We start from the raw sequence: 239,919 nt of genomic DNA on the forward strand, positions 1-239,919 counted from the left end.
CTGAGCCACCCGCTTGGCGAATCCCCATGCACTGCGCTAAACCAGTGCAGCGCGGTGCAGGGACTCGCTTCCGCAGTGCTGGAAATCGCGTCCACGCATGCACAGATGCTGGAAAGCGTATCTGTGCAGACGCAGACGCCAGAAATTACGGGCGCGTGCAATAAGGCTGGCGGAGGGATCTCCACTGGAGATAACCGGCCCAGGTGAGGTAAACCTTGCTGACTCCTGCTCTAAACAATGCCCACACTGGCTTGGATTGGGGAAAGGGTACTCACATCCCCTGGGCAGAAGATCCTGGCTCAAGGCCATTATTTGACAGGCTACTATTGGCAAGGTCTGAGCACTGGTTCACAATGGGGTGTGGGTGTGTATATACACACACAATTGTATGTGTGTCTCAGTTTAACAATATGTGTGTCTATGAACATCAAGTATAGAATACTTACATTTGTTTGTAAGAATACAAAGGGTTGAAGAACCCTAAGCAGAAACCAGAAGCCTCCCTTGAGAGGTTGTGGACTCTCCTTCCTTGGAGGTTAATAAGCAGAGGTTTCTGGATGGCCACCTGCCATGGATGCTTTAGGTGACTATTGGGGTCCCTTCCAACTCTATGATTCTATGAAGTTATTCATATTAACTGAAAGCTAGGGTTGATTTCGAATTATCAGGATTATGTGCCCGCTCATTTATCTACCCAATCGACTGTTTTATGTTAAAATCTTTAAGCAGTTTACAAAATAAAAGCATACATTCAAGTCTAGAATACAAACACAACTTAAAAAGTCAGTATCAAAATGCTAAACTAAAAATTTAGCAGTGCAATCTAAAAAAAATAGCAGCCAGCAATACTTCCTGCTTAGTGTTAATGAGGAAGGGTGCCCTCTGGTGGGAAAGCTCCCCACTGCACGTGTGAGAGTGAATGTTTTCCTTTTCAGCAGTGGCGTAGCGTGGGTTGTCAGCACCCGGGGCAAGGCAAGTAATTTGTGCCCCCTAACCCCCAGATGTTGCGCCCGGTGCAGCCGGACCCCCCTGCACTCCCCACGCTATGCCACTGGCGAGCGCCTCCTAAGCATGTGCAGAGCGCCTCCCTCCGCCCCCCGCCACGCGGAGCTCAGCCTGCGCGTAGGCAGGCCCTTTGCGTCATGCGCACTTGGCAATCCCCGGCACCTCTCCTCTCCTCTCTCTCTCCCTGGAGAAATGAAGCAGTGACCCGACAAGGAGTAGCAAAGGATGGGCGTGTTTCGTCCCTGATCCGGATGAGATCAAGGCGCCGGCAACGGGAAGGAGGCGGGGGAGAAGCAGGAGCAGGCTAGCCGAGGCTGCTCCAGACCCCCCCCATCTCTCCCATCGCCGCTGGAGGGGTCATGGAGGCACTGAGCCTGGGAGACGGGTAGCCAGCCAGGGCGCACCTGCCCAACCTCGCCGCGCCCAGGCGCGCTGCTCTCTCCAGCTTCCTCCCGGCTGGGCCAGCGGCTCCACCTCTTCTTTTGCCTCTTTGAGCCGCTTAATTCCCAGCAAGCGATTAGCAGGCTCAGATCGGATCCTGCGGCAGACGGCGCCTCCACCTCCTCCTCCTCCTGGCTTTGCTGCTGCTGCTGCGGGGCTCTTTTCCCTCCACCGACGGCGTGCTGCGCCTTGGAGAGGTTCCCGCTTCCTCGAGGGGGGCCGGCCAAACGGAGACGACGACCCCCCACCCCAAACAAGCCTTGATTGCTTGTCCCTTCCCTCTGGACTCGCGCCCCCCCCAGATGTTGCGCCCAGTGCGGCCGGCACCCCTGGCACCCCCCATGCTACGCCACTGCTTTTCAGCTATGATAGCAGCGTGTCTTGATGAGGGTAGCTTAATGAATGTTTAAAGGTAAAGGTAAAGGTAAAGGACCCCTGACCGTTAGGTCCAGTCACAGATGACTCTGGGGTTGCGGCGCTCATCTCGCTTTATTGGCCAAGGGAGCCGGCGTACAGCTTCCGGGTCATGTGGCCAGCATGACTAAGCCGTTTCTGGCGAAACCAGAGCAGCGCACCAAAATGCCATTTACCTTCCTGCCGGAGCGGTACCTATTTATCTACTTGCACTTTGACGTGCTTTTGAACTGCTAGGTTGGCAGGAGCTGGGACCGAGCAACGGGAGCTCACTCCATCACGGGGATCCGAACCGCCGACCTCCTGATCAGCAAGCCCAAGAGGCTCAGTGGTTTAGACCACAGCACCACCCGCATCCCTAATGGGTGTTGTGCTTCATCTGGAACACAGGGGGACCACCAAGAGTAGCCTGCTAGTGGCAGTGTCACCTTTTTGTACCTGACAGATGAGCAGCTCAGCTTGAGCTGGCAACTGAAGTCTCGCCCTCCGGTCTTCCACAGTGGTAGATCTGAAGGACAGCAGAAGGAAGGCAGAAGTTGTCTCTTTTGGCAAGCTACCATGTTAACATTCTCTGCATCTTGCTATAAAAGACCCAAGTTCTGAAAATGGCACTGTGAACAGCTCCCCTCTTCTCTCTCTGCAAAAATCAGCTCGTAAGTAGCCAAATTATCAGTCTGCTCGGAATTCAACAGGGATTTAAGAAATTTCTTACCTTAGATTTCTATTCCCTTAACAAGATGTCCTCTAAAAGACCACCTGCTGCTTCTGCCTGCGTCTCACCCTCCTCAATTTGCAATCAATCAGTCTCGGCTGAGCAAGGGAACATGGCCCTGGAGACAACTTCTTCAGATGAACTTGGGTCAGCTTCAACTTTTGAAGAGAACTTAAGAACCATTAGGGATAACATTTCCATGGTTCAGATTTTGTCAAGAATGTATAATTTGTTGCTGAAGTGGAATACACAGGATGAGACGGTTAAATCAGCTATGATTAAATGGGCACAAGACTTCGGTTATAACATTATGTTTGCTGACTGGGAACAGTTATGGACCACCGGTATAAAGTTTACGGCATGTAATGCCTTAAGAGAATATTATGAAAATGATTTACAGGTGGTACATGACACCAGTCAAGCTCGCAAAGATCTATCATTTGCCTGATAATAAATGTTGGAAATGTAAGGAAACTGAAGGTACATTCTTTCACCTTTGGTGGACTTGCCCAAGGATTAAGGCCTTCTGGGAGATGATTTATAATGAAATCAAAAAGGTATTTAAGTATACCTTCCTTAAGAAACCAGAGGCTTTTCTCCTGGGCGTGGTTGGTCAATTGGTGTCAAAGAAAGACAGAACATTTTTCATGTACGCCACAACAGCAGTAAGAGTCCTTATAGCAAAGTATTGGAAGACACAAGAACTACCCACACTGGAAGAATGGCAGACGAAGGTGATTGACTACATGGGACTGGCTGAGATGACTGGCAGAATCCAAGACCAAGGAAAAGAGACGGTGGAGGAAGATTGGAAGAAATTTAAAGTCTATCTTAAGAACTATTATAAAATAAATGAATGCTAAAACGCCAAGGTTAGGGAAATTAAGAGGTTACAGCTGCACTGATTTGGTAAAAGACAGGAGGAGTAAAAGGTTAATTAGTTAAATTCTGAAGTGAGGATTTGCTGGAAGAAATTTGAAAATAGGGATGCAAAAAGGGAAGGTATGGGGAAGTTGGAGAAACAGGGTTCAAGAAAAGAAGGTTTTGAAATTTTACATGTTTATGTGTTTGTTTGTTATTGTATTGTGTATTGTTTGTGTTAAATATGTGTTTAAAAAAACCAATAAAAATCATTATAAAAAATAATAATAATAAAAAAACATTTCCATGGTTCATGGTGCTGCCCATTTCAGAGCAGACATTTCTGGGATAAAAGAAGATTCAAAACAAACAAATGAAGAAGTCGGTTCTTCTGTAAAACACCTGACTTTCCAAGAGACGACTTCTCAGGCAAGTTACAACATTCTAGACAAGAGGACAACATTCCTTATAAACCAGATGCATAGATGCGATCTTCATATAATTGACATTAGAAAAATTCCGTATCAAGAAAACTGCTCTGTGTTTATGGTGAATTTCCTTAAAAAAACTTTTATCTTTGGGGGAAGTTTTCCCACTTGAAATAGACCAAGTCACTGTAATTCCAATACTGAAAAGGAGTTCTTCATCTCCCTCCAGCATTGTGATACTTCTTCACACTGAAAAGAGAGACGTGATTCTAATTTTTTTGTTTTCTTCTTCTTCTTCTTCTTCTTCTTCTTCTTCTTCTTCTTCTTCTTCTTCTTCTTCTTCACTTTTTAACTTTCTTTTCCTTGTTCTGGGCATATTGCCAAGAAGCAGATAACACTCAGCTAAATCGTCCATATAACAATACGCAGAACTCAGCCAAACTACTGCAGTATTAGGTTATAATGAAGGATTTTCCCCACCCCTCTCTTTCTTGTCATGAATGTAAATTGTTAGGCTCACTTCTTCATCATTTTATTTGGACACCTTTTTAAATGGCTTTTCTTTTCCCCTTTTTCCTATTTCTCTTTTCTCCATCCCCTTTTTCTCTTTTTACCATGAATATTTTTTGCTTTTTAAATTTTTTAAATGATTGAGTTCTAATTCCATTGTCAAGAATAGAGGGATTTCATAAGCCTGATTCAAGTAGAAAGTTTTTTAAAAAGTTCTCCTTTTGTCTTTCTTTTTCTCGTTCTGCTTTATTTACTTTTAATTTTTTTTAAGTATGCTGTGAGTTTTACTTTTTAAAACATTATTACCTTTTTTCTTTTTTTAATTCACACAAGCATTTTTTTAAAAAAACATTTTATTGTTTAAGATTTACTCTCAATTTGGGAAACAGAGCACACATATATTTAATAGAATCAAATTCATATGACAAGTTTAGTGACTGCGTGATTCTTGAACTTAGACTTTTTAGGGATTATAATAAAGGTTTGAATGTAGAAAATATTAAAACTGAATCTTAGTCTATAAGGTTAAATTGTTAAATGAAGAAATAATGGAAGAACATTGATAAAGGAGTTAAAACTATTTTGAAGACAGTCAATGTTAAAAGGCTGTGAGCATCCAAGAAACAAAGGATAATTTTAACATATTTGAAAATGATGGGAGCTGACATACGGTAGCTTATTTACAAGAGACACATTCAGTTGAACTGGATACATCCTCATTATTGAAAAACTGGGTGAGGCACGTATACCTTGCAGGTACTTTAATGAAACACTGGCTCTTCAGCATTTGTCATCATTACCAGCAATGTTGTGCGAACATTGAATTTATTAATTTTCAAAATGTTCTTTATTATGTCTTTTCTTCAAATGTTTATATCCTGTCTTACTGCCTGACAGTAGGACTCCGAGGCAACTGACAATCAGTGAAAATGAATATAACATAAGGATTTGGGTTTTTTTAAGGCAGTGATGACTTAGGTGGGCTCTGAGAAGATTAGGACAGGAAACATTTTTATTTCATTTGTGATGAAAATCGAATTTGGATTTTGTCTCTGTGAAGTCAAGAGCTAAACTTCTCTAGTTTAGAAAACTGCCTCAAGTTCAGGCATCTGTCTCCGTTGCTGCAGCTAATGCCCCACTCCTCAATCCATTGTGTCCCCACCCCCACCCCCCAATTCACAAGTTAAGATTCAGGAAAGGGACTAATGGGAGGACTGGGCAGTCTTTACCTGGGGGTGCAAGCAGTGTGGGGCACCCGGGCGCCGAATTCTGAGGGGCGCCAGGCGCCCACCCCTGAAGCTGCCTAAGCTATCTACCTGTTATGAAATAATAAATAATTTTGATCAAGCTAGAAAAACAAAATACATATATACCTAGGTATTTCACTAAAGGGCATTTGACCAAATTTAGCTGTGATCTCTCAAGAGCTAGCTTAACCTATAGACGTTGAGTCTTGCAGGTGGCTAGAAGGTACCTTGGAAGATCTCCACCTTATTGAAATAAAATGGCAGTTGGTCTCCAAACATTTGATGAAGAGCATCGCCCTCCACTTGGAAAGCCTAGTGCCAAAACAATACCTCAAGAGGCAGCTGAACCTAAGCGAAAAAAATGGGCAAAGTCACCCAAAGTGACATTTCGGTTGACCATCTTGATTCAAAATGGCAGCCAGTGTCCCAACAAACACCGCTACCGCCACTTCCAGAACACCCTTGCCAAATTTAGCTGTGATCTCTCAAGAGTTGGCCTAACCTATGGAGAACAAAGAGATGGACAGACAGACAAATCATTTTCCAAAATATATAGTATATGTAAAAACCAGTTCCCAATGTCTCATCTCTTTCCAGTGTCACCCAAAGCAGAACCCGGGACTGAGCTATGCTTACAAGAGCAGTCTTGATTCTCAGCGGCTGAAACCAGGGCCATCTTTTCCTAGGGGTGCAAGGGGTGTGGGGCACCCGGGTGCCGAATTCTGGGGGGCGCTAGGCGGCGTTTGACTCAGCGACGGCGCTTGTCATTCTGAATGGTGCCGTGCACACAAAATTAACTCTTACATCAAAATATTATGTTATGTATTGTATTGAGCTGCACTGCTACGCAGCAGCAGGGTCAGGGCAGAATAAAAAAGTTTTTCTTTTTCCTCCCTTCTTTTGTAAACAAGAAAGAAGGCGTAAGCGTGGTGTCTGAAATAAGCATAATAAAAGTTAATTTGGGGGCTAAACTAAATTTGGGGGTGCTGGGTGGATCTTTGCACCCTGGCGGCGAATATGCCAAAGACAGCGCTGGGAGGACTGACGGAAAGAGTTTCTGGGCTTATATGACCTGGAAGAAAACTCTTGCAGAGACAGAGTTGGGTTCTTACATGAGTGTTCTTAGAGAGCAAACAATTCTCAGTTGAAAGTTTGGGATGGCAGTTCACCCATCAGCAAAACCCAGTGGCCTGGAAGTCAATGGTTCCTGACTTCAGTGCTCTTCATTCAGTGGGAACAGCCGAAACTTAGATCAGAGACCTTAATTTTTAACCCAGAGTAGCTATTTGAATTGTCTAGATTCTAGAACTGACCGTTGTCCATACCACCACCCCGTATAAGGAACACTGCAAGATTCAGAAAGCAAAATATCCCAAATATGTGGCTAAATGAGTTCAGAGTTTATTGCTTGGTATGTTACAATGAATGCCTTGGCTAGCAGAACAGTATCAAAATACAAAATACACAAAGAAAATTAGAATTGGATTGTAAATTCCTTGGCAGCTGGGTACAAAAAAAAAATCAAAAAAAAAATCACATTAGCTCCCAGAGATATTTATGGCTTGCATTTCCGAGAGAGACATTCACACTGTCTGGCGCTAAAGACTTCATGCTGTACGATGGAGCCATTGGCACAGCGGAGGGGCACTTGCATGGACTCTGTCGCTGTAGCCGAACAACAGGTGCACTGATCTTCTATGCTGTTCAGTGTAATGTTATAAATGGCTCTGCTTGTGCATTTGCCCTGAAAGTGAAATTAGAAATATTTTATTCCTGCCACACTATTTCCAGAATAAAATGTTCTGCCATGACAATTGCTCCTACAGTCTCTGGGAAATTAGTTTTGTAAAAGGTCAGGTGCAAGACAGAAGGCCAGCTCTCTATAAACTAGGGTTTGCAAATTGGACTCTGACTTCAGTATCTACACTCCTCCTAAACAAAAATTCTACCTTATTTGCCTTAACCATGACTTAACATGACATAGCGTGTTCTCCCTAGCAGAGAGCACGTGTTGCGGTTGGGAACAGGCCACCCTCCAGTGACTAGGCAAATTTAGTTGAATCCCGGCCATTTAAATGGTTAAACTGGGTTGCTGGGGTGTTTTGATTGTTGCCAATTCGGAGGAGGGGTCAGAGTCTATATATACAGGGGCCAGACGTTGGCACGGCCTCTTGGCCGTTTTGCATCGGATCACATGGAGCACTGGGACAATCTTCTCATTGTCTGGTTACATTTCTTTATTTCTTTATTTCCCCTTTCTTTTAATCCTCTCTAGTCCCTTAAATAATTTAATTCCCCCCTTTTCCTGTTCAATTTCCCACCCCACCCCTTACCCTGCCCTGTAGGAAGATTCTCCCTGTATCTGTGGCTTGCCTTTCCCAATAGTGAGAGAGCCCCTGTTAGGGGCTTTCTTTCGCAAAAAGGTTTCCCCCATTTCTCTTGTTGAAATTGTGGGGCTAGTCAGGGCTGTTCCCAGCTTAGCTGGTATCACTTTCGTTTATAGTATCCCCGAAGGTTGGCTTTATGGCTCCCTGTGCCTCCAAGGACTATGAGCACTCTGTATATGCTCTTGAACTATGCTGTTTCTGAACAAGTTTATTTTCTTTAAGTTTGTTTTGCCCTGATAGAGGCGACTGCCATTTTGAGATGAGCCATTGTGGCTTAGTGGCTAAAGTGCAGGACTAGGACCTGGGAGTTCATATCCCCCTCTTAGCCATTGTTATAACAAAACAAAACAAACTGCTCCTTATGGGCTATTCTGTTGCTGGGCAGTTCGGCCCATTTGTGATAAAAGAACTTTGGGTTTCTTGAAGGGGTGCTTCCCTCTAAAAGGGCAAGCAGGGGTACCTGGACAAGCTGTGGGCTACCTCAACTCTGCTATTTCACTGGAAACATTTATGCCTGGCCTAGCAGGTGATCCTAGGGCTTTGCCCTAGAATTCGATGGCCTGGAAGCGTTTCCGGCCTGAATAGTGTCCCCATGTGGTCCATGAAGCATTGGTTTCATTGGGTCAGAGCATAGTGCCGGTAATGCTTAGGTTGCAGGATTGGTCCCTGTATGGGACAGCTGCATGCTCCCCCATGCTCTACCTGGACACTTAAGTCCTTTTGGTGGTTACCTCACTGCGAGGGATGTAATGGGCGCCATGTTTGCAATATGCAACTGGGAGAAAGCACCTTTGCGTGCCCGCATTGCAGTTTGCTCTGTGTGTTGCAGAGCACGGCGCTGCACGGGCTGCTATTGCATTGCATTGCTAGGAGATTTGCAGTTGCATTGCACGGAGGGTGTGTAGTTGCATTGCACGGAGTGTGTTGTTGCATTGCACGGAGTGTGTAGTTGCATTGCACGGAGGGTGTAGTTGCATTGCACGGAGTTTGTTGTTGCATTGAACAGAGGGTGTGCAGTGCACGGAGTGTGTAGTTGCATTGCATGGAGTGTAGTTGCATTGCATGAAGGGTGTGTGCATTGCAGGGAGTGTGTAGTTGCATTGCATGGAGTGCGTGTGCATTGCAGGGAGTGTGTAGTTGCATTGCATGGAGTGCGTGTGCATTGCATGGAGGGTGTAGTTGTATTGCACAGAGTGTTTTTTGTTTTGCTTTGGTTTTTGCATTGCACGGAGTGTGTGTGCATTGCACGGAGTATGTAGTTGCATTGAACAGAGGGTGCAGTGCACAGAGTGTGTAGTTGCATTGCATGGAGTGTAGTTGCATTGCATGAAAGGTGTGTGCATTGCAGAGAGTGTGTTTTGCATTGCACGGAGTGTGTAGTTGCATTGCACAGAGGTTTTGTGTGTGCATTGTACGGAGTGTGTAGTTGCATTGCACAGAGCGTGCTTTTTGCGTTGCACGGAGTGTGTAGTTGCATTGCATGGAGAGTGTGTGCACTGCACGGAGTGTGTGTTGTTTTTTTTGTTTTTGTTTTTTTTTTGCATTGCACAGAGTGTGTGTCTGAAAAGGAAGCTGGCTTGGCGGCAGCTTGGTTGGGACTTATTTAGGGGTTCTGGCCAGCGTCGGCCCTGTAAATTTACATATCATGATGGCTGCACAAGATGCCCCCTGCCCAAGCGGGGGCTGGAAGCTGGCAAGCAATAGCTCAATACCTTTTGCCCATATTCCCATTTTATTTAGGGATCCAGTTGGATATCGTTGCTAAAACATACCACTTGGCTATGGAGAAGCTGTCTGCCTTGAAGGAAGTTATTTTGTAATACTTCCTCTGTAGCAAGTGATGCTTCACCAGATCCGATCTTGCTGGGTCACTTAACTAATCTTCCCACTAGGCCAGGCTGCCTAGATTTCACCCCTCCCATATCCAAGAATCTCCTGAGGAGTCTGCTGATTCTCCAGAGAGGAGGAGGCGTGTTCTGGTCTCTACTTATTCTGCTCCAGCACCAAGTCAGTCAGTCAGTCAGTGTCGGAGAGGGAGAGAGACTGAGTGTTAGAGATCATGTGTAGAGATAAGGTTGCTGCTAAGGGCAGCTGCAGATACTCAGTGCAGTGCAGCATTTATTTATGCTTAGACCTATTAAGCTCTGTATATAGTTTGTATAGTTGTAGATAGAATAAAGAAGATATTCTACAGAGCTGCTCTCTGAGTTGTTTATATACTCAGACTCTGCTGTACTCTGCTGTGCGACGACTGTCTTTTTGTTGGAGTGAATCCGGTGCTCACAACTCTAAGCTGTGAGTCCACAGCACTTTGACCTGTTCATGTGCAGAAGGTGGTCTCTGGAAGTGCTACCCAGCTCGCCTAGCCCAGTTGGGGCTGAAGTGGATGAGTCCAGTTGGTGGCACTGGCTCAAGGGCGATGCTGACAGAGGTCCCCTTACCTTTGTGTATGCCTACCAAATGTGGTGAAGGCAGATATCAGGCGATGGTAGCAATTCCTGAATGTATGCAATAGTAGTTCGCCATGGCAGGATACCTTGAACCCGCTCAGGGATTTTCAGGTTCATGCTGGTGCTGCTGGATCTTTGCCCTTTGGTTTTTATTTCAAGGGCTGCTGGTGTGCAAAGCTATGGCCTCAAGCCTGGTGTGGTGAGGCAATCATGTGACATAACTTTTCTTGAGTTTTCCCCATTGTAGTAGCAGTTCACATGTGGCCCGAGGAGTTCAGTGACCATCGGATCTGCTTTTGGTCTGATAACCAGGTGGTGTTGAGCGTCTTGGCAAAACAGTCCTCATGCTGTAGCACAGTCTCTGCCCCTCCGCGCATGCTTTCGAGCTGCGCCACTTAAGGTTTAATATTGTGCTTTCTACTCTCCAAATTACGCTGACACTATCCGATTTTCAGATGAAGCGCTTCAGATCCTGGGCTCCAGACTCAGCTATTGCCAGACTTTTCCAGTCTTGTGGCATTTTGACAACAATTAGTAATTTCAGAGAGCGGCAGCTTCCATTTCCCCTTCTGCTTTTACCTCTTATGGGAAGGCCTGGATGGATTTCTTAGCCTTAAGCTGGCAGTTCTTGGCCATTCGGAAGAATTTGCCCCCATCCTCTGAGCAGATCCTGCAGTATTTGGTCCACCTGCTGCAGATTGGGCATGCGGTTATAACTATCCGAATTCAGTCCGCTGCAATGTCTGTTTCATTGAAGCTTTATTTTTTCAGAGACCCTTGTATAAAGTTTGCAGTGCGCAGGGCCTTGGAAGGTTGGAATAGGCTCCAACCTCATAGGACAGTGGGCAGGAAGTCGGTCAATTTTTACCTATGCAGTATCTGCAACAAGTTAAAACTTGTCTGCGGGTTAAAGATCAAGGTGAGACTCCTTTCAGTAGTCCATTGCATTTTCGCACTGAGGGTTGGGGAAATGGTTGTTGGAGCCAGCACGGGGCCGAGATTCTGGAGGCTTATTGCTTCAGGACTTTTCCTTATCCTTTGGAGCTTGTCATTAGAGCTGGTAACTCTAAAACAGACTTAGTGGGCAGGAGTGCCACAATCAGGCTTCCCGCCACAGGTGAGGAGGGCCCTTGCCCGGTTATGGATAACAGAATATTTGGCTTTTTATTCCCTGGGGGCTGGCCCGCTCCTAGTGCATGAAAATGGGTTCCCGTTAGCCCGGCATCAATGTGCTTACGTCGTGCACCAGTTATTAGAGCCTGCGGCTTGCTTACCGCTGAACACTCCTCATTCCTTACGATTAGGTGCTGCTGCAAAGGCTGCACACTGGGGGCCTGTCAGTAGACAGGATTGTGAATACGGGTCATTGGAAGTCTGACGCTGACAAGGATTATATCAGGAAGTGTCACAGTGATGTCTGTGCTGATGCTTGTCTGTTGTTTCCTTTTTTCATAGGAGCAGCTGTGCACATTTGGGCCACAGCATTGTACACTAGGCTGGCAAGCATGTTGACGGGTTTGGACTGGGGCGTCATCTCAGTCTTCCTGCCCATGTGAACATATACTGGATGTCCAGATGGGGAATGCTTTGGGAGGAGATCCTTCCTTTGGTGCGGTCGAGTGTGACCTGTGCAGGTCCTCCCGCAGTGCTGGTGGTACAGCTGGGCGAGAATGTTTGCTGTCTTCCTCCAGCATAAGTTTGCATTCCTGCATGCAAGAGGGCTTGGATTGAGTTGATGGCAGCTCTCCCTGGACTCAAAATAATTTAAGGCATTGGTTCAAGGTGGTCTGGAGGGGGGGTGGGAGCACCTGTCCCCTCCAATGCGCAAAGATGTTCCATTAAGGGAATCCAAGGATTTGCCATGCTTTTGTCGACCCCTTTTGAGGGGTAGGGCCATGCAAGAGTCCCTGGGAGCATTTGGGGTGAGCTTGAGTCTGATCCTGGTTCATTCCTCCCCCATGCTGTTTATTGGAACTGACGATATGGTGGGGCCCAGTCGTCAGTGCTGCCCTGCTGAGGTCAGGTGCAGCTAGTCGGGAACCAATGCCTAGACAAACTACCACCGAGCAGGCCAGAAAGCATGTTAATAAGGCGGTGGATAATAGAATAAAATAAATAAAGTGAATAAAATAACAAATAAAATAAAATAGGTCCTTGCTTTAGGTGGTTCTGTAATATTGCACCCTCCTAATTTTCTTCAAGGCTATTGCCCTCTTTAGGGCAGATGGGGTGCATCTTTCCCCTATGGGGAACGACACCTGGCGGGATGCGATTGCCTTGGGATTCATTGCTCCCCCACAATGTTTGCTGGTACTGACGATATGGTGGGGCCCAGTCGTCAGTGCTGCCCTGCTGAGGTCAGGTGCAGCTAGTCGGGAACCAATGCCTAGACAAACGTACCACCAAGAAGGCAGGAAAGCATGTTAATAAGGCAGTGGAAATAAAATACAGGTCGTTGGAAATCGAATGCATTCAAAGATTATGTTCGTTAACATTATTGGTGTCTTACAATTTTTGCTTGTTTCATCTTATTTATCAGGTTTAGCGGTGACCCGTGTTTGGATTGTGGGGCACAGTATCGTCCATTGGGCTGGCGTCGCAGCACGGCAATCTGGATTGGGTCCAGATTTCGGCTTTCCTCCACATATTCGCTTGTCTTGGCTGTCCAGACGTGGGATGTGCTGGTCGGAGTTCCTGCCAAGTATCCGGAGGCAGTTGCTCTTGGAGGGGCCGCCAGCTGCTATTGTGGTGCAGCTTGGTGAGAACGACCTGGTGCCCATGGACTGTTTGTCACTACGTGCTGCAATTTTGGGTGACCTGGAGACGCTGCGTGCAATGGTGCCGACAGCGAAAAATTTTTGGTCAAAGCTTTTGCAACGCTGCGTTTGGAAGGGCAGTCGTTGCCCGGCTGCCACTGAAAGGGCCCGAAAACGCATCAATTCTGCTGTGGTCAAAAAAGTTTTGGAGCTGGTGGCGATGCAATTTCCCACCCCGAGATTCTTTTTGAGAGGCCATCCTTTTTCCAAGCTGATGGCATGCACCTTTCCGCTTCAGGGAATGAGGCTTGGATTGGTGCGGTGGTGACCAAGCTGAGGTCTTGGTTGGGGCTGTGAGTGGTTTGGCGGTGAGCTGAGGGCTCCATGGCGGTTAGGCACTGGTTAAATTGGTGCTTGGAGGGGTAAGTGCCTACCCCTCCAAATGATGCGAATGGGAATTCCGTTAAAGGAAATCCAGGGGCTTGCCATTCTTTCGTCCTTGTCCCCGGAGTCGGACTTGGGCCGTGCAAGCCCCACAGGAACATGAGGGTGAGAAGTAATGGTCTGGTGCCCAGCTTTATTTCTCACCCAATACTTGTTTCCCACGCTGGCTTCCGCTGGTATCCGGAAGGCCAGCTCTGTCCCTGAGGGCAAGGACAGATAGTCGGAACCAGTGCCTAAGCAACCACTCACATTTTTGTATTTGAATAAAGTTGTGGCCAAAATTATGCCAAAAACCTTAAACAAAAATTGATGTGTGAAGTGTGAATTATTGGGGGGCTACTGTGACTCAACACGCAAAGCGTGTTCTCCCTAGCAGAGAGCACGTGTTGCGGTTGGGAACAGGCCACCCTCCAGTGACTAGGCAAATTTAGTTGAATCCCGGCCATTTAAATGGTTAAACTGGGTTGCTGGGGTGTTTTGATTGTTGCCAATTCGGAGGAGGGGTCAGAGTCTATATATACAGGGGCCAGACGTTGGCACGGCCTCTTGGCCGTTTTGCATCGGATCACCCGCCCTCCCTCCCTTTAATAGGGGGGTTTTTTATTTAAGCTGATCGCTTGACCTTGCTATGCCTGTCATGGTGTCGTTCGCCTTGGTGCGGGGGCACGGTAGGAATTTTGCCATCTGGCTGATTGGCTGGTGCCATTTGGTTTTTGCCTACTGCGTAGCAAATCGTCACAACTTGTAAGGTTGGCGGTTAGGCACTGGTTAAATTGGTGCTTGGAGGGGTAAGTGCCTACCCCTCCAAATGATGCGAATGGGAATTCCGTTAAAGGAAATCCAGGGGCTTGCCATTCTTTCGTCCTTGTCCCCGGAGTCGGACTTGGGCCGTGCAAGCCCCACAGGAACATGAGGGTGAGAAGTAATGGTCTGGTGCCCAGCTTTATTTCTCACCCAATACTTGTTTCCCACGCTGGCTTCCGCTGGTATCCGGAAGGCCAGCTCTGTCCCTGAGGGCAAGGACAGATAGTCGGAACCAGTGCCTAAGCAACCACTCACATTTTTGTATTTGAATAAAGTTGTGGCCAAAATTATGCCAAAAACCTTAAACAAAAATTGATGTGTGAAGTGTGAATTATTGGGGGGCTACTGTGACTCAACACGCAACATGCTCACTAACACAGAAAGGAGCAGAAGTTCAGCTGTAATAGCCTTGCCAACAACTTCTTGGAAAAGCTTCAGTCATTAATATGGAGACTGACAGGCCTCTAATTGGACTCAAGAGTTTCTGATCATATGCCTGGATGCTTCCCATTCTATTCCTTTATTGATTGGATATTTATTGCTATAAACCCTCATGATACACAGAACATTTTTATGTATAAACAATGTTCACAAAGTATTATAGACCATCGGGGAAGTAAATGTTTTGCATTCAGGCGGTCCCTCCCCAGGTGAAATCCTTTGAATCTCTGGTTAAAAAGGCTCTTGGCTGGCAGAACAGAGTCACAATGACTGCTACCTCACCTCCATCCCAGAACTATGAAGGAAAGAGTAAAGATCAGGCATAGGCAAATTCGGCCCTCCAGATGTTTTGGGACTACAACTCCCATCATCCCTAGCTAACAGGACCATTGGTCAGGGATGATGGGAATTGTAGTCTCAAAACATCTGGAGGGCCGAGTTTGCCAATGCCTAGTAAAGATAGTTGGATTGGCTCCAATCTAGAGACACAGAAGGGAGGCCTAATATAAATGTAAACCCCAATGGCCATTCAAAAATGGAAACGAGCTTTGGAATTGGGTAAGTGGCAGGAGAAGAGATGATTAATACTTTCCCTGTTGGCCATCTTTCCACTACAGTGATTGCTCCCTTCCCCACTCATGGTGTTTCTACTGAGAAATAAACCCCCAGAGTTGCTTTTCTTTATGCAAAGTGACCATCAGGGCTTTGTTGTGCATTTTGTCCCTGACTATATGCCCACACTTAGCAAGCCTTCTTTCCTTGGAAGGTTTTAAGTTGCTGCTTATGATGCAACTCAGGCTGGGCAGAAGACAGGGAGACTGACTGGCGCTGTGTACACATTCCTGTTTACTCTGTACCCAATGTGCTCCTACTGGTGGTTTGGGAACAGAACACATTTTTAGCCACAACCCATATCTATCCTGGATCTATTCTGTTATTGTCTATTTTGATGCTTCTCCACCCCCACCAAACCAAATTTGATCCAAATTGAGAAACAGAATGATCTGGGTGTGTTTCAAGCTGGCAATGTCTACAGAGCCAGAAAATACTCTTTGTGAGTGGATGCTATGACATGTCATAGATTGTCTACAGAAATATCTCCTCCAACTTTGCTCACCCAGAGTTCACGAAATGGGTAAGGATAGGTTACCTCACAGTAGTGGATATTCAGCTGGCTTTCATTCACACAGTCGCCCACTTTCACATATTCCAGTCTGCCTGTGATTTGCTTGCATTCTGGCTCTACACCTAAAGAAGGAAAGAAAAATGCAGTGGTAGCATCTGTAAGAAAGAGGTATGCATTCCTACCATTCTATAAAAAGGACCCCTGACAGTTAAGTCCAGTCACGGACGACTCTGGTGTTGCGGTGCTCATCTCGCTTTACAGGCCGAGGGAGCCGGCGTTTGTCCGCTTCTGCAGACAGTTTTTCTGCGTCATGTGGCCAGCATGACTAAGCTGCTTCTGGCGAACCAGAGCAGCACACGGAAACACCATTTACCTTCCTGCCGGAGCCGTACCTATTTATCTACTTGCACTTTTTGGGCGTGCTTTCGAACTGCTAGGTTGGCAGGAGCTGGGACCAAACAACGGGAGCTCACCCCATCGCGGGGGATTCGAACCGCCGACCTTCTGATTGGCAAGCCCAAGAGGCTCAGTGGTTCCACCCGATACTGCATACCAAAACAGTAAGCCATCTTCTGTGACACAAGCGAGCAGAGCTTGACAGGGTAAATATTGTTGGGTTCTATGGGTGGATTGACATGACCAAACCATGTGCTGCATATCACATGAGCATCTTTCCTCCATGAGGTGGCAATAAGGCTGTCAATGCTTTAATAACTACCACCAGTAATAAAGCTGTGTGCCACAAGGCGATCAGCTAATCTACAGGAGCATCACACATGCCATTGACATGTGTAGGCTTTAACATTCATATTGTCCATCCTCACTAACACATGTGCTCTCTGGGACCCATTCAGACATGCTGCTGTGGGCCTCACTGGTCTGATGGCTTCCTTCCTTCTGTGTCCTGAGCTCTGACAAATCTTGATAGTGTCCTGGAGACTCAAATCTATGGCTATCTGAATCAGAAGCTCAATCGGGACAGCTTTGTTATGTTTTGTGAATGTTTAAATAATTCCAAATGCCTTCTTTTGGTCCATCATAATAGCTAATTATACTGATGCATTCTATGGCTGCATTATACAGTGGTACCTCTGGTTACGTACTTAATTTGTCCTGGAGGTCTGTTCTTAACCTGAAACTGTTCTTAACCTGAAGCACCACTTTAGCTAATGGGGCCTGCTGCTGCTGCCGCACCGCCGGAGCACGATTTCTGTTCTCAACCTGAAGCCAAGTTCTTAACCTGAAGCACTATTTCTGGGTTAGCGGAGTCTGTAACCTGAAGCATATGTAACCTGAGGTACCACTGTAATCAGAAATGTAAAAAAAATTGCAGATTCCTTTAATGGAGGAACTTGCACCAATCCAGGATAGAAACTGCACTATTTAGACCAAGGTTTACATTCAACACATGCACAAAAACTCCACTATTCAGGCATCGTGAATTGGTACAGAACACTGAAAAAACTGGTGTGTGTGCATAGCACAAATTAACGGTAGAGCATTGTCTAATCCTAAATATTATGTGATATTTCAATCAGCTGACAAAGGTTGGGCTTTACTGACTTTGAATAGAACCTGATAATCCACAAAAAACCCAAAAAGAATTGTGATCCCTTTCATATATGAATGATATACTAGGAAAATCAGAGACGTGATTGACAAATAAAGCAATCAACCTATATAGTTACAGATAGGTAGCCGTGTTGGTCTGCCATAGTCAAAATAAAAAATTCCTTCCAGTAGCACCTTAAAGACCAACTAAGTTAGTTCTTGGTATGAGCTTTCGTGTGCACGCACACTTCTTCAGATACACTTCTGTTTCAGTGTATCTGAAGAAGTGTGCATGCACACGAAAGCTCATACCAAGAACTAACTTAGTTGGTCTTTAAGGTGCTACTGGAAGGAACCTATATAGTGTTAGGCTGGTCCCATGTTCTCATAAAGATGTGAACAGAACCTTAAAGACATTGTTAGCAGAAGAAATTGGAGGCTGATGATCTGTATGCAATTAATTGCCTCATGGGGAAAAGGTTTTTGAACCCTACTGACAATAAACAGTATACATACAAACGGTTTTATTACTGTAATACAAAAGGAGTGGTGTGTGCTATTCTGTGTCTCTGTAATGAGATCTATGTGGGAACAACAGTGAGATCCATCAAGGTTCGCATCTGTGAGCATTAAAGCTGCATTAGGAACCACAGAATACAAGCTCCCATTATCCAGCCTTTTCCAGAATATGGATGTATTCAGACCTAAATTTTTCTGCCTGGAAAAGGTCCGTGCCAAAGGATTACAATTCCATCAGAAATTCCTGCAGAAAGAACTATATTGGATGTAGACTCTGAATACAAAATCCTTCAGGGGTTTAAATCAAAATATGAACTGGATGGGTAACGTTATGAATTGTCTATAAAAGGAGATTCTGGCTGCATAAAGGCCATATACGTCTGAGTATACATATAAGTATTTCTTCATGCTCTTTCAATAATGTGCTCTGTGTGTAACTATGTTTTGAAATGGAGGGTTAGTTGCTGCCGCATCAGTACAGTTTGTTGTAAATAGAATTGCCATATCTCAAAAAGGAAAATTCCTGACAGCCGCAAAGTTGTTGACCGTTTTTTTAAGAAGACATAACCCAAAAAGCTTTTTGAGCTGTTTCCGCTGCTATTTCCATTGCGTTGCCATACATCTGGGTTTTCCCTGACATTTTGCCAATTCGGCAAAATTCCCCTAGTGCCATTTTTACACTGAAAACCAGGACATGTCAGGAATTTTCCTGACGTGTGGCAAGCCTAGTTGTAAAAAACTTTATGACAGAGATTTAAAAATGGAGATTTAGAGCTCAATATACTAAGCTATGTGGCCATAGTAGCTGGTGCTTGTAAAATGAATTTTAAAAGATGACCTAGAATGCATGTGGCAGATGAATTGAAAATTTGATTTTGTTTGCATTTTAATAAGAAACTACTTAACTTATACTTCTCAAACCAATATGTAAACCAAAATACACCTATCCTTCAAAATTTGCACTTATCTGAATTTTGCAATGCAACTCTCCAACTAAGCAATGCGTACAAATATACATGTATTATTACAGTAATATATACAGTAAATAACACATGAAATGTATTTTATTTGGGGAAATTGCTTACAAAAAGGTGCATATTAATTAAACCAGCATACAAAAATATATTTGCTAGAAGAAAATTGCATTAAATGCAATTTAATGGGGATTTTTTTTTATTTTTGAAAAACCACATATTGCTGCAGAAATGTGAAGAACTGAATTTAAGATGGGAAAATACTTAGAGAACTAAAATACAAACTCATCTATTCGTAGTGATGAGTACCCAAATAAACTGAGAATTTTTTCAGTTATTTTTAGTCTTGCATTTAAAATAACCCCGACAATAACGGATTGGCAGTACAAGCTACAAAAATTTGCTGAAATGGTGCAGTTAACAAATACCCTGAGAGGCAATTCAAAACAAAAATTTATGGAAAAGTGGGATAGATATAAAACATATGTTCAAAAATGCAGTAAAGGTTCGCTATCTATGCTAGCATTTGACTGACGTTGGAGTGAGACTTGAGTTGAGAAATAAGACTAAGAGCACATATTGATATAGGAATGTATTAGATAATATATAAAGAAATATACAATAATAAGAGTACATTCATTTGTAAAAAAGGAATATACAACGGGATAGACAGGAAGTCTAGTGTGTTGGTATGTACAGTGGTGCCTCGCAAGACGAAATTAATTCGTTCTGCGAGTTTTTTCGCCTTGCGAATTTTTCGTCTTGCGAAGCACGGTTTCCCATAGGGTATTAACGGTTTTAAGAAAAAGGAAACAAACTTGCAAGACGTTTTCGTTTTTCGTCTTGCGAAGCAAGCCCATAGGGAAATTCGTCTTGCAAAGCAACTCAAAAAACGAAAAACTCTTTCGTCTTGCGCGTTTTTCGTCTTGTGAGGCATTCGTCTTGCAAGGTACCACTGTATATGATTTTTGGAAAAATTTGTTGTTGTTTTTCTTTGTTCTTTTTTGTTTGTTTCATTTCCTTTTTAGGTATATAAAATTTGTATATAATTTTTGTATACATGTCGGAAATTATATTATAGTAAGTCCTGTAATGTAATATGACAATGTTTGCCGATGCAACATAAGAATGTTAATAAATAAAATGCTAAAAAATTAAAATAAAAAATAGTTTGCTACTCTGTTTGTTGACTGGGCACGACCAGTACAAGAAATCTTATCTGTAATGGCAACATTACCCTTTTACATTACTATGACTGTCACCAGGTGAGGGGTTTTTAAAACGGGCTCTGCAAAGTCACTGGCAAATGCATGAAGCAGCATTATCGCACTGAATTCTGACATTGCATTCCAAATCTGCTCATTTATACAAGCCACAATAGAAAACACATCCTGCGCTTTAATAGATAACAGCTATGTATATAAGGTGCTGGAGGAGACTCTTGGGAGTCCCATGGACTGCAAGAAGATCAAACCTATCCATTCTTAAGGAAATCAGCCCTGAGTGCTCACTGGAAGGACAGATCCTGAAGCTGAGACTCCAATACTTTGGCCACCTCATGAGAAGAGAAGACTCCCTGGAAAAGACCCTGATGTTGGGAAAGATGGAGGGCACAAGGAGAAGGGGACAACAGAGGACGAGATGGTTGGACAGTGTTCTCGAAGCTATCAGCATGAGTTTGACCAAACTGCGGGAGGCAGTGCAAGACAGGAGTGCCTGGCGTGCTCTGGTCCAGGGGGTCATGAAGAGTCGGACACGACTAAATGACTAAACAACAACAACAGGATCTTCATGCCAAAACTGGTACATGATAAGGTGTGGCAAAGTAGGGGCACTTGACTCATGGCACCTTGAACTTGGACTGTGATTTGGTGCCCCGTTTTCTCTTGGCTACTTCTTGTTGCCATTTTCCTTCATTTTGTCTGCTCTCGTTGCCATTATAAGACTCATTTGCCCAAGCTGTCATTTAATCCTGTCGTTTGGCAGTGGCTTCCTATGTGGTTTTAAGTGTCAGTGTTAGGAAATACAAGGATATCATTGAGACCAGGCAGATGTGTTCACAAGTGCCAAAAATGGCTATAAAGAGGAGGTCCTTTTCAACATTTGCAGAAACCAACATGAAAAGAGGCAGGTGGTTTTGACTTAGCCCTAGAACTGACATGTTAGTCCTAAAAGCAACTTCTGGGCCTCTATAATGTTCATTGGAATTTTCCCTCAGTTTTCACTGGGTTTCCTCAACCTTGAATTAGTAGAAAATCCAATCAGAAAACGATATTGGTCAAATTTTGGACTTTCCAACATATTTAGCATCATCCTATAAAAAGCTTTCCATTAGCAGATGAAAGCCACAACTGGGAGATTACACTGTTAGGAGATTTTATTTTATTTTATTTGCTTTGCTGTTCATTTTCTGCAGTGTTTCTTTAAAGTTGTCTTTGAGCCTTTTCAGTATTACATTCACATCTGTTTTATGTAATGGTTAATTGACTACTTTCAGTAATAGTCACTGTGCAGATAAAAAATAAACCCTCTTAATTAAATTAACCTGTGAGCACTTTACAGTGAGAGTCTATTATCTCAAGAGCTCCAGTGACTTTTATTTCTTAAAACTGGAACTTGCTGATATATGGACAGGCAACGGCAAGAAATGATCTTGGAATAAATTCCTCAAACTGGGGTTTTGTTACAGCAGTTACTGTGGCTGCATAGGGATGGCCATATTTTATTTATTGGCACATGAACAGAACAAAAAGTAAGAGGAGAGAGAATGAAGGGTGAAGAGGTGCTGACATTTTGACCTTCAAAGGAGGGATAGTTTTCAGTGATAAACAAATTCTATAATTATCCACCATATAACTTGACAACTGACGCCTTTATTTGAGGTCATGTTGAAGAATTAGTTTTGGAGACTGATCCAGGCAAAAGAAGAAAATCAGGGTAAAGTCTCCACTTTAAGAAATATAGTGTTTCCTGAACTTCTGGCAGTGGGAATCATACTTTTACAGCTCAAAAGGTTTATGCTTTAGAGAAAGCAATTAAAACCAAAAGCAAAAACAAAACCCCTGAGGAAGGAACTTTCTTGCATGCATTTTTTTCTGCAGGAGTCATTGACCATTGTGCATCTCTTTTTTATGCTTTGTTGTAAACACCAGCAAAAATCAAAAAGAAAAACCATACATCTATGTCACTTGTTACACCAAATACAAAATAAACAAAAGGATAAAATCATCTGTTTTGACGGTAAATCTTCTTAAGGTACGTCTAACTTCCCGTCTTCTCTATGCTTCTTTTAATATTTACAAACTTAATGCATAAATCTATCTGTTCGTTTTATGTTAAAGTATTAGTCTCCTATATCCTTCTTTCTTACTTAGTTATTCAAAGGTTGCGACCGAGTTCATACTACAACAATTGATCTTAAGTTATGATTTGAAAACCTCCCATTTTGCAATAAATACTTGTTTTGACTTAGCTTTCATTTTTTCAGATAGCTGGGCTAGCTCTGCATATTTGGCTAGTATTTGTAACCATTCTGACCTGGAAGGGATTTTATCACTTCTCCATTTAGTTGCTATTAAGATTCTCGCTGTGACTGTGGCGTATGAAAAAAACAACACTTCTTTTATATTCTTAGGAATGTCTGATCCTGTAATTCTGAGAAGAAATGCTTCTGGTCTTTTTAAAAATGAAACCCTAAACTTTTTTAAAAGTTCTATATAGATGTCGTCCCAGAAGATCTTAATTTTTTTACATTGCCACCACATGTGGAACATAGTACCAGTTTCTGCTCCACATCTCCAACAAGTACTAGATACATTTTTGAAAGCTTCCAAAAATGGGGGATACCTGCGTCTCAGGGTGCTATATCTCTGTGTCAGAAAGAATCCTGCAGTCCAGTCACATCCAATACAGACAACATGGAATCGAGCCAAGTGATTCAGTGTGTTGGACTAAGACCTGGGAGATCAGGGTTCAAACCCGAAGCAAGCTGTGAAACTCGCCAGATGTCCTACCTCACAGAGTTGCTGTGAGGATCAAGTCAGCAAATGGGAAAACACAAATGTAAAAATAAATAAAAGATATGCAGCTACCCAAACAGCTACTTACATGTTTTGCAGCATGTGTTGTCAATGTTTGCGACTTTACCCTAAAAAGAGAACACAACTCATTTAAAATATTTTAAAATACAGTGGATGCTCGGGTTGCAAACGTGATCCACACGGGAGACAAGTTTGCAACCCGCAGTTCTCACAACCCACGACCCATGCATCTGCACCCTCGTGGGTCATGATTCGGCGTGCTTCTGCGCATGCGCAAGCACTGAAACCCAGAAGTAACACGTTCCGGTACTTCCGGGTTCAGCACGGTGCACAACCCGAAATCACGCAACCTGAAGCATCTGTAACCCGAGGTATGACTGTATATGGAAGCCACCCAGAGTGGCTGGGGCAACCCAATCGTATGGGTGGGGTACGAATAATAATAATAATAATAATAATAATAATAATAATAATAATAATAATAATAATAATAATTCTCTTTCAGGGGTACCAACTTCAATACAGTGGTGCCCTGCAAGACGAAAGCCTCGCGAGATGAAAAACTCGCAAGACGAAAGGTTTTTTCGTTTTTGAGTTGCTTCGCAAGACGAATTTCCCTATGGGCTTGCTTTGCAAAACGAAGCTTGCCCCCGCACCCCGGACCTCTTTTGAAGCAAGGGGCGGCGGGGAGAAGATCGCTTCTCCCCGTTGCCAGCCCCGCAATCTCCGGGGACAGAGGGGAAGGCAGGTGCGCGCCTTCCCCTCTGTCCCCGGACTCCTTTTGAACCAAGGGGCAGCAACGGGGAGAAGGCCCACGGCGCTTCCCCTTTGTCCCCGGACGGTCTCCATAGGAACGCATTGATTGATTTTCAATGCATTCCTATGGGAAACCGTGCTTCGCAAGACGAAAAACTCGCAAGAAGAAAAAACTTGCGGAACGAATTAATTTCGTCTTGCGAGGCACCACTGTAAATAATTGGAGGGGGGCAAGTAAGCCCTACCCCACATATACGATCACAAGATGCACACACACACACACACACAAACACACACACAAACACTTTTTAAGGCAATGCCCATCAACTGGGGGAGGGGGAGTCCGTCGTCCTCAAATATATTATTTAAAACATTCAGAACATAATTAAAATTAACAATAAGCTAAAGAGAAATTAAAACCCTTACAAACATTCTGTATATCTAAGTTGGCTTATCTAAAAACAAAAAATGTTTTAGCAGATGAAGGTGCCTGCCTGATGTCCATAGGCAGGAAGCCCCAAGTGTGGGTGCTGTCACACTAAAATACGGATTTCATACAAATGCACAATGTGGCACCCATAGCAGGGCCAGTTCTGCAAATCAAAGCAGCAGAGTGCTTGTGTTGCTCAGCAAAGGGCCAGGCACACAAACGGTGCTATAATAATTGGCACCAGCATCATCGCCACACTGCGATCTACTCAACAAGGCACTTGGCTCATTACTTACTCCTTCAGACAGACACTTGTTGGTGTCAAATGGCGGGCAAGCAGTGATTCTCTTCTCCCAGGTGAAATCTCCCTTCATGTTGACTTTGCAATAATGGGTGTCGCACCCGTCTTGGATCATTTCAGTGGGCTGTGGGAAAAACCGGAATTTCCAATTATACAAATTATTGTCATCATTACCACCATCAAGTTGTATTTTTCTCCCTTCCTCCCTACAGCAAGCAGATGAAAGTCTCAAGGTCAGCTCGCACTTCTACCAACCAGGGATTATTCACCTGAGTGTGGAACAGTCCCATGTGCTCCTGGTCATCTACTTATGGCAAAAGGTGGGGACCGCCCTGTGATCTTTGGATTTAGGATGGTATACAAATTTAATAAAGAAATAAATATGAATATTTTTTGGAGCTTGAAGTGTTGTGGTAACTGGCCATGTGTACTCATGGTATGCGTAACATGTTCAGCAGAATTCATGTTGTGGGGGTACAGATAGCTCCACTGTTCCCTCCAGATACACAGTGTATTTGTCTGGAAAACATGTATAAACCAGCCCCTTATTGTTCATGTTCAAAAAGGAAGAAGCCAAGCAAGACAATACCTTTTGCCTATCTTCCCTCAAGTTTCCCCCTCTGACTGTAAGCTCCACCTGAAGGAGCGTCTCCACCCCCATCATTCTGCCCGGACACTGAGGTCCAGCTCCGAGGGCCTTCTGGTGGTTCCCTCACTGTGAGAAGTGAGGTTACAGGGAACCAGGCAGAGGGCCTTCTCGGTAGTGGCGCCCTCCCTGTGGAACGCCCTCCCATCAGATGTCAAAGAGAAAAACAACTATCTGATTTTTAGAAGATATCTGAAGGCAACCCTGTTTAGGGAAGTTTTTAATGTTTGATGTTTTATTGTGTTTTTAAATATTCTGCTGGGAGCCGCCCAGAGTGGCTGGGGAAACCCAGCCAGATGGGCAGGGTATAATTAAATTATTATTATTATTATTATTATTATTATTATTATTATTATTATTATTATTATTATTATTATTATTATTATTATTATTTCATGATGCTGAAAGCCAGACAGTCACTCAGGCCTAAGACAACCTTATGGGGAGCCATCTGTGGGAGTTGTGGGGGCATCCACAGATATATATGCAGTATACCTGAAGGAGCGTCTCCACCCTCATTGTTCAGCCCGGACACTGAGGTCAAGCTCTGAGGGCCTTCTGGTGGTTCCCTCCCTGTGAGAAGTGAGGTTACAGGGAACCAGACGGAGGGCCTTCTCCGTAGTGGCACCCGCCCTGTGGAACGCCCTCCCATCAGATGTGAAGGAAATAAACATCTATCTGACTTTTAGAAGGCAGCTGAAGGCATCCCTGTGCAGGGAAGTTTTTAATGTTTGAGATTTTTTTGCATTTTAATGTTTTGTTGGGAGCAGCCCAGAGTGGCTAGGGCCACAGAGTCAGATGGGTGGCATATAAATAAAATAATCATCATCATTTTTTTGTGCATCTCCTGTTGCAAGTTCCTTACAGTACAGTGGTACCTCTGGATGTGAACGGGATCTGTTCCGGAGCCCCGTTTGCATCCTGAAGCGAACGTAACACACGACTGCGCATCTACAGGTTGCGTTTCACCGCTTCCGCACATGCGCGTGGCATCATTTTGAGCGTCTGAGCATGCGGCGAAACCCAGAAGTAACGCACTCCGGGTCACCACAGAGCACAACCCGAAAATGCTTAACTTGAAGCGTATTCATCCCGTGGCATGACTGTAGTTGTCTAAGCACCTCTTAAGCAAAAGGGACTCTGTCCTGTATGTAGCTGACACGAAAGCTTATACCAAGAACTAACTTAGTTGGTCTTTAAGGTGCTACAGGAAGGAATTTTTTTATTTTGACTATGGCAGACCAACACGGCTACCTATCTGTAACTCTATAAATAAAATACAACAGTACTGCTACTGCTGCCACCAGGACACAAGGAACCAAACCGCTTGTTGCCTTCTCATCTGGAGCTTGAAATGGCAGGAAATGTTCTTGCAGAAGCCCCTTTCTTGTCAATGGAATATATGCTATATATATAATATATGTGGAATCTTCCAGACAAACTGCTTTCACTCAGCGTTATAGTGGACCCAGTTTTGGGTGAAACCAACTCACCTTCAGGGAAATAATAGTTCTGTTCCTCAGCTGTATGGAACATGCAGATGGCAAGCATTTGCCGCAGCAGGAGCCAGAGACTTGTTCCATCCTGTAATTCTGCAAAGAAATAAAATTGATGATTTCACTGAACCTCAGTCTTCATTGACATCAAATCAATCTGCTAAAGTGGAGATTCATGGCCATACTTGACTATGGCAGTCCACTAGACTGTAACCCAGTGGGCATGCCATTCAGGAGACAGTCAAATCCATTGCGTGTCGAGGTCCCCAAGCCACCCCCTACATAAATCACAATTCACACAGAATTTTTTGCTTAAGGTTTTTGGCATAATTTTGGCCACAACTTTATTAAAATACATAATGTGAGTGGTTGCTTAGGCATTGGTTATGACTATCTGTCCCCGCCCAGGGGCAGAACTGACTTCCGGATTCCAGCGAAAGCCAGTAAGGGAAAACAATATTGGGGAGAAAATGGGGCTGGGCAGCATACCGTCACCCCTCCCCACATGCTCCTAGCCCCTTAGCAGGGATACGGACAAAAGCATGGCAAGCCCCTGGATTCCTTTAACAGAATTCCCTTTCCGCAGCAGCATTGGAGGGGCAGGCACAGCCAACCCTTACCCCTCCACCAACCAATTTTTTAACCAATGCCTAACCGCAACCTTACAAGTTGTGACAATTTGCTACGCAGTGGGCAAAAACCAAATGGCACCAGGCAATCTGCCAAATGGACAAAATTCCTACCAGGCCCCTGCCCCAAAAGCAGACGACTCCATGACAGGCATAGCAAGGTCAAGCGCAACAGCCCTAAATTAGGGAGGGCGGGCGATCCGATGCATGCAGCAAAAAAAGACTGAAAAAACTGTGTGCCAAGAATATATAACCTTCGGGCCATCCGTCTAAATGGTAACATCAGAATCTCCCCAACAACCCAAATTGGCCCAATCACAGTCATGGCCATCCAAACGGTCCCGCCCAGTAACCAAGAGAGGGTGTCCTGTTAGACCCCACCACAACACATGCTCTCCATGATGGAGAACACGCTTTCTCACACCAGTGGCTCATGTCCCTTGTGGGGAGACACCCCATATCATTATGTAATTATTGGGTTACAGATGACGATCGGTGGGAGGCAACTCTGTGCTGAAACACTTTTGCGTGGCAAATCAGACCCTCTTCAAGGAGGGTACGCATTGCGCTCGGGCCCCCAGGCATCTCCCACCTCCTGGTATGGGCAGGGCTATGCCCTGCTCAACTCCGGTTGGTCGTTTTGCGGTCACTTGGTCCCTAAAGCCAATTGCTTGGCTTGGGGGGTGGCCGCAAAACATTATTTAAGCCCTGCGTGATGTTTGCTGGACCTCTTTGCCTTCGCACAGTGGATTCCCCCGCCTGCCCACCCCTTTATCTGGTGCGTTGGCCTTGCTATGGACGTTGTTGGTCGCCTGTTTTGCAATGGAGGCCTGGTAGGAACTTTTCCATCTGGCAGATTGGCAGAGCCATTTGGTTTTTGCCTACTGCGTAGCAATCGTCACAACTTTGTAAGGTTTGGCGGTTAGGCATTGGATCAGCAATGTGTGGGGTGGGGAGGGGCGGCCATCACCTTCCCCTCTAAGCTCAAGTGTATTCCATTAAAGAAATCAGGGGTTGGCCTGGGTCTTGTCCTGGGGCTAGGGCCATACCAGGACCCCACGGGGGCGAGCTCAAGTTGATTCACATTGGTGGGGCTCCCTCTGGTAGTGTTTCACCCTTTTATCAGATTCCCCGTGATGTGGGTGGGAGTCTGATATAGTTTGGATGATTCCAATGCCTAAGCCAATACCACTCACATTCTGTATTCAATAAAGCTGTGGCCAAAATTTTGCCCAATAACTTAAACTAAAATCCCGTGTCCATTTCATTTTTGGGGGTCGTTGGGGGATCTCAAAGCGCAACTGTTCTGCAACAATAACCTGAGAGTCTGTCCTTAGAAGTCACACATTTGTCGTCATTTATAACAACACATACATAAATACTGTGTTCAATGTTGCTTTGGGGGAGATTGGCAAAGGTCTATTTTTATTCCTTCCCCCCTCTTCCTGTCCCCCCTCAATGATTTCATCATTTGATGAGGAGGGATTGGGCTCAGAGGAAGCTTCCCTGGAGTCTAATCCCTCTTTTCAACAGCTGCTTTCAGGGATGAAGTGAATGTTAAGACCTTCCTTCATCTCCGAAGCAAGTCTTGTGGGAACAGAACTGGGCACAGAATAGGAAATCTATACTGAATGACGTTGAAGGGGTTCTGCCTTCACACAAAAACTAAATGAGCAAATCTGAATGGCAAAGGGCCTACATAAGAAAAATTACATTTTTTGAAATAATGGCTATATTTCTAGCATATAAAGACTTAAAGTGTCCAGTCCATCCAGGAACTCTTGAGAAATGCAGGGGTCCCTTGAAACCTTGGCTGCTGCGGCTGCTGCACACACACATGAAGTTTCTACCAGTATAAGCTGTGTTCTATGAACTGGTAAGTTAGGGGGAGCATTTCAGCAAGGTTCTGAGCCATTCATGCTCCAACCTAAAATCCCTGCCAGTTTGGGATGCATCCACTATGAAAACAGTAATTTCAGGTATTTAGAAATGTTTTCTTAAGCGATTTTAAACAGATCCTTTACCTAATTGCATGTGGAAATATGCAAAATGCAACTCTAACCAAGTTCAATAAAAAATAAGGCTCACACTAAACATGTAACAATATTCCAACCGGAGTGAGGGAACATGGAAAATTTAGGTAAGAATTGTGGCTGTGAAGAATGAAAAAGAGTCTTGAAAATTATCTGGCAGCAGCTGTCAAGTGTACAGAAAGACCCTGATATTATTATTATTATTATTATTATTATTATTATTATTATTATTATTATTTAGGTAGCATTAGAAACATTTAAAACTTTTTGCAGACCATATGCTTTAACTCCTACTTTTCTTTATGGCAAGGCTAAAAGGGCCTTCAGGTTCAAGTGTTTATTTACTTATTTTGTAAAAGTTGTATACCACTGATTGCTATTGCATGCTGCACATTTCCATGAATTTTGGTAGAGTTTGTGACTGTGAATGTGCGTCTTTTAACAGAGGTGTGAGAATAAAGTAGCTTGGAATATATCCTAGACCTTCAATATCAGCAGGGCCATAATACACTCTCTTACCTTGGGGCAAGGTTCACAGGTGATTTTTCCACATGTCAATTTATATTTCAGAAACAGTCCCCTCTGTAGGCTGCACTGACAGCTGGTGCATTGATCCAACAGCACACGTTTCCCAGGCTGAAAGATGAGAACAAAACTGCAGTTTCAACTGATCATGCTTTCTCATCAGAAACATGAAGAATGGACCATTCTTAACCAGATGAAAAATAATAATAATAAAACCGTTCAGCCTCTAAACATTTAATTTCCAAAAAAAAGATATGAAAACTTCTACTTTGCTGATAGTTCAGGCAAAAATGATAATAATATTAAGGTGTCCAGGGAATCTACTGGAAATGAACTATCAAGCAAATGTCCTTCTGCATTCCCATTCAGTCCCCATTGTGGCATGAACTCCTTCCCCTTTCTCCAGCTGTGGTTACAATCCATTAGGTAAAGGGTAAAGGGACCCCTGACCATTAGGTCCAGTCGTGACCGACTCTGGGGTTGCGCGCTCATCTTGCTCTATAGGCCGAGGGAGCCGGCGTACAGCTTCTGGGTCATGTGGCCAGCATGACTGAGCCACTTCTGGCGAACCAGAGCAGCACATGGAAATGCCGTTTACCTTCCCGCCGGAGCGGTACTTATTTATCTACTTGCACTTTGACGTGCTTTCAAACTGCTAGGTTGGCAGGAGCAGGGACCGAGCAACGGGAGCTCACCCCGTCGCGGGGATTCGAACCGCCGACCTTCTGATCGGGAAGTCCTAGGCTCTGTAGTTTAACCCACAGCGCCACCTGCGTCCCACATTAAAATCCATTAGTTGACAATAAATGCAACAAAGGACACACACTCAAGGAAATGATAAGCCAATTATTACCAGACAAACCTATACAAAGTCCTGATTATCCTGATCCCCTTCATCTCAATTCACAGCCCTATGTTTAAGACAGGGTCACATACACAGGATTGATTTATTAGATTCCTACATGAGTAGGAGAATTTAATTTTTGCATTGGCTAAAGTTTCCACAGAAAATCTAAAATTACTATATCCTAGGGTTGCTGGGAATTATATTCACAGAATTGAATCCAATGGTTCTCCATTCTTTTACTTTGAATCATTTATTTTGGGGGAAAAAGAAGTTTCTACGTTGTAACCTAGCAGCAAGTCAAAATTAAAAACCCACTAATATCCCATGTTTGGGGGAAAGCTGCCACCCAGATAAAATTGTTATATAATTTCTTCAGGGATTATTCCTGGACAGTAAAAGGTAAAGGTACTCCTGACCGTTAAGTCCAGTCGTGGACGACTCTGGGGTTGGTGCACTCATCTCGCTTTACTGGCCAAGGGAGCCAGCGTTTGTCCGCAGACAGCTTCCGGGTCATGTGGCCAGCATGACTAAACCGCTTCTGGTGAAACCAGAGCAGCGCACGGAAACACCGTTTACCTTCCCGCCGGAGCGGTACCGATTTATCTACTTGCATTTTGACGTGCTTTCAAACTGCTAGGTTGGCAGGATGCTGGACAGTACAGCCCCATTAACAAGGAGATTACTCGGAGCTGGCAAATGCATATTATTATTATTTTTTAAGTTTGTGAAATACACCTATGAAATGCTGCATGAGAATCCTACAACATCTGCTAACACACTCCTGGCCAATGCAAGCCGTAAAAGTCAGTATCAAGGCAAAGAGCACCCGCGTCTTCCTTAATCACTCTGCTCAATAAAAGCCTGGGAAACCAGATGACTGTTGCAAGGCGATTCCATTTGGTAAGTCAAGCCACCTGGTTGGAAGTTTAAAGCAATTCAGAATGAACGCAGTTAAACCAAACTATGGGAGAATAAAGCTGGTAACTAGATACGAGGTGGAAATGTAAAGGGATTAAGGCAAAAACAAATGGCTCCAGTGATATAATGGCAACAGAAGACTCTGAACGTTGTTAATGGGGGCCAGTAGGGAGAGGTGAGGAAAGAAGAGAGGGGATTTTCCTTTAATGGAAAGTGAAATATGTACTTCAAGGGTGGTTAAAAATACATTTTTCAAGTCTGGGAAATGTAAGTGTGTGAGATACCAAGTCCTGCTTCCATGTTACTTCCAGCAGTACTTTATTGGATGAAGGCCAAACTCTCAGGAGAATGTCTAAATATTACAAATCACAGATTCTTGGAGATTCTTGGTTTTTTTCATGGGAAAACAGAAACCCTGGAGGAAAGCTGGGTGGGTGTACTAAAGATACACTGATGGGTTGAACTGAACTAGGAAGGGTGTTCTACAAAGGAAAAAAAAAATAATTAACACACACACATACTTTAAACTGCTGAGAGTTTTTGCAGAAAACAGGCTTTATCCTGTACAGTGCTATTGTTTTTTTCTAGTTTTGCAAAGTTTTAGTTTTTTGCACTTTTGTCCTGGACATTCCAACTGGCGAATGAAGACAGGACACAACTTTTAGAACGAACAAACAAAGCTGCAATCCTATACTGCCTTATCTAGGAATACATTGCCATGAATTCAGTAGGATTTTCTTCTGAGTAGACATGCATGGAATTGCACTATAAACAGATAAATGCCCCTGAAGCAGTCATAATAATGAAGGACTAATACTGGGCCTTAGATAGAGCTAATAAGAATGATTAAAAAAATGTTTTCCTAGCATTCGCTCTCTCTCTACCACCCCCCTGCCCCCGCTTCCTTTTCCTGTCTTTCTCTGTCCTATCCTAATTTGCCTTTCTCTGATTCCCTCTGGCTCTCTGGGCAAAGCTTTTTTATTATTATTATTATTTTAAAATAATTTTTTATTAACCGGCCAATCAAATCAAATTAAATCACATCACATAAATTCCGAATTACAAAGCCGAATTTTAAATTTTGTTGGGGGGACCCATATTTCAAGATCCGAAGGGGGATTCTGATCATCTTCTTACTACTGCATTAATGTCCAAATCAAACCAAATCAGTCCAAACAGAGTTCATAATTCTATCCAGTCTTATCTTGCTGTTTCCACATCACATCTTGTTCATATATTTTCTCTTTTTTCTTTATGATCTCTTCTGATAGTCTCCTTAAGCCGATAAACACCAATATTAATCCTGTGTGAATTTTTCCGTTCTTCCAATCATGGTTTCCATATATCATTGCCTTCATAGGTAACATCGCTCTTTCCATCATTAATCTCGCAAAACTTAAGTCCCTCTGAGGAGTTTCACCCACAATATAAAAGCAGCTCTATTTCTCTATTTCTCCTCCCAGACTCAAGACCTCCGACAGAACTTCCCAATATGGCGACGGCATTTTTAACTGCATCATTCCAAAGCTCTTATACATTCCACGCTCTTCTTAAAACATGCTTTGGTTCAAAAGTTTATCTCCACACAGCCTTAAATCCACAGCTTAAGTCCTTAAAATGACATTTCTGACTCGTGAGGGGAGAGGATTCTTGTTTAATCACATAAGGAAAGAAAGGAAAGTTTTTCCCCCTCCCCCCATCAGTCATTTGTCATACCGTATATTGGCGTATCTTCTCATGATTTATTCTTGTCTTGTTTTATCAGAGATCTCTTCTGTTAGCAGTCTTTACTCCCCCTCCTTCCTTGAAATATGTGCATTCCTTCATCCAAATTGTTTCTTTTGAAGTTCTTGAGCTAGATCAGGCGTTCAGGAGTGCTGGAATCCCACAGGAGGGCTTTGTGCCTAGTGCCCCCATCCCAACAAATTCGGGGGTGGTATAGGACACAGCAGGCAAGGGCAGTCCCCCCCACCATCCTGGGGGGGGGGGCTAGGGAGGCTAATTACTCCCATCATAGCCTCCAAATTACCTCGTGTGGGTCGGAGAGATGTTATTGTCAGCCATCTTCCGATGCGCCCCCTAGTGGCCCCCCTAGCTTTTGATGCCTTAATTAGATTTGCCTTAATTAGATTTCTTACTTAAAAACTTCTGCTGGGGCTCCAGATTGGATTGAAACATAATGAAGCACTTTTTGAACAACCAAACTGCTTCTCCGGCATCTTCTCTGTAATCCTTTTGGATTTTTTTTTGCTTTCAGAGCGAGCTTCCCTTTTCCACAGTCATTCCCCCCATGGAGGAAAATGCTAATGTTGCAAGGAAAGTCCCTTGGTTTCAGTTCCTTTTCATGGTAATAAAAAGGTAAAGGGACCCCTGACCATTAGGTCCAGTGGTGACCGACTCTGGGGTTGCGGCGCTCATCTCGCTTTATCGGCCAAGGGAGCCGGCGTACAGTTTCCGGGTCATGTGGCCAGCATGACTAAGCCGCTTCTGGTGAACCAGAGCAGTGCATGGAAACGCTGTTTACCTTCCCACCACCTATTTATCTACTTGCACTTTGACGTGCTTTCAAACTGCTAGGTTGGCAGGAGCTGGGACCGAGCCACGGGAGCTCACCCCGTCGTGGGGATTCGAACCGCTGACCTTCTGATCGGCAAGCCCTAGGCTCTGTGGTTTAACCCACAGCGCCACCCGCGTCCCTTTTCATGGTAATAGGGGTAGCGAAATCAAACGGGGACATGTCACTCAAGTGCTTAGAAAGCCAGAGAAGAAGGAGAAAACCCAGAAGAGGAGATGAGAGTTTATTCCCTGGTCAATCAAAGGGAATAATTGTATGGAAAAACTCTTCAATTTATGGTTCCACTTCTGGTGCAAGTAAAATGATCAAGAGTCTGGAAACAGAGGAACAGTGGAAAGGGTTGGGTATGTTTAGCCTGGATAAGATGAAATATGATAGCCATCTTTAGTTATGTAAAGGACTGTCCCATGGAAGATGGGAGAAGTTTATTTTCTCCTGCTCTGGAGGGTAGAACCCAAACCAATGGCTTCAAGTTACAAGAAAGGAGATTCTGGATCAACATCAGGAAGAACTTTCTGACAAGAAGAGCTGCCTGACAGTGGAAAAGACTCCCTCGGAAAGTGGCGGGCTCTCTTTCCTTGGAGGTTTCCGAAGCAGAGGTTATCTCGATGATCTGTCATGTAAACTTTAATTGAGATTCCTGCACTGTAAGGGGTTGAACTGAAGATCATTTCAAAAGTTGATCAGCTATTATCTTACCGCAAGAACGGTGCCATTCAAAACACAGCCGCTTACAGGTTCTACAAGAGAAAATGGGTGTCCATTAGCATGAGTACCTTCAACGCAACCATAAGGATGATAAGAATCTATATTCTGCATTTCCATGGTGTCATCTGGAGTGCATTGTCACCCATATGCAGATGGCATGCAGCCCTATTTCTCCTGTTCGTCTCAAACACATCTGGCTATGGCCATTCTTGACTGCAGCGATGGACTAGATGGGGCCACACTGTCCCTGAAGGATCAGGTTCATAGCTGGGGGTACTCCCGGATCCATTGCTGTCATTAGTGGCACAGATAGCTCCCATGACATAGGGCGCCTCCCGCCAGCTTTGGCGGATGCCCCAGCTCCACCCCATCAGGCTATCTGGGGCCTGGTAACCTCATTGCTGCATTGTGCTATACATGGGGCAAATAACACATTTGTTCTGTATGATTCCCTCTGGGAGCAATGGAACATCAAGTCCTATTGCTCCCAGAGACTTGCTCTATCTGTGTTGAAAGTGCTGGTGGCAAGGAGTCCTGGGCGCTAGCTGCTCAGGCTGTGGGTAGCTGGATACCCTGTTTTTATTTAGCTGGTTATTACCATTTCTCAACAGTTCTTTAAAAAAATAAACAAATCCCTAAGTGGTATACCATTTTAAAGGGGAGTGAAGAAGCAGAGGCAGCACAAAGCCCTCCGACCACCTCATAATGGAACAGGCCACATTGAGGATTCTGAAATGGACCACTGATTTCCCAAGGAAGCAGAAACTGCTATATTATTTTGCACAGCCTGTTTTTGCTTCCAGAACTGTTAGGCAACAAAATGGTGCTGTAAAGTGCTTAGTCAGTCGTCTTCTCCGCCATGAAAAAACATCCTGGGGCAATGAATTCTACAAGGCAATTGTGTGTCCGAAAAGAACTGTGCAAAAATAAAAAATAAAAAAAGCAAAAGTGAGTTTGGGCTGAGGAGGAAAGTGGGAAAGGGAGTGATGCTAGAGAGGGAAAAAATCATAAACAGTGGCATCAGTATGTTCTCGATGTCACACAAAAACAAAACAGAAAGCGAACTGTTGAGTTTGTAGCCCAAATCATACAGCCCAAGCCAACTGCTTAACTTTGACTGTTGGACCACTTTTCCTCATAGGAAATAAACAAGAAACTGGTGATCCCTTTTTTTGTGTGACAGACCATTACGTACCACAGTGGCATGTAGGACAGCAGCCAGTTGTTTGGCCACAGTGCAATTCAGTTCCAAATGGACAACTGGGTTGCTGTGCCTGAGCGCACGAGACGTTCTTTGTCTGAATAAACACCTCCTCATTCACCCGGACGCATTCTCTGATGATGCATGGATCGGACGGCGACTGCCACTCAGAGCCAACCTGTAAAGGAATCACAGGAAAAGGACTTCTGTGGAATGAAGACTGCCTTCCTCTTTTAAAGTGGAGGGAGAAATATGTCAAGGCAGTTGTCTTCTCCCATCCAAGCAAACTGTGGCGACCGTGTTAGCCAGCCCTTAGGCCAGGCATAGGCAAACTCGGCCCTCCAGATGTTTTGGGACTACAACTCCCAACATCCCTAGCTAACAGGAACAGTCGTCAGGGGTGATAGGAGCTGTAGTCCCAAAACATCTGGAGGTCCAAGTTTGCCTATGCCTGCCTTAGGCCTTGCTGTTGCTAAATGTCAAGCAGTCATTAGAAAACAGCTGCCAAGGATGCTATCAGGATGACGACACTTGATAGCGTTAATCTGCCTTGTATCACCAAAACCTGGCCGGGCAAAGGCAGAAAGAGGGTTAGTTTCTCAATTATGCCCCATGTGGCTTCTCCATGGGGTGCCACCACCATGTTCTTCACTTTTTAGGAGTCCCAATTGTGTTTATATCTGGTGTTGAATATATAACCCCTATGGGACTCGCCAGCTGAGACCTAGTGCTGAGGTGCCCAAGGCTTTCAGGCCTTGTCAGGATCAGTGCAGGACTTTGTGGGGCTATCCCAACATTTTAGACACCCAACAGTCACTACCCTGTAGTTGGTGTACTCTTGGACGAGGTCTAATTATGGTGATATATAAGTGGGGGAAGATGTCAGCTGTGCCCTTTCCACGGTCCAACCGACAGACTGACCTCATGCCAATGGACATCTTCATCTCCCGGAGACCAGTGTGATACCTCGTCGCACATCGTCTTGAGACATTTCCCACAACATGCTCCTTCCTTGTTCTCATACTTATATCCCTGGGGGGTGGGAATGGAATAAAAGACATTCTGATTGTACAATAGAAACAAAGATGAGTTAGAAATTAGTTTATTTCCTTTCTGGGGCGGGGGGGGGGAGAGGAATTGTCAATTACAGTTGCCCTCAAACATTAATTACAGAGTTAACACATGCAACTAGAGAGATAACTAATCCTAGTTAACCATTGGCAAGCATTTTTTTTTAAAAAAAGCTGTGTTTTTTATTTAAGGTGCACCTTCTGGTAAGCCCTGAGAGCAGATCCTTGCTCCCACTCTGCCCTGACAGCTGTACCTGACGGGGTGGTTTTGTGTGCACCTAGGCAAGAGTAGGATCTGGCATGTCCATACTGATGTGCCTCCCCATTCTCCCCCTCCTTCCATATCTGTCTCCCCCCCCCCCGGTTGCAGGTCCCCTCCAGCAGATCCCATTCCCCAGAAGTGACGTCGTAGAGCATTGGCATACAAACTAAGGCCCGGGGGCTGGATACGGCCCAATCGCCTTCTACATCTGGCCTGTGGACAGTCCATGAATCAGCATGTTTTTACATGAAAAGAATGTGTCCTTTTATTTAAAATGCATCTCTGGGTTATTTGTGGGGCCTGCCTGGTGTTTTTACATGAGTAGAATGTGTGCTCTTATTTAAAATGCATCTCTGGGTTATTAGTGGGGCATAGGAATTCGTTCATTTTCCCCCCTTCAAAATATAGTCTGGCCCCCCACAAAGTCTGAGGAACAGTGGACTGGCCTCCTGTTGAAAAAGTTTGCTGACCCCTGATGAAGAACCTAATATCTCTTGCAAAGGAAGCAACCAGAGCAGTGAGCTCACTCTCCAATCACCCCTGCTAAGGCCCTTCTGAAACTCAGTAAAGCGTGTTCTCCCTAGCAGAGAGCACGTGTTGCGGTTGGGAACAGGCCACCCTCCAGTGACTAGGCAAATTTAGTTGAATCCCGGCCATTTAAATGGTTAAACTGGGTTGCTGGGGTGTTTTGATTGTTGCCAATTTGGAGGAGGGGTCAGAGTCTATATATACAGGGGCCAGACGTTGGCACGGCCTCTTGGCCGTTTTGCATCGGATCACATGGAGCACTGGGACAATCTTCTCATTGTTTGGTTACATTTCTTTATTTCTTTATTTCCCCTTTCTTTTAATCCTCTCTAGTCCCTTAAATAATTTAATTCCCCCCTTTTCCTGTTCAATTTCCCACCCCACCCCTTACCCTGCCCTGTAGGAAGATTCTCCCTGTATCTGTGGCTTGCCTTTCCCAATAGTGAGAGAGCCCCCGTTAGGGGCTTTCTTTCGCAAAAAGGTTTCCCCCATTTCTCTTGTTGAAATTGTGGGGCTAGTCAGGGCTGTTCCCAGCTTAGCTAGTATCACTTTCGTTTATAGTATCCCCGAAGGTTGGCTTTATGGCTCCCTGTGCCTCCAAGGACTATGAGCACTCTGTATATGCTCTTGAACTATGCTGTTTCTGAACAAGTTTATTTTCTTTAAGTTTGTTTTGCCCTGATAGAGGCGACTGCCATTTTGAGATGAGCCATTGTGGCTTAGTGGCTAAAGTGCAGGACTAGGACCTGGGAGTTCATATCCCCCTCTTAGCCATTGTTAAAACAAAACAAAACAAACTGCTCCTTATGGGCTATTCTGTTGCTGGGCAGTTCGGCCCATTTGTGATAAAAGAACTTTGGGTTTCTTGAAGGGGTGCTTCCCTCTAAAAGGGCAAGCAGGGGTACCTGGACAAGCTGTGGGCTACCTCAACTCTGCTATTTCACTGGAAACATTTATGCCTGGCCTAGCAGGTGATCCTAGGGCTTTGCCCTAGAATTCGATGGCCTGGAAGCGTTTCCGGCCTGAATAGTGTCCCCATGTGGTCCATGAAGCATTGGTTTCACTGGGTCAGCGCATAGTGCCGGTAATGCCTAGGTTGCAGGATTGGTCCCTGTATGGGACAGCTGCATGCTCCCCCATGCTCTACCTGGACACTTAAGTCCTTTTGGTGGTTACCTCACTGCGAGGGATGTAATGGGCGCCATGTTTGCAATATGCAACTGGGAGAAAGCACCTTTGCGTGCCCGCATTGCAGTTTGCTCTGTGCGTTGCAGACCACGGCGCTGCACGGGCTGCAATTGCATTGCATTGCTAGGAGATTTGCAGTTGCATTGCACGGAGGGTGTGTAGTTGCATTGCACGGAGTGTGTTGTTGCATTGCACGGAGTGTGTAGTTGCATTGCACGGAGGGTGTAGTTGCATTGCACGGAGTTTGTTGTTGCATTGAACAGAGGGTGTGCAGTGCACGGAGTGTGTAGTTGCATTGCATGGAGTGTAGTTGCATTGCATGAAGGGTGTGTGCATTGCAGGGAGTGTGTAGTTGCATTGCATGGAGTGCGTGTGCATTGCAGGGAGTGTGTAGTTGCATTGCATGGAGTGCGTGTGCATTGCATGGAGGGTGTAGTTGTATTGCACAGAGTGTTTTTTGTTTTGCTTTGGTTTTTGCATTGCACGGAGTGTGTGTGCATTGCACGGAGTATGTAGTTGCATTGAACAGAGGGTGCAGTGCACAGAGTGTGTAGTTGCATTGCATGGAGTGTAGTTGCATTGCATGAAAAGGTGTGTGCATTGCAGAGAGTGTGTTTTGCATTGCACGGAGTGTGTAGTTGCATTGCACAGAGGTTTTGTGTGTGCATTGTACGGAGTGTGTAGTTGCATTGCACAGAGCGTGCTTTTTGCATTGCACGGAGTGTGTAGTTGCATTGCATGGAGAGTGTGTGCACTGCACGGAGTGTGTGTTGTTGTTTTTTTGTTTTTGTTTTTTTTTGCATTGCACAGAGTGTGTGTCTGAAAAGGAAGCTGGCTTGGCGGCAGCTTGGTTGGGACTTCTTTAGGGGTTCTGGCCAGCGTCGGCCCTGTAAATTTACATATCATGATGGCTGCACAAGATGCCCCCTGCCCAAGCGGGGGCTGGAAGCTGGCAAGCAATAGCTCAATACCTTTTGCCCATATTCCCATTTTATTTAGGGATCCAGTTGGATATCGTTGCTAAAACATACCACTTGGCTATGGAGAAGCTGTCTGCCTTGAAGGAAGTTATTTTGTAATACTTCCTCTGTAGCAAGTGATGCTTCACCAGATCCGATCTTGCTGGGTCACTTAACTAATCTTCCCACTAGGCCAGGCTGCCTAGATTTCACCCCTCCCATATCCAAGAATCTCCTGAGGAGTCTGCTGATTCTCCAGAGAGGAGGAGGCGTGTTCTGGTCTCTACTTATTCTGCTCCAGCACCAAGTCAGTCAGTCAGTGAGTGTCGGAGAGGGAGAGAGACTGAGTGTTAGAGATCATGTGTAGAGATAAGGTTGCTGCTAAGGGCAGCTGCAGATACTCAGTGCAGTGCAGCATTTATTTATGCTTAGACCTATTAAGCTCTGTATATAGTTTGTATAGTTGTAGATACAATAAAGAAGATATTCTACAGAGCTGCTCTCTGAGTTGTTTATATACTCAGACTCTGCTGTACTCTGCTGTGCGACGACTGTCTTTTTGTTGGAGTGAATCCGGTGCTCACAACTCTAAGCTGTGAGTCCACAGCACTTTGACCTGTTCATGTGCAGAAGGTGGTCTCTGGAAGTGCTACCCAGCTCGCCTAGCCCAGTTGGGGCTGAAGTGGATTAGTCCAGTTGGTGGCACTGGCTCAAGGGCGATGCTGACAGAGGTCCCCTTACCTTTGTGTATGCCTACCAAATGTGGTGAAGGCAGATATCAGGCGATGGTAGCAATTCCTGAATGTATGCAATAGTAGTTCGCCATGGCAGGATACCTTGAACCCGCTCAGGGATTTTCAGGTTCATGCTGGTGCTGCTGGATCTTTGCCCTTTGGTTTTTATTTCAAGGGCTGCTGGTGTGCAAAGCTATGGCCTCAAGCCTGGTGTGGTGAGGCAATCATGTGACATAACTTTTCTTGAGTTTTCCCCATTGTAGTAGCAGTTCACATGTGGCCCGAGGAGTTCAGTGACCATCGGATCTGCTTTTGGTCTGATAACCAGGTGGTGTTGAGCGTCTTGGCAAAACAGTCCTCATGCTGTAGCACAGTCTCTGCCCCTCCGCGCATGCTTTCGAGCTGCGCCACTTAAGGTTTAATATTGTGCTTTCTACTCTCCAAATTACGCTGACACTATCCGATTTTCAGATGAAGCGCTTCAGATCCTGGGCTCCAGACTCAGCTATTGCCAGACTTTTCCAGTCTTGTGGCATTTTGACAACAATTAGTAATTTCAGAGAGCGGCAGCTTCCATTTCCCCTTCTGCTTTTACCTCTTATGGGAAGGCCTGGATGGATTTCTTAGCCTTAAGCTGGCAGTTCTTGGCCATTCGGAAGAATTTGCCCCCATCCTCTGAGCAGATCCTGCAGTATTTGGTCCACCTGCTGCAGATTGGGCATGCGGTTATAACTATCCGAATTCAGTCCGCTGCAATGTCTGTTTCATTGAAGCTTTATTTTTTCAGAGACCCTTGTATAAAGTTTGCAGTGCGCAGGGCCTTGGAAGGTTGGAATAGGCTCCAACCTCATAGGACAGTGGGCAGGAAGTCGGTCAATTTTTACCTATGCAGTATCTGCAACAAGTTAAAACTTGTCTGCGGGTTAAAGATCAAGGTGAGACTCCTTTCAGTAGTCCATTGCATTTTCGCACTGAGGGTTGGGGAAATGGTTGTTGGAGCCAGCACGGGGCCGAGATTCTGGAGGCTTATTGCTTCAGGACTTTTCCTTATCCTTTGGAGCTTGTCATTAGAGCTGGTAACTCTAAAACAGACTTAGTGGGCAGGAGTGCCACAATCAGGCTTCCCGCCACAGGTGAGGAGGGCCCTTGCCCGGTTATGGATAACAGAATATTTGGCTTTTTATTCCCTGGGGGCTGGCCCGCTCCTAGTGCATGAAAATGGGTTCCCGTTAGCCCGGCATCAATGTGCTTACGTCGTGCACCAGTTATTAGAGCCTGCGGCTTGCTTACCGCTGAACACTCCTCATTCCTTACGATTAGGTGCTGCTGCAAAGGCTGCACACTGGGGGCCTGTCAGTAGACAGGATTGTGAATACGGGTCATTGGAAGTCTGACGCTGACAAGGATTATATCAGGAAGTGTCACAGTGATGTCTGTGCTGATGCTTGTCTGTTGTTTCCTTTTTTCATAGGAGCAGCTGTGCACATTTGGGCCACAGCATTGTACACTAGGCTGGCAAGCATGTTGACGGGTTTGGACTGGGGCGTCATCTCAGTCTTCCTGCCCATGTGAACATATACTGGATGTCCAGATGGGGAATGCTTTGGGAGGAGATCCTTCCTTTGGTGCGGTCGAGTGTGACCTGTGCAGGTCCTCCCGCAGTGCTGGTGGTACAGCTGGGCGAGAATGTTTGCTGTCTTCCTCCAGCATAAGTTTGCATTCCTGCATGCAAGAGGGCTTGGATTGAGTTGATGGCAGCTCTCCCTGGACTCAAAATAATTTAAGGCATTGGTTCAAGGTGGTCTGGAGGGGGGGTGGGAGCACCTGTCCCCACCAATGCGCAAAGATGTTCCATTAAGGGAATCCAAGGATTTGCCATGCTTTTGTCGACCCCTTTTGAGGGGTAGGGCCATGCAAGAGTCCCTGGGAGCATTTGGGGTGAGCTTGAGTCTGATCCTGGTTCATTCCTCCCCCATGCTGTTTATTGGAACTGACGATATGGTGGGGCCCAGTCGTCAGTGCTGCCCTGCTGAGGTCAGGTGCAGCTAGTCGGGAACCAATGCCTAGACAAACTACCACCGAGCAGGCCAGAAAGCATGTTAATAAGGCGGTGGATAATAGAATAAAATAAATAAAGTGAATAAAATAACAAATAAAATAAAATAGGTCCTTGCTTTAGGTGGTTCTGTAATATTGCACCCTCCTAATTTTCTTCAAGGCTGTTCCCCTCTTTAGGGCAGATGGGGTGCATCTTTCCCCTATGGGGAACGACACCTGGCGGGATGCGATTGCCTTGGGATTCATTGCTCCCCCACAATGTTTGCTGGTACTGACGATATGGTGGGGCCCAGTCGTCAGTGCTGCCCTGCTGAGGTCAGGTGCAGCTAGTCAGGAACCAATGCCTAGACAAACGTACCACCAAGAAGGCCGGAAAGCATGTTAATAAGGCAGTGGAAATAAAATACAGGTCGTTGGAAATCGAATGCATTCAAAGATTATGTTCGTTAACATTATTGGTGTCTTACAATTTTTGCTTGTTTCATCTTATTTATCAGGTTTAGCGGTGACCCGTGTTTGGATTGTGGGGCACAGTATCGTCCATTGGGCTGGCGTCGCAGCACGGCAATCTGGATTGGGTCCAGATTTCGGCTTTCCTCCACATATTCGCTTGTCTTGGCTGTCCAGACGTGGGATGTGCTGGTCGGAGTTCCTGCCAAGTATCCGGAGGCAGTTGCTCTTGGAGGGGCCGCCAGCTGCTATTGTGGTGCAGCTTGGTGAGAACGACCTGGTGCCCATGGACTGTTTGTCACTACGTGCTGCAATTTTGGGTGACCTGGAGACGCTGCGTGCAATGGTGCCGACAGCGAAAAATTTTTGGTCAAAGCTTTTGCAACGCTGCGTTTGGAAGGGCAGTCGTTGCCCGGCTGCCACTGAAAGGGCCCGAAAACGCATCAATTCTGCTGTGGTCAAAAAAGTTTTGGAGCTGGTGGCGATGCAATTTCCCACCCCGAGATTCTTTTTGAGAGGCCATCCTTTTTCCAAGCTGATGGCATGCACCTTTCCGCTTCAGGGAATGAGGCTTGGATTGGTGCGGTGGTGACCAAGCTGAGGTCTTGGTTGGGGCTGTGAGTGGTTTGGCGGTGAGCTGAGGGCTCCATGGCGGTTAGGCACTGGTTAAATTGGTGCTTGGAGGGGTAAGTGCCTACCCCTCCAAATGATGCGAATGGGAATTCCGTTAAAGGAAATCCAGGGGCTTGCCATTCTTTCGTCCTTGTCCCCGGAGTCGGACTTGGGCCGTGCAAGCCCCACAGGAACATGAGGGTGAGAAGTAATGGTCTGGTGCCCAGCTTTATTTCTCACCCAATACTTGTTTCCCACGCTGGCTTCCGCTGGTATCCGGAAGGCCAGCTCTGTCCCTGAGGGCAAGGACAGATAGTCGGAACCAGTGCCTAAGCAACCACTCACATTTTTGTATTTGAATAAAGTTGTGGCCAAAATTATGCCAAAAACCTTAAACAAAAATTGATGTGTGAAGTGTGAATTATTGGGGGGCTACTGTGACTCAACACGCAAAGCGTGTTCTCCCTAGCAGAGAGCACGTGTTGCGGTTGGGAACAGGCCACCCTCCAGTGACTAGGCAAATTTAGTTGAATCCCGGCCATTTAAATGGTTAAACTGGGTTGCTGGGGTGTTTTGATTGTTGCCAATTTGGAGGAGGGGTCAGAGTCTATATATACAGGGGCCAGACGTTGGCACGGCCTCTTGGCCGTTTTGCATCGGATCACCCGCCCTCCCTCCCTTTAATAGGGGGGTTTTTTATTTAAGCTGATCGCTTGACCTTGCTATGCCTGTCATGGTGTCGTTCGCCTTGGTGCGGGGGCACGGTAGGAATTTTGCCATCTGGATGATTGGCTGGTGCCATTTGGTTTTTGCCTACTGCGTAGCAAATCGTCACAACTTGTAAGGTTGGCGGTTAGGCACTGGTTAAATTGGTGCTTGGAGGGGTAAGTGCCTACCCCTCCAAATGATGCGAATGGGAATTCCGTTAAAGGAAATCCAGGGGCTTGCCATTCTTTCGTCCTTGTCCCCGGAGTCGGACTTGGGCCGTGCAAGCCCCACAGGAACATGAGGGTGAGAAGTAATGGTCTGGTGCCCAGCTTTATTTCTCACCCAATACTTGTTTCCCACGCTGGCTTCCGCTGGTATCCGGAAGGCCAGCTCTGTCCCTGAGGGCAAGGACAGATAGTCGGAACCAGTGCCTAAGCAACCACTCACATTTTTGTATTTGAATAAAGTTGTGGCCAAAATTATGCCAAAAACCTTAAACAAAAATTGATGTGTGAAGTGTGAATTATTGGGGGGCTACTGTGACTCAACACGCAAATACATCTACATTGAAATAACTTGCTATACAGTCATACCTCGGGTTGAATGTGCTTTGGGATGAGCGCGTCTGAGTTGCGCTCCGCAGCAACCCGGAAGCAACGGAGCGCGTTACTTCCGGGTTTTGCCGCTTGCGCAGACGCAGACGCTCAAAATGATGTCACACCATGCGCAGAAGCGCCGAAACGTGACCTGCACACGCGCAGACACGGGTTACGTTTGCTTCTAGGTGTGAACAGGGCTCCGGAACGGATCCCGTTCGCATCTAGAGGTACCACTGTATACATATTCAGCCATTTCCCCAGCGTCTTTTGCCATCCAGATTTTTAACCCAGGTACTTCTAGGTACCTATTCTATATCTTGGTTTCACTGTGTTTGCCATATCCTGCTACATGCCACATTCTTATTAACCATTCATTCTTTATATTATCTTCGTATGATCTACCTCAAGGATCACCTCTCCCCTTATGAACCAACCCAGACCCTGCAATCACCATCTGATCCATAGAGTGACAACACGAGAACAAGGCCTTTTCGGCAGTGGCTCCCCATCTGTGGAATGCTCTCCCCAGACAGCATCATTACCTATCTTTAAGTGGCAGGCAAAAACTTTCCTCTATAACCAGGCCTTTGGCCTTTTAATCTGTGGCCTTTTAACTGTGTTTGTGGGAGGGGGTTATTATATAATAATAATAATAATAATTTATTATTTATACCCCGCCCATCTGGCTGGGCCTCCCCAGCCACTCTGGGCGGCTTCCATAAAAACCAAAAATACAGTAAAATGTCACACGTTAAAAACTTCCCTGAACAGGGCTGCCTTAAGATGTCTCCTGAATGTCAGATAGTTGTTTATCGCTTTGACATCTGCTGGAAGGGTGTTCCACAGGGCGGGCGCCACTACCGAGAAGGCCCTCTGCCTGGTTCCCTGTAGCTTTGCTTCTCGCAGTGAGGGAACCGCCAGAAGGCCCTCGGCGCTGGACCTCAGCGTCCGGGCAGACTGATGGGGGTGGAGACGCTCCTTCAGGTATACTGGACCGAGGCCGTTTAGGGCTTTAAAGGTCAGCACCAACACTTTGAATTGTGCTCGGAAACGTACTGGGAGCCAATGCAGGTCTTTCAAGACCGGTGTTATATGGTCTCGGCGGCCGCTCCCAGTCACCAGTCTAGCTGCCGCATTCTGGATTAGTTGTAGTTTCCGAGTCACCTTCAAAGGTAGCCCCACGTAGAGCGCATTGCAGTAGTCCAAGCGGGAGATAACCAGAGCATGCACCACTCTGGCGAGACAGTCCGCAGGCAGATAGGGTCTCAGCCTACGTACCAGATGGAGCTGGTAAACAGCTGCCCTGGACACAGATTTGACCTGTGCCTCCATGGACAGCCGTGAGTCCAAAAAGACTCCCAGGCTGCGCACCTGGTCCTTCAGGGGCACAGTTACCCCATTCAGGACCAGGGAATCCTCCACACCTGCCCGCCTCCTGTCCCCCAAAAACAGTACTTCTGTCTTGTCAGGATTCAACCTCAATCTGTTAGCCGCCATCCATCCTCCAACCGCCTCCAGACACTCACACAGGACCTTCACCGCCTTCACTGGTTCTGATTTAAAAGAGAGGTAGAGCTGGGTGTCATCCGCATACTGATGAACACCCAGCCCAAACCTCCTGATGATCTCTCCCAGCGGCTTCATATAGATGTTAAAAAGCATGGGGGAGAGGACAGAACCCTGAGGCACCCCACAAGTGAGGGCCCAAGGGTCTGAACACTCATCCCCCACCACCACTTTCTGAACACGGCCCAGGAGGAAGGAGCGGAACCACTGTATAACAGTGCCCCCAGCTCCCAGCCCCTCAAGACGGTCCAGAAGGATGCTATGGTCGATGGTATCAAACGCCGCTGAGAGATCCAGCAGAACTAGGAAACAGCTCTCACCTTTGTCCCTAGCCCGCCGGAGATCATCAACCAGTGCGACCAAGGCAGTTTCAGTCCCATGATGAGGCCTGAATCCCGACTGGAAGGGATTTATTATGTATTTTGTGTTCTCATTTTGTATGTTTATGTTGGAAACTGCCCTGTATTATTTGGATGGAGGGTGGTATACAAATTTAATAAGTAAATCATTATCATCATCATCTAATAGACAGAACAGTGCCAAATCCACAGGTTATGATAAACCAAAGCAGTATGAACAGATTATTGTAAACTAAAGCATTTATATAGTTCTGATACTAGGGAACATAAATTAATTAAATCTAAGAGAGTTTCCTGTCCCTTTTCAAAACGATTACATGAGAACAATGTACAGAAAGTGGTAGAAAGCTTTGCATCTGCTACAGTCAAATTTGTGGTGATTCTGTCACCTCAGCTTTTCTGCTAACCTGGATGTTTTCACCGTCAGAAGGTCTGCTTTCCTTGTATTGTTTATCCAATTGTATTATGCTGTTGGGATTTAGAAATTCAACGAAGATTTAAAACACAAGATGTTCCTGTGATAAATATTCCTAAAGTTGGTCATATGGACAGCATGAAGATCACTATCTACGAGACTTGTGGGGGGAAATAATAATAATACTTGTCCCAGGAGGCAACGTTTTATGTAATTTTCTAGGTTTGAGCAGGTGATTTGGGAGTAATAATAAGCAGCAGCTGTGGGGAGACTTGCACATATTCTGTTACAATAACTCTTTTGACTTGCTTTGCCAAAACAAGTACAATCCAACAGTGAGACCGAGGACGACACTTGCACTTTTCACCATGTTCTTTCTACTTGTAAAGCCAGAATTGAGGGTTTTTTGGGAGACAATACTCATATTATGGAACAATGTGCTCAAAGAAGCCTACCAAAGTCTCACTACTTGCTTACTGCCAACTGCTGAAACTATTTTACTTTTTCCTGGTGGTTTTTGGACATATCTGTGTTTCGAGTGTTATTATAGCTTTGTTTGAATTGCTTTTTTTAATGTCATTGCCTGCTTCTTGGGAGAAAAGCAATGACAAACCTAGACAGCATCTTAAAAAGTAGAGACATCACCTTGCCAACAAAGGCCCATATAGTTAAAGCTAAGGGTATGCCCAGTAGTGATGTATGGAAGTGAGAGCTGGACCATAAAGAAGGCTGATCGCCAAAGAATTGATGCTTTTGAATTATGGTGCTGGAGGAGACTCTTGAGAGTCCCATGGACTGCGAGAAGATCAAACCTATTGATTCTGAAGGAAATCAGCCCTGAGTGCTCACTGGAAGGACAGGTTGTGAAGCTGAGGCTCCAATACTTTGGCTACCTCATGAGAAGAGAAGACGCCCTGGAAAAGACCCTGATGTTGGGAAAGATGGAGGGCACAAGGAGAAGGGGACAACAGAGGATGAGATCACTGGATAGTGTTCTCGATAGTGCTCTGGTCCATGGGGTCACGAAGAGTTGGACACGACTAAACGACTAAGCAACAACAACAACATGTTCTGGTCTTTATATGGAAACACCTGGGGTCAGACTAAGACTGAAGGAAGGCTGTGGAATCTGGTGCAAGGCATCTGTGCAAGGACAACCCCACAGTTTAGGAAGGTCTCTCTGGGTCAGACAAAAGAGATGGAGCAAATAGGAGCCACGACAAGGTAACCCTGCTCCTCTGCCCATTCTAGATCTCCTGTTGCTCTTGCCTTTATCTTATCTCCTGGGTAAAAGGTAAAGGACCCCTGAACGGTTAAGTCCAGACAAAGGTGACCACGAGGTTGCGGCGCTCATCTCGCCTTCAGGCCGAGGGAGCCAGCTGGAAGCATCAGCCAGTTTCCAGTCTGGGCCAATGTTGAATGTACAGTGGTACCTCGGGTTAAGTACTTAATTTGTTCCGGAGGTCCGTTCTTAACCTGAAACTGTTCTTAACCTGAAGACCACTTTAGCTAATGGTGCCTCCCGCTGCTGCCGCGCCGCCGGAACACGATTTCTGTTCTCATCCTGAAGCAAAGTTCTTAACCTGAGGTACTATTTCTGGGTTAGCGGAGTCTGTAACCTGAAGCGTATGTAACCCGAGGTACCACTGTATTCAACTGCAAATTTGTTCTGTCTCATTTTCTGAGCATTAAACACACACACAATTGCTTTTAAATTGCACACATTTTTATGCACATCCCCTGAAATTTTGTGTTTTGGATGCGTTTTAAGACTTAAATATTCATCTTCACATGCTTTTCTGTGTCCTCCCCCCAAAAATATGAAATTTTCTTCACATTTTGTAAAAATCACACCAGAGAAGTATGTAGTCCAGTTATTGCCTGTCTTTTGAGCTCTGTCGTGGAACTGATTTGCTTCAAAATGAAGCTGTAACAAATGCTTAATCTCTAGTTTCATCCGTTTAGGCAGTAAAAAGGTAAAGGTAAAAGACCTCTGGATGGTTAAATCCAGTCAAAGGTGACTATGGGGTTGCGGCGCTCATTTCGCTTTCGGGCCAAGGGAGCTAGCCTTTGTCTGCAGACAGCTTTCCAGGCCATGTGGCCAGCAGGACTAAACTGCTTCTGGCGCAACGGGACACTGTCATGGAAAACCAGAGTGTATGGAAATGCCGTTTACCTTCCCGCCGGAGTGGTACCTAGTTATCTACTTGCACTTTAATGTGCTTTCGAACTGCTAGGTTGGCAGGAGCTGGGACCAAGCAATGGGAGCTCACTCCGTCGCGGGGATTCAAACTGCTGACCTTCTGATCGGCAAGTCCTAGGCTCTGTGGTTTAACCCACAGCGCCACCTGCGTCCATTGGCTAAGCACACACTAATTTACCCCAAGACTTATAACAGATTAGCAGGAAAGGGGGAAATCTGGGAGGAAGAATACTAGTATATCTGTTTGAAAGGAAGGTGATATAAAATAAAGCTCTACATCTACTAAGCTTCGTCTGACTCTACATTCTTTCTCATAAGGCAACTGAATGCAACCATTCAGTCTCCATTTCCCCTCTATAAATATGGGATAATAAAACTGGCCTACTTACACAGTTGTAATGATTACAAAGCAAATGTATGCAAACTGCTTTGAGTACTTCTAATGTGATAAATGAATAATACTAAGTCTTCAAAATATAAGGTGACTTGGTATTTCATGTATTAATGCCTTCAGTCCTGGCAATTCCTGTCTTTTTAACTTGTTAAATATTTTATTTAAAAATTAAATGTGCTATTTTCTTTTAAATGCTAGCATTCCTTTAAATAAAGGCCCTTTTGATCTCTAGTGCATCTAATGGTAAGTCCTTTTATACTCATGTTGAACATCTGGGGGAACTTTGTGACTTCAAATAAAACTATCAAACTGAAATATTAGTGATTAAACTCATAGATTTCATGGTCAACCTCTATTACACTAATAATGCATCACGTGAAGCAAATATTCTAGTTTTCCTATGTCACACATTGGTCCAAAGGGTTGGGAAGTATTTCACGGTCAATTTACATATGATTCAACAAGTGTGTATGATTAAAGTGTATATTTCTGAAAATCAGGAATAGGGCAATTATTCTGCTTTAAAAGTGGTTATATATAATTAATGCATTTTCCAGGAAGAAAGAATCAAGAAAGCATATAAAGAAATAAATGCTTTGTTATTTTGTTTCTGCACGGAGGGTTTCAAAGTTGTCACCCACTTTATATGATTGCTGTGTTTTAAGATGTGCACACAAATCATGCTTACGAATCTCCAGAAGGCATTCTCCACCTTGTGGCTAACTTAGCAATAGCAGCAGGCTAGATAGAGAAGATTTATGTGGCGTCTTTGTTGGTTTATGGACCACCCAGCCCACAACACTTTGCAAAGGAAAGGGAGAATGAAGCTATCATTGCTTCCTTGCTCAAAGTCCATTTCACAAGGCTGCATTGGCAATCTGATATGTGTTACAGAAGGCTGATTTGCCTCTAAAGCTAAATGTTGGTTTAAACATGGGGTCACCAACCTGATGGCTACAGGTGCAAAGCACCCCTGGCAGAGGCACCAGACTCTGAGCTTCCTTTAAAAAGGGGGCAGGGGATAAGTCTCTAATTATGAAAGGAAAATGTGCAGGTATGCTTCTAAGCCAGGCATAGGCAAAGTCAGCCCTCCAGATGTTTTGGGACTACAACTCCCATCATCCCTAGCTAACAGGACCAGTGGTCAGGGATGATGGGAGTGGTAGTCCCAAAACATCTGGCGGGCCAAGTTTGCCTATGCCTGCCCTAGAAGTTCTTTTCTGAAAATTCTGCTACACAGTAAGTGTTTCTTGCAAGCGAGCCCAGAATGTATGGAGGTACATGCTAACCTCATCATCCACACAGATTAGGAGTTGTTCCTTTGTATTTTGTGAAGGAATCAGAAGACCGCTTGACCCTGAATTCATTGCTCATCGTACCCAACAATCAGCACTTCAGCATAATTAGTGTATAATTAGTGCAGAGCCAGCTTGTGAGAAAGATTGGGGGGGGGGGTTCCCTGCATCAGGATGTTGGGGTGTCCAGGAACATGGCAGCAGCGTGGCTTCCATCACTGGTGCCTCTTCCTCCATCTCCTGCCGCCGCCACCAGCCAGAGATTGCTTCCTCCTCCTTCCAGGGCGTAGGAAGGGGGGCGGTGGGAGCAGGTTACCCAGGGGCCCTCACTGAGGGGGGTGGCATTCGGCGCGCCGCCCCCCGCCCACAACGCCCAAGCCTACCCCGAGCCGTCGGGGTAAGGGAAGGAGCTGTGCCACTTTCCTGGTGGCATTCCGCCCTTCCCTCTTCATTTTGGCAGCTTGGGGGAGGCTTGGGAACCGTGGCTCGCTCCGCCCCCATGGCTGGCTCGCTCCGCCCCCGGCTGCAGTGCACGTGCACCGCTCCGGGTGCCAGAGCGGCTAGCCCAGGCCTGGGAGGGCACCCACCACACCACGCCACCCTCGGGAGCGCGCCCGCCCTGGGCAGCATGGGCATATACTCCACCGCTGCCTCCTTCCCCTCCATGGCTGGAGCAGGAGGAGATGGAGACAGGCACTGAGGTCCAGCTCTGCTCGGCTTCATGCTTGGCAGCAGTTTTTTAAAAAAAAATATTGGGGGGTTGCTGAAACAGACAAGAGGGAGATAGGATTCTATGCTGCCACTCATTTTGAGAGCAGCTTCTGAACCAGTCTTTTGCCGAGGCTTTCATTCTATCAAGTGTTGGCCCTGACTCGAACCTATGGCTTAGGGAAGGGGAAGTCAACATGGTGTCCTCCATAGTGTGTGGGGTTATAACTCTCATAAGCCCCAAGCAGTGTGTCCAAAGATCTAGGATGCCAAGCTGCAGGCCCAACAATATCCAGAGGAGGCCACCTTGGCTTCCCCGGCTGAGTGTATATACAGAAAATAATATTTCATCTCTCATTTGAAAAAGACAACCCTGTATTTCAAGGAAGGTAAAGCTAAAGGCACCCCTGACAAATAAGTCCAGTCGTGAACAATTCTGGGGTTGCGGCTCTCATCTAGCTATACTGGCCGAGGGAGCCGACGTTTGTTCGCAGACAGTTTTTCCGGGTCATGTGGCCAGCATGACTAAGCTGCCTCTGGTGAACCAGAGCAGCACACGGAAATGCCGTTTACCTTCCCGCCGGAGCGGTACCTATTTATCTACTTGCACTTTTGGGCGTGCTTTTGAACTGCTAGGTTGGCAGGAGCTGGGACCGAATAACAGGAGCTCACTCCATTGCAGAGATTCGAACCGGCAACCTTTTGATCGGCAAGCCCAAGCGGCACAGTGCTTTAACCCTCAGCGCCACCCGCAAGGAAAGCAAGGGAAGGCTTTAGCAAAAACTGAAAAGCTTATCTAGGTTTAAATCCTCAGATAAAACATTTTAGTACTCCTCAGCAAAGAAACATTCTGAATTTAATGTTTTAGAAGTAGAAGGTGGATTTGGTTTAGAGCAGAAAAAACATCCCTCCTGCAACAAATAATTTTTACACTGTCCCTTGGACTTCCCAGCTAAAAGTTATAATGTCCATGATCCAAAAGAGCACACAGGAACCATCTGTGAACACACCTGGACTTTTCGGACTTTTTTCTCCTCTGAGTTTCCGCCACAGAACTTCTCCTGCTGCATTTTAAGCACCCTGGAGTTTAAAAATCTGTTTTGGGGATTGGAATGAAAATGGTTTTAAAACTGACAATAGGGGGTGTGGATAGCTCATAATCATTTGTGGAATTTTTTTTTTTTAAATGGCTCCCTAGCAAAAGTGCCCCCAGCAAACCCGCTCTTTAAAGTAAAGGGAGTTTTAAATGAGATTTGGCAGCACCTCAAGTTTTTGAAAATCCAGCAAACATCTTACCAGCTCTGCTCATGTGCACAAGAAGTGTGCAGTGCTAGCCTGTTATTAAATTCTGTTGGCTGCATACTAGATCGTCTGCAAAGGAGTTTTCTTGGTGTCAGTTCTTAACTTTTTTACTACCTGCCACAACCCACACAGCGCCAGGGAATCTGGAGCGTGAAACCAACTGTAACTGGCGACTGGCCTCGCAGAAAACAACAGAAGCCAGAGTTTAAATTGCTTTATTAATATTAGTCAAGCAATAGGTGTCAGATTTTATAACCTGGCTAGGAACATTTAATACAACACTGGTTTGCGATGTATTAATGAATTTGTTTTATTGCACAACTGAGAAAATGTGCAGGTCTAGGTCTTCTTCTACATTATGGTCTGGAGGGGAATGAAACCATGGAAAAAGTTTTAGGTTAAGAGGAGACTGTGAAGGAACAGTTCCCACGCCCAGTTGCGCCAGAGCTAGCACAGGTCCCCACGCGATATATGTTCAGTGTCCTACATTGTGTGCCATGAACAATGAGGCCTCATTCCAGGGAGCAGAAGGAAGGCAAACCATACCAAATATGGCTTTAAAAGCCTCAGATCCACTTTTAGAAGTTACCTTTTGATGACCTTTTGTGCTTTTTGCTATTACACGAGAAAAATTATGTCCCGTTGCATGTTTCCTTGTTTGTGTCGACAGCCAGGAAATTAAGAGCCAAGTGTGTGGTTCAACTCTGAATGCCTTTTTATGTTTGCTATGCTTACAGCTACACAAGTGAAATTATTACTGTACTGCACAAGTCTTCACACTGAATATTTTAGCAGTTTTTAAAAACTATTTTATATATTTGGTATTTTATATTTTGTTAGATTATTTTGAACTTGAGGTTTTGTGGCACCAAACAGCTAACTGCAAATTTTGAAGATGGGTGGATGACTTAATTCTGAGAAACCCATGCTGTATCTTAGTAATGACAGCATCCTTTTTTAAGTGCTCACAGACCGACTGTTGAATTATCTGTTCTAGGACCTTGCCTCGTATTGATGTCAAGCTCACCGGTTGGTAGTTATGAAATGAAACTAAACTACTTTGTTACCAAAGACCAAGAAATATAAAGTGTTAGGTATGCAAATCGGCCAACCATTCCGTTTAGAGTAGAAGCTGCAGTGGGAAAGGGAAAGAAGTTCAGTGATGGGTGAATCTGCCCGTTTTCTGTTTCTCTCAGTTTCTCATTTTTCCAATCTTAAATTCACTTCTTCACATTTCCATATCAGTTTGAGAATCATGAAAACCACCAGCATTTTAATGCTAATTTCTCCTAACATGCTTGTTTACAAGGTTCTGTAAGGCATTTTCTATAATATAGTGCATTTTTAATTTTGCTTTCACTAATATCTGCGTTTTATGGTATTTTATCATAGTAGATTGGAGAAATGTGAACTTCAAAGAAGTTCTCATATTGTTTCCAAATGTGCAAATTGGGTCTGAATCGAATTTCTTTCCCATCCCTACAGAAGACTAACAGGGCCATAAGAAGAAGGGTGCTTCATAAGAACAGCCTTGCCGCCTTTAGGCCATCTGCTTCGCAGCACTTATGCAAGGCTGCAATTTCCCCATTAGACAGAACTGCTATTTGAATGAAGATTTTGGAGTTTTACATACCGGTGGACAAATCTTATTGCACTCCTTCTCAAGGCATTCTGTAATTCGAAGCCCGGTAACAGCATCTTCCATATCTGTGCAAGAACATTCTGTGCAGCCTTCCTCCCAAATCTTCCCAATAGGATAGACAACATTTTGATGGACGCAAACCTGCCAATAATTAAAACATGACACTTACTTCACAGAAAACTGCACACCAAGTGTTCTCATAGGATTTTGCTGGGTTGCAAGGAAAGCGAGAATTCCTTTGCGTGTTCAGACCTTTTAACCTCCCCCTTAAATAAATTCAGACAAGACTCAAATTTTGGTTTGGTTTTTGGCAGAATTTAGGCCACAACTTTATTGATTACAGCAAGTGACTGGTTGCATAGGCTCTGGTTAGACTAGCTCCCTGCACCGTTGCAGGTAGCGCTGACCCAGGGCACCAGCATAGGTCAGCCAAGGGTGAACACGTGGATAAGCAGAAAGCCGGGAACAGGCTATCTCTGCCACCCAAATGTCCCCCTGGACTCAGGCATGGGCTCAACCCCCTCTCAGGGGTTGACCAAACCATTGAGTCCCTGGATTCCTTTAACAGAATACCCTTTACATAGGGATGGCAAGACCATTCTCCCATCCCTATAACCTCAACCAGTGCCTATCCGCAACCTAACAAGTTGTGATGACTTGCTACGCGGCAGGTGAAACCCAAATGGCAACAGCCAATCAGCCAAGTGGGGAAAATTCCTGCCGTGCCCCTGTCCCAATGACAGACGACACACAACGGCATGGCAAGGTCAAGCGCACAGCCGTAAATATAGGGAGAGGTGGGTGGGTGTTCCGATGCACGAGCCGAAAGAGAAAGCTCTGGGTCATGTGCATAGGTATATATAGGTCCCTTGATCCGTTTGGGCTGCATCCCATTGGCCTGATTAAACCCAGCATCAAGGGACCTACCAACTGGGTGTTGTGGCTATCCAACCCACAACACAGGGTTTGGTTGCCAGGTCTCACCGCAACACGTGCCCTCTTTAAGGGAAGACCTGATTTATCAGGTGGACAAGCTTTCTTGTATGACAACAGGCATATCAGTTTGTTCACCGTTGCTAACATCCCTCACAATGTGTAGCTGTGGAAGCTTTGACTTTGTTTTCAGGGCACACTCTCAGTTAATCCTCCTTATGCTGATGCAGATACAGTGGGTCCAAGCAACTGTTTTATATATTTGCAAAACATTTTAGCAAACTTAAACCACTTCAGCAAGAAGCTTGCACAACAGGTTGACTTGCAACAAAATCTTACTACAGGTGGTGGCACATGTTCCCCGATAAACCAGGGCATTACATCTATGTCCCAGATACCTCGATATCTGTCTACCTTATCGGTTGCATCGCATAGATTCGCTTTTGTTAGAGCCAGATTTAATGTGTTCCCCTCAAATGTGCTGAACAATAGATTTTCTAACGGTAAAACCTCTGTTTTATGCGCATGTGACAACAAATCAATAGAATCCCTTCATCATATCTTGTTTAATTGTGCTTTATATATTGTTCCCCGATCAAGGATTCTGAGTTCAATCATTTTGGAAACTGTTGCTAAACCACCTGAATTACATCTAGCCTATCTACTCCAGGACATTGACTCTTATAGAACATTACAGGTTACAAGATTCCTGAATTCTGTTCTTTCATATAAAAGACTTCATGGAATGCTGCATGACTATTAAAATCTAGTAAACTCTATCCACCATCGTTATATTCAAGCCACAATATGGTACATCTAGAGACTGTATGTAATGTGAAGGAGATTATGCGTTGAAATATTTTAGTTGATATTTTAGAATGTAAAATGCTATTTTATTTACTGATTGGTTTTACCTGGTGGGCTTATAGCCGAATAAAGTATTATCTATCTATCTATCTATCTATCTTGCACAACAAATCTGGTCCCCCAAAACACCATATTTTTTCTGATATGGGGCGTGAGATAGAGAAATGCACTGGAAAGTGTGGAATGACACTTGCTTTCATGAAATGTCATCTAATCTCCCTGCAAAAAAATCAGAATGAATGCTCAATAAACGGATTGTCTGGAAGCGCCTACAATCTGCTATCAGTTTGATTAAATAATTCTGATTTCAGTACATCTTGCTTTGTATTTTTTTGTTTCGTGTTTTGCATTTATTGTGTGTTATGTATTTTAGCAACCTCCAGAGCTGTTCTGAATTCTTTTACAAAGAAACTTAGGATAGGATTCAAAAACAAACATTGACATTTAGCATGCCAGAGTTTGCCTTCCATAACAACCAGTGCCGGATTTACGTATAAGCTAAACAAGCTATAGTTTAGGGCTCCAATCACTTTTGGGGCCACCAAAAAATGTAAGGGAAAAAAACCCCTGGATGTACATTTCCAAAATATAAGATAAAATAAAACCTACATACAATAACAGTGTTTTGTGTTGTGTAGGCTCCTATGGTGTGAGTAATGGGCCCCGCCTGCTAGCCTGCTCCCTAAAATACCACTTTGATAAAATACATATTTTGTTATGTGCAAGTGGCTTTAGATACGTATTAGGTCCATAAATTACCATATAGTATATATTCAACACACAAAAAACAGCGACAATTTGTTGTTGACAAAGGACAGCTGGACATATAGGGCCCCATTACCTTCAGTAGTTTAGGGCCTCATCAAACCTAAATCTAGCCCTGATAACAACCATCTCCTTTTGATGTTATCCTCCCATTCTGATGGAGCCCCCATTGCAAAATGATACAATGTTCAGATAACAGCTGGATTTGGGTTGGATATACCAGAGCTGGAGGAAGATGGGAGAAGGAGGCACAATTCCAGCCCCTGACTTGCACCAACTGCAAAGGTAGCATCTTGGTGGGAATAAAGGAGATGGTTTGGGTGAGATGGGCAGGAATAGCCCATGCATGGTGCGAGCCTTGTCAACAAAGTCATTCTTCATGGGCAGGTAGGACAATTCATTATTTTGAATTGAGTGGTGCATGCTCTGGTTATCTCCCGCTTGGACTACTGCAATGTACTCTATGTGGGGCTACCTTTGAAGGTGACCCAGAAACTACAACTAATACAGAATGCGGCAGCCAGACTGGTGACTGGGAGCGGCCGCCCAGACCATATAGCACTGGTCTTGAAAGACCTACATTGGCTTCCAGTACGTTTCCGAGCACAATTCAAAGTGTTGGTGCTGACCTTTAAAGCCCTAAATGGCCTTGGTCCAGTATATCTGAAGGACCGTCCCCACCCCCATCGTTCTACCCGGACACTGAGGTCCAACACCGAGGGCCTTCTGGCGGCTCCCTCACTGCTAGAAGCCAAGTTACAGGGAACCAGGCAGAGGGCCTTCTCGGTAGTGGCACCCTCCCTGTGGAACGCCCTCCCACCAGATGTCAAAGAGAACAACAACTACAAGACTTTTAGAAGACATCTGAAGGCAGCCCTGTTTAGGGAAGCTTTTAATATTTGATGTATTACAGTATTTTAATGTTTTTTTTGGAAGCCGCCCAGAGTGGCTGGGGAGGCCCAGCCAGATGGGTGGGGTATAAATAATAAATTATTATTATTATTATTATTATTATTATTATTATTATTATTATTACCTTGTCGGGGTTGCAGGTGGTAGATGTGCAGCCACAGTCATTAGTGAGAGTTGTTGATAAGTATCCAGTAGGGCAGGCCACTGTTGAATTGACACAGTCACAAGTACACTGAAATTCATCACAGCACTGAGTCTTCTTAATAGTCAGCTTCCGGTGAGGTGGGCAGGGAGCAATTGGCTGTGGGTTGCAATCCTCTTTTTTGCACACTAGGAAACAAAAAATCCAGAAACAAACAAGGCTATGCGACAAGCAAGCTGCAAAAGGAGCATTTGCAGTTTTTCTTTAAGAACAGTATTTCTATGCTGCCCAAAAGCTAACGTTCTCAGGGCAGTGAATACAATGTGAAAACAGTAATTAGTTTATTAAGAAACAAGCAAAAACAAATAATCATATTTTTTAAAAAAAACAGAACCACCACCAGCAATCAAGATAAACACCACAAAAAGAAATCAAGTACATGGAGCTCCCAGAGCACATCTCATATGCTCATACATACACATAAACACACAAACATGCGCCAGAAAGAATTGCATAAGTAAGTAAAACCAGTATTTGATGTTTTAAAGGAATTTTACCACATGCATAATCGGGCCTGCATTTTCCAGGATTTGTCTGCAAAAGCTGGAGACCATCTTCACAATGAGGTAAAGCAGGCATTTTGCAACTGACCAGGTCGCAGACTAAAAACAGAAAACAGAAAATGGAAGGAATCAAACGTAATAATAATAATAATAATAATAATAATAATAATAATAATAATAATAATAATAATAATAATTTATTATTTGTACCCCGCCCATCTGGCTGGGTTTCCCCAGCCACTCTGGGCGGCTTCCACAGAAACCAAAAAACACTAAAATATCATACATTAAAAGCTTCCCTGAATAGGGCCGCCTTAAGATGTCTTCTGAATGTCAGGTAGTTGTCCATCACCTTGACATCCGATGGGAGGGCATTCCACAGGGCGGGCGCCACCACCGAAAAGGCCCTCTGCCTGGTTCCCTGTAGCTTCGCTTCTCGCAATGAGGGAACCGCCAGAAGGCCCTCGGCGCTGGACCTCAGTGTCCGGGCAGAACGATGGGGGTGGAGACGCTCCTTCAGGTATACTGGGCCGAAGCCGTTTAGGGCTTTAAAGGTCAACACCAGCACTTTGAATTGTGCTCAGAAACGTACTGGGAGCCAATGTAGGTCTTTCAAGACCGGTGTTATGTGGTCTCGGCGGCCGCCCCCAGTCACCAGTCTAGCTGCCGCATTCTGGATTAGCTGTAGTTTCCGAGTCACCTTCAAAGGTAGCCCCACGTAGAGCGCATTGCAGTAGTCCAAGCGGGAGATAACTAGAGCATGCACCACTCTGGCCAGACAGTCAGCGGGCAGGTAGGGTCTCAGCCTGCGTACCAGGTGGAGTTGGTAGACAGCTGCCCTGGATACAGAATTGACCTGTGCCTCCATGGACAGCTGTGAGTCCAAAATGACTCCCAGGCTACGCACCTGGTCCTTCAGGGGCACAGTTACCCTATTCAGGACCAGGGAGTCCTCCACACCAGCCCGCCCCCTGTCCCCCAAAAACAGTACTTCTGTCTTGTCAGGATTCAACTTCAATCCATTAGCCGCCATCCATCCTCCAACCGCCTCCAGACACTCACACAGGACCTTCACCGCCTTCACTGGTTCTGATTTGAAAGAAAGGTAGAGCTGGGTATCATCTGCATATTGATGGACACCCAGTCCAAACCCCCTGATGATCTCTCCCAGCGGCTTCATATAGATGTTAAAAAGCATGGGGGAGAGGACGGAACCCTGAGACACCCCACAAGTGAGAGCCCAGGGGTCTGAACACTCATCCCCCCCCCACTTTCTGAACACGGCCCAGGAGAAAGGAGCGAAACCACTGTATAACAGTGCCCCCAGCTCCCAACCCCTCTAGACGGTCCAGAAGGATGTTATGGTCGATTGTATCAAAGGCCGCTGAGAGATCCAGCAGAACTAGGAAACAACTCTCACCTTTGTCCCTAGCTCGCCAGAGATCATCAACCAGTGCGACCAAGGCAGTTTCAGTCCCATGATGAGGCCTGAACCCTGATTGGAAGGGATCCAAATGGTCCGCATCCTCCAGGCGTGCCTGGAGTTGTTCAGCAACCACACGCTCAATCACCTTGCCCAAGAATGGAAGATTTGAGACTGGGCGATAGTTGGCCATACTGGCCGGGTCTAAAGATGGTTTTTTTAAGAAGCGGTTTAATGACCGCCTCTTTCAGCGGATCTGGGAATGTTCCCTCACAGAGGGAAGCATTCACCACCCCGCAGAGCCCATCGCCCAGCCCTTCCCGGCTAGCTTTTATAAGCCAGGATGGGCAAGGATCAAGGAGACAGGTGGTTGGTTTCACTCGTCCAAGCAGCCTGTCCACATCCTCGGGGGTAACGGATTGAAATTGATTCCATGCAACTTGACCAGACAGGGCTCTAGCACTCTCCCACCCCAGCCCTGCTCCCACGGTGGTGTCTAGCTCCTTCCGAATATGAGTGATTTTATCTGCAAAAAACTTTGCAAAATCGTTGCAGGAGATCTTGGGGTCTTTACAAGGCCCCGGTGGTAAAGGTGGTTCCGTTAAATTGCGGACCACCTGAAAGAGTCTCCTGCTACTATTTTCTGCAGATGCAATAGAGGCGGTGAAGAAAGTCTTCTTCGCCGTCGCTATCGCCACTTGGTAGGCTCGACGTTGAGCTCTAACCTGTGTCCGGTCAGATTCGGAGTGAGTTTTCTGCCACCGACGCTCTAGCCGTCTCAGCAATTGTTTCATCGCCCTCAGCTCCGAAGAAAACCACGGGGCTGTCCGGGCTCCATGCAATCGGAGAGGGCGCTTCGGAGCCAGACAGTCGATAGCCCTGGTTAACTCCGCATTCCAGCGGGCCACCAGGGAATCAGCTGAAAGGCCATCAACATGGGATAAAGCATCCCCTACCACTCTCTGGAAACCATTTGGATCCATTAAGTGGCGGGGGCGGACCATCCGAATTGGTCCCACCTCCCTGCAGAGGGGAAGGGTCGTGGAGAAGTCCAGTTGCACCAGGAAGTGATCTGACCATGGCACTTCTTTGGTTTCATTTTTACTTAGTGTCAGATCACCCACGTCGCTAGAGGTGAATACCAGGTCTAAGGCATGTCCATGACTATGAGTTGGGCCCAACTTATTCAGGGACAGCCCCATGGAGGCCATGCTTTCCACGAAGTCCCGAGCGGCCCCTTGTAAGGTCGTGTCGGCGTGGATGTTAAAATCCCCTAGGACAACCAAACTAGGTGTCTCCAGGAGAACATCCGCCACGACCTGAAGCAGCTCGGCCAGGGAATCCTTGGTGCAGCGGGGAGGTCGGTACACCAAAAGGAATCCTGTACTGCCCCTATTGCCCAACTTCCAGAACATGCACTCAGAAAACTGGGTCTTCCCAGTAGGACGCCTGATGCAAACTAATGACTTCCTAAAAATCACTGCAACCCCCCCTCCCCGCCCACATGACCTGGGTTGCTGTGCGTAAGAGAAACCTGGTGGGCAAGCAGCGGCAAGGACAGGCCCATCTGCTTCCTCCAACCAGGTCTCTGTCACACAAGCCAGGTCAAATCCTCCATCCACAATCAGGTCGTGGATGGCAGTGGTTTTATTCATCATTGACCTGGCATTACACAGCAACACCTTCAGGTTATGTGGGTTTCCCCTGTTGATTCCAGTATCCATCTGGTCAAGGCCAGACCCGGAGGCAGGGATAGTCTTCAAACAACGACTAAACCTGCCTCCTCGGTAATGACATGGTCTGGTCTTAGCGTAACTCCGCCTCCTGCCCATGATCACCGAGATCGGATGTCCCAGTGCTTCCTCCCCTGTGGAACTTGTCCCAGCCATCGTGTTGGCTGGGGCCTCACTCCCAGGCAGCCCTGATCCCGCCCCTTAAAAACAAAACACAAACTATACAGAACCAATAAAACAACAGAAAACAAAAACAGAACAAGTATACTAAAATTAATCCCCAACCAAATATCCATTACACCCACCCACCCCCAACAAGAGAAAAAAGGAAAAAAAGAAATACAAATTTAAATTACCACCGACTGCTTGAGGACATTTTAAAACACATTGGAACAGGGAAGCAATTGCAGAACACTTCCCAGCTTCCCCAAAAGTTTGTTCCAAATAAGGGCCTGGGCCACGCCCCCTGGGCCAGTTGGAGAAGGCCCTGGAAGGGAGCAGGCCCTGCAGTCCTCACCCAGCCGATGGTCCGAGGCTTCATTGCAGCAGGAGTCCCTTTATAGCTGGGAGAAAGGGCCTGGGCCACGCCCCCTGGGCCAGTTGGAGAAGGCCCTGGAAGGGAGCAAGCCCTGCAGTCCTCACCCAGCCGATGGTCCGAGGCTTCATTGCAGCAGGAGTCCCTTTATAGCTGGGAGAAAGGGCCTGGGCCACGCCCCCTGGGCCAGTTGGAGAAGGCCCTGGAAGGGAGCAGGCCCTGCAGTCCTCACCCAGCCGATGGTCCGAGGCTTCATTGCAGCAGGAGTCCCTTTATAGCTGGGAGAAAGGGCCTGGGCCACGCCCCCTGGGCCAGTTGGAGAAGGCCCTGGAAGGGAGCAAGCCCTGCAGTCCTCACCCAGCCGATGGTCCGAGGCTTCATTGCAGCAGGAGTCCCTTTATAGCTGGGAGAAAGGGCCTGGGCCACGCCCCCTGGGCCAGTTGGAGAAGGCCCTGGAAGGGAGCAGGCCCTGCAGTCCTCACCCAGCCGATGGTCCGAGGCTTCATTGCAGCAGGAGTCCCTTTATAGCTGGGAGAAAGGGCCTGGGCCACGCCCCCTGGGCCAGTTGGAGAAGGCCCTGGAAGGGAGCAGGCCCTGCAGTCCTCACCCAGCCGATGGTCCGAGGCTTCATTGCAGCAGGAGTCCCTTTATAGCTGGGAGAAAGGGCCTGGGCCACGCCCCCTGGGCCAGTTGGAAAAGGCCCTGGAAGGGAGCAGGCCCTGCAGTCCTCACCCAGCCGATGGTCCGAGGCTTCCCTGCAGCAGGAGTCCCTTTATAGCTGGGAGAAAGGGCCTGGGCCACGCCCCCTGGGCCAGTTGGAAAAGGCCCTGGAAGGGAGCAGGCCCTGCAGTCCTCACCCAGCCGATGGTCCGAGGCTTCCCTGCAGCAGGAGTCCCTTTATAGCTGGGAGAAAGGGCCTGGGCCACGCCCCCTGGGCCAGTTGGAAAAGGCCCTGGAAGGGAGCAGGCCCTGCAGTCCTCACCCAGCCGATGGTCCGAGGCTTCCCTGCAGCAGGAGTCCCTTTATAGCTGGGAGAAAGGGCCTGGGCCACGCCCCCTGGGCCAGTTGGAAAAGGCCCTGGAAGGGAGCAGGCCCTGCAGTCCTCACCCAGCCGATGGTCCGAGGCTTCCCTGCAGCAGGAGTCCCTTTATAGCTGGGAGAAAGGGCCTGGGCCACGCCCCCTGGGCCAGTTGGAGAAGGCCCTGGAAGGGAGCAGGCCCTGCAGTCCTCACCCAGCCGATGGTCCGAGGCTTCATTGCAGCAGGAGACCCTTTATAGCTGGGAGAAAGGGCCTGGGCCACGCCCCCTGGGCCAGTTGGAAAAGGCCCTGGAAGGGAGCAGGCCCTGCAGTCCTCACCCAGCCAATGGTTACACATTTTCAGAGCCAGCCCAATCCCCACACAGTTTGGATAACCCTGATGTTCCCCAGCTGGGGTCTGGGAGGGATAAACGCCCAATGCCTAAACCAAGGTCTCCCTACATCTGAAAATGTAATAAAGTTGTGGCCAATTTTAATCCCATAACACGTTGTCATGAGTCATTATTCCTCCTGGGGGTCGCCTGGGGTCAGGGGGGTCTCTGCGTGACTGCACAATTTTACTATTTACACCCCACATATCTTACTGGGTTGCCCCAGTATTCCAGGCAGCTTCCAACATATATAAAAACACAATAAACATTCGGGGGAAAACCTTCCCTACACAGGCTTGCCTTCAGGTGGCTTGGGGGTTGGATAACTCCATACCCTCCCACATTTCTCTAATGAAAATAAGGAAAAGCGGGAAATTCCAGTGTTATGTACTGAGTTGAATAGGATCCAAAATGCAGCAGTCTGATTGGTCCTAGAACAATAAGATTCAGAATGCAGCAGTCTGATTAGTCCTAGAACAATAGGATTCAGAATGGAGCAGTCTGATTAGTCCTAGAACAATGCAGCAGTATGATTGGTCTGCATGAGCTTCAGGTGGAAGTGAATCCACAACCTGATTGGCCTACAGGCGAATCCAGGAATTAGCCAATCACGTGCGGCCCATTGTGTAAATAATGTATATAAAGCAGATATTTTGGGGGAACTTTCATTCCTCACTACTATGAGCTGAATAAAGAGCATGAAATCCACACTCAACTCCGAGTATATTTCATCCAGGATCAAATCAGAAAGCGGGATGGCTTCTTTAAATCAAGGCCGTTCCTGGAAAATAGGGACACTTGGAGGGTCTGTGCATACGACCTCCCCCAGAGACTCACCGCATTCGTAGAACGGGCAACACTGCTCAGAATCCCTTCGTAATCTTGGAATTTCACAGGAACCACAAGCAGGAGCTACAAGAGGGAAACAATAACCCACACCCATTAAAACTCAAAGCAAGAACAGCCAAACTTTCCCTCAAGGGCCACTCTCCTCTACAGACACAAACCTGGAGGCCAGAATTGCGGTATATTTCTCATAGATAGCCAGGCCCTATATATATTTTAAAAACTGGCCCTGCCTAGTAGTGAGGGCTTCACAGATGAAATCAATGACCTGTAGAGGCAGGGCTGGCCCAAGACATTTTGGCACCTGAGGCAAATCACAAGATGGAACCTCCCTCCCCATAGGGGAAGAAAAAGTGAGTGAAGATCTACATCAGGATCTGCTGCCCCTGTGGATCTGCTGCCTGAGGTAGTTGTTATGTGCTGAAGTTCTCACCCTGGGCCAGCAGGGGGATACTGTAGATAGTTATGCAAATAAGGGATCGAAAGTGACATTCAGTGATTGGATAGTTTTAGAAAGTTGTTACAGTTACGTTGTACTGGAGCTCTATATAAGCAGGCTGGCTGAACCCTTCGGTTGAGTTCTCTCCTGGCCTGTGAATAAACAAGAGCTGTTTGAAGAATCGCTGTGTCGTCTGATATGTTCACCCACAACTTAACAGTAGTCACCTCACCTTGCCTCATGAGTGGGCCGGCTATGGGTATAGTAAGAGGTAGGAATTAATGCAACTCCTGAAAAGTCTCTTCCAGTGGCTCTGTGCCTTGCTATTGCCTTTCCACACTGTGCAAGAGCAACTAGCCCTGCTCAGGCTTTTAATTGAACACAAGTGGACTTGAAACAGAGGACAGGGAGGGATGGGCATGCAAGCTCCATCCATCCCAACATCCCCAGGGGGCATATGGGCTCATTTTCACATCTTCATGTGTTTAACAGAAAGGTCTGCACACATGTTTTAAGTGTGTTTTACAGGATGCACGTAGAAGGCAGGGCCATGGGGTGGAAGTACAGGTAATGTCGGACCGACAGCTTAATCCATGAAAAAGCAGGGAAGTTTTAGATGGTAAAGGAAGTGCTACGTCTTTTTCGAAGGGTGGGAATTCTTGACTTACGCTGGGGGGTTGGACAAGGCTGAATGGCGCAGCTGATGGTCCTATTTTCTAGACACATGCAGATCTTGCAGGGTTCATTGGAAGGAATCCACGTTTCCAAGTGCTATGTGTTTGAAGAAGAGAAATTGTCTGATTATTTGTTATGCAATCTGGTTGTGGGGGGGGGAGAGGGAGAGAAGAGAGAGAGGGGGAGAGCTACCCAGAAAATAAAGCAAAACAGAATACTACATATGGTATTGCTTTGGTTTGTTAGAATAATTACAAGAAACCAGAGATGTTGCCCAATTTAACATTAGGGCTAATACATTTAGCACAAGATGAAAAGAACGAATCAGATCTCTGCAATGCCCTTTTCCTGACTTTATGAGCGCAATTATAAAATACTAGAGGAAATACAAGGCATTCTGGGGTTCTATAAGTTGAAGAACACATACCAAACATTGGCTGAGTAAGCCAAGTAAAGCTGGACCTTATAAAGTTTCACTAAATGAAATGTTTCAAATTAATCCTATTTTAGGCTGAGAATGTTCCAGATTTCTCGCTACAGCATATGACTATAGTCCTTTTCTATTGGATTCAGACTGGTAGTAAACAGACCTTGGATCACACATCAAAAAAACTCAGAGACATTGCTAAAAGACAATACATAAATTGGTAGCTGATGAGCAATTGACAGGTGTTCTGCATATGAAGGAAAATGAGGGGAAATACTTAAAAGCCTAGTCTTGGGATTTCAGCCAAAGCATCAGTACATTACCCTTGATCAGTGGATCTACATACACACAGAACATGCAGAAATTCATATAAAAGTTAGACAGAGGCAGGAATGGGATGTAAAGGAGGAAAGCGAAGTCCCTGGGGTCACCCAACAAAGTCAACTGACGAGCACAAAAAGACCTACTTCTTCACACAATGCATAATCAACATTAACAGCCACAAGATGCAGTGACTATCACCATTTCTGAGGGCTATAAAATGGATTTAATAAATTATCAAGGAGGATAAGGCTGTGTATATGTTATGTACTGAAGTTCTCACCCTGGGCCAGCAGGGGGATACTGTAGATAGTTATGCAAATAAGGGATCGAAAGTGACGTTCAGTGATTGGATAGTTTTAGAAAATTGTTACAGTTGTGTTGTACTGGAGCTCTATATACAGTGGTGCCCCGCAAGACGAATGCCTCGCGAGACGAAAAACTCGCAAAACGAAATGTTTTTTCGTTTTTGAGTTGCTTCGCAAGACGAATTTCCCTATGGGCTTGCTTTGCAAAACGAAGCTTGCCCCGCAAGCTCCGGGGACAGCGGGAAGCGCAGCGTGTCTTCCCCGCTGTCCCTGGACCTGTTTTGAAGCAAGGGGCGGCACGGAGAAGATCGCTTCTCCCTGTTGCCAGCCATGCAAGCTCCGGGGACAGAGGGGAAGGCGCAGCGCCTTCCCCTCTCTCCCCGGACCCCTTTTGAACCAAGGGGCGGCAAGGGGGAGAAGCGATCTTCTCCTCTCCGCCCCTTGCTACAAAATAGGGGACAGAGCGGCGCTTCCCCTCTGTCCCCAGACGGTCTCCATAGGAACGCATTGATTGATTTTCAATGCATTCCTATGGGAAACCGTGCTTCGCAAGACGAAAAACTCGCAAGAAGAAAAAACTTGCAGAACGAATTAATTTTGTCTTGCGAGGCACCACTGTATGCAGGCTCACTGAACCCTTCAGATGAGTTCTGTCCTGGCCTGGCCAGTGAATAAACAAGAGCTGTTTGTAGAATCGCTGTGTTGTTTGATATGTTCACCCACAACTTAACAGTATATACTATACCTTTAAAGCACAAAGGATCATGGGCACTGTATAGTTTACCCCTCACAGAGTTATGGTTCCCAGCAACCCTTAACAAACTACAGTGCCCAGAATTCTCTGAGGGAAAAAATGTGCTTCGACTGAGCTTTAAGTGAATACACAGCATTGGAAAAACCAAAATCTATAATTCATTACGGTTAAGTATAGCATCTAGATCAAGGGAAGTAATAGTGCCACTGTATTCTGCTCTGGTCAGACCACACCTGGAGTACTGTGTCCAGTTCTGGGCACCACAATTCAAGAAGGACACTGACAAACTGGAACGTGTCCAGAGGAGGGCAACCAAAATGGTCAAAGGCCTGGAAACGATGCCTTATGAGGAACGGCTAAGAGAGCTGGGCATGTTTAGCCTGGAGAAGAGGAGGTTAAGGGGTGATATGATAGCCATGTTCAAATATATAAAAGGATGTCACATAGAGGAGGGAGAAAGGTTGTTTTCTGCTGCTCCAGAGAAGCGGACACGGAGCAATGGATCCAAACTACAAGAAAGAAGATTCCACCTAAACATTAGGAAGAACTTCCTGACAGTAAGAGCTGTTCGACAGTGGAATTTGCTGCCAAGGAGTGTGGTGGAGTCTCCTACTTTGGAGGTCTTTAAGCAGAGGCTTGACAACCATATGTCAGGAGTGCTCTGATGGTGTTTCCTGCTTGGCAGGGGGTTGGACTCGATGGCCCTTGTGGTCTCTTCCAACTCTATGATTCTATGATTCTATGATTTCCCCCCCACAGCCAGTCTCTCTGAAAACCCAACATTGCAGATAGGGAAGAGCCATTGCCTTAAAGCCCTGCTTAAAAGCTTTCCAGAGGCATTCAGTCAGCTGTCGCCAGCAGAAGCAAGACAAAGTTCAGAAGGTGCAGAATAGCTTATTGATCTGAGTAGCATAAATCTCAACAATCTCAGTCTCAGTGTATTTTAAGCCAGGAGCTCTAAATTGGGGGACTTTGCAAAACGGTAGACTGATACATTGACATCAATGAAACAATATTTTCAATTACTAAATAAATAAGGGCTGAGAAGGGAGTGCGGCATAAACTTTTTGTCTTTGGAAATGGAGAGGCTATAGGGAGGAAATTTGGAGATTTCTGGGGAGGGGGAATTGAGAAAAATGGGATACCATCACTACAGTGGTACCTCGGGTTAAGTACTTATTTCGTTCCGGAGGTCCGTTCTTAACCTGAAACTGTTCTTAACCTGAAGCACCACTTTAGCTAATGGGGCCTCCCACTGCCGCCGCACCGCTGGAGCACAATTTCTGTTCTTATCCTGAAGCAAAGTTCTTAACCTGAAGCACTATTTCTGGGTTAGCGGGGTGTGTAACCTGAAGCGTATGTAACCCGAGGTACCACTGTACTTGCCTTTGTATATATGCATCCTGAAAATTCCTAGAAAGTTCCCCTCTCCATTGCCAAAATGTCTTCCCCCACTTTAATGGCCAACAGAAGGATAAGATCAGGGGTCAGCAAGGTTTCCCTCACCTGGGCTGGTTCACTCCAGCGGAGATCCGTCCGTGGGCTGGAGCGCGCCAACGCGATTTCCGGCACCACGGAAGCGAATCCCCATGCCACACCAGTTTAGCACAGCGTGTGGGGTCTTGCCGAGTAGGTGGCTCCGTTCGGGGCAGCTCGAGGGGCGGTTAAACGACCCCTGTGGGCTGCTTGTGGCCCATGGGCCTTAGGTTGCCCACCCCTGGATTAGATGGACTCTGTGGGAATTTCAGGAAGGTCCAAATATAGAGCACCCACCACCTTGGTTAGGAGCTGTTAAAAATGCCCAGGTGCGAAAAGCCTATCCTAGTTGCTTTTCTTACTCCACTTGTTCTCAGGCTACTTCTTTCTTTCTCAGTCCTGGTATTAAGTTACTCCCACTTACCGCTGTGACTAAATCCACTCTAGAACATACACCTACTATATGACAGGGCAGTGGTACTTTTATTAACTATGATCCCAGCGGAAATTCGGCCCACACTGTGGTTGCCCCTACCTCCATTGTTGTGGAACTTGAAGTATTACAACAGTATCTTAGCATGAGCCCTTAGAAAAGTGGCTCCCATATTTGATGGAGATTTGCTGCAAAGCGATGACGCCCTAACCCTGCTTCCTTTGCAAGGCTATTAAAAAGTCCGTGTGTATTGCATCACCCTTCTGCTGCTGCTTTTATCTCCTTCGGAGTTTTATGCATATTAACCTTTGTAATGCTGGAGATGGATGCGGGTGGCGCTGTGGTCTAAACCACAGAGCCTAGGGCTTGCCGATCAAAAGGTTGGTGGTTTGGATCCCCGCGACGGGATGAGCTCCCGTTGCTCAGTCCCTGCTCCTGCCAACCTAGCAGTTCGAAAGCATGTCCAAGTGCAAGTACTGTAGATAAATAGGTACCGCTCTGGCGGGAAGGTAAAGGGCGCTTCCGTGCACTGCTCTGGTTTCCCCAGAAGCAGCATAGTCATGTTGGCCACGTGACCCGGAAAAACTGTCTGCGGACAAACGCTGGCTCCCTCAGCCAGTAAAGTGAGATGAGTGCCACAACCCCAGAATCGTCTGCAACTGGACTTAACTGTCAGGGGTCCTTTGCCTTTAGCTTTAATGCTGGAGATCTGGGACAGGACTGGCTGCGGGGAGCCTTATGTCCTTCCTTGTGAGTGGAGAAACTCGGCAGCGGACGGGGAAAGATTCTATGGCAAGCCAAAACGTTCCTCCCTAAATGGTCAGCGCTCATTTCTTTTGTCAATAATGTACTTGGAGCAAATTTAATTGCAGTTCCTGCAATTGCAAATTTAACTGCAATAATGTACTTGGAGCAAATTTAATTGCAGTTTCTTCTTCTTGGGATACCCTTAGGGGTTTCTATGCTGTATCTGGGTTTGAAGAAAAGAGAGTGCTCTTAAACCAAGAGGTATAGGAACAAAAGTGTGAGAGCAAATGGAAAGGTGAAGGGTTATGTGTTTTCTTTAGTGGCTATAAATCAAGGGTAGGCAAACTAAGGCCTGGGAGCCGGATGTGGCCCAATCGCCTTCTAAATCCAGTCCGCGGATGGTCTGGGAATCAGCATGTTTTTATATGAGTAGAATATGCCCTTTTATTTAAAATGCACATCTGGGTTATTTGTGGGGCCTGCCTGGTATTTTTACACGAGTAGAATGTGTGCTTTTATTTAAAATGCATCTCTGGGTTATTTGTGGGGCATAGGAATTCATTCATATTTTCTTTCAAAATATAGTCCGGCCCCCCACAAGGTCTGAGGGACAGTGGACTGGCCCCCTGCTGAAAAAGTTTGCTGACCCCTGCTATAAATGATACCCCCAAGGATACAGACGTCATTACACCTGACCTGCCTTTAATTTGGAGGAGGGTTATGATGGAAGTACGCATTATTTTAGCAAATGTATTGTTATGCATGGGGGGGGGCAGGGGCAGTTAGGCTGAATGCCCAGGTCCCCTTCTAATTCTTGAAATAGCCAAGCTAGCTTCCTGGTGAGTTAAGGAGAACAAAGCAGGTGGTTCTGGCACCTCCCTCTCTCTTTTTTTTCTTCTTTTTTTATTTCTGACATATACACCAACAAAAAAAACCCCCACAAACAATCCATAAAGGATAAAAAAGAGGAAAAAAAGAAATAAAGCAAAATACAAAGGCACAAAAAAGTCACATAACAAAAACATTAGATTCATACTGTATTGTTGAACTGACTTCCCTCCACCACGGTTTGAGCTGTATCCCAATGTTTTCTTCTGCAGAATCTTTTTACCACTTTTATCTCTACATCGCCGGTTTTATATTACCCCTACTGTAATTTTAATATTTCCCAAATTTGTTTCCATGTATGTAATGAATTTGTTCCAATCATTAATAAATTTAATGTTTTTTTGATACCTGATCTTCTGTGTCATTTTTGCTAACTCTATATACTCGAATAACTTAATTTGCCATTCTCTGATAGTTGGGATGTTGGGTGTTTTCCAGTTCTGCGCTAACAATATTCTGGCTGCTACCGTTGCATATTGAAACATGGTTTGATCTTCCTTCTTAATCTCATCTCCGACCATTCCTAAAAGAAAGGCTTCAGGTTTTTTAGGGAAGTTATATTTCAAAACCTTTTTTAATTCATCGTAAATGAGACCCCAAAACCTTTTCACTATTTCACATGTCCACCACATATGGTGGAAATCACCCTCCTTCTTTTTACATTTCCAGCAGGTTTTGTCCCCTGTTCTATACATCTTTTCTAGTTTCACTGGAGTGATGTACCAACGATACATCATCTTTTCCATATTCTCTCGGAGTCCAGCACATGCTGTGAATTTCATATCTTTATTCCAAAGTTTCTCCCATCTATCATAATCCAAATTGTATCCCAGGTCTATAGCCCATTTAATCATGACCTCTCTTGACTAGTGGGTGGTTAGAAGCACAAAGGCAGAATGGAGAGCAGAGAGTTGGAGTAACATGGATGTCCTTAAGTCAGCTGGAACCTAAGAACGATCTCCCTGGAAAACATCCGTCAGAGCCAGCCAAGATTCAGAAGCGCTACGCAATAACTAGAGATCTACCTGGTGGCGTGTCCCATCCTCACTGATGCACTGGGTGCATTCTTCTTCGTGAACGCACCTGCCATCCAGGGTCACTTGTCCCTGTGGGCAGAAACAGCCTTCTGTGGGATAATCCATGCAGATTTCTGTGTTGGTACCATTCCCACAGTGCTTTATGCAGCCTCCTTGACAGTAGCCATACCTCATCGAGACTGGACATTCCATAGCTGTTAAGAACACCAGACACAAGGAAATAAACGAAATGGTAAGTAAACAAATAAATAAAAATTATTATTTGTCTGCAATGCAGATGCAATACAAAATAAAAACAGTCAAACTTAAATCCATCCTGAATGCTTGGACTAGGGTGAGAAAAATCTAAGTTAACTGCAATTCAATTCAATTTGATAAATAAATATTATTAATAATAATTTTGTTATGTATACCCCAGCCATCTAGCTGGGTTTCCCCAGCCACTCTGGGCGGCTTACAGCATATATAAAAACATAGTGAAATATCAAGCATTTCCTGACATAGCTGGGAAATGCCAAGAGTGCCATTTCAGATTTCAGTTGGGCACATTGAATGTTAAAATACAGAAGAAGGAGGAGGAGAAGGAGAAGGAGAAGGAGAAGAAGAAGGAGGAGAAGAAGAAGAAGAAGAAGAAGAAGAAGAAGAAGAAGGAGGAGGAGGAGGAGGAGGAGGAGGAGGAGGAGGAGGAGGAGGAGGAGGAGGGCACTTTCTGAAGTCTTTATTGCGGTTACTTTTTGATGCCAACTATAAAAATGTTGTCAGCACTGGACAGCATGCCATTTTTTCAAGCAAATGGATGTCAGCCTTTGGCACACATGGTTCACATGCGGGCATTTAGAGTGCTCCAGGGGGTGTTTACTATGGAATGTGTGCTTCTGGAGCATCCCCATGTCTCACAGCAATTCTTTCAAGCTCAGTCAATAGGGGCTGGTCTACGCATGCTGTAGACTGAGTGCTGGGGATCTTGAGGTAGCAAAGCTGGCTATGTGCAGACGGGAAATGCCATTTCAGAATGCTTTCTCTCTCTCTCTCTCTCTCTCTCTCTCTCTCTCTCTCTCTCTCTCTCTCCAGACTCCATTGTGAGTGGAATCTAGAAATCTACAAGGGCTCACAGAACACCCATTCCACACTTACTTTCATGGGAGATTGCCATCAAAATCCAACAATGCATATTCTTGCTAGTTTAGGGGCTATTGACTAATAACCTCCTCTATAGTTATCAGTAGCCCTGCCATTGGGAAGTGGGGGATGCTAGGTATCGTATTGGGCTTGCATCCCGCCCCTCCCTCTGTGAAGGCTAATATCAGCTTCAAGAGAGGTAATTTAAATCAGGGAAATGGAATGAGAGTCCTCCTCACTCTCTATAAAAAAGCCTATTCTGACCCTTAGCTACACGAATGAAGCACACCTCAATCATTCCCTGTATTGCGTTTTTCTAAAGTAGATTTTGACAGCCTTCAGTGAAGCTGACCAACTGAAGATCTTCTCTTGTTTTTGATGAGAGGGATTTTCTGTGCAGACGTGAACATAAGCAGAGCTTGTTAGAGATCTTATTTACATTAATATTGTGACCTGCATAATGCAATACACTTCAAATCAAATACAGGATCGCAGAACCCTAAAAGTTGCCCTGCTGGATCAGACCAAAGAACAGCCTAGCCCAGAATCCTGCTCTCCCGGGGAGAACAGGGTGTGATGCCCGTGGGAAGCCTGCCAGCAAGACAACAGCCCTTCGCCCAGTTGGGAATCCCAGAAACTGGTATTCAGAGGCGTACTGCCTCCAACAGGAAGTACTGTATTTTTCGCCCCATAGGGCGCACCGGCCCATAGGGCGCACCTAGGTATTTTTTTTGGGGGGGGAAATAAAGAAAAAAATTATTTTCCCCCCCAGGCGTGGGGCTGGGGCAGGGGAAGCCCGAGCTTTCCCCGACCCCAGCCCCCAGAACAGGCTGCTATCCGCAAGTCTAGGGAGCCTGGCAGGAAGTCGCGCCGGTCTCCCCAGGCTTGCGGATATCTGCCCAAAGCCCGGCTTAGGGATGCAGGCAGCTCTCCGCAAGCCTTGGGAGACCGGCGCGACTTCCCACCGGCCTCCCACAGCTTGTGGATATCTGCCCGAAGCCTGGGGCGCGCTTCGCTGCGCTCCCCGGGTATTCGGGCTGCAGGCTGCTGTGTGCAAGCCTTGGGAGCCCCGCAGGAACTCCCGTGGGCTCCCAAGGCTTGCGGATAGCTTCCTGAAGCCTGGAGAGTGAGAGGGGTCGGTGCGCACCGACCCCTCTCACTCTCCAGGCTTCAGTGAAAGCCTGCATTTGCCCCATAGGACGCACACACATTTCCCCTTCATTTTTGGAGGGGGAAAAGTGTGTCCTATAGGGCAAAAAATACGGTAGCTCAAAGTTAAGAGAAGTGAAATCAATGCATACCAACAAATCTAAAGCACTCAAATTTTGAATGCAGAATTGGCATTTAAAGCAAACTTTGATACTTAAGAGTTCAAAATGGCAAAAGTGGAAATTTGGGCAAAATTCAAATTTTGTGGCACTCCAAGTCAGAGACTGCTCCAAGGTGCCGCAGTTAACTTTTCAGGCTGCACATCACTGTGACAATTCAGGTCATCAGACAAACTTTGTCCTCCCTTCTCCTTCTGCCTTTGCATTTTGGCAAAGGGTCTTTGACATCTCAATTCCTATGCAGGAAAGATTCAAAGACGGGGCCCTCGATCGACCTGTAGTGTATTTAAAATATGTTCGCGTTTGTGCTTGAATGATATTAGTAAAGCAACTGCAGCGGACTTTAATGAAGGTGTTACCCTTGTAGCATCTTAAAGCAGGGAAAAATATATATCACAGAGACATCTTTATCGAAAGCCCTGCCAGAAAGTTGGCTTTGTAGCTGCTGAGCCTGCTCTCTCATTTATTTAAGTGACTATTACAAGTTTTATGAGACTTCAGGACAAACATAACCCAGAACTTTTCCTATCCCATGTATCATTCTTTCATACACTGGACAGGATCATCACCGGCTATTCAAGAATGAAACAAAATTATGTGTAACCCAGGGAGGGTCATGGTGGAAAGTCATTGCTGTCATCATGGTAGCTGCCATTGGCACTGGTGCACCATGAGCTGAGTGCAAGAATCCTGTTACCACCTCCTTTGGATGAAAGAACCATTTTGCTTCTCCAAACTCCCCCCAAGTTCTCCTTCCCTACCCCCTACCCCCTTTCCCCCATCATAGCCCAAGCCAACCTTAGAACAGAGCAGTCATTGGAAAAGGGTGACATAACACCATGTCGTGTCACACATTTGTCAACTACGTACAAGGGAAAGAGAAAGGTAAAGGACCCCTGGACGGTTAAGTCCAGTCAGAGGCAACTATGGGGTTGTGGAGCTCATCTCGCTTTCAGACCAAGGGAGCTGGCGTTTGTCCGCAGACAGCTTTCCAGGTCATGTGGCCAGCATGACTAAACCGCTTCTGGTGCAACACAACACTGTGATGGAAACCAGAGTGAACGGAAACACCGTTTACCTTCCTACCAGAGTGGTATCTATTTATCTACTTGCACGGTGTGCTTTCGAACTGCTAGGTTGGCAGGAGCTGGGATAGAGCAACGGGAGCTCACCTTGTCATGGGGATTCGAACCACTGACCATCTGATTGGCAAGCCCAAGAGGCTCAGTGGTTTAGACCACAGTGCCACCCGAGTCCCTACAGGTAGGCTCATCTCACCCCATAGCACATATAATTTGGACCTTATGAAAGCTGTTGCCTTTGGGGTCGGGTGGCAGGTGGACTGTAAATGTATTCCCTGGCTATTTCTTGCCGCAGGCATGCATTGCTTGTTCACATCCATTACTACAAGTAACTAGCCAAGGATTAATTTATTTTTAGTTTTACAATGCCCTCTCCTTTCCACAGACAGTGAGGTCATGTTCACAAATGAGAACATTTTCCTAAACACCATCAGCATCCATCTGCAACTTGTGCGTTGCAAGGCATGGTGCTCATAGATTACATCATACTTTTGTATTTACTTAACTGCGCAGCAACATTGCTTTCTTTTTAGCTCCAGATCAGGTCCTTAAAATACGTTCATGGCTATAAAAGTCGGAGGTATTATTTGTAACGCTTGCATCAAAATGGAGGCACAAAGCCTCTCATGTGGGGCTTTCCTTGTGATTGATCCAGAAGATGCAGTTGGTGCAGACTGCTGCAGCACAATTGCTGACAGGAGTGAGGCCTTGTCAGTATATAAGACCCATGCTCAGAGATCTGCACTGCTTGCTCATTTGCTGCCGGGCCAAGTTCAAAGTGTTACTATTTGTATAGAAAATTCTTCAAACCAGTTTACCTATTGTTATGTACTGAAGTTCTCACCCTGGGCCAGCAGGGGGATACTGTAGATAGTTATGCAAATAAGAGATTGAAAGTGACGTTCAGTGATTGGATAGTTTTAGAAAGTTGTTACAGTTACGTTGTACTGGAGCTCTATATAAGCAGGCTGACTGAACCCTTCGGTTCAGTTCTGTTCTGGCCTGTGAATAAACAAGAGCTGTTTGAAGAATCGCTGTGTCTTCTGATAAGTTCACCCACAACTTAACACCTATCATCTCGCCTTGCCCCACATGTGCCCACTGGACCGCTTCAGTCGGCAGAATTGGAACTGCCACAGATGCCACATAATACCTGTTTTCTGCACTTGTAAAAACTTGATCATTTTTTGTGGCAGTGCCTACAACTTTGGAACTCCCTGCCAATTGAGATGAAGCAGGTGCCTTCACTCTACTCTTTTCGGCACCTGCTAAAAACATTCCTGTTTAGACAAGCCTTCCCAGATGTTCAGAAAGTTGAGGTAATTTTTTTTTCTTTATTATGTTTTAAAGTAGGGTTGTGATTTTTTCTCTGTTTTATTGCATTATCAAAATGTAAACTGCTTTGAGGTTTTTTACGATCAAGCGATATATATATTTTATGAAATAAAAGTTTAAACAAAATTATATTAAGTAATAGTATTACTTCCCACAGTGAGCTGTTCAGATATATCAGTCTGTTTAGAAAACAAAATTATGAACAGTACGCGAGAGATTCCCTTCCCCCCACCAATACAGTGGTGCCTCGCAAGACGAAAAGAATCCGTTCTGTGATTCTCTTCGTCTAGCGGTTTTTTCGTCTTGCGAAGCAAGCCCATTGAAGGATTAGCGGATTAGCGCTATTAGCGCTATTAGCGGCTTTTAGCAGCTTTTAGCGGCTTTTAGCAGCTTATCTGCTGATCGGATCAGCTGATAAGCGGCTTAGCGGCTTAGAAAAAGGGGGGGAAGGGGAAAAAACCAGCAGGAACTCGCAAGACATTGTCGTCTTGCGAAGCAAGCCCATAGGAAATTCGTTTTGCAAAGCACCTCCAAAACGGAAAACTCTTTCGTCTAGCGAGTTTTCCGTCTTGCGAGGCATTCGTCTTGCGGGGCACCACTGTATTGTAACTTAGTGTCAACCAATGAAACTGACTGACAGTAGATTTAGCATGACATAACTATTTCCCAACACAATGCACACTTAGCTTAACTTATCAATTCACTATAAAACTATTTAATTTTATATTCATTTATTAAAGTTGTAGACTGCTTTTCACTTCAGATGTGGTCCCAAAGTGGATTCCAACACAAAATGTGATCGATAGACTTCAGAAAAGGATTAGAGAAGATCAGTTGGCTCTCAGCACAATCAACATTTAAGCAGAGAGGCTCAGACATTGGGCAACCTTCACATTATGAGTCAATAACAATGGGCTGCGGGTGGTGCTGTGGTCTAAACCACTGAGCCTCTTGGGCTTGCTGATCTAAAGGTCGGCGGTTTGAATCCCCACAACGCGGTGAGCTCCCGTTTCTCGGTCCCAGCTCCTGCCAACTTAGCAGTTCGAAAGCATGTCAAAAAGTGCAAGTAGATTAATAGGTACCACTCTGGTGGGAAGGTAAACGGCGTTTCCATGTGCTGCTCTGGTGCTGCTGTTCTGTTGCTCCAGAAGCGGCTTAGTCATGACCCAGAAAAACTGTCTGCGGAGCGGACAAAGGCCGGCTCCCTTGGCCTTTAAAGCGAGATGAGCTCTGCAACCCCAGAGTTGTTCACGACTGGACTTAGCTGTCAGGGGTCCCTTTACCTTTAACAATGGGCCAGTGTAGAAATTAGGCTGGTGGGAAAGAGGAGATACAAATTGCACATTGTCCAACTGTTGAGGGAGGCAGTGGAAAATTCACTGCAAATCAACACCAGAGGTCCAATCATTGTCAAACTCACGAATCAGGGCCAAGAGGGGAAGGCAGGTGATCCTAAATCTGAACCTGGGTGCTATGTTCTCTAGCTCAGAAACCCTGTGGTCAGTGGCTGGAGCTGAAGAATCAAGGGGCTAGAACCTGAGGTGCAACAGGCAAAAGTTACTGGCCTGTTGACCAGGCAAGGGCAGAAATGAAGGCCTGGTCAGTACACAGGCTTCATGCTGCTGACCAGTTGTTGAAGCTAGCATCACCGACTCCTGTTCAAAAGAGATCTCCAACTCCTGCACACACACACGGTCCCAGATACTCATTGGGCCAGGTTCCAGATACAGCCCATATAGTTTCTCGTTCAAGCCCAGGTAGCCCTAATATCAGGACACCCAGAAAAATGTTGTAAAGTAAACCATTTGAAGATCAATCTACATCCCAATCCCAAAGAAGGGCAGTGCCAAAGAATGCTCCAACTACCGCACAATTGCACTCATTTCACACGCTAGCAAGGTTATGCTTAAAATTCTACAAGAAAGGCTAAAGCAGTATGTGGACCGAGAACTCCCAGAAGTGCAAGCTGGATTTAGAAGGGGCAGAGGAACCAGAGACCAAATTGCGAACATGTGCTGGATTATCGAGAAAGCTAGAGAGTTCCAGAAAGACATTACTTCTGCTTCATTGACTATGCAAAAGCCTTTGACTGTGTCGACGACAGCAAACTATGGCATGTTCTTAAAGAAATGGGAGTGCTTGATCACCTCATCTGTCTCCTGCGAAATCTCTGTGTGGGACAAGAAGCTACAGTTAGAACTGGATATGGAACAACTGATTGGTTCAAAATTGGGAAAAGAGTACGACAAGGCTGTATCTTGTCTCCCTGCTTATTTAACTTATATGCAGAATTCATCATGCGAAAGGCTGGGCTGGATGAATCCCTAGCCGGAATTAAGATTGCCGGAAGAAATATCAACAACCTCAGATATGCAGATGACACAACCTTGATGGCAGAAAGTAAGGAGGAATTAAAAAAACCTTTTAATGAGGGTGAAAGAGGAGAGCGCAAAATATGGTTTGAAGCTCAACATCAAAAAAACGAAGATCATGGCCACTGGGCCCATTGCCTCCTGGCAAATAGAAGGGGAAGAAATGGAGACAGTGAGAGATTTTACTTTCTTGGGCTCCATGATCACTGCAGATGGTAAGAGCAGCGACGAAATTAAAAGACGCCTGCTTCTTGGGAGAAAAGCAATGACAAACTCTGCATCTTAAATAGCAGAGACATCACCTTGCCAACAAAGGTCCGTATAGTTAAAGCTATGGTTTTCCCAGTAGTGATGTATGGAAGTGAGAGCTGGACCATAAAGAAGGCTGATTGACAAAGAATTGATGCTTTTGAATTATGGTGCTGGAGGAGACTCTTGAGAGTCCCATGGACTGCAAGAAGATCAAACCTATCCATTCTTAAGGGAATCAGCCCTGAGTGCTCACTGGAAGGACAGATCGTGAAGCTGAGGCTCCAGTACTTTGGCCACCTCATGAGAAAAGAAGACTCCCTGGAAAAGACCCTGATGTTGGGAAAGATGGAGGGCACAAGGAGAAGGGGACGACAGAGGACAAGATGGTTGGATAGTGTTCTCGAAGCTACCAGCATGAGTTTGACTAAACTGCGGGAGGCAGTGGAAGACAGGAGTGCCTGGCGTGCTCTGGTCCAGGGGGTCACAAAGAGTCAGACACAACTAAACGACTAAACAACAACAAACCATTTGCCTTATGAATAAGGACAGTTGCAAACCCCTGCTTTCCATCTACCCACCCACCATTAAGATCCCTTCTTCTCCCTGGCCTTAAGGGGTGTGACAACAAATGCAACAGCAGCACCGCAACCTGGGGGGAGCTCCATGAAGAATTACATTGCAGCTCCAGGAATTAACTAGTTCTCAAACAGAGCTCTGCAGAAGTAGGTTAAATTAGGTTTGGTAAACCTATACGTATTTTTATTGGTCTGCAGTGTTATAGTGATTAAGCAATGCTGTCCACTGAGTCATTTGTGTATTCTGCACAATGTCCTTGTAATTGACAATGCTATTCCTGGACACCCTAAGACATGCACCTGCTCCTAAGAAACAGGGAAAGAAGATGCCATTGTTAATACACCAAAGACTACTTTATGCGAACTGGTAGTTAAATTGGGGAGTTCTTTGGCTGTATGTGGCTATGTCACAAGCTGAGAATCTGAGGAATTCAGAGAGGTTATTAAAATGCCTGAGCCTTGGATGCTATGACGGGAAAACTGGCTTTCTCACTAAATCCAGGAAATGGCAGGCAGTGCTTTCTCTCTCTCTCTCTCTCTCTCTCTCTCTCTCTCTCTCTCTCTCTCTCTCTCCTCAGATTATTCCTTATGGAGTATTTGCAGTAGGTAGTTTCTGAAAACACTAGGCTACAATAACAGTGTATTCTCAAATATGTCTTGTGCAGTTCTCTAAGAACTGAAATCTATTTCATTCTGCCTAAATTCCGCTTCAATTTCTTCTCTGCAGGACAAATGAAACCACCCAAAACACAGAGAGATGCCTTCTTCATATACTTGCAAGGTGGAGACTAGACTGCACCTTTTGTTGTGGTTGCACCAACCTTTCAGGCAGTGGTTATTTTATGTGCAGGCTTGTGTGGCTGAGTAACAGAGGAATATTATAAAGAGTGAGAGGGAAAAGAGCAATACTGTACAGGGGAACACCTTTCACTGTGTCCTTCTAGGGAGAAAGAGGGCAGATCAGTAGAGCAGTGGGAGTTAACAGTAGACAAGAGAGTCATGGCATATTCAAAATTCATATCCAAGATTTGTCTTGGAGACAGCCTATTGTTTTTAAGAAAACTGAAAGTGATGTAAAAGATACTTAATTTCCTGTTGAAGATAGGCACTTTTTACCGTATTTTCGCTCTATAGGACGCACCGGACCATAGGAGGGGGAGAAAAGGGGAAAAAATAATTCTCCCCCTCTCTGCTCAGCACCCCTTCAGCGAAGCAGCAGGAGAAACGGAGCCCCTTCCATTTCTCCTCCCGCTTCGCAGAAAGGGAAAATTGTGCAGCGCCTCTCCAGTGAAGCGAAGCCTGGAGAGTGAGAGTGATCGGTGTGCACCGACCCCTCTCGCTCTCCAGGCTTCAGGTGGCTATCCGCAAGCCTTCGAAGCACAGCGGGAACTCCTGCTGCGCTCCGAAGGCTTGCGGATAGCTGCCTGAAGCCCCCAAGGCGAAGGGCGAACTCTCGCTGCGCCCTGGGGGCTTCAGGCGGCTTCAGCGAAAGCAACGCGAAGCCTCTGAAGTGCGGGGGGAGCTCTCCCTCTGTGCTTCGAAGGCTTTGCATTGCTATCGCTGAAGCCAAGGAGCCTGCATCTGCTCCATAAGACACACACACACATTTCCCCTTAATTTTTGAAGGGGAAAAGTGTGTCTTATAGAGCGAAAAATACAGTATTTAGTGGCATCTCAGGCCCAGGGGCGTCTTGCCCATAGAGGCAAGTGGTGCAGAGTGCCAGGGCGCCAAGTTCTGGAGGGCACCAGGGAAGAGATGGAGGCTGGGCGCAGCACCTCCCGGCATCAGCTTGCTGCCCTCACCCGCCTCGCTGAAGCAGCACCGCACAGGAGCCTCCACCTCTTCTCCACTGGAGGAGCCCCTTCCAGCCACTGCCCGCCTCCTCCAGCCCTGCAAAGCTTCTGGCAGTGCCATAAAAAGGCTGGGAACTCTAAGAAACCGGGGGGGGGGTTGCGCCGGAGGGATCTTTGCACCACGGCGCCGGATATACTTAAGACCTGCTCAGACCAAATGGATTTTTGAAACTGGAACATAAGAAGAGTCTTGCAAGATCACAGGTCCACTTAGTCAATCATCCTGTTTCCAACAATGAAATACGTCTCTGAGAAGTCAATAAATAAAGCATGGACAACTGTTCTCCCTTAAGTATTCCAAGGTATGCTGCCTCTGAAGAGGAAAGGTTCGTTACATTTCCTGGCTCACCCCCTCTAGAGCAAATGTGAGATGATACCACGACCAGCCGTTTTCAACTAACCGGGGCGAAAGCTCAACAACCATCTTCTAGCCTTAGAAAGGAGAGCTTGGTGTCAAATTAGACTACCAATGGCCACTAGCGGAGGAAGAGGAGTGTGGGGGGAGTGCACTGCCCGCGGCAGCGTGATCCTGGTGGGGTGCCATCACGGCTGCCTCCCCCGCCTGCGCTGGGCGCCATGCCCCCGCAGGTGGCGTGCCACACCCCCGGGATGCGCGCCAGCCCTGCTCCCTCCTGCTCTCCACCCCCCGGTGCCAGAGCATGAAGCTTTGCCACTGCCAGTGGCAATCACATGTATTTCCCACATAAGTCCGCAAAACTGAGCAAAGGGTTGGAGCACCCTCTCTATGAGAAAAGGTTGAAACATAAAGAGGCTGGATAGGCTAGAGATAGCAAAATATGAGTGAGATGGGAAGAGTGAACAGAAAGCATTCTCCTTTCCTCATAATAATAGGATTCAGAATAACCCAATGAAGTTGATTGGCAATAGGTGTAGGTCCCAATCAAGACTGGAGAGCCCATGATGGTTGACTCCATTGGAGCGGGAAGGGGAAGGGTCAACTCGAGAAAAACGGAGCTCTCTCTGCCCCAGCAAAGAGAAAGTGTGGGAGGATCCGAATCTAGGTGTGGCTTACCAAACCTCCAACTGAATTTCAAAGAGCAATTCTCACCACGGTTAATTGCATGTATTTAATTGTATTTAGTTTCACCCTTAGTCATCTTTGTAAAGGAGTTACCACAGTCAGTGTAAACATCCAATCTAACCACAGCTATCAGTGAGGATGGTTTAATAATAGAAATAAAACAAAACCAGCCTCCATGTCCAAAGTAGTATTTCTCTGAACTTCAAAAGCTGGGAAGAAACCAGAGTGGAGGGCTACTTTCTTCACACCCTGCTTATGAACTTGTAGACATATTTGCATGGTTACTGCTGGGAGGCAGCAAAATCAAAATCAGTTATAAGCAGGGAGGACAACAGTCTAAATTAAAAGGTATACATTTCACACCAGTGTGTCTATCATACATGTGACTATGTTGTCTTTGCTGGTAGTCAAGGCGGGTGGGGGGGAATGGCCAACCTTCTCTTTCCCACCCCCACCTCCAAGGCTTAAATATTGTGTTCTGAAATTTGAGGCAGCTCAAAGACCAAGTTGGATTACTGAAGATTGTATTTCTATAAGAAGCAGTGAAATCCTTACCACAAAACTCTGGCGATCTCCAATCCACACAGATCCTTTGCATCCTGCAGAGGTGTGCGTAGGAAGATATGATCTCACATATTTCATCACCATAGCAGTTGTTTTCTTCACAAGCTGCATAGTACAAGTTTGGAGGGATGATTTGGTGACATTCGTAAAACTGAGGAGACAGCAAGATGCTGCACTTTGTCGTGGCATGGCCAACGCATTGGCCAGCTCTGTTCACCTCACAGATCTCCCCTGGCTGCTTCACTGTCCATTCTTCAATGAAGAGGCTGCTGTCGGATGTAAAGGAGCCATTTCTTAACACCAAGTCATTGCCACTGTTTTGGTCACAGATCCCTACAGGAGAGGCACAGAAGAGAATTTTATAGTATCTTAGCTTTAGAAGTTAGTTATCTCCAACAGGGAACTGAGCTCAGAATATGTATAAGACCCATACTTGAAAATGTTTGCTAATCCTACCAAAACTATGTTAGGCCCATCTCAAAATTGCTACAGCCATTTCACCTGAAGAGGACCCTTCAAATTTGCTTCACCTAATGCTACACTCCCTACACATTTTCTGTACTTTAGGTGAGCGGCAGACAGAGTTCTAATCAAAAGCTCTTAGAAGGTTTCTGAGAATGGCGAGAGTTGGTTTATGCCAGCTCCAATGCACACTATTTCTAGAGAGGGCTCATCCAGACTTCTAGGCAAAGGTCTGGGCTTTGAAGCTGCATGTCCGAGTGTTTTTTGTTCTGATCTTGTGTTGTGTTTTTATTATTTTTGTTGGGAGCTGCCCAGAGTGGCTGGGGCAATCCAGTCAGATGGGCGGTATATAAATAATTAATTCTTGTTGTTCTTGTTTTGCCCCAGTGCTTCCCCTGGAAAAGCCCGAGCTGAGTTGATATGATTTGCTCGCCCACCATTTAAAACACTAAAAACCCTTACCGGATAACTACCTGAAAACCACCCAAAGTGCAAATTTTCTAACATACCACAAAGGCCATGCGTTTCTGAAGCGAAGCTCTTTGGGCTAAGTTGTAAAGTAAATTCATTGTTGCTTGGTGTGAAGGAGAGGATGTGACCCAGAAGAGAGAACCGGATTTCGTGCATTATTGCTCCATAGACATTGACTGCAACATGACCGTCGGCATAAGGAACATTAGTTGTTTTGCCATTCACAGCAACCTGTTTAGAAAAAATTGAGAAAAGCTTCTTGTTGTTTCCATGCATTGTTGTGAATTGCTTTGAGGGTAATGTAGATGATTAATAATAATAATAATAATAATAATAATAATAATAATAATAATAATTTTTATACCCCGCTCTTCCCGGTTCAAAAACTGAGCTAAGGGCGGCTAACAATAAATTTAAAACACTTAATTGTAAAAGCAGCATAAAATACAGTATAAAAACATGCATAACAATAAAATTCAAAATTCAGAAATCAATTTAGGGGAAATAAGCATTAGATAATCCCCAGGGCTAGCTGGCTGAATTGGTCCTACTTGGGCCAGCGAGGAGGCCAGGGGAGAATTAGCTGTGGGATCTCAGAGCAGGTAATCTTCATAAAAGGGGAGAAGGAGGGAAGAGAAGGGAAATAAAAGATCAGGCTGAATTCAAATTAAAGGCCAGGCGGAATAGTTCTGTCTTATAGGCCTGTCAGAAGGAGGTTAAATCCTGAAGGGCCCTTGTCTCATTAGACAGAGCATTCCACCACGTCGGAGCCATCACTGAAAAGGCCCTGGCCCTGGTGAAGGATAGTCTGACTTCCTTAGAGCCTGGGACCTCTAAACTATGGTTATTCATGGACCTTAAGGTCCTCTGCGGGGCATACCAGGAGAGGCTGTTCTGTAAATATGAGGGCCCTAAGCCACAAAGGGCTTTAAAGGTCAAGACCAGCAGCTTGAACCTGACCCTATACTCCACCAGGAACCAGTGCAACTGGTAAAGCACTGGATGATTAAGGTAAATGACTGACTCATTTGGGGGGACAGGAAAGGGCTACATTAGGTGGCCACCACATTTGGGATGGGGGCTATACATTCTCCACTCCCCCGAGATCTCAGCCAGTGCAGTCTTTAGAATATGCGCCACTGGGGTGCAAAGATCCACCCAGCACCCCCAAATTTAGTTCAGACCCCAAATTAACTTTTATTATGCTTATGTCAGACACTACGCTTACGCCTTATCTCTTGTTTGTGAAAGAAGGGAGGAAAAAGAAACAAACTTTTTTATTTGCTCATTTATTTACAATACACTTATACTGAAGTATACAACACCACCACACTGAAACTTCTAAGTATTGTTTAGGCACCTACTTAGGAGAAACATCGGTTGTGTCAAAGGTGCCGCTGCCGCAGCTGCCGCATAGCAGGTCAATACAATTTGTAACATAATGTAAGATTTAATTTTGTGCGCGCAGCGCTGTTCAGAATGACAAGCGTCATCGCTGAGTCAAACGCCGCTGTTGTGAATGACAAGCACCGCTGCTGGTGCAGCGCGTCTTTGGTAAATGAGCGCACAAAGTTGAATGCCCTTTAGTGAAACAGTAGGTATACATTTCGGTAATACCTAGGTATACATGTATTTTGTTTTTCTAGCTTGATCAAAATTATTATTTCATAACAGGTAGATAGTTAAGAGCTTAGGTGGCTTCAGCGGTGGGCGCCTAGCGCCCCCCAGAATTCGGCACCCGGGTGCCCCACACCCCTTGCACCCCTAGGAAAAGATGGCCCTGGTTTCAGCCGCTGAGAATCAAGACTGCTCTTGTAAGCATAGCTCAGTCCCGGGTTCTGCTTTGGGTGACACTGGAAAGAGATGGAACACTGGGAACTGGTTTTTACATATACTATATATTTTGGGAAATGATTTGTCTGTCTGTCCATCTCTTTGTTCTCCATAGGTTAGGCCAACTCTTGAGAGATCACAGCTAAATTTGGCAAGGGTGTTCTGGAAGTGGGGGTAGCAGTGTTTGTTGGGACACTGGCTGCCATTTTGAATCAAGATGGTCAACCGAAATGCCACTTTGGGTGACTTTACCCGTTTTTTTGGCTTAGGTTCAGCTGCGTCTTGAGGTATTGTTTTGGCACTAGGCTTCCCAAGTGGAGGGCGATCCTCTTCATCAAATGTTTGGAAACCAACTGCCATTTTATTTCAATAAGGTGGAGATCTTCGAAGGTTCCTTCTAGCCAGCTGCAAGATTCATGGTTGTATTCAGCTAAAGTATACTCAAAGTAGACCCAGTGGCATGAAGGAATGTGACTAGGTCCATTAATTTCAATGGGTCTACCTTGAGTAAACCTTAGTTGAACACCATCCCCAAGCTCGTTTCTTTTTCATTGGCTATACCACAACTCTAAGCTGCTTATCTAGTCCCCAGTCAAGCATCATTCCCACTACAATGGCTTACCGTCATGTTGCTGAAGAGCAGCACAGACGAGCCCTTGTATGTGATCGCCATGGCATTCATGCAATTGAATCTTGGGGTTAGACTGCAGGGCCTGTTGCGAAGAACAACCTCAATATCATGTTCTTTGTCTTCAAACAATGTGTAGGAACAATTGCCTGTCAGTTTGAAATCCAGTCCATCGAAGGTGACAATATGCCTGGTTGAACTTCCCATGCATGTGCCTGTAAAGCGGCAGGAAGAAAACAAAAACGACCATCAGGGGACCTGATCATTTTAAGCAAACCTTCTCTTTGTAGAAATAAATAAAAAAATAAAAAAAATTGTCCAGTAGCACCTTAGAGACCAACTAAGTTTGTTCTGGGTACAGTCGTACCTTGTTTTGCGACTGGGATCCGTTCCAGAGCCCCGGCTGCTAGCCAAAAAGGACGCAAGGCAAAGTGCTGCGTCTGCGCACATGCACAGAGCAGTTTGTGCTTCTGCACATGCGCAAGCGGCAAACCCAGAAGTAACCCGTTCTGGTGCTTCTGGGTTTGCTGCGGACGTTCACCAGAATGGACGCTAGACGAGGCGGATGTTTGTGGAGGTATTACTGTATACACTTTCGTGTGCATGTACACTTCTTCAAATAGCCTCTCTGAAGGTATCTAAAGAAGTGTGCATGCACACGAAAGCTTATACCCAGAACAAACTTAGTTGCTCTCTAAGGTGCTACTGGGCAATTATTTAATTTGTTTGTTTATTTCGACTGTGTCAGACCAACACGGCTACCTCCCTGAATCTTCTCTTTGTTGACAGGCAAAGCAACAGGCGAAACTGAGCGGTTGGATTCTGGTGCCTTGCTCTCTATCCCACTGTGCCAGTCCTCTAATGCGCTTTAGTACCACAATTGCAGGTGGCAATGGTTGAGAGAAAGCTGCTGTCTACAGCCCGGCTCCTGAAAGTGAGCAGTTTTCGACCTGCCAACCCACGCCTTCCTAGCGCCACTTTCAGCTTTCTTCCAGGCTACCTGCTTTCACACGTATCCTCTACTTATAGACATATAGAGTCTAATTTAACTGATCATTTGTAAAGATGTGTTGCTTCGCTCTATGTGTTAAGGTCAGGTAAGCTGAAACTCTCCTGCCTGTTTCTTAAACTGCCCTCATTCACTCTGTCAAGTACCGATCACACCTGAGGGAGGATGAAAAGGCAGCAGAACAACCTACTCACATGGACACACCCAACGGCAGCCGCATGTTTCCTCTACTTTAATAGCAGGGAGACTGTTGCGACATGTTGGTCTGGGCATCTTCTCACAATTAATTCCATGGCTCTCCAGAGCTGTGCGGCCACCCGGGAAGCATGTCACAGTGTGACATTGATCCAGCAATGTCCATTTGTCACCAGGCTGAGCAAAAACAACATACTGAAGTTAAAATAGGATTCTATGTTTAAATGATAACAATTGAAGAGCATTTGGTAAGTAGCCACCAGACTGATCTACAGTCTAAATCTAGCAAGCAAGATGATACTCTCCTTTGGCTGCTAAAATAGCCTTGGACAATTAAATAAAAGAAAGGAACAGGGGGTTTTTTATGTGTGCAAAAATATGAATGATGTAGAGAAACACTTGGACGTGAACCAGCCAAAGTCAGTGTTATAAACACCCACTGATTTCAATAGGAGAATTAAGCATGGTAATGCTACCAGATTTTTTTCAATGAATCCGAGGACACTTTTCAACTTCGTAATAAATAGATGGATTTTGTCAGGGGACTGATTTGTAAATCTGGGGACTGTCCCTGGGAAACGGAGATGTCTGGTAACCTTAATGTATATACGTTTGCTCCACCAAGATCAATGGGACTTAGTTGTCTTTAACTCTGACTGGATTGTCCCCTCTGCAAGAAAGACATGCCAAAATGTGAAACAATTAATATGATGGAATACAGTGCTTGATGAGAATGGTACTTGGTCCTATGCAAGGACTTTACGATGAGAGTATATGAGTTCATGCATAATCGTACAAAATCCAAAAGAGAAACATGACAGTAAAGCATAGGATCTCTCTTACTTCTTCCAACATGAAAACATCAGGAGTGAAACAGTAGATCGTCCCTTTTACTACACCTTGATTAAAATTTACTAGAAATATCAGGTAAGAAAGGGCCACATTAGGTGGCACCATGTTTGGCATGGGGCTATCCATTCACCACTCCCCTGATGTTTTGCTTAATGTTGGCAGTTCTGATATATTAGTCTATAATAATAAGCTCTCGTTCCATGGTTGAGCACCATCAACCTAAAAGGCTTCCACACACCCAGTCCCATAAAACAGAAGTCATCTAGAGACGTTCTCCAAGACAAGTGGCTTTGCAGGCTGATTTGATTAGTTGGACATCCACATAGTATCTTTAAGTTATGTAAATGTAAATATAATGTAAATATAAACATATACTGCATCTACTTACTGCCCTCACATTCCCATCCTCATCTATGCACTCTAAGACAGGCTCTGAAAGAGAAGCAATCATTACACATTTAGAATATTGTATCTCATTTACACAGGGTGCTAAGGACTACTAAACTGTGGGTTCAAAAAATACGGGCTTCAGCATCGCCCACGTGTCACAACATATGTTATTGTTGCTGTAGTATCCTGAGGAATCATCCTTTGTGGGTTTTAAGTTTTGCTCCTCATAGTTTTATTATGTTCTCAATTTTGATATAGCCACAAAATTCAATAAAAAGTATTGTAAAAATAAAATAAAATACAAGCTTCAGAAGAAAATTAGCCCGAAATATATTCTAACCGATGACTATATAGCCTCTTCCTTCTTAAATAGGAATGGTAGGTCAGCACAGGGATGGAGAGTGTAACCCTGTTGATTCCCTTTTTTATGGTCATGGAATCATCCTAAAAAACCTACCAAGGAGCAGAATGGGATGGACCTCAAGATGCCCACAGACTAAGACAGAACAGATTTGTCCACCCTTACCAGTAGTGGCCCTATTCACATCCAACTTGACCCTATACTGGACTCGGGACCTTTCTAAGTTTCTCGCTTTCTGACAAAATTTGTTTTAAGCTACAAAGCAGATAAATAACCAGGGTGGGAGTGGGGGTGGGAGTTGGCAATGCGTAGCTCATAGTCTCCATTTCTTCTTAACAAGTTTTGTTCTTCATCTCTCACTATGTGATGAACTGGCATACTTGAAGAACGTCTACAAAGTAGGATCCTCTAGCTTATGAAAAGAGAGCGGCAATTTCTGAGAATAATGGAAGCCATTAAAGAAGCAAAGAGTGCACCTCATATATCTTGTTGTGGTGATGTTGTTTTCTTTTGGTTTGTTTTTCTGAAGCTCACCTGTGCAAAGTTTCCTGGAAAATGTATCACCCGATGCCAGCAGAGTTGGAAGGTCATCAAAGCGTTGTAGCTCGATTATCCTGTCAGGGGCAGATGGCCCAGCTAAAGTCCTCAGTTGTGCCTTCTCGTATCTGTCTCCAACTCCAATGGGAAGCAATGCTACCCCTAAGGAAAAGTGTGACATATTGAAATACACCCTTAGAAGGTGGTGGACTTGCTTCATCGGAAGTTCTTTAACTTATTATTATTATTATTATTATTATTATTATTATTATTATTATTATTCCCCACTCATCTGACTGGGTTGCCCCAGCCACTCTGAACGGCTTGCAATATATATAAAAACATATATAATAAAACATTAAACATTTAAAAACTTCCCTATACAGTGCAGCCTTCAGATGGCATGGGGTCAGATAAACCGTGTCCTCCATGGAGGGCATGTGTTGCGGTCAGATCACCATAAACTGCCTCCCTGTTGTGGAGCAGGACTGTCTGGATAGCCACAACACACCATTGGTTGCCCCTCGGTTCCTGGGGCTGAAATTTGGCTGGTTTGGGTGTCTACTGGCTGCCAAGGGGCTATTTAAGAGGCTGGACGTAGCTGGAGAGCGTCTCTTCTCACGACGTGCATCGGATAACCTGCCCTCCCACCCTATATTTAGGGCTGTTCTTTGGCCTTGCTATGCATGTCTAGGGGTTGTCTGTCTTGGAACAGTGGCCCGTTAGGAATTTTGCCATTTGACTGATTGGCTGTTGCCATTTGTTTTTTGCCTACTGTGTAGCAAATCGTCACAACTTTGTAAGGTTGGGGGTTAGGCACTGGTTCAATGTTTTGGGGAGGGGACGTGGTTGGCTGTGCCTTCTCCTCTATCGCTGCTGCTAGGAAATTCCGTTAAAGGAATCCAGGGGCTCGCCTTGCTTTTGTCCGAACCCTGTCAAGCGGCTAGGGCCAGGCCAGAGCCCCTGGGAGCATCTAGGGTGAGTTGTGACATCAAAGCCAGCTTCTCGCTCCCCCAGGATGCTTTCCCTTGGTAACATATGGTGGTGCCCAATGTCAGTCCTGTTCCTGCCACTGTGCAGGTTCAGGTAGTCTGGAACCAATGCCTAAGCGACTACTCACATGCTCAAAATAAAAAAATTCCTTCCAGTAGCACCTTAAAGACCAACTAAGTTAGTTCTTGGTATGAGCTTTCGTGTGCATGCACACTTCTTCAGATACACTGAAACAGAAGTTGCCAGATCCTTCTATATAGTGAGAAGGTGGGGAGGGGTGTTACTCAGAAGGGTGGTGGGAATGGGAGGTAGGCAGATAGCTGAGAGAGCCTGTTGACGACTCTTAACGACTGTAATAGGTCTTACAGGAAAAGGCAAGGGGTGAGAAGGCGAGAAATGGTTTAGTCATGTATAGTGAGATAAGAATCCAATGTCTTTGTTCAGCCCAGGTCTTTCCATGGTTTTAAGTTTGGTAATGAGTTGTAATTCAGCAGCTTCTCTTTCCAGTCTATTTCTGAAATTCCTTTGTAGTAAAACAGCTACTTTGAGATCTTGTATAGAATGTCCTGGGAGATTGAAGTGTTCTCCTACTGGTTTCTCTGTTTTGTGATTCTTGATGTCAGATTTATGTCCGTTTATTCTTTGGTGTAAGGTTTGGCCTGTTTGTCCAATATAGAGAGCTGAAGGACACTGTTGGCATTTGATGGCATACACAATGTTAGACGATGAGCAATTAAATAGTCCCGAGATGGTATGTGTGATGTTGTTGGGGCCAGTAATGGTGTTGTCCGGGTGTATGTGGCAGCAAAGTTGGCATCTGGGTTTATTGCAGGCTCTGGTGCCAGTGTCTGTGTTAAGTCTGGTTGTAGTATTATTGTGGGTTAGGAGTTGTTTAAGATTGGGTGGCTGTCTGTAGGCAATGAAAGGTCTTCCTCCCAGAGCTTGAGAAAGAGAACTGTCATTGTCCAGGAGAGGTTGTAGATCTCTGATGATGCGTTGTACTGTTTTAACTTGGGAGCTGTATGTGATGACTAGAGGTGTTCTGTTATTTTCTTTTTTGGGTCTGTCTTGCAGCAAGTTCTCTCTGGGTATCAGTCTGGCTCTGTTGATCTGTTGTCTAACTTCATCTGCTGGGTATTTTAGTTCTGAGAAAGTTTGCTGTAGATCTCTTAGGTGAGAGTCTCTGTCTGTAGAGACACAGACACTGGCACCAGAGCCTGCAATAAACCCAGATGCCAACTTTGCTGCCACATACACCCGGACAACACCATTACTGGCCCCAACAACATCACACATACCATCTCGGGACTATTTAATTGCTCATCGTCTAACATTGTGTATGCCATCAAATGCCAACAGTGTCCTTCAGCTCTCTATATTGGACAAACAGGCCAAACCTTACACCAAAGAATACACGGACATAAATCTGACATCAAGAATCACAAAACAGAGAAACCAGTAGGAGAACACTTCAATCTCCCAGGACATTCTATACAAGATCTCAAAGTAGCTGTTTTACTACAAAGGAATTTCAGAAATAGACTGGAAAGAGAAGCTGCTGAATTACAACTCATTACCAAACTTAAAACCATGGAAAGACCTGGGCTGAACAAAGACATTGGATTCTTATCTCACTATACATGACTAAACCATTTCTCACCTTCTCACCCCTTGCCTTTTCCTGTAAGACCTATTACAGTCGTTAAGTCGTCAACAGGCTCTCTCAGCTATCTGCCTACCTCCCATTCCCACCACCCTTCTGAGTAACACCCCTCCCCACCTTCTCACTATATAGAAGGATCTGGCAACTTCTGTTTCAGTGTATCTGAAGAAGTGTGCATGCACACGAAAGCTCATACCAAGAACTAACTTAGTTGGTCTTTAAGGTGCTACTGGAAGGAATTTTTTTATTTTGACTATGGCAGACCAACACGGCTACCTATCTACTACTCACATGCTGTAATCAATAAAGATGCCAAAAATAATGCCAAAAACCTAAAACTAAATTCTGTGTCTATTGTGTCTTTATTTGGGGGGGGGTGGCTTGGGGGGTCTTCACACGCAACTCCATACCCTCCAACATTTCTCCAATGAAAATAGGACGTCCGAAGGTAAAGCAAGGCATTAGAAACCAGGACAGCTTCTGTAAATGCGGGACCGTCCCTGCAAAATAGGGACACTTGGAGGGTCTGAATGTAAAGCATCTGGAAAGAGCCAGGAAGGGGAAGGCTGTGCTTGGGAGCGAGACCAATGTGTGCTGTGACATTCAGGGAGTGGGATTTACTTGCATGTTTTCATGGTTGCAAAGCCTCTGGTCTCAGAAAGGGGTACTTTGCAATAGAGAAAATGTAGAGGAAAAAGGAACTCTTAATCATTTTTCTGCCAGACATTCTTTTGTCCCAACATATCCACAGTTATGTGGTTCCACTAACAACAACAATTCCCAGGGCTTATTTTAAAAAAATGGAGTTACTTTCCAAAATACCCTCGTACTGTAAAAATAAAAATAGTGGCTGAATATTTACTATTGACTCTTGCAGAATATACAGCAGCCTCCACGGAATCTTGTGATGGGGCAGATACAATGATCACAGCTATCTTGGAAGCATTGGGCCTTCCTCCGTTGGCTTCAGAAACGGCATGCTGAACTGTGAAGTCAATCACTTCTCCTGAAAATGAAAAGAAAAAGTGGTCCAGAACCCACAGTAGACTATTTCCAAGAGGGGGTTGTAAAGGGGCCCTCCACATATTGTTGGGCTACAACCTGCACGTCCTGGCTGGGGCTGATGGGATTTGTAGTTCAATACATCTGGAAGGTACCAGGTCAGTGAAGAATGATTTAGGCATGGGTAGGCAAACTAAGGCCCGGGGGCCGGATGCGGCCCAATCACCTTCTCAATCCGGCCCGCGGACGGTCCGGGAATCAGCGTATTTTTACATGAGTAGGTAAAGGTAAAGGGACTCCTGACCATTAGGTCCAGTCGTGGCCGACTCTGGGGTTGTGGCGCTCATCTCGCTTTAATGGCCGAGGGAGCAGGCGTACAGCTTCTGGGTCATGTGGCCAGCATGACTAAGCTGCTTCTGGCAAACCAGAGCAGTGCACAGAAACGCCGTTTACCTCCCCACTGGAGCGGTACCTATTTATCTACTTGCACTTTTACGTGCTTTCGAACTGCTAGGTTGGCAGGAGCTGGGACCAAGCAATGGGAGCTCACCCCGTTGCAGGGATTCGAACCGCCGACCTTCTGATCGGCAAGTCCTAGGCTCTGTGGTTTAACCCACAGCGCCACCCATGTCCCTTTTATTTATGTGCCCTTTTATTTAAAATGCATCTCTGGGTTATTTGTGGGGCCTGCCTGATATTTTTACATGAGTAGAATATGTGCTTTTATTTAAAATGCATCTCTGGGTTAATTGTGGTGCATAGGAGTTCGTTCATTCCCCCCCAATATAGTCTGGCCCCCAACAAGGTCTGAGGGGCAGTGGACCGGCCCCCTGCTGAAAAATTTTGCTGACCCCTGATTTAGAGAGTAGTAGGAATGGTAAAGTTTATGGAATGTATACTGATTAAAAATTATAAAGTTTATGGAATGTATACTGTTGAGAGACAGAAGATTAAAAATAGGACAATTTAATAACTGGCTTCATTTAATCTACTTTACGATACTAGATAAGGCATGGCTGTAAGCAGACATAGGCTTGGTTTGCACACCACCTTAAGCCCAGCCACCAAGAGACTGTGGTAGTTTTGCTGTTGCACCAAGCTGAGCTTAGTTTAACTTAGCCTATCATCCAAACCTGGACTTGTGGCTTGGCTCTTTGCAGACTAAGCACGAGCTGCAACCAAAATGTCCAGGAAGCAGCAAATCAGCTGCCATCTCCTTTTCCAGAACCTGCACACTTGCACTAAGCCATAAATCAAGGTCACGCATAATCCTAAACCAAACAAGCAAGCACGTAGGGACCCTGAAGAAAAACGGCAGCTGCTTTGCACTGCCTGCAGCTTGCCATGGTTTAGCTTAACACAGTCTGCCCAGACCTACCAAGAGCAGTAAACCAAGAACTATTATTGGTTTCAGGTTGGTTGTTTTTTTTTGGGGGGGGGGGGGGAGACAAACCACAGACCTTGGTTCATACATATCAATAAGTCACATTGTGGCTCAGTTCTGGCTAGCACACCAGAAGTGCAAAGCGGCCTTGATTTCCCTTCTGGGTATTACACTATTTCTATTATTATTTATTAAATTTGTATTTCACCCTTTATCTGAAGATGACAGGGCAGTTCACAACATAAAAATGGGAACCTTCGGACTTGCTCATTCTCATGCAAACCAGACCGTACATTTGTTTATATATTTACACTTGTTACTCTTTATGTTATGTGCGCAATATCCCTATATCTATAGATGTGAAATGGTAGATTTATAGTACAATAGGAGACTTATAGTACAATATCACAAATTCTAAGCATTTGTACATAAACTGTAGAGCAAGATAGAACAACATACTTAATGTATATGCAAATAGCTTGGCGCTTACATGGAAAACAAACCTGCAAGGGAACATTGTAGAATGTAGAGGATATATGAAAAAGGTTCTGAAGGAGAAATATTTTTAATTCAGTATCAGCCAGAACAATGGAAATTTGCAGTAAAAATAAATTACAGATGGCATTTATACACCCATTCAACTCTTCCTCATCACCTCCAGTCAATCTTCCAGTTGTTGGAAAGGATGTGGAAATAGAGGAATGTCTTTTTATTTGTAGTGGAAATGCCTTCTGGCACAGATGTTATGATCCAAAATTTTTATTGAAATAAGGAATATTCTTAGATAGCCTGTTCAAGCTACACCTCGGCTGGTGCTATTATCAATATTTTATGGTAGAAATGAGGAAATAAAATAAAAAACACCATTATTATGGAATATGTTGAAATGGTGCAGTTTTTTGTGGAATTCGATTGATATTTTTATGCTTCCCCTTCCCAGTGGCGTAGCGTGGGGGGTGCCAGGGGTGCCGACCACACCGGGCGCAACATCTGGGGGGGCGCGAGTCCAGAGGGAAGGGACAAGTTCCTTCCTCCGCCGGGCTCCCCGCCGCCACCGCCAGCCTTGCGCCCTAGCGCGCGCGCGTCCCCCGCCGTCGCTGTGGCTGCGCTCCACTCACTGCTCGCAGGAGGAGCAGCCGCTGCAGCAGCGCCGACGCCGCCACCGACGCCTGGCCGGGCACGGGCAGCCTCTGCACCCTGCCGCCGCCGCCATCCCCTCGGCCCAGCCACAGGCGGCGGCTGCTTCTGCCTCCATCCTCCTCATGGCAAGCAGCGTTGTTTGCGCGGCAGGTTAGGGGTTGGGGGGGCGCAAATTACTTGCCTTGCCCCGGGTTAGGGGGCGCAAATTACTTGCGTTGCCCCGGGTGCTGACAACTCACGCTACGCCGCTGCCCCTTCCTCCCTTCTTTTTAGCTCATTTCTTATGTTTGTATTACTTCCGTGAAGTGCAAGACACACCAATCATCTATATTATTTATGTCTACTGTCCATAAAAATGTGTTTCACATTTATCCCTTCCTTTGTTTTATTGTTTTTAAACTAGGTGGAAAATTAATGAGGATTATTATTATTTTTTAAAAGGATAAATTATATGACAATATCATTTTAAATAAAATTAAAAGTTCACAAAAGAACTAACTCATCAGTTAGTTACCATTTTCAAAGCAAACTGGGAAATATTATCTTTCTAGTTATGAAACATCATTGAGTTATCTAGGCTGAAGGCTAGGAGAAATATTCAAACACAGCATATTTTAATGCGCTATTTAAATATTTTTAATGGTGCTACAGCGACACCCAGTGGAAAGAAAAAAGCACAAACATACTCATTCACTCATTCATTAAGACAGCATGCTACAACCATCCCAACCTCTTAGTCACTCAAATGCCAAAATATATATTTAACAAATTCCTGACATGGCCTAAGGAGTGTTTTCACTGCTACCAGGAAAACACCCACACAAGCAGCAGAACAGCAAATTACCTGTGTGGCCAATGATCTGCCAATCTGGGTGACTAATCTGTATGTTGCTGTTAGGAGTGGCAAAGGTTGAAATGTTTGTGGCATTAATGGATAGGAACAGGAGACTTGCGGACTTGACTACGCTGTACTCTTTGGGTTTCTTCTGAAATGTTTACTTGGCTAAAACATTCTGTAGCATATTAATCACCATTATCGGGAATTTCTGTCTCCCCTCCAAAGAGATCTTCTGATGCCTTACAGTAACAATAACTGTGTTGGAGATACTTTGCACGGTAACGACCCACTATGCCTCCAGATGGCAGGGGAACCCAGAGAAGGACCTCTGATGAAGAACTTAACGCATGGACAGGGACATGTGGAGACATGCAATGGTTCAGTTCCATTTGCCCAAAGCCACATCGAAAACAGTAGTTGTACAGCAGAACAGCATCATCCAAGAATCTAAACTTGATTTGTGGCACGTTTGCCAAAATTTTGACCACCGTATACTAGCCTTGCTTCTGAGCTGCCCTATGTACTCCTTGTATATATATATAAAAGATCCCCACAAAGGAGAGTCTAGACAGGGGTCAGCAAACTTTTTCAGCAGCGGGTGGGTCCACTGTCCCTCAGACCTTGTGGGGGGCTGGACTATATTTTGAAGCGGGGGGGGGGGATGAATGAATTCCTATGCCCCACAAATAACCCAGAGATGCATTTTAAATACAGTGGTGCCCCGCAAGACGAATGCCTCGCAAGACGGAAAACTCGCTAGACGAAAGAGTTTTCCGTTTTGGAGGTGCTTCGCAAAACAAATTTCCTATGGGCTTGCTTCGCAAGACGACAATGTCTTGCGAGTTCCTGCTGGTTTTTTTCCCTTTCCCCTCCCCCCTTTTTCTAAGCCGCTAAGCCGCTTATCAGCTGATCCGATCAGCAGATAAACCGCTAAAAGCCGCTAAAAGCCGCTAATAGCGCTAATCCGCTAATCCGTCAATGGGCTTGCTTCGCAAGACGAAAAAACCGCTAGACGAAGAGAATCACAGAACGGATTCTTTTCGTCTTGCAAGGCACCACTGTAAACGCACACGTTCTACTCATGTAAAAACACGCTGATTCCTGGACCGTCCGTGGGCCCAATTTAGAAGGTGATTGGGCCGGATCCAGCCCCCAGGCCTTAGTTTGCCTTAGTTTTGTTTATTTGGTCTTTCCATGATCACTGAAATGTTTTTTTCATATTACACTGCCCAGAGTTGTGATTATGTCTCTCTTATATTTTTACGATTGATTTTACAATTACACTATTCTTATAAACTACTTAGAGATGTTTATGTTAAATGATATATGAACTGTAAAAATAAATCAGTGCGTGGGTGGCAAAGTCCAGAAACAGTTTCGCCATCCCACTCACTGTGTAGGTTAGACTAGCAGACATTGGTACTAACCAATAATAATTGGTTTCCCCACTATGAGAGGGGATGAGAAGATTTACTTGTTTCAATTCCTTTATCATTTCCCTACTTGGATCTTTGCAGTGTTGAATTCATGCTGAGTTCTGGTTTAACTAAAAGAACTTCTAAAATTAATTCCAGAATTTGAGCATACATTGCTTGAAACACCCAGATCAAGCAGGATTGCTGGGTTTACCTCCCAGTATACTGCCTGCCTAGCATTTATTATTTGCAGTATGTCCCATTCTGCTCCTCAGCCTTCCAACTGGAGGCTGAAAGTGGGGACATGAAGCTCCTTCAAAGAACAGCAGTTTCCATTTAATGGAAAGGAGAAATCAAGAGTGGATGAAAAGATAATGAAAGCTAGGCATGTGCTTTCTTCAGAAACAGAGCAAAGTACAGGCTCTTAAAGATGCAACAACAGGGGCCATCAAGAAGGAACACCGCAGAAAGGTGAAGGCCACTTCCCTTAGGCATGAGCTGTCCACCAAAATCTCCTAGCTGTAGAAGACTTCTGACTTTGCTCTGTGCAGGCATGGAACCCATATGTAGATTAGTTAAAGACCCACAAAGAAGAACTATTAAAATTATACAGGCCGTCTTTTGCACCTGCCATATCAATGAACTTTCCACAATAACAATAAACTTTACAGGCAGTCAAGTTCTTAATGGGAGATTTTTAGGCATATGAGGATCTATTATTCAACAATTCCATTCATGATTTAGAGAATGGGCGGGGACAGAACAAGAGACAAAACAATCCCTCAGGCATTATATTGGGGCGCAATGGGAATGCGAGAGAAGCTGTACAAAGCTAATACTTTTTTAAAATTTGGACAGGAAATAAAAACATAATGATTGGAAAGAGAAATGCAATGTAGACAAAAATCCAAATGTACTCAAATGGCAGAGAAGCAGAAACTGAAACATGATAGAATATCCATTTGTAGCTATTTTCTTCATCTGGACACACACACCCCCCCAACAAAAACCCAAGGAATAAAATGTTAAATCATTTTAGGATATTGTATGATTACAAGAGGCAGGGGAATTCAACAAAGCAGAAGTTCCTGCCTGGACCTCATGAATCACCATATTAAAAAGGTCTCCACGGTTCTAATCACACCTCCTCAATGGCTTTGACCACGGAAGCATGAATCCCCAAAGGCCTTTCTTCCCCCACACTTATGGAATGCTTCCTGAGGAAGAAGTCAAAAGAAGCAACTTACTATTACTGAAATATGACAAAAGCAGACACCTGACAGGAAGGCTAAGACCTGTGATATATGATACAACTGCACTGAACTAAAAGGTTAACCTGTTGGACATACCCAACTTAAAGTTCTTCTTTGGCAATCACTCGTAGCCGAGTAAGATTGTCTTCCATGAACACAGTCTTAACAGTGAGTCTGTGACTGTGGAAGCCAATTCTGGATACACATGTCCTTCCACAGTGGGGACAGAGGTTCACAGATGGTAGCTGATAACAGTGAGGGTTTGCTAACCGTGCTTTCCTCTTAGCTCGTATCTCCTTTTTGTCCTGAGTTTGAGCGTCTTCAAAGTTCATGACACCTTTGGTAAAGGAGCGCTCGCAGGCCAGTGTTTCCCAGTTGTCGTGTTCACACTACATTTTTTTAGATTTCCCTTGAAAGAGTCTTTGAACTTCTTTTGTTGACCACCAGCATTATGCTTACTATTTTTAAGTTCGGAATAGAGTAGTTGCTTTGGCAGACGATAATCAGTCATCCACACAACATGAACAGTCCAACAAAGTTGATGTTGAAGAATCATCACTTCGACACTAGTGATCTTTGCTTCTTCCAGTAACTGGCATTAGTTCGCCTGTCTTCCCAAAGCGATATGTAAAAATTTTCGGAGACACCGTTGATGGAATCTTTTGAGGAGTCGGAGATGGCATTTATAAATGATCCATGTTTCACAAGCATACAGTAAGGTTCGTAGTAAAATAGCTTTGTAAGCGAGTATTTTGGTTTCCCTGCGAATGTCCCGGTCCTCAAACACTTTGTGCTTCAATTGGGAGAAATTTGCACTCGCAGAGCTTAGGCGATGCTGGATTTCAGCATCAATGTTGGCCCTTGTGGAACGATAACTGCCCAGGTAGGAGAAGTGATCAACACTTTCCAATGTAACACCACTGAGTTGGATTTATGGCACTGCAGAGCAGTTGTTTTGTGCTTGTTGGTGCAGCACTTTGGTTACTAGGGTGTTGAGTGATAGGCCAAACTTTTCATAAGCTCCTGAGAAGATATTTAGGATGGTTTGGAGGTCATCCTCCGAGTGTGCACACACTACGCTGTCATCAGCATACTGAAGCTTTATGACGGAAGTTATGGTAGCCTTACTCTTTGCTTTCAGTCTACTCAGTTTAAAGAGCTTTCCATCTTTCGATACATGATTTCTACCCTGGTGAGGAGTTTCCCTTTGACAATGTATAGGATCATGACAATGAAAATAGTAAATAGAGTTGGGGCAATAACGCAACCCTGTTTAACACCTGATTCCACAGTAAATGGTTCACTTTGAGAGCCATTGTTATCTGCGATAATTTCTGTCATATTATCATGGAGGAGCCGAAGGATGTTCACAAATTTATCTGGGCAGCCAGTTTTCAGAAGGACATTCCACAGGGCATTACGATTTACAGTGTCGAAGGCCTGAGTCAGGTCAATAAACGCCATATACAGGGGTTGGTTTTGTTCTCTGCATTTTTCTTGAAGCTGTCAAGCAGAGAGAAAATCATGTCCACTGCCCCCTTGGAAAGCTGAAAACCATTTTGGGATTCAGGAAGAGTAGCTCTGGATATAGTTATATAGATGGTTTCCCAAGATCCTTCCAAGAGTTTTGCCGACCGCAACTAATAAAGAGGTGCCTCAATAGTTTCCACAATCCGCTTGATCACCTTTTTTTAAAAAAAAAAAAAGGTTGATAATTTTAGCATCCCAAAAGTCTGCTGGGATCTCCTCTCTCCCCCATATTTTTTCAATGAGCTTGTGAAATTGTTGTGTAAGTTCAGTTCCACCCACTCTGAAGACTTCAGTGGGTAACCCATCATGTCTGCTGGCTTTGTTGCTTTTCATTTGGTTAATAGCTGTACACAACTCTCCCAGATTTGGAGATACTGCAAGCTCATCTGTAATTTGTTTCTGTGGAATTTGTGAGAGAACCTTAGGAGCTATGGTGGAGTTGCGGTTAAGGAGATGCTGGTAATGTTCTTTCCAGCACAATGCAATAGCTTCTTTATCTTTTAGAAGTGTGGTACCGTCTGCTGAGCATAGGGAACATATGCCATGATTTATTGGCCTATAGGTGGTCTTTGTGGCTTTAAAGAAACTTTGTGCATCATGAGTAACAGCTAAGTGCTGGATCTCTTGAGTCTTTTTTTATCCACCAAGTGTTCTTTAGTTTTCTGGTTCTTTGAACCTCATCCTTATAGCATTGGCATAGGTTTTTTTTCTTAGTTGCGCAGTTTTTATCTCTTTGCTAGATCTGAAATGCCTTCCTTTTCTTGTCAATAATGCGTTCAATATCACTATCACTCTCATCAAACCAGTCGTGGTGTTTCTTAGTTTGGTATCCAATAGTTTGTTCACAGGCTGCAATAAACATGCTTTAGTTTGGTCCAGTGTTCCTCGATGTTATCAGGGAACTGAAAGCAGATGGTCCTTAAGAGTCATTTGGAAGCAATCCCACTTAACAGGATCTTGAAGAGCTTGAGTATGAATGAATGAATTTATTAATACGGTCACAGACCAGCATCAACACACACAATATCACAGATAATAAAAATATCAGAAATACAAAGGACAATGTGAGTATAACAAGGATTTGAATATAAAAATTAAAATTAATTATTAGCGTGCTCCCTGTAGTTAACATTTAGGGGTTTGGTCATTATGGGATACCACTTGCTTCCTGCGATTGATTGCAGACACACAGAATTTGGCTACATTTAATGTAGTCTTGGGATTCTTGTCCTCTAGCGGTAGTTTTAAGCTATGGAGTTCCGATTCTTTCCTGGACTTTTGCAAAACAGGTGTAATAAAAGTCAAACGTATATCCTCATAAAGACGACAACGTAATAGTACATGTAGAGCAATTTCAACTTCCAACGAGCCACAAGGGCAGACCCGTGCTGTATATGGTTTACCCTCAAATCTGCCCTGAAGTAAGGCAGAAGGGAGAACATTGAATCTGGCGAGAGTAAAAGACCGTCTGTATTTGGGAACCTGAAGACCTGACAGATAGTTAGCTGGAGAGAAACCTCTCCCATGGTCCCTTATTGCTGGGTGTTTGATCATTTCGCTCATGTGGCATTGTAATTCTACGTCCCAGATAGGCTGGCGAATTATCGTCCTAGCTTTCTCGAAGCCTGTCGCTATCAGGGTCTGTAGTGGGATCCCCAAGCCTTTGAGCTTTTCTAGCAGTGTAGCTTTCCATTTGGATTGGTAGTTATCTAATAGGGTTAAAGGTGCCAGCCCAACCGGGAAGAAAATAAGCTTTAGCCAATAATGAATCTTCAATATCCATATCCGAGTACTGATAGGAATTTGCCCAATGTTATCCTCGATGTTTGCCTCGATGTTATCAGGGAACTGAAAGCAGATGGTCCTTAAGAGTCATTTGGAAGCAATCCCACTTAACAGGATCTTGAAGAGCTTGAGTATTCATTTTGCATCTTGGTTTCCTCCCCTGAAGCTTGCATTGAGGTATAATCTTGATAGCCATTGTGGAACATATTAATCTGTGGTCTGTCCAGCAGTCGTCGGCACTCATCATAGCTCTGGTAAGGAGCACATCATGATAATCTTCAGCTCTTAAAATTACATAGTCTAAGAGGTGCCAGTGGCTTGACCAAGGGTGCCTCCATGGTGTTGTAAGATTTATTTTTTTGTTGAAGGAGTGTGTTGGTAATAACAAGGTTGTGCACTGCACATATAGTCAAAAGTAATTGTTGCCAATTCCTTCTTTCCCAATAGTCCCAGGCCACAGAAATCTCACCCAACTCTTGCATTAAAATCACCCAGGCGTCTCTGATAGAATGGCATCCAGCTGAGAATAAAAAAAAAAAATTCTTTAATGTCTTCATCGGCATCCAATGTTGGTGCATAAGCACTGCGGAACGGCCTCCCATCAGATGTCAAAGAGATAAATAATTACCTGACATTCAGAAGACATCTGAAGGCAGCCCTGTTTAGGGAAGTTTTTAATATGTAACGCTGTACTGTTTTTAACACTTGATTGGGAGCCGCCCAGAGTGGCTGGGGAAACTCAGCCAGATGGGCAGGGTATAAATAATATATTATATTATTATTATTATTATTATTATTATTATTATTATTATTATTATTATATAGTAGTCTGTTGGTTTTGGGCAAGTTTTATTTGAAGGGTTGAAAGTCACTCATTAACGCTGGTAGGGACTTCTGACAAGAGCTTCACAAGATCGTTTTTGATAGCAAAGCCTACTCCATGTATTCAACGTTCCTGTTCAGACAGACCTTTCCAGAAGAATGTGTATCCTCCTTTTTCTTCCTTCAGTTGTCTCTCTCCAGCTCTTTGAGTTTCTTGAAGCACTGCACTGTTAAAACATCACAACTCTCTTGCAGTGATGGCGATCCTGGATTTGGGACTTTCATTATCTGTGTTATCCAGCAAAGCTTTGTTCCAAAGGTCAATTTACATAGTTAGGTAGGTGCTTCTGGGTGCAGATTTTAAGCATCCTTTTTTAATTATATCATCCCTCCAAATAACAATTGCAATTTTTCTGCCTCAGGCGCCAAAATGACTGGAGAGAAGTTGGAAGTATGGATGCAGAACTGAGGTCACATCCACATCCTAGAGCTAAAGCACATTGCTTCTCTGAAAGAATACGGGGAACTGTAGCTTGTTAGGGGTGCTGGGAGTTGCAACTCTATAAAGAGTAAGCTACAGTTTCCAAGACAGTTTGGGAGAAGCCTTCTGCTTTAAATGTATGGTTGTAGATGTGGCCAGAAGTGCACTAAATGTGATTCATCATATTTAACATAACTGTCACATTTTAACAAAATAATAATAATCTGACAATACAGCAAATTATATATTGCAATGTCTAAATGAAGCTACCCTGCTGAGGATGGTGAAGGAATATATAAGCTACTGTTATTGCTAGCAGGAAAGGAGATCTCAGAGTTTTCTCATTCATCAAATACAGGGATAATATTCTCCAAAATTGACTTCTAGGAGCCAGTTTCAGAGTGGCGCTGCAGAAGTATGCCTTATTATTATTGTTGTTGTTGTTGTTGTTGTTGTCAGGGAACTGCCATTGGCTCAGGGGTGAGAGGGGAAAGGCCAGGTAGATTACAGAGAGCCCCAAAGGTCGTGGGAAGCAGCACTTCCTCAGCCGAGGAAGGTAGCCACGCCTCTAGTGAAGAGGAGAGGCAGGGGGCGGAGGAGGCAAGGCGGTGCCAGGACACCTTGCCGGAGCAAAGCGGGGAGGAGAGAGGTCCCCCGTTACCCAACCCTTCCTTGCGCAGAAAACCTCCGCGCAGAAAGGGGAGGCGCAGACTGGGCATCAAGAAACTACTCTGCTGGGGAAGGTTTAAGGACCGCCCACTCTCAGATTCTGCCAGTGACTGAGCAAGACATGGAATACAGGCGCTCAGCATTCTACAGGTTTTATCACTAATAAGAAAGCCATAGAACACGCTTTGGAGGCATATTGCCTGATTGCTCTCGAGCAATCAACAAACCGATACCACTAACAATTATTTGCGTATTTAGGCATCTTACAGATAAAAATAAGGACCAAGCTTAATGCCAATCAGACATAATGCTGAAGGCGTAAAAAGGGATGCAGTCCACATGAAAGCAAGGGGCTGGAGGGATCTTGCATGTCATTTCCAGTCTCATAAACCTAGTTTTGCATCTTTACCAGCCCTTGGTGATTGCTGATATGCATCTCCAGCCCCAAAGCCCAGGCAGCAGGGCTGAGAAAGAGCTCAACCGAAAATTCTGCAAAATGACCACTAGCCAGAGCTGGCAATGCCAGGCTAGACAGTCCCATTGACCCAGCCCTGCAGAAGGCATCCTCGCGCTGCAACCCAGCTGACCGCCCCAGGCTGCTATGTGTGCATTTCTGCAACTTACCTAAACGAACGCAGCCATTCCTCTCACATAGGAAAAAAAACCCCTGACAGAAAATTCTTGACCATCTGTTTGGTTTTATTATTATTATTATTATTTCTCCAGGCTGAGAAAGCAATCATGGCCAATCCTCCAGCGAACTATGGAAGTCAGGTTTCATTTCTCACTTTTCGGCAGCAATAAACTCTACAGCACAAAGTAGGCCAAGGATCCTAAAATCTGGACACTCCCCTGCTCCTATGGGGCCCTGATGTTAGGCTGCTGCCAGACAGACTATATTTTCCAGTCCAAAAACATTATGGGTGGGATCCAAGGCCATCTACGGTGTTGCACACACGAACTGGGGCTTGACTGATCCCCCCCCCCTTCTGTAGCCAGTTCTCTCCCCACACCCCCTGCTGCTCCTGAAGACTGTGGGATTCTCCAGAGTGGGAATAAATGTGGCATAAGGTGCTGCAGCCAGGAAGCAAAACCAACGAACTGCCACCCCTCCAAGCAGATGTGCACAGGAGTCTGTTTGGGTCTCGCACAATTCATTTTATGACCATTTAAGGAAAGCCACAAAATGAGACTTGACATTTTAAAGGCTTGCATTGGGGCCTTCCGTTTACAAGGGGCCGACCTCATTACCTTTACTGTTTTTCAAAGGTGATAAGGAATGATTTGGCCAAGACTGGGGGAAATGGAAGCTTGTGGATTTCATTAAGGGTCCCCTTTCCACTCGTGATTCCCCAACGATTGCCATGACAGAAATGTTGGCAAGGCCCTCACCACATCGTTGGTTGTGATGCAGTTATGTACGCAGGTGACCTACAGGAGCATCCTTTCACCTGCTGAAAGCCCATGCAACTTGGTCAGAAAGTCAGCTGACCTTAAGCATAGTCTCCATCTGTGCCAAGAATGCCAGGACTGTCATGAAAACCCTTAAGCTGGCGCACAGAATCCCCAATTCCCATTTTTGTTAAAGACATGCTAACGGGAAATGGCTTCCTGTCAGGGGAAGGGGGGTGAAGCGAGAGTTGTGGCTGAGGCTAAATGTCACTTTGCTGTCAAGTGTGCAGATAAATGTGTGTGTGTGTGTGTGTGTGAGAGAGAGAGAGAGAGAGAGAGAGTGAGAGAGAGAACTCAACTAAGCCACATTAAAGCTACACCAGAGTTTAGATCCAGCTAGTATAGCTGGGAACCAATACATAGACTTTGAAGTCCTACATTTTCCGACTGCTGACAGGTGATTCTTAGAATTGTTGTTGTTGTTTAAGCCATGTTGCAAGCCACCTTGTGCTATAGAAGAGCAGGGGATGAAATGTTTTAAATTCAAAAAGCAAGTGTAGGTGAAGTCAACCCAATAAACCTTCATAGAGTCGCTCTCGGTATAAAGTCCCTGCCACCTCACAATAATCTGGTCCATCACTTACCTAGTTTGCTGGGGCCTTGCTCTCTTTGGTGAATTGAGCTCACCAGAGACAATAGGCTCGCTTTTTCTTGGGGTACATTCCATGAAATTTCCAAAGTATTTGCTTTTCCATATTGAAGAACTGCCACCTGAGTTGTAGTTCGACCTAAGGAAGGGGGTGGGGACAACATAAAAATTATTGAAGGAAAAGGCATCAAGAAGTTAAAGTGGTAGAACGTATGTAGTCTGATTTTTAATGGTTTGCACCCAAGAGACATTTAAATAGTTTGGGTAGCTAGAAATGAGAGGACACTTGGATCTATGCTATATTCATTTATAACACTTGGTATCGGCCACCTCGCTGGATTATGGAGAAAGCTAGAGAGTTCCAGAAAAGACATCTACTTCTGCTTCATTGACTACGCAAAAGCCTTTGACTGTGTCAACCACAGCAAACTATGGCAAGTTCTTAAAGAAATGGGAGTGCCTGATCACCTCATCTGTCTCCCAGTAGTGATGTATGGAAGTGAGAGCTGGACTATAAAGAAGGCTGATCACCAAAGAATTGATGCTTTTGAATTATGGTGCTGGAGGAGACTCTGGAGAGGCCCATGGACTGCAAGAAGATCAAACCTATCCATCCTTAAGGAAATCAGCCCTGAGTGCTCACTGGAGAGCAGATCATGAAGCTGAGGCTCCAATATTTTGGCCACCTCATGAGAAGAGAAGACTCCCTGGAAAAGACTCTGATGTTGGGAAAGATGGAGGGCACAAGGAGAAGGGGACGACAGAGGACGAGATGGTTGGATAGTGTTCTCGAAGCTACCAGCATGAGTTTGACCAAACTGCGGGAGGCAATGAAAGACAGGAGTGCCTGGCATGCTCTGGTCCATGGGGTCACAAAGAGTCAGACACGACTAAACGACTAAACAACAAATCGGCCACCTAGTTCCCAGATTAACTTAGATCTGCCATTCACAAGAAAGTTATTTTAGTAACCAGTTTGCCCTTTACACCTCATATTGGCTGAAGTTGTCAATGCATCTACCCTGCCAGAAAAATAATTACCTGAGTGACAGGCCCAGGCAACACATAAAATGAGGCAGTATAGTTCTAAGGTGACAGAATGAATGCAAGGATGCAAGTGGGAAAGTTATTTTTGAAAGTTCCCCTGCATGCAACGAACTAGCACAGGAGAGAACAGAGGGGGCTAGAAGCTTTGTCTTTGCCAAACTACTTTTATTTTTGCAGATGGTTTGTGTTTGTTTTTCTACAGGGGGGGGGGACAAATGGCGCTCCTATCTGCACCCTGCAGCGCTACAGACCACTCTCACGACGCTACCAACATGGTGCTATTACATGTTGCGGCAGATTAAGCCGTGTCTGAGAATTTCCTAATTTACACTCCTCTACTTTGAAGTCATAGTGCTCATTTTTACTAAAACATATTAGTTTCCCCCATATGTCAGATATTGATTTGCATATTTTTTTTATCAAAGCAGAATGGTTTTAGCAACATCTAATGCAAACAGACCAAATTCAAACAATTTATGTTGAAAAATTCTATTTGCATAGATATTACACGGGCATGTTAAAACCTAAGTTGCCGATTAATTTGTATTTCTCATATGTGTCTTTACAATAAAGTGGGATAGTACATTTCTCTTTGCTTTAGAAGACCTTGGATTTGAAAACAGCTCATGGTTTGAAAACAGCTCAGGAATTTGAAGTTGCTTAGCAGGGAAGCAAAAACTTGTTGGTTTGACACTAACTGTCTGTCCTCTTTAACAAGGTCAGAAAAAAATAGTAGAAAGCTGAATATGTGGTGTAGTGGTTAAGAGCGGTAGACTCATAATCTGGTGAACCGGGTTTGATTCCCCACTCCTCCACATGCAGCTGCTGGGTGACCTTGGGCCAGTCACACTTCTCTGAAGTTTCTCAGCCCCACTCACCTCACAGAGTGTTTGTTGTGGGGGAAAGGAAGGGAAAGGAGATTGTTAGCTGCTTTGAGACTCCTTCGGGTAGTGATAAAGCGGGATATCAAATCCAAACTCTTCTTCTTCTTTGTGCAAGAAGAGATGCTGTGTCTGGTTGGGTGGATTCAGGTGTCTGAACTAGCCCAACATCTGCCTTGAGTTTGGCATGTGCCAAACGAGCAGAAAATCTGGTGCAGCTTGCTGTGATGATTGCCATAATCGGAGGCCTCGGCCCAGTATACCTGAAGGAGCGTCTCAACCCAAATCGCTCTGCCTGGATGCTGAGGTCCAGTGCCAAGGGCCTTCTGGCAGTTCCCTCACTGCAAGAAGCAAAGCTACAGGGAACCAGGCAGAGGGCCTTCTCGGTAGTGGCGCCTGCCCTGTGGAAAGCCCTCCCATCAGATATCAAAGAGATAAACAACTACCTGACATTTAGAAGACATCTGAAGGCAGCCCTGTTCAGGGAAGTTTTTAATGTGTGACATTTTAATGTATTTTTTATCTTTTTTGGAAGCCGCCCAGAGTGGCTGGGAAAACCCAGCCAGATGGGCGGGGTACAAATAATAAATTATTATTCTATCATTATTACTAAGTAAAACCATTCTAATTATTTATTTTACGAGGGTGGAATCCAACTGGTGCTTTTGTGCTCATGGAAGAACTTTTCATCCAGCCGAGACATCCACTAATGAAAAAGGAGCAAATGGGTTTTTAACCCAGAATCCAGCCCTCTCACCGCACCTGTCTAAATGTCCCTGATAATCATCTCAAAAGAACTTGGGGAACCTCCTGAACAGTGTGGAAGACGGCACTGGGGTTGAGGTTGAAGGGGGAGAATCGACAAAAATTGCCTTCCTACCTCCTTTGCTATTGGATGCCTTGAATGGATCCGACTCCTTCCATGGGTGTAAATGTATCAATACCACCCTAAATGTACATCCCATCCTTCAATATAAAACCTTTCTAGGGTGGTTGATATGTGGGGAAATCTATGTAGACTGAACCACACTTTGATATGTATCTCTTCTTTTGTCTGCACATAGCTTAGATTTTATCCATGATTTGTTCATCTCTGAACATGATTTAGTTCTAATATGTGGGATTTCTGGTAAAGAATTCTGTTAATGGGTAATCATTTGTAAGCTTCTTTACATAATATTTCACCAAAAAATATTTGAATTCCAATTAACATTAAATTGTTTGTGTGCTTGGTGTAAAAATAACCAAGAATGTCACAGGTAGTTTAAATGCTTTCCTTTTTTATTGTGTTTTAACATTTGTGACCAGCCTCAAGAATTTATCTGTGACTTGGATAATTGTTTTCTGTAACAATATTTTAAAAATCCATCTGTAGCAATAAACGGTAATAATGTATTTTCAACCCAACATTTTATCACCATTTGCAGGGGAGACAAGTGCCCCAGAAATCTCAGTTTTCAAGAAGATGATTTCATACTAATCAATATCATACAACATCACTTGTAGAACAAAATTTATTTTCGATTTCCTAGTCTCCAGCTTAACAATAATGAAATTGCGAATGCACCCCAGTACTTCACTGGCTATTTCTGCTTTTGAAATTTCTTTCAGGATAATCAAATTTCTCAGAGGGACAAAGAAAATTATTACTGTTTGCAGTGCTTATTTTAAAATTATGTTAAAAATTCATTTACACTTTGCCTCCAACTGTTTATAGGGTTGTGCTGTTTCCTGAGGCAAAGCAGGGGACCTCAGCTCCCAGGGGTGAATTTTGGTTCCTCCATATCAGGGGTGGGGAAATTCTGGCACTTTGGCTACATTTGCTACAGAATTTCAATTGTTTGTTTTTTAAACACACATACCTGCTTAGGTCTATGACAAATCAAGATTCTTTGCAGAAAGAGTTTCTGGTTCACCACTTCAGTAGTCTCCTCATGAATACAATGAAAATAGACCCCAAACTTCTAAAATGATTGAGTAAAATATATGGTACTCACCAACATTGCTGTGCTCAATAAACGCTTTCACAAATTGTTTCATTTCCTCAAATTCTGATTTGCTAACTTTTGAGCTCCCATCGAGAAGAAATATGACATCCATTGGTTTGCTGCAGGTTTCTAAAGATTTTTTTAAAAAGAAAAAGCTTGTAATTCTTTTTAAAAATTTATACAAAGCAACTGTTGATAGAAAGCAACTGCATGATTTCACAGAGAGAACACAAGAGGTTCAAAACATTATTGAGGGAATATTGAGGGAATACATTCCCTGTCAACTCGTCTAGTACAGAATCCCTGCATGCCTCTCACAGAAACACAGAACTGCAGAATAGCTCTAGCATCCACACCATGCTCAGATTTTGGACCCTGCTGTCACCTCATGTCAATAAAAAACACAACCCATTTCCCATGTAGGAAAATTGCAGGGAGAGTATAGAACCAAACAGTGAAAATGTTCCAGAAGACCTGCAAATGCCGTCTTGGCAGTCAAGATAACCCTGGGACTAATTGTCATTTGGTGCAAGAATGAGCTCACCTGTTTTGAGTCTTTGAAGCCTTAGTTTTGGTTCAGCTGGTCAGGAGAAGGGAGGCTTCTCACACTGGCTGCCTGTCAGCTTCCACCTTTATCTAAGTCAGGCATAGGCAACCTCGGCCCTCCAATGTTTTGGTACTACAACTCCCATGATCCCTAGCTAACAGGACCAGTGGTCAGGGATGATGGGAATTGTAGTCCCAAAACATCTGGAGGGCCGAGGTTGCCTATGCCTGATCTAAGTGATGGAAGTAGACTGGGAAGGGGCCTCTAACCAGGGGTGAGTTAATAGGGGTATTGATGCCAACTTACATAGCTTCCTATGCATATAAGTAATGCTGAACGTATTAGCACCTCACGGACAAGTCATGCCAACTGCTTGGTTGTATCTATCTCATTTGTAGCCATGCTCACACAGGTAAGCACTAGAACTGGCCATTCAGGCATTTTTGACCCCCTTCTTTGGGATCCCTGCACCAAACCACTCACACGAGCTCTCCTTTGGGTCTGCAGATCAAGACAATGGAGAGATGAATCTGTACAAAAACCAGCCAGAAGCAACAGCTCAAGGGGGTAGGGTGGGAATGGTATGGCAGTATCTGTGCTATCCTACCACTCGGAATTCTCCGTGGCCTGCTCAAATGTATTAGAGAAGATGCAATCATAGAATCATAGAGTTGGAAGAGACCACAAGGGCCATCGAGTCCAACCCCCTGCCAAGCAGGAAACACCATCAGAGCACTCCTGACATATGGTTGTCAAGCCTCTGCTTAAAGACCTCCAAAGAAGGAGACTCCACCACACTCCTTGGCAGCAAATTCCACTGTCGAACAGCTCTTACTGTCAGGAAGTTCTTCCTAATGTTTAGGTGGAATCTTCTTTCTTGTAGTTTGGATCCATTGCTCCGTGTCCGCTTCTCTGGAGCAGCAGAAAACAACCTTTCTCCCTCCTCTATGTGACATCCTTTTATATATTGGAACATGGCTATCATATCACCCCTTAACCTCCTCTTCTCCAGGCTAAACATGCCCAGCTCCCTTAGCCGTTCCTCATAAGGCATCGTTTCCAGGCCTTTGGAGCCAATCTATTGGCTCCAAAGTTTAGCAGGAAAAAATGGGTTAAATTTTTAAGAGGGTGCTCTCATGATTCAAAACAAAACCCCAAGTTAAGAAAACAGGCATTACCTTCCTTTGAGCAGCATGTTCTTAATATCAAGTCAGGTCCTTCTTGGATGAGTCTGTCATAATCCTCTAAGATGATGGGAGCCTGACTTAACTCTCTGAGTTCCTGGATGTTGGCGTTAGGGCTTATACCAATGGGAATGAGGTTGACATCAGTGGGTGGGCGAGTGATGGTATCTGTGGCAGGATTCGCAGTCACCATGTAAACCAAGTGTGGAGCTTGCCTTCTTCCCCTTCTGCTTGTGGATATAGTTTGTTCAGAGACAAAGTTGAGAGCCTTTCCGGTGTTGGTGGCATTCCCTCCACGGAACTTGATCTCCCTCACTTTCTTAATCAGGTCGGTTTTTGACTGTCTATCCCTGAAGGAATATTCCACCGTGATTGTGAACGAGTACTGAATGATAGTGATATGAATGGTTTCTTCTCCGATATCCATTTCTCTGATTGTGCGGGCGATGAACTCTTTGACCAAATTGAAATTCTCCTCACCAACTTTGTCAGACCCCTCGAGTAAAAATACAATGTCAATGGCCTTATGAACAGAAACTAAAAATGTTGTTGGGGCTGCTCTGGTTAACTCCCAGCCGAGTCCAGGGACTGCGGTGACACTGGGGATGGTTGCAATAGGGGGCTGTGTGGTAAACAACATGGCACTTACTTCAGGCACAAGGCCACAGAAGTAATCAATTATTTCATCCCTGCGTTCCCTTAGTTCAAGCACACTGTTCATTATGAAGGCTTTATTCTCAGGTGACTGCCTTTCAATTAATTGAATTTGGTCAATGCTGATATGAGGCCCAAGTCCGACTGGTATTACGGTGATTTTCTTCTTTTTCAAAAGTGGGAAGATCGTTTGAATTTTCTTCGGATCCTTGCTAGCTGTAAGTAAGACAGCGATTCTGGCAGCGTTTGTTCGTGGAGCTTTCCCAAACACATGGAATACCACATACTTAAGTACTTCAGTTGCAGAGGCAACATCTCCACCAGTGTATTTTATATTCTGGACAATCCTCCTCATCTGAGATGGCTTTTTAATATCTTTGAGGCCAAGGTAAATGTGTGAGCCAGTTCGGTATTCTAGGATCGCCAGGCGAATTCTTTTCTGGGAGATGTGGAGTTTTTCCATCATGCCAATTATGAAAGCTTTCAGCTGTTCAAAATCACTCTCAGAAAGCTTATTGGAGCCATCAACTAAGAAAGCAAGGTCCATCATTTTACTGCAAGAGTATTCATAGGTTATCTGATCTTCGGGAGCAATAGTTGTAGTCATTAGAATTTCATCTGTCTCCTTTGGATCACATCTATGGCATGTCAAGTTTCGTCCTTCACAATGGCTGACGGGGGGGGGGGTGGAATCAACAAGATAAACCATTAGAAACAATAGCAGTATTTCTCCACAAAACTTTTGCAACTAAGGATTGCCTCAAAACAACCAGGCAGAGAAGACACTGTAAACTAGAAATAAGTTGATTCCTTTCTCCACCTTCGGACCGTCATTGTGCTAGAATTAGTAACATATGCATAGGAAAGATTTAAAATAATTGTCTGCACCAACAGAATTACAATATGCGAGTTGAATAAAAGTCAAGCGTATTGGGTTGTCACAAATCCCTACTGCAGTGTGGCCTTAACTGGAAGTGGCCTTCATTCTCACTCTTCTGGTCATGACTCTCCCACTTACGTACTAGGGCCATCAAACTACAGAACTGGTTATGAAAACATTCATACCCACCAACATTTCAATATATCTCAAGCATGTTTTCCCCCTTGTTCTCGGCATCTTCAAAGAGTTTGTTTCTTCCAGTTGTTAAAAAAGCAGATCTTGAAACAGTGTCAGAAGAGCGAGCACAAGAAGAGTGAGCAGACTAAGTTAAGAACGATGGTTTCTATCTTCATGGAACAATATGCCACGTGTACCTTCTTGAATTTCAGGGGGCTGGACTAGGTGACCCGCAGGACCCCTTCCGATTCTACAATTCCACAAGTCTATGATTCTAGAACCTAGCCAAGGTAACATTAAAGAATTCTGCATGATTGTTTAATGTTATCTTAATGCTTATGTACCATGTTCCACCAAAATATAAGCACAATACTGATATGAAGGGTGATGGGAATGCATCTTCTTAATTCTGATGCAACCAGGACAATGCAATACAATACAATCAAGAGAATTAAGCGTCCCTGAAACACTTTTTCTACCAGGAGATGTGGTTACGGTGTGGTCTGGGTTGCCACAGCATATAAAGTCTCCCGCTTGAGGCTTCCAGTTGCTGGAAGCAACAGAGATCTATCGCTCCTGATTCTAGTTCCCTAGCTGTGCTGCACCTTGCCTGAATTTCCTGTGATGTGACCTCACACTACTGCCTGACCTTGCCTCTGTATCACGTCAAACCTAGACTGATTCTCCATTCATGATCTTAGTTTCTATATTGGGCTGCTCTGCACCCATGTCCTAGTTGGTAGTGTTTTGGTAAGAGGCTTTAACCAGCTGGGCCCCTACACCCCAACCCCTGAGGACACCCACTGGAATGTGATGCTTTTGCCTTTGTCTTGCCTCATTCTGAGTGTGACAAGGACTGAGTTGAGGCTTCGGAAGTTCTGAAACAATAGCAGCGCACAATCCACTGACATCATTGGAGATGACGTAATGCGGTTGTGGCTAAGAATTATTGGAATGAGTACACTGATTTACAGAACTATTGCAATTTATTGTTTTAATCCTGGTGTAAATATTTGGTGGATGACATTCTACAAGCTTCCAATTTTCTTTGGATATTTGCTATAAAAATGCTTTCCTATTGTTTGTACAGGTGGCGTAGGCATCTAAATTAGGTGACAGCTACGTGCAGTGATGTATCCCTGGTGAGGCAAATGTACATAACATTCCAAAATTGTGTGGAGGAAGAAGTCGCAGTGTGTTGCCATGCACGTTAAATCATTAGCAGGAAAACTGTGGTATAGGATTCTAGGCGAGCAATTTCTCTCAAACGATATAGTGTTTAAAATGATCCGATTTTACAGCACTGATAACCAAGGTCTGCATTTCCTCCCTGAATTCAAAGGGCAATCATCATTCAGAAAGGGGGCTTTAGGCATCAAATCAACCCTCAGATATGTAACGTAAATGCAATATAAGGAATGATTCTGCAACCAGAACCTGGTTTTTACTTGCAGGGTGTCCTTCCTCCACAACAGAAAACTTTTCCGGAGTCTTGACTAAATACTTGTGCCTTCATGCAAAATCAAGACTGAAATTCACTGCTCTGGGTTATTGGCATGCATACATTCATGCTCCCCATGCTCAGAAAAACACATCTGTTTTACCAGGATCGGCAGAGCTCCGCATCTTCAGTGTTCAACACAATCTTCTTCCCGTGGGGAATCCGGAGATTGTCTAATTCACACACCGGGCATTCTTCAAGATCAACACAAGATTCTGACAGCTCATCAAGTATTTTCCCTGTTTCACAACAATTTTAGAAGTTGGGCTTTCAAAAGAAACAGTAAGCAACAATCTACCCTTGAACTTCCCAAGCACCAATGATAAGGATGGGATCCAACATCTGCTTTCTGAAGGAATCATGTTACCCACAGGTGGTCCAGTTGAACAACTCAGCCAATCCCATCTCTACCTGCTCTGGGGACCATAGGAGCCAACTCCTAGGGGCCAAGGTCCCTTTGCCTCCCCCAATAAAATATTTGAGCCCCCCCAGTTTACATGCATTGCTATTCACATGGTGAGTGTGTGTGTGTGCAGTGTTTTGTGATTGATTATGTGAGGTGGGGCTTACCTGCCCCACCCTCAATATTTTATTCCAGTTGGCACCCCTGCTGTGGACAGTAAGGAAGGAAGTCAAGATCATCTGCGTGACTCCTCCTGCCGATGAGAGGGGCAATCCCAAAGAATCTCCAAACCAATCCCCACCTTTCCCTACCAGAAATTGATAACAAAATTTATTTTCACTTTTGATCGCAGAAGCTAAGCTAGTACGTCCACACCAAAAGGACCATGCTTGCCTGTTGGACAATGCACATGACATCCTTCGACACACTTCACAGGGCAGACCACTGGATCCAAGTGCTGGCATGTCTTTGGGCAGGCAGGGCCACAGCTGTTGTATCGCCATTCACACAGGTATCCTCCTCCTCCTCCTTCCTTGTTCATGTCTTCACAACTTTGTGCTACCAAATATGAAGAAAAAACAACAAGAGCTGGATGCTTGTGCTATGAAGTAACAACGAGACTTCACATCTTATAGTGCTTCTGAGTATTCAGTATACTTTGCACGATCCCGTTTATAACAAGCCTGCAATGTGTCAGCACCGGTTATGACCATATTGCAGATGGACGTTATGAGTTCATGGAAGAAGTGAGATTCAAACTGGAAACTTCACTTCACACTACTATAGATTCCATCTAGGGGTGGACTCAGTGACCTTGATCTGGTTTGTTTCTATGCCACGGGTTCAGCCTGACTATATATTTAGGAAATTCTAAAAAATCCACACAAATTCAGTACTTTAAAATACAACAACAACAGAAAGTGGACAAAAGGCTGTCTTTCATGCTTTCACTTTCTTTTTACACATATTACTACCTAGCTGAATGCAAAAATTCCACTGAGTTCCATCCATAGTCATGCCCTAGTCATCCATAGTCATGCCCAGAGTGGCTTTGCCACTCTGGTATATGCATGAGATCTCAGCACAAACCAAAACATTGCAGTTGCCTCAATTCTGCAGAACCATTTCTTGGTTTTGTTTTTTGATAGATTTCCCATTAACAGCAACAAACAGAGACTTGGATTAAATGAAACCGACCTACTCTCTCCTATGCCAATGCAAGCACCGCATATTGAGGTCACATCCACACTGCACAGTTTAACAGTCCTGGCTTCTCCCAAGGAATCCTGGGAAGTGTGGTGTGTTTGCCACAGAGCACCCTGCCTGCACCCCTAACAAACTCCAGTTCCCATGATTCTTTATCCCATGACAGTTAGCATAGTATGATAGTGCTTTTAATGTGCACATCGCTCATGCCGTGATTATCCATTCCGCACCCCCCTACAACTCTCCAGCACTTACGGCATAGAGTAGGAGACCTCCAGTGAACCACAACCCCTTTCTGTGCACAGGCATGGGCGTAGGCAGCCAGGACGTCACAGAAGCAAGCACAATCCCCAATGGATTCACAAGCACAGGTGTCATACAGGCAGATATCCACATATGGCTCAGGGTCCACCTACAAAGAAAGTCATATGGGTTAAATGTGCTAGTAGCTTTCCATTGTATGGAATAACCAGGGATTATTCTCTCTCTCTCTCTCTCTCTCTCTCTCTCACACACACACACACAGAGAGAGAGAGAGAGAGAGAGCACTTCTCTCCAATTCAGACTCTAAACTTGTCTGTGTAATAGGATTTAAGTCATGTTAATAATGAAAGGATAGAGCTATAAAGGGTTCTGGTCCAGAGCTTCAATTGTCTTGAAACAGGAAGCTTGTAGAACTGATCAAGACTCCCAAAATGGGAGGGAGCTTTCTTGAGGAGAGTGACAGGCGCAGGAAGGAAAAGGACAGTAAAGGGCTGGAGCTCAAAGATGGTTGCAAGCTCCAAACCTGAGTGCTTTATTGCAACATAGAAGGGAGAGGAGGTTTCTATAGAGTGGGGAAGAGAAGATGTGTCCTTTCCCCGCCCCAAACCCACTGCAATATATATATATATATATATATATATATATATATATATATATATATATATATATGCTTTCGTAGATTTTCACGGGTACAGGAATGTAGGTTTTGGTGTCTTCGGGTGTCTTCCCGTGTAAGAGTTGGGGTGTCTAGGCGACGTTTCGACGAGGTCTCACTCGTCATCTTCAGGCTGGTGCTTTCGGCTTCTTGTTACTGGAACAGAGCAGGATCTCAGTGTTTGAGTTCCTATAAATACTGTTGAGGGGGTGTGGTGTATAGCCTCCAACGTTCTAGGCAGAGAGGAAGTTCCCAGGTTAGTGTGTCTTTTCTTCTTTTGTTCATTAATTACTTGAGGGATATCTTGAGTGATTTCTTGAGTGATATTCTGAGTACCACTTAGGAGGGTCATTAGGTGTGGATTAGTTGCTAAAGCTTTCGTGTCTTGACCTCTTGACCTTGTGAAGAGTTTTTTTTCTGAGAAGATGGCTGTACTGCACTTAGTGAGACCTCGTCGGCGACGTTTCGACGAGGTCTCACTAAGTGCAGTACAGCCATCTTCTCAGAAAAAAAACTCTTCACAAGGTCAAGAGGTCAAGACACGAAAGCTTTAGCAACTAATCCACACCTAATGACCCTCCTAAGTGGTACTCAGAATATCACTCAAGAAATCACTCAAGATATCCCTCAAGTAATTAATGAACAAAAGAAGAAAAGACACACTAACCTGGGAACTTCCTCTCTGCCTAGAACGTTGGAGGCTATACACCACACCCCCTCAACAGTATTTATAGGAACTCAAACACTGAGATCCTGCTCTGTTCCAGTAACAAGAAGCCGAAAGCACCAGCCTGAAGATGACGAGTGAGACCTCGTCGAAACGTCGCCTAGACACCCCAACTCTTACACGGGAAGACACCCGAAGACACCAAAACCTATATATATATATATATATATATACACACACACACACACACACACACACACACACACACACACAGTATATCCTTCCCCTTATACTGAGGGAAGGACCTATTTTTCTTGTTTATGTTGCTTGTTTCACAAAACCCTCAAAACTTCAGCCACTTTGGAAGCCAGAGCTGGTATGTGGTCTTTCCCTGTTAAGCTTCCTTGCAGAGTGGAGGGCCTCAGTGGGGGCTGCGAAGGGCTTTTAACAGCTGGACGGGGTGTCTGTACAGAAGGGTGTAGCCTTTGTTCGCCTAGAACCAGGTGGCACCTTCTCAGGTGGCAGCAGACCCACCCCGCCCAATGGGGTGCATGCTGCCAATCTCGGCATTCCCATAAGCAGAGGGAGAGTTGAGTGAGTAGGGGTGCCAAGATGGCAGGAGGGGCGGGAAAACTTGTTGGGACGTCTTTGTCACTTCTTGCCCTGCTGCTGAATTCTCAAAGCATGACTTCTGAGAGCTGTGTCTGCTTCCAAACCTGTATCACTGCTTGCCTGACAGGATACTGCTTCCTTTCTCACAAGCAAGAGCTTCTGTCTCTCTGTGTGTTAGGTGGGAGCCTGAACAGCCATTCCCTGTTATCAAGATGGCCAAACTCAACCATATAGGTAAAGGGACCCCTGACCATTAGGTCTAGTCGTGACCGACTCTGGGGTTGCAGCGCTCATCTCACTTTATTGGCCAAGGGAGCCGGTGTACAGCTTCCGGCTCATGTGGCCAGCATGACTAAGCCGCTTCTGGCGAACCAGAGCAGCGCACGGAAACACCGTTTACCTTCCTGCCAGAGCGGTACCTATTTATTTACTTGCACTTTGTGCTTTCGAACTGCTAGGTTGGCAGGAGCAGGGGCCAAGCAACGGGAGCTCACCCCATTGCAGGGATTCGAACTGCCGACCTTCTGATCAGCAAATCCTAGGCTCTGTGGTTTAACCCACAGCGCCACCCGCGTCCCATATACAGGCCCTTATTTGGTATCAAAAATGATGGTCAACACTGATTATCCGATAACCCTCAGCAGCAACTCGTTTCTTTCCTGTATTGAGGAATTATTCTTATTTGCTTGTTCTTTGCAACAACATGTTTCTTCTATTTCTTCATAAAATATTGGAAACTTACCTTTCCATAAGTTCAAGGCAGCTTTAATCATCTCAAAATTAAAACAAAGCAAACAAAGTAAACTGAGTGGCCTCCACCTTACTTTCTATGATTATTTGTCCAAACTCCATTTTCTGGGTGTTCCTGAGTCTGATAATGGGAATTGAGCTAGACTGGGAGCAAAGTGCCTTGGACAATGGAGGGAAGAAAGGAGAATTCAACTCTCCTCTCCTACATCCACACACACAAAAAACACATCCTCATGATCTGCGAATGCAGCAGAACACGACTAAGCATACAATGTTGTCATGGGCACCATGTCTAGTTTAGCCCTTGGATCCCACAGCCAATAGGAAGAAGGATTACGGGGGGGGGGGGGGTGCTGCTGATGCTAAATATTTGTCTGGGTAATGAAGCCGGCAAAAGAGGGAATGAGAACTGGATAATGAGCTTCTTACCAATTTTTTACACTCTTTGAAGGTGTTGCCGTTCAGGACGTTGCAAGACGTTTCCACCATCACTTGCTTCACCACATTGCCATTGCACAATGAAGATGCCAAGCTCTGTCCTTGAGAAAGCTTAACAAAGGGAAACGATATTGACATGTTGTTATTACTATTCCATATGTGGCTACTTAACATTCATCTGCTTATTTATTTAGCCTATATGTAGCAACAACAGTGATTATCCAATCTAGGAAGTCACCACTGGATCCCAATAAACAGACAGGGACAGATCTTAATATTCAATATTTCATTTCTTTATGAAAATGGCAAGCTGAGCAGTTTATGGTTGGGCACCTGGAAGTAGCTGTGCAGTTCTTGCACCCTGTTCCATATTCACAATCTTAACAAGTGTACATGCAAAAAGGAAAATGGGTAAGTTAAGAAGCACATTTGAAACCCGTGATAGCAGAATCAGCTATAAATAAAAAGGTAAAGGACCCCTGACAAATAAGTCCAGTCACAAACGACACTGGGGTTGCGACGCTCATCTCGCTTTACTGGCCGAGGGAGCCGGCGTTTGTCCGCAGACAGTTTTTCCAGGTCATGTGGCCAGCATGATTAAGTTGTTCTGGTGAAACCAGAGCAGCACACAGAAACACCGTTTACCTTCCCGCTGGAGCGGTACCTATTTATCTACTTGCACTTTGATGTGCTTTCGAACTGCTAGGTTGGCAGGAGCTGGGACCGAGCAATGGGAGCTCACTCTGTCATGGGGATTTGAACCGCCGACCTTCCGATCGGCAAGCCCAAGGCTCAGTGGTTTACACCACAGCGCCATAGGGACCTCCAAATATAGATAACAAACTGGAAACCATGAAAAGCCAGCTTCTCAGCATCTGGCCATACACTATTAGTTTTTAATTTCATATGAAGCCTTAGAAGACTTCATGTTTGAATTAATTGTGGGATGTATCTTAATTTATTGATCACTTGTTTCTATTCATATGATGTTAGCCGCTCTGAGCCCAGCTTTGGCCGGCGAGGGCAGGATATAAATAAAAATTATTATTATTATTAATAATATTTTTTTTACCAGACTCACAATCATGACTGCTTTAGCTTAATCTCCAACAATAAAATCATGGTTGATGCAAACTTCAAGGCAAACGCATCACAACCATCAACATGTACTTATTTTGTCTTCAGAATTATTTATTATTCTTTGATTGGATTCTTTGTTGAAAGGTGTTTGGGAGGCTTAGACAATTCTCCAAGTCATACCCATGAGGCAAGGATCAGGGCCACACACAAATCCTAGAACATTAAGCACATCCATACCATTCACTAGACCTAGCTATCTGGAGATTTAAAAAGTGGAAGTGTGGACAAGTGATTCTGCCCCCTTCCCATTCTGTTCACACCAGCAATACCTTTGTGACATCAGCACACTGTGAATTAACTTTCCATGAATTCCCAAAGTCACTTGGATCCACTTCAAGCTGGTTTTTGCTGCTGGTCAAGTCATTGTTTTGGATACCATCAAAATTGCCACACAGACCACATACTTTATCCTTGAAAATAAACAAATAACAATAACATACATTTGTTTAATTAAAATGATTTTTGCACTCATATATTATTATTATTATTATTATTATTATTATTATTATTATTATTATTATTATTATTATTATTTACTAAATGTCTATAGCGTCCTTCATCCAAGGATCACAGGGGAGTTTAGAATATAAAAACATAAAAAGGATATCATAATAACAAACAAAAACAGTAACACTCCATCACCACCATTCAAAGGGCCATAGATTGTTAAATTAGATTCCTAATTAGTTTACTTAGGAAGGTTTTTGCCTTGTACCTAAAGATATGTAACGAAGGTGCCAGACGGGCCTCTCTGGAGAGAGCATTGCACAATGGGGAGTCACCTGAGAAAAAGCCCGTTCTCGTGTTGCCACCCCCAGGTGTCTCATGGAAGAGGCATGCGTAGAAGGGCCTCAGATGATAATTACTGGGTCTGAGTTGGTTCATACTGGGAGAAGCTGAGGTCAGAGAGCTCTGAGAACAACCAAAAATATATTTGCTCCAGCAGGCTTTCCAATAAGTGGTCCTCTACCACAAATGTCTACTTTGAATGGTTTTTCATTTTGCTTTCAGTTCATTTGCTCTTTTTGTGATTTCAGCTGTTATTAATTATCTTTAATGTACACTGCCTCGACACAGTTGTTTAGAAGGTGCTTAATAAATTGATGGTGGTGATGATTAGGTCCAAGGAGTTCATGGCAGTGTGGAGGTGAAATGTAATTCACCCCATGTTTTCTTATCTTCAGAACAAGGCTGGTTAGGCTGAGAGGGAGGGACTGGCCCAAGATCATGGCTGAGGTGGGCTTTGAACCTCAGTTTCCTCAGTGCTGAGTTACCAAATAGGCAGAGAAGGCAGATTTGTGGGGCCCTGCGACAACAAATCAAAATAATATTGATTTAATCTTGAAAGAAAATTACAACCAAGCTGTCTTAGTTCAATGTTATCCCACTAGAAGAAGAAGAAGAAGAGTTTGGATTTGATATCCCGCCTTTCACTCCCCTTCAGGAGTCTCAAAGCGGCTAACAATCTCCTTTCCCTTCCTCCCCCACAACAAACACTCTGTGAGGTGAGTGGGGCTGAGAGACTTCAAAGAAGTGTGACTGGCCCAAGGTCACCCAGCAGCTGCATGTGGAGGAGCGGAGACGCGAACCCAGTTACCCAGATTACGTGACTACTGCTCTTAACCACTACACCACACTGGCTCTCTAGGAGATAATCTGCGATCCCACCCACCCACCCCGCATATTTTGACTGCCCAGGGTCCTCCAAAGGGTTTAATCCAGTTCTTCGTCTCCCCAGATCAAACCCAACACTATAGCAACTACCCCATTGGATCTCATATGCAATTAAGAAAGGATGCAATTCAACTAGGTTTTACTGAGAGGAGATCCATTGAAATCATTGAACATGATTAAGTTAGGTCCATTCAGGGACGTCTTAAGCATATTCGGCGCCATGGTGCAAAGCTCTCTCTGGCGCCCCCCCCCCCTCACCCCTGTTTCCCAGAGTTGTTGACCTTTTTTTGGGGAGGGCTGCATGGCGGAGGCAGGCAAGGGCAGCGAGCTGATGCTGGGAGGCCTCTGCCTCTTCCCTGGCGCCCTCCAGAACTTGGCGCCCTGTGCCACTAGCCTCTATGGGTAAGATGCCCCGGGTCCATTAATTTCAGTGGGTCTGCTCTGAGCTGGGCTGAATAATGCTCTCTATCCTGTGTTCTGTCAGATGCAGCAAGAGTTTTCCTCCATCAGTTCCTGATGGTGCCTTGCCCTGCCTCCATCGCTCTCTGCCTTTCTCCTGTCCAAATGGTGTCAGTTGATTGGGAAAATGTATACCCAGAAGCATTCTGTTCTGGGAATGCTGTACATTTGATTGCTCTGTACTGTTTATGCCACCTTGTGGACCTCAGTGAGAAAACGCAGAGTGGCTGGCATAAACACACACACACTTATTTCGAAATAAACCAGAGTGGACTTACTTTATAGTTCTCTTTCAGAATAACCGTAAGGCCCATGTCTCGATCCCAAGTGAGAGCAATTCCTCCACCACCCAGCAACAAGATGTAGTAACGCCCAGACTTCAAGACTTCAAAGTTGACTTCTTCTCTAGGAGGTGTCAAGATGTTTACCTTCATCAGAAAGATATATATAGAAACTTCAGCAATGGAGCTATAGGTTACTTCCATACACAATCCCAGGAGCACCATCAGTGACTGGCACTTGCGTTCAACGCTGTGGGCTTGTGGGGAATCCTGCCCTCTCCACAGGACCCAAAAACGCTGGTGCCAGCTCAGCCTAGGTCTCTTACATGCGTTTTGCTTTCCCACTTCCCTAAGTGGTAAGACATTACAGGGGACAGCCTTTATAGAATCAGTTGTGAGAAGAGTGTACAGGACATTTCTGGGGTCTTGCAATAACTATTTATCAAGTATAGTTGAAGTTTTCTTCAGGTTTATTGCACACTGCCCTAAAATCCTTGGATGAAGGGCAGTTTAGAAATATTTTAAATAAAATAAGTTTGAATTTGTTTCACTGTTGGCTAAAGGGAGTAGCAAAGTTTACTAGCATTGAGGTTTATTTTTTTTTAAAAAAAATATTTATTAAAGATTTTAAACATTAAGTTCACATATAACACCCTCACCCAAATACAACACACAAAAAGCAACAGAAAAAAACAACAAAGGTAACATATAATAACAAACACATCAGAAAATCAAATGTCCAACATCCATCTTTTCTTAAGCTTTTGGACTTCCTCACATCTCCCATTTCTGCGTTCCCAATTATAGAATTATAAACAGCAATTTATCACCTTATTTCAACACTTATTTTGTAGTTTTCAAATATTATGTCCCCGACTTTAAGCATTGTTATCAAATAATTAAATACTTAATTTAGACATAATGTTATTCCAAAGTTTATCTTATTTCTCAGATCTTACTTATTCTCATGTTTCTTTCAACTAAGTTGCTGGTGCCTTTTTATTTTAGTCCTGCATCTTTCTTAACACTCATACAGTTTACAATGTTTTTGTAAATAGTCCTTGAACTTTTTCCAGTCCTCTTCCACTGCCTCTTCTCCCAGGTCTCGGATTCTGCCAGTCATTTCTTACTAACATTGAGGTTTAAAGATGTGCAACAAGCACACAGGAAGGAGGAGCATAAACACAGCTTTAGTTCAGCTCTGCAATAGCCTAGAAGCTCTTAGTAACTCTTTCCATCAAGCAGATTGAAGATACTTTCCCCCTCTTCTGCTTCAGAAATATCCTGTTAGACCGAACTCAGCCAAGAATCCAGTCATTATCTACTTCCATAGTGCCCATCATCAAGTGTCACACCATGCAAAAATTTGTTCTACACTGCAACCTACGGAGGTTTACTCAGAGGTAAGTAGGTATAAGATTGCAGATTCATGCAACTTTTCATGGCTCCTGTTGAATCGCTCATCCAACTATCCCAGAAGAATAGGAAAATTTATGTTGGATCTATTTCTGGCTGACCAATGTTCTTGGTGCAGATGCACAGCAGCAGCCTGGGTGAACAGAGCAAGGTTGGTTCAGTGCAGAAATTGGCCACTCATCTTCACTAGCCAGATGCCTCTGAGGAGCCTTCAGAAAGAGCTCAGTGGAGACAGTTATTTCCTTCTTATCTCAGGTAACACTCAGGTGTAAAGCTGATAGGTGTCTATAGACTTCTCCATGAATTTGTGATGTGCTTTTGAATTTTTTAAAAATCAAAGTTAATGGGCATCACGACATCCACGAATGATGAGTTCCATGTGTTAACTGCACGAAGAAATACTTTCTGATTTCTTGCATAAACCTGTTGCCTGTCACTTGACTGGCTGGTTTTGAGAGGGAAACGTCTGTAAATTTTACTCATAGTTTTATGAATCTCTATTCTCTCTCTCTCTCTCTCTCTCTCTCTCTCTCTCTCTCTCTCTCTCACACACACACACACACACACACACACACACAGTGTTCCCCCTCCATGTGCCTAACTGGTAAATCTCTGTTCATTAACTTTAAAAGAGGATAAGGAAGAGGCTTGAAGGTGTTAGCCGCCCTGAGCCTGGGATATAAATAAATAAATATTATTATTATTATTATTATTATTATTATTATTATTATTATTATTATTTAACTCCTGAAGATGGCACAGCTCCTCTCTGTCACTTAAAGGCAGAGGCAGAGGAACAGAGTTATCCAGGCCAGCAAGCTGCTAGTTTATGTGTTTTAAAATATTGTTCCCTTTGTTGGTGTAAATTCATTTGAGCTTTTTTAAAAGCCGAATTGTTTGTGTCTTCGAATAAACAGAAGTGCTTTTCCCCCCCCTGTGCAACTTAAAAATGAAATCTTTGAATGGAAAAAAAAATGGTGGCAACCATTCTTTGTATGTTCAAACCCCCAAAACAAAGAAGCATTGTGTGCCTTCAGATTTCGCTGCAAAAAAATGTTTGCAAAGCTCTAGTATTCCAGGGATAATACAGCACTTTCGGAAGTTTAGGTAATGGTAATTCTATAACACACTGGAGATCTGTGAAGGATGAATGCAGCGACATTCCTGGCTGTTACAATGCCCAAGACAAACAGCTGAACTCTGCCCTCTGGAAGGGGGCTCAGTCTTTTGTTCTTCCTTTTTCTGTGTGAGGGGAAATGCAAAGTGGGGTGGACCCTCTGATTTCCTTTGCATAACATGCGGTTGAAAGGAGGGAAGAGCAACAGGGCCATCTACAGAATTATTGTTTTTCCTGGTCAACCCAAGATTTGCTTTTAACAGAGGGCTAAATATCTGAAGTCTCTTGCCTCCTGGATCTTGCTTTCTCTTGAAAGGTATGCCTTTTTTCCATCAGTCTTTTCTCCTCACCCCTGAATTTGTTGGGAAAGAATCTGGTGACTATTTTGGCCAGATCTGTCCTATAGTTCTCGGCTTTGGGAAGTGTGAGATAGAACTGGAGCCCCTTCAAGGAAGCACCAGTACAGTCGTACCTTGGATTCCAACAACCTTGCGAGTCAAACATTTTGGCTCCTGAACACCACAAACCCAGAAGTGAGTGTTCTGGTTTGCAAACGTTCTTTGGAACCCGAGCGTCCAACGGGGCTTACGGGGCTTCTGATTGGCTTCAGGAGCTTCCTGCAGCCAATCAGAGACTGTACTTCTGAACGTTTTGGAAGTCAAACAGATTCCGTTTGACTTCCAAGGCACAACTGTTGTTCTTTAGTCGTTTTGTTGTGTCCAACTCTTTATGACCCCATGGACCAGAGCACGCCAGGCACTCCTGTCTTCCACTGCCTCCCGCAGTTTGGTCAGACTCATGCTGGTAGCTTCGAGAACACTGTCCAACCATCTCGTCCTCTGCTGTCCCCTTCTCCTTGTGCCCTCCATCTTTCCCAACATCAGGGTCTTTTCCAGGGAGTCTTCTCTTCTCATGAGGTGGCCAAAATATTGGAGCCTCAGCTTCACGATCTGTCCTTCCAGTGAGCACTCAGGGCTGATTTCCTTCAGAATGGAGAGGTTTGATCTTCTTGCAGTCCATGGGACTCTCAAGAGTCTCCTCCAGCACCAGAATTCAAAAGCATCAATTCTTCGGCTATCAGCCTTCTTTATGGTCCAGCTTTCACTTCCATACATCACTACTGGGAAAACCATAGCTTTTACGATATGAACCTTTGTTGGCAAGGTGATGTCTCTGCTTTTTAAGATGCTGTCTAGGTTTGTCATTGCTTTCCTCCCAAGAAGCAGGCGTCTTTTAATTTCGCGGCTGCTGTCACCATCTGCAGTGATCATGGAGCCCAAGAAAGTAAAATCTCTCACTGCCTCCATTTCTTCCCCTTCTATTTTCCAGGAGGTGATGGGCCCAGTGGCCATGATCTTCGTTTTTTTGATATTGCTATTTTAAATGCAAGGAAGAAGGAAGCACTTTCCTGGATATGTAACAATCTAGCCTCCCATAACTATCCTCTCTTGTCATATTCAAGGTTTCCAGACTGCTGTATTGCAGTAGATACCGTATTTTTCGCCCTATAGGACGCACTTTTTCCCCTCCAAAAATGAAGGGGAAATCTGGGTGCGTCCTATGGGGCAAATGCAGGCTTTCGCTGAAGCTTGGAGAGCGAGAGGGGTCGGTGCGCACCGACCCCTCTTGCTCTCCAGGCTTCAGGAAGACATCCGCAGCCTAGGCAGCCCTGCGGGAGGTCCTGCAGGGCTGTCTAGGCTGCGGATAGCAGCCTGCCGCCCGGCGCGAGAAGCGCCCTGAAGCAGAGCGCCCCTCGCGCCGGGCAGACATCAGCCAGCCCCATAAGCTTGGGGGACAGCAGGGAGGCGCAGCGCCGCCATCCCGCTGTTCCCCAACCTGGTTCGGTTTCCCCGACCTGGTTTTTTTTGGGGGGAAATATAGGAAAAACTTTTTTCCTTTACTTCCCCCCAAAAAAACTAGGTGCGTGTTATGGGGCGGAGCGTCCTATGGGACGAAAAATACGGTACTTTTTAAAGGAGTGCCAGCAGTTAGAGTTTTCTTCTGCCATGAAATCTGAATTTACTTTCTGAATAACAAAAGATAGTGGGGCTCAAGTGTGTCTTAACAACAGGAACTGCTCTTTGGAAATGATTACTGCCACCACAACTGGTTAACACGGATTATCTTGGTGGGTGGGAGAGCAGGGCGGAATTTTTGACGTATTTAAGGCACCCACGAGCACAAACACAGAAAACAAGTTCTTGGGCTAATATGCAGGAGCCCTGCTTCAAAGGAAACCTTACAGAGCCCAGATTCTCTCTTAGTAAACCTAAATTGGTTGCTCTCACCATCCACCAAGGGCTTCATCCAGACTCCCGCTTGTCTTGCCACTCCAAACCCCCCCCCCCCGGAAGCCAGATCTTTAGCGCTGAATCGGCGCATGGATCAATTGAGTTTTCCCCAGAATGGTGTTTGCTCTGATTCAGTGCTAAAGAGCAGGTTTTCCATGGGGCAAATGGAAAACCGCTCAGACCCATGCTTTCTAAGCATGGGAGAAGCAGAAGTGTGAACAAGCCCAGAAATTCCTGCCCCACTGCAAAGTCAGCAATATTGAATGCCTTGCTTTTAAATATGACACCACTGAGATCATAGTAAAGTGAAAGGGACCCCTGACCATTAGGTCCAGTGGTGGCCGACTCTGGGGTTGCGGCACTCATCTCGCTTTACTGGCCGAGGGAGCCGGCATACAGCTTCCGGGTCATGTGGCCAGCATGACTAAGCTGCTTCTGGTGAAACCAGAGCAGTGCACGGAAACGCTGTTTACCTTCCCGCCAGAGCAGTACTTATTTATCTACTTGCACTTTGACGTGCTTCTGAACTGCTAGGTTGGCAGGAGGAGGGACCGAGCAACGGGAGCTCACCCCGTTGCAGGGATTCGAACCGCTGTCCTTCTGATCGGCAAGTCCTAGGCTCTGTGGTTTAACCCACAGAGCCACCCGCATCCCACTAAAGTTTGCTGACCCCCCTGTTCTAGTTCAACCCCCTGCAATGCAGGTATAGGCAGCTGTCCCTTACGGGGATCAAACCTGCAACCTTGGCGTTATCACCACCACACTCTAACCAACTGAGCTATCCAGGCTGGTCATAGAGTAGCATATTAATTAAGTCAAAAGTTCTTGGTCCAGACTTTTTAGAAAAGCATCATAAGGCTAGCTCCTCCACAATGGGATTGAAGGAAAGATAAGAGGCTCATACTTACATCTCCGTTGTACAGCTCAATCACTCCACTGTCAAAGAGAATGCTAATCCTTTTAGTGCATGTCTCTCCTGTGAAGCTACATCCCTCATTGGCAATGAGTACTCGGAAGGTTCCAGAATCATCACTACCATCGCAGTAATCCTTTAAGAAAGGGAAGCGGCATTGACGACAGATGTTTTGAACATGCACACAGATTAAAGGTGTATTCCCCTTTTCTGACTTTCGCCGGCGTGTGGAATGTCAGTATGTCCCCCATGGGGGGGAGATAGTCGCAACCAATGCCTAAGCAACCACTCACATTTTTGTATTTTAATAAAGTTGTGGCCTAAATTATGCCAAAAACCTTAAACAAAAATTTCTGTGTGATGTGTGAGTTATTATCTGCCCGGAGGCTGAGGTCCAGCGCCGAGGGCCTTCTGGCGGTTCCCTCATTGCGAGAAGCAAAGCTACAGGGAACCAGGCAGAGGGCCTTCTCGGTAGTGGCGCCCGCCCTGTGGAACGCCCTCCCATCAGATGTCAAAGAGATAAACAACTACCTGACATTCAGAAGACATCTTAAGGCTTTAGGGAAGTTTTTAATGTGTGACATTTTAGTGTATTTTTGGTTTCTATGGAAGCCGCCCAGAGTGGCTGGGGAAACGCAGCCAGATGGGCAGGGTACAAATAATAAAAAATAATAATAATAATAATAATTATTATTATTATTATTATTATTATTATTATTATTAGGGTGGCCCTGGGGACCTCGACACGCAAAAATTCTGAAGAATGTTGAAGGAAGCCAAAAGAGTGTCCATAGGTTTCGATGGTAGTTTTCCATATCTCTAACCCATAGCCTTCACCCTCATCTCCAAGAACTGCATTCTACCCCCACTCTTACCTGAACTAGCACATACTGACAGTTCCCTGGAAACCTGTATTTCAGTCCATCAAAGGTCAAGTAATGAGATGTGCCAATGACTGAGCAGGTACCGTCACAGACATTTTCTGTGCATTCCCACTTCCGAGCCCGACAGACACTGCAGAGGGCAAAAGACCAGCAGCTGTTATTGTCAGTGTTGATTAATAAAAGTCTGCTTTATAATTTGGTACATGGACAAAGGACAGTCTGTGTCTTGCAGGAAGCATGCAAAAATCATGTCACTTACAAAACCTTGAGGGGACGCGGGTGGCGCTGTGGGTAAAAGCCTCAGCGCCTAGGGCTTGCCGATCGAAAGGTCGGCGGTTCGAATCCCCGTGGCGGGGTGCGCTCCCGCTGCTCGGTCCCAGCGCCTGCCAACCTAGCAGTTCGAAAGCACCCCTGGGTGCAAGTAGATAAATAGGTACCGCTTACCAGCGGGAAGGTAAACGGCGTTCCGTGTGCTGCGCTGGCTCGCCAGATGCAGCTTTGTCACGCTGGCCACGTGACCCGGAAGTGTCTCCGGACAGCGCTGGCCCACGGCCTATAGAGTGAGATGGGCGCACAAACCCCAGAGTCTGTCAAGACTGGCCCGTTCTGGCAGGGGTACCTTTACCTTTACCTTTACAAAACCTTGAGACACTAACATTACACACTTACTTACACACAAACACACACACACTTCAAAAATTGAGGTCCTTTCCCCTGGTTATGATACTGTTGAAACTTCAGAAGTCCACAAATTTTTATTTAGTTTGGAAACTACCCAAAGTTTGTGGGTGCCATCAAACTTACTTCTCCTCTGAGAGAATTCCAAGGCCTAAGATTTCAAGGTAACTTTTGAAATCTGGAGCCAGGCTTTTAAAAAAAATAATAATAATGTGCTTCAGAATGATTAGACACCTTTATAAGTCTAAGCATACGAGTACCAAAGACCAATCAGGCAAAAAACAGTGTTACCATACACAGTTAGGATTCCCTACCATTTTATAGGCTTGAAAGTTTGGTAATGTCCAGATTTTTCCAGGCTGTACCCATGATCCTTTCATGTCAACTGAAGTCTAGTGTCCAGATCAAGGGAAGAAAGAATACTGCTCTGTTCTGCCTTAGTTAGAACCGACCTGGAGTCCTGTGTCCAGTTCTGGGCACCACAATTTAAGAAGGATACTGACAAACTGGACCATGTACAGAGGAGGGCAACCAAAATGATGAGGGGTCTGGAAACAAAGTCTAATGAGGAATGCTTGAGGATGCTCAGCCAGGAGAAGAGGAGACTGAGGGCAGATAAGATACCCACCAATTTTATTGGGAGGGTTAAACATGTGCTGAAATATCCTGTTGAAAACTGTGCATCTTAAACATGCATAGGTTTATCTGGATTGCACTCCATGCATTTTAAATGCTGCTTCTGAAAAAAACCACTAACTTCCTTCTTTAAAGAAATGTACAGTCTGGTACAATCTGGCAATGTTGTGTGTGTGGAACCCACAAAGATCTATAAACAGCAAGTTAAGTTACCACAAATAGATTCTCTTTTTACTTAAAGGCTATGTGTAAAAATTTCTGCCACTTCTGTATTCCCAGAAAAGATCTAGGCATAACACAGAGTGGAGCATTTTACAACATGTAGTGATTTACCATGGATATCCTGCTCTCTGCTGCTTATTCTCTTACGAAAACACTTTTATTGCCCTCTGAAGGCCAGTATGGGTTAAATAAGGGGTGTAATAAGGCTAGTATTTCCTTTCATTCATTCTTTTCTTTTTTGTGTGCTCATAAGACGACTAAATAGCAGTCGAGGGCGTGAGACTGCATACTTCCTATGGCTCTCTGTTTACCAAGGATAGTCCATAATTTCTGGTAACAAAACAACAACAAAAAGAGGCAACACATTAAAGGAACATCTGCCCTGACAGGAACACTGAATTCCTGGAAAGTGCTGTGCGCAAGGTTTTACTGGAATATGTTGAACAATTCATTATTGGGACAGTTTACTACTTTACAGAAATGGAATTTGCAGCTCCTTTCTGAGGCACCGCCTCTTCTTTTTGTTTCCTTGTGGTTGGGGCTGCCTCATTTATCACTATTTTTATTTTGTTTATTTTAGCATCTCTTTTATCTCTGTCCCGTCTCTGGGAAGATTTCTGGAGATGCCTTTTAAAATCTGCTTATTTTGCTTCTACAGTAAAATCCAAGAATCTTTTTCTTGGGTACCAGAAGTTTCCTGGATCTCAGAAGCTGGGGGTGGGGGGCAGCTGGTCTCTCCTGTGTGTGTCAAAGTCACACATGTGAACACGAAAGCAGCATGCCGTGTAGCACCTATCATTGTGTTGCTCGTTGTTGATTTTGACATTATTCTGATTATGTTGCATTTTTAATAGTTTTGTGGGTTCCTATCTATGTTAGCCACTTACTGGATTTTCAAATAAAATTCGGGATACATAAGTCTTAATAGATAAATGAAGTAACCACAGATGAGTTGCAAGATGATAGTCTACAGATTGGTCTCAGCAAGATCCCAGCACGTGTTTCCTTCCTTTTTTCCTTCCTTCCTTCCTCCTTCCTTTTGTTCTCCTCCTGCCCTCTGATTCTTTGCATGAGAGGTGAGCTCCCCTTCCAAGTCGAGTTCTCTCGCTAGTTTACAGAGATGACTTTGCTAAGAGGGATGCTCTTTTAGACTAGCATCTTATCGCGTGACTAGGCAGCGACAGCCCCAGCCCCAGCCCTCAGGGATCATAAGGAAGGAATAAAGACTCTGACAACGTTATATGGAATTAAAATTAGGCCACAACTTCATTAAACTTCCGAATGTAGGAAGACCTTGGCTTAGGCCTTGGGTGTTGTTATGTACTGAGTTGAATAGGATCCAAACTGCAGCAGTCTGATTGGTCCTAGAACAATAGGATCCAAATTGCAGCAGTCTGATTGGTCCTACAACAATAGGATTCAGAATGCAGCAGTCTGATTGGTCCAAGAACAATGCAGCAGTATGATTGGTTGGCAGGAACCACCCAATCATGCTCCAGATATAAGTGAATCCACAACCTGATTGGCTTACAGTAGAATTCCAGAATTAACCAATCATGTGCAGCCCATTGTGTAAATAATGTATATAAAGCAGATACTGTGAGGGGACTTTCATTCATTCCTCCTCACCACTATGAGCTGAATAAAGAGCATGAAATCACTTGCGACTCTGAGTATATTTCAGGTGTGTATCCCTCCCAGCCCCCCAGCCGGGGGGAACTGGGGCTCATCTGGGTAAATGGGATATGGGGGTGCTCTGCAAGATGTAAGTGTAGCAGGCAGCCAAGCCCTTATCCCCGCATGCAGGATAGTTCACTGACGACCTTTCAGTGTATGGCCAGTGACATCCATATATATATAACCCCTTTAAGAGGGGGACCCTGGAATCGCCGCTGCAGGAGGGTGAGTCACCACTTCACGCCCCACCCCCAATATAAGGAAGAAAAGACTAAAGGATTCCACCCAAGGCCATAACCACCAAAGTTGTGACGAATTGCTACGGGGAAGACAAAACCTGCCAATGCAGGAAAATTTCTTCCCGGTCCTTCAACAGCAACCAGTCAAAGACCGCAGCAGCTAAACAGGAAGAAAAGGTTAACCTGCAAACAAGAAACATTAAACAAAGGGAGTGTAGGGAGGGTGAATCTCCAGAGCCGACTGCCTGAATACTGTCGGCTCCACCCCCTATTTATAAATGGGGCTGGCCCCACCTCCCAGCAAGAAACTTGATTACTGAGGCTGGGAGAGAACCTTCAAAAATTTGTCATACAGAGTCAGGTTTTATTTTAATGCAAAATCCGTCTCCTTCCTGAGCCAAGGGACCTCAACGAGAAGCAATTGCTTACCAGGTATTGCAGTCTTTCATGACGGTTTCCCCTGGAGCGTACTCTCGCCCGTTATGAAAACAGGGGCATTTTTCAGGTACGATGCATTTGTTTCCATGTCTTACCTAGAACAGAGATGGGGGGTTTTATGGAACCATTATAGGGGGCAGAATAAATATGGTAGCACACAACAGGAACACGAAAACAAGGCACCTAAGTAAAAACTATCCGGGCCAAATTATACAGAGAAAATTATACAGCCTCCAGTGAATACTGAAGACACAACTCTTTACCCTTACCTTTGACACCAGTGAGATCTGTTTGTAGGACCCATGCTACAAACCAAGCAGAGGGCCTTCTCGGCAGTGGCACCCTCCCACCAGATGTCAAGGAAGTAAACAACTACCTGACTTTTAGAAGAGGCAGCCCTCTTTAGGGAAGTTTTTAATGTTTGATCTTTTATTGTGTTTTTAATATCTTGTTGGAAGCTGCCCAGAGTGGCTGGGGAAGCCCGACCAGATGGACAGTAATAAAATGATGATGATGATGATGATGATGATGATGTTTCTGTAATCGTGTGTTGCTTCAAATGGCCTTTAAACAGTTTTTGCTATTGTGTTTTGATGTTATAACCCATCCAAACTCCTCAGGGTGAAGGGCGACTAATACGTTATAATAATATAAGAAAATGATTTTAACAGTAGTAAAATATTTGAACGGTCAGTTGACTGGCATTCTCAATGGAACCTCATGAAATGAATACTAAAGATATCTCTTAACCCTGAGTAAGTCTGCTGGCCACAAAACCTGAATGAGGTAACCCCTAAGAAAATGCAATGTGCGCCTTCAGAATTTGGTAATAATGAGCTTTTAGGATCTTCTATCTCTGGCATCCAGCAGAGAATGTCACACCTGGGAGTGCTGCAAAGATGCTGGCCTGTGTCTCCCTGGCCCTGGGGCCCTGATGGATTCCTGCTAACAAAAACTGTTAAGGCTGAAAGTGACAGAGAAAAACTTGCTGTGAACCCAGAAAAGCAGGCTGTTTAGGAGCTTTCAGTCATGTCAAGATTTAATAGTGGTGGTGTGTTACTTTTGCTACTTTTGGGATTGTTTTTTCATAAGTTCTTGTTAGACCTTACTCTTAATTTTTAAGGGAATTGCTTGATTTATTGTATATTTCTTAATGAGATGCTTTCATTATTGCGTTTAAATTTTGTGCAATGTTTTTTCATGCTGTGAGCTGCTTTGTGCCTCCAAATAAATGTTGATGATTCTTCCCCACCTTCCTTTCCCTGCTTTTCCAACTTATGGGGCTTCGCCTTCTTTCTCATAAAAGGCAGAATTTGAGCAGATCTAGCCTGCCGTGCAGGGGCACAAAAAGCTGCAGATATCAAAACTCCAGTTTTCCACACAAACATTGAAGGCAGAGGATCTCTTTAGCTGTTTAGGCATCAACTTCTTAGTTGAGTAAGGAGCTGAGAAGAAGCATTGAGCAACAGCGCCATCTAGTGCCCTACAAAATACTCTTCCTGCTTTATCAAACGGGAAAATGTTATACCCTGCCGATTAAAAGCAGCTTTGGCTGGGAGTATGGCAAAGACACATCCAAAATGAAGATTTACAGGATAGATGATTAAAATAAATGAGCGGTTAAATCTAGATGGCTTTCCCAACTTTGACGCAGGAGCTAAGACTTGAACTGAGTAAATAATCTGCAAGTAACCAAAGAGACAACTTCTTTTCACAGGAAAAGAACAATTATGGAGGATGCTTTCATGTGCGAATATATACTTTCTGATATATTTTTTTCCCTATATCTGTAGCCTGGCATTACTGCCTTTCTACAATTGACATACAGGAAACATTTTGTTTCCTACATTGTAACAAATGGGCTTTTTCCTTGTTGTTGTTATTATTATTAGTAGTAGTAATAGTATTTAGAAAAAGTCAATCAAAAATGAAAGTTTTCCCAAAAATGTGCAAAATAAATATTTTCCTCAGTAAAGAGGTTGTAATCATTATTACATTTGAATCCTGTCTTTTCTCCAAAGTGCTTAGTTAGGACAGTGTTGTGTTGATCGTCTCCATTTAATTCCCTCAACAAGTTTGTGAAGTAGGTTAGACTGAAAAACTGTGTTGAGAAAATAATTTATTATGACTGAAAAACTAGCCTGTCCAGAGAATATTCAGACAATGTCCAGACAATGTGTACTGAATATGCAGAGGGAGGAAAAATATGATGTCTTCCACTGTCCTTGCTCCACAAACTCTTATGCCCTCAAGTGAAAGCCTGAACAATGTGAAGGTCTTGTTTCCTCTGCTCTACATTTGTGACTGAACAAACACAAACCCCCGTGTTGCAAAATGTGACAATCTACAAAAATGCAAACGTAATACGCTGGCTAATAACTGTTAGTAAATATATAGTCGGTATGATGTCATTCAAAACATATGAATAATCCACTTCAAAATAATATATATATCATACAACACATCTCACAAAATATACAAGTAACTGCAAGTTGTTATATGTATCAGAGTCAAACAAAGATTGAAACAACCGGTGAATAGCGAGGAACACCAAACCGTCTCTCAAAGGAAGACGTCTAAAAAAGTCTCAGAGGAAGATGTCTCTCCGAAGTCTCAAAAGGAATAGGTCAACTGTTTCGGAATAAAGTCGTTAGAATTCACCACTCACTGGCTATTCATTGGTTGTTTCAATCTTTGTTTGACTCTGATACATATAACAACTTGCAGTTACTTGTATATTTTGTGAGATGTGTTGTATGATACATATACATTGGTACCTCGGGTTAAGAACTTAATTCTTTCTGGAGGTCTATTCTTAACCTGAAATTGTTCTTAACCTGAGGCACCACTTTAGCTAATGGGGCCTCACGGTGCCACTGCACCGCCGGAGCACGATTTCTGTTCTCATCCTGAAGCAAAGTTCTTAACCCGAGGTACTATTTCTGGGTTAGCGGAGTCTGTAACCTGAAGCGTCTGTAACCTGAAGCGGATGTAACCCGAGGTACCACTGTATTATTTTGAAGTGCCTTATTTGTATATTTTGAATGACATCATATCGATTATATATTTACTAACAGTCAATCGCCAGCGTGTTGTGTTTGCATTTTCCTACATTTCTACATTTGTGACCACTACCAGGGCCGGCCCATCCATGAGGCAGACTTCGGCAGCTGCCTCAGGCAGCAGAATCCAAGGGGCACCTTCACAGGTGAATCTCCAATCACCACCACTGTTGCCACCAACCCAGAAGTGAAATCCAGGAGTGTGGTGCTGGTAACATCAAGGTTGCAGGTTCGATTCCCCAGATGGGACAGCTGTAGATTCCTGCCTTGCAGGGGATTGGACTACGATTGTATGATTCTTACCCATCCAGTGGGACAGAGGCAGCCAGATGTACATCCTTGGCTGAAACAGCCCAATTCATAGGTTTGGCACGTCTTCATGCATTCAATTCCTTTAGCTCTTGGGTCATTTGCAGGACATACAAACATGGTCATTGGGTGCCTGCAGGCCACACTTCGTTTTGCTTTAAGAAATAACATTAGAACACAAGAGTTAGTATTCATTCCCAACAGCAAATCATTACAATGTTGCAAAGGTGGTCAAACTTCATCGCTCATTCTCCGTACCCTATTGTATCCCTGTCCAAAAAGTTATAATAATGAAGCGGTAAGCAGAGGAACGGATGGAATAATAAAGAAATTATATATATATACATAATAACAGCAGCGAGAACATTGGTGGCTAGTTACTGGAAAGGAAATAACATCCCAACAAAAAGGGAATGGTTAAGTAAACTATGTGAGTATCTGGAGTTAGCAAAATTGACGGATATAATAAGGCATGAATCTAAAACTATGGTACAGAAACAATGGGAATGCTTAAATGAATATTTACACAAACAGGGATCTGTATTCTTGTGAAGAATACAGAGAATGCAAAGATTAGATGGACTATGAAAGAATTTAAGGAGAGGAAGTGACTGAAGAACGGATGTAATGGTGAATTAGATAACCAAGAGACATGTGATGAATGCGGTGCAAGTCTTTTATAATATTTTAACTAGGATTTATATATTGTAAAGTTTGAAGTATGAATTTGGAATTATTGATTATGAAAAGTATTTTTTCTCTCCATTCTTTTTCTTGTTTCTTTCTTTTATCTTTTGTCTTTCTTCTTTTCTAGTCTGCATTCTGGAAAATTGTGTAGATAAATGTTGTTATGTATGGTTATGTATTGTTTCTATTTCTTTCTTTTTTTGTAACATCTAATAAAATTTAATAAAAATTTAAAAAGAAAGAAAAGAAATGTTAATTATTCGAACTCATTTTGCTAAAAGAAAAGAAAGAATACTAACCTCTGGCAGAAGGACGATGTTGAAAGAAAACGTCTGGCAGGAAAGCCCCTGGAAGTCTGTTTGAGCTACAATGCATGAAGCCATTTTCACAATAGCTAGAAGAAAGAAAGAAGCAGTGGCTCCCGTGCAATAAACTGAGGGACGGCTTACATACTATGCTTTGCCACAGCAGCCCGTAGCCACATGGCTACCTGACTGGTGTCAACTGCAATCTCCAGAGGCAAAAAACAACAAAAAAAAGTGGTTGTAGGGCCATGTTCTGTTTCTCTTCAAGCAGCAAAATACAGTGGTACCTTGGTTCTCAAACGTAATCCGTTCCGGAAGTCTGTTCCAAAACCAAAGCATTCCAAAACCAAGGTGCATGTTCCCATAGAAAGTAATGCAAAACGGATTAATCTGTCCCAAACTTTTAAAAAGACAACCCCTAAAACAGCAATTTAACATGAATTTTACTATCTAACGAGACCACTGACCCATAAAATGAAAGCAATAACCAAAGTAAAGGTAAAGGTAACCCTGACCATTAGGTCCAGTCACAGACAACTCTGGGGTTGTGGCGCTCCTCGCTTTATTGGCCAAGGGAGCCGGCGTACAGCTTCCAGGTCATGTGGCCAGCATGACTAAGCCGCTTCTGGCAAACCAGAGCAGCGCACGGAAACGCCATTTACCTTCCCGCCAGAGCAGTACCTATTTATTTACTTCCACTTTGACGTGCTTTCGAACTGCTACTGTACTATAAAATAAATACAACAGTATTGTAGATGATAAAATATATATATATTCTTACCTGCGCTGATGTTTGGATGGGGGGCTTTTATCCATTTCCACAGTCACACAATCAATCAATTGATCAATCAATCAATCAATCAATCAATCAGTAGCTCAACTGGGATCCACACAGTCACAAAAACAAATTAACTGAAAAAGCCTCAAAACAAAAAAACGCAAAATGAATAGCAAAAACAAAAGCATCAAATATAAGCTCCAAATATCACCTCAGAACACTGCAATCAGAAACAGAAGGCTTGAATTACAGTGGGGGGAGGCAAAGTAGCAGCGCAACAGGAAACGCAGGGGGGCGCAAGACGGAGCATGTTTGGCTTCCGAAAAAAGTTCGAAAACTGGAACAACTACTTCCGGTTTTGCAGCGTTTGAAGAAGAAGAAGAAGAAGCATTTGGATTTGATGTCCCGCCTTTCACTCCCCTTCAGGAGTCTCAAAGCGGCTAACATTCTCCTTTCCCTTCCTCCCCCACAACAAACACTCTGTGGGGTGAGTGGGGCTGAGAGACTTCAGAGAAGTGTGACTGGCCCAAGGTCACCCAGCAGCTGCATGTGGAGGAGCGGAGACGCGAACCCAGTTCCCCAGATTACGAGACTACCGCTCTTAACCACTACACCACACAAGGTCCCAAGTTGTTCGTGAACGAAGCTGTTTGAAAACCAAGGTACCACTGTATCCCGGCCTGGCCCTGCTTACTGTTCTCCTCACCTTCCAGACCTAGATTTAGACACAGCCACGCACATGCAATGAGTCCCGAGCCATGCACTCACCACATGGTGTGATGATCGGAGAAGACGTCGTCTGGCTGGAAGATCTCGCCATCGTAGTAACAAGAACACTGGGACTTTTGCACACAGTCTCCCTGCTGGTCAAGGAATAATCCAGCAGGGCAGTAGCAACCTTCCATGCAAAACTCATTGCAGTTTGTATCTGGATAGGACAAGGATCGGCAAGTCTGATTGCATGGACTTCCACACTGCTGGTAAATCTGACCTTCTGGACAACTCAGAGCTGTAGAGCAGAGTAAAAGAGTGAAGGAATGTATTGTAGATTTTTTTAAATTATTATTTTACAGTTACCGATATAACAGGAATGGTATTTGGGAAGGCGAGAGAGGAAGAATTGGCCATCTTTTGTCAGAGTTGCCCCTCACCACTAGACATGCCAGAGGTAAGATCCTGTAGGTGCCTCTGACCTATTCTCAAGCACACTGCAGAACACACATCGAAGTGGGGACAGGATGTGTGGGATGTAAAACACAGGAGCAGTCAATCACAACATTCCTAGAGTGTACATGTTAAAACATGGAGAGGGATGTCTGTCCAGCAAGCAGGTAAACTTCCTGGGACAGACTTCCTCCGCATGTGTGGCCTCACCTGTGCACGTACAGTGGTGCTTCGCAAGACAAAAAGAATCCGTTCTGTGATTCTCTTCGTCTAGCGGTTTTTTCGTCTTGCGAAGCAAGCCCATTGAAGGATTAGCCGATTAGCGCTATTAGCGGCTTTTAGCGGCTTATCGGATCAGCTGATAAGCGGCTTAGCGGCTTAGAAAAAGGGGGGTAAGGAAAAAAAACCAGCAGGAACTCGCAAGACATTGTTGTCTTGCGAAGCAAGCCCATAGGAAATTCGTTTTGCGAAGCACCTCCAAAGCGGAAAACTTTTTCGTCTAGCGAGTTTTCCGTCTTGCGAGGCATTCGTCTTGCGGGCCACCACTGTAATGATAAAAGCACAGGGCAGGCAGCCATCTCTTTCTCTATCTTCATCTTCCGGAGCAGCAATCCCTTCTGAATATCACACACATACACAAACCCACATTTGGTATCATTTCAAAAAACAAACAGATGTTGCTGCTGGCCACAAAATTAAAGTAACGTCTATTATTTTTATCTATTTTATTTGTACGCTGTTCTTCATTTGAAGACCACAGGCTGGTTCACAACTTAAAAATACAAAATGGGGACACAAAATTAGAATAGGGGAAATATAATTCAATACTGAAGGAACGGGCTATTCCCCACTTCCCGAATGCCAAGAAGGAAAACTGATTCTTGAGCCACCAGCGCCACACCTTTAATGCCATTCTTAGCATGCTGCCCACAATTGCACAAAGGTTTGTGCTTCTCTTGTCTGACAGGTTTCTGCAGGGCTTTGTAGTACTCCAATCCCCACAAAATTTATTTGCTCAGAGTCCACAGCGGACAGAACAATATTGGCACAAGCACAGCTCCACCGCCTCACCTCTGAGCTTCTAGAAAACAAAACAATCATTCATACATCGCCTAGAATCCCAAGAACCAAAACTAGTTCAAGTCATTTTAACTGGCCGTGGAAGCACAAGATTCTTATTTCACTAACAGCCAGTGTCCAGGTCCCAATCCAGATCGCACTGTGGGTGGGATGCCAGCAGAGGGCTCCAGACCAATTTAATTCCCCACTGTAATCCTGATCTGGATGAGGGGGCCCTGCCTCCAATTTGCATAAGAAGCAAACTCCTCTTTGCCCCTGTTAAGTTGTGGGTGAACATATCAGACGACACAGCGATTCTTCAAACAGCTCTTGTTTATTCAGAGGCCAGAACAGAACTGAACTGAAGGGCTCAGTCAGCCTGCTTATATAGAGCTCCAGTACAACGTTACTGTAACAACTTTCTAAAACTATCCAATCACTGAATGTCACTTTAGATCCTTCATTTGCATAAAAACTATCCAATCACTGAACGTCACTTTCGATCCTTCATTTGCATAAAAACTATCCAATCACTGAACGTCACTTTCGAGCCTTCATTTGCATAACTATCTACAGTATCCCCCTGCTGGCCCAGGGTGAGAACTTCAGTACATAACAGCCCCAATGAAATTTTTTTCCCCTATGCAAACAGCAGACACCACAGGGGCAATCTGAATCAGGACCCCAAGCCCTGTGGCAGGTTCCCAATCTGGACCAGGCACCCTGCGCTGGCTATTTGTGAAAGGAAAATACTGTGCTCATGGGGAAACCACAGGATAAACATATTATGAAATATGATCCTCAGTCCCTGAGCAGGAAGCTGCCCAATACTCCAATACTCTGGTCCATTAGCAGTAATTATGCAAAACTGCGAGTTGCAATCTCAATCCATCTAAATGAGAAAAACGTTTTTTCATTGCGCCATGAGAGGTATCTGGAGAACCAGATATGGAGAACCAGATATGAGGCTTTTAATGGATCTGCAGCCACAGAAAATCAGCATTTGTGCAAGGTGTAAATGCACATAACGGACAAGAGAAAGGAAGAACGAACTGTACCACATATCAAGGATTAATTGTGGCAATTGAATGTGTTCCAATTGTATCATTTTACCATTTGCAGTCCTTTCCCATTCCTTCCCCTTGTTCCTTTTATGATCGCTGCATCATTCTAGCATAGTACTGCTGCCAATAAGAGGTTCATTATCGCCAACCTCTCACACAGTCTCCAGGCCTGCATAATTTCAAAGGAGACCTATAAATTAGGGCTCTTTGCAGATGACCTAATGGTCACAACACCAGACCCCATAAGCACAGCAACCTCCCTAATCAGAGAACTCAACACATTTGCAATGGTGTCGGGCCTACAGCTAAATTTTACAAAGTCAGAAGCTATGTGCTTCAACACCCCTCCTCACACCCAAAAAGAACTCACGAAGGTCACCAAAATAAAACTTTGCCACACCAAGTTCAGATACCTAGGGGTACAAATAACCAGAAACCTCAATAAATTGCACCTCCACAACTACAAGCCCCTGTGGCAACAAATTAACAAAGACCTAAAGAGATGGAACAACATGAACTTCACTCTCTCAGACAAAATAGCCCTGATCAAAATGATCACACTCCCAAAACTAACCTACCTATTCCAAACCCTCCCAATCTGGATCCCCTCAACCCAACTTCGCAGTTGGCAGAGAAAACTACACTCTTTCATCTTCTCACATAAAAAACCAAGAATAAGCCCCAAATATCTGCACCTCCCCACCTCAGAAGGAGGATGGGGAATCCCCGACATAGAAGCATATTACATTGCCAACCAAATACGCCATATAATCCCATATATACTAGAAGATGAGACAAAACAATGGGTACACCTAGAGAGGGACACAATTGAAAACACCTGCACCACAGCATACCCACTCCTCCCAAACAAACTAAAGAAAATTCCCACAACACTTAACAGGTACACACAGACCATGCTCAAAGCATGGAAAACACAAATAGGCAAACTATCCCCAACCCCATCCCCAATAATCCCCCTGGCGTACCACCCATTATTCCACCATGCAGCATAATTTCAAAGGAGGATATATATATATTTCTCCTATACTGTTTCACTTCCTCAGCACAAACTATGAAGCTTTGCTCTGGCTTTGCATAGTTCTGGGCCACATCTGATGCTGAAGGTCCTTGTTTTGCCATTTGAAGTGGGAAAGGGCGTGTCAGCCATGCGTAATTGCACACCCACCGTGCACATTAAAATATATGTTCACATGCCCACAATTCACACTAAAGCACATGAAACATCATGCCATGTATTATGTTACTAACATTTTGGCAAAGTGCACATACCGCAAAAATCTGGCTTCCTCCAGCTGATGAGAACTCCTTTGCGAGCGCAGGCCATCGCATAAGCAGAGACGGCGGTACACAAACAGTCTTTTCCATCGGAACAAGAACAGACATCATAGCGGCAATTCTTGAGGTACGGAGAAGGGCTGACTTTGCGGTGGCAAGGTTCAAACAACGGGGATAACAGAACTGAGCATGAGCCTTCAGCGTACTTGGCTGAAATGAAAACAATTTCAAAATGTTAGATGAGCAGTTATTGGATGTAGAAAGAAATAGGAACCACCATAAGCCACCAAAAACACATTGACCCAGTTAGCGTGTAACACCAGGCCAAACCTGTTTGTCAGACAAACCAAGAGCCAGGGTTTGGACAACACAGTAAGCCAAACTGTGGCTTAGCCGATAGTATATACCTAAAGGAGCTTCTCCACTCCTATCGTTCAGCCTGGAAACTGAGTTCCAGCTCCGAGGGCCTTCTGGCGATTCCCTCACTGCGAGAAGTGAGGTTACAGGGAACCAGGCAGAGGGCCTTCTCGGTAGTGGCGCCCTCCCATCAGATGTCAAGGAAATAAACAACTATCTGACTTTTAGAAGACATCTGAAAGCAGCCCTGTTTAGGGAAGTTTTTCATGTTTGATGTTTTATTGTGCTTTTAATATTCTATTGGGAGCTGCCCAGAGTGGCTGGGGAAACCTAAGCAGATGGGCGGGGTATAAATAATAAATTATTATTATTATTATTATTATTATTATTATTATTATTATTATTATTATTATAGCATCCTGACCAGAGGAAGAAAAACACACAAACGGTGGATCAAGGCAAAAGGAGGCACGTGCCCCAGATAGCAGTGGTGGTCTGCCTTTTCTCCCTTTTTTGTCAAGCTCTGAGCATGACAGTTCAGAGATAAAATGCTGATTCTCTCATTTTTCCACTTCAGGGAGCCCTTTCCTTGTGGACTTGTCTGCAATGGAAGACGCTATGCTGAAAGAAGATAAACATGCTGCTATCTTTCACCACAAGCCAACCCTGGCTTCATTGCAAGGGCCAGTACCTAAGCGCGGGTTGAGACTGCAGGTATTGCTATCTTGCTTCTGCAAATCTTGACAATCTTCTTTGAGCTTCCAGGAATTCCCGAAGTCTTCCACAAGAGTTTCCACCAGGCCAGAAGGTGTCAGGAAATCATCTCCTTGGTTGCCATTGTAGTTGCCACACAGACCACAAGTTCGTTCCGTGAATTCTGAGGGTAACTGAAGAAGTATAGGAGTTAAATTCAGTATTTACACATTTCATTATTTTTTTTGTCTCCAGTCAGCTGCTTATAGGATTTCTGTTGAATGAACCTTATACAAATTGTGCTAAATATAAAAGTGCTGTATATAAAACAAATTAAAAGGCACTGGGAATGATCCCCTTACCCAAGTAAATTTGACTTAAGGAAATTTAAGTTTATATAAGTACACATTAAACTTTGTGTTGGATTAACATAATAGTTTCTGTCCTCATGTAGAAGACAAATCTGTGATCTTCAGGATCACAACTGACAAAATGGTGGCAGAGATTGAGTGTTTTGCCCATATAAGCATTTTGCATGTGCCCAGTCTTGGATAAGGAAAGAGCCAGATGATTATCAATATTTATCTCCTGTTTTATAGCAATATCACTCTTCCAATAAACATATTTAATATGGCAGTTTATACCTAAAATGCATTATATCTGAGATCCAGGGGAGCATAATAGCTATGGATCTGAGCAGGAAAATTCCCAGCTCAAATAGTTTATCTTCAACGTGCCTGACAAATTTGCCATAGCAGGGTTTTAGAGAATGCCCACACTCTGTTCCCATCAACAGAAGGCAATAGTCCTCTCATCGCACACAAGTGTGTGTGCTCTAGCACATACTTTGGCACCAACATGTGTTGCAAAATATTTCCAAACAATACGCCCCCTAGGCTGCAATGCTTTACACGCTTACTCAGAAGTAAGCTCCAATGAATTCAGTATGCCTTCCTTCTGAACTGATATGCATAACATTGCATTGTCAGAGTGCAATTCAGCCAAAGTTTAACACTTTCAAATCCTATTGATTTCAAGGGGAGATTTAAAAATGTGCTGAAATCCATGGGATTTAAATATTTAAAATAGTTTATGTTGCATGCCAGCTGTCTGTCTGAAATATTATTGGGACATAATGATGTAATCCAGCCAAAGCAAAGAAAACTGAAATTTTCCTGAAATCAATATAACCTTTAAAAAGTGTTCAGCTTTATAATCTATTTTTCCAATTTTCCAGTTACGTCCTAAGTAGGAAATGGATGTTGTTCCTCAGGACTAAAGCAGGAAAACCCAGAGTTCATTATATTTCTCAGAAGTGTCTGCCCAGGTCACTGGGAGTGAAAGTAAATCACTTCCCCCAGTTGTCTAAAACATTTGGCAATGACACACAAACATTTGTGCATTTGTGTGCGTGAAATTATTTTTGATTGCTCCAAAAGCAACAATGTTGACCTTTAAGGAGCAGATGGAAAGGAACATGACAATTTAAAAAGGCACTGGAAATGTTCTTTAGCTTTTATCACTATCGCGACTACATTCAAAGTTGAGAAGACACAGCTGGCCTAGTCTGGGGCCTGAGTAAGTTTAGCCAGAAAAGCAGGAAAAGGTCAATCATGGCTTTGCTCTTGCGTGATCTAATTTTATATATTAATCAAAATCTTCATGTGTCTTAAATCTCAGAGAAAAACTATGCCCTCAGGCTGCCTTAAGAGTCAAAACTGTGTTATCCTGAGTATTAAGTGATCCTCGTTTAAGAAGACAGGAAATGGTTTGGATTAGACCAAGATTGTGGGATGTGATCCATGAGAGGCGGTCAAGTACAACATACCTTGAAATGTTAGAGAAGACATGCAAGGGAATAATTGGCCCAGCCAGTCGAAACTTCCTCTTCCTCCTGGCTGGAGCATCCTTCCTTTTGCATGTGATAGAGGGTGGGCGTGACCTAACCTGTCCAGGTACCAAAAGGACGAGTCACACGGCACACCCTCCTCTCTTTTTGACTTCCTTCTTCGTCTGACCAGCTTTTAGCTAGGACTGCTCTACTAGCTCTCAGCTAGCAGAAGCACTGGGGTTATTCCCCCATATGGGGTAGATCCACATGTACATATTTGTAACTACCATAAGTCTGTCTTCAGGAATCCAACTGTGAACTGATGTAAGTAAACTTCTTAGATTGACTTTGAATAAGATTGTGGCGTCTTTTAAGAGGAATTCAAGGGAATTTACCAGGAATATACAATTCAATCTGAGACAGACTGCATTGTATAATAGTGAGAGGCTCACACGAGCCTGCAACCAGCTATCTGCTGTGCATGTAAAAGGGGAATGTAACTCTGCTAAGTAAAGGAACTTGCTAGCGCAAGTTAGGAAGGATGTTAATAAACAATATATCATCTCCTGCCACCCTGAACATTCCCACAAAGATGCAATCTGCAATCTGTCTGGAGGGTGGCTACAGCCCCTCAAAAGCTGCCCTCAATTCCCAGGGTAGCAAGGAGTCACATCCCTGCAGCTGGTTGTTGTAAATTCGCCAGCTGGCCACATTGCAGGGCAGGTTAGCATGTCGAGTCCAAAGTTTAAATTGCCCAATCATGGGCAGCCAATGGTGTGGAGCCTGGTCAGTGGACCCGAGAGCAGAAATGCTTGCTGGTCTGCCGACTGGGGTTAAAAGCTGTGCCTATTATTTGCAGCACAGTCTCTTCTACTCTAGAGTACAGTGGTGCCTCGAAAGACGAAAGGAATCCGTTCCGCAAGTCTCTTCGTCTTGCGGTTTTTTCGTCTTGCGAAGCAAGCCCATTAGCGGCTTAGCGGATTAGCGCTATTAGCAGCTTAGCGGGCTTAGTGGATCAGCTGATAAGCGGTTTAGCGGCTTAGCAGATCAGCTGATAAGCGGTTTAGCGGCTTAGCGGATCAGCTGATAAGCAGCTTAGCGGATCAGCTGATAAGCGGCTTAGTGGATCAGCTGATAAGCGGCTTAGCGGCTTAGGATCAGCTGATAAGCGGCTTAGCGGCTTGGGGAAAAGGGGGGGGAGGGAGGAAAAACCGCAGGAACTTGCAAGACATTTTCGTCTTGCGAAGCAAGCCCATAGGAAATTCGTTTTGCAAAGCACCTCCAAAACGGAAAACCCTTTCGTCTAGCGGGTTTTCCGTCTTGCGAGGCATTCGTCTTGCGGGGCACCACTGTATATCTAGAATTTCTAGCACACCACAACCATATTTTCTTAGGGGGGGGGGGAAATCAATTTAAATACAATTATATATTTTTGTGTGTGTGTGTGTGTTTGTGTGTGAATCATACCTTCATCGAAAGAGTTCCGTGCCCATCCCAGTCAATCTGTATATTCTCTTTATAGCTGAGACGAACTGCAGACATTACGGTGTGCTGGATACGAAGAGCACCTGGGAAAACCAACCGCTAATTACAGATACATAGGGATGAGCAACAGAAAATGTGAATGTAATACAGGAAATCTAGACAGATCTAAATTGTCTGCTGAAGGTGTAGAGCCAAGCGACGCCTTATGAGGCTCACATAGCAAGTTGCTATGCAGGGAGAGGGGTGGGTGCATCCCCCCCTTGTTTTTAATTATTTTGTGTTTTTATCTTGCATTTCTATGTTGTGAACCACCCAGAGATCTATAGATGAAGGGTGGTATACAAATTAAACAAATTAATTAATTACTTAATTAATAATAATAATAATAGCTGTGCAGTGTTCTGGCTTCTGGGATAGCTGCGCAGCCTGCATTCACTCCATAAGACACACACACATTTCCCCTTACTTTTTAGGAGGGGAAAAGTGAGTCTTACAGAGCAAAAAATATGGTAGGTACCGCTCTGGCGGGAAGGTAAACGGCGTTTCCATGCGCTGCTCTGGTTCGCCAGAAGCGGCTTAGTCCTGCTGGCCACATGACCCGGAAGCTGTACGCCGGCTCCCTCGGCCAATAAAGCAAGATGAGCGCTGCAACCCCAGAGTTGTCTGCGACTGGACCTAACAGTCAGGGGTCCCTTTACCTTTACCTTTAAGCTACTGAAGTTAATGGGACCCTTTATATGTCCCGCTGTCCTTTGTCAACAACAAATTGTTGCTGTTTTTTGTGTTGAATATATGCTATATGGTAATTTATGGACCTAATAGGTATCTTAAGCCATTTGCACGCAACAAAATATGTATTTTATCAAAGTAATTGTTGAACTGAAATACAATTAAGAAGTATATTAATAGTGAAATACATTTAATAAGAAGTATATTAATAGTGAAATAATTATTAAGCTCTAACTGTATGTAGGTTTTATTATATTTGGGTTTTTTTTATCTTATATTTTGGAAATGTACATCCAGGATTTTTTTTCCTTTATATTTTTTGGGGGGGCCCAAGCGGGGTGCTAAGCTGTAGCTTGTTCAGCTTATACGTGAATCCATATAGGACGGTTCAAAACTCTGTTCACCTTATGATTCTTCATCACCCACCCTGTGATGCTCTGTTAAGTAATGAGTAGCTGAGAGTGGGGGAAAGAAGACTGGACTGCAGGGAGGACTTAATTTTAATATTGAGCCTCATCATTATTTCCACTGCTCGGCCAGAGTCAACAGGAGGGTGTGTTGTGTACCTCCTAATGTTAAATAGTGGGTCAGAAGCTGCCTGGGGTGGGGAGGGGGAGATATGAGCCCACTCCCTTGGCCCAGTCTGAGATACATAGCTGTCAAGCGTCCCTTATTTGGCGGGACAGTCCCTTATCCCAGCGCCATGTCCCGCTGCTGTCCCTTATTGATGATGTCCCTTAAATAAGCTACTGAAGGTAATGGGGCCCTTTCTATGTCCAGCTGTCCTTTGTCAACAACAGATTGTTGCTGTTTTTGTGTGTTGAATATATGCTATATGGTAATTTATGGACCTAATAGGTATCTAAAGCCATTTGTATTTTATCAAAGTAATTGTTGATCCCTTATTTTGGCTGCTGATCCCTTATTTCTGAGGCTGCTGGTCCCTTATTTTCAAATCTGTAAGTTGACAGCTATGCTGAGATACTCTTAGTCACATGACACAGAACACACCTTGCGTGAAAGGGATTTGTACATCCTGCCCGTTCAAAGAAACGACACCACCGTGTTTCAGTTTAATAATGCTGTTCTCTTCCAGAAGCTGGACAGAGGCTGATCGGGTACATACGGCATCAGGGTCATCAGCACACTAAAAAGAAATCCAAGTGTTACATTAGCATTGCAATTTTGATTTAGCTGCGGCCTCAGTCCATCAGTTGCCGTGAGACCATGCAAATAATGCTTGAACCAATGTTAAAATTGCTATCTGTACACAGCCAGTACCGTTGTTACGAACTCTTGCTGTGTGCACCTATGTTTTGTAAGTTCTGCCTCGTTTATTTGACAGTCGCTTCCTACAACTAGCAGAAAGTTTGAAAGCAATTTACAGAAGAGAAAATAAAACACAAAAGATCAATAGAATCAATAATGATAAAAACAGGGCATTACTAATTTGTTGTAGAGTTATTCCCCCATAATGTCTAAAAACATAAATTCTTTTTTTAAAAAAAAATAATTGTGACCAAATAACAGCACAGTGGTCAGCAGCAGGAATAATAAGCGCCTTTTTGCATGAGGGAGACTGGGCATGTCTGGTTCAGCAGCCGTTCCTTCTCCCAAGGAAACTGAAATTTTGGTTTAGGACAGATAATTTATCAGCACCAAGCTGAGGGCGGAGAACCATAACAGCTAATAAAAGCAATATAAATTTACTGTGTTGGTATGCTCCATGTTTCAAAAAAGAGACACACATATTTACCTCTGATAGCACTGGCATATATCCTAAAGCAAAACGCCCAGTTCATTTGCAAATGTGAAAATGGTATTGCAATTAAGTCATCCATGGGAAGTCTTTATTCTTTGCAAGCTAGCATCTTGCCTAACCTACCATGGGGTATATTGATACACAAGTGAGCTGCTGTCATTATACAAATAGTCTCAATGTAAATCTTACTCTAATTATGTCAGGACACAAGATGGCCTGATACTTTATGGAGGGGAAGAAGGAAAACTCAACACCAGGCTGCCATTTAAAAACACAACACAAAACAAAACAAAACAACACAACACCTCAGGCTGCCATGTTCAGCTTGGCTCTCTACAACATGTTGTTTGCCCAAGCACTTTGTCAAATCGGTCGGTGTGTTTTTGAGTGAAAGAGGCAGCCCTTGTTTTTTCCTTTCAAGGAAGATGTTCTTACCTGGACAGTCTCTATGAAAACAGAAAAGGTGTTCTCCACACAATCTCTGGCAAACAAGTAATGACAGATGCCACTGAAGGTGAAATACTTGTTGTCAAAGCTCTTGAAATGTGATTGGCCAGTGACAGAGCATTCACCTGAAAAAAAACCAGTACCAAATATTGATTTTAAACAACATGACTTCAAGCTAAAGCAGAGTTCTCACGATCATATTAAAACAAGAAAGAAGCATTCCTGATTCAAATGGCTGGGCTGGGCAGATGTCTGCCTCAAAGCATATTCCTCTCTGATTGCCCTTGTAAGAATAACTGCTCAAAAGAAAGTATCACTGAGATCTGTAGGACTGAATTTTAAATATTTTTAGGCCTGGGATCTAAGAAAGGTGGTTTCAAATGAGATGGTAGGATAAAATAGGATGTGCCAATAGTAATCATGAGATGAAAGACCTCGGGTGTGATAAGTAGCAATGTTATTGCTGTTGTTTAATCGTGTCCGACTCTTCATGACCCCATGGACCAGAACACGCCAGGCACTCCTGTCTTCCACTGCCTCCTGCAGTTTCCTCAAACTCATGCTGGTAGCTTTGAGAACACTGTCCAATCATCTCGTTCTCCATTGTCCCCTTCTCCTTGTGCCCTCCATCTTTCCCAACATCAGGGTCTTTTCCAGGGAGTCTTCTCTTCTCATGAGGTGGCCAAAGTATTGGAGCCTCAGCTTCAGGATCTGTCCTTCCAGTGAGCACTCAGGGCTGATTTCCTTCAGAATGGAGAGGTTGGATCTTCTTATAGTTAGTAGGTCTTAGTACTAGTGAGCTTACCTACAATGGACCTGCACTTAAATACGCAGCAGCAATGTATCTTCAGTGCTACTGATGCAGCAAAAACAACATGAGAGGCAGCAGTTACAAGTCCCCCTTTAAGTCAAGACATCTATAGTTCTGGTTGGTTCGGGCAACTCATTTGTGTTCCATTAGGGTTCCAGATCAGATATACCAGTTCACTCCTTTATTTGTGCTTTCTTTTTAGCATGGGTCCGTGGCAAGTCGTCACACTCACTTTCTAGGTCTCTGGGATAGTTTGGGGTCCTTTTTACTCTCAAGATCAAGGTGTATATGCTGTGTGATTTTCTGCCCACTTTTATTGTAACCTTGCTATCTGAAAGCAGCACTGAGACACGCTGTCATTTTCTTCTTCTTCTTTGCCTTTGTAGGCATTACAAGCACAGGCTATGATAAAACATCATAAAACATCAATATATAAACATTTAAAATATATACAAATAAACAGCCATGACAAGGATTATATATCATTGGGATTTCTTCCTGCTAAATAGTGCCATTCACCAAACTGAGAGATACTACTGATAAAAACTCAGCCAGCCTTTCAGTTACTTCTGGGTTAATGTTAGACGCATAGAATCTGATATTTTCATTGTGCTATTATGCTAGACTACCCAAAAAAGGGGGATTGCATGCATTTGCATAGCTGGTTGTACAATGAGCAGTAGAAAAGAAAATGTTCTACAGTGTTTGACACATTCAAAGGACATCCACAATATCTATCATTTCTGGGTATGTTTAAATATCTGCCCTTGACAAAAGTTGAGAGGAAAACGTTCAATCGGGCTAACATAAAGGACTGGAATTATTAATTTTGAGATATAAGTGACCCTGTTATCTGTTTAAACCATAGAACTTAGAGGAGCAAATTTTATATACAGCTGACTTGGTGTTTTGCTTTTCAATTTCCCTCAATCTGGTTTGAATATTGCAATAAATATATTGCTGTAATTGCCACTTCTGCATAATAAACCAAACTTTCTTTGTTCCTCAGGTGTGTGAACTTTTTAATGGGGCATAAGGATAAGGGCAGAAATTCTTAACAGACATGTGTTCCAACTCCAGTTAAGGATCCTAGCAGGAATACACATGAATGTTAGATAGGCATGTGGGTTCCGACGCACACCTTATAACAAACCAACAAACTCATTAAAATAGTGTAATTTAAACAGTGCATGTATTTAAGCATTTTTTGTGTGTGTTTTGTATCAAGGGTCTTCAGTGCGCCATCACAAAATACCTAGTTTAAAATTTGAGTTCACCAAAGGGGTAGAAATATGTACCCTTCCTTCAAAAAATCTACAACAGAGAGCAAGATACTGTTTGCAATGTGAGACACTTGAGAGTTAGGACTGAAAAAGATTGTGCAAATTCCCTTACTGGTTATTCAATATCAATATCAACCTACCTGGGCAAGGTTCATTGCTGCAGATCCAGGTGCCATGCCTGCAAATACTGAAAAATGCAAATTTTTATTATTTAGATGCATGGGCAAACTGAACATAGCCTATCATTATTCATACTAAAGAGCACATGACATGGAGATTCATGATGGGATCACCAAAGGTCTTTTTCTTTAGCAGTCAAGGAGATGAATTTGATGGGGCGATTGACACAAGGTAAGGGAAGCCATACAGACGCTTGTTCTTGTACCTACTTCTCTGCGGCTAATAGCAGCTCCTGGGGATGAGAACCCTTTGAACTTTGCACTGGGCTGTCCCCATGGGGGGAAATCCTTCTCTGGAAGCCCAGATCCTAATCCTTATTGCTGATTTAAATCAATTAAATCTCACTTCTCATGCTATTATTCAACAAAGTTCTCTTTAATCTTTTATGTAATCATCTTCAAATGAAGGGTGGTATACAAGTAATAATAATAATAATAATAATAATAATAATAATAATAATAATAATAATAGTGTCCAAGGCCTTAAGCACATGCATGAGTGTGTTGAAACTTATTCATTGGGATCATCTATAGTTCTGGCCTAGGCACTTATTTTACACACTGAGACACAGGAGAATCAACTCCATACCAATTCATGCTCCAGGCAAGGAGCTACATGTCTGAATGTTTCCCTATCAATGAAGTTCCTTGCACATAGAAAAATACCATGTATGGGAGACAGCTACTAATGTCTCCTCCCTCACTTGAAAGCTTTCTATGTGTCAGTTGAGTGGAGTTTTTCTTCTTTGGTGTTTTTGGTGCTGTGGAACTGAAACGTGCACCTAAAGCACCACAATCCAAAATAAACATTAGGACTTGATTTGGCTACATGTATAGATTGGTCCTCAAGGTATATAACCAGTGAGTTGGCCAGAAATGTAAGTGTCTATGGGGATAATCACACAGGGTCTCATCGCCTGTGACAACATTACCATTGTGGATCCCATTATCCTATTTACCATGAGTTGCAGTCCTGGTAGACAGAAGAGCCGGGAGAGTAGCGCTTGCCTGAATGTAGGCAGGGGCAGTCAGAGCTGTCAACACAGAGGTCTCCATCAAGCAGCTTGCCCTCTAGAGAGGCCAGCAAAAACACTGTTAGTATCCACAAAACCATTTTAACCCTAAATTCTAAGGAAGAAGATTGACACAAGTCATAAATGTTTATCAGCTGGCATCTTTCACCCTCAACAAAAGAAATTACCATGAAAATCCCTGAAACGAGAAGTAATCGACTATAGAATAACAAAAATAAAGAAATAAACTAGAATTAAACAAAAACTTAACGAGATGCCAGCTACAAAACTCCTTTCACTGTTTCCTCAGAAGGAAATAAAGAAATTGTAAGATTTTAAGTGATATCAAACAAGCTCAAGATCAGGGCTAGAAATGCTTCTTCGAGTTTACAAAAAAGGTATGAAAACCTCAATGACAAGTTTTAAACATTTAAGAGAATTGAGCAGTAGTGATAAGAAAATGAGGTTTTAAAGTATTCAAACAAACTCAGCAAACAGGGCAGAAACTCAAAAAAGTTTTAACCAAAACCCTATTTAAGAGAACCAAGCAGTAGTAATAAGAAATAATAGTGATACAAAATTAAGGTTTGAAGTTTCAGACAAACTCAAAAACAGGGCAGAGACTCAAACAAGTTTTAAACAAAACCCTATTTAAGAGAACCAAGCAGTAGTAATATAAGAAGTAATAGTGATACAAAATTAAGGTTTGAAGTTTCAGACAAACTCAAAAACAGGGCAGAAACTCAAACAAGTTTTAAACATAGCCCTACTAAGAAATTGAGGTTTTAAGTTTCAGACAGGTTCAAAGACAGGTCTGAAGTGCTCCTGACTGCTGATGTTAAAGAATGAACAACTGCAAGTCAGAAACCCTTGCCAAACTATTGCAAATCACCCAGAGATCTACCAGCAGATGCCAATATACCTTCCGCCCACCCTTGACCTTAATGTGCTCCTACAATATTCTGCAATAAACTGGGGCTTCGTAGGGGTTCCTCAGCAGACAAGTCAATATGGAACAGGTCCCCTGAACACCATTGCCCTTAGCAAACAAAGTTTGCCTTAGCTGAGCTGTGAAAACAACTCTAATCAGAGGGCTAGTATACTACCCAGTGTATGTCTAGCTGAAAAGAATACATACTCTTACATCTCCAGGCTCAATTAAAAAGCCTCTCACAGTATATCATCTTCATTTTCTTTCCCTAACAGCTGGAATGACTTAGAAATAATTCAGAAGCAACTTAAGACTTTGCAGGCAAAAGGGAAGAAGTAATGGATCATCATCCATCGCTGAACTCACATAGACCTTTATTTCTTTTTATTTAATAGTAGCTCTTTGATGAAATGCATGTAGGCCTAATCTGGGGGCAGAGAAAAAGAGAAGGAGAAGAGAGAGAAATAAATACTCCTAAGCATTTGAAAACAGACACCAGTTTTCTTCTTTAAATGAAATGGGAAATGCTGCTGCTCAAAGATTGGCTCTGTAAACAGATCAGTAAATAAATTACCAGGGCAGCTGCAGCCATCGACACATTTTTCTTGGCACACTTCATTGATATTCAAACTCTGGCAGGTTTTGGCACAAGGGGATGTGCACTCCTTATACTCCAAGCCAACTGGACATCCTGGCCCTGAAAAAATTGCAGGGATCTGAGAGACAAATCCTTTAGGAATCTACGAATACTCTACTTACTTTATTATACAGAAGGGTGGATATTTTATTCGGTCAATTCCTTTCTCGTATTTTATTTTTTAAAAAACCACTTCTAAGGAGGTAAAACTTACACATACAAAACAGGTAACATATTACAGTGACCATGCAACATTTGGCAAACAGAATCACGTGTGAATGCTGAAATTCCAAGAAACGTTTGTGGACATCTGAAAACTTAGTTCTGGAGACAGACAGGAACTGAATGTGGCTCAGGAGATATTTTGCTTTCCATGGTGTAAACATGCAGCTTGTTTGTTCTATCTCTGGCCAAATCATTTCTGAAGTAACTCCAAAACCTGCAAACAGCTATTAGCTGCAGTTAACAGTGAGATGAGCAGACATACCACATGCAATGGGTGTTCTTTCATTCTGCCTTTTGCTCTCTGGAAACAATTATAATCTGTCTCCACCTGCCATGATACAAAGGTGAATGCCTGGCTGTTATTGTTGCAAATTATGGTGATTTGCATTAGGAAATGTTCTGATGCCTTGCAGCAGAAGGGAGCTGCTCTTCAACAATATCTGCAAGGCAGCTTTATGGCCACCCCTGCCCTAGAGAGTAGCCCTAATACAGTGTGTTTGTGTTACTTGTATTCAGTAAATAAAGCTACTGTATTAAAAAAAAAATATGAAACTACCAAGTTGGCCTGATATGTACTTAACAATTACTTGTTACTTGTGAATTTATGAAATGGGGGGGGGGGGAATCTGCAGAAAAATCATCGCAAAATTTGGAGCCCCTGTACACAGTTTGGAGACGAGGGTGAATATATAGGAGGAAGATCTCCATGAATTATAGAGGCACTAGACTAAACAGGGCTTTAAAAGTCTTCACCAGCACTCATAACTGGACCTAGAAGCTTGTGGTGTTCGTACAGAGACCCCGGTTGTTTCACAGACTATTGACCTGTACACCACTACTTTATCCTTCCGCTTACACCAATTTTGTGGGAAAAAACCCAGGGTTCTCCAGTGAAGCATTGAGTCTCAGTCAGGTAGAGTTAACAATGAAGATTAAAGTTTATTTCAAACACAAACAAGTTTTAAAATATATTCGAAACGCTGTCACTCTATTCCCTCTCAGTCTTGCCCCTGTCTCTCACTCACTCTGACTCCTCTGTCTCCCCCCCCCCCCCAAAGAACCAACCGAACTAACTGTCAAAACCTCTGGGCTGAACCTCAAAATCAGGTAGGCTCCACCTCTGGGCTTTCTTATTGGTCAATCTATTAACCCTTTCTCTCCCCCAATACAAACGTATCCCCAAAGAATGGGCAAACGCCACAAAGCTAATACGGAATCAGAGCAGCTGAGGCCCAGGATTCTGCATCAGCTGAAGCTTATGAATTGTCTTCAAGCCCTCAGTGGAGCACCTTACAGCATTTGATATGAGAGGTTTCCAATGGATGACCAAGGGCAATTTTGTTGGAGAAAAGCACCTGCAGAAATAGCTCACCTGTCCAAGCTTGTGAAAAGGATCAATGAAGGGAGTAGCCCTTGTCCTTTAGAGGGGCAGATAAATCAGGTCCTCCTTTAAAGAGGGCACGTATTGCGTTGAGACCTGGAAACCGACACCCTGAGTTGTGGGTGGGTACGATTGGTCAGCCACAACACCCTATTGGTAGGTCCCTCGTAGCTGGGTGCAATCTGGCCAATGGGACGCAGTCCAGACAGTCTGAGGGACCTATTTATACCCATGAACATGACCCAGAGCTTCCTCTTTTGGCACGTGCATTTGGAACACCCGCCCACCTCTCTCTATATTTGGGGCTGTGAGCTTGACCTTGTTATGCCATTGTGTGTCGTCTGTCGTTGGGACAGGGGCACGGCAGGAATTTTCCCCACTTGGCTGATTGGCTGGTGCCATTTGGGTTTCGCAAATCGTCACAACTTGTAAGGCTGTGGATAGGCTCTGGTTCAGGTGATAGGGATGGGAGAACGCTCTCGCCATCCCTATGTGAAGGGTATTCCATTAAAGGAATCCAGGGACTTAATGGTTTGGTCAACCCCTGAGAGGGGGTTGTGCCCGTGCCTGAGTCCAGGGGGACATTTGGGTGGCAGAGATAGCCCATTCCTGGCTTTCCGCTTATCCAGGTGTTCCCCCTTGGCTGACCTATGCTGGTGCCCTGGGTCAGCGCTACCTGCAAGGGTGCAGGGAGCTAGTCGAACCAGAGCCTATGCAACCAGTCACTTTCTGTAATCAATAAAGTTGTGGCCTAAATTCTGCCCAAAACCAAAATTTGAGCCAAGTGTGAATTTATTTAGGGGGGAGGTTTCTGGGTCTGAACACGCAAAAGCAAAAACCCTCTTGCCCGTGGCCAGTCCACCATCATAGCCTTTGACCTATCCAGATTGTGTTTCATATTGCTAGCCCTCATCTAACCCATAATTTGGTGCAGACATTCATTCAGGGACTTGGCCACGGCCACCGGGTTTGGTGAAAAGGCGAAGAAGTCCTGTGTGCCATTAGCACAGTGGCAGTGACACCACCTGACAGTCCATTCCAATGGTTACACATCTCTGTTGAAAAGCATGGATAAGAAATAGCCCACAAATAGATGGCACCGTGAGAGATGCAAGGTCAGAACATGCCCTGTCTGTGCCCTTAGGCGATCGTGACAGGTTTTTGCTCGGAACTGGGAGTTCAAGCCATGTTACTAGTGTTTTAGAACTCTCCAAATCAATCTGTACTGCTGTCCAGTACAGAAACCAAGTCTTGGAAACTTACTGCATGAAGCGCTGTCAGGCCATCCTTCCAGAATCACACCTTGACGAGCACAGTTTCTGGCATACTCTAGAAAAACGGGACAGTGGCAGTTCCTATCCTGGGCACATCTGCAGATGTCTTCTTCACAGAGGCCAATGAATTGCTCGGGATCAACCAAGTGATGACATTGGGAAAAGACAGTGGATGTCCTCAGCAGCTGGCAATTTTCTATAACGCCCTGCAGGTACAGAATAATTAGAGCTGTCACAAAGCTATTACAATAAGCCTCATGGGATAAGGGTGTGTTCGGGAAGGGAAGGGTGTAACTGCAGGAATATGCAGGTGCTATTCTCTTCCTCCACCCCATGAATTGTCCCTGGAGAGATGTCAGGAGTAGGGCTTCATGTCTGAATACTCTCTCCTCTGTTCACCCCTGTCTCATTCACCGCAGAGACCTCATTGGGGGCCTGGCCCTGATGGCTGGTATAGAGTAGAGGCAGGGCTGGATTTAGGTTTGATGAGGCCCTAAGCCACTGAAGCTAATGGACCCCCTATATGTCTAGCTGTCCTTGTCAACAACAAATTGTCGCTGTTTTCTTTGTGTTGAATATATGCTATATGGTAATTTATGGACCTAATAGGCATCTAAAGCCATTTGCACATAACAAATAGGAGCCTACACAACACAACACAAAACACTGTTGCTGTAGGTTTTATTTTATTTGTTTTTTATCTTATATTTTGGAAATGTACATCCAGGTTTTTTTCCTTTACATGTTTTTGGGGCCCCCAAGAGAGTGGGGCCCTAGGTTATAGCTTGTTTAGCTTATACGTAAATCCGGCAATGAGTAGAGGCCAAGTCCCCAGTGCAAATCTCACCTTTGCCACCAACTCATTACACAAAGTGTCTTTAGTCAAGGCACAGACTTTCCTTTCAAGTCAGGAGGCAAGCTAGCTCCTGCCCCCCCCCTTTTAAAAAGAATTAAATGCTTTATTATGTTATTATAAATTTTATCCTATACTCCTTTTATTTATTAGGTTCTTAATCCCATAGACATGCCTCAACGCTGCACCCATTTTATCCTCACACTAACCTTCAGAGAGATTAATCTGAGAAACAGATTTAATGTTCACTGAAGGAATTGGCAGGACTCAAGAGTCACGCAACACTTTTCCACCAACCCCTTTGAGTAGGAAGAAAGAGTACGAAACCCCATAGCTCAGTAGTGGTGGGCAGAATACAGACTGAACCATAGCTATTGTTCTCTGCCCCCGACAGCTGACCATGGCACATTGAAAGGCGCTGAGGGATGGGGAATTGTGCATTCTTGAGGCAGAGGCTAGCAAACAAAGGAAGCTGTTTTTCTTTATGTAAAAGATCAAAATTCTTCCAACAGGCCCTGGTATTGCTGAACTGCTATTAATAGAACAATGTATTGCTTTGAGAATGAATAAATTAAACTAATGTTTGAAAATGCCACAAAAGTCTCCTGAATACATAACACAGAGCCTTCGCTTCTTCAGCCTGCAGGAGAAATAATCCTCTGTCCATGCTCTCTGTTTGATAGTAGTTGATACAAGCACAACTGCTTTCCGTAATCCATAATTCTGCCCAAATGAAGCTCAGTCTTACCATGAGGCAAGGAGAGGTGGGACACCTCAAAGAGGACATTTCTAGTGCCGTTGAAGGTCAGCAAAGCAGATAGGTGGGGGCACAGGACACTGGGAAGCTGGCAAGCAGTGCACCCCATATTTAAAGGAGCAGAAGGTACAGAAGTCATGCTAATGAGCCCTTCGGATTTTCTGCTTTAGGCTAAAAGGTCCAAATCTAGTTCTGATATACATATATTTTTAAAAAATGGGTTAGATCCAGACTTAATCATGCTTAGAGCAGACCCACTGAATCCAATGGGACAAGTTGATCATGACTAAGCTAAGTTCCATTGATTTCAATAGGGTTACTGTAAGCATGACTACTTGCGCAATCTTCCTAACCATGCCTACTCAGACATGCCCTATTGCATTCAGTGGGGCTTACACGCAAGCAAATGGAATTAGGATTGTAGTCTAACTCTAGAGCCAACCCAGCAATATAATCACAGTTAAAATGGCTGTCGTTACCGCAAAAGTGGCTCCTCCAAAGCTGGGGTCTCATGATGAAGCGTAGCAATAAAGAATCCTGTTGTGGAGGTCCCTTGGGGCACTGGAACGGGCTGCAAGCCCTCCATACTAGCTATTCCATGCCAAAGGGCCATTACAGCCAAAACATTGTAAGTTTTTTCTAAACCGGCAAAAGCTGCAAGTTGGGCTAGATGTGGTTAGGTAGGCAGAACTAGACTGGCTGAGGGCAGAGGAAGGAGGAATTGTCCCTGTTCTGGGAGTGAAGAGCATTGAGGGCCTTGGTTAAGCATCTCCAAGCAAAACCCCAAACAAGCCGAAAGCATCAGTCATCAGAAAGTTCAATGGTACGAAAACAAACAGGATTATTTGTATGAACCAGGACCTCTGTTTTCTATCAACAAGTGGCTGGGTGTTGCAAAAGGGAACAGAAGATGGAAAGCAGATTGGCAAAAACAAAGTTAGCACCTCAAAGGAAGTCCAGAACATAATAAACAGTCAAGAGAGAAAATGCCTGGGTGAGGCAGTTTGGGTAAGAGACAACACAGAGAGGGAGTGCTTTCTGACATACATGACTTAGCAGCCGCTTCCAGTCATCGCTGGTCAACTGTAGCTGAATAGCGACTCTAACCTGAATAACATTTTGTAACCAGGTAGGCAACTCCCCTTCCCCAGACCCAAATGTGTGTATGGAAGGGTGTGTGTGTGTGTGATTTTTATTTAGATCATTGTTTATGGATAAAGGGTTACATATGTATTCAGACCCTTGTTACAACTCTGACCTCCCCATCTTAGAACTGAATGATCCCTGCTGCAGAACTTCCAGTGGTCGAGACCACTTGCACTGCCCAAAAAACTGCCTCTCTCCCCACCAGAGACCCACATCAACACAGTCAAGAGGTCTAGAGCAGGGGTAGGCAACCTAAGGCCTGGGGGCTGGATGTGGCCCAATCGCCTTCTCAATCCAACCTGCGGACGGTCCAGGAATCAGCATGTTTTTACATGAGTAGAATGTGTGCTTTTATTTAAAATGCATCTCTGGGTTATTTGTGGGGCATAGGAATTCGTTCATATATATTTTTTCCAAAATATAGTCTGGCCCTCCACATGGTCTGAGGGACAGTGGACCGGCCCCCTGCTGAAAAAGTTTGCTGACCCCTGCTTCAGATCCTTAATGGCCTGGTCTTTTATTACAGCAGAAATAAAATCTACTGAATGTTTTTGAGCCACTGAGGTTTCTTGGGATGCCTATTTCTTTTAGTAGCATGGTACAATACAATTCTACTGTCCACAATCAAATCCCTCAATCTATAAAGTCCATTCCTCTTCCAGCATCTGAGGTACGGTGGACCGGCCCCCTGCTGAAAAAGGTTGCTGACCCCTGGTCTAGAGGGCCTGTTAAAGAGGAGAAGAAATGCTAGGCTCCAAGTCAGAGGCCTCTCTCTTTTAAGCCATCCACTCCTGTCGGAAGAAGCTGGTTGATGCAGCCCTAGAAGCATAAAAGCTCCCTGCACACTCTCGGCTTAGTCAAGTTGCTCGCTAGGAGGCTGCCCTGCTTCACAGGTTTTCTGCTGGATTGGAGCACATATTCTCCAAATTGTATCTTCTTCTACCTGCCCCGCCTTTGCACAGTGTAAGTGGCTGACTGGCTGCAACATTCATTGCAACAGCCACGCTGGGTAAAGGAGAGGCATATTTGCAAGCAAAACAGTATCCACTTGACCTTACTTTGTCAACATGGAACACCACTATTTCCTTTTCTTATTTTTTTATCACAATTAAAGACTATAAATGCATAATTTTACAGTTACTAATCGATAAAACAAACCATGTGTACATCAAAATAAGAAAGACAATAATATACACCTGTGTGGCTTCCCTCCACCACAGCTCAACTTCTTATAAATTAGTGTATACAGTGGTACCTCAGGTTACATACGCTTCAGGTTACAGACTCCGCTAACCCAGAAATAGTACCTTGGGTTAAGAACTTTGCTTCAGGATAAGAACAGAAATCGTGCTCCGGTGGTGCGGCACCAGCAGGAGGCCCCATTAGTTAAAGTGGTGCTTCAGGTTAAGAACAGTTTCAGGTTAAGAACTGACCTCCGGAACGAATTAAGTACTTAACCTGAGGTACCACTGTATATTACATTGTGTCATTATCTTGTTCATTATCTAACCATCATTAAACTTATTTCTAATTGATTCATCTTTACATATTTAATCTATACATATCAACATACTGTATTATTTTTTTTTGGACCAGTATTTTCCCATATATTCTTCAAAACATTGCCATTCTTTCCTCAGATTTTGATTAGATTGATTTCTTATAACTGCCGTTAATTTAACCAAACCTATAAATTTGCCTAATTTTTTTTATCCACTCCTTCTTTGTGGGGCTAATATCTCCTTTCCAATTTCTTGCCAGTAATATTCTGGCCGCAGCAGTTGCATATAAAAATATCCTTTTCTTATCTTTCCCTACTATGCTCAAAAGGAGAGTCTCTGGTTTCTTTTCAATTGACATTTTAAACATCTTTTTCAGCTTTTCTTGAATAATCCCCCAGAAGCTCTTAACTTTCTCGCAGCCCCACCAGACGTGCATCTTTGTCCCCTCTGCATTTTTGCGTTTCCAACATAAGTTGGATTTTAACTTATAAATCTTGCCTAGTTTTATAGGTGTCAAATGCCACCTATATAGCATTTCCATGATGTTTTCTTTGATAGTTTGGCAGGCAGTAAATCTGATGTCCGGCCTCTCCCACTGGTCCAATTGTATTCTATGGCCAATGTCCTGGGCCCATTCTACCATTACTTTTTTTACTGCTTCATCTTTAAGATCCCATTCCAATAAAAAATTGTAGGTTTTAGATAATAGCTCTTTATTGCTTTTTAATAAAACCATTTGTAATTTGGATTCTTCCTTACCAAAACCCGTTTTCTTGTCCGAATTAAAAATATTGTATAGTTGATGAAATTGAAGTCAGTCAGTGAGACAATGTCTTATCTCCTCAAAGGCTTTTACTTTTAAATTCCCTTCCTCTTCTTTTAACAATTGTCTGTAGGCTGCCCAAGGGACGCGGGTGGCACTGTGGGTTAAACCACAGAGCCTAGGACTTGCCAATCAGAAGGTCGGCGGTTCGAATCCCCGCGATGGGGTGAGCTCCCGTTGCTTGGTCCCTGCTCCTGCCAACCTAGCAGTTCGAAAGCACGTCAAAGTGCAAGTAGATAAATAGGTACCGCTCCGGCGGGAAGGTAAACGGCATTTCCGTGCACTGCTCTGGTTCGCCAGAAGCGGCTTAGTCATGCTGGCCACATGACCCGGAAGCTGTACGCCGGCTCCCTCGGCCAATAAAGCGAGATGAGCGCCGCAACCCCAGAGTCAGCCACAACTAGACCTAATGGTCAGGGGTCTCCTTTACCTTTATATGCTGTCCAGCCACTTTCCATATTGATTTTTTTAACTGCAAAGGCAGGGACAGCCAGCATGGAGTATGGGGCTCTAATAACAGTTGATACTTCCTTTTCTTTTATCAACTGTGAAGATAGGCAATTTCCATTACAAAACCACAAAGAAATGGGCACAGAGAGTTGAATCCTCCCTCTTTCCCAGTACTACCCCTGCGTTCAACTTTGCAACCTTTCTGCTGCATTTCCCTTTTCAAAACAAACGCTGTTTCTCTGCCTTCTCTCTCAACCGCATCTCCAGCTTGGAGTGTTTACAGCAAAGCACATTGGCCTCTCTCTTGCTCTCTCTGCCACAGAACTCCCCCACCCCCACACAAAAATGCCACAAATCTGAAATATGCATTTGTCTTGGCAGGCCAGTTGTTTGCAATGTAAAAAACAAACAAACCACAAACTTATTTCCCCCCACAAAGATGGCATGACTTAGAAAAAGCATGAAAGCATCTTCCTACTAATTTCTTTCTCTTTCTTTCTGGGTGGATGCCATTGTTTCCTATAGACAGCTCTCACCTCTGCACCAGGAGAGGAAAAGATGCTGTCAACCCCAACCTCTTTTTATCAGTAAATAAATGTCATTAAAAGGAAGCAGGAAGTGGGATATTCTGGTGCTTGAATTATCGAGTGTACAGTGGTACCTCGGGTTACATATGCTTCAGGTTACATACTGTAGTGGTTCTAGGGGTTGCTCGTGCATAAATCGGCACTACACCTGGCTGGGTTGCCTGAGTGAACCTTTTCTGTCCGGACAGCCACTCTCCCGTGGCTGTCTCAATTGCTGGCAGAATCCGTCAGTGGGCATTTCTTAAACTTCTTCCAGCAAAGAAGCTCTTTGACGCCTAGTCTCCTCCTACTCTCTCTGCGCGAAAGCCTTCTGCGCAAGGAGGGCGTAGGCAGCGGAGGACCTCTACTCTCCCTGCTGGTCCCCGGCAAGGAGTCATGGGACCGCCTCGCCGCTTCCCCCATCTGCCCCCCTTCTCCACTGGTGCTACACTGATTCTCTTCCCCAGAAGATGGGCTGCCTCTCCCAATCCCGGGACGCTTTCCGGAATCCCTCTGGATCTTGCTCCCTCCCTCCGGCACTGATGGCAGTTCCCTGACACATACGATTCAGGTTACAGACTCCTCTAACCCAGAAATAGTACCTCGGGTTAAGAACTTTGCTTCAGGATGAGAACAGAAATTGTGCAGCAGCAGCACGCCAGTAGTGGGAGGCCCCATTAGCTAAAGTGGTGCTTCAGGTTAAGAACAGTTTCAGGTTAAGAACGGATCTCCGGAACGAATTAAGTACGTAACCAGAGGTACCACTGTAACACTCTGCTTCATCTGGCTTTTGCTTCCTGGGGCTTGGGTGCCTTATTGAGATATTTGGTTCCCAATTGTGAAATGGGCTTCCCTTAGCATCTAACTGTTAATCTCTCTTCCCGACTGACCACAGCCGGATAGAGGAGAGAGCACAGAAGAGACAAGAAGCACTTACTAAAATCCCACCTCCCTCCTAACATGGCTGCAAAAGGTAGAGGAGCCCTGTTGCTCCCCTTTGCTAAATCCTGCTGTGTCACAATACCCGAAGACCTGCTAAAAACAGCAGGCAGGTGAAGAGTACAGGTGAAAAGGCCCAGGAGATAGTCACAGCTGCCTTGTCTTCTGATTCAGCTGCGATTTTTTGCAACGTAACAGTATTTGAGAGAAGCAACAGTGGCCGAAGGCAAATTTTGGGTGTGTGCCTCGCTTCTTTTCTTTTGGAATGTCAAAGGAAGGGAGTGTTGCACATTGTCTCTGCTAAAACAGGTTCTGCAGGGAATTTGCATGGTTTCAAAATCTGATTGACCAGAGGTGACAGTCAGACAAATGAAATGGGAAGGGGAAACTCCCTTTAAAAAATGCCATTTGGAACTTTTTAGTCCGTTATCAATCTCCTGCCAAATGGGTAAAGAAAAGGTGTTCACAGGACTTGCCTGGGTCCTGTCAAAAATCCACACTAAAATGCTTTGTGCAAATTTTAAAACGGCATCTGATAAACTGCTGAGGACAAGTAGAAACTGGTTGCCATCCACTGGCAGCAGAAAAAAGCCTCTGCTGTGGGGGTTTTAAATCATGAATATACAGTTCAAGAGAATAAGGTGCATTCTTTAATATGCTTTGAACTCCCCTGTCTGAAATGCTGTTATTTTGGCACAGGAAATACTGTGTGTGTGTGTGTGTGTGTGTGTGTGTGTGTGTGTGTGAACATGAATTACAATTTTGTACTGCAAAACTATAATATAAATTAACTAAAATGTAGGATTCCCTTCTGCCCGGCTGTCAATGAATCTCTCGGTGCTGCACCAACCTTCTCTTCCATCTCAGATGAAATGTTGCAGGTATAGCTTGGGGGATTCACCCTTTGGCATCTCCTCTCTTCACTGTGCATGGCCCAGGAGTTAGCAAAAATGTAGGGGTTCTCTTCCAGAGTTCCTGCAGTTGCAAGGAGGAAAATAGGCCATTACTTGAATATGACAATTTGCTTAGAGTTCTCTGATCAAGAATGAAGCTTAAGCAAATGAAACTTCCTTCCTCAACGGTCGATTGTGCTGGATAGTTTTCTGCAGACAAGCAGGTAAAACACACAATTTAAAATATTCTGCCCAACATGCGCAATTGTCTTCTAAACATGTTCCCACAATGTGATCCTTAGAATGATAACACATCTGAAATGTAACTGCCAAATACCTCCTTATAAAGGTTGGAACTGTTTACTGAGGTAGCTTCTTATAAAGAGAAGACACCAGAACTCCAGAAAGCATTACATTTCATTATTAACGTAATTTAATTTAAAACAAGTGATGAAAACTTGCCTACGTTAACCGGTTACAGGTCTTATGAATAGCACTATTGAGAGTGATTATTTGTACATATAAAAGTAAAAGCATGCCTGGCAGTTGTGGTGGATTGAAACAAAGTGGCTTGGATGTAATCAGTTTGAGAAGCAACCGGCAGAGAGAAGATGTGGTTAGAGGAATTAATGCTCAACTGAACTCATGGAGAGTGGGGTTTGCTGTCTGGTGGAGCGTCGGGTCCACGTGGGGAAATATTTGGACTGTCCTCCCAGCCATTGGAGCGAAGCCAGGGCCTCCCTCTTTGGCCAGGCAGACTGGAGCCAAACCCCCATTTAAACAGGCCAATCAGAGGTATTGAGGTGTGTGGTTGCAGCATCTTATGCACCCACCCCTCCCTCTTTCTTGAGGAGCAACTGGCAGATAGAAGGTGTGGTTAGAGCAGAGGTTCCCAACCTGTTTTTGGCCATGCCCCACCTAAGCATCTCCAAAATCCTGATTCCCCCCTCCCCCCCGATGTATAATTCTTATTATTCAAAAAGTGAACTCCTATTCACATGGAGGAAGCCTAAAAGGCAATTAACTGTTAATAACTCATTCTTGAATTGCCCCCCCTAAAAATCGAATTGTCCCCCAAAACATGGCTACCTATGTGAAAACCACATCCACTGAAGCACAAAGAAACATCCACACTTAATGCACACATTATTATTATTAGTAGTAGTATTATTATTATTATTATTATTATTATTATTACTATTATTATTATTATTACTACTACTACTACTACTACTACTACTATTATCATTGCTGTTTCAGAATTTTAATAAAAGTCAGACTTCCCTCATTAGCAGGGGGCAGGGGAGATAGGAGGAAAAGACCTTGGATAATTTCACAATGGGAAATTAACAAAATCTTAATGGAGTGCAAGGTAAAGGTAAAGGGACCCCTGACCATTAGCTCCAGTTGTGACCGACTCTGGGGTTGCGGTGCTCATCTCGCTTTGCTGGCCGAGGGAGCCAGCATACAGCTTCCAGGTCATGTGGCCAGCATGACTAAGCCGCTTCTGGTGAACCAGAGCAGGGCACGGAAACGCCGTTTACCTTCCCGCCGGAGCGGTACCTATTTATCTACTTGCACTTTGACGTGCTTTCGAACTGCTAGGTTGGCAGGAGCAGGGACCGAGCAACGGGAGCTCACCCTGTCGCGGGGATACAAACCGCCAACCTTCTGATCAGCAAGTCCTAGGCTCTGTGGTTTAACCCACAGCCCCACCTGCGTCCCTTAATGGAGTGCAAAGAAGGCACTAAAAAAAGGTCAATGTGGAAACAGCCTCTATGAGTATTGGGCGAATAAGCAAGGGAGTAAACTTTGGCTACAAAAGATTGCCCTCTACCTCTGAAGAAAGCAGGCAGCTTGCCTGCCAACTGCCTCTATTGGCGCTCCCCCTACGAAGCTTGACAGCTCTGCCAGCAGATAGCAATATTCTGCCTCTTATTTTGGAATATTTTCGCAGACTTCCCAGTCATGCATACTCCTAACTGAGTCAGCATTCCACTTTTTTCATGTATTTTTTTCCCAAAAGAAGGATGTTTTTCAGGTACAGGGAATCTACAGGGCTAGGACAAGGTCAGTCAGAAACAATGAAAAGAGACCTTTGGCATTTGGCTGTTAATTTAACAGCCCTTTCCCACTCCTGTAAGAACACACTCACGGTGTTTTAAAGTGCAAAACATTTTAAGATACACACACACCTATTCTGAATTCAGTTTTTAAACTCCACACAATAATACCCAGATGTTGTTTGTAATGAATTCACGGGGAATTTGAATGCACTGTTTAATAGCTGATTCACACTGAACCTATTTGTCGAAAAGACTTGCTGCCATAGCCACATCTCTACCTCATTTTTCTGTGGACTCCTCTACCCTAACAGGCATTAGCCTCCTAATGTGCTTTTTGCAGGAAATAACACTTACACGAGGAACCAGGTTGGAAGGGCAATTGTTATCGGGAAACAAGGCTGCGTGGAAAAACCCTCCCCATAGGCCAATCTCCAAATCCAGCTGCTTTTTTCTTTTTTAAAAAAATATATCCAGTGCTAAGCACACTTTTAGAGTTGTATGTAGTATAGTTGCTAAGGCTGCAATGACCAGAATCATAGATTTGTAGAGTTGGAAGGGACCCTGAATATCATCTAGTCCAAATCCCTGAAATGCAGGAATCTGCAGCTGTCCCTTGTAGGGATCAAACCTGCCACCTTGGTGTTAATCAGCACCATCCTCTAACCTACTGAGCTAATATTTAGTTCTGAGCAAATTGCTCTGGTTTGCAATTGCTCCGTAGGGGTTTTCACGCATGAAACTTAAATATACAGTGGTACCTTGGGTTAAGTACTTAATTTGTTCTGGAGGTCTGTACTTAACCTGAAACTGTTCTTAACGTGAAGCACTACTTTAGCTAAGGGGGCCTCCTGCTGCTGCCACGCCGCCGGAGCACAATTTCTGTTCTCATCCTGAAGCAAAGTTTTTAACCTGAAGCACTATTTCTGGGTTAGCGAAGTCTGTAACCTGAAGCGTATGTAACCCGAGGTACCACTGTACTAGAAGACATGCCAAAAGAACTGATTAAAGAGGACGTTGATCATAATGTTGGGATAAGTAGGAGCCAAAATTATTTCCAAGGAGAAATCCTGCCAGGTGAATCTTATCTTCTTTAAAAATTGTTATTAGATTACTAGTTTGGGTTACTCGTGTACTAGATTGTGGGCATACATTTTTGGAAAAGTAATAAATATTATTTACTTAAAAAAAAAGATTGTGGGCATACAGTGGACTACATCTGACAAAGTTTGCCAAGCTATTTTGGTTAGCAAACTAAGCAATAACACCATCAGGTGGATTCAGAACTGGTAAAAAAAAACCTCTACCCTGAGTACTCATTAATGGCCCCTTATCAAAGTAGAGATATGTTTCAAGGAAGTACTGGAGTCCTCATACTTTCCGGTTGTAGAGTCCATTTTCTGCATGAAGCAAGACCAAGGCCCATTCCTTGGCATCTCAACTTGAAAGGACCTCAGGACCTCTGGAAGCTGAGCTGAGGCAGACCCTCAGCCTGAGATCTTAGAGGACTACTGCCAGGTCAAGTAAATAACACTGGGACCACGGACCATCTGTCACTCCATATAAAACCCTCATAAATGGAAGTGTAAATGGATTTGAATGTCCACCTACAATAATTTTCACCTCAGCTAGGGGAGCTCACTTGGTTGACTTAAGCAAGACAACGTTCTCTCAGTCTTGGTACTCCCATCTGCAACTTGAATATTGTAATACTGATGTACCAAGCTGGATAGGAAAGACTGCTGAGAAGAACTCTGAATACTTTCTTTTTAAAAAAAAAAACTATAGAAAAGGTGAAAGGTAGTATTATCAGCTAATTTACTTTGTTGCTTCAAGGTAAAGGGATCCCTGACCATTAGGTCCAGTCGCGGACGACTCTGGGGTTGCGGCGCTCATCTCACTTTACTGGCCGAGGGAGCCGGCATACAGCTTCCGGGTCATGTGGCCAGCATGACTAAGCCACTTCTGGCAAACCAGAACAGCGCACAGAAACGCCGTTTACCTTCCCGCCGGAGCGGTACCTATTGATCTACTTGCACTTTGACGTGCTTTTGAACTGCTAGCTTGGCAGGAGCAGGGACCGAGAAACAGGAGCTCACCACGTCACGGGGATTCAAACCGCTGACCTTCTGATCGGCAAGCCCTAGGCTTGAGAAGAACTCTGAACACTTTCTTATATTTTTTAATAAAAAAACTATAGAAAAGGTAAAAGGTAGTATTATCAACTAGTGTACTTTGCTGCTTTAAGTATACTTGGAAGAAAACCATACCAAACTGTCCAAATCTCTCCTGAATAATGATGAACCTCACCTTCTTGTGTCATGAAATCATCTTCACCAAAGCTATTCAAGTTGCCACAGAGTCCACAGGTCTTATTGTAGTACTTGTCTGCAAGGATTATATGAATGTTTCCACTGATATCAGCCTTCACCACAAAGCCATGTTCTTCACTGGATAACTTATAATAACCTGCCTCCATTTCTATAAATACTCCATTGGAGGCATGAGGTATTGAAATCCTATGATTAGAGAAACAAAGAATCCTGAGTATAGGATGCAGAGAAAAATGCATTCTTCACAATTCGTTGCCACTATCAAAATCTTTACCTTCCATCGCCTTGAGTCACCGTGCCATCTAAAAACAAATGAATATCAAAATATTCTCCGAGGTACAGAGAAATACTGTTTCTTTTTCCATTCTGGTAATCGCCTGAAAAGAAACAAGATGTTATGAGTTTTCTCCCTTCAGAAATGACGCTCGCCCTTTTTAAGAAGTACAGACAGACCTTAAGGCCAACCCCATACTGTTTCCTCATGTGCCCATTCACTCGACTTGGGCTTAGCATACAGGTTTTGTTTATGGCACTTAGTATGTAGAAATCTATAACACATCTGTCTTCTGAGTTCTCCCCGAGAACTTAGCATTGCCTGAGACCATCCGGCAGTTATGGCCTCATGCCAACATGACTGATCTTGCATACAGAAGCTGAGGGGTGATAACAGGGTGCTGCTACTGTTTGTACAAATTTTAGCAGTAAGCAATCCCAGGGGAAGCAGGGTGATGCTCCAGCTTGGGCATGATCCCACAGAGATCCCTTCGTCCTTCATCTGAGTCGCGCTCAGAAACAAAGAATACAGCCACCATTTAAGTGAATGCACTGTTTTGCTGATTAATTCCTGGTGTCCATTTAGAAACATTATCCAAGTGCAACACCACTAAAATGATGATTGCGCACTAATTGACCTTTAATTATTTCCATTTAGTCAAAACCGTTTCACAACTATATTACATTTTTGGTTAGGCCCATTATGCCGCTAAACCTCAGTAAATGGAATTGTGTCATTGTCAACGAGGACAATGATTTATGATTTCAAAATACTGAACACAGAGGGATGTATGCCAGGAAATCTTTACTGGCCGCCATTCCCTCCAGCTGTTTTGGGACTACAATTCCCATCATCCCTGTCCACTGGTCCTGTTAGCTAGGGATGATGGGAGTTGTAGTCCCAAAACAGCTGGAGGGCCGAGTTTGGCCATCACTGCAGCTAGCACATGCCTACTGTCTGTCTGAGACTGCTTGTCTCTTCTTCAAGTTTTATGGGCTTGTCATGATAGCACCAGTGCAATACTGATACTCCCAAGGCAGTCTCATCTTGCATGGAGCCTCTTTGGAATCGTGCCCCATTTCTTCAGGGAGGGGCTGAGGACTAAAGAAACAGAGCTTGAAGCTGGAATGTAGGCAGCAACGAAATAAATGCTGGGCTTTTGCAGGATTTGGTTGGCAAGAAGCAGTCTTGAGGATCCAAGGACACACATTTTGTTCTGGAGAAATGATGGTCTTTCAAGGCTAGCCTTGCTTGTTCCTCCAAAACCACAACTTGCCTGTCATAATCCCCCACGTCCGTCTTCTCACAAAGAAATTGTCCCTGCAAAAAGCTAGGTCGTTCAGGGAAGTGAAGGAACATGGCACACTTTTAAGTGATGTAAAAGCTTGCAGATTCACTTTTTAGTGCACCGAGATTTGGACAAAATTCATATATAATGCCTGCCCAAGCAGGGCTTATCCTACTATTAGGCAGAACATGTCAGGGTGCTGTTGTGGTTTACAGCAGGGGTCAGCAAACTTTTTCAGCAGGGGGCCAATCCACTGTCCCTCAGAACTTCTGGGGGGGGGTGGACTATATGGGCGGGATGAACAAATTCCTATGCCCCACAAATAACCCAGAGATGCATTTTAAATAAAAGCACACATTCTATTCCTATAAAAACACGCTGATTCCTGGCCCGTCCTTGGGCCAGATTTAGAAGGCGATTGGGCCGGATCCAGCCCCCGGGCCTTAGTTTGCCTACCCATGGTTTACAGTGTTGAATTAGGACCTGGGAAATGGATTTAAATTCCCACTCCGCAATGAAGCTCAGTGGAAGACCTTGAACCATTCAGCCTCTCTACCTAATCTATCTCAAAGGGCAGTTGAGAAGATGAAATGGAGTAGAGGGGACCCATGTACTCTATTTTTAACTCCTTTGGAGGAGTGGTGGGATATAAATAGGTAAAGTAAAAAAGATAAAGGACCTCTGGACGGTTAAGTCCAGTCAAAGGCGACTATGGGGTTACGGCGCTCATCCTGCTTTCAGGCCAAGGGAGCCGGCGTTTGTTCACAGACAGCTTTCCGGGTCATGTGGCCAGCATGACTAAACTGTTTCTGGTGCAACAGAACACCGTGACAGAAACCAGAGTGCATGGAAGCACCATTTACCTTCCCACCACAGTGGTACCTATTTATCTACTTGCACTGGTATGTTTTCAAACTGCTATGTTGGCAGGAGCTGAGACAGAGCAACAGGAGCTCACCCCATTGTGCGGATTTGAACCATCAACCTTCTGATTGGCAAGACCAAGAGGCTCAGTGGTTTATACCTTTGAAATAAATAGAAAGCAACAGATAGGTGGCAATGAAGTGATGGCAGACAGAGCTGGGTGTGCCCCCCAGTCTGCCCTGCCCCCCTCACCTAGCCTGCTGCCCTCAGACACGGTGGCAGCTGCATTCCCATCGCCAGTGAGATTCGGTCCAGCAGGCCTCCATAAATGGAAGTGAGGGCACCATCTTAGACCTTTGCCCCAGGTAGCAAAATGTCGTGAGCAAGGTTCTGGAAGTGGAATACAAATTGCCCACCTCTTGGCTTGGAAGCCAACAGTCTTGGACAGCAATTCCTGCCTCCACCTGTCTCATGCTGCCGCCCCCACCCCACACACTTCACAAACATCTGCCACAAGGCTGGAAAAGGTAGAAAAGCCTATTGGCTAGATGTTAAAACCCAGAGAACAAAGTGGTTACAGACATCCAAATAACTAGATTGTTAGATTTCATTTACACCTGACTATCAACCACAATTGTGTCCGTGCAAACAAGTTTGTTCATTCAGAATCCAGTTTAGACTCACCCAAGAGTGAGAAGGATCTCGTATGACAGTCTCCAGCAAGCAGATAACTGCAGTCACCGGCAAAATCATATAAAGATTCATCAAATGTTTTAATGTGGTGATCTCCAAAAAGGCTACATTGTGCAAAAGATTGAACATCTGCAAGAGAGAGAAAAATAAAGATATAGCATTTCCAAAATGTTGAAGTGCAAATCTTGAGGGATGGCTGTATTTCAGTTTGCATATTGAAACAGTGCTAATTTAACTCATGCTTTTGTTCATTCCAATGGTCCTTGCCATCCAGCAAACACAAGACTATGCAAATTTCTCTCATATTAATAAATTGTACAACAATAAAGGTAAAGGGACCCCTGACCTTTAGGTCCAGTCGCGGACGACTCTGGGGTTGCGGGGCTCATCTCACTTTACTGGCCAAGGGAGCCGGCGTTTGTCTGCAGACAGCTTCCGGGTCATGTGGCCAGCATGACTAAGCCACTTCTGGCGAAACCAGAGCAGCGCACAGAAACACTGTTTACCTCCCCCCCCCCGAGTGGTACCTATTTATCTATTTGCACTTTGACGTGCTTTCAACCTGCTAGGTTGGCAGGAGCAGGGACCAAAGAATGGGAGTTCACCCTGTCGCAGGGATTCGAACCACCGACCTTCTGATCGGCAAGCCCTAGGCTCTGTGGTTTAGACCACAGTGCCACCCGCGTCCCTTGTACAACAATAGTTGAGCTAATATGAGGGTGAATAATCTGGATTCAGAATTCTTTGATCTTGGCACGGGAAGTTGAGAGATAAGATAAAGATAAAGCTTTATTCGCATTAGCCAATGGCCACAGCAACAGTAAAATATTACAATATACGCAGAAAAGGAAGTTTGATATGAGCACAATTTAAAGTCCTGAATCAGCCATCAGTTAGTGGCCCTTATTCCGATTGCCCCTGCTATGAACCTAGCAACCTTTGCTGTTATCTGCTCATTTTGATCTGATAGAAGAAAGGGCATTGTGGCAGTGGTTGAACGCCCTGGGATGGTTAGTATGAGTGGGGTGATGATCTCGTTCCTCATGTTTTTTTTAAAGGGAGTGCAAGACAGGAGGACGTGGGCCGCTGTTTCGGTGCTACCATCTCCACAGGGGCAAAGACGTTTCTCAGGCAGGATCTTTTGGAATTGACCCTCAAGTACTGTAGGTGGAAAAACATCCAGCCTTGCAAGTGTAAAAGCATGTCTGTATTTTGGGATAATAAGTTTGTACAGATATGGTAATAAGATTAATAAGAATATGCAAATTTGGAATGATAACGATGGAAATTATATTTTTACTATAGGTTAAGATGTTGAGTAAGGTTAAACGACAGAGGGTAAGGATTTGCTGGAGTGGTACCTATTTATCTTCTTGCACTTTGACGTGCTTTCGAACTGCTAGGTTGGCAGGAGCAGGGACCGAGCAACGGGAGCTCACCCCGTTGCGGGGATTCGAACCACCGACCTTCTGATCGGCAAATCCTAGGTTCCATGGTTTAACCCACAGCGCCACCCACATCCCTTGTCTATCAAATATAGTCTTAGATTAATTAACTCTCCTGCCTGCACTGGTACCAAATTAACAAAATCAACCTCATCAAAAGAACTGAACACCTTACAGGTGTGAAGAAGGCAAAAAAGAGCAGTGCCAAGTGCCAAGCAGGAGCTGCCCCCCCCCCTGGCAAAAATATCCAACTCAGCCCCAGAAAAGGCAGCAACAGAAGCCCCCACTGTAAAGTGGGTGCCGGAGGGTTGTGCAATGAGGAGGAGGAAGTGGGCAGCACTGCCCCCTCTTCATTGGGTATTCCAAAAGCAATGACAAACCTAGACAGCACCTTATAAAGCAGAGACATCACCTTGCCAACAAAGGTCCGTATAGCTAAAGCTACGGTTTTCCCAGTTGTGATGTATGGAAGTGAGAGCTGGACCATAAAGAAGGCTGATAGCCGAAGAATTGATGCTTTTGAATTATGGTGCTGGAGGAGACTCTTGAAAGTCCCATGGACTGCAAGAAGATCAAACCTATCCATTCTCAAGGAAATCAGCCCTGAGTGCTCACTGGAAGGACAGATCACGAAGCTGAGGCTCCAATACTTTGGCCACCTCATGAGAAGAGAAGACTCCCTGGTAAAGACCCTGATGTTGGGAAAGATGGAGGGCACAAGGAGAAGGAGACGACAGAGGACGAGATGGTTGGACAGTGTTCTCGAAGCTACCAGCATGAGTTTGACCAAACTGCGGGAGGCAGTGGAAGACAGAAGTGCCTGGTGTGCTCTGGTCCAGGGGGTCGCGAAGAGTCGGACACGACAAACGACTAAACAACAACAACAAAACATTTGGCCAAAAATCTACCTCCCTCTGGAAGTGACCAAAACGAGCCTCTTCTGAGGAGGAGGGGGTGAGAATGCCATTGTCAATAGGAGCCCTAAAAGCAATGCAAAACTTTTCCTTTGTAGCATGGCCAGCTGTGCTACAGAAGATCGCTCAGAGGGAAGAGAATCTTGAAGTTACCACCTGTTCGTTGATGGGCAGTCGCTCCCAGCATCTTTCTGCAGGGATTGGCTGTGTGATGGTGTTTCCTACAGGGAACTTGGTTGTGCAGCCAATTCAGTGGGCTTTGAATCACTGCCTATCAGCTGGTAGGTGATGGCATCAAGCCTGCTGGCATTCCCCATACTGGGCAGGGGTCAGCTGAGCTAGCACGTACCCTATGGGAATTGTACACCAGAAGCTGGCCTATCTGCCCCACACCTGGCATCACATATGACAAGAGGTGTGGGGCAGGTCACATGGTCTGCGGAAAGCAGCCTCAGGGGTTGTATAGGGGCCTCTGTCAGGCTAGTGAGATCCACAGTTTCCACATCCTGAAGGACAAGGAAGGGTGACAGAGGCCAAAAACATAATAGAGGAAGCGACAGGATTGGCCATTGAATTGCCCTATGCTGGTTGGGTTTGCACTGCTTTTGCACTGATGTTTTCTCAAAGGGAAAGGACAGGAGAAAAAGGGAAGAGAATAAAAGGACGATGGTTTGATGGCTGCACCATCTGGGTGATCAGTAAAAAGTGAGTAAACTAGGATAGTGATTCTGGACTAAAAACCTGGTATGGGAGCAGCTAGCACATCTCAAAAACTGCCAGCCTCTTCTCTTTCACACAAAAAAAGGCATCTCCATCCCTATAAGTTCTTTTTCCCTGCTGGCAATCGCCTTCTAGAAGTGTCTCCAGAGCAACAGATTTCTCCTAGCTTATATAGCCAAGGATAATAGATCTGGCCAGGGGCTATACACTTAGCTACAGAACAGGTTTAACCATTTTAGCAGTCCTCCTCTTCTCCTGACCCCAGTCTCACAGTACTAGATTAGAATACGGTTTGAAGGGACCCCAAGAGTCATTTAGTTCAATCACATAATAATATGTGTCTGCCTTATCCTCAGTTCAGACCACCAGCCCATTTAGCTCATCCTTGTCTGCTCTGTGGCTCAGCGTGAATAAGCGCAAAGGTATGCACTTGGTGTGGAGATGGGTTTCTCAATAAAATTGTTGATCCCTTGTTATGTTTGGGCAAGAACGCCAGGACAAAAAATGCAGGGCGTGAATTATAAACTTTCTTACCTAGTGCTGAGACAGGCAGAACTAACAAGAGCAGCAACACTATAGAGCCCATCATCTAAAAAATAAACGCGACAGAGTTATTAGAAGTTTTCCCCACCCCTTAATGTATCAAGCTGTAGAGGCAACAGTACAAATAGCGAACGGCTTATGCACATTTTAGTTATATTAAGCATGATCTAGCCAAAGTTAATGCTTTGATTTAACTAGGATTAAAACAGGATTGAAATCAATGGATCTTTAAAGTGCATAGCCATGCAGTACAACCCTACACATATTTACAAAGAAGCAAATCTTGTTGGATTAAATGGGATTTATTGCCATGAGAGTGTGCATAGGGTTTTAGACTTAATCAAATCCCGTTCATTCTTTTTATATTCATTGGCATTCTATTTCTCCTCCATTTGTGAAGGATATTTGGACCCCAAAAATGTGATTTATGAATTGGTCTCTTTCCTCCACCCCCCACCCGCAAGCTATATCCAAAAAAATTACATGCTTTGGATTTATTACAAAATATGTATAGGGATGTCTTTCTATGGCTTACAACCAGCCATCTCTAGAGCCATGCAGCGACATGAGACAGATGTGTGTGTTGTTCACAATTGCACCAGTTACTCCTGCCCCTTCATCACACCCAATCTTTATTCGTTGGACTGGATCTGCACTGGATTCTATGCACAAACTCTGCAATGCATGTAGGTGTTTGTATCTAGCCCTTGGAAAATGAAGTGTGCATTCAGAACTTATGCCTGTTGGAGTGTGCACATACAGACAGGACTGGGGTGGTGTCAATGGCCATGATCCTGCCCCCCACCCCCCAAATATAACTAAATGTGCTTTGTGTAGCCATCTACACAAGGCTTCAAAAACCAGATTATTTATGTTCCTCTGAATGGGCCTATTGCAGGAAGAAATATCAAGAATGCTGCCCCAACAGACACAATGAACTACACATGCTTTCAAATACAGGAAGCTAATAGACTTTAACCAACCTGGAGTGAATATGGATAAGCATTTACCAACTAGTAACTTCTCACAGAGTGTACGTAACCAGTTGGTAGCAAGCAGCCAAGTGTTGGGAAGATTTTTTACCACTCCTTTCTCCCCCAGATTTCTGAGCAAGTGCAAAAGCATGGTAATATTTTCCTTATCTCTTGGCAGAATTATACAAAGTGGTTTATGAAGTGATTACATGCCCATCTGTAGTAAGTTATCCTGCAGCCAATGCTTCTGTTTGTATGTGTCCCTATGAAACTGGTATAACAGCCCAGCCAGGCCGCCACATGCTAAATGCGCTGGCGCAATGCAAACACTTTTTGGGGCAGGTTTGGGGAAAGGGAGGGGGAAATATGCAGTTGTTGATTATTATTATTATGTCATCAGTTACATGGAATAAATTCCCACGTGTCTAATTTCACTAATACCAGTGAAACATAAATTTGATGTATGCATGTATGGAAAATTAAACAAGAACATTTGAAAAATTCAGCAATAGCAAAGAAAACAACAGAATCACAATACTGTAGTACCCCAATGGTACTTGCAGTGGATGGATTCCTGGCAGATGAGCTGCCAGGTCGCATGTAATAATGATCCAGCACAAGGTTCTATGAGAGTATAGCTTCAGAATATTATTAATGACTGGGTCCCTGAGGAATCAGTGAAATTTGATGGACAGGCCCCCATTCTGGGTGCTAGTATAGAAAAAAATGTTTGCAATTGGTCCAACTTAAAAGTCTAAATGTGATCTTAAAAAAGAACAGTTGAGAGTAAAATCAACTGGAGCATCTTATATTTTGTGTAACAAGTCAGTTCAATGTCACAGTATATTCTGTATCATCACGACCACCCAATGAGATAAAGCCAGACTGGGATGGGGTCTTTCTCCAGGCCATCAAATCTGCTTTACCTCTAATCTGGAATACGAACCCAGGTCCTCAAACGTACAGCAGTTACTCCTTGCATCAGAGACATTCTAGAACTCTACAATTTTCACAACCCTAAGTACACACATGCACTTCCATATTTTAATTTAAGCTTGCTTTTTGCCTTTTGCCCATTTCTGATTCCATGAATATTTCTTTTGACTACCCACATCAAATAAAGCCTAAGCAACCCGGATGGTAAACAAGTATCAGTTTCCAAACATTTATCTGTTGTAAATTCCTTCCTAACATTTATAAAGGGTCCACTTAATTATTTTCAACCGATGGACCTACACTCTGCTGCATCAATGATAATCACAAAATCTGCTGAAATAATAATATAGATACCTTCGCTTCTGTGCAAAATTTAAATTGCCCATCAACAATGTGCTTCTCTAATGATGGAAGCTAGACTCCTGAAGGTCCTTAGGCCTCCTCTCCTTTAGAAGGCCACATTGGAATGGCCTCGGTGGGCTATTTGTTCCTGTTATATAAGCCAGGAACTCTTGTTCACCAAAGGGAAAAGATAAAGGGTGACGGTTGCTTCCGCCAGATTTGCAACACAATGGTGCAACCAGGAAAATCAGTTGCCTTAATGGCTAAAAAATAACAATGAAGGGAAGTCGTATTAAATATCTTTACAAGACAGATAAACCTTTGAAATGATGTGTGCGTCTCTGTGTGCGTGAGCATAAAAGTCCGGGAGACGTTTTGCTTATGCGTTGCAAATAAGACTTTACAGCCAGTTGGGGGGAAGGAGTGAAATAATAGATTTGGTTATATTGGAAAGCAATACCGCGCTTCCTCACAATAGCAAAGTGATAGCTTCCAAATAAGACGATGATTGACGCTTATTTCTAAAGAGCTGACAGCTTTCCTGGGGAATAAAAACAGAAGTGGGGCCAATTGACACCTCGCCACTCCCAAGTCAGTAAATTGGTGTCCTTGGTAATAGGAACCTGTCCTACTACTTAATCTAACCCAGTAACAGGGACACAACCATTCAAGGTCTCAGGCAGAAGGCTGTCCCAGCCTCATTGCCTATCTTCCTTTTAACTAGGTGACCTGGAGACTGAACCTGGGACTTAATGGAAGCCACTAAGAATTGAATGGATGCGGGTGGCGCTGTGGGTTAAATCACAGAGCCTAGGGCTTGCCAATCAGAAGGTCAGCGGTTCAAATCCCTGCGACGGGGTGCGCTCCCGTTGCCCCATACTTCCTTGGTGAACTCTTCCTGGATTCACTAGAAGAAAGTTAAGTCTTAAGTGGAGCATACTCACAACCACTGGGCATTCTAGTATCTGTGGGTTAAACCACAGAGCCTAGGACTTGCCGGTCAGAAGGTTGGCGGTTTGAATCCCCGCGACGGGGTGAGCTCCCGTTGCTCGGTCCCAGCTCCTGCCACCCTAGCAGTTTGAAAGCACATCAAGTGCAAGTAGATAAATAGTTACCGCTCTGTTGGGAAGGTAAACGGTGTTTCCATGCGCTGCTCTGGTTTGCCAGAAGCGGCTTAGTCATGCTGGCCACATGACCTGGAAGCTGTACGCCGGCTCCCTCAGCCAATAAAGCGAGATGAACACCGCAACCCCAGAGTCGGCCACGACTGGACCTAACAGTCAGGGGTCCCTTTACCGTTACCTTTACTAAGAATTGAACCTGCACCTGTCACCTTAGCCCAACTCCTGCCTGTTTCTAGGAAAACAGTCAGTCTGGCTCCTTCCTTTCAATAAGGCAATGTGTAGCGAGACTTTAGGAATAAGGTATACAGTGACTTGTTCATGAAACACACAAATTTGAATGTTATACTTAAAAATATATGTAACCTATTATTATTATTTTATAAAATTTATATAATGCTTGTTTGTAGAAATAAAATCTCAAAGCCGTTTAGACACGAGGTGATTGCGTCAAGTTGGAATGGTCCCTCGTGACAGATGTTGGAAATGGGTTAGCTCTGTTTTTTCCAGGGATCACCAACCTTTTTGAACTCGTAGGCACATTTCAGATTTTGACAGAGTGTTAAGAACCTGTTACAAAATGGCTGTCCTGGAATGGCATGGCAAAACAGAAAATTAGAGAGATAAATAGAGCTGGGCAATGTATTGTTACATTGTCAGAAACCGGTTTGAAGTCCACATCGTGGTAACAGTTTCATAATATTAAACATGGTGATATATCACGAATCACGATGTGTGTGTGTTATGTAAAAAAAAACCTGTGATGTGGTTCCTTGTTGCTCTGTACTATCACAGTTTTAACAATATGTTAAAGGTAAGTAAAAATGTATCAGTTTTAGACCCCTAAGTAGTAGCAATTTCGAGGACATTACTCCTTTACGTCCTTATTTCAGACATCGTGATATATTGGTATATCACGGTGTTTAGCTGGTGACACCTGAAGAAGCGTCTCCACCCTCATCGTTCAGCCCAGACACTGAGGTCCAGCTCCGAGGGCCTTCTGGCAGTTCCCTCCCTGCGAGAAGTGAGGTTACAGGGAACCAGGCAGAGGGCCTTCCCGGTAGTGGCACCCGCCCTGTGGAATGCCCTCCCATCAGATGTCAAGGTAATAAACAACTGTCTGACATTTAGAAGACATCTGAAGTCAGCCCTGTTTAGATAAGTTTTTCATGTTTGATGTTTTATTGTGTTTTTAATATTCTGTTGGGAGCTGCCCAGAGTGGCTGGGGAAACCCAGCCAGATAGGTAGGGCACAATTAATTAATTAATTAATTAATTAATTATTAAATGCTGAAAGCAAGACATCGCTCAGTCCTAGAGACAACCACCCCTAAGACAACCTGTCATCTGTGTCCTGCTGATCCAGATTATGGAGTCACACACTGATGCTGTTGCTGTCTAACAACAATAGGGAGCATTTTTAAGTACAGTGGTACCTCGGGTTACATACGCTTCAGGTTACATATGCTTCAGGATACACACTCCGCTAACCCAGAAATAGTGCTTCAGGTTAAGAACTTTGCTTCAGGATGAGAACAGAAATCGTGCTCCGGTAGCGCGGTGGCAGGAGGAGGCCCCATTAGCTAAAGTGGTGCTTCAGGTTAAGAAGAGTTTCAGGTTAAGAACTGACCTCCAGAATGAATTAAGTACTTAACCCGAGGTACCACTGTACCAGGAAAATCTATTTAAGCTGGCCATACCACTCTAATTTCACAGAAATAACTTCGAATGTGCCTACACATTTTGACCCATGACCTCCTTCCTAGGAGTGCTAGAAACTTAAAAGAAAAAGAAAGTTCAGTCTGTGGCACATGCCCAAGGGCAGCGCTGGAAGCTTTTGTGGGTACAGTGGCACCCACAGGAGCTGGGTTGGTGACCTCTGTCTTGCACGCCCAGTGGGAGTTCTGCTTACATGAGCAATGAAGAGTCGCCTTCCAGTAAGTGCCCTCTCCCTGGCATAGGGTATATGCTGAGGATAGAGGGCTTCATTTGGTGCGCCCTGCAGGGGGCATCATGCTGACCTGAAGCAGGGCCAGAGACCAATGGGGGTCGCAATGTAAAGCCCAACAATACTGCAGCTGGGCTGAGATGGCGTGCAGCTGCCAGAGCATCTGCTAGAAGACACCTTCAGAGGGGTGACCATGGAGCACCCACAGAGAAGTAGAAAATGGGCAGTGCTGGCTGGATTTTGGTGGCAAACACCCATGACAGGGGCACCAGGAAAATAAGCAGCTTTTGTCCAGTGGCAGCATTCAGCAGCCAGGAGAAAAAAGACATGGAAAGTGCTGGTTTGGTTTTGATGACAGGGAAATATGGCCCAAGGCAGGAGCAGCGGGAAAGGTCACATTCTGGACAGCAAAATTCAACAGGGATAGCAAAATCGACAGCTGGTGGGGGAATGTTCAGAGGGGCACAGGTTGGCCACATGTGGTTTATTCTGCTACTTCTGTGCCAGGGTGATGGGAACTGCGATTCTAATTCGTAGGTCAATTGACCAAATGGAATCCCAAATGCCGCCCATTTCCTCTTGTGATTAAAGGTAAAGGGACCCCTGACCATTAGGTCCAGTTGTGACTGGCTCTGGGGTTGTGGCACTCATCTCGCTTTACTGGCTAAGGGAGCTAGCGTACAGCTTCCGGGTCATGTGGCCAGCATGACTAAGCCGCTTCTGGCGAACCAGAGCAGCACACGGAAAAGCCATTTACCTTCCCGCTGGAGTTGTACCTGTTTATCTGCTTGCACTTTGACATGCTTTTGAACTGCTAGGTTGGCAGGAGCTGGGACTGAGCAACGGGAGCTCACCCCGTCGTGGGCATTTGAACCGCCGACCTTCTGATCGGCAAGTCCTAGGCTCTGTGGTTTAACCCACAGATAGTATAATACCCAGCGGTTGCGAGTATGCTCCACTTAAGACTCAAATTTCTTCTAGTGAATCCAGGAAGAGTTCACCAAGGAAGTATGGGGCAACCTGTTCATTTATATAGATCTTTGTACAAATAGCAGGAATTCATTGGCTCTTCAGTAACCTTGGCTGCCCGAACAAAAAACAACAGATTCTTTGTAATCTCATGGAAAATTGGCAACTCCTCTGCAATACCAACACCCAGACTTTCAAAACTGTATTTTGAAAGCTGTCTATATTTAGAAAAAAATAAATATGTAAAAGGAAGTAGTAATAAATGAACATCAAGTTTCACGATATTATTCATAAATACTACGTCAGAGTTATTGCACAGCAAATGGATTGTGCAGCTATGTACAAAGGAGTCATATATGAACATCACGGAGCAGATTATTCATAAGTATTATGTAACAAGAGTTGCACAGCTACTTGTGGAAATTCCGCCTGGTAGAAAAGTCTTTCTAGGGCAATGGCAGTTGTCTTCTCCTGGTTCTACAATGGATCAAGGTTGTAGTCACAGCCAAAAACACTTTAACAAACCTCTGCTGGCAGATGGCTGGCTTTCTCCCTCACACTCTGCTCACGTGCCTTTGAACATTAGTTTGAAATACTAAAATCTGGCAAATGAAGATTTTTCTTAACCCTGAGATATCTAACAGCAAAAAGTCCACATGCTAAATCAGGTTTCTTTTCAGAAACGCAGAACAAAGTCAGTAAAAGCCCCACCAGCAGGAGAGAAGGTGTGAGGAAATACAAAGGTGTGTGTGTGTGTGTGTGTGTGTGTGTGTGTGTGGAGCTTCACATTTTGATAAGCTGGCCAGTCCGTAAAAGGATTCATGTTCCATACCCTCCAACATTTCTCTGATGAAAACAGAGATGTCCTATTCCATATTATTATTTATACCTCACCCATCTCACTGGGTTGCCGCAGCCACTCTGGGCAACTTCCAACATATATAAAAACATGATAAAACGTTAAACATTTTAAAGCTTTCTTGCCTTCAAATATCTACCAAAGGTTGTATAGTTACTTATCTCATTGGCTTGGTGGGCTCATAACCCCATGCCCACCAACATTTCTCTGAGGAATATAGGGAGGTCCTAAAGGAAAGCGGGGCATTCCGGGATCAAATCAGGAACCGGGAAGGCTTTTGTAAATCTGGGACTGTCCCTGGAAAACAGGGACACTTGGAAGGTCAGATGTTCTTTTAACACAGAAGAAATAGTTTTCAGCAAGTTCAGCCTTTTTTCATGCCTACACGACAGGTTTCTCCTGCTGCTGCACAGCTTTTGTGTCTACAAGAACCTTGTCCTCCTTTGCACTGCCTCACACCCCCCCCCACTTCTACTACTTCCCTATATAACTTTATCCAGAATTTAAAGATATTTTCTTAACAAGTTACCACTGTCTTTATCCCTCCCTCCCTCCCCAAAGGCACGGCTTTCAGATAAATGAATAATTCTTCCTCCAGTACAGAGTTCCTGTTGAGCTCTTTTCACTTCATAGTGAAGCAGACAGCTGCTTTGTAAATAAATAGACTCCCCACCCCGCCATGGAAATCACACGGCCCTTTTTCTGATGTTGTGGCTTACCCTAGTACAAGACGGTGCATGTTACTCATTGTGATGGATGATAAAGTCTTGAGACATTCACTGGTCCTAGATAGAACAATTGGTGCAATTATTGCATTTCTCCCTCTAGGTAATTTTAAATAAAGAGTCTTTTTTCTGGCTCTATATAACTTCCCCAAATCTTCTTTTCGATCCATAACTCATGAAGTTAATCTCATGAACTCTGATCACCATCTGACCTTTTAACATTCTGCACTTTATTTTTAAGATTTGGGACCACAAATCTCAACACACAACTAAGTATACACCTTGTATGTATCACATTTTAAAGGAAGATGAGCCAATATGAATTTGCTGAACCAACATTTAAAAGGGATACAAGAATGGGGGACGTGAGGAAGTCAGGAAAATATGTGAATTTAAGATGTAAAATTAAGAAAGAGGGAATTTTTGTGTTTTTCCTATATGTGCTTTTTCTTTTTATTATTAGTTTTTAATGTACGTATTTTTGTATTTTGTATTTTTGTGCTTAATGTTTGTATTGTTGTATTTTGTAGTATGTATTTTGTGTCTTTATATTCTTTTTGTCTTTGTATTGTTTCTTTTATACTTTGCATTGTTAAAATTTAATAAAAAACTATAAAAAAAATTAAAGGAAGATGAGCCAAACATGCAAGTACATTCATACATATATTTAAGTCTAGTTTCCACAGACAAATGGTACAGAGATTACAGACAGAAGTATTTTGTAAGACCTGGCACTCTGCCACTCTGGTGCTATTTGCGTGATCACGGTGACTCTACTTTTTGGAACTGCTGTATTGCAGGGTGGGAAACTGCTGGTCATGTTTGTTGTGTGATAGCATAGGATACCAGAATCTCTCTCTCCATTTGCTGCTAGTGCATGCGCCATCCTTCCTTACAGCTCGGCAACTTAAGAGGGATTGATAGTTAGTGGAGCACTCTCTTTCAAGGAAGCTTCTCCTTCATTACTGATCTTCTCCTTGAGGAGCCACAGGCAGCTTTCCAAAAAAGCCCCAGGGCTCCTAGGAGCAGAGTTTGAAAACACTGGTGTAAACCAGGCATCCCCAACCTTCGGCCCTCCAGATGTTTTGGGCTACAATTCCCATCATCCCTGACCACTGGTCCTGTTAGCTAGGGATCATGGGAGTTGTAGGCCCAAACATCTGGAGGGCCACAAGTTGGGGGTGCCTGGTGTAAACAATGCTGTGGCAGTAACCTGCTAAAAGCTGTGCATTGTGTGTACTCTGCCTCATAGAGATGTAAACAGCTATTACAAATAGACAAGGACCAGCAACAGCTACAAATAACATTCACCTCCTTTTTCAAAAAAAGTAAGATGTTGTAAAATATCTCATATATATGGAGGCCAAATGGCCGAAATATTGGGAAATTTTGGAACAAGAAGGAGACAAATTGAAACTGCAGAGTTTTGAGAAATTAAAAGATAAAGTGCGAGACTGGCTTCATTATTATCAGATAATGGAGGCATATAATTTGGATAAGAAAAGTGCCTTCCAGGTGGAAAAATCAAAATTAGAAACAGAACTGTTAGAACCTAAAACTAAGATTTTGTCAAAGATGTATAACTTGCTGTTGAAATGAAATACTCAGGATGAAACGGTGAAATCTGCTATGATTAAATGGGCACAAGACGTTGGACATAACATTATGTTTGCTGACTGGGAACAGTTGTGGACCACAGGTATGAAATTTATGGCATGTAATGCCTTAAGAGAGAATATTATGAAAATGATATACAGGTGGTACATGACACCAGTCAAGCTTGCAAAAATCTATCACTTGCCCGATAATAAATGTTGGAAATGTAAAGAAACTGAAGGTACATTCTTTCACCTTTGTGCCCAAGGATTAAGGCTTTCTGGGAGATGATATATAATGAAATGAAAAAGGTATTTAAATATACCTTCTTGAAGAAACCAGAGGCCTTTCTCCTGGGCATGGTCGGCCAATTGGTGCCAAAGAAGGATAGAACTTTCTTTATGTATGCCACAACAGCAGCAAGAATACTTATCACAAAGTATTGGAAGACACAAGATCTACCCACCTTGGAAGAATGGCAGATGAAGGTGATGGACTATATGGAACTGGCAGAAATGACTGGCAGAATCCGAGACCAGGGAGAAGAGTTGGTGGAAGAAGATTGGAAAAAGTTTAAAGACTATTTACAGAAATATTGTAAAATTAATGAATGTTAGAATGATGTTGGATAGAAACTAAGTGGTCTATAGCTGTAATGTTATAAGGGAATACGAGAAAATGGACGATTAATAGGTAAAAATCCAATGTTACAATATTTTAAGATTGAAGACCAGGATAAACAAAGAGGGGAGGGATTTGCTGAACTAACTATCTGAACAGGAATACAGAAAAGGGAGGCGTGAGGAGGTCCGGGAAATAAGCAAATGAAAGATAAGTCATTGAAAGAGCAAATTGTTTTTAACTATTTTTATTTTGTATTTTTATTTTTTATTTTTTTAATTTTGTAATATTCTGAAAATTTCAATAAATATATCTTTAAAAAATATATATCTCATATATACATATATTAATGTGACAAGATTCATCTTTGCAGCATTCAAGCCAGATATTCTGGGTTGATGGGATGCAAAATCAGGTGGTTACAACCTCCTCTCTAGAAGGTTCTGAGCTTCTTGTTTACAGTGCAACCGTTGCTCTAGGGTGAGAGAGGAGGTATAATCAGCTGTGTTTGTCAACAACGGGGACATTACTTTCATTAATGAGCAGTTAACTGGCAATAGTGTGTGGTCCTAAGTTTTGTTAAAGCAATTTCCAGACTTCATTTATCCAAAAACATTACCAGCTGCTCTACTCACTAAAACTGAAACAAGTGTCAGACAGAAAAATTAGTATGTTCCCCTACAATTTCAACATTTGCCCTATTTCTGCTGAACTGCGCCTGTTTAATTTCTTTGTGTCCTGTTGCTAGGCTCCTCCACCAACAGAAGCCCTCTCAGGACCTGTTTCTCCCTCTGAGTATGACAGCCAGAGGAAAGCAGGGCTTGCGCCTTCGGCACTTTGGGCACTTCCATGGCAGAAGTGATTTCAGCAGGGATAAGAAAAGCTGACTTGCTCCAAATTCCATCTTCCAGAGCTCTGTTCTCTTGGCAGCTGGTTATCTGGAATAAAGTGGGTTTGTTTCATGGGTTGTTGTTGTTGTTTAAAAAAAGCTTGGCGCAGTTGGCCCATTAAGTGTCTGTTCTGTGCTGAATCCAAAGCTGTGACTTGGAGCTTCAGTGGGAACCTAATGGAGAAGCAAGATCTGTTGGGGTGTTGATGCTTTGAGCCTCTCCCCAATCCTGTGCTCAGGTTGTATATATGTGCAACTAAAACCATGTACCCTAAAGACACCCAAGTCTCCAATGACCTTCATTCCAAGAATACAGAACCCCAGCACCTTGGAACAGCACGTAACAAACACTACGATCGCATGGAATGATAGGGCAATTTCCTCCTGGTCCTTTCTGATGCAGACAAATTGGCAAATTTGGTCTTAACTGAGCCCCTCCAACCAATGCAGTTATACATTTCACTGCTGAGTGTGAGCAAGGTCAGAAGTCCAGGGGCAAAGGCTGCTGTGCCAGTCCAGCTCCCGGGACATTTCTCTATCATATGTGGTGATGATGAAGGAAGTTGTTTAGCAGTCACAGTTACCATGATGATGATGATGATGATGATATTGTACTCATAGAATCATAGAGTTGGAAGAGACCACAAGGGCCATCAAGTCCAACCCCCTGCCAAGCAGGAAACACCATCAGAGCACTCCTGACATATGGTTGTCAAGCCTCTGCTTAAAGACCTCCAAAGCAGGAGACTCCACCACACTCCTTGGCAGCAAATTCCACTGTCCAACAGCTCTTACTGTCAGGAAGTTCTTCCTAATGTTTAGGTGGAATCTTCTTTCTTGTAGTTTGGATCCATTGCTCCGTGTCCGCTTCTCTGGAGCAGCAGAAAACAACCTTTCTCCCTCCTCTATGTGACATCCTTTTATATATTTGAACATGGCTATCATATCACCCCTTAACCTCCTCTTCTCCAGGCTAAACATGCCCAGCTCCCTTAGCCGTTCCTCATGAGGCATCGTTTCCAGGCCTTTGACCATTTTGGTTGCCCTCCTCTGGACACGTTCCAGTTTGTCAGTGTCCTTCTTGAACTGTGGTGCCCAGAACTGGACACAGTACTCCAGATGAGGTCTGACCAGAGCAGAATACAGTGGCACTATTACTTCCCTTGATCTAGATGCTATACTCCTATTGATGCAGCCCAGAATTGCATTGGCTTTTTTAGCTGCCGCGTCACACTGTTGGCTCATGTCAAGTTTGTGGTCAACCAAGACTCCTAGATCCTTTTCACAAAGTACTGTTTTTACTCTGCCCATCTGGCAGGGTTTCCTCAGCTACTCTGGGGAAGTATGTGCCAACATTCAAAATGACAGAATTGCTGAATGGATTTTAAAAGGTAGAACCGCAAAGGAATCAAAATGTTAAGTTCCATCATAAATTAGTTGCTCCCCCTCCCTTAACTATCTCATTGATGAACCCACCCAGTAACCTGAAAGAGACTAGAGTCCACTTCATTAGAAAATTGAAATCCTAAGTTAGATTGATTTCCACCACTGTTGCTGCTTATTATTTTTATAGTGAAATGGTAAAGGGACCCCTGACCATTAGGTCCAGTCGTGGACGACTCTGGGGTTGTGGCGCTTATCTCGTTTTACTGGCCAAGGAAGCCGGCGTACAGCTTGACTAAGCCGCTTCTGGCGAAACCAGAGCAGCGCACGGAAACAATGTTTACCTTCCCACTGGATCGGTACCTATTTATCTACTTGCACTGGCGTGCTTTCGAACTGCTAGGTTGGCAGGAGCTGGGACCGAGCAACGGGAGCTCACCCCGTCACGGGGATTCAAACTGCCGGCCTTCTGATCGGCAAGCCCTAGGCTCTGTGGTTTAGACCACAGCGCCACCCGCGTTTTATAGTACTTAAGTACTAAACAATTGTTTATAGTACTAAACAACTGATAATTAATAATAATAAAAGTTCAAGTTCACAACCTAATAAAAGTCAAAAGTACAAGAAGGAAGGGAGAGCAGGAGGACTATGCCAATGCTGAAGGAAAAATAATATGACAACAGAAGCAAAAGCAATAATCATTACATTGGCTCCAAAGGGAATCTGGACTGGGCTGCTTCCCATAACCCACAGCTTGAGTCCAAACTAAGGACTGCAGCTGCTTTTGCAAAATGAAATTAATCTGGGCCCTGTAGACACAGAACACCCAACTTCATGTCCAAGGCTTTAGCTGAGATTTCTGCATCGCAGTGGATTGAACTAGATGGCCCTCAAGGTCCCTTTCTACAATTCCATGACTCTATGAAGTCATGTGCTTTAAATGTGTGTTGGCTGCATAGTGTGGATCTGCTCCTAAACTGCCCTCAGTCTATGAATGCACAAGCTTCTTGCCTGCATTTCACAGGGATGACGTTGGTGTCTAGTTTCCAGTTCCTTATTGGAAATAGTGTCTTGAATAGCCTGAATCAGGAACTGATACCCACGCAAAAAAGAAAAAGAGACTGTCCTCTTCTCTGCAATGAAACTGCATTATGTAACACACATTAACACATGATGACCTCAGGCCGTGCTTATGAATAGGGAACTGGGGAATTTTCATTCTAAAATTCCCAGAAGACACCATAACACTGTGACTGGTCCACACTTTGTTTTGGTGAAAGATTTTACCCGTTGCTCTTCACATTGCCAATAATTGCCAATACACACACGCAATATAGGTATAAATGAGGAACTGGAGTTGTCAGCCCCAAAGTAACAGGTAAAAGGTAAAGGGGCCCCTGACTATTAGGTCCAGTCGTGGCCGACTCTGGGGTTGTGGCACTCATCTCGCTTTATTGGCCGAGGGAGCCAGCTTACAGCTTCCGGGTCATGTGGCCAGCATGTCTAAGTCGCTTCTGGCGAACCAGAGTAGCACACGGAAACGACGTTTACCTTCCCGCCGGAGCGGTACCTATTTATCTACTTGCACTTTGACATGCTTTTGAACTGCTAGGTTGGCAGGAGCAGGGACCGAGCAACGGGAGCTCACCCCGTCGCGGGGATTCAAACTGCCGACCTTCTGATCGGCAAGTCCTAGGCTCTGTGGTTTAACCCACAGCGCCACCCACGTCCCAAAGTAACAGGAGTGAGGCCTTATTGACATATAACACCTGTGCTCAGTGATCAGCAGTGGTTGCTGATTTACTACTAAGTTCAAGGTGTTACTATTAGCATACAAAGCCCTTAGCAACCTAGGCCAGTTTACCTGTGAGATCACCTTTCCTGACATGTGCCCACCCGACCATTTTGATAGGTGGAATTGGCACTATGACAGGTGCCACATAATCCCCATTCCCCTTTTGTAATATATGAATCATTTAATGAGGCAGTGGAACTCCCTGCCTATTGAAATCAAGCAGGTGCCCTCACTGTACTCTTTTAAGGTAAAGGTAAAGGGACCCCTGTCCATTAGGTCCAGTCGTGACCAACTCTGGGGTTGCAGTGCTCATCTCACTATATTGGCCGAGGGAACTGACGTACAGCTTCCGGGTCATGTGGCCAGCAGGACTAAGCCGCTTCTGGTGCACAGAAGGAACTGGAGTTGTCAGCCCCAAAGTAACAGGTAAAAGGTAAAGGGACCCTTGTCCATTAGGTCCAGTTGTGGCCAACTCTGGGGTTGTGGCACTCATCTCGCTTTATTGGCCGAGGGAGCCGGTGTACAGCTTCCGGGTCATGTGGCCAGCATGACTAAGCCGCTTCTGGTGAACCAGAGCAGCGCACAGAAACGCCGTTTACCTTTCCGCTGGGGAGGTACCTATTTATCTACTTGCACTTTGACATGCTTTCAAACTGCTAGGTTGGCAGGAGCAGGGACCGAGCAATGGGAGCTCACCCCATCACAGGGATTAGAACCACCGACCTTCTGATCGGCAAGTCCCAGGCTCTGTGGTTTAACCCACAGCACCACCCATGTCCCACCTGTACTCTTTTAGGGACCTGCTAAAAACATTCTTCTTTAGATACGGCTACCCAGATGCTTCGAAAGCTGAGGCAATTTTATTCTTTTTCAGTATTTTAACTTTTTCATATTTTAAAATAGGGTTGTAATCCCCCCCCCTTGATTTTGCTGTATTATGCTTTGTAAACCTCTTTGAGGCTTTTTGCAATCAAATGGTGTATGTTTTTTTTGGGGGGGGGAATAAATAAATAAAGCTGTGGGCCACCCCCAAAACATGTACCCATACTTCCAGAGAGTATAAGGTTAAAAGAAGATGTAGTTAAAAGGAGAGAGAGAGAGAGAGAGAGAGAGAGAGAGAGAGAGAGAGAGAAGAGTGGGAGGAATGGAGCGAGGTCAATCAGTACACCTGTGGCAATGATACCACAAGCGGGATCTGACGTCACACTGGAGAGGGACAGGAATAAAGAGATGTGGCAACCGGAAGAGAAAGTCATCTATTGAAACTCTTAATTGCCGGGGCAGCTTAATTAGGCAGCCTGAGCTCCCCCACATAGAGTGCCCTCCATAGCAATATGAAAGCTGCTTCCTGGCCCACCTTCTCCGCGATACCAGCTTTAAAATGATAATGCTGTAAATTGATATACATTATATCTCCTGCCAACCTAGCAGTCCGAAAGCACGTCAAAGTGCAAGTAGATAAATAGGTACCGCTCCGGCGGGAAGGTAAACGGCGTTTCCGTGCGCTGCTCTGGTTCGCCAGAAGCAGCTTAGTCACACAACCCGGAAGCTGTATGCCAGCTCCCTCGGCCATTAAAGTGAGATGAGCTCCGCAACCCCAGAGTCGGTCACGACTGGACCTAATGGTCAGGGGTCCCTTTACCTTTACCTATATCTCCTAATACTGTAAAAAAAAAAATCTTTTTTTATACTTCTTACATTGGACATTTTGTTGCGTAAATGACGTTGGAAATCAATAAAAATATTATATAAAAAATAAAACTTTGTATTCAAATAATACACTGCCCACTTTTTATGCTCTTTAAGAACAAATGTGCTGAGAGGTGTGTGGGTGTGGCAGGGCCCCCAATCTGAGGTTTTGACCTGGATTAAAGCCAAGTCCGTCCCCCCTGTGCTCCAATTCAGTGGTAAGGAACAAGTTTTCCAGGGGGGGGAGGACAAGTGGAAGTGTGGAGAGAGCCTTTTAAAAGAGGGTCGGGCAAACTTATGGAGGATGGGCTATGGATGGCTACTGGCCATAATCGCGGTGTACCCTCTTCCCATCTTGGAGGCATATATTCAGTGCTATATATATGTGTGTGTGTGTGTGTGTGTGTGTGTGTGTGTGTGTGTGTGTGTTCAGGGATACTCTCATTTTCCTACTCTTATAAATTCTAGATTCACAAAATGTTTAGCGGTATGCGTACCCCTGTGCCCCCCCCCAAAGCACTGCATGTATTCTTCTGAATATCAGTTGCTATTGCACTCGTGTCTTGCTTGTGGGCTACCCATAGTTAGCCAATGTAAGAGTAGGATGCTGGAATAGGTGGGTCTTGGATGAGATTCAGCAGGACTCCTTTCCATGAATCCCTAACCGGAATTAAGATTGCCGGAAGAAATATCAACAACCGCAGATATGCAGATGACACAACATTGATGGCAGAAAGTGAGGAGGAATTGAAGGACCTTTTAATGAGGGTAAAAGAGGAGAGCGCAAAATATGGTCTGAAGCTCAACATCAAAAAAACGAAGATCATGGCCACTGGTCCCATCACCTCCTGGCAAATAGAAGGGGAAGAAATGGAGGCAGTGAGAGATTTTACTTTCTTGGGCTCCATGATCACATGCAGATGGTGACAGCAGTCACGAAATTAAAAGACGCCTGCTTCTTGGGAGAAAAGCAATGGCAAACCTAGACAGCATCTTAAAAAGCAGAGACATCACCTTGCCAACAAAGGTCCATATAGTTAAAGCTATGGTTTTCCCAGTCGTGATGTATGGAAGTGAGAGCTGGACCATAAAGAAGGCTGATCACCGAAGAATTGATGCTTCTGAATTATGGTGCTGGAGGAGACTCTTGAGAGTCCCGTGGACTGCAAGAAGATCAAACCTCTCCATTCTGAAGGAAATCAGCCCTGAGTGCTCACTGGAAGGACAGATCCTGAAGCTGAGGCTCCAATACTTTGGCCACCTCCTGAGAAGAGAAGACTCCCTGGAAAAGACCCTGATGTTGGGAAAGATTGAGGGCACAAGGAGAAGGGGACGACAGAGGACGAGATGGTTGGACAGTGTTCTTAAAGCTACCAACATGAGTTTGACCAAACTGATGAGAGGCAGTGGAAGACAGGAGTGCCTGGCGTGCTCTGGTCCATGGGGTCACAAAGAATTGGACACGACTAAACAACAACAACATTTCCATGCTCTGATCTGTGTACCTTAGGATTGAAAACATTTGTGTTCACACACACACAAAATGCCAATTCTAAGGGCCCATCCACGCTTCCTTTTGTGTTGTGTTTCTAGGCATGGGGATGGGGTTTCCAGCTCCACATCTGAGTGGTTTCTTTTTCTTTTCAGCAGCTTTTCCTGGGAAAATCTGCGTTTTAGCCCTGGATCTGAGCAAACGGGAGCTGGGGTTTCTGTGGTCTGTTGTTTGCTCGGATTCAGCCGGGATTCACCTGGAAACCCCAGACCTATGCCTAGGAAGTGTGGATAAGGAAGGAAAAAGCACCACCTCCTAAACGTCTGTGTGTTTGGGGCTGCCGTTCAAAGAGAACAAGGGTGGAGCGCAAAACAAGAGAAGGAAAGAATCCCTTCCTTCGCTTTGCCTCCACCGAGTTTCAGGTGGCCAGATCTTTAGGGCAAGGGCCTGCCCTCTTTTGTTGTGTAAAGCAAACACCGATGACGCCGGGCAAGTCATAATGCCAAACAAGCTGGGCGAAAAACAACAAGCGATTCCGGCAACTCGGCAAGCTTTCGGGGTCCACCGGGCTCTTCGCTGGAAAGCAGGCCAGCCTCGGCGGGGTGGGTGGGCGCGCCAGGGCGGGGCGGCGACCCTCCCCGCTCGCCTGCGACTGTGACTCAGCCCCAGGGAAGCCCGGGGCTTCTTTCCGCCTCGACCTGCAAGTCTGCGCCGCCGGCGAGGGGGCGGCGTCGCTGGGCAGCTCCGGGAAGGGCGTCGGCGAGGCGGGCGCAGCGCTCGAGGAGGAGGAGGAGGAGGAGGCGGCGCGCAGCGGCAGGGCGAGGCCGCCAGGTCTAAGGTGGGGCTTGCGGGTCGGAGCAGCGGCAAGGAGAAAGCGGGGCGGGCAGACGGAGCCGCGTCGTCGAGCAAAGCCGATCAGCTCAGGAGCGCCGCCGGAGCCAAGTCGCCCGAGAGTGAAACGCGCCCGTCTAACCCTCCAAGATGCCCGTCAAGGGAGGCACCAAGTGCATCAAGTACTTGCTCTTCACGTTCAACTTCTTCTTCTGGGTAAGTTGGCGCGTCGTCGGAGCGCCAGCCCGCCAGGGCGCGGCCGGGGAGCGCAGACTTGGCGGCGCTCCTACTCTCCTCGGCCGGGGCTTCGTGGCCCCCCCAACATGTTGAGAGGCTTGGGGGGGGACGTTTCGTTGCTTTCCCGAAGCCCCGAGACGACCCCCTCTCCGGCCACGTGTTGCGGAGCGCCGTGTAGCCGCGGCCGGCCGGAGTTGAGCTTCCCGGGCGGGCCAGGTGTTGCGCGTCCCGGCCAGGCCGGGGCTCCCTAACCTCTCCGAGGCCGCGCCTTTGTTTGGGGTGGGTGCGGTTAATTAAAGGGACTTAGGACCCTTCGCGCAGTCTGGCCGCCCGCTCCCACCCCCACCCCCGAAAAACTTTGCGGCAAGGCAAGTAGTGGAAACATAGGAGCCGACTCCTAGGGGCCGGGGTCCCTTTCCTCTTTTAAACAGTATTTGATAGGGCTGCCCCCCCCCCAAGTTTATTGGCACTGCCATTCAAAAGTTTGGTGTGTGATCGATTATGCAGGGTGGGGCTTACCTGCAACCCCCCCCCCCAATATTTTATTCAAGTTGGCACCCCTGGGCGGGGAGACGCCCGGGGAGTTGCGGGGTGATGCTTCCTTGTTGCCGCGCCGCTTTCAAGCGAGTGGCAGGGTTGCTCCTCCAAGCGCTCTTGGGAGCGACCTTAAATTTAGAGACCTCGGCTCCCTCCCGCTCCCCCGGGAAGTGTCTCCTGGCAGGCCCTGAAGCTGAGGCCGAGCGGGGAGTGTCAACCCAGCGCCGGAATCGGGGGAGCAGGGGAGCGGAGGGAGATCGCACACCTGCCCAGGTGCAGGGTTTCATCCGGCAGCTTGTGCGTAAAAGATAACCTACCCCTGGGCAGCTGCAGAGTGCATTTCCCTTTCGGCTGAGAAACCACAGAGAACATCTTGGGAGCTAGTGGGAAGAGTTCCAGAGAGCTGCTAATTGGTGGAGAGTTTATAATTAAGTTGATCCCCCGCACAAGAGAGGTGTGAGTTATCAGGACTCGTGGTAAGAGGAGTGGTCTGCGCCACTGATGAATCTGGCAGAGCACGTGGTTTCTTGGCACAGCCCCCCATCATGTACCTTGAGGGCTTCTCTGCTGTTTCCTCTGCTGGGAGGGTCACTGAGCAGTGGGGGGGGGGCTGCCTCAATCTGTGCCCCCTCCAGTGTCACACTGTAGCTCTCAAAGTCGATTTGAGCTGGGCATTCTCTAGGATTCAAGTCTGAAACTGTTTTCCACTCCCAGGATCTCCGTTCTAAGAACATAAACACAGACCTGGCCTGGAAGCATTGCTAAACCGAAGCTCTCTGGCTTAGTGGGACCTCCCAGGAGAGGAGATCGCAGCCGCTTGGCTCCTTCTCTGCCTTGCGTCTGCTGTGAGCTAAGCCACCATTTGGCTTGGTGTGCGTGGTCTGAACCCAGGCTCATGGTTTGCCCTTGCTCCGTGAGCTTTTCTTGGGTTGTGGTTTTTCTGGAGGCAAACCATAGGCCTGGGTTCAGACAACACTTGAAGGCAAGCTATGACTTGGCTCACAGTAGCTGGAGGGCCTCTCCAGGAGCCCCCACATTTGCTTGTTTTCACTAAGCCAGGATTTGTCTTACTAGATCAGGTCACGACGACATGTAACACTAGGGGCCCTGATCATGCGCAGAGGGCATTTAATGTAAAAAGGTATAACCACAGGGCACCCAGATTAGAATAGCTTCTGGGAAAGACGGTACAGTTTTTAAGTTGTAGCTTGAAAGGCCCTTTCCAGTAAGATCTTCAGTAGCCAGAAAAATAATTGGATGTACAGTGGTACTTTGGTTTGCAACCGTTTTGGATTACAACCCATTTTTTTTGGATTACAACCCATTTTTTTGGGAGGCCCCATTGGCGAAAGCACGCCTTGGGTTACAACCTGTTTTGGTTTACAACCGGACCTCCGGAACGGATTATGATTGTAAACCAATGTACCACTGTAGCTGTTTTCCATATCATTGACTGAAGTTCTCTTAATAGGTTGCAGGAGACTCCTGGAAGGTTTTTCAAATTGTTACGCTCTTTGTAAAGAAGTTACATTCTGAAGGTGCTTCCTTAGGAATGGTATCATATCCCTGCTTTCTATTCTAGATGGCAGAATGAGTTGTAGACCAGCCTTCCTCCAGACTGAAACTCCCATCATCTCAACCAGCAGGACCAATGGTCAGGGATTATGGGAGAGCGTCAGGCTGGGGGAAGGTATTCCAATCCGTGTTTGAATTACATTCTTCTTCTGCCCTAGTGCCATCTTTTATCTTGGCTTTATCTGGAATCTGTCTCTTTGAAATAAATAAACTCCTCCACAGGAGTTAACATTGGTGTAATCCAATACTCTGCTTCCCCCAGAATGCACACCAGTGTTGCTTGCTTGAAATTGCCTACCTGTGAAAAGCGCCTCGTGCCAAAATGCATTTATTAAAATATGTGAAACTCTCCCAAAGGGCCTTCAAAGGCTGGTGTAGCATAATGACTAATAATGAACCAGGAGCGACCCCCCCCTCCCCTTCAGATCTTGCCTTTCGCTTTGAACTCATTAGGTGACCTTGAGAAACCTGCCCTCTCTGCCTCAGTCCACTTATCTACTGTATGGGGAATAACAATAAAACTGGAATGGATCTAGCTGGTGCATGTGAATCAAGTCCCCATGAACACCAGAAAGTGCTATACAAATGTTAATTCACAGTGATGCAAAGCTGATAGAGTCCCATAGGAGTGCTATGCCATCTCAGCTTGTGAAGTGACTTGGCATTCAGTAAGTTCCAGAGGAGGCCTGAGACTGAGATGGGGAAGGAGCCAAACCACTGATGGTGGATTTTAGCAAGGGCCCTGTGTTTCAGGCTGTGGTGAAGTGGGGGCTTCGTCTTCTGAGAAAGCTTAGCTGAGTAATCGGCTAGTTTCTCCAAGAATTATTGTGCCCACCAGGAGACTAAAATTCAATACTTTCTCCCTTTCTGCCTGCCTCCCCCACCATTGTGCAACTTCAGGTCTAACCTGCTTGGGAGGTTGTTGCAGTATCGCATATGTGTAAAGGGATTTTCCAGTAGAAGGAATTTCCCTTCAGGTGGAAACAGGAGAACATTGAAGTGGGCATGGATGCCATACAAGTTCAGAGAGTGTGTGCAGGTATATTTATGTATATTGCACTTCTCTCTCTCCCCAGCCCCATTGCAACAAAGCACCTTTCTGCAATGATGCAGAAGATGGAAAGTGAGTGGGTGACATCTGGTGACACCTCCATAGGGTGATCTTTGGATGAACGGTGTTCTAGAAATATCATATCCCCAAATGTTCTGAGTTGGGTTTTGTTGTCCTGCTTTAGTGACGCTATAGCCCCTTCTGATAGCAGCAATGTACAGTGGTACCTTGGGTTACATACGCTTCAGGTTACATATGCTTCAGGTTACAGACTCTGCTAACCCAGAAATAATACCTTGGGTTAAGAACTTTGCTTCAGGATGAGAACAGAAATCGTGCTCCGGTGGTGTGGCGGCAGCAGGAGGCCCCATTAGCTAAAGTGAGTCTGCTCAGATATTGGATGTGGGGCTAGGTATGTGGGTGAATGTGCACGCTTGGCTCTTGGATACTTTGTATAATTTGCTGTTAGCGTGTTCTAGCCGTGCAGTATCCAAGCTGTGCACCTGCATCTCACAGTAAGCAGCTGAAGAGAAGTGCTGGCACCTAATGCTCTTTGGATGGGACACGGGTGGCGCTGTGGGTTAAACCACAGAGCCTAGGACTTGCCGATCAGAAGGTCGGCGGTTCAAATCCCCACGGCGGGGTGAGCTCCCGTTTCTTAGTCCCTGCTCCTGCCAACCTAGCAGTTCGAAAGCACGAAGTGCAAGTAGATAAATAGGTACTGCTCTGGTGGGAAGGTAAACGGCGTGCGCTGCTCTGGTTCGCCAGAAGCGGCTTAGTCATGCTGGCCACATGACCCGGAAGCTGTACGCTGGCTCCCTCGGCCAATAAAGCGAGATGAGCGCCGCAACCGCAGAGTTGGCCACGATTGGACCTAATGGTCAGGGGTCCCTTTACCTTTACCTAATGCTCTTTGGAGGCCTCTGTGGCAGAGACAAGCTGTTCTGGAGCACTTCAAACCAGGGCCGTCTTACCCATAGAGGCTAGTGGCACCAGGGCGCCAAGTATTGGAGGGCGCCAGGAAGAGGCGGAGGCTGAATGTGGCGCCTCCCAGCATCCGCTCGCTGCCCTTGCCCGCCTCTGCCATGATGCGCTAAAGCAGCGCCACGCCCGGAACCTCCATCTGCTGTGGCCATTGCGGCACAAAGCGGCCAGCTGAGCCGGGAGGCGGCGTGTCCAGCCTCCACTTCTTCCCCGCCAGAGGAGACACCCTCCAGCCGCTCCCCGCCTCCTCCAGCCCCGCCGGCAGCACCATCATCCCAAAAAACTCTGGGAAAGGGGGGCACCGGAGGGAACTTTGCACCACAGCGCCGGGTATCCTTAAGACAGCCCTGCTTCAAACATGCTTGACCAGTTTCAAATTGGCTTGTCTGCTATTGTTGGTTCTCTGTGTGTGTGGCGAGTAGTTGATGGAAGTAGGGAGAGAAATTTCATTTCTCCTTGTTCGGCGTTTTGTTGTTGCTAGGGAGTGGACAGGCTTGTTTTTGCATAGTTCAGATTGTTCTTTGATGCTTAATGCTTCGCTTTAGTATGAAGTTTTTTAAGGCAGCTGAAGTCAAAAAGAAAGCACACGATCAGAAAGAAAGAGCGCTGAAAGGCAGCGAGCATCTTAAAAAGTAGTTGGAACATAAAACCAGTTTCAAGAAAGCAACCTGAAGAAGTTCATTGAAATAAGTCTTTGCTGCCCATCTAAAGATAACAATGACAGGACCAGGCAGAGCTCTTTCTTGGGGCCTGTTTCCAAACAGAGCAATCCTATGAATAATAATAATAATAATAATAATAATAATAATAATAATAATAATAATAATAATAATAATAATTTATTATTTGTACCCAGCCCATTTGGCCGGGTTTCCCCAGCCACTCTGGGCAGCTTCCAACAAAAGATTAAAAATGCATTAAAATGTCATATCCAGTACACACACATGCACACATGATGGAAGAAAGTGGCGCAAAAGGTGTGTTTTGTGGAATCTTGCCTTCTGTTACTGACAGAGGCATTTCTGATAAGCTACCAAGGAACCCCAGGAAGAAGTGGCACTTACCGTATTTTTTGCTCTATAAGACTCACTTTTTCCCTCCTAAAAAGTAAGGGGAAATGTGTGTGCGTCTTATGGAGCGAATGCAGGCTGCGCAACTATCCCAGAAGCCAGAACAGCAAGAGGGATCGCTGCTTTCACTGCGCAGCGACTCCTCTTGCTGTTCTGGCTTCTGGGATTCAGAATATTTTTTTCTTGTTTCCCTCCTCCAAAAACTAGGTGTGCCTTATGGTCTGGTGCGTCTTATGGAGCGAAAAATACGGTAGTCGGTTCTTGTCTGTGAAAAGTGATGGTGCCGTAAAACCAGACATTCCAGCACAGCTTAAAGAGGTAGCAGGATGGCTTCCTTTTTTTGCTGGGAAAGCGTCTTCCCAGCAGTCCCTCCCCTGAAGCTGTGAAATGTCTTGGTTGCACAGGAAGGGGGGGGGAGGGAGGCACTTGGCTTTGAAGGTGCAAAAGCTCAAGGAGGTGGCTTGTTTTAAAGTGAAGTTAGAAGAATCTCCACTTGCCTGTATGCATAAATACATATCCTTCCTCAATCCAGCCCCAGCTGCCTCCCCCAAACAACATAGGATCTATTCTAATTGGGGGGGGGGAAACACCCTTCACTTTAATTGAAGAGTTTAGACACCAAAAAAGCAAGGAAACTATGAGGAGTCATGGCACAGTAAACACATCTCTCGCCTCACGTGATGTGCTGGCTTAGAACTGGGCCTTTGTGCACCCATGCTTTCTGCCGCAGTGCTGGCACCCAGTGTGCAGGTGCACCAAAATTTATTGCTATCTGATTTATCATTTTTTGAGTTATGTGTTGTAAGGAAACCCCAAAAAGTATGCTGTGTAAATTTCATGCACTGCGTAAGTATATCCAGTGCTCCCCCCCCTAAAAAAAATGTTTAGGGGTACTCTCATTGTGACTCAAGAAAATCTCCATTTTATAATTCAAATCGGGGAAAATAAATACAGTAAATGGACAAAAGTACAATGAACATGCATTACCTCATATTACACAGAGTCGTCATTAACTTTACACTTCTTTGCTGGCTGTGTTGATGAAAAATAGTAATTTTCCTACTCGTAACGAAATACAGCCCCTCAGTGAGGCCAAACTCGCACCAGTAAAACACCACACATGCACATTCCACACTGCTTCACACATTAAACGCCTGCTTCTGTCTGAGACTCAGAAAATACTGGGAAAGGAAATGAGGCTGCCATTGGGGGTAGCAATGAAACTGACGATTCACCGTGCTAGAGGAGAAACTAAAAATTTTAAGTTTCTTCTCCTGTTAGATTCACAAAATGTTTAGGGGTATGCGTCCCCCTGCATCTCCCCAGAAAAAAAGCATTGAGATATCAAAAGCTTTCGAACAGTGCAAATCTTTGAACTAAAATACGTAATTGGGGGGGGGGGGGGATAGACAACCATATAATTTTATCTTCAAAGCTTTATTTGGAAATCATTATCGGTTTCAAATAGTTGTAAATCATTTTACAATAGTATACACATGTCTTACATGGTTCAATGGAATAGTTGTCTTCTTTTAGGAAACTTCTTCATAATTGCTGGTTGCAAAGCTTAAAACTGCAGAGTAATTCTTCCACACATCCAGGGGTGAAACCAAAAAAGCAATGATTCAAGTTTATTCAATTTATCAGAACATTAAGGCTAACCCATTACAAAAGATACCCTTTACATGCTTTACCTTACCATATGCCACTGCACAATGTTTGGCAGCAGTGCCAGATTTACGTATAAGCTAAACAAGCTATAGCTTAGGGCCCCACTCTCTTAGGGCCCCCCAAAAAAATTTAAAGGAAAAAACACCTGGATGTACATTTCCAAAATATAAGATTAAAAAACAAATAAAGTAAAACCTACAGACAGCAACAGTGTTTTGTGTTTTGTAGGCTCCTATTTGTTATGTGCAAATGGCTTTAGATACCTATTAGGTCCATAAATTACCATACAGCATAAACTCAACACAAAAAACAGCGACAATTTGTTGTTGACAAAGGACTGCTGGACATAAAAAGGGTCCTGTTACCTTCAGTAGCTTAGGGCCTCATCAAACCTAAATCTGGCCCTGTTTGGCAGTGTGGTGTAGTGGTTAGGTTGTTTGAGTAAAACCTGGGAGGCCAGGATTCAAACCCACAGTCGGCCATAAAGCTAGGTCACATACCCTCAGCCTAATGTACCTCATGGGGTTGTTGTGACAATAAAATCCAAAGGAGGAAGAACCATGTACAGGCATACCTTGGGTTATGAATGCTGTGGGTTGCGTGTTTTCGGGTTGCAGACCGCGCCAAACCCGGAAGTACCAGAACGGGTTACTTCCGGGTTTTGGAGCTCGCACATGCGCAGAAGCACAAAATGACGTCATGCGCAGAAGCACCGAATAGTGTCACATGCATGCTCAGACGCAGCACTTCAGGCTGCGAATGCTGCGGGTTGCGAACGTGCCTCCTGCATGAATCACACTCGCAACCCAAGGTATGACTGTACAACTCTTTTTAGCCCCTTGGAAGAAAAGTGGGATATAAAAGTGGGAAGGGACATTTAAACATTTCACAAGTGTGGGAAAGCAGTGCTTCAGTGCAAAAATGTTAAAAGTACTATAAGGCAGCCATTTTTTAAAATAAACAACAACAAGCAACTTTACTGAAGTTTGATTCAACAAGAGGTAGATATCCATGCTAAGCTTCAGAAAGATACGATGAATTATCTTTGATGTACAATGAACAGAAATGCCGTACTTTGAGGCACTATATTCTTAAAGTAGTGTAATTGTCAGAATCCTAACCAAATTGTGATTTTCTTGGGTTTCATAAGTGTCTCTTCTCTGTCTCCGAGCAGGTTTCCCACCTACTACATCTTGCAATCTTTACCCCTTTTTTATGAATTATTTTTATTACACTCAGGTTGAAGTAGCTTCAGGTTAAACATTTCCGGGTTGCACACCGCGGCAACCCGGAAGTAACGGAGCATGTTACTTCCGGGTTTCACCACATGCGCAGACTCTCAAAATGACATCGTGCGTGGACGTGGCGATGTGTGGATACGGGTTGCATTCGCTTCAGTATGCGAACGGGGCTCCGGAACGGATCCCGTTCGCATCCAGAGGTACCACTGTACTTCCATAAATGCAAAATTCAGTAAAACATTAAAACACACACACAAATACAGCATTTCAGAGGTGCACCATTAGTTAAAGGTTCTGATAATTTCACCAGTACTTCTACTTGCAGCTCACATTTTAACTTAATAGTACATTATACATTTATGACAGACGAGCTATGACAAATCTGAAATGCTGTATAAATGTTAAGCGGCATGAGACTTACCACTTCGTTTCACCCCTAATCTCTTAATTATATTTGTTTGTACAGTATTTCTGTTTTACTCTCACCCAGTCAGGGTGGAGTACAGCAACGTAAAAACCTTTAAATGCAGATTTTCTTGAGTAGTCATTCATTTATCCAGTACATGCACAATACATCTCCAATAAGGCTGTTTGTAAAGGATTACTGAGTATGTATTCCGAGCTACACTGAACATGCTGGGGCACGATGCACCCACAGAAGTCCTGGTTGATTTAAGCATGGGCCCTTGTGATTCAGCAGAACTGGCTGCTACAGAAAGGCGGCTTTGCGTGGTTCCTCCATGTTGAAACCTGTTGTGGTTGTGTCACAGTGAAGACACATAAGTAAAGCATAATCTGCACATGGGACATGAGCGGGTGGTCAGTCTGCTGTCACAAACATCCCTGTTTACTGTCTATGTGGAAATAAATGCCTATGAGGTCATGTCTTCCTCTTGTCTTGCACAGAGGAAGCTGCCTCTAGAAATGTGGAAATGTTCACTTGTAGGATATGGATGTGATTTGTTTTAAACTATAATCTCTACTTCACCAAGAAAAGTTCATGCAGTAGACCCTGGACCTCTTGAGAAGTGTAGATCTTGTATAGAATAGTCATGAATATGTCCACAGTCTGTCCGTTTCTATAAAGCTTGGACCATAAGAGGCTTGGCTCTGTAGCCCAGCCTTCCTCAACCTCGGCCCTCCAGATGTTTTGAGACTACAATTCCCATCATCCCTGACCACTGGTCTTGCTAGCTAGGGATCATGGGAGTTGTAGGCCAAAAACATCTGGAGGGCCTAGGCTGAGAAAGCCCGATGTAGCTTCTAAAAAAGGTAAAGGGGCCCCTGACGGTTAGGTCTGGTTGCGAACCACTCTGGGGTTGCACACTCATCTCGCTTTACAAGCCGAGGGAGCCAGCGTTTGTCCGCAGACAGTTTCCGGGTCATGTGGCCAGCATGACTAAGCCACTTCTGGCGAACCAGAGCAGCGCACGGAAACGCTGATTACCTTCCTGCCAGAGCGGTACCTATTTATCTACTTGCACTTTGACGTGCTTTCGAACTGCTGGGTGGGCAGGAGCTGGGACCGAACAACGGGAGCTCACAATGGGATTTGAACCACTGACCTTCCGATCGGCAAGCCCTAGCCTCAGTGGTTTAGGACCACAGCGCCACCCACGTCCCTGCTGTAGCCTCTAGCCTTAGATGGGAGATAGTGGGAGATTCTGTGAGGTGCATGTATTCAGGAAGTAGATTTGCTTGTCGCAGTCCCCACCCCCAAGTATGAACTGGTAATTATGGATTTCACAGGAATGCTTCGATCAAGACAGTGAATTGTTTCCATGCCTGTACTACAACAATAGCCTGTGGTCCAGTGCAAAATAGACTACCATCTCTGTCCACATCAGTACATAGCATGTGAACCAGCCAAAGGTGGTAAACGGCATCTTCAGATTGTTCAAGGAGCACCCACAGGCACGTTAACCCAGTGAATACAACCTCATCCAAAACAGGATGAAACACCCACTAACAGCATCTCTGTTTTAGCGGGATTAAACCTCAGTGTGTTGGCTCTCATCCAGTCTATTAGTGTGCTTCAGCTCCCATTTGTCACTACCACTTACCTAAATTAGATGAGAAATAGAAATGAAGTTGATATCCACATATTTATTGCATCTCAATCAATTCCATATATACAATATATGTCAAAAAGCATAGGTAGCAAGATTAAACCCTGCCCCGTACTAAGGAATGGGAGAGTTGTCCTGTAGCACCGGTCATCAGAAGGCAACTACCATAAAAGCGGTGCCTTTAAATCCCAATGATCAAAATCTAGAAGGGTACTATGATCAGTGGTGTGGAAAGCCCCTGAAAGGTCTAGGACAGGCATGTCCAAAGTTTGTTTCGGGGGCCTAATCCGGCCCGTTGGTCAGTTTAATCCGGCCCCTGTGGCAGTTTATTTCCTGGGGTAATGGGGTAAAATCCTAAAAAAAACTCAACAACTTCAGCCCTCAAGCTCAAGAACTTGAATCCTAAAAAAAAAAAGGTTGGCCTTTTTGGTCGGCCCTCATGGCCCTTCACTTCATCAAATCTGGCCCTCTTTGAGAAAAGTTTGGATACCACTGGTCTAGGAGAACTAACACGCTCCTACTCCCCATCTCTCTTAGAATCATAGAATCATAGAGTTGGAAGAGACCACAAGGGCCATCGAGTCCAACCCCCTGCCAAGCAGGAAACACCATCAGAGCACTCCTGACATATGGTTGTCAAGCCTCTGCTTAAAGACCTCCAAAGTAGGAGACTCCACCACACTCCTTGGCAGCAAATTCCACTGTCGAACAGCTCTTACTGTCAGGAAGTTCTTCCTAATGTTTAGGTGGAATCTTCTTTCTTGTAGTTTGGCTCCATTGCTCCGTGTCCGCTTCTCTGGAGCAGCAGAAAACAACCTTTCTCCCTCCTCTATGTGACATCCTTTTATGGCTATCATATCACCCCTTAACCTCCTCTTCTCCAGGCTAAACATGCCCAGCTCCCTTAGCTCTTCTGGCATGGGTACTACCACAGGATGATCAGGGCTGTTTCTGTACCAAAACTAGGTCTAAAACCCAACTGAAATGGATTGAGAAACTAAGTCTCCTCCAAGCTGGGTGTGGGAAATTGAAATTTATCAATTACGAAAGTGCTTGCAGATCAGCAAAGTTGTTTATATGCCATATATTTACACGGTTTAATACAAAATGTGGTAAAAATATATTGTCCTTATTTTCGCCAAATTATGCGTACAACACAATCCTGAGCAAGTTTTCCGAACACCAAGTGAAGTTATGTCCAAGGTTAGAACTTGCATGGAAAAGTGCATGCCCTCTAACATGTCTCTGATGAAAAGAGGGACATTTTTTCTATATTTGTCTGAATAGGGGCATTTATGCCAAAGATTGTTGCCTGAGCAACATCCCGCCTCCACGAGGCCCCAAAGTGATTCTCAGACTTCTGTTTGCATTTTGCACTGGCCTAGCCTGCAAGTGTTTATTCTCTGGATTAAATTACACGTTAGAGGAAATCTTCCCCGATTCCTTAGTGTCCATGTTTGTTCAGCAGAGACAAGGGATGTCCCCGTTAAGCCTGAAAGGTGAGTCTGTCTAGAAAAAGGCTCCCTTTTACATATTGGAAAGGCAAATAGGTGTCAGTGATTAACAGGGAAATTCATCAAACATCATTTAGCTGTAAAAGTTGCTTAGTGGTGCATACACAGAAAGAATATTACCCAAGTTTCTGGAAATTGCCTAATTAACCTCTAGCAACGTTTGGCTATCTAGGGCAAAAGTACACAAGGAGACCAATATGGAGCTAATTTTTTATTGCTAAGGGAAAATACCACTTGCCCTATTTAAGTGCAGTGCTAGGGTCTTGGAAGCTGTTGAGTAACTCTTCTTCTGCCCCCCCCCCACATCATTTATAGGATGTATTGATCTATATTGACATTTGCACTCAGATCCCTCTCTGTGATTATTTTGCCCTCATTTGTCTTTCTCAGCTTTAACTGGAAGCTGGCAATTGCCTTTTACTTAGGACCTTAACCACTGGCTATGGAGGAATCTTCCCTGCACTAGGATTTGAAAAATATAATTTTTTGGGCAGCACAGGGCTGAAATACATATTTCAAAAAGCTCTAGGTGCCATCACCATCTATTTGTTTTATAGGTATACGCTAAAATGGCTCCTAAATAGTTTACAACTATGAAATCAATACACAATCATCAAATTACTGTGTGCCCGGATATCCTAAAAAAGGTAAAGGTACCCCTGCCCGTTCGGGCCAGTCTTGCCAGACTCTAGGGTTGTGCGCTCATCTCACTCTAGAGGCCGGGAGCCAGCGCTGTCCGCAGATACTTCCGGGTCACGTGGCCAGCGTGACAAGCTGCATCTGGCGAGCCAGCGCAGCACACGGAACGCCGTTTACCTTCTTGCTGGTAAGCGGTCCCTATTTATCTACTTGCACCCGGAGGTGCTTTCGAACTGCTAGGTTGGCAGGTGCTGGGACCGAACGACGGGAGCGCACCCCGCCGTGGGGATTCGAACCGCCGACCATGCGATCGGCAAGTCCTAGGCGCTGAGGTTTTACCCACAGCGCCACCCGCGTCCCCTGGATATCCTAGCATAACTCTAATCCAGTCCCGGCCCATTCCTAGGAATTCTGTGGCACCATGTGGTTTTTCTCTCCTTTGTGACTGAAAAGGTTATTTCCACCCTCTGAACATAAATTGCACCATCAATCCTTTGTCAGGCATGGCCAGCTTTTCTCATACTGTGCCAGAAACCAATTCTTCCCCTGCTTAGACTTGCACTGTGGGTGCAAGTTAAGGCTTGGGGTGGCAGGCAGAGCTTGGGTTGCTTTTATTCAAGACTTGCGTGGATGATATCCGCAGAGTCACGTGGAATGTTTTCATGCACCATCTATTCTTACGTGCCATCTCTGTTCTGCCTCTTAGGACTATTCTTGAGGTGCCTTGTTTGTTCTATTGTGCGCAGTCTTGCCACCCTGAGGTTGCAGCCCCTTTCCTCGCACTGAGAGTTAACTTTCTTTCCGAGGAGTCGATAATGTTTGTCTAAAGTGCACATGGAGTGCCAAAATGCATTCAGCCTTCCATTTCACATGTGTGCAGTAGCCGTGTTGAACTGGAAGTGTGATTCTGTATTGAAGGACAATTACGTATGTATGTTCTTTGGGTTACGTTGTCCCGCTAAATCACAAGAGCTAGAAATTTGCTAAGTTGATACTCATCCTGGCTGCTGAGCCAGCTTGGCTTTGCAAAGAGAGGAAGAAAAGCAGAGGTCTAAGCTACTCCCCTCCGGCTCCCCTCCTGTGGCTCCCCTGTGTAGACAGATGCACAAAGTGCACTGCAAAAGAAGTTCAGATGATATCTTCCGATTCTTGTCTCATCTAAGACTTTAGGCTCCGCAACACTGCACCCCTTTTTCTCTCTCCTCTCCTACTGCCACCTTAGGTTTTACTGTTTGTAGCCGATGGACATTAAAAAGCAACTTCAATAGCAAACGAGGCAGCCCACAGTTCTTCAGAAATGCAGTAATTCTATGTGATATATCACTGTCTACACCAGGTTAGTTGTAGCCAGAAGCAGTAGGAGAAACGTGTGCTTCAGAAGAGAGGGTGTTGTCTACAGGGAAGATGTTATCCTGCTTTCCTAATTGCCAAGTTGTGGTTAAACACACCAGGAACCTTACCTGCCCCACCAAGATAGCTGTGGATCACTTCTTAAGAAGTGTTTATAATGCAATAAAGTGTTGTCAATGAAAACTTCATGCCACAGCACACTGACCTGGTTCAGATGTTACACTGGGGCATGTGAAACCTACTTCACACTTTCCTTATACTAGAGCATTTGTTTTGAACTAAGTTTGTGCTGAGTTTGAATGAAATGGCATTCATTCAGTGGTTACAAATGGAAGCAGATGATTCCAGTTTGCAAATGGAAGCAGATGATTCCAGTTTCCTCCTCCTTGTGGCCCTGTGCCCAGATGATTGGGTAGCGCTCAGGAACCTGAGGATGTTAGACTTGAATGTGGCCATTGAGCTACTTGATACCTTGCAGCATCTCTTTGTGTTGGTCTGGTAGAGCCATCCACTTATCCTAGCAACTGTGAAGGAGAGGGGAGCTATGCACTCCCAAACAACCAGAAGAGGGAAGGAAAAACTTGTAAAGTTTGTTACACTGACAATGTGTGAAACTTCTCTCCATGTAGCTGCTGAGATCTCCTTTAAGAGCTGCTAATCACCACCTCCAGGGGACGCAGGTGGCGCTGTGGGTTAAACCACAGAGCCTAGGACTTGCCGATCAGAAGGTCGGCAGTTCGAATCCCCGTGACCGGGTGAGTTCCCGTTGTTCGGTCCCTGCTCCTGCCAACCTAGCAGTTCGAAAGCACGTCAAAGTGCAAGTAGATAAATAGGTACCGCTCCAGCGGGAAGGTAAACGGCGTTTCTGTGTGCTGCTCTGGTTTGCCAGAAGCGGCTTAGTCATGCTGGCCACATGACCTGGAAGCTGTACGCCGGCTCCCTCGGCCAATAAAGCGAGATGAGCGCCGCAACCTCAGAGTCAGTCACGACTGTACCTAATGGTCAGGGGTCCCTTTACCTTTAATCACCACCTCCATATCAGGACGTTGGTGCATTTTTGATGCCCTTCTTCTTTTCATGAAGGCTGACAAGTGCAGAGGATGCACGTGAGACTTTAAATATGAGAAACTGGTTTATATAGCACTGTTCACAGCGGATAACTTGTGTAAGAATATTGCAGTGACTCTTGAATATTCAGTGAGAACCACATCAGAGGTGTTTTCAAGCTACAAAAAAACCTTAACAGAATTAAAGGATTGACTCTGTGTGTTGTGTTGCTTTTGTTAGACCTGCCTCACAGGCTGCCTTCTCTGGGTCAGCTCACACATGGAACCGTAACATGTGATATTTCACCACGTAATGATAAAGCGCTGGATAACTCTCATCCAAAATGTTACATTACTGTTTATTTATAAGATGCAGCCCAAAAAGGGGGAGAGCCCCCCAAGGCTGTGCACAAAAAAGAATACAAAATAAAAAATATAAAAAATTAAGGTAACAAAATCTTAAACATTTCAGAAATATTTAAAACCCAATGCAGCCATGTTCCTGGAAAAAGGAAAAAAGGAGAAGTGCGGTCCCTCACAACAAATGCTGGAGAGAGCAAGAATAAATACTTAGGTGGCAGCTGCTCCTTAGAAAGGTCTGAGGCAAGGGGTGAGGTGAAGCAGGTGGAAAAGGTTTGCCCCTGATGTTCCATCAGTCTCTTCCCTCTAGCAATATCTTAAGTTCCACTTAAGACTTAGCCATCCGTTCCAGTTGGCAGAGGTTCACCAAAATCTCAGGCACAGGCCTTTCCCAGCCCTGCTACTGATATCCCTCTTGAACTGGTAATGCCAGGGATTGAGTCAATGTTAGAAACTCAGATACATAAGCTAGATGTCAAATGGCTCCTTAAACCAGGGTTGCAAGTCATATTAGAAAATCAATTTACTCATTTTGCAGAACCAAATCAATCAGCTGCAAGAATAGACTATGTTTGGACGTCCAGCGAATTAGTACCTAGAGTTATAAAAATTGAAATTCAACCAAAAATACGTTCAGATCATAATGCAATTAAATGTGAGATAAAAGAAATAGATGAAAGTCATATTTTTCAATACAGTGGTACCTCATCTAGCGTCCACCTTGTCAAGCACCTGTTCCGTCGAACGTCCGCTGCAAACCTGGAAGTACCGGAATGGGTTACTTCCGGGTTCGCCGCTCGCGCATGCGCAGAAGCACTAAATCACACATGTGCAGAAGCGCAAACCTCCCTGTGTGTGCGCGCAGACACGGCGCTTTGTCCAGCATCCTTTTCGGCCAGCGACTGGGGCTCTGGAAGGGATCCCGGTCGCAAAACGAGGTACTACTGTACGACTTTTTGGTACCTGAAATATTCTGATTGTGCAGATAAAATATAACAGAATTCTACAGGATGTGTTGCTAGCGTGTGAAAACAGTTGAGATTAAAGGATCCCCAGGCTTGCATCTTGAGATGGTGTCAGGCACCATCCTGAGGCCCGGCAACTTCACTTGGTAGCCAGGAGCAAAATGCGCCTGACAAATTTCAAACACTGGCTTGAATCTGACACCTTCTCTGTACTCTAGGGTACAGCCTTCCTTTCATTGTACAGTTGTTCCTTGGTTTGCATACGTTTTGGATTACAAACACGTCAAACCCGGAAGTGCGTGTCCCGGTTTGCAACATTTTTTTGGATTACGACCCCCCCTTTTTTTTTATTACGAGCAAGTTTTTTTGGAGGCCCCATTGGCGAAAGCGCGCCTTGGGTTACAACCTGTTTTGGTTTACAAATGGACCTCCGGAACAGATTATGATTGTAAACCAAGGTACCACTGTACAGGTTTTTCTAGGATGAACTGCCTCCGTTGGGAAAAGACTAGCGTTTGAGGAGATATCAAATGTTACAAACATTTTCACCTTCTTGTTGGATTTGTGATGCTTCCTGTCTCGTCTAGCAAGCCATTGCAAAGGGAAGGGCTGTGGCTCAGGTATAAATCTGCTTTACATGTAGCAGGTCACTGTTACGGAAGTGTCAGGATTCAAGCCCCCAACCCAGGATGTTTGGAGTGGCCGATGGAACCCCAGAAACCGTTGTCAGTAAAATGACACATTTGTGAGAATTTTGCAGTGCTTCCCCACTTGCTCTCACCATGTGAATGAGGCAAATGGGACACCCAGCAGCTAAAACACACTCCTGTTTCTACTAGTAGGAATTTTCCACTCACAAAACAAGATCTTCTGTTCTTCCTCCCTCTTGTTTATGTGTTTGCCCCTAGGAGATAATCATGTCTTGAGATAAACTACCAGAGCCTACGTGGTCTGGTGAAAGATGGCTGTTGCTATCAGTTTATGCAGACCTTACATTCCACCCAGTCCAGAGTTGCAGGACCCACCATTTCTCATAAATACATTTCTCTTTCTTTCACTTTCAATTTCTTTGTACTTTCATTTCTCCTCCACAGTAATGAGCTAGATGCATCAATGGTCTCTTGCATAAAGTAGTTCCCTGTGTTCCTAAATTTGGAGGTGTTATGAGAAAAAACTGCTCCTTTTCCCTTCTGGGGTACCCAAGAGGCCCTATAGAGGTCCTTTTGTAGGTTCTCTATTGGTAGGAGAAAAGAACAGAGGCCAACCAGAGAATACAGTGGTGCCTCGCAAGACGAAATTAATTCGTTCCGCGAGTTTTGTCGTCTTGCGATTTTTTTCGTCTTGCGAAGCACGGTGTCGGGAAAGTTTTGGAAAAGCTTCAAAAATCACCAAAGTCTTTAAAAACCTCAAAAAAGGCTACCACACCGCGTTCTATGAGTTGCTCCTCGAAGTCAAGTCGAAACTGTATTAACGGTGTTAAGAAAAAGGAAACAAACTTGCAAGACGTTTCCGTCTTGCGAAGCAAGCCCATAGGGAAAATCGTCTTGCGAAGCAGCTCAAAAAACAAAAAACCCTTTCGTCTAGCGAGTTTTTTGTCTTGCAAGGCATTCGTCTTGCGAGGTACCACTGTATTGAGAAGCAAAGCAGCTAGTAAGCCTGATCTTTATTAAAGCTATTGCTACAGGGTACTCCCCCACACACACACACACACAGGAGGGGGGGAGGGACAAGCCCTTATATAGACTTTGAAATTGCCCACCCTGTAGCTCAAGACCACCACCCCAGATACATCGTACCTACAGCACAGAAGGGGTGTAGCCCAAGACGTCCCCCTTAATACATCAGAGAAGGGCCGGACTACAACAGAAATCTGAGTGCTTTGTTTTTATCCTGTCTGCTAGGTTACCTGATTGGATTACCTGGGCATCCTGGCCACTCTTTTGTTATGATAACTACTCAACTCCTGAATCCAGGTCACAGGCTCACCCTATTCATATCTGAAATGTGCCCTTGAGACAGGATTTGTGAGCAGAGAGACAATGGGGAGGCAGAGAAATATTTGAGGTCGATTTGGAAGAGAGAAAATGGTTTCAGGACTTTTCTGTGGGTTTCAGACATGTGGTTTACATATTTGTATGTCGAAATATATAAAAGCATAAAAAAAATTGTCCAGTAGCACCTTAGAGACCAACTAAGTTTGATCTTGGTATAAGCTTACGTGTGCATGCACACTTCTTCAGATATACCACATTTGTATGTGTTTGCTTGGTACATTTATGAACACCTATTTTATATATCTAAGACTTTAAAATGGATTAACACACATTTGTAAATTGAATTTTTTTATATATAAAAAGATAAATTTCTGAAATGTTGCAAGGACACGTTATTGTAAATTCTTCTCTTAAAACCATTTATGCAGTGGTTTAATGGCCTTCTCCTGGGAACGCCTTGTACTCAATAATAATTGTGCTTTCAGGGATGAAACAGTGTGTCCTTGAATTGGATCTTCCGTGAGTTGGCATTGGTGCTTCCATACCCTAGATGGGTCTGTGGGTTTCAAACTGCCATCTGAAAAACTTAAGGGATTTCTCAATGACAAGATTAGTGACCAGCTTCCTTCAAAAAGAAGGACTTCTACCAAGCTTCTGCAATGTACATTGTGCTGGCTATGCGTTCTAGAGAGCATTTGCAGATAACAGTGTGGCAATGAGGCCCAACCAGCTCAGCCAGATGTTCCACAACAGCAGAATGCGCATCTTCGAAAGCTCACCTTAGAAAGCTGTAAAGTGCTGACATTCTTTCCCAGAATCCCAGTTTGGGAGAAATGAATATTAAAACATTTAGTAGTAGTAGATGAGTTGTTGTGGTTGTTTATTGTTATTATTAATATAATGAATGGCAGTATTGTGTCCAGAATTTAATAATCTCCTTCATAACACAAATTGAACAACTTTGCAGTGAATTAGGAAAGCTTGAGGACACTCTCAAGAAACCTGTAACATTTCAGAGTTTGGGATGGGGAGAGGGGGAAATGTGAGGCAAAAGATATGTGAGCAGCTCCCCTTCAAGCTTTTTCTCTTCTTCACCCCCACCCCTCTTTTTTTAAAGAGAATCATCCTGGGATTCTGTATTTGCACCCAAGATTTCTAGAATTCCTGTTCTGCCATAATGACCAAATACTGCTGCTTGTAGCAGATGATCATGGCCTGTTTGAGAGATTCCAAGGGCATTTGGTTGGCAGCTCTTGAAAACAGTAGATGGTAGTAGATGGGCCTCTCTCGTTCTGAATCAGGCAATTCTTACATCTTATATCTGTTACCCCAGCAGAATTCTACTTAACGTTCTTACAAACTCTTTATTTCTACATAAACTACATGTTTATTGCGAAAGGTGTAAACGTATTGGCATGCTCAAGGATCAGTATGATTTGGCAGATGGTTTCAGCCATTTAAACAAAAATGCAGTTTCACTCTTCTCTGTTTTTGTGAAACCTGTGGGCACAGGGCTATATTAATTGGTGACCCATGTGTTTTCACCCTAAGTGCTCTCCACACTACCCGGGGAACACTGCAGCCATGACAAGCAATCTTTCTGGGAACCCCTTCTCATGATATCAGCTTCCAAAGGACTACAAGTTTGAAAACCAATTAGTCTAATGTATATGGGTATTTAAAAAGTCAATAATACCTGAGGACTGTCCAAAATTGACTTGTTATACACCTAAAATGGTAAAATACATAATTAAAATATTCTCTTTTTTTGTCCCCCACCCCTTTCTCCATAGCTTGCAGGAACGGCAGTCCTTGCAATTGGACTATGGCTTCGATTTGATAAACAGACAAAAGATATTTTTGATCAGGAGGAGAATAACAATACATTCTATACAGGTATGTTGTAAAATTATTGCTCAATGGTATGAACAGTACACCTGATCCCTACACTGCTTTTAAAAGTACCGTATTTTTCTCTCTATTACACGCAGATTTTTTCTTCTAAAAAGGAAGGGGAAATGTCTGTGCGTGTTATGGAGCGAATGTGGGGGGGGGTCCCTGGAGCCGATTAGGGGAGCGCAGGAACAAAAATCAGCAAAAATCAATCGTGTGTTGTGTCCGAGAGGGAAACCTGAAAAGAGGAAGTTGCAGCTTTCCTGCATTCTGCCTCAGGGTCTTACTGCCCACCCTCCTCTGTTTCGTTGCTGTGTTTGCTCAAACGGAACAAAGAGCAGGCAAATCCCCTCCCCTCCAGGCAAGCAGAGGGGAAAGCAGAGGTCTTTCCTTCTAGTAATTCCTCTCTGTGCTCCTCGCAGGCAGCCAGAAAACATGCAGGAGGAGAGAGAAAGCTGGCTTCGGTTTGTGGAAACTTTTGCCTTTCTTTCCTCCCTCCCGTAAAATCCCTCTCCTGCTTTCTTAGCCAGCTGCTTCTCTGCACAACGCTCTCTTGTCCCTTCTGTGTTTTTCCTTCACTCCCCACTTAAAATGTAGTTACAAAGCATGGATCCACATGGATCCTCAGGATCTTTGCATTGGGCCACCCCAAATTCACCATCAGATCACATAGCAGCCTGCCCCCCCAAAATCACACACCCACTGTTGCCTGGGGCTGCAATGGTGCAAAAATGTGGTTAAAAAGCATGGATCCACATGGATCCTCAGGATCTTTGCATTGGGCCACCCCAAATTCACCATCAGATCACATAGCAGCCTGCCCCCCAAAAATCACACACCCACTGTTGCCTGGGGCTGCAATGGTGCAAAAATGTGGTTAAAAAGCATGGATCCACATGGATCCTCAGGATCTTTGCATTGGGCCACCCCAAATTCACCATCAGATCACATAGCAGCCTGCCCCCCAAAAATCACACACCCACTGTTGCCTGGGGCTGCAATGGTGCAAAAATGTGGTTAAAAAGCATGGATCCACATGGATCCTCAGGATCTTTGCATTGAGCTACCCCAAATTCACCATCAGATCACATGTCTGTGGCCACAGCATGAAGCACAAAAATGATACATCCACTGTTTCATTCAGAATTTTTTCCCTTGTTTTCCTCCTCTAAAAACGATGTGCGTGTTATGGTCAGGTGCGTGTTATAGAGCGAAAAATACGGTATTAACAGTGACTAAGGAAACCAATGATAAGATGTGTAAATATGCTTGATATGGAATGACCTGTTCACATAGATACCAAAATTATTAGGGTATTTCCTTGCCCTTGACAAAGTGAAAAATTTTTATATGTGCCATCTCAGATTCCTTGGTCTCTAAAAATGTGCAAAAATATATCTCCCAGCTGGAAACGGGGGTCTAGTGTGCACCCTAAAAAAGGATATGGCACTTCTAATCTGAAATTGTGTAGATATGCCACCCCTTGGCAGAAAATTGGATACTTTGATATCTCATCATCACCGCTAAGGATACACATTAAGAGATGCTAGCACAAAGCAAGCCAAGCCACTCTTGGGAAAGACCTTTAATATTAATATAGTAAAATAATTATTATATTTTGTACTGTTTTTATCTTTAGTTTTTCCCAGAAAAGCAGCCTTAGAATACTTTGGAGCGGGGATGATTCCAGGCATGGAATCCTGGTCTTAGATTGCTATGCCTTGAAGAAAGGGAAATTGCTATCCTTCCTTTCTTTTGACAGTCCTGCTGTAGAAACATTGGATTTGTGGACAAAGAAGTCTGTGGGATTTTCTCCCTTGCTTCCTCCCCCCCCCCCAGTGTACCAACCAGTGTCAGTTCTTTCTTAGATAATCCCCAGACCACTGACACACTGGCAAAGTTATTAATGGTTATATGTTCCATCCAAACCCCATGAAGGTGTTACTGGTTTCCTAGTCCTTGTCTGGTGAATGGAAGTCTTCTGAACATAAACTGTTGTATCATGGGAAGCCTTGCTTCTGCTTCTTTCCTATTGCATTCTGGGAAATCTCATTTATAATCTCCTCTCTTGTTACTAAGTGTGTAACGTACCAAGGCCACATACCAAAGATCTCTCCTCATTGTGCACAGTTCAAAAAGTTCATGTTTACCCATTTCCAAATATATTCTTTATGTTATCCTAAATCATTGGTAATTGCTTTAAGTCATGCTATAATCAATCTCTAGTTTTAATTTGATAAGGAGCTGTCATAAGTCTCTGAGCTCAAGTTGTTTCTTACCCTTTGATGTATTGAAGATTAATATACTTATTTAATCCCTCCTTGTAATTATACTACCCAATAAGAAATGAGTTTCTTTGTCTTCGTAACAACCAATCAGCAACTAGCACACCCATTGCAATGCTTGTTAATATTCAATAAAAGAACAGCTCCCAGTACCTGGCAGAGTTGCTTGCTTGACACCTTCTACCTGTCTGTCTGACTCTCATTTTGCAACAGTCTGGCAGAAGTTTCGATCTGCTGAGCAACGACTTCTTCTTCTTCTTCTTCTTCTTCTTCTTCTTCTTCTTCTTCTTCTTCCCCACGTACATGTCATCAGCTAAACCTCTTGTGTTTTGGAATTGCAACCAGCCTGGATTTTATGCCATGCTCCCTAGACGTGGATGGCGTGCTCTGCCTTATAGGTCATCTTTGAATTGCACTAATGGCTCTCCAGTTATAACTTTCTCATTTGGCCTCAAGCATTGTGGGAAGATATCGGAAAGCCTATCCCAAAGGTCATGCACGAGGGGAAAGGTCGTCTCTCACACTGATAGTTCAGTGCTGAAGTCGATAATAAAATCGGAGGATTTTCTGGATTCCTTAGGAGGAGGACAGAGGTACCGTGACGCAGAAGTGTTGAGGGCAGCCCTCCACAACATATATTGCAAAGATCTTTCTTTATGAGTAAAGTGGTCATCTAAAGGCCATTGGCTGAGAATGGCCATTTTGTCTGGCCGACTGCAGGAGTTGAAGGTGCTGGCTGCTTGCAAACATTTGCAGATGCAATTGGGGTCTTGATGAGTCCAGAAGCTGGATTATTAAGGTTTGCACAACTGATAAATAACCTTTGATAGGTCATGAGGGAGTCTCTAGTCAGGAGGGAAATACTCTTAAAAAGGACGGTTGTAAACCTTTTCTGGTGATAAGAGAAGCAACTGATTTCTATTATGGGAATAGACAAAATAGCCTTCCCCCCGTCCTCTGCACTCACCACCTAAAACCCATTATTACAGAAACTTGTTCTGAAACACTGCTAGTAGTGTTTTCTTTTTAAAGAAGCAACAATAATGGTGTTAGTGTAACCATGTACACAACCTTGAGGTCCTTGGAAGAAAAAGTGCCATATAAATGTAATACATAAATAGTAGTGGCAGTGTAGCTGGTAGCCTTCATGTTGTTCAAACTTGGAAAATGTGAAGTGTTTTTTTTGTTTTTTTTTTAGCTGAGAATAAATCTTCTCTGTTTTGATTTTTAAAATCCGTCTGCCTCCAGGGGTTTACGTTCTAATTGGAGCTGGTGCCCTCATAATGCTGGTTGGTTTCTTGGGATGCTGTGGAGCGATACAGGAATCCCAGTGCATGCTTGGTTTGGTAAGTATGGCCTTAGTTTCTACGGTAGGAAGAAGGCTATATCGCTTTCATGTCTGCTGAATTCTTTCTGGATCCTATTTTCAAAAGGAATTACTTTCCTTCACAATGCACATAAACTCCTCCTAGAATGCACACTGTGCAAAAGTTGCCAACACAAGTTAGATTTCAATGTTTATGTCACAGAACTGGATCCTCCAACATATGGCGAAACTCATTCACGTTAGAGCCAGGGGTAGGCAACCTAAGGCCTGTGGGCTGGATGCGGCCCAATCGCCTTCTCAATCCGGCCCGTGGACAGTCTGGGAATCAACGTGTTTTTACATGAGTAGAATGTGTCCTTTTATTTAAAATGCACCTCTGGGTTATTTGTGGGGCATAGGAATTCGTTCATTTCTTTTCCAAAAATATAGTCTGGCCCACTACATGGTCTGAGGTGGACTGGCTCACGGCTGAAAAAGGTTGCTGACCCCTGTGTGGTTAGACCATGGATACCTCGAGTGCTCCCTACTTCATCGAGTAAAAGTTCTCCAAGAAGGCTTTCCTAGTTTTGCTACCTGAGGATCCCTTTGAATCGGAGCTGCCGGGGATTAAAATCTACTTCCATGTGGGAAGTCTTGATATAATTTGCCTTTGAACTATTTCCACTCCCTAATTTGTCCTCCTTTCTATGGGTTTCTATGATTTAGAACAGCCATTTAAGGCTTTGGGTGTAGCCCATGGAATTTCCCAGTAAGTACCCATGTGGAGCACAGCTCCAAGTCTGTGAGGCTCAAGGCTTCTCAGTGCATGGCATTGCTTTTTGGAATTCCCAGATACGGGAACAGAAGTGACGCCATTCCGTTGGTCGCTGTACGTATATAGTGCAACAAGCAAAGTAGGGTGTGCAAATGGATACTCGGCTATAATTTGATCACAGAGTTCACATACGGTGCTTGAAGAAATGCAACGCAGTAAACCCGCAATTTATTGCACATTTAACTTGTGCACATTCAGCTTTAGGTGTGTTGACATTAAAAAGAAAAATAGGAGGCAAGGTTTCTGGGGGGTAATGACTTTGGCTTTTGAACCCAATGTGTTTTGATGATATGCGATTTTGGCTTTAGGTGCGATCCCCAGAGCAGACCGTATTTTTCTGTGTATAACATGACCCCTATTTTGGGGGGACTCAAACTGAAGAAAATGGGGGGAGGTTGCCCAGAGCTGTTAAGCTTTTTCTTTAAGGGGGGAGATTGCCGAAAATCACTCGCCCGTCAAAGCAGCGCTCCTGCCCACACACAGCAAAAGCCGCCTATCAGCTGTTCCTTCCTCGATGAAAAACAAAAAATGCACACATTATTACTGCAGCAAAAGCAAATAGACACCAGAATTTGTCAAAGCCAGCAATGACACCACAGACCAACAAATCCCAACTCAACAAAATGCACTGGCCATGTATAAGACACCCACCCCCCATTTCTTAACATTATTTTTTTGGGGGGGGGACCCTGACTAATACACAGAAAAGTACGGTAACCCCTGCCTAAGTGACAGGCTTACTGTATTGGGGAAACGTCACTTAGGGTCCACAGATGTGTTTAGCAGTAACATGCTCATTAGGTAAGAGAAGAAATCTCTGTTTTTGCACTGAGAATTTTTCAACGGAGTCAAAGCACTTTATACGCATTTATCACAATAATCCTAAGCATGCATGTGTAAGTCCTGTTGAACAAAGTGGAACTTCTGGCTGCGTAGGATTGGGCTGTGCAAGTGTGAGCTAGGAAGCCGTTCGTTCCGATGTCTCCTCCAATGTCCTTAGTGGTCTTACATGAACTGCTACACTGAGCCTACTAACCAGCCTTGGAAGGTGACTGTGATAGGGTAACGGAGATAGTTTACGAAGCACGCAGAGCATTCTAAAGCCCTATCTATAGACTTCTTAAGTATTATCATCTCATGGTTTTATAAACCATTGTTCAGCCATGACATTACTCAAAATCTCTCTCGTCTCCTTTGCTTCTAGTTTTTTACCTTCCTTCTTGTGATTTTTGCCCTTGAAGTAGCTGCTGCCATCTTGGGATTCTCAAACAAGGAAAAGGTAAGGCAGACATCTTTTTAAAGTTGATTTTATATGCCATCTAGAATTATAACAGAATTATACATCCAAAATTCTGCCTCCAGATATCTGCTCAGGATTAGCAGATAGAAACTTGAAGTAGAGTTTTGGGTCACCAGTATTCTCGGGACTTGGCAGCTGAAACCTCCAGGTGATTTTCCCCAGTGGTTTACTATGGGGGCTGTAATTGTAGTAATAGTAGTAGTAGTGTAGTAGTAATAATAAATACTGAGGGGGACAGAATAGAACTTGAGGCATCCCATAAGCAGAAGGCCATGAGATACAGCAGCAATCCACTAGCACCACCAACAGGCTCTGTCCTGGCCAGAAAGGACTGGAACCAAGACAAAGCTGTGTCCCCCAAATCGAGTCTGACAACCAATAATAAACCTGTCAGTCTTTAAGATAGCACAAAGCGTACATCATATTTCCTTATTCCAAGCATTCCTTTTTGGTAGAATAGGGCTGCCTCCCCACCCCTCACATCTGATTGATGCGGTACACACCACTTAGACCTAGATGCAACCACGGTTTTCTGCTTTAACCCCAACGGAGAATTCAAAGCTACATAAGTACTTTTCACCTATCGTCCTCCTTTCCTGCCCCTCTGTAGACATTAAGCCCCTAGATATGGCCAAGTTAGATTTGCGGGGAGGGCAAGGAATGTTTTGGAGATTAGCCTGAAGAACTCCAGCAGTCATGTCGTAGACAGCATATTCCTTTTTTTTAAAGAATAATTTTTTATTAACCGACCAATCACATCAAATCAAACCAAATTACATAAATTCCAAATTACACAGCTGAATTTTAAGTTTTTGTTGGGGGTACCCATATTTCAAGTTCCGAAGGGGATCCAATCAACTTCTTGCTTCTTACTGCTGTTTTAACGTCCACAAATCTAACCTTATGATGTTCACAGTACTATCCAGTCCTTTCTTACTGTTTTTCCACATCTCTTGTTGTTGTTTTCATATATTTTTCCTTTCTCTTTGTGACCTCTGATAGTCTCCACAAGCTGGTTAGAACAGTTTGTAATCCTGCGTGGATATTTTTTTTTTATCCAATAGCCATATCCAGACGTTTTCCATATAACATCACTTCCATACATCAAAACAGTCTTAGCGTCATTAATCTTCACCAACCTGCCTCCTTTCTCAAAACCTCTGAGGAGATTCACCAGGAATGCAGTCTGAAAACAAGTCCGTTCCTCCTCCCGGCTTCTAGGCTATAAATCCTTTGGCAAGATGGCGACTCTGAATTAATTGCTGCGCCATTCCAAAAGCTCTTATTGCTTCTCGATCTCCATAAAGCATACTTTTGGTTAAAGTTTATCTCCACACAGACCTTAATCATCCTGCAACCGACGATTCTGAGGAGTGGTTCTTCGTAGACAGCATATTCCAGCTTCTCCTTTTAAAGCAAAAAGATTAATGTAACCACTGTCATCATTATTGGGGTGAATTATTATATTGTTTGTGGTTTTTAGATTGTAAAGGAGGTGCAGGACTTTTACAAATCAGCATATGACAAAAGAAGGGAACCTGCCACCAAAGAAACACTGAGAGCCATTCAGGCCGCGGTAAGTCAGATCAGATCTCAACTATTTTCTTTGCTTCTGTAACCAGTTCAGAGCACTTATCCATGATGCGACTGTTTGTATTTCCCCCTCCCGGACAAGTGCTACCCATAGTTGATGTTAACATCCTCACCAATCGTGTTTAAAAGCGACTGTGAGTGATGCTCAAGTTGCATCCGTCACAAACACTGTCCGTAGTTGGAGGAGAATTGAAGTGGGGGAGGGGAGGAGGCGCTTGTGAGTTTGGGGGGTGGGGTGGGGGAGTTTCCAAATCTCTTAACCATGCCTAAGAGATTGAAAAACACCCCATCTCCACTGAGCCAGCGAGTGCTAGGAATGAAAGCCAGGAGTCCCAATTTGCAACAGCTTAATCTGGGACGCGGGTAGCACTGTGGTCTAAACCACTGAGCCTCTTGGGCTTGCCAATCGGAAGGTTGGCGGTTCGCATCCCCGCGATGGGGTGAGCTCCCGTTGCTCGGTCCCTGCTCCTGCCCACCTAGCAGTTCGAAAGCATGTCAAAGTGCAAGTAGATAAATATGTACCGCTCTGGAGGGAAGGTAAACAGTGTTTCCATGCACTGCTCTGGTTTTACCAGAAGCGGTTTAGTCATGCTGGCCACATGACCCGGAAAAACTGTCTGTGAACAAACGTCGGCTCCCTCGACCAGTAAAGCGAGATGAGTGCCGCAACCCCAGAGTCGTTTGTGACTGGACTTAACTGTCAGGGGTCCTTTACCTTTAATCTGAAAGGGGTGCTATTTGCATTTTGTTTCTTTGAATGACCATCAGTCGCTCCCACCTAGACCAATGGGGCTCATTGTAGTCTGGATGTGTTGTGTTCCATTCCAGCGCAAGGCTGCTCAAAGGTTGCTGGACCACGGATAACTCCAAGTAAGCAGCTTGTTCTGACCAAGCTGGGGAGCAGGCAGGCCTTCCATGCCTTTAACCCCAGACTACTTCCTCCAGGGTGGCGCTGTGGGTTAAACCACAGAGCCTAGGACTTGCCGATCAGAAGGTCGGCAGTTCAAATCCCCGTGACCGGGTGAGCTCCCGTTGCTCAGTCCCTGCTCCTGCCAAACTAGCAGTTCGAAAGCACGTCAAAGTGCAAGTAGAGAAATAGGTCTACTGTTTCCGGTGGGAAGGTAAAATGGCGTTTCCGTGTGCTGCTCTGGTTCGCCAGAAGCAGCTTAGTCATGCTGGCCACATGACCCGGAAGCTGTACGCCAGCTCCCTCGGCCAATAAAGCGAGATGAGCGTCGCAACCCCAGAGTTGGCCACGACTGGACCTAATGGTCAGGGGTCCCTTTACCTTTACCTCCTCCAGGCTTCACCCCCTAGAGACTGTTTCAGAACCACAAAAGGCCAGCCCCTTTGGCCTGAAGACAGGCCCTCCTCCTCCTTTGTTCCACAGCCTCCCGCCTGGTGTGCTCCCAGCACTGCTGGACTGTTGTTTGTGTGATGGCAGACATCTGATTCTTCAAGCTCAGCTGAGGGTCCAGACGCTGGCTGGATCAGTCCTGGTGCTCTGAGAAGTCCCTCTGGGAATTCTCGCCCAATTGCCTCAGGCACCCTGGTCTCCCAGTCTTTGTATTTAGCTGTGAGACAGTTTTCCACCTGCAGCTTCTAGTCTCTTCATCCATCTTCATCTGCTGGTGGGGTGGGGTGTTTCCAGTGCACGTTCATATAGATGACTTGCATGGAAGTGTGAATCTACATGCAGTTGTTCTTTGGCCGAATCTGGGCAAGAGCATAACTATACTGAGTTCTAGAGACGTTTTACTGCACAGGAGGCTTCCATGGTTTGTAGGTTTTTCTAAAGGCACGTTTTCGAATAATCTCCAAAGATCTTATTTCAGCAAAGTCCTTCAAACTGATAATTTACCCAGATCTGTTGACTTGTAGGTTTCATCCGTATTTTGAAACACAACTGAAATGTAACTTTTCTCTCTGCTCTAGCTGAACTGCTGTGGCCTCACAGGGGTTATTGAGGCAGCAATTGAAGACACTTGTCCCAAACAGAGCGGTATCCTTGAAACCATTCAGCTACAGGTATGTTGTTGTGCCGCAGATAGGGACATGCCTCGTGTTACTAAGTCTCAGCATAATATGGCAAATTCCATCTCTTTGGTGCTTGCATGTATAATACGGTTACCAGATTTTCCCCCCAGTGAATCCAGGGACCCTTTTTTTTTTTTTGAAGCTGAGTAGCAACAGAGAGTCAGTAGTGGGGATGGTGTGCCCAAGCACACATGCATATTGTATATGTTGGGATACTGCCAGGGAGATAAAGTCCATCATGGCCCCAAGCCGTCTGCCGGACATCCATCGATCTCCCGTAGACACGCAGTATCATCGATTAGCGACATGAGTTTCTAGGAAAAAAACTTGCCACATTCTAGAGCTCATGCACACTCTATCAGCAGATAATCACAGCAGAAGTCGCACTCCGGAGAGCATTATTTACAAGCTTTATTCAGCGTTGATCAGAACAAAGAAAAACATGACTGCCTGCGACAGTGTCTCAGACAGAGAGAGAGAATGAAAGCAATAGCAAACATAAACATCCTGTGAACAGGAAATACGCAGGCTGTGACACAAAACATCCTGCTCCCTTTTAAGGTGGAACGGAAATATCCTAACAGTATAAAGGTGCAAAGCCCTTCTTTCGCACCCTGTGAAACATAAATGTGCAGAGTTTTTTTAAAAAACTGGGCAACGGCCGGCCGCCCACAACTCCTGAGCCTCCCCCATCAGTCAAAACAAAGGGGGCAGGGGGCAGGAGATCTGTACCACCGGACATCCTTGGTTCCCCTTCAGAAGTGGCAGCCGGCCTGGTAGCGCAGTTGGCTCTGGCTGGCTTCAGGAGCTGCTAGCTGCCGTGGCGCCTGCCATTTTTCCTCACCGGAAGTCCTCATATGATATGTTTTGCACAACTGCTGAGGTTGCCGCTGCCATGTTTCCCAGGGACAGATTTGCAAATCCGGGGACTGTCCCCCCCCCCCAGGAACCAGGGACGTCTGGTAGCCCTAATGCAGTGTTTCCCAAACGTTTTTGGGCAACGGCACACCTGTTTGCCGGAAAAAAATCTCGCGGCACACCACCATTAAAGCCCCGCCCCGTGACGTCAGCGCGTAGCGTCACGCCGGGAGGGACGCACAAAAGTTAAAGTTTTTTCCCTCCCCGCGAAGCAACGAAAGAGGGCGCCTCAACTCCGGGAGGTGGGCAGGGAGCGGGGGGAGCGGCCAGACGGGCTCCGCTGGGGGACTTTCGGCTGCCGGAGGCGGGGAAGGGGCGGCTGCAGCGGACCCGGAAGTGGTTGCGCCCATCGGGGGCGGTGGGAGCGCGCCGTGCGGGTTGGTGGGTGGGGGAAGGAGAGGAAGAGGAGGGGGCGGCGGGGGCGGCCGGAGGCTGGACGGATCCGCGCAGGGACGGCGCGCGAGCCGGGAGGAGGCGCGAAGAAGGAGGCAAGGCGAGAGCAGCGCGGCTCGGGATGCATTCGGACTGCCGGCTGCTGCGCCCGAGACGCGGGGTATGGTGAGCAGCCCGTCTCCCTCCCACGGAACACAAGGCAATGTTCGGCGGCACACTAGTGTGCCGCGGAACACCGGTTGGGAAACACTGCCCTAATGTATAAGAAGAGTACACAAGGTGAAGGATTGGTTTTTCTTCCAGGCATGCCCTACAGTTATTGAGGAAGTCTTCACCAAAAAGCTGAATGTGATTGGAGCAGTCGGCATTGGTGTTGGTGTGGTGATGGTAAGTAGCAGCATTTTCCATAAGGTTGGCATATAGCTGCATGTTGCATAATGCCAAGCATGGCGTTCTTTGTAAGAACATTTTTATTTTATTTTATTTTATTTTATTTTATTTTATTTTATTTTATTTTATTTTATTTTATTATCCATACCCTGCCCATCTGGCTGCATTTCCCCAGACACTCTGGCCAGCTTCCAATAAGGATTTAAAATACAATACAGTGGTACCTCGGGTTACATACACTTCAGGTTACATACGCTTCAGGTTACAGCCTCCGCTAACCCAGAAATAGGGCTTCAGGTTAAGAACTTTGCTTCAGGATGAGAACAGAAAGCGTGCTCCAGCGGTGCGGCGGCAGTGGGAGGCCCCATTAGCTAAAGTGGTGCTTCAGATTAAGAGCAGTTTCAGGTTAAGTACGGACCTCCGGAATGAATTAAATACTTAACCGGAGGTACCACTGTAAAACACCAGTCATTAAAAACTTCCCTAAACAGGGCTGTCTTCAGAGGTCTTCTAAACATGAGATAGCTGTTTATCTCTTTGATGGGAGGGTGTTCCACAGGGCGGGCGCCACCACCAAGAAGGCCCTTACGTGTAAAAGCCGTCAACAGGCCCAATTGCCCAACGGTGGAAAGCCTGCAAGAGAAAACCAGCAGTGGCAAACACTGTGAAGCTCAGTGGCTGGTGTGATCTACTCTCCTGCAAGATGGGAGGATTGAGGGCACTTCAGAAATTGAGCGGTGCTGAACTGCTTTCCAAACCATCGCTGGCTTTGAACCATTGCAGTTTCTAACCTAAACCAAAATTATTTAATTCACTGATCTCCTTCGTGGTATTCTTCATGGAGAAACTTTGCCAATTGTGCGTCTTTTTCTTTTTTTAGATCTTCGGTATGATTTTCAGCATGATCCTTTGCTGTGCTATTCGTAGAAACCGAGAAATGGTCTAAAGGAGCTTCAGGCAGAGTGGGCCATTAGCAGCATTCAAGGAATCTCCAGTTATTCACTTTAGCATTCTGAAAGTCATTTCTAAAGTTATATATTTGTTTTAAAAATGCTTTATTTAGTACTGATCTTCGTTTTTATGCTTTTGTTTATAAAAGTTTAAAAGAAATCTAATTTTGAGAAGGTACTATATTTGTTAAGCTAAAGTCTAACAACTTGTATATAAGGGTTTGTCTTCTTTATTCAGACTTAACAACTGGGATGTAACTTACATTGGAGAAAATTTGATACTTAATAAAGATTTAAGACCACATAGTGACTTTTTTTTTTAAGCGCCTTTCTTTTCAGTGTACTGATTCTGACACAGGAGGAGAAATGAGGGCTAAATTGTTTTTTCATGGTAAAGGTAAAGGTACCCCTGCCCGTACGGGCCAGTCGTGTCCGACTCTAGGGCTGTGCGCCCATCTCACTTAACAGGCCGGGGGCCAGCGCTGTCCGGAGACACTTCCGGGTCACGTGGCCAGCGTGACGAAGCTGCGCTGGCGAGCCAGCACCAGCGCAGCACACGGAAACGCCGTTTACCTTCCCGCTATAAAGCGGTACCTATCTATCTACTTGCACTTAGGGGTGCTTTCGAACTGCTAGGTGGGCAGGAGCTGGGACCGAAAGACGGGAGCTCACCCCGCCGCGGGGATTCGAACCGCCGACCATGCGATCGGCAAGCCCTAGGCACTGAGGTTTTACCCACAGCGCCACCCATGTCCCTTTTTCTTAGCAAAATCCTCAAATACTGAAAATGTTTCTTGCATGTGGGTGAGATCCTGACTCTTTTCTCCCATTACTTTAACAGTCTTGATGGGCAGCAAATATTAAACTTAAACATCCTATTCATGAGCAACCGACTAATAATTGAAATTATTTTAGATATATATTGGAATTGATTTAATGGGTGGTAATTGACAATGAATATCCATGCAGAGGAGTATTTTTTAGATGCTGGGGGGGGGGGAAATGTGACAGACATGAAGAGATGAGTCAAAATATTTGGACAGAATTTATGCAGATGGGTTCGCATTTTATACTCAAGACCTAAATCATAGAATTGTAGAGATGGAAGGGACCCCAAGGGTCATTTAGTCCAACCCCCTGGCATTGCAGAAATCTCAGCTAAAGCATCCTTGACTGATGGCCATCCGACCTCTGCTTAAAAACCTTCAAAGAAGCAGAGTCCACAGCCTCTTTAGGGAACCCATTCCACTGTCAAACAGCTCTTATTGCCAGAAAGCTTTTCCTGATGTTTAGCCAGAATCTCATGTCTTGTAACTTGGATCCATTGTTTCAGATCCCACCCACCAGAGCAGGAGAAGACAAGTTTGCTCCCTCTTCCATGTGACAGTCCTTTAGATATTTGAAGATGACTATCGTATCTTCTCTCAAACTCTTTTCCAGGCTAAACATACCCAACTCCCTCATACCCAGTGTGAAATGCAGACTGTATATACTCAAGTATAAGCCTACTTTTTCAGCACATTTTTTATTGTGGTATGGTGAACTGGCTTATACTCGAGTCAATAAGCTTTCCCAGTTTTTTGTGGTAAAATTAGGCGCCTCGGCTTATATTCGGGTCGGCTTATACTTGAGTATATACAGTAATTTAATTTTCAGTTGTCTACAGAATTCTGTCTAAAGAAGCTTTTGAAAAAACGGAGCAGAAAAGAAATGGAATGTAGACTGCAGGCCTGGGCACACCAGTGTTGAAGCAATGATTCTTCAACATCAACTTCGCTGGACTGATCATGTTGTGCAGGTGCCTGATGATCGTCTTCCAAAGCAAGAGAACAGCCTTTACCAAAGGTGTCATGGGCTTTGAAGACACTCGAACTCAGAACGCAAGGGAGAAACGTGCTAAGAGGAAGGCACGCTTGGCAAATCCACACTGCGATCAACTCCCGCCCGGAAACCAACGTCCCCACTGTGGAAGGACGTGTGGATCCAGAATTGGCCTCCACAGTCACTTACGGACTCGTTGTTAAAACCGTGTTTATGGAAGGCAATCTTACTCGGCTACGAGTGATCGCCAAAGAAGAAGACATTTACCTGTAATTTTCACTTTTAAAACAGATAGATTATGGACAGTCTATCCATTCATCATGTAAATAAAGCAAAATGAGGATGATACCCAAGAGCTTCTTTTAACCATACAGTGGTTCTCAAACTTATCCCGTTCCAAAACCAAAGCGTTCCAAAACCAAGGCACGCTTTCCCATAGAAAGTAATGCAAAATGGATTAATCCATTCCAGACTTTTAAAAACAACCCCTAAAACAGCAATTTAACATGGATTTTGCTATCTAACGAGACCATTGATCCATCAAATGAAAGCAATAATGTACTGCAGTCACACAATCCATCAGTAACTGAACTGGGTTCCACACAGTCATAAAACCAAAACCAAAAAGAGGCACAAAACAAAAACGCAAAATAAATAGCAAAAACAGACAGACCTCAGCGTAACACTCAACACGGAGTATGTTCGGCTTCTGGAAAAAGTTCACAAACTGGAACACTTCTGGGTTTGCAGTGTTTGGGTTCCAAGTTGTTTGCGTACCAAGGCATTTGAGAACCAGGGTACCACTGTATCATGGTTTGCCATGGCATAATTTTAATTAATCTTGAAAGGAACTTTATTCTTAAAGCGTACTTGCTGCTGAATTATCATCTGCCTGTGTAACACAGAGCAGTATGTTCTGGCTATGGAGTAGAAGCTTAATCGAGGCTTGTTGGCTTCTATATTTAGAATGTGGGTGGTGCCTGCAAGTTCCCCTGTAATTGCAAGACACATATAATGAGCTACATCTTTTTTTTTGTTTTGCTGTTTTACATTGGTTGAAAAAAGAAAAGAAAAAGAGGGAAACAAAAAGGCATAATTACAGCTTGCAACATTCAGGACCCCAAACAGTTATATAGAACCAGAGGCCGTTTTGTGCGCTCTGTAACTGGATCGCAAAACCAGATGAGAGATTTTTCCATTGTCAGACACAGACTGCCACATTCTCCTCTTACTGAAAATAAATCTACAAGGCAGCCATTCATTGGGCGTGAATGCTTCACTTGACTGAGAGCCCTGTTTGATGTTCAATAGATCTTCAGAGCTGAGCTAACTGCTGGCCTTTGTGCGTGGGTTTGTCAATTGTGACATTTATCCCAGCAAACTCCCAGCAAATCAGACTCCAGCAGATTTAGAGCTTTTAAGATGTAGTAGAAACAATTCTTCTTAAGATGAGCATTCTGGAGAAGAAACTGGCTGTCATTCTAAGCATTCCCACATTGATTTCAGTGTGCTGAAGGTGGAACCACAGGCCACAGTGCCAAGGCAAAGTTGTGTTTGCCAAGGCAACACCAGCGTAGGTGTGGGTGGACCAGCAACAGAAGCACAAGGAAAGTACAGTGGTGCCTCGCAAGACGAAAAGAATCCGTTCTGTGATTCTCCTCGTCTAGCGGTTTTTTCGTCTTGTGAAGCAAGCCCATTGATGGATTAGCGAATTAGCGCTATTAGCGGCTTTTAGTGGCTTATCTGCTGATCGGATCAGCTGATAAGCGGCTTAGCGGCTTAGAAAAAGGGGGGAGGAAAAAAACCCGCAGGAACTCGCAAGACATTGTCGTCTTGCGAAGCAAGCCCATAGGAAATTCGTTTTGCGAAGCACCTCCAAAATGGAAAACTCTTTCGTCTAGCGAGTTTTCCGTCTTGCGAGGCATTCGTCTTGCGGGGCACCACTGTACTTAACTTTTAAACACCCAGGAGTGGGGTGTGTGGCTGCTTTATATAGGGTTAAAGCAACGTTATGGTGGGGGTTACACTCCCCCATTCTAGATGTGCAGAGGCTGGCTCAGATTACTCAACAGGAGGAAAAGGTAATCTGCACATGCACAGGTGCTCTCTCTGGGAGGTACTACATATTCCTCTCCATAATTAGCTAACTTTGGAGCTAGGAAGTCTTGAATTACAATGGAAATTCTTTTGGCTTGTGTTTTTCTGCTGCTCCCCACCCATCCTGCAACTGTCATCTAGCAGCTGCCCAGGTTCCATCATCATCATCATCATCATTATTAGAATTTATATGCCGCCCTGTACCCAGGAGTTTCAAGGTGGTTCACAGAATAAAATCAAGAGATAAAACCACCAAATAAATAGTAGAAATAAAAACACAATCCAATAGCCCCCCCCCCCCCATATTAATAATGCTATTAACAGAAGCATGGATCTGGAAGTTCTCCTAGAGTCCAAGCCATGGTAAAGTTAAAGGGACCCCTGACCATTAGGTCCAGTTGTGTCCGACTCTGGGGTTGTGGCACTCATCTCGCTTTACTGGCTGAGGGAGCCGGCGTACAGCTTCCGGGTCATGTGGCCAGCATGACTAAGCCGCTTCTGGCGAGTCAGAGCAGCGCACAGAAACACCGTTTACCTTCCCGACGGAGTGATACCTATTTATCAACTTGCACTTTGATGTGCTTGCAACACATTAATCTCCTTTCCTCTTCTTTATGAGGCAGGGGAGACAGAATTTGGTGTTGTTTCTGCATCATTTTAATACAGCTTTTCAGTGACAACAGCTGATGATTCAGTTACAACTATAAATGCCTTTATACTTGGCAGCAACCTTTGAATGTAGCTTTTTTTTTTACTGCTTTGTACGTTAAAGCTTCCATGGGACGAGGGTGGCGCTGTGGGTTAAACCACAGCCTAGGGCTTGCCAATCAGAAGGTCGTGGTTCGAATCCCCGTGACGGGGTGAGCTCCCGTTGCTCTGTTCCAGCTCCTGCCAACCTAGCAGTTTGAAAGCACGTCAAAGTGCAAGTAGATAAATAGGTACCGCTTTGGCAGGAAGGTAAATGGTGTTTCCGTGCGCTGCTCTGGTTCACCAGAAGTGGCTTAGTCATGCTGGCCACATGACCCAGAAGCTGTATGCCGGCTCCCTCAGCCAGTAAAGCGAGATGAGCGCCACAACCCCAGAGTCATCCGCTACTGGACCTAATGCTCCAGGAGACCTTTACCTTTTTTTACTGCATGTACCAGGGAGCACAACAAATGGCAGGTTTGGGGAAAGAAGACATTTGGGTGTCCAAGGGTACATGCATTTCCTCAGTGCTGGAGGCTGACAGTCCTGATGTTCATAATGTTACATTCTCAGAGTACTCATTGTGGAGGCTGCTCATCAAACTGCATTATTTTTTTTCTTGCTCCCTTCTCTGAAGCCTTGGATTTAAGCTTGATAACGTTGGGAAATCAGGGTTGGAGCCCTGCCATTTCTGGTGGATTGCTCACCCAACATATACAACTGAAAAGGAAGTGCCTTTGCCCTTTGCTTTTCTGGCAATTGGCAGCAAGAACAACTAAAAACTCTGCCAGACTTGTGTGTGTCTTTGACTTGGCGTCATCATTCCCAAGGCCTCGACTCGCTGTCATCAAGTTGGAACCAGCAGCCTTCCTGATCATGGTGCCCAGGTCTTCCTTACCCACTTCCTTGTGTTCAAGCATCCAGCCCGTTTCCTCGTTTTATTTACATTTGGCCAGCTCTTTCCCGTTACTTAACCCCCGACATAAATATCTCATTTTCAGTCTAAGGAAGGAGGCCACCCTGAAATGTTTCTGCTCATTGTTAAAGTGGGAGTTTCTTTTTCCTTGAAGATACCACAGGAGTGACCTCCCCACTTCACGACAGAATTTCTTATGGTTGCAATGGCCCCAAAGCCATTCTGAATTATTATCTTTATGATACATTTCTTTGGGAAATGTTTGAATACAACAAGAGCTGGGATGATGCGTCTTCTTTTCAGAAACACGGCAGTAATTCTCGTGTGGCTCCCCGTGATTATCATGGTTCGTGACACTGAGGGAAATAACATCCAGATACTTCTAAGAATGGAATTAAATGTTGACGTTCACAATGCTAAGGTACACAGGCATTCACTGGGATAATTTGTGGCTGGGCAGTAGTAGTAAATATTTATTCTCCTGCAAATCCTTGGATGTCATTCCTTGGTCAGGCTCCAAATCTGGAAACTAGTTTGGGCAAGGAGAAAAGCATTTGGCAGAGGTAGCAGGGAAGGGGGTATTTACAAGGGAAATTAGGGAGGAAGGGAGGCATTTAGTGGTTTAGCACGCCTCTCCCCTGATTCTCCCCTGCAGGCAACATCCAGTTTTGCTTCTCAGGCGCTCAGGGTTGGTAACAATAAACATCACACACAGTTAAAAATAAAATTATCCCTTGCTGGGTTGACCTGGCCTAAGAATGCTGGCTCACAGAGGAATGTTTTACAGCTCTTTGGGAAACCATTTGGTCTCAAACTTTGAAGGGCTTGGAGCAGAAAGAGCTATCAGAAATACCCCTTTGCTCGTCCTTGCCTGGTTGATACAGAGAACAGCATATGCTCAGCTTCAATTAATGGCCACAATGGTGCAAAACACAGAGGGCAGGCTGAGAAGTATGTGGGGCCCAAGGTATTATGGGTGTGTGTGTGTTACAGGCCACACCAACGCCGCGAATCATTGTTTTTGCAGAATACCTACTAAAATACCTGCAAAAGCAATGCAAAGAACTGGACTCATTAGCAGGTTTTGAGTAAACATTTACAAGTAACAAAATTTGTATCAGATTAAATATTTTTTAAAATGAATGGAAAGGAAATAAGCAGGAACTGATATTGTGTAAAAGCAATCTAGAGAAGGAGGTTGAGAGAAGTTCCGGGGGAGGGACGGAAGGGATAATTTGGGATTGGTGAATTATGGTATTTGCTATAATGTAATTTGGGGGTGGGGTGGAAAAAGTTAATAAAAACTATTTTAAAAAATACAAAAGTGCCTCTCAGGCAGTAACGCAACCACTGCCTTCAAATAAAACAATGTTACCAGCTAAACACACACACACACACACACACCGTGAATCATGCTCAGAAAACAAAACTGAACTAGGTATGTGAAATTGTGTTAAATTGCATTGTTTAGCTTGGATTGCTTCATTTTTATTCTTTATATAGCACCTGCCAGGAGGCCTCATCAAGACGGCTTCTTTTTTAAAAAAAGATATTTATTAAAGTTTCCAATTTTTTACAAACAAAAAGAAAAAACAAACATAAAAATATTAAAAACACATAAATTTCACAACTTATTTTCTTGTGACTTATTTTCCCGACCTCCTCATACCTCCCCTTCTTGCATACCCAGTTTGAGTTGTTTATACAGCAAATCCTTATCTCAACATCTTAAATTATTGTAGCTTTAAATTCTTGCTTACAAAAAGAAAGTCATTTTATCATAATTACAGCTTGAAACCACTTAATTTCAATGCAACATCATTCAACATTCCTTAATTTTACAATATTTTTGTAGATAGTCCTTAATTTTTTTCCAGTCTTCTTCTGCCGACTCTTCTCCCTGGTCACGGATTCTGCCAGTCATTTCTGCCAGTCCCATACAGTCAATCAGCTTCATCTGCCATTCTTCCAAAGTGGGTAGATCTTGTGTCTTCCAATACTTTGTGATCAAGACTGCTTCTTCAGTGGGAGGGCTGTTGGCTGCACCTCAACCCCAGTGAAAATCCCCACCCCCCAAAGCTCCTCCTGTCTGTGCCCAGAGGATATCTGCTTCCCAAAGCAAAAAGCGGCGGGTTGGGACCACAGCACAGCAAGAAAGGATTAAAAACATGCAGCAGTTCACAGATGCTATTTAAAGCTGTAAACCGTCTCCAGCAAATTAACATTCAGACAAATATCATGTTCCCAATGAATATGTAGCAGCAAACCCATGCTCTTTGGAGCCATGGACAGAGAGGAACGAAAGTGTGTGTGTGTTTTGAAATGGAGGGCAAACGTCACAGACCCTTCTAGCTGGGCCAATTTGTTCACCACTGCTCTGTGTTTGTGCCATCGCTGAAAGGAGTTAACATTTTGTGGGCACATGATGGGAGGAGATAAATGCATCATGCTCCACTACATGCAGTCTCCTGCCTTTGGGTGTGGACTTGGAATCAGTAACTTTTGGGTTTCTTCCAGACCCGGGTTTCTAGAGTAACAGCTCCCTGGGCTTTCCTGCCAGTTGTTTTTTAAAGTTTATATAAGCCTACCTACATTCCTTTCTTATTTGTGTTTGACAGTGTTGCAATTAATCGCCTAAGAAACCCTGCAAACAAATGAAAGGCCTCCCTGTAAGTTCAGAGCCCTCAAGGGTGCGGCACTCAGCTCGCTGTGTGGAGAAATGGTTAGATTTTTGCTGGATGACTAAACTGGCAGCTATTCAGCTGTCCTCCCCACAAAGCTTTTTTTATTTTATTTTCTTCCTACGCCATTATTCGCCAAATGGATTGTTCCACTCGATGGAGTTCCTCCGGGGACACTGGGTAGTATTCTCCAAAGCGGATCACGGAGACTGGATCCACTGTTGACTGACTGAAGGAAATTCCTCTCGTCACAGGGAAGTTTTGGTAGAAAGAGAAGGCTTGTTACAAAGCAGAGAAACCAGTTTCCGAGGAAATTGCAAGGGAGTTGCAGCCTCAGTGAGTCAGTTTCAACATATAACGACTTCCCACTCTTGTCTGTTTCCTAAACTTCAGGTAGCAGAGAAATACTTTTTCTGAATTAAAACTGGTGGCACAACTCAACCTTGTGGGCCCAAAAGTCAAGCTTGCAAAGATATATCATTTGCCCGATAATAAATGTTGGAAGTGTAAACAGCGGCGTAGCGTGGGTTATCAGCACCCGGGGCAAGGCAAGTAATTTGTGCCCCCTAACCCGGGGCAAGGCAATTAATTTGCGCCCCCTAACCCGGGGCAAGGCAAGTACAGTAATTTACTCTCCCAAGCAGCAGCAGCGAGGCTTCTCTTTCCCCCGCGCTCTCCTGGAGCTGCCTCTTTTCATTCCTTTTTTCCCTTTCTCCAAGGCTTTTCGCTTTCTCTCCTTAATTGATTCCTCCTCCACACCGCAGCGTTTCCTGGCTGCTCCCCCCCCTTCCCCTCTCTCTCCTCCTCGCTCTGCTTGCCCTGCCCTGCCTGAGGGCGCCCTGAGGAGACTCCGCTCTCCTTTTTGACCAGGCGAGGTGGAAAAGTCTCTTCCCGCCCCCTCGCCAGACTCCCTGCTCGGCTCGGCTCACTACCCAGGCGGCCAGTGGAGAGAGAGCCGCAATTACCATCAAGCTCCTCTCCCTCTGCTTCGCCAAGCTGTCAAAGCCCCGGCAGCAGCGGCAACGGCAGCAGCAGGCGCAGCCAGACCCCAGCCAGCCAGCCAGCCAGCCAGCCCGCCCGCCCGCCCGGCTTCTTCTCCTTTTTTTGCCCGTGGCAGAAGGCTTCGCTCTCCCCCTTCCGCGACCTCCTCGCCAAGCCGAGCGAGCGCGGGCTCCCTAACCCGTGGATTTTAGTAGGGGCAGAGAGCTGCTAGTGCGAGCGCGCCCCCCGCCCATGTTGCGCCCGGTGCGGCCGGCCCCCCTGGCACCCCCCACGCTACGCCACTGAGTGTAAAGAAACTGAAGGTACTTTCTTTCACCTTTGGTGGACGTGCCCAAGGATTAAGGCTTTCTGGGAAATGATATATAATGAACTGAAAAGGGTATTAAATATACCTTCCCGAAGAAACCAGAGGCCTTCCTCCTGGGCATAGTCGACCAATCGGTGTTAAAGAAGGATA

General features: G+C 44.7%; 2 protein-coding genes across 2 annotated transcripts; one reads left to right on the plus strand and one right to left on the minus strand.

Moving 5' to 3' along the window:
* Window positions 1-6,997: 6,997 nt before the first annotated feature.
* On the minus strand, window positions 6,998-182,283 carry VWF (von Willebrand factor). Its single transcript, XM_081191447.1, has 52 exons — window positions 182,150-182,283; window positions 179,877-179,931; window positions 176,255-176,392; window positions 173,419-173,521; window positions 173,122-173,330; window positions 168,706-168,830; window positions 160,809-161,025; window positions 157,877-157,999; window positions 156,318-156,429; window positions 155,320-155,366; window positions 153,074-153,210; window positions 151,888-152,023; window positions 150,130-150,230; window positions 146,830-147,025; window positions 145,776-145,991; window positions 141,967-142,207; window positions 140,415-140,509; window positions 139,423-139,583; window positions 136,049-136,152; window positions 132,159-132,297; window positions 131,279-131,419; window positions 125,544-125,693; window positions 123,402-123,542; window positions 121,984-122,103; window positions 118,862-119,018; window positions 117,794-117,958; window positions 117,101-117,236; window positions 113,780-115,110; window positions 112,064-112,183; window positions 108,134-108,277; window positions 94,641-94,784; window positions 91,120-91,284; window positions 90,223-90,266; window positions 88,982-89,159; window positions 87,773-87,993; window positions 85,356-85,548; window positions 84,376-84,717; window positions 72,850-73,055; window positions 66,464-66,566; window positions 65,348-65,422; window positions 59,404-59,508; window positions 58,829-59,034; window positions 55,219-55,368; window positions 37,097-37,207; window positions 36,170-36,353; window positions 34,966-35,006; window positions 29,921-30,037; window positions 26,737-26,835; window positions 24,593-24,721; window positions 23,178-23,217; window positions 16,051-16,148; window positions 6,998-7,362 (listed from the first exon to the last, which is right to left on the minus strand). Exons 2-52 carry the CDS (start codon window positions 179,929-179,931, stop codon window positions 7,174-7,176), a joined length of 8,400 nt encoding a protein of 2,799 aa, XP_081047573.1. The 5' UTR covers window positions 182,150-182,283; the 3' UTR covers window positions 6,998-7,173.
* A 15,805-nt stretch (window positions 182,284-198,088) lies between these two features.
* On the plus strand, window positions 198,089-230,562 carry CD9 (CD9 molecule). The gene is made up of 8 exons (XM_081191916.1): window positions 198,089-198,271; window positions 218,152-218,254; window positions 221,785-221,882; window positions 223,882-223,956; window positions 225,461-225,553; window positions 227,506-227,598; window positions 229,222-229,305; window positions 230,189-230,562. Exons 1-8 carry the CDS (start codon window positions 198,206-198,208, stop codon window positions 230,252-230,254), a joined length of 678 nt encoding a protein of 225 aa, XP_081048042.1. The 5' UTR covers window positions 198,089-198,205; the 3' UTR covers window positions 230,255-230,562.
* The last annotated feature ends 9,357 nt before the right edge of the window (window positions 230,563-239,919 follow it).

This window comes from Podarcis bocagei (assembly GCF_964188305.1).
Source record: "Podarcis bocagei genome assembly, chromosome: 4".
In the NCBI taxonomy this organism is placed as follows: domain Eukaryota; kingdom Metazoa; phylum Chordata; class Lepidosauria; order Squamata; family Lacertidae; genus Podarcis; species Podarcis bocagei.

Bases quoted from the DNA above. Each gene is read 5' to 3' on its own strand.
- VWF (XM_081191447.1), bottom strand. From the start codon at position 179,931: ATGATGGGCTCTATAGTGTTGCTGCTCTTGTTAGTTCTGCCTGTCTCA. The intron at 73,056-84,375 runs GTAAGGATTTCA...TGTTCTTAACAG, and splicing joins GAGATCGCCAGAGTTTTGTG to CTATGGAATGTCCAGTCTCG. The intron at 24,722-26,736 runs GTGAGTTGGTTT...TTTTTCCCACAG, and splicing joins GAACTATTATTTCCCTGAAG to CCCACTGAAATGATCCAAGA.
- CD9 (XM_081191916.1), top strand. From the start codon at position 198,206: ATGCCCGTCAAGGGAGGCACCAAGTGCATCAAGTACTTGCTCTTCACG. The intron at 198,272-218,151 runs GTAAGTTGGCGC...CTTTCTCCATAG, and splicing joins CGTTCAACTTCTTCTTCTGG to CTTGCAGGAACGGCAGTCCT. The intron at 227,599-229,221 runs GTATGTTGTTGT...TTTTTCTTCCAG, and splicing joins TTGAAACCATTCAGCTACAG to GCATGCCCTACAGTTATTGA.